This window comes from Ovis canadensis, chromosome 1 (genome assembly GCF_042477335.2).
Source record: "Ovis canadensis isolate MfBH-ARS-UI-01 breed Bighorn chromosome 1, ARS-UI_OviCan_v2, whole genome shotgun sequence".
NCBI lineage: Eukaryota > Metazoa > Chordata > Mammalia > Artiodactyla > Bovidae > Ovis > Ovis canadensis.
This window is the reverse complement of record NC_091245.1, coordinates 23,508,134-23,738,093: the sequence shown is the minus strand read 5'-3', so window position 1 is coordinate 23,738,093 and position 229,960 is coordinate 23,508,134. Positions and strand designations below refer to the sequence as shown.

The 229,960-nt window shown below is 38.5% G+C and overlaps 1 protein-coding gene and 1 long non-coding RNA gene across 3 annotated transcripts; one reads left to right on the top strand and one right to left on the bottom strand.

Moving 5' to 3' along the window:
- Nucleotides 1-39,203: 39,203 nt before the first annotated feature.
- LOC138440915 (uncharacterized) lies at nucleotides 39,204-46,771 on the bottom strand. Its single transcript, XR_011257175.1, has 2 exons — nucleotides 46,629-46,771; nucleotides 39,204-42,497 (listed from the first exon to the last, which is right to left on the bottom strand). It is a non-coding gene; the product is annotated as an uncharacterized lncRNA (long non-coding RNA).
- On the top strand, nucleotides 45,255-211,887 carry SPATA6 (spermatogenesis associated 6). 2 transcript variants are annotated; one of them, XM_069590989.1, is made up of 13 exons: nucleotides 45,255-45,572; nucleotides 71,026-71,163; nucleotides 72,669-72,717; nucleotides 113,688-113,729; nucleotides 114,775-114,899; nucleotides 129,823-129,903; nucleotides 136,372-136,665; nucleotides 141,722-141,809; nucleotides 150,742-150,782; nucleotides 165,255-165,439; nucleotides 169,261-169,312; nucleotides 193,686-193,777; nucleotides 207,147-211,887. In XM_069590989.1, the coding sequence occupies exons 1-13, from the start codon at nucleotides 45,522-45,524 to the stop codon at nucleotides 207,325-207,327; spliced, it is 1,419 nt and encodes a 472-aa protein (XP_069447090.1). In that variant the 5' UTR covers nucleotides 45,255-45,521; the 3' UTR covers nucleotides 207,328-211,887. The 2 variants fall into 2 exon arrangements, with proteins under 2 accessions (XP_069447090.1, XP_069447080.1); XM_069590979.1 differs by having other exon boundaries at nucleotides 169,261-169,360; nucleotides 207,147-208,610.
- Nucleotides 211,888-229,960: the final 18,073 nt, after the last annotated feature.

Genomic DNA, 229,960 nt, shown 5'->3' with positions numbered 1-229,960 from the left:
CTGTGACTCTATTTCTATTTTGTAAATAAGTTAATTTGTTATCATTATTTTAGATTCCACATATAAGCAATATTGCATAATATTTGTCTTTATGTGACTTCACAATACAAGAGAAGACTCTACACATGGGCATCACCAGATGGTCAACACCGAAATCAGATTGATTATATTCTTTGCAGCCAAAGATGGAGACGCTCTATACAGTCAGCAGAGCTGACTGTGGTCAGATCATGAACTCCTTATTGCCAAATTCAGACTTAAATTGAAGAAAGTAGGGAAAACCACTAGACCATTCTGGTATGACCTAGATCAAATTCTTTATGATTATACAGTGGAAGTGAGAAATAGATTTAAGGGACTACATCTGAAAGACAAAGTGCCTGATGAACTATGGACAGAGGTTTGTGACACTGTACAGGAGACAGGGATCAAGACCATCCCCATGGAAAAGAAATGCAAAAAAGCAAAATGGCTGTATGGCTATATGGGGAGGCCTTACAAATACCTGTGAAAAGAAGAGAAGTGAAAAGCAAAGGAGAAAAGGAAAGATATAAGCATCTGAATGCAGAGTTCCAAAGAATAGCAAGGAGAGATAAGAAAGCCTTCCTCAGTGATCAGGGCAAGGAAAGAGAGGAAAACGTCAGAATGGGAAAGACTAGAGATCACTGCAAGAAAATTAGAGATACCAAGTAAACATTTCATGCAAAGATGGGCTCAATAAAGGACAGAAATGGTATGGACCTAACAGAAGCAGAAGATATTAAGAAGAGGTGGCAAGAATACACAGAAGAACTGTACAAAAAAGATCTTCATGACCAAGATAATCACAATGGATGTGATCACTCACCTAGAGCCAGACATCCTGGAATGTGAAGTCAAGTGGGCCTTAGAAAGCATCACTACAAACAAACCTAGTGGAGGTGATGGAATTCCACTTGAGTTATTTCAAATCCTGGAAGATGATGCTGTGAAAGTGCTGCACTCAATGTGCCAGCAAATCTGGAAAACTCAGCAGTGGCCACAGGACTGGAAAAGGTCAGTTTTCATTCCAATACCTAAGAAAGGCAATCTCAAAGAATGCTCAAACTACTGCACAATTGCACTCATCTCACACGCTAGCAAAGTAATGCTCAAAATTCTCCAAGCCAGGCTTCAGCAATACATGAACCGTGAACTCCCTGATGTTCAAGCTGGTTTTAGAAAAGGCAGAGGAACCAGAGATCAAATTGCCAACATCCGCTGAATCATCGAAAAGCAAGAGAGTTCCAGAAAAACATCTATTTCTGCTTTATTGACTATGCCAAAGCCTTTGACTGTGTGGATCACAATAAACTGTGGAAAATTCTGAAAGAGATGGGAATACCAGACCACCTGACCGGCCTCTTGCGAAACCTATATGCAGGTCAGGAGCAACAGTTAGAACTGGACATGGAACAACAGACTGGTTCCAAATAGGAAAAGGAGTATGTCAAGGCTGTATATTGTCACCCTGCTTATTTAACTTCTCTGCAGAGTACATCATGAGAAATGCTGGACTGGAAGAAACACAAGCTGGAATCAAGATTGCCGGGAGAAATATCAATAACCTCAGATATGCAGATGACACCACCCTTATGGCAGAAAGTGAAGAGGAACTCAAAGCCTCTTGATGAAAGTGAAAGAGGAGAGTGTAAAAGTTGCCTTAAAGCTCAACATTCAGAAAACGAAGATCATGGCATCTGGTCCCATCACTTCATGGGAAATAGATGGGGAAACAGTGAAAACAGTGGCTGACTTTATTTTGGGGGGCTCCAAAATCACTGCAGATTGTGATTGCAGCCATGAAATTAAAAGACGCTTACTCCTTGGAAGGAAAGTTATGACCAACCTAGATAGCATACTCAAAAGCAGAGACATTACTTTGCCAACTAAGGTCCGTCTAGTCAAGGCTATGGTGTTTCCAGTGGTCATGTATGGATGTAAGAGTTGGACTGTGAAGAAAGCTGAGTGTCAAAGAATTGATGCTTTTGAACTGTGGTGTTGGAGAAGACTCTTGAGAGTCGCTTGGACTGCAAGGAGATCCAACCAGTCCATTCTAAAGGAGATCAGTCCTGGGTGTTCTTTGGAAGGAATGATGCTAAAGCTGAAACTCCAATACTTTGGCCCCCTCGTGCGAAGAGTTGACTCATTGGAAAAGACTCTGATGCTGGGAGGGATTGAGGGCAGGAGGAGAAGGGGATGACAGAGTATGATATGGCTGGATGGCATCACAGGCTCGATCGACATGAGTTTGGGTGAATTCCGGGAGTTGGTGATGGACAGGGAGGCCTGGCATGCTGCAATTCATGGGGTCGCCAAGAGTCGGACACGACTAAGCGACTGAACTGAACTGATCTGACTTCACTCAGTATGACAACCTCTAGGTCAATCCACATCTCTGGGAATGGCATTGTTTGTTGTTTATTATGGTTGAGTAATATTTCATTGTATAAATGTATCACATCTGCTTTATTCTTTTATCCATTGATGGACATTAAGGTTGTTTTCATGTCCTGACTATTGTAAATAGCGCTACAATTAACATTGGGGTACCTGATAATCCATTAACCTAGTCTTTGCTTCATGTGATTTTATAAATCTGCATTTTATTTTCTGATAAAAAGGTTTTTTAAGCCACTATGAAGAGAGTGATTTGAGTGGGAGAAGATACTTATACACACATAACGAACAAAAGAGTATATCCCAAACACAATACAGGACTCCTGAAAATGCATTACAAAATGATAATCAGCTGTGTCAGGAAATAGCTGGAAAACTCATATTGGCAAATTTGTGGCAAGCCTTGTAATTAGACAATTTACAAAGTTGAGAGTGGCGTGTAGGGATGTCACAAGAGTAGTCCTCCAAGTCTAAAAGGACAAGGAGAAGTAATGGTTCTTAGAACTCAGAAACAGAAAGAACTGTTGGAGAGAGCTGCCTGCCAGGAGCTGTGACGTTGGATCAAGGAATAGAGTCAGCCACTACTGACTGAGCAGAGAGAGTGTTGTTGTTCAGTTGTTAAGCTGTGTCTGACTCTTTTGCAACCCCATGGACTATAGAACACCAAGCTCCTCTGTCTATGGAATTTCCCAGGCAAGAGTGCTGGAATGGGCTGCCGTATCAGTTGCTTCTCCAGGGGATCTTCCCAACCCAGGGCTCAAACCCCTGTCTCCTGCATTGGAAGGCAGATTCTTTACCAGTAGCCACCAGGGGAGCCCAAGCAGAGAGAGAATCGAAGAACGAAATACCCAACCCCTTCTCTTCCCTTTTTTCCTTCTGGTCTCCTTTCATCCCTCCTTTCCCCTCTCTCTCCCTCCAATGCTCCTCAACGGTCCAATGCTGAAGTCAGAGGATCAGGTTGCCCAGGGCTGTAACTCATCAGGATCAGCCCCCAAGGACATAGAGCAGAGTGAAGAAGTTGTGAGCGGGTCTGAAGGGGCAAGTGAAAGATATCCAGCATCTCAGCCCAGTAGACAAATGGCCAAAAGACTTAAATGTGTGTGTTAGTCACTCAGTCGTGTCTGACTCTTTGCGACCCCATAGACTGTAGCCCACCAGGCTCCTCTGTCCATGGAATTTTCCAGGCAAGAATACTGGAGAGGGTTCCCATTCCCTTCTCCAGGGGATCTTCCCCACCCAGGGATTGAACCTGGGTCTCTTGCATTGCAGGCAGATTCTTTACCGTTCTGAGCCAGCAGGGAAGCCCTTAAACAGCAGTTCATAAAAAGGAATCCATATGGCCAAAACACATACAAAAAGGTGAATTTCCATTGAACCAGGGAAACGCCAATTAAGACCATATGAGAGGACTCTAAACACACATATCAGATTAGCAAGAATTTAAAAGTCAGATGGTACCTAGTGCTGGCAAGGATATGGAGTAATGGGAACACTCTTCCACTGTTAAGTATGTCAACTGGTAGGACTCTGAAAAACAATTTGGCATGACCTAATACAGTTGAGGATCCTCTTACACTGTGACCTCGCAATGGCACTCCTGGATATCATGCCCTAGAGAAACTAACACCCAAGTGCTCCAGGAGGCATGCACAAGCAAGCTTACAGCAGCACTGTTTGCAATAGCCTCAGATTGGAAACATCGCACCTGGGGGCTCCCCTGGTGGCTCGGCTGGTAAAGAATCTGCCTGCCAATGCAGGAGACGTGGATTTGAGCCCTGGGTTGGGAAGATCCCCTGGAGAAAGGAACGGCTACCCACTCCAGTATTCTGGCCTAGAGAATCCATGGATTGTATAGTCCATGGAATTGCAAAGAGTCGGACACAACTGAGCGACTTTCACTTTCACCTGTAGAATGGATACCTATAGTGTGGCAGATTCACACAATGAAATGCTATTCAAAAATCATAATAGTGTCACTCACAAAATATGGATGAATCTTAACATCAAGACAAAAAGTACATAGTGTGTGATCATATTTACATAAAGTCACAAAACAGAGAACACTAAATTAAATCATTTAGGCATATACATCTAGGTGGTAAAATTATAAAACAAAGCAAGAAGTAATTTCACAAGAGTCAGGATAGTGGTTACCTCTAAAGAGAGAACAATTTTGGAAGGAAGGATCACAAGGGTAGGAGGTATTGAAGGCTAATCCTGAGAGGCTTTATCAGGAAGTGTTACATTTTATATCAAAAAAAGATTTTAAAAGGGTAGTCACTAAAAGATTTCTGGAAAACTCCATGGGCATGGGCAAAGCTCCATGACAGTGAACTTTAGTCTGACCCCATTTTGTACCCTTCTTTTACTTGAAGCAGATGTTCAGTAAATATTTGTTAAATGATTGAATGTTTTCAGATATGTCTTGCTTGGATAAGAACCTCCTGTGCCTCCCTCCCCAGACCTTGGTATGTAGAAGTCTGGGAGTAGTTCTTAGGTTTGCCAGACCTGAGGGGCTCTAGATTTGCAGACAGAGCTGAGAGTCCAGTCTGCTGGTGAAGGGGTCTCTGAGCTAGCTAGGGAATTGTAGTAAGATAAACCTTGTTATGCTTCATACCCTTCTCCCTGATGCTAAAGAATGTTTCTGCTTGCTTCTGCTCATGTGTTAAGGTTGATCATTTGATTGCAAAATACTAAACCTTCTTTATAGCAAGTATTGGCATACCCACTCAGTTGATGAGGATGGTAGACATGGTTTGTTTTTTTTTCATCCATTTTACTTGTCTTCAGCTGTGTAGCAGCCAGGCTCATTAATAAATGAGATTTATCTTTTACTTTCGAATGCAGGGCTGTGCTCTGATTAATCTAAAATAGGGTCAGCAAACTTTTTTTTTGAGAGAGCCAGTTAGTAAATATTGTAGATTTTGCAGGCCATAAGATCTCTGTCCCAATTACCCAATTCTGCCAATGTAGTATGGAAGTAACTATAGATAATCCCTACACAAATGATCATGGCTGTGTTCCAAAACAACTTTATTTGAAAAAACACATGGTAGGTGGATTTGGTCTCTGGCCCATAGTTTTCTGACCCCTCGACTAGAACAGCTTTCATCAACCAGGTCCCTCTTTTAACTACCCAACACAGGAAATTATTTGAATGACTGTGCTCTCAGTTCTCTGGAAGATGGCAAAGACCCAGAGCAGTGGTTCTCAAAGTGTGTTCCTCAGTCAGTCCTGCAGCACTGGCGTCATCTGAGAACCTGATGGAAAGGTAAAGTCTTAGGACTCACTCCTGAATCAAAAATTCTGTAGGGGGTGGGCTCAGCAGTCTTAGTCTGCATTTTTTGTCTATTTTTTAACTGAAAATTAAAGAAATAATTTTAATTAAAAATTAAAAATTTTACAATGTTGTGTTGGTTTCTGCCATACATAGATAAAGAAGATGGGGTATCTATATACAATGGAATATTACTTGGCCATAAAAAAGAACATATTTGAGTTCGGTTCTAGTGAGGTGATGTACCTGGAGCCTGTTATACAGAGTGAAGTAAGTCAGAAAGAGAAAAATAAATACAGTTTGCATTTTTAAAACGTCTTCCATGTGATTCTAGTGCATATTCAAACTTGCTCTAGAGTCATCAAGAAAAAGTCTTCTTATTGCCACAGTGTAAATTCAGAAGTGTAGCTAAGCAGTAAATGGAATTTCCCTAATCACAGGGATTGATTTAAGAGTGATCCAACGTGGGAAAAATTTCCCAAATATCTAGTGAGCAGCAGAGCAAGGGCACCAACCAATCAGAATAGGTGCAGACATGATGCCACAGCAGGGTCTGAAGGCCCTTTCTTACACCCGGCATGGATCCTTTTCTTGCTAAATCAAGGAGTCCACTGAAGGGCTGGGGGTGGGGGAGGAGGAGCTGGAGAGACCACGGAAGGGAGAGACCATTGATGGGGAATCCGCTATCGGGCAAAGCAGCTATTTACCAACTGTAGGGAAGTGTTTCACCATTTTAACAACAGGCACAGTTGTACCAGTGCATACCAGCTGCAAAGCTGTTCTGGTTCACTTGGCACAAGACTCAGTATTTTTCTCCAGTCATTGTAGAAACAACAGCCTGCCTCCTGCTCTGCTGCATGTGGTAAGTATGTGGTCTGTGAATACACCAGCCTTCAGAAGAAGCCAACACAAGGAGTACACAGATGAAAGCATCAGAGAAACGAGGTTGCACCCCTAAAGGAGCCACTCCCAACTCACCCCACTTCTAGATGTTCCATTGACTTGATCCAGCTTGAGATGAATTCTCCAGCTTTTGCATCTGAAATCACAAGAAAAAAAATGAGGCCACAGAGAGGTATCAGAAGGAACACATGTTTCTGAGAGCCTGACTGAACTGTTCTCCTTTCTCCCTGAAGATCAGGGCAATGCAGACCCTCCCTTCCTCACCAGAATGTCTGGTGGGGAACAGCACAAGCATCCTGCGCCCCAGCTGCATGTCAGGCCGGCTGCAATGCTTGTTTATTAGTGAAATGCATCTGATCAGAGAGGCCAGTCTGACAAGTTCATTACATATCAATTTAATTAGCTGATTTACATTTAATTTACATTTCAATTAATGTCTTTAGCAACAAAACGCAGCCTTAATAGGGTAATTGCCTGTTAGGCAATATGTAAAAGAATAAATAGTCGCATTCTGAGGAAGAATTCCTGTTTTCAATTTTTTATTACCATAAATAACTGAAATAATTATTGCTCTTAAGGGCCATGTCCTGATTTCCTTCTGGGCCTAATTATAAAGACTTAGTACCTCATTAAACAAAATGGTTTTGGAGCCACAGAAAAACATTACTCGGATCGTGACTCATTAGTTTCAACAAAAGAGGGGGAGACTGTGATTGTAGAAAACGTTTGGGCGACTGGGGATTTGTCCTCGCTGGGCCACGGCACCCACATGGCAGGTGTCCCTGTCATGCATGTCTGTTGGGGTACTGGTCTGCGGGAATGCACAAAGGGCCTCTTTTAAGTATTTCTGGAGGAGGCGCTCACTACCTCTTGAGGCAGACATTATAGAGGTCTAGATTTTAAAAGTTCTTTCTTAAGTTAAAACCTGCCCCCTCCTTGATTCAATTATGGTAGGTGCCTGCTACGATGTTTTGCCAGGGGTATAATTATTATATAACCATGCTGCTGCTGAGTCGCTTCAGTCGTGTCCGACTCTGTGCGACCCCATAGACGGCAGCCGTATTAGAAACTGAGAGCACAGAATAGAAATGGGCTGAGTACTATCGGAGGGATAGCAAATAGCCTGAGAAATGGGGACAATGAGACTTTGTATTCTGAGTTCAAGAGGCAAAACTGCCATACCGCCAAGGGGAAGGGATACAGGTTTGGGTCTGAAGAGTCAGACACCAGAGTCACAGTGCAAATGGTGCTGGCTTGTTCCTTGAAATGTAAATGGACATTTCATCTGAAAGAGCAAGTACTATGAATTGAAAACTTCAGGGGCCGGAGTATGCAATTCCTTTCAGCGACTGCTCGTCTTCTTCAGAGGACCAGGGCAGTCATTACTATGGACTCCGCAGCTCGCCTGCCGCGCTTTTTATAGTCCATTGGACTGTCTTCAACAGCGCTACCACGTGGTAGCAAGATGAACAGCAGGACCGGAATACCCGGCCTTGTTGGTCTCTCTTTGGCTGTGAAAGCATAACAAACCCCAGTTTGAAGCTGACTCCTAGACGAATAAAAGGAAGACTCAGGAAAGAGATACTGAACTTTCAGGAATTAAGTCATCTAAAGAAAGAAAAAAAGTGAAGTCGCTCAGTCGTGTCCGACTCTTTGCGACCCCATGGACAGTAGCCTGCACCAGGCTCCTCCATCCATGGGATTTTCTAGGCAAGAGTACTGGAGTGGGTTGCCATTTCCTTCTCCAAGGAATCTTCCCGACCCAGGGATCAAACCCAGGTCTCCCTCATTGAGAGGCAGACACTTTCCCGTCTGAGCTACCAGGGAAGTCATCTAAGGAGAGAGGGAAAGGATAATTTATTTAACTTCCTTCAGTTCAGTTCAGTCCAGTCACTCAGTCACTTCCAACTCTTTGCTCAGTCATGTCCAACTCTTTGCGACCCCATGAATCGCAGCACGCCTCCCTGTCCATCACCAACTCCCGGAGTTTACCCAAACTCATGTCCATTGAGTCAGTGATGCCATCCAGCCATCTCATCCTCTGTCATCCCCTTCTTCTCCTGCCCCTAATCCCTCCCAGCATCAGAGTCTTTTCCAATGAGTCAACATTTCACATGAGGAGGCCACAGTATTGAAGTTTCAGCTTCAGCATCATTCCTTCTAATGAACACCCAGGACTGGTCTCCTTTAGAATGGACTGGTTGGATCTCCTTGCAGTCCAAGGGACTCTCAAGAGTCTTCTCCAACACCACAGTTCAAAAGCATCAATTCTTCAATGATCAGCTTTCTTCACAGTCCAACTCTCACATCCATACTTGACTACCGGAAAAACCATAGCCTTGACTAGACGCACCTTAGTCGGCAAGGTAATGTCTCTGCTTTTGAATATGCTATCTAGGTTGGTCATAACTTTCCTTCCAAGGAGTAAGAGTCTTTTAATTTCATGGCTGCAGTCGCCATCTGCAGTGATTTTGGAGCCCCCAAAAATAAAGTCTGACACTGTTTCCCCTGTTTCCCCATCTATTTCCCATGAAGTGATGGGACTGGATGCCATGATCTTCGTTTTCTGAATGTTGAGCTTTAAGCCAACTTTTTCACTCTCCTCTTTCACTCTCATCAAGAGGCTTTTTGGTTCCTCTTCACTTTCTGCCATAAGGGTGGTGTCACCTGCATATCTGAGGTTATTGATATTTCTCCCGGCAGTCTTGATTCGACCTTGTGATTCTTCCTGTTACAGGACTGCTAATCCTACCGTTCCCCTCTCCCTCACTCAGGACTAGTTTATGCATCTCAGCCCTGCAGAAACTAAATGATAGAATTTATGTCCCTCATTCCGCCTGCACTCTACTCCTGAATCACATAACCAAGCTAAATATCTCCAAGGCGTCTTAACATACCCCGCCTCCCCCCGGCTGTTTTTTAGGTTACAGTTTTCAGATCCATTGATGACTTAGTCATGCTTGCCTGGAAGTTATCAGATTTGTTGATAACTTTTTCTTTAAAAAATATTTTTTTAATTGAAGGATAACTGCTTTACAGAATTTTGTTGTTTTCTGCCAAATACCTGTTGATAGCCTTTTTGAGGGTTACTCCCTCAGTTGTGTCCCATCCTTGTGATCCTAGGGACTGTAGTCCTCCAGGCTCCTCCATCCATGGGATTCTCCAGGCAAGAATAATAGAGTGAGTTGCCATGCCCTTCTCCAGCGGATCTTCCCGACTCAGGGGTCCGAACCTGGGTCTCCTGCATTGCAGGCAGATTCTTTACCATCTGGGCCACCAGAGAAGTTTCCCTGGTGACTCAGACAGCCTTTTTAAAGCAGATGCCAAAATCTAAAGGCAAATTCCAGAATCTGTCACCGCAGTGTGGGAGGGGCTCTCAGAATGGCATCAACTCATCCCCACCAGCAGGGGGCGTCTAGAGCTAATCTTGTTCTTCCTGGTGTTTATATGATAAGCTTACTGAAGTCAAGAGACTTCTCTGATGGCTCCGGAGGCAAAGGATCCGCCCTCAACGTGGAAGTAACAGGAGGTGCAGGTTCAATCCCTGGGTCGGGAAGATCTCTTGGAAGAGGGAGTGGTGATATTCTTGGCTGGGTCCCAAAGAGCTGGACATGAGGGAGTTACTAACACTCTAGAGCAGTGAATCTCAGTGCTACCAGACCCAACACTTGTTTTTTATAATAGGTATTTGTAATGTTTTCTTATCTATGTGAAATTCACAGAAAATAGAACTTGAATACATATACAACTTTAAAAAACAGAAATATTATTCTAATTGTACTATAAAGGAAGTGAAGTCACTCCGTCGTGTCCGACTCTTTGCTACCCCATGGGCTGTAGCCTACCACACTCCTCCGTCCATGGGATTTTCCAGCCAAGAGTACTGGAGTGGGTTGCCATTTCCTTCTCCAATTGTACTATAAAGCAGAAACAAAAAAGAAGTAACATTTAATAGAATAAGATGTATTGCCATATACAAGTATTCTGGCACAACTACAAAAAAGATATAATAAAGGAGCACATGCTTTCATGTCTTTATATAATTACCTGACCTACAAATGCAAACTGACTCTGGCAGGTATATTGACTTGGTGATTGAAACATTGCCATTAATTGAGAATGATGTGCTTTTCTAAACTTTTGGACAACTCTCGGTAGAGTTCTGAATGAAATATGGTTTTCTCTTGATTTAAAAGGAAGTTTCATTATTCCTGGAAAAACTGCTCTGTATTTAAATCATGCAAAAAAGGCTGTAATTTTATATGTGAAATGAAGTTAGGATATAAAGTCTAGATATTTATAAATAGCTTTTCACATCTAAGAATGTGTGGAGAGATAGGATTTGGGGATGCTGGACAGTCCAGTGTGTCAGACTACCTGACACTTCTGAATATTTCCTAGTAAGTGCCAGGAGCACCCCCCAATTATTGTGACAGCCATTGAAAAAATGTGACCCCCCCATATTTCTGAAACACATGCAGGGTGATAGCATCTTCATGAAGAACCACTCATGTAGAGCAATACAGATTGATGCCTCAGTTTTCCCTCCTGACCCCTCTTACCCTTGAACTAAGATTTTTTTTGTTCTGAATCCCCAGGCTTATTCTTACCAGTGCCCGCTGGCTTAGGGATGTAGGACTGATCCAGTCCTTATATTCCTAGATGCTCCTTCCTGAATAGACTACTCATGAATCTCATCCAGATTATCATCCTACTCCAAAGATCACACAAACTCCCTTTCCTCAGTTACAGCCTTTATGGATCATGAGAGGGTCCTGCTTGTCTGCCTTGGAAACTGTAGCCCCCATGTAGCTTCAGCTCCTATTACTTCATATGTACCATGTCTGCGCTCACAGGCCAGATTTCCAACAACTCTGAGTCTCTGCTTTTTCCAGAGGCCGAGCCTACTCTGCCCTCATGGCAGGCCAGAAAGGCTGGAATTAACACTTTCAACCGATGATGGGAAAGGATAGATAAAGAACTCAGATTCTTCACCCCAGGAAAGGGAAACTCTATGATGTAGACTCTACACTGGCTCTGAGTGGGATTAAACCCTGGTTGCTCACGATGGGAACCTGCCTGAAAACGTACCCTTTATTGGTCTCTTCCCTTCTCTGGTTATTTTCCTGGGTTCCTCACCTCAATAAACTACTTAAATAATTGTCTGACAGTTCCGGGGGAATCCAAGCTGAGGCAGGAACTCTGGGAAGGCAAAGCTTCCAGGAATCCTGTTTACATAAGGACTCCTAGGTCTCCCAGGGACAAACAGTGGCTGAGACTTGAACCTGAAAGCTGAGCCCAGATTCCTGGCACTTGAATCCTTAAGTGAACTGGATTGCATCGGATGCCCTCCAGCAGCATGCTCGGGCTCTCAAGGAACTCATCCTAAGGTAGGAGACCAATGATTCCTGCCTTGCAAAGTTTGCAGTCTGTGGGCTGGTAGGAAGAAATGGTGTTTGTAGACCATTTAACTTTCACCTGGGCTCTGGTTAACATGATCCACACTGATGAAGAATGGATATGAAAATCAGAAAGGGCATTAACTCTCAGTAAACTTTTAAAATAGCTGTTTTCAGTAGATTGCTGGACCCTTTGAAGTCTGACTGAGGGGGTTTTCACTGACTGGAGAGACTCCCCATTCAAGGACTGCTATTACAGGGAACGAGGAGAAGCAAGGGTACAAGTGGAGAAACAGCTCTAGAAGAATAACAGTAGTGGCCGCAGAGGTTCAGGTCTCCATTCTTCATCAGGATGGTAGTAGAACCAGCCGACGAACAAGGCCACAAAGAGATGGAGTGGAGAGAAGCTGTGGTACCCATGGCCAGACAGCTTCAGTGGCTCCTTAGGACATCCTTCAATATACAGCCCCAGTGGGGCAGGGAGGGATCTGAGGCAGGCTTCAGAGCCCCAGTGGCTTTGCTGAGTGAGGTCTTAAGTCAGAGGCCTGGGTCACTGATAACTATACTTGTATTCATCAGCAGGGTCGGGTAGAGGGGGACTGTAATCTGATGGAGCACATTTTGCTTCAGTCAGCTCATTCCAGAGCCATCCTGTAATTTCAAGCTAGACAGGGGCTTTCTTTTCCTCTTTACAGTTTATTGGCAAAGTATCAGATGTTTTATAGGGCAAATGCTACTATCTGCCCAGCTGTGCTCAGCAGTGACTGCCAGCGAGGAAGTTTCAGTTGGGACTCACACGAGGGTAACTTCAGATGTAAAACCTGCCTCTGAATGCATCTCTTCATGCCCTTTAAATGTTGCAAATCAAAGAGGAACACGAGGGGGCTTGGTGGCTGGCAAACTTCCTGTTACAGGGTTAAGAATAGAGTCCTTTGTGTGGCCAGAACAGCTAAGGGTGAAGAGGAGGGGGGATCAGAAGCAGCTTACCCAGGAGGTCAGAGGCCCCACTGGAGATCAAAACCAAACTTCCGGGCTAGGGTCAGGGAGGGTACCAACGGCACCTTGCCCCCAGCCAGCTGGGCACCCCCTTCCTTTCAGGCATCGACGCTCTTGCTCCTACTCACATCTTTTCTTCCTCCTTCTCCTCCCTTTCACGTTTATTCATTCATCGAGCACCCGTCCGCTATGTGCCAGACCCAGAGACTTATTGTGCGTTCATGAGGCTACAGGGTCCCTGACCTGCACTAGCCCCTTCCCCTGTGCTGTGTTCACCTGAGGATATGTTTTGTAAGTTGCATAAAGAAGATTTTAATGGTGGTCTTCTAAGACCCTTGTCTCCAGTTTCCCCTTTGCCTTACTTGGTTTCACATATGGTGGCAATGAGGTGGCCATAGGCACTTTGGAAAGTTGGGTTGAAGTTTGAGTTCAGTGGGTTGCATGCTAAGTTGCTTCAGTCATATTCTGAAGGTCGCAGTTCTTTGCAACCCTATGGACCATAGCCCGCCAGGCTCCACTGTCCATGGAATTCTCCAGGTATGAATTCTGGAGTGGGTTGCTGTGCCCTCCTCCAGGGGATCTTCCTGACCCAGGGATGGAACCCGTCTCTCTCATCTCTCCTGCATCGGCAGTCAGGTTCTTTGTCACTAGTTCCACCTAAGAAGCCAATTTATTGGGTTGTTTATGTCACTCCCTATGGACTGCTCAATTATTGTTAGCCATCCCAAATGTGGAAGTGGCTTCCAGGAATATTGCCACTGCCCATGGGACCAACTAACCCATTGTCACCAAAGGTGCAGGGCCTCTAGAACAGAGATGTGGGCAATAACATGGTGGGGGTTTAGAGTGTGCACATAAGGACTGTACGAGGCAGTGAGATGGCCTGAATTCATATAGCACCTGGTACAGGAAACTCAACAGAAATGTCAAAAACAACAGTCTGAAAATTCTACAAAACATGACAAATAAGGAGTGTTCCAAAGCTAAAATGAACTCTTCTGCATTCTGGAAAATAAAAATCCAATTTTGATCAATCATGCTAGAAGAAAGTAAATTATCTTTCTGCTCTCTGAAAGGAAAATTATTTGACAAAAATTGTTGTCATATAAAAAGATGATCAAAGAGAAAACCCAAGAAACACAAGATGAAAAGTAGTGCATCAGACAGCTATTCAATAATAAAAATAATGTGATTTTTTTCTGGATTTTGAAATTAAAACATTAATATTTGATTTGTTCTCTCATTTTAAATAGCACTTTCTTGATTTTCATTATAAATTTTGTATTCTTTTTCTTAAAGGGGCCTCCAAATTGTATAAGATTCAGGGTTCAAAAAACCCAGATCTGCTCAGGTACAGTAACGACTACGGGGCATAAAGTAGCCAAGATGTGGTCCTTGGCTTCAAGGGCCAAGGACCAGCCTCACACACAAACTCACAATTATACAGTGCGTCACCTGGAAGCTCAGGGCCTTTACATGACTTTCATCCCTCAATTCAGTCTGCTTGTTTTTCTATCCAGAAATGAATTTTTAGGGGCTCACTTACCTTATCGTAAGGTGCTTCCATTCCTCCCTTCCTCCTTCACACCTGAGGCGTTCTCAGGCCCCGTCCTCCCAACACCCAAGCCTCAGAACTCATTCCACTTCCTGTGTAAAGCACTTCAGTCCTGTTTCTGCCTCCCTGGACTGTCCTGTGTGTGTCCTCTGGGTTTCTTTTTTAATAACTGCGGAGAGTTTGCTCTTTTTTTTTAATTGGAGGTTAATTGCTTTACAATGTTGTGTTGGCTTCTGCCATCCGACAATGCTTGATTTCTGTACACAACCCCTCTCTCTGAAGCCTCCCTCCCACCCCTCTAGGTCGTCACCGAGTACCAGTCTGGGCTCCCTGTGTTACACAGCAGTCTCCCATGATGCATCTCTTTTACATATGATAGTGTATATGTCTTGAAATTGTTTCTCCACATAGACTCAAGTCTCTCCAGAAGGGGAGACCTCTACTTTAAACTAACAATTTATTATTTCTTCCCTACTTGACCCATCCCTGACTTTTTTCTTTTCCTTCATCCGACCATCCCAGGGAGTTGTGTTCTCTCCTATAGCACTTTGACAAAATGATTAAGAAATCAAGAGCATCTGGAGACTTAGAGGAGACATCGTGGGCTACCAGAAAAGTGGTCCACACACATATGGTGCTGGGCTGGGTCCTGTCGGTGCAGAGCGACAGCTGAAGAGCAGGATCATCCTTATTGAGACTATGAGCTCTGCAAGGACAAAGGCTTTGTCTTATATTTCTCTGTATCTGCTTCCTGGCAGAGGGGAGAAAGGGAGGGACTCAATAAATATTTGATGAAAGGAGGAGAGAAGAACTGAGAGACATATTTGCACTGAGATGCTTCGTCTTATAAAAGTGATCCTTTCTGTGCCTTCATTTCAAAGAAGCCTTCCCCTTTGCTATGCACAGATCATTTATCCTTCCCTCAGCTCCAGGGAACATCTGTTATTCCACTTGTTCATGGTCAGTCCCTCCACCTTGACCTCAGACTCTCCTGAATCCTCCAGGCTTCAGTTCAGTTCAGTTCAGTCACTCCATCATGTCCGACTCTTTGCAACCCCATGAACCACAGCACGCCAGGCCTCCCTGTCCATCACCAACTCTCGGATTTACTGAAACTCATGTCCATCAAGTCGGTGATGCCATCAAAACATCTCATCCTCTGTTGTCCCCTTCTCTTCTCGCCTTCAACCTTTCTCAGCATCAGGGTCTTTTCAAATGAGTCAGTTTTTCACATCAGGTCCCCAAAGTACTGGAGTTTCAGCTTCAACATCAGTCCTTCCAACGAATATTCAGGACTGATTTCCTTTAGAATGGACTGGCTGGATCTCCTTGCAGTCCAAGGGATTCTCAAGAGTCTTCTCCAACACCACAGTTCAAAAGTATCAATTCTTCGGCACTCAGCTTTCTTTATAGTCCAAGTCTCACATCCATACATGACCACTGGAAAAACCATAGCCTTGACAAGATGGACCTTTGTTGGCAAAGTAATATCTCTGCTTTTAAATATGCTTTCTAGGTTGATCATAACTTTCCTTCCAAGGAGTAAGTGTCTTTTAATTTCATGGCTGCAATCACCATCTTCAGTGATTTTGGAGCCCAAAAAAATAAAGTCTGACACTGTTTCCACTGTTTCCCCATCTATTTGTCATGAAGTGATGGGACCAGATGCCATGAACTTAGTTTTCTGAATGTTGAGCTTTAAGCCACCTTTTTCATTCTCCTCTTTCACTTTCATCAAGGGCCCTTTAGTTCTTCTTCGCTTTCTGCCATAAGGGTGGTGTCATCTGCATATCCAAAGGTATTGATACTTCTCCCAGCAATCTTGATTCCAGCTTGTGCTTCCTCCAGCCCAGCATTTCTCATGATGTACTCTGCATTTAAGTGATATAGGCAGGGTGACAATATACAGCCTTGATACACTCCTTTTCCTATTTGGAACCAGTCTGTTGTTCCATGTCCTGTTCTAACTGTTGCTTCCTAACCTGCATACAGATTTCTCAAGAGGCAGGTCAAGTGATATGGTATTCCCATCTCTTTCAGAATTTTCCACAGTTTGTGGTGATCCACACAGTCAAAGGGTTTTGCATAGTCAATAAAGCAGAAATAGATGTTTTTGAACTGTCTTGCTTTTTCTATGATCCAATGGATGTTGGCAATTTGATCTCTAGTTCCTCTGCCTTTTCTAATCCAGCTTGAACATCTGGAAGTCCATGGTTCACATACTGTTGAAGCCTGGCTTGGAGGATTTTGAGCATTACTTTGCTATCGTGTGAGATGAGTGCAATTCTTTGGCATTGCCTTTCTTTGGGATTGGAATGAAAACTTACCTTTTCCAGTCCTGTGGCCACTGCTGAGTTTTCTGAATTTGCTGGTCTATTGAGGGCAGCACTTTTACAGCATCACCTTTAAGGATATGAAATAGCTTAACTGGAATTCCATCACCTCCACTAGCTTTATTGATTGTGATGCTTCCTAAGGCCCACTTGACTTCACATTCCAGGATGTCTGGCTCTAGGTGGGTGATCACACCATCGTGATTATCTTGGTCATGAAGATCTTTTTTGTATAAGTCCTCTGTGTATTCTTGCCACCTCTTCTTAGTATCTTCTGCTTTTGTTAGGTCCATACCATTTCTGTCCTTTATTGTGCCCATCTTTGCATGAAAATTTCCCTTGGTATCTCTAATTTTCTTGAAGTGATCTCTAGTCTTTCCCATTCTATTGTTTTCCTCTATTTCTTTGCACTGATCACTGAGGAAGGCTTTCTTATCTCTCCTTCTTATTCTTTGGAACTCTGCATTCAAATGGGTATATCTTTCCTTTTCTCTTTTGCTTTTTCTTCTCCTTTTTTCCACAGCTATTTGTAAGCCCTCCTCAGACAACCATTTTGCTTTTTTGCATTTCTTTTTCTTGGGGATGACCTTGATCACTGCCTCCTGTACAATGTCACAAACCTCTGTCCATAGTTCTTAGGCACTCTGTCTATCAGATCTAATCCTTGAATCTATTTGTCACTTCCATTGTATAATCATAAGGGATTTGATTTAGGTCATACCTGAATAGTCTAGTGGTTTTCCCTATTTTCTTCAATTATGTCTGAATTCACTATAAGGAGTTCATGATCTGAGCCACAGTCAGCTCCTGGTCCTGTTTTTGCTGACTCTATATTGCTTCTCCACCTTTGGCTGCAAAGAATATAACCAAACTGATTTGGGTGTTGGCCATCTGGTGGTGCCCATGTGTAGAGTCTTCTCTTGTGTTGTTGGAAGAGGGTGTTTGCTATGACCAGTGCATTCTCTTGGCAAAACTCTATTAGCCTTTGCCCTGCTTCGTTTTGTACTCCAAGGCCAAATTTGCCTGTTACTCCAGGTGTTTCTTGAGTTCCTACTTTTGCATTCCAGTCCCCTACAATGAAGAGGACATCTTTTTTGGGTGTTAGTTCTAAAAAGTCTTGTAGGTCTTCATAGAACCGTTCAACTTCAGCTTCTTCAGCATTAATTGTCAGGGCATAGACTTGGATTACCGTGATGTTGAATGTTTTGCCTTGAAAATGAACAGAAATCATTCTGTTGTTTTTGAGATTGCATCCAAATACTGCATTTCAGACTCTTTTGTTGACTATGATGGCTACTCCATTTCTTCTAAGGGATTCTTGCCCACAGTGGTAGATATAATGGTCATCTGAGTTAAATTCACCCATTCCAGTCCATTTTAGTTTGCTGACTCCTAAAATCAGCAAACTAAATCTGAATCTTCTGAATCCTCCAGGCCAAGCTCTGATAATCATCTTCCTGCTCCCAGGCTCAGCCTCTCTCCAATTGTCTACTGCCTCTCTTTGGTCAGCCTTTAGCCACACTCAAATTTCTCCCACCCTTAAGCCCCTGACGTCCACCTTCTGGACTGTTTCCTCCCTGTAACTGCCATCTACAAACTCTTCATTCTGTTATACTTGCTGTCTCTCCTACCTTATTTGCATTTATCCATTATCTGAAACTTATCTAATGACAGTCACTGATGACCAATTGCCACATCCCTTAAGCATTTTCTCTGCTCACCTCCTAACAGCATAGAGCACTTATGGTCATCACCACATCCCTGAAACTCGTTCCATGATTGACTTCCACTCAACTGCCACTTGTTCTTGAGCCTCCCTAGGTCTACCTTCTTCACAGCTGGCAGCAGGTGATCTCTGCAAATGAGGCTCTGATTTTCCACCTCATCTTTCTCTTCTTCAAGAGTAATGAAGTCACCCCATCTGTGGGAAGACTCTCCCTATTACAGTGATCAGGGCAGGATGCTGCAGGTTAACAGGGCCACTGACCACTCAACAGCATATTCAGAGAAGAGAGAGGTGGGATGGTGGGGGAATCTGAGCCCTGTTAAAGCAGGAGGAGGACCTGGGGCTGAGAAACCTGGAGAGGAAAACATGTCATGGAGACTGGAAAGGAGGAAGCCAACGTGCTCTAAGCACCTCCAAGTCATTAAATGGATCATTGAGTGGAATATTAATATTTGAGGAGGTAGGTTTTGCTTTATTGAAAGAGAACTTCATAAAGTTTATAGCCATGTAGCAGTAGAAAGGGTAGCCTCACTATACCAGGGTCTCTGGTAACCTATGTGACATCTTCATGTGAACTAGCAAAAGGTGCTTCTTCTGTAGCAAGTTTAAGCCTGACACAATGGCCCTCAGCACCCAGTTGTTAGTTTTGGGCAGGTGGCCTAGTGCAGAACATAACTCATGCTGTCTCATGTGCTAACTCCATGGAAGGCAGTGAGATTTCTGTCACTGAGAGGATTCAGTCAATGATTGAATGATCTGTTTTTGTTCCATAGGAAATATTTCTTATACTCCTGCTCACCATGATCTAACCTTTGTAATGAAGATGTGCTAGGCATAGAAGGAGAGGGATATGAAGGGAAGAAATAATGAAGTGCAAGAGAGAGAGAGGGAGAGAGAGGAAGATGGAGAGGACGAGAGATGAGATGGAAGGGAGATGGAGGAGAAAGGGAAAGAGAAGGGAAAGAGATTGACTGATCATTTCAATCTTATAGTATCCAAATATGCCCAGATCCAGCTACATCTTCCCTGTTTTATGAGCAAATCATTTCTAGATGTGTCTGCCACAAAATGTTAATTTCTATCCTATTATTTTTCTGTTCTGCCTACTTGCTATTTGAATCCCAATTTTATTCCTGGTGGTACCATGGAATGAATGATATTTGGTCTATGCCAGTGATTCTCAATCTGACTACACAGCAGAATCACCTGTATAATTAAGAAATGTATATATTTATATAAATTTTATATAAAATATATAATAGTTTATATTTCTGTTTATGTAAAGCTTATAGATAGCAACATTATATTTCCCTATATATTAATTAATGGTATTTTTCTATATTGTTTATATAAATTTATGTGTATATTTATATTAGTATTTATATAAAACAAATATTCATGCTATATATACATTGATATTATATTTTATGTATTTACATTAAATGTTTATATTTATGTTTATGTTAATTTTACATAAAAGTATAGACTTATAATATTTATGTTGTTATTATTTAGTTGCTAAGTCATGTCTGACTCTTTACAACCCCTTGGACTATAGCCCACCAGGCTCCTCTGTCCACAGAATTTCCCAGGCAAGAATATTGGAGTGGATTGCCATTTCCTTCTTCAGGGGATCTTCCCAACCTAAGGCTCAAACCCATGTCTCTTGCTTTGGCAGGCAGATCCTTTACCTCTGAGTCATCAGGGAAGCCCAATATTTATAGAATGCATAATTTAATTTATCCATATGTATGGAATCAGAATGTTTGAGACTAAAGCCCAGGCATATCTAGTGTAAAAATTCCCCCCGGTGGTTCTAATCAGGATTGGAACCACCAGTTCTGAGATACTAACTTCTTTTTCCATTTGTGAGTTATTCCACTCTAGCCTCAACATATGCAGAGTACATCATAAGAAACGCTGGGCTGGAAGAAGCACAAGCTGGAATCAAGACTGCCAAGAGAAATATCAATAACCTCAGATATGCAGATGACACCACCCTTATGGCAGAAAGTGAAGAGGAACCAAAAAGCCTCTTGATGAAAGTTAAAATGGAGAGTGAAAAAGTTGGCTTAAAGCTCAACATTCAGAAAACGAAGGTCATGGCATCTGGGCCCATCACTTCATGGGAAATAGATGGGGAAACAGTGGAAACGGTGGCTGACTTTATTTTTCTGGGCTCCAAAATCACCGCAGATGGTGACTGCAACCATGAAATTAAAAGACGCTTACTCCTTGGAAGGAAAGTTATGACCAACCTAGACAGCATATTCAAAAGCAGAGACATTACTTTGCCAACAAAGGTCGGTCTAGTCAAGGCTATGGTTTTTCCAATAGTCACGTATGGATGTGAGAGTTGGACTGTGAAGAAAGCTGAGCGCTGAAGGATTGATGCTTTTGAACTGTGGTGTTGGAGAAGACTCTTGAGAGTCCCTTGGACTGCAAGGAGATCCAACCAGTCCATTCTAAAGGAGACCAGTCCTGGGTGTTCATTAGAAGGAGTGATGCTGAAGCTGAAACTTCAATACTGTGGCCTCCTCGTGTGAAATGTTGACTCATTGGAAAAGACTCTGATGCTGGGAGGGATTAGGGGCAGGAGAAGAAGGGGATGACAGAGGATGAGATGGCTGGATGGCATCACGGACTCAATGGACATGAGTCTGGGTAAACTCCGGGAGTTGGTGATGGACAGGGAGGCATGGCGTGCTGTGACTCATGGGGTCGCAAAGGGTCAGACACGACTGAGTGACTGAACTGAAATGAACTGAACAGCTTCAGGAAGCCATGTGACCTAGTAAACAGAGATCTGTTGAAATGCTTCTGGAAGAGCTTTTATTTTCCTATAAAAAGGGACAGGCATAACATTCTGGTTCATGGGTGCTGCCCTTTCTCCTTTTTCCTGGTATTATTATGGACAACCAGCCTGAAGACAAACTTTTCAAACAGCGAGAACAATATCCACAAATATGTGCTAAAGACAGTGAAAGAGAAAGACAGAAAGGCTTTAGTTTTCAGACTAGGTGAGTTTCTAAAGCATCCCTCTCCTGACCATCTCAAGAGCTCTTGTTATTTGAAATTCTTAAATATCTTTGTTTTGTAAGCCAAAAATAATCGAGTTTTCTGTTATTTGCAAGTAAAAGCAATTTACCCGTATGTGATATTTTCTTAGGACAAAGGCTATTATGATTGAAAAGAGTTCAGAAAATGAGTGTTCCTTGGATAACAGTGTACAATGATTTGAGGTCAGTTTTTTTTAACTGATTGCAACTTGTTAGGGCTGTCATAACAAAATACTACAGACTGACAGGGTAAAACTAAAACTTATTTTCTTGTAGTTCTGAAGACTAGAAGTCCAGTATCAAGGTTTGGCAGGACTGATTTCTTCTGAGGCTCTCTCCAGCTTGTTTGAGAGAGGCCATCTTCTCTCTCTGTCTTCATACTGTCTTTCCTCTGTGTGTGTCTGTGTCCTAAAATCCTCTTCCTATAAGGATGCCCATGGATTAAGTCCCACCCCAACAATCTCATTTAACCTTGATTATCTTTTCTAAAGACCCTGTCTAAAAATGCAATCACATTCTGAGGTACTGTTAAGATGTCAGTGTATGAGTATTACTGGATGAAGTTAGGTCCATAATGTGTGTGTGTTAGTCACTCAGTCATATCTGACTCCTTGCGAGCCTATGGACAGTAGCCCACCAGGCTCCTCTGTCCTTGGAATTCTCCAGGCAAGAATACTGGAGTGATTTGCCATTTCCTCCTCCAGGGGATCTTCCCAACCTAGGGATGAAACCCATGTCTCTTACTTCTGCATTAGCAGGCGGGCTGTTTACCACTAGCGCCACCTGGGAAGCCCTCTATCCATAATACTGATGACTAAAATTTGGTCAGCAATTTTGAATGCAGAGTTCCAAAGAATAACAAGGAGAGATAAGAAAGCCTTCCTCAGTGATCAGGGCAAGGAAATAGAGAGAAAAAATAGAATGGAAAAGACTAGAGATCTCTTCAAGAAAATTAGAGATACCAAAGGAAATTTTCATGCAAAGATGGGCACAATAAAGAACAGAAATGGTATGGACCTAACAGAAGCAGAAGACATTAAGAAGAGGTGGCAAGAATACACAGAAGAACTGTACAAAAAAGATCTTCACAACCAAGATAATCACGATGGTGTGATCACTCACCTAGAGCCAGACATCCTGGAATGTGAAGTCAAGTGGGCCTTAGAAAGCATCACTGCAGGGAGGGAGGGAAAGATGGCGGAGGAATAGGATGGGAAGATCACTTTCTCCTTCACAAATTCCTCAAAAGAACATTTCAACGCTGAGCAAACTTCACAAAACAAATTATGTAGGCTGGCAGAGGACATCAGGCAACCAGAAAAGCAGACCTTTGTCTTCAAAAACAGGTAGGATAAAATATAAAAGACGAAAAAGGAGACAAAGGAGGTGGGGAGGGAGCTCCGTCCCGGGAAGGGAAGCCCGTCCTGGGAAGGGAATTTTAAGAAGAGAGGTTTCCAAACACCAGGAAACACTCTCCCTGCCGAGTCTGTGGCGAGCCTTGGAAACACAGAGGGCAACATAACAGGAAGGAAAAATAGATAAATAATTAAAACCAACAGATTACAAGCCCAACAGTAACTCCCCCAGCGGAAAAGCAGCACAGACGCCTGCATCCGCCATTGGGAAGTGGGGGCAGGGCAGGGACGCGCGGGAGGCGCGGGCTGCAGAGCTTTGTAAGAATCGGGCAGGAACGCCCCACGCGCAACAGAACGACCTAACCTGGGCTAGCAAACCAGACTGTGGGATAGCTACCACGCGAAAAGCTCGAACATAAGACCCCGCCAGGACCGAGCACAGAACAAAGGACGGAACGGAAAAAGCCGGCTGCAGACCATCCCCCGCCGGGGACAGGCAGCCAGAGCCGTAAGGTCTGGAAAGGGGCAACTGCAGACCCGGAGAGACTTTGCTTACCTAACTGCAAGCAGGCTCCTTTGCTAAGACTTCTGGGGGAGCTGGACAGTCACAATTTGCCTCACGGGGTGCGCCAGCAGTCCGCCCAGAAAGCTGAGCAGCAGCGGCAGAAAAGGTGACAAGCCGCGGCGACCGCGCTCGCCAAACTCCTGAGCTACTCGGACCTGGGAAGGGCACAAAGCGCAGTTCCAGCCGAATCTGTGCCTCTGAGGGCTGCCTGAGCGCCGAACCTGAGCGGCTTGGACCGGGGAAGTGCACGCAGCCTAGGGCCGGCCCCAGACGGTTCCCAGCTGAGCATCGTAGAACCGGAGCGGTTTGTGCGCCGCGAGAAAGGACAGGTCAAGCGGAGCAGAGATACTGTGTGCACACGACAGTGCTATTTGTTTGCAGCATCCCCCCTCCCCACAGCGCGACTGAACTAGTGATCCTAAAAAACCAGCAAACAGAAGAAGTTAATCAGAGGGAACCACCTTGGAAGTGATCCCACACGGCCCATAATACCAGAAAGGGCAAGATATATATATATTTTTTAATATTTTTAAAAGCACTCCTTTCCTTTTTTTTTTTTTTTTGCTTTTTTTTCTAACTTTTTTTTTAATTGTTGTCTTCTATATCTCCTCAAATTTTTATTTCTATAACCTATTATTACTAATTTTTTTTAAAGACCTTTTTTTTTTTTTTTTAAGGCAAACACCATATATAGTCTTTGGATGGTTGTTGATGGTTTTTTTTTTTTTTTTTGATTGTCTGTTTGTTTGTTTTTTAATAATTCTTTTTTTTCTTTCTTCCTTTTTCCTTCTGCTTCTCTTTAATATTGTATCTTTGAAAATCCAAACTCTACTCTAGATTTTTAATCTTTGCTCTTAGGTGTTTATTGCCAATTTTGTACATTTAAAAACCCAAACTTCACTACCCCAGTTTACCTGAGAGCGAGATTACTGGCTTGACCACTCTCTCCTCCTCTGGACTCTCCTTTTTCTCCACCAGGTGGCCTCTGTCTCTTTCCCCCCCCATCTCTCCTCTATCCAACTCTGTGAATCTCTGTGTGTTCCAGACGGTGGGGAACACCTAAGGAACAAGTTACTGGCAGGATTTGTCTCTCTCCCACTCATTCCTCTCTCTGATCCTCCTGGTCACCTCTGTCCACTTCCTCCCTCTCCTCTTCCCCGTATAACTCTGTAAATACCCCTGAGCGGGCCAAACTATAGAGCGCACATAAGGAAGTGACTACTGGCTAGTTTGCTCTCTTCTCTTTTGATCTCACCGCATCTCATTCCAGTTACCTCTAACTACCTCCTCCATCTTCTCTTCTCCTTATAACCCAGTGAACCTCTCTGAGTGTCCCTCAATGTGGAGAAACTTTTCATCTTTAACCTAGATGTTTTATCATCTGTGCTGTATAGATGGAGAAGTCTAGAGGCTACTGTAAAAATAAAACTGAAAGCCAGAAGCAGGAGGCTTAAATCCAAAGCCTGAAAACATTAGAGAACTCATGAATTCAGGGAACATTAAGCAATAGGAGCCCATCTAATGCCTTCATACCTACACCAAAACCAAGCTCCACCCAAGGGCCAACAAGTTCCAAAACAAGACATACCACGCAAATTCTCCAGCAACACAGAAACAATCCCCTGAGCCTCAATATACAGGCAGCTCAATATTATCCCAAAACCTTTGATGTCTTGTAACCCATTACGGGTTACTCCACTGCACTCGAGAGAGAAGAAACCCAGCTCCACCCGCCAAAACTCCAACACAAGCCTCCCTAACCAGGAAACCTTGACAAGCCACTGATAGAACCCCACCCAAAGTGAGGAAGCTCCATAATAAAGAGAACTCCACAAATTACCAGAATATAAAAAGGCCACCCCAAACGCAGCAATATAACCAAGATGAAGAGACAGAGGAATACTCAGCAGGTAAAGGAACAGGAGAGCTGCCCACCAAACCAAACAAAAGAGGAAGAAGTAGGGAATCTACCGGAGAAGGAATTCCGAATATTGATAGTGAAAATGATCCAAAATCTTGAAATCAAAATGGAATCACAGATAAATAGGCTAGAGACAAAGATTGAGAAGATGCAAGAAAGGTTTAACAAGGACCTAGAAGAAATAAAAAAGAGTCAAAATATAATGAATAACGCAATAAATGAGATCAGAAACACTCTGGAGGCAACAAATAGTAGAATAACAGAGGCAGAAGATAGGATTAGTGAAATAGAAGATAGAATGGTAGAAATAAATGAATCAGAGAGGAAACAAGAAAAACGAATTAAAAGAAATGAGGACAATCTCAGAGACCTCCAGGACAATATGAAACGCTCCAACATTCGAATTATAGGAGTCCCAGAAGAAGAAGACAGAAAGAAAGATCATGAGAAAATCCTTGACGAGATAATAGTTGAAAACTTCCCTAAAATGGGGAAGGAAATAATCACTCAAGTCCAAGAAACACAGAGAGTTCCAAATAGGATTAACCCAAGGCGAAACACCCCAAGACACATATTAATCAAATTAACAAAGATCAAACACAAAGAACAAATATTAAAAGCAGCAAGGGAAAAACAACAAATAACACACAAGGGGATTCCCATAAGGATAACAGCTGATCTTTCAATAGAAACTCTTCAGGCCAGGAGAGAATGGCAAGACATACTTAAAGTGATGAAAGACAATAACCTACAGCCCAGATTACTGTACCCAGCAAGGATCTCATTCAAATACGAAGGAGAAATCAAAAGCTTTACAGACAAGCAAAAGCTGAGAGAATTCAGCACCACCAAACCAGCTCTCCAACAAATTCTAAAGGATATTCTCTAGAAAGGAAACACAAAAAGGGTGTATAAACCCGAACCCAAAACAACAAAGTAAATGGTAACGGGATCATACTTATCAATAATCACCTTAAACGTAAATGGGTTGAACGTCCCAACCAAAAGACAAAGACTGACCGAATGGATACAAAAACAAGACCCCTCTATTTGCTGCTTACAAGAGACCCACCTCAAAACAAGGGACACATACAGACTGAAAGTGAAGGGCTGGAAAAAGATATACCACGCAAATAGAGACCAAAAGAAAGCAGGAGTGGCAATACTCATATCCGATAAAATAGACTTTAAAACAAAGGCTGTGAAAAGAGACAAAGAAGGCCACTACATAATAATCAAAGGAACAATCCAAGAAGAAGATATAACAATTATAAATATATATGCACCTAATATAGGAGCACCGCAATATGTAAGACAAATGCTAACAAGTATGAAAGGGGAAATCAACAATAACACAATAATAGTGGGAGACTTTAATACCCCACTCACACCTATGGACAGATCAACTAAACAGAAAATTAACAAAGAAACGCAAACTTTAAATGATACATTAGATCAGTTAGATCTAATTGATATCTACAGGACATTTCACCCCAAAACAATGAATTTCACCTTTTTTTCAAGTGCTCATGGAACCTTCTCCAGGATAGATCACATCCTGGGCCATAAATCTAAACTTGATAAATTCAAAAAAATCGAAATCATTCCAAGCATCTTTTCTGACCATAATGCATTAAGGTTAGATCTCAATTACAGGAGAAAAACTATTAAAAATTCCAACATATGGAGGTTGAACAACACACTTCTGAATAACCAACAAATCACAGAAGAAATCAAAAAAGAAATCAAAATATGCATAGAAACTAATGAAAATGAAAACACAACAACCCAAAACCTGTGGGACACTATAAAAGCAGTGCTAAGAGGAAAGTTCATAGCAATACAGGCATACCTCAAGAAACAAGAAAAAAGTCAAATAAACAACCTAACTCTACAACTAAAGCAACTAGAAAAGGAAGAGTTGGAGAACCCCAGAGTGAGTAGAAGGAAAGAAATCTTAAAAATTAGGGCAGAAATAAATGCAAAAGAAACAAAAGAGACCATAGCAAAAATCAACAAAGCCAAAAGCTGGTTCTTTGAAAGGATAAATAAAATTGACAAACCATTAGCCAGACTCATCAAGAAGCAAAGAGAGAAAAATCAAATCAATAAAATTAGAAATGAAAATGGAGAGATCACAACAGACAACACAGAAATACAAAGGATCATAAGAGACTACTATCAGCAGTTGTATGCCAATAAAATGGACAACGTGGAAGAAATGGACCAATTCTTAGAAAAGTACAATTTTCCAAAACTGAACCAGGAAGAAATAGAAAACCTTAACAGACCCATCACAAGCACGGAAATTGAAACTGTAATCAGAAATCTTCCAGCAAACAAAAGCCCAGGTCCAGACGGCTTCACAGCTGAATTCTACCAAAAATTTCGAGAAGAGCTAACACCTATCCTCCTCAAACTCTTCCAGAAAATTGCAGAGGAAGGTAAACTTCCAAACTCATTCTATGAGGCCACCATCACCCTAATACCAAAACCTGACAAAGATGTCACAAGAAAAGAAAACTACAGGCCAATATCACTGATGAACATAGATGCAAAAATCCTCAACAAAATTCTAGCAATCAGAATCCAACAACACATTAAAAAGATCATACACCATGACCAAGTGGGCTTTATCCCAGGGATGCAAGGATTCTTCAATATCCGCAAATCAATCAATGTAATTCACCACATTAACAAATTGAAAAATAAAAACCATATGATTATCTCAATAGATGCAGAGAAGGCCTTTGACAAAATTCAACATCCATTTATGATAAAAACTCTCCAGAAAGCAGGAATAGAAGGAACATACCTCAACATAATAAAAGCTATCTATGACAAACCCACAGCAAACATTATCCTCAATGGTGAAAAATTGAAAGCATTTCCCCTAAAGTCAGGAACAAGACAAGGGTGTCCACTTTCACCGCTACTATTCAACATAGTTCTGGAAGTTTTGGCCACAGCAATCAGAGCAGAAAAAGAAATAAAAGGAATCCAAATTGGAAAAGAAGAAGTAAAACTATCACTGTTTGCAGATGACATGATCCTCTACATGGAAAACCCTAAAGACTCCACCAGAAAATTACTAGAGATCATCAATGAATATAGTAAAGTTGCAGGATATAAAATCAACACACAGAAATCCCTTGCATTCCTATACACGAATAATGAGAAAGTAGAAAAAGAAATTAAGGAAACAATTCCATTTACCATTGCAACGAAAAGAATAAAATACTTAGGAATATATCTACCTAAAGAAACTAAAGACCTATATATAGAAAACTATAAAACACTGATGAAAGAAATCAAAGAGGACACTAATAGATGGAGAAATATACCATGTTCATGGATCGGAAGAATCAATATAGTGAAAATGAGTATACTACCCAAAGCAATTTACAAATTCAATGCAATCCCTGTCAAGCTACCAGCCACATTTTTCACAGAACTAGAACAAATAATTTCAAGATTTGTATGGAAATACAAAAAGCCTCGAATAGCCAAAGCAATCTTGAGAAAGAAGAATGGAACGGGAGGAATCAACTTGCCTGACTTCAGGCTCTACTACAAAGCCACAGTCATCAAGACAGTATGGTACTGGCACAAAGACAGACATATAGATCAATGGAACAAAATAGAAAGCCCAGAGATAAATCCACACACATATGGACACCTTATCTTTGACAAAGGAGGCAAGAATATACAATGGAGTAAAGACAATCTCTTTAACAAGTGGTGCTGGGAAAACTGGTCAACCACTTGTAAAAGAATGAAACTAGATCACTTTCTAACACCGTACACAAAAATAAACTCAAAATGGATTAAAGATCTAAATGTAAGATCAGAAACTATAAAACTCCTAGAGGAGAATATAGGCAAAACACTCTCAGAAATAAATCACAGCAGGATCCTCTATGATCCACCTCCCAGAATTCTGGAAATAAAAGCAAAAATAAACAAATGGGATCTAATTAAAATTAAAAGCTTCTGCACAACAAAGGAAACTATAAGCAAGGTGAAAAGACAGCCTTCGGAATGGGAGAAAATAATAGCAAATGAAGCAACTGACAAACAACTAATCTCAAAAATATACAAGCAACTTCTGCAGCTCAACTCCAGAAAAATAAACGACCCAATCAAAAAATGGGCCAAAGAACTAAATAGACATTTCTCCAAAGAAGACATATGGATGGCTAACAAACACATGAAAAGATGCTCAACATCACTCATTATTAGAGAAATGCAAATCAAAACCACAATGAGGTACCACTTCACACCAGTCAGAATGGCTGCGATCCAAAAATCTGCAAGCAATAAATGCTGGAGAGGGTGTGGAGAAAAGGGAACCCTCCTACACTGTTGGTGGGAATGCAAACTAGTACAGCCACTATGGAGAACAGTGTGGAGATTCCTTAAAAAATTGCAAATAGAACTACCTTATGACCCAGCAATCCCACTTCTGGGCATACACACCGAGGAAACCAGAATTGAAAGAGACACATGTACCCCAATGTTCATCGCAGCACTGTTTATAATAGCCAGGACATGGAAACAACCTAGATGTCCATCAGCAGATGAATGGATAAGAAAGCTGTGGTACATATACACAATGGAGTATTACTCAGCCGTTAAAAAGAATTCATTTGAATCAGTTCTGATGAGATGGATGAAACTGGAGCCAATTATACAGAGTGAAGTAAGCCAGAAAGAAAAACACCAATACAGTATACTAACACATATATATGGAATTTAGGAAGATGGCAATGACGACCCTGTATGCAAGTCAGGAAAAAAGACACAGATGGGTATAACGGACTTTTGGTCTCAGAGGGAGAGGGAGAGGGTGGGATGATTTGGGAGAATGGGAATTCTAACATGTATACTATCATGTAAGAATTGAATCGCCAGTCCATGTCTGACGTAGGGTGCAGCATGCTTGGGGCTGGTACATGGGGATGACCCAGAGAGATGTTGTGGGGAGGGAGGTGGGAGGGGGGGTCATGTTTGGGAACGCATGTAAGAATTAAAGAATTTAAAATTAAAAAAAAATAAATAAATTTAAAAAAAATAAAAAAAATAAAAAAAAAAAAAGAAAGCATCACTGCAAACAAAGCTAGTGGAGGTGATGGAATTCCAGCTCAGTTCAGTCTCTCAGTCATGTCCAGCTCTTTGCGACCCTATGAACTGCAGCACACCAGGCCTCCCTGTCCTTCACCAACTCCCGGAGTCTACCCAGCTCCATGTCTACTGAGTCAGTGATGCCATCCAATCATCTCATCCTCTGTTGTCCCCTTCTCCTCCTGCCTTCTATCTTTCCCAGCATCAAGGTCTTTTCAAATGAGTCAGCTCTTCGCATTAGGTGGCTAAAGTATTGGAGTTTCAGTTTCAACATCAGTCCTTCCAATGAACACCTGGGACTGATCTCCTTTAGGATGGACTGGTTGGATCTCCTTGAAGTCCAAGGGACTCTCAAGAGTCTTCTCCAACACCACAGTTCAAAAGCATCGATTCTTAGGCGCTCAGCTTTCTTTATAGTCCAACTCTCACATCCATACATGACTACTTGAAAAATCATAGCCTTGACTAGATGGATCTTTGCTGACAAAGTAATATCTCTGCTTTTTAATATGCTGTCTAGGTTGGTCATAACTTTCCTTCTAAGGGGGTAACCACCTTTGAATTTCATGGCTGCAGGCACCATCTTCAGCGATTTTTGAGCCACCCAAAAAATAAAGTCAGCCACTGTTTCCACTGTTTCCCCATCTATTTCCCATGAAGTGATAGGATCGGATGCCATGATGTTAGTGTTCTGAATGTTGAGCTTTAAGCCACCTTTTTCACTCTCCTCTTTCACTTTCATCAAGGGCCCTTTAGTTCTTCACTTTCTGCCATAAGGGTGGTGTCATCTGCATATCTGAGGTTATTGATATTTCTCCCAGCAATCTTGATTCCGGCTTGTGCTTCCTCCAGCTCAGCATTTCTCATGATGTACTCTGCATATAAGTGAAATAAGCGGGGTGACAATATACAGCCTTGACATATTCCTTTTCTTATTTGGAACCAGTCTGTTGTTCCATGTCCTATTCTAACTGTTGCTTCCTGACCTGCACACAGGTTTCTCAAGAGGCAGGCCAGGTGGTCTGGTATTCCCATCTCTTTCAGAATTTTCCACAGTTCATTGTGATCCACACAGTCAAAGGGTTGGCATAGTCAGCTATTTCAAATCCTAAAAGATGATGCTGTGAAAGTACTGCACTCAATATGCCAGCAAATTTGGAAAACTCAGCAGTGGCCACAGGACTGGAAAAGGTCAGTTTTCAATCCAATCCCAAAGAAAGGCAATGCCAAAGAATGCTCAAACTACCACACAAATGTACTTATCTCACACACTAGTAAAGTAATGCTCAAAATTCTCCAAGCCAGGCTTCAACAATATGTGAACTATGAACTTCCAGATGTTCAAGCTGGATTTAGAAAAGGCAGAGGAACTAGAGATTAAATTGCCAACATCCACTGGATCATAGAAAAAGCAAGACAGTTTCAGTAAAACATCTATTTCTGCTTTATTGACTATGCAAAAGCCTTTGACTCTGTGGATCACAATAAACTGTGGAAAATTCAGAAAGAGATGGGGATACCAGACCACCTGACCTGCCTCTTGAGAAACCTGTATGCAGGTCAGGAAGCAACAGTTAGAACAGGACATGGAACAACAGACTGGTTCCAAATAGGAAAAGGAATACATCAAGGCTGTATATTGTCACCCTGCTTATTTCACTTATATGCAGAGTACATCATGAGAAATGCTGAGCTGGAGGAAGCACAAGCTGGAATCAAGATTGCCGGGAGAAATATCAATAACCTCAGATATGCAGATGACACCACCCTTATGGCAGAAAGCAAAGAACTACTAAAGGGCCTCTTGATGAAAGTGAAAGAGGAGAGTGAAAAAGGTGGCTTAAAGCTCAACATTCAGAACACTATGATCATGGCATCCGGTCCCATCACTTCATGGCAAATAGATGGGGAAACAGTGTCAGAGTTTATTTTTTGGGGACTCCAAAATCACTGAAGATGGTGATTGCAGCTATAAATTTCAAACGCAGTTACTTCTTGGAAGGAAAGTTATGACCGATCTAGACAGCATATTCAAAAGCAGAGACATTACTTTGTCAACAAAGTTCTGTCTAGTCAAGGCTATGGTTTTTCCAGTAGTCATGTATGGATGTGAGACTTGGACTATAAAGCTGAGCACCAAAGGATTGATGCTTTTGAACTGCAGTGTTGTAGAAGATTCTTGAGAGTCCCTTGGACTGCAAGGAGATCCAGCCAGTCCATCCTAAAGGAGATCAGTCCCAGGTGTTCATTGGAAGGACTGATGTTGAAGCTGAAATTCCAATACTTTGGCCACCTGATGGGAAGAGCTGACTCATTTGAAAAGACCTTGATGCTGGGAAAGATTAAAGGCAGGAAAAGAAGGGAATGACAGAGAGTGAGATGGTTGGATGGCATCACCAACTCAATGGATATGAGTTTGAGTAAACTCCAGCAGTTTGTGATGGACAGGGAGGCCTGGAATGCTGTGGTCTATGGGGCTGCAAAGAATTGGACACGACTGAGCGACTGAGCTGAACAGAACTGATTATTTTCATGATTGGCTTAGATCAGTTGTTCTCAATCCTGACTACAATCACCTGGAGAAATTGTAAAACTATAGATGCCTAAGCCTTGCTTCCAGGGCTTCCTAAGTGGCACAGTGGTTAAGAATCTGCCTGCCAATGCAAGAGACACAAATGTTGCAGTTCAACCCTGGGTTGGGAAGATCCCCTGGAGAAGAAAATGGCAACCCACTCCAGTATTCTTGCCTAGAAAATTCCATGGACAGAGAAACCTGGTGGGCTACAGTCCATGGGGCAGCAAAGGGTCGGACATAACTGATCGCACGCCCGCGCACACACACACACACACGCCTTGCCCCCAAAGGTAATTTCGTTAGTCTGGGTTGGGCCAGATATATAATTTTAGGTATTCTCAACCATTATTTCTCTAAGTGAGAGCTGTCAACTTTATTTTTAAAAATCCCCAGAACTTTGAGGGGGAGGTGAGAGGCCAACCTTGTTTTCTTGGGTAGACGCTGAGGGAGGAGTAATACAAAAGAGGTCTTTGTGTTGGGGTCAAACTGCCTGTCTTGTCCATAACATGGGGAGAAACCCAGCTTATCTTCATTCTTGTTCCTTATAAGAACAGGGCAGATGAAGATGCCCAGAGGCACTGGCAGCCACATCTGTTTGAGAAAGAATATCCAAAATGGAATACCCAGGGGTGCACAGAGTAGGAAGGCAATCATTTGGTGCCAACATGGCCTTATGTTTTTGTCTATGTTCTCAATTAATATGCCTGATTTTTCCCCCCAGGGACTGATATTAGACTTTTATTTTGTTGAAACATGCATGTGCCTAAGAAGGACTAGAAGAGGCTGCTTATCACCCAGTGTGCCAAGAAACCACCCTCAATAGACACTGCCAAGGAATTAATTGTTCATTTCCCGAGAGCATGGCCTAACAAGTCCTTTGACACTATTTGTGTCATGATTTTTAAATTTGTAATTTCTGTTGCAAAATTAATTCTGGGTTAGTTTAAGAAATTTACAGTCAGCCTGTTTAACTCAATTCACCTGCAGTTCTTTTGGCTGGAGGCTGTGCCCTGCAGCTTGTGGGATCTTAGTTACCTAACCAGGCTTCCAACATGGGCCCAATCACTGAAAGCTCTGAGTCCTAACCACTGGACCTCCAGGGAATTCCCAATACACGTGTAACTTGACCAAATCAGGTACAGTTATTAGTTACCTACAGCTGCTATAAAAAATTATCACAAGCTTAATGGCTTGTGCGTTGAGTCACTGTCATTTCCAACTTTTTGCAACCCCAATTGACTGTAGCCTGCCAGGCTCCTCTGTCCATGGGATTTTTTTCAGGCAAGAATACTGGAGTGGGTTGCCATTTCTTCCTTAAAGGGATATTCTTGACCCAGGGATCAAACCCATGTCTCCTGTGTCTCTCACACTGGCAGGCATATTCTTTACCACTGAGTCACCTGGGAAGCCAACACACTTCTTCAAATCTTATAGTTCTGGTAGTCATAAGTCTGAAATGTCTTATAAATGAGTCTGATAAAATCAAGGTGTTGACAGTGTGGTTCCTCTAGAATCTCTAGGGGAGAATCCATTCCTTGCCTTTTCTACTTCCGAAGAGCTGTCCTCATTTCTCAGCCCCGAGCCCCGCATCACTTTTTATCCCTCTGCTTCCATAATCACATTGCCTTCTTTCTGACTCTGACTTCTTCCCTTGTGATTACATAAGGCCCATCTGGATAATGCAGGATAATCTCCCTATCTCAATATCATTAACTTGATCACATCTACAAAGTCCTTTGCTATAGGAAGTAATATCCATATGTTCCAGAGATATGTACATAGACATCTTTGGGAGACCATTATTCAGTTTACCACAAGTGCTCAGTGTTCCAGGAGCTTCAGCTTGGTAGTTTGGGACAAAAACAAATGGTACATACATCCGAATATCTTCCTTCCCTCAACAACTAAGTCCAACATCACAAGAGGATCTTCCTTGTTCAGAAGTCTTCCCTAAGATTGATATGGCTTACAGCTGATGCAAAGCTCCTAGCCATTTGGGGACTTCTGTGCAAAATTTGGAGACAGTGTGGTTGAATCTCAAAACCACGATCCCCAAGTTGGAAGTAATGCCCAATTCCAGCAGACTCAGTTTGTAACTTGGGCTAGAACTTTGACAGTGTCTCCTCCCATTCTAACTTCTTGCTTGTCAAAAGCAACCTGGCCTGTTACACAGCCATTTTCTCTTAAGACTTTTATATGAAAAATTGGAAATGTTTCCTCATTGGCTTATTAATTTCTAAAACTCCATCAGGGGAATGGCAGCCTAATTATTATTGGCTGAACCAGCATATCTTACATAGGGAGGCAAGATTAATAAAACAAAATATTCTTTTGGGTATGTATTATTAAGGTACATAATGCATATCAAGACAAAGTACATTTTTCCAAGGGGTACAATTCATACTCTTCTATATAATCCTGCTTTATCTTTTCATTTCAAACTCTATCTGAAATTTTAAAAGTCTTGTTTCTCATAAACCTTCCACACCATGGTCAGTGATAAATAAGACTACAGTCTAGTGTTAGGGGTTTAGAAATAGTTCTATTTTAAAATACACAGAATCATTCTGAGAATCAAGTGGTAGAAACATAGTTTCAGAAACAAATTTATATTCAGATGAAAGATCATAATAACATATGTAACAGATTCTATTAATATAACAGTTACTGCTGTCATCATGCTTATCTGGTTGTATTGCATCTGAAACTAATTGGCATGTTTGCTTTTGATATTATAAAGCTAATATGTAATGAGAGGCAGCGTTTTGTAACAGAAAGAAGGCTGCTTTTGGAATAGGGCAGACTGAGGTTTACATTCCTGTTGTGTCAGGTACTATCTGTGTGAGCATGGTAAGTCTTTAGTCTGAGTTTTTTTCTTCATTTCTTAAATGAGGATTCAAGTACTTACCTTGTAGAGATGTGTGAGGTATATAATTATTCATATAAAGTACCCCATGCAACACCTGTATATAATGCACCATCACTGAATGGTTACTACGGCTATTTGTTTGGCTTATAACTAACGAAGACACTGACTTTGTTGTTACTAAATCAATTCCTTTAGGAGACTGAACACAAATGAAAGATAAAAGAGGTCTTTAAAAATGTCTCTGACCTTCTGGCCATTTGGCCAGGGAGTCTCAGTTACCATCCTCACTTCATAAATGCAAAGTCGACTATAAAAGAAAAAAAAATAATTTATTCCCTCCAAGTATTCATCAAATGAGATAAGATCGCTGAGAAAGATTAAGGGCTTACATTTTTTATTAGACTTGCTTCCCATAAAATTTCATAGAGGATAAAAGGAGGGGAAGTGTAGAAGCAGCACTATTTCTGTTTTATCTGCTACCTGCAGTTATAAATCTTCCCGAGATATCATTAATTATAGTGATGCCATTCACAACGCTGCTATTCCAGGCCTGCTAGAATTTTTACTGAAAATTCTAGGCCTGGGACTTAGAAATTTGCAGCTGATTTTTTGTATGAGGTTAAAACTGTGACAGAGGTAACACCTTCAAGCTATCACTATGGACTGAACGTCTGTGTCCTCTCCCCAGTACACACGCTGAAATCCTAACCTCCGGTGCAATGGATCTGTGGTTAGGGCCTCTGAAAGGTAAGCAGGTCATGAGAATGGAGCCTTCATTAATGTGACTGTTGTTTAGTTGCTAAGTCATGTCCAACTCTTTTCGACCCCATGGGCTGTAGCCTGCCAAACTCCTCCGCCCATGGAATTTTCCAGGCAAGAATACTGGGGTGAGTTGCCATTTCCTTCTCCAGGGGATCTTCCCCACCCAGGGATCAAACCTGTATCTCCTGCCTTGCAGGCAGATTCTTCACCACTGAGACACCAGGGAAGCCCCATTAATGTGATTAGTGCACTTATAAAAGAGACCACAGAGAGTTCTCTCGCCCACTTTACCATGTGAGGATACAGGATTCTGCAGCCTGGAAGAGGCTTCCACCAGAGCCCAACTGTGTTGGCACCCCGATCTTGAATTCTTGCCTCAACAATAGTAAGAAATAAATTTCTGTGGTTTACAAGCCACTCGAACTGTGATGTACTGTTCTAGCTGACTGAACTAAGACAGGAGCTGTGTGGAAGAGAGCCTAGAAACTATGAGGGATTCCCCCCAGACTTCAGTGATGAGGGATGAGTTTTACATGTGCAGTGAGACCACCTCATGCTTGCCACTTAGCAGCTGTTACAGGGTTGGGAACAGAAGAGAGCTACTTGAGATCAAGCAGTGCTGGGGGACACTGGAATTCTGAACTTTCCACTGTGGAGAGACCTATTTTAACACTCTTAATATTCCTGGAATCCACCTGACACACCAGGATGGCTGTACTTTAGAAGAAAGGACCATGTCATATAGTAAGGCCCACACTAGAGGGAAGAAGGTGGCACTAGTGGTAAAGAATCTGCCTCCCTGGAGGAGGAAATGGCAACCCACTCCAGTATTCTTGCCTGAAAAATTCCATGAATACAGGATGGCAGGCTATGGTCCACAGGGTAGCAAAGAGTCAGACATAATCGAATGCCTAAGCACAGCAGCAGATTTGCCTTAAAGTCTACAACCAAGACTGACAAACTCATAGGAGAGACAGAATTTAGAAGCTGAGTTTTACCAAGTTAGAAGGGCTATAAAAACATCTTAGGATTTCCACATATCTGCAGTAACAAAGTATATCATTAAGTCTGCATCAGTTTAATTAAACTGACCGCTAAAACAAGTCAACACTCTTCAGAGAAAAGTTAATAGATAACCCAGAATCCAGGATTTCACAATGTGTTATTCAAAATATCCAATATTCAATTTAAAAAATCACTGGACATACCAAGAAACAGAAAACGTGATTATGAAACATGCAGCTAATAGGAACAGAACTTGATATGGTATAGATGTCTGATGTCAGATTTAAGACTTTAAAACAATTACTGTAAATGTGTTCAAAGAATTAAAGGAAAATATGCTCAGAGGATAAAGGAAAATAGGATCCTAAGGTGTGAGCAAAACGGGAATCTCAGCAGTCATGTGGAAACGTAAAAGAAAGAATTAATGGGAATTTAATTAGTATACTAGGCAGTAGTAGTAGAGCTAAGCAGTATAATGAATGAAATGAAAATTTTACTGAATGGCTTCACATAAGATTAGGGATGGCAGAAGGTGTTAGTTGCCTTAAAGACAGATCAAAAAAAATATACAATTTGAAAAATCTGAAATGAACGATTGAAGAAAAATGAAGAGAACATCAGAGATCTGTGGACAAGGGTAAAAACATGCAGTCTATCATATGCTTTTATGATCCATATTCTAAAATCAAGAAACAGTGACAAAGGGAAATTGTAGGTCCAATATTCATATGAATATAGATGAGAAAACCTAAGTAAAATATTACTGATAATAATATAAAAAGCATATTTACAAAATAACAAAGTATAAGACAACAAGAAAGGTATAATATCAGGAACAAAATAACTCAATGTAATTCACTTTGCACATAGGCTAAAGTTGAAAGCTCACATGATTATCTCAATAATCAGTGTAGAAAGAGCATTTGGCACTGTTCAACACCTACTTACTACTTTTGCATGAATTAATAAGAACTAAATTCATACAAAAAATAGAAAAACCACCATAATGAACTCCAACATACCTATCATCAACAATTAGAAGGATAGTTTGTTTTATCCATACCTCAGCCACTGTCCATCACTAGCAGCTCCCACCTCCACTGGAGGTTTTTGGAGCAAATCTCAGACATCACACTTCATCCATAAATGCTTCAGTGTATATGATCTTATAAAATATATAGGCTCTTTTTTTTTTTAAGAACTAGATCCCAGCACCATTCCATTCCTAGAAAAAAGATTTTAAAAATTATTTAAGATTATCTTAAATAAGTCAGCATTCAAATTTCTACTCTTACTTCATAGGCACTTCATATTAGATTGTCTTTATAGCTCTTTTAATATACAGGGTCCACAGCGTCTCCTTTTTGTTTTTATTTTTTCCTTTGCAATTCGTTGAAAAAAATCATATGGTCTTCACTTTGCTGCTTAAATCCCTATGGTTTTATTTAACAAGTTAGTTACTTTAAACATTATATTTCCTGTACATTGGTGATATATTTGGATGCTTTGGTGAGATTCAAGTTTGATTCTTTTGGCATGAAAGTTCATATTTTATTGTACCAAAAGGGATATAATGTCTGATTTTCTCTCTTTTCGTGATATTAAGATTGATCAATGTGTTTGAATATTGTCAGACTGACCCAACCCATGATGAAAATCCTTTTCAGCTTTTTCACTAATGGTTTTAGTAGCCATGAATATTCTAATTCTTCATTCTCTCTGTTCATTTATCACTCAGAGTCTCCTATAAAGACCACTCATCAATTCTTTGGTCACCCTGGGGTATAATTCCAACAAAAAATTCAATATGAATGCTTGCTTCTTTCTTTTTATTCATCAAATTAGAGAATGAGTTGGTTCTTAAATTACTCAAAGCTGACTCATGCTTTTTTCCCTTTCAAGTATCTTTACCAACTCAAGGATTTTTAACACATTTGATATATTTTGATGCAATGTGTGTGTGGTCAGTCGCTCAGTTGTGCCCAGCTCTTTGAGACCGCATGGACTCCAGCCTGCCAGGCTCCTCTGCCCATGGAATTTTCAAGGCAAGAATACTGGAGTGGGTTGCCATTTCCTTCTCCAGGGGATCTTCCTGATACAGGGGTTGAACCCATGTCTCCTGTGTCTCCTGCATTTGCAGAAAGATTCTTTACCGCTAGCACCACTTGGGAAGAAATGTGATGCAATACAATTATCATTCCTTTTGGGCTTTCCTTATGGCTCAGCTGGTAAAGAATCCACCTGCAATGAGGGAGACCTGGGTTTGATCCCTGGGTCGGGAAGATTCCCTGGAGAAGGGAAAGACTACCCAGTCCAGTATTCTGGCCTGGAGAAGTTCATGGACTGTATAGTTCATGGGGTCACAAAGAGTCGGACACAACTGAGCAACTTTCACTTTCACTTGGTGCTTGTGGGAGACAGAATAATAATTCCCCAAAGATGTCCATATTCTAAACCCTGGATCTATGAACATGTTATCTTAAATGGCAAAGAGAGAATTAAGTTGACACATGGAATTAGAATTGTTAATCACATGACCTTGAGAAAGGTGATTATCTGCGTGGCCTCACTGTAATCATAAGAGTCCTTAAAGGAGGAAGGGGGGAGACAGAAGAGCAGGTCAGAGTGAAACAGGTTGAGAAAGACTTGACTCTTCACTGTTGGCTTTGAAGATGGAGGAAGAAGATCATGAGCCAAGGAATGCTGGTGGCATCTGGAAGCTGAAAAGGAAACAGGTTCTCCTAGAAAGGAACCCAGCTGATCCTTTGATTTTAGCACAGGAAGACCTGTGTCAGACTTCTGACCTACAGAACAGTAAGATAATAAACATGGATTGTTTTCAACCTCCAGGTTTGTAGTGATTTGTTATGGTGGCAATCGAAACACAATACAGTGCTTATCATCTCTGCAATAAAAAAAATCAATATCAGTGGAACAGAAAAACTATTCCAAAAAGTACAAGTTTAACAGATTTGACAGATTAAACTTGTAAAAATAAAAATGTCTCTACAGATGCAATAACTAGCAAATATAATGAAAAGTAAGAAACTGGTTTCAATAATAAAAAGAAAAAAAACTATAATTAAACACCCAGGATTAAGTAGACCTTTATGCAGAAAATTTGAAAACTCTAGCAAATAATATAGAAGATGAACTGAGAGAGAAACATTTTATGTTCTTAGACAGGATGATGCAATATTACAAAGATGTCAATTCCCCAAATTAGCCTATAAATTTAATGTATCACAATAAAAATTCCAGTTGAACTGTATGAGAAACTTAAGCTTACTCTAAAATTAAAAAAAAAAAACAATAAAAGATCACAAAGTTAAATAAATCGAGAAAGATGGACAAAGAAACTTGCTAAATGGGATATTAACCCTAGTAATAATGCAGTGTGATACTATTTCAAGAAAGACAAATAGAACACAAGAACAGAATAGGAATCTTTAAGACAGAACTTTGGGTAGTTAATGTATGATACAGGCAGTGCCACAAATCAATGAGATAAAATAGAAAATGTTTAGTAGATATTGTTGGGAAATCTAGCTTATTCATTAGAGGAAACAAAACAAAACCTGGATCCTGGATTTCTATCCAAATATCATGATATCTGTGGAAAATAAGAACTCATATACACTCCCAGCAGGAATATTAATTGATATAACAACTTTGGAAAATGGTGTGTCATTACTTATTAAAGTCCCACATGTACAAAACTTAAAACCCAGTCAATCCACTCCGCAGCATATATGCGCTAGTAGACATGGACTAGAAGGTCTACAACAACATTGTTGTTAACAGCTAAAAATGGAAACAGTACGTAACCATCAATGCTGCTGTTCAGTCTCTAAGTCATGTCTGACTCTTTGTGAACCCATGGACTGCATGCCAGGCTTCCTTGTTCTTCACTATCTCTCAGAATTTGCTTAAACTCACGTTCATTGAGTCGATGATGCCATCCAATCATCTCATCCTCTGTCATCCCCTTATCCTCCTGCCCTCAATCTTTCCCAGCATCAGGGTTTTTCTAATGAGTCAGCTCTTCACATCAGGTGGCCAAAATATTGGAGCTTCAGCTTCATCATCAGTCCTTCCAGTGAATATTCAGTGTTGATTTCCTCTTCAGGCTCGATCTCCCTGCCGTCCAAGGGGACTCTCAAGAGTCTTCTCCAGCACCACATTTTGAAAGCATCAATTCTTTGGTGCTCAGCCTTCTTTATGGTCCAACTCTCACATCCATACAGGAAAAAACAGAGTTTTGACTGTATGACCTTTGTCAGCAAAGTGATGTCCCTGCTTTGTAACATACTGTCTAGGTTTGTCATAGCTTTTCCTCTAAGGAACAAGTGTCTTTTAATTTCATGGCTGCAGTCACCATCCACAGTGATTTTGGAGTTCAAGAAAATAAAATCTGTCACTGTTTCCTTTTTTCTCCCATCCATTTATCATGAAGTGATGAGACTGGGTACCATGATCTTAGTTTTCTGAATGTTGAATTTTAAGTCAGCTTTTTCACTCTCCTCTTTCACCTTCATCAAGGGGCTCTTTAAGTATAACTAAATCAATGTATATTCTTGTGTTATGTTGGACATATTTCACTGTCCAATAATGGAAAAAGCTTCCTGTTACACAGCATCAACACTGCGAGAATCCTACAACGTAAGAGTGATAGAAGCAAGTCAGTTAATACATATAGTATTAATTATGTCTATATCACATCAATAACAGGAAAAAGTTAAATAATTTCTTGATTAGAAATACAACCATGAACTCGAAAATATTTAGAAAAGCAAGGCAATTATTGTGACAAAGTCAGGGTAGTGGTTACTTTTAGGGCAAGGAAGGCAATGAAATGTTTGGGACATGTCTAAGATGCTGGTAATGTTCTATTAAGCTGGATGTTAGTTGCACAGGTATTGCTTTATTGTTATTATTGTTTAAGATGAAATTGGTTTATATACTTCTGTATGTATAATGTATTTCACACTAAGTTCAATTCAGTTCAGTCACTCAGTCGTGTCCAATTCTTTGCAACCCCATGGACTGCAGCATGCCAGGCTTCCCTGTCCATCACCAACTCCCAGAGCTTACTCAAACTCTTGCCCATCGAGTTGGTGATGCCATCCAACCATCTCATCCTCTGTCGTCCCCTTCTCCTCCTGCCTTCAGTCTTTCCCAGCATCAGGATCTTTTCAAATGAGTCAGTTCTTCATGTCAGATGGCCAAAGTATTGGAGTTTCAGCTTCAGCATCAGTCCTTCCAATGAATATTCAGGGCTGATTTCCTTTAAGATGGACTGGTTGGATCTCTTTGCAGTCCAAAGGACTCTCAAGAGTCTTCTCCAACACCACAGTTCAAAAGAATCAATTCTTCAGCACTCAGCTTTCTTTATAATCCAACTCTCACATCCATACATGACTACTGGAAAAACCATAGCCTTGATTAAACGTACCTTTGTTGGTAAAGTAATGTTTCTGCTTTTTATATGCTGTCTAGATTGGTCATAGCTTTTCTTCCAAGGAGTAAGCGTCTTTTAATTTCATGGCTGCAGTCACCATCTGCAGTGATTTTGGAGACCCCCAAAATAAAGTTTGTTACTGTTTCCACTGTTTCCCCATCTATTTGCCATGAAATGTTGGGCCCAGATGCCATGATCTTAGTTTTCTGAACGTTGAGTTTCAAGCCAACAGTTTTACTCTCCTCTTTCATTTTCATGAAGAGGCTCTTTAGTTCTTCTTCACTTTCTGCCATAAGGGTGGTGTCATCTGCATATCTGAGGTTATTGATACTTCTCCTGGCAATCTTGATTCCAGCTTGTGCTTCATCCAGCCTGGCATTTCGCATGATGTACTCTGCATAAAAGTTAAATAAGCAGGGTGACAATATACAGCTTTGTTGTACTCCTTTCCGAATTTGGAAGCAGTCTGTTGTTCAATGTTCAGTTCTAACTGTTGCTTCTTGACCTGCATATAGATTTCTCAAGAGGCAGGGAAGGTGGTCTGGTATACCCATCTCTTTCAGAATTTTCCAGTTTGTTGTGATCCACACAGTCAAAGGCTATCGTGTGGTCAATAAAGCAAAAGTAGATGTTTTTCTGGAACTCTCTTGCTTTTTCAATGATCCAGTGGATGTTGGCATCTGCTAGATGCCAGATATCTCAAGAAAATTAGAAATACCAAGAGACCATTTCATGCAAAGATGAGCACAATAAAGGCCAGAAATGGTGTGGACCTAACAGAAGCAGAAGATAAGAAGAGGTGGCAAGAATACACAGAAGAAATATACAAAAAAGATCTTCATGACCCAGATAAGCATGATGAGTAATCATTCACCTAGGGCCAGACATCCTGGAATGTGAAGTCAAGTGGGCCTTAGGAATCATCATTTCAAACAAAGCTAGTGAAGGTGATGGAATTCCTATTGAGCTATTTCAAACCCTAAAAGATGATGCTATGAAAGTGCTGCATTCAATATGCCAGCAAATCTGGAAAACTCAGCAGTGGCCACAGGACTGGAAAAGGTCAGTTTTCATTTCAATCCCCGAAAAAGGCAATGCCAAAGAATGCACTCATGAGGCAATTGCACTCATCTCACATGCTAGTGAAGTAATTCTCAAAATTATCCGAGCCAGGTTTCAACAGTATGTGAACCATGAACTTCCAGTTGGTCAAGCTGGACTTAGAAAAGAGAGGAACCAGAGATTAAATTTCACCCTAAACATGGTTTTAAAATTATTGATTTGAGCAAAATTTTAGATTCGTTTAATCTTTGACAGTCTTTGGCTCAGGTGCTTCACAACTCGATTTAGAGGCACTACATTGACAGTTCAATTTAAAACAATAAACACTGTTGGCACTTCACAGATAGTTCAATTTTAAACAATTTAAAACAATATACTCTGGGATGCATACAGTTATTAGACATGAATCCTGAAGGGAAGGTGGATGCAGTAACCAAAAAGTCACAGAATAGGAGATTAGGAATAGATAGGTGATTTGACGGACAACCCTTTTCTCAGGGAGGAACCAGAGTTTTACAGGACAGCTCTTGAGGTCCAGTCTTGGTTATAGCTTCGAATTGAACAAGGATATTCTCCAACCCTGTTTTCTCATGCTGGCTTTGAAAACTATATCGTGAAATTCAAATAAGAAAACAAAAAACCATTATTATTCTTTATAGTTGGAGACGCCACTAGCACAAGTTGCCACTGCCACGCTGGAACTCAGGGCTCTCGAGTCCACCTCCCTGCCCTGCACACTGTCCTATTAATACAGCTATTCTCCTCTGGATTTGGGCTCATAGTTTGACGTCACAGAAGAACTGCCCCGCCCACCCTGCCTCTTCGACGGCCCCGCCTCCTCGTGTGGCCCCTCCTCTCCCAGCGTTCGCCAAGCCCCTCCCCCAGGCGCTCGTACTCGAGAGGCAGCTCCGGCGCGTTCCCGCCGGGCTTCTCTTCCGGCCCCGCCCCTCCCGGCTGCTATGACAACGAGTCCGCGCCCCGCGCACCGCTGCTGCTCCGGCGGGACCCAGGCTGGACCGCGGGCCCCGGCCTGGGGGCCACAGCCGTCACCGCCGCCGCCACCTCGTCTCCTCCCCGTCCCCGCCCCGCCCTGCGTCTCCTCGCCTCCCTCGGGTCCGCGGCCGGGGTCTGTCCCCGCCGCCCCAACCCCGCCCGGATGCCGAAGGTGAAGGCGCTGCAATGCGCCCTGGCGCTGGAGATCCGCTCTGTGAGTACTGGTCGCGCCCCGCACCGCCGCTGCCCGGGTGTCGTGAGCCTCGGGAATTTACTTGGACGCCGCCTCCGTTTACTTCCGAGAACCCCGGTTCACCTAGAAACTTCCTCCACCCTCCTAGTCAATCCTGTGGAGCCCTGACCCCGTGTCACTTGGGTCTTCCTCAGCCTCAAAAATCATGAATGCCCTCCCACTCCAGCCACACAGAGGTCTGATCCCCACCCCTCAGCTCCCCTAACTTCCTGTCAGCTTCCAGTTCGAGTTTCTTCAGACTCTTTCTAAACCACTTTTGAAAGTCCTGCTCTCCTCGTGCTTAACTTTCCAATGGATTGGGGTAGGGTAGGGGTTTCTTTTTAAAATTCTTCTTCTCTGCTCCTGTTCTTTTCGTGAGAGATTATTACAGACCTGAGTTCTCCCCAGTCTTAGGGGCGGGGACTGGGGGATGGATTTCTTCTCAAATCAGTGCTGGTGGATTCCTTCAGACTGTTTAGCAAGCTTCTGATTAGTGAAGGGGCCTTTCTTCTCAAATCTCCAAAGTAGAATCCCCGCACTCCACAACCGAAGTGTGTCATCACTGCGCGCAGCAGCTTGCCATCTCCCCCCGCCCCCCGCCCCGCCATCCCAGGGCCATCCCTCAGAAACCATTTCAGGTTCCTGCAGTCCCCAAACTCTCTCAATGTTGAGCGGGACCCCCGACCCTTCCCTTCACTCCAAGAAAGGCACCAACGTTGGGAGGAAACTACTCATTCTCTCAGCTTGCTGGAAACGACCCTCAACCCTACGGAAGAGATGCCAAATAGGGTCCTGTCCCCGACCTTGCTGTGGAAATCCAGCTGAGGCAGAGAACTCCCGTGTCCTTCCTCAAGAGAAGGGCCCTGGACCTCTCCAAGCTCTGAGCAAACACCATCCCTCTGAACAATCTCATAGGACCTTCCAAGGGGTTTTGATCTCCTTCCTCCTCATTCTTTACAGAACCCTCCATTCTCCTCTTAAGACGAAAGTCCTAGCTGCTTTCTTCTAGAGGAAATCCACCCAAAAGTCTCTCCATACCTCTGGTTTAGACCTGTAAGCAGTTTGGAAACACAATTCCTCGTCCTTCAGTCCTTTTTTTTTCTTTCCTTTTTTCTTTTTCTATTTCTTTAAGTCCTTTCATTTCTCAGCTCTTTCATCTCCCAGCAAAACTGTGTGTGTGTGGGTGGGTGGGTGTATCGGTGTCTGGTGTGTTTTAATACTTTACATAGCCAGTAACTCCCCTGGGTGCTGCACCAAGCAGCCCTCCCGACTTCCTTCCTGCACACCCTGCAGTCAAGGCTCCCCCCCCCCCCCCCCCCCCCCCCCCCCCCGCCCCGCAACCTCTCCGAAAGCATCCCTGCTTTGGTGTCTGTCCTTCCTCACATTACAGTGAGGCCAGTGAGGCACAGCCTCTGAAACCTCCAGGGAAATCACAAGACTGTTTACATCTTTTGCTGGGTCTTAAAGAAAGGAAGGCTGGGTAGGCCTGACTGTGAGGCAGGGGTGAAGAACAAAGTTTCTGGTTCCCTTGTTTTAAGTTTAAGGCTGCAGAGATTTTATTTCTTGCAATGTCAGAAACTCTGTAGTTTTGGTTTCAGATGCTTTTTTAATCCCTCAGCTGCCAGAATTTGGCAGCCTTTTTGTAAAGGAGGATTCATTTCGCAAAAGAATACACTAAGCTTTCTGAACCGCTTGGCAGTTAGTAAAACTCTGGAGTTCAGCCTCTCTAGACTTTGTTACTGGCTGCTTCGTCCTCTGCTGACCAATGGAGTTTAGCAGCCTGCCCAGAGCAGCTGCCTGATGGGTTGGCTGTTGCATCCCTTCCTTGGCTAATCCAGTCTTGCTTAGAGGAAGTAGCAGTGCTTTGTGGTAACTGACTGCTGCCTGAAGGGGTTAGAGAGAGAAAAGTTATTTCACTAGCCTTTGTCTATGGTATTATCAGAGGGAAAGTGAATGACTATACAGTGGAACTTTGTTGTTCATCCTGGCCTAAGAAATTATGCATGTGGAAACACTCCTGGTTTTTTTTCAACAAACATTTGAATCAAGAATTTTACAGTTCTAAGAAACCTTAACTTTCATTGGATTATTATTTTTTTTTTACAGTTAAGAAAATAGTATGACTATTTTTAGGGACAGATCTGCAGCAACAGGTTAAGATTTCTGACCAGCAAAAGCCCCATTAAATTACTCTGATGCTCAGAAGGAGCAAAAAAAATAAATAAATAAACATAAAAACTGTTAATAATCATATAGGTTAAACAAGCTTGATTCGGCTTTGATTGAATAGAAGAATTATATGAGCAAAGATATTTTTAACCTCTTTTCAATTTCATTTTTTTTTCAATTCAATTCTTTACATTTATAGGTTAAAAGTCAAAACTGGATAAAACGATACATTCCGAGAAGTCTCACTTCCAGCCCTATTCAAACATATCCTCCATCTATTTTCATCTGCTATAAGAAACCATTTTTATTGATTCTTCTAGTATTTCCTTTTGTAATATAATCTCAATAGATACACACACACAGTACACTGCCCCTTCCCGTATATATTTTTTACTTTCCTTCCTTTCCTTCATGATAGATAGCATATTACATAAGCTACTCTGCACTTTGCTTTTATACTTTCTATAATGTATCCTGAAGATCACTCAAGATCTAAAAAAGTTGACATCTTTTCCCCCTCAATTTTTTATTGACATTTTTCAAACATACAGAGTTGTTGAGAGAATAGTACAATGAATAACTACATCCCATGACCTGTGTTCATTAGTTTGATATATCTGTACACTTGTATATGTATAATAAATTTTTTTTGCTAAAATATGACAGAACTGTTGCTATGAGACTCCTAAATACTTTAGTATATGTGTTCTAAAAATAAGGACATTGTTCCACAGAACCTCAATACTATTATCACACCTGTGATGATTATCGATGCTTTCTTAGTATCTACTCCATTTTCAGGTTTTCCTCATTGTCACAGAAATGACTTGTTTAGTTTGCTTTTCCAAACCAGGATCCAATCAAAGTTTACATGTTGCATTTGGTTGTTAGACCATTTTAGTTCAATATAAAGCAGTTCTACTTTTTCATTTCCACAATGTGTTTTCTTTTGTGGATTTAGATAAATTCATACACTTTTGTATGACCATTATTCAGATCAGGGTTTAGAACTCTTGCAGCACCCCAGTAAATTCCCTTGTTCCTCCTTTTAAGCCCTGCACAAAGGGACCACTTACTCTGATTTCTGTCACTCACTACAGATTAGCTTGCCAGTACTTGAGCTTCACATAAAATGAGCTATATAGTGTATAATATTTTCTGTGGGCTTCTCTTGCTCATTATATTTTTGAGACTCATCCATGTTGCTGTGCTTATCAGTAGTTATTCCTTTATACTGTGTAGTAGCTATCATGTGGTTATATGGTTATATATGGTATAGCCAGTTATATGGTTATATATGTCATATATATATGTGGTTCATACCAGATTTCTATCATATGGTTCATACCAGATTTTGTTGCACACCACAGCATGTTTATGCCTTCTCCTTATTGTTGATTATTTGGGTTGTTACCAGGCTGTGACTGTCTTGGATAAAGCTACCTGGCACTAGTAGACCTACTAGACTTTCCTGAAAAAGTCTTTTTATGCACATTGTGTTAAGGAGACCAGACTCGGATACAGAATATCCCATGTTATTGTCTGATTTTTTTTTCCCATTCTAATGACATTTAATTTGCTCTTCTAAACTGGAGATTAGGTGTTTAATTTCTACTTGCTTCTGAAAAATGTGGCACTTCATTTTCCCTCCCCTTTCCATGTTTATTTTTTGTTGCAGTCTTGCATTTGTGGCAATCTCATCTTTGATACTATGATCACATGAGAGCGAAAATGAGTAAACAGGAAAGGTTTTGGTGTATAACACAATATTTTGAGTTGCTCAACAGAACCAAGATTTGAGAGAAAATATATTGCTGGGAAAGAAAGTGTGACTTTTCTCAAGGAATCTTGGGAGAATGATATAATATGCCAAGTAACTCAATTTTAAAGAGCAGCCAAAAATTATATTTCCTATCACTTACACTTTTGATATTTGAAACAAATGTGATATAAAAAAAGTATATTTCCTGCTGCTTCTCTCTACCTTCTTCTTATTCAGTAGTGCAGTTTCCATGAGATTTTTTTTTTTTTTTTTTTTTTAGGAATATAGACAGAAGAAATTGGAGGTATAAGAGTAAGGCCCAATGCCTGGGCAGTAAAACCAGCCAATTTGCTTTACCCGAATAGTGTCAGTTTGGGATTAGTCAATATTATATAACTCCAATTTTTTTCTTCTCTGTATTACCACACCTTGTTACCTCACTCAAATTATTGATAGCATTGAAGCAAGGAGATCTAGGTCCTTTTCTGTCACTGTTCATCTGATCGTCTGTGATGGTTATCTGGTTTCCTCACTCAGTTATGCTGCAGTTGGTATTTCCCGGGAATACAGACTTTTTAAAACTTTGCCTATAAAGTACTTCAGACTTACAGAAAAAGAAAATCTAAATACTGTAATCTTTCTCCATTCTGATTTAATAAATGCTCATTTTACATTTCCTGAAGATTTTTGTTTTTAAGAAAATGTTACAGATCTAGTTTAAGGCCCTTTTGCACTTCTTTCTGAGTCCAGTTTTCCTCCCTCCCTTCCTAAAAGTAATGTAATCAATATCCTGAAGCTGGACTGTATTCTTTTCATTCAGGTTTTTTTTACAGTTGCCACATATTTGTGTATGCCTACATAGTCTGTATCCTATTGCTCTGTTTTAAAAGCTTACACAAATGGTATGATACTGTAGGTTGTTGTTCAGTCGCCAAGTTGTGTCCGGCTCTTTGCGGCCCCATAGACTGCAGGAAATACTGTAGGTGTCCTGCAAACCTGTTTTCCCGCTTCACTGTTTCTAAAATTTGTCGCCAAGTGTTGATTTTTGCAAATCTAGTTCATTTCCTTGATTGTTACATTTTGTTGTTGTTATTGTTTAGTTGCTAAGTCACACCTGACGTTTCTGTGATTCCATGGACTATAGCCCACTAGGCTCCTCTCTCCATGGGATTTCCCAGGCAAGAATACTAGAATGGATTGCCATTTCCTTCTCCAGGGGATCTTCCCAACCCAGGGATAGAACTGGCATCTCCTGCATTGGCAGGCAGATTCTTTACCACTGAACTACCTAGGAAGCCCTGATTGTTGCATAATGCTGTATGTTTGCATGAGAGATTTAATTCTTATTCCCCTATTGATAGACTTTTAACTACCGGTGTTCCTCTTTTTGAATATTACAAATAGCATTGCAGTGCGAATATTCGTACGGATCTTGGGGTCCATGAATCTGTTGTTCTCAAGGGCTGATACTGTGCCCTAGGGATCATTCTAAGAAATTTATTAGGCTACCTTTGTTTGTCAAAGTGGTTGCAGTGTGTGTGTATGTGGAGGGGGGTGTTTATTGGTGTTAATTGTCTGGTATTCTGCATGACTTGAATATTGCCTTGAATATATATCTATACATATATATGAAAGCCTGTTTATGATTAGAGATTAAGAATTAACTCTGTTTTATGTATAAAGACAGACCTTTTGTGTATGTGTGTGTGTGTGTGTGTGTGTGTGTGGAAAAGTTTTAAGTATAGTGACTTTTCCAGTGATGCAATCACCATGTAAAGTGAGGAAAGAGTGTACTTTGTTTTGTTTGGAACTCTGTTAAGAGTTTACTTTTTCAGAAAATCATAGCATCACTGGCAGCGCTGCTTAAATTGAATTGATATGGAACAACAGACTGGTTCCAAATAAGAAAAGGAGTATGTCAAGGCTGTGTATTGTCACCCTGCTTATTTAACTTATATGCAGAGTACATCATGAGAAACTCTGGGCTGGAGGAAGCACAAGCTGGAATCAAGATTGCTGGGAGAAATATCAGTAACCTCAGATATGCAGATGACACCACTCTTACGGCAGAAAGTGAAGAAGAACTAAAGAACCTCTTGATGAAAGTGAAAGAGGAGAGTGAAAAAGGTGGCTTAAAGCTCAACATTCAGAAAACTTAAGATCACGGCATCCGGTCCCATCATTTCATGGCAAATAGGTGGGGAAACAGTGGAAACAGTGCCTGACTTTATTTTGGGGGTCTCCAAAATCACTGCAGATGGTGATTGCAACCATGAAATTAAAAGACGGTTAATCCTTGGAAGAAAAGTTATGACCAACCTAGATAGCATGTTAAAAAGCAGAGACATTACTTTGCCAACAAAGGTCCGTCTAGTCAAGGCTATGGTTTTTCCTGTGGTTATGTATGGATGTGAGAGTTGGACTATAAAGAAAGCTGAGCGCTGAAGGATTGATGCTTTTGAACTGTGGTTTTGGAAAAGACTCTTGAGAGTCCCTTGGACTGCAAGGAGATCCAGTCAGTCCATTCTGAAGGAGATCAGTCTTGGGTGTTCATTGGAAGGACTGATGTTGAAGCTGAAATTTCAGTACTTTGGCCACCTGATGGAAAGAGCTGACTCATTGGAAAAGACCCTGATGCTGGGAAAGATTGAGGGCAGGAGGAGATGGGGACAACAGAGGATGAGATGGTTGGATGGCATCACCGAGTCGATAGACATGGGTTTGGGTGGACTCCAGGAGTTGGTGATGGACAGGGAGGCCTGACATGCTGTGGTTCATGGGTTCACAAAGAGTCGGACATGACTGAGCAACTGAACTGAACTGACACCTACCATTCAGCGTTTGAAACTGACCAGTTGATGCTGATTCTGTGAATAGGTGCAAAGAGTGTATCTTTAAGCCTAGTCCTGTCTCAGCATTTACACATAGAAATATGTAATTATTTCTGTATTTTTTTCAGTTTTGACATTGGTTTATTTTTTCAGTTACAGATATAGGTAAACTGCAAAGTGTTAGTTGTAAAAGCAGGATTTTGGATCTTAGAGACACCCAGTGCTCTAGGGTATAGATTTAGAAATGAAACTATTGAGTCTTAGGAATTGTGTTAGTTTCGTAGGGCTTCTATGACAAATCACCATATAACTTATTGGTTACATGTAATGTAAATTTCAGAGATCTTTTAGTTGAAACTAATTTTTTCACTTTGTTTTTGCTTTTTAGTAATGCCGTTTGTTTTCATTTTCTTTGTTCTTTTTGTTGTTGTTGCTGATAAAGAATGCCACTGAGTCCTTTTTATGGAACTATAGCATATATTTCGGAGAAGGCGATGGCACCCCACTCTAGTACTCTTGCCTAGAAAATCCCATGTATGGAGGAGCCTGGTGGGCTGCAGTCCATGGGGTCCTGAAGAGTCGGACTCGACTGAGCGACTTCACTTTCACTTTTCTCTTTCATTCATTGGAGAAGGAAATGGCAACCCACTCCAGTGTTCTTGCTTGGAGAATCCCAGGGACCGGGGAGCCTGGTGGGCTGCTGGCTATGGGGTCGCACAGAGTTGGACACGACTGAAGTGACTTAGCAGCAGCAGCAGCATATATTTAGATAGTGTACGTATACAAAGTGTATAATTACCACCCAGATGGATAGTTAGAATATTATTAGCACTCCAGGTTGCTTCCTTATGCTCCATTCCTTCCGGCTACTCCGCCTCCCCTCTTCTCTTCCCAGAGGTAACCACTATCTTAACTTCTATCTCAATGTATTTTGAACTTGTAATGTCAATTTCTCTGTCTGTCTCTCTCCCTCCTTTCACTCCGTCTCCTTCCACTTTTTTCTGACTTCTTTGTGAGAATTCATCCATGTTGTCATGTGAAGCAATAATTCTTTATCCTTTCTATTGTCTCTTCCCCAACTTTATTGATATATAATTGACACATAGCATTATATGTGTTTAAAGTGTACAGTATGTTGATTTATGTTTATAAATTGCAAAATGATTGCTACCAAAATGTTAGCTACTATCTCCATCCTGTCACATAGTTGACATTCTTTTTTGAGTTGAGAACAGTTAAGATTTACTTTCTTAGCAACATTCAAGTATACAGTACAGTATTATTAATTATAATGACCATGCTATTTACATTAGCTACTTGTTAATCTTATAACTAGAAGTGTACACCCTTTGACCACTATCTCCCCATTTCCCCCACCTCATCAGCCCTTGGTAAACACCACTCTACTCTCTGTTTCTCTGAGTTGATCTTTTTAGGTTTTACATATAAGTGATATCTTACAGTGTTTGTTTTTTTTGTTTCATTTAGCATAATACCTTCAAGGTCCATCCAGTTTGTCACAAATGACAGGATTTCATTTTTTCTGTTGGCTGAATGGTATTGATAAATGTATATCCCGTGTTCTTTGTCCATTCATCCAGTTATCCTTTGACAGACACTTCGGTTGCCTTCTTATCTTGGGTGTTGGGAGTAATGCTGTTGTGAACATGAGAGTACAGATATGAGGTCTTGATTTCAGTTCCTTTGGGTAAACATCCAAAATTAGGATTGTTGGATCCTATATAGTCATTCTATTTTGGGTTATTTGAGGAACCTCCATACTGTTTTCCACAGTGGCTATGCGCAATTTGCATTCCCACAAGCAGTGTCTTTACGATTCCCTTTTCTTTAGATCCTCAACAACACTTGTTATAGCATGTCTTCTTCATGATAGTTCTTCTGACATGTATGAAGTGATATCTAATTGTAGCATTGATTTGCATTTCCCTGATGATTTGTGATGTTGAATATCTTTTCATGTACCTGTTGGCTGTTTAATCCCTTATGATTATACAGTCAGTTCAGTCACTGAGTCATGTCCAACTCTTTGTGACCCCATGGACTGCTGCACGCCAAGCTTCCCTGTCTGTCACCAACTCCTGGATTTTATTCAAACTCATATCCATCGAATCAGTGATCCCATCCAATCATCTCATCCTCTGTAGTCCCCTTCTCTTCCCACCTTCAATCTTTCCCAGCATCGGGGTCTTTTTCAAAGAGTCAGTTCTTCACATCAGGTGGCCAAAATATTGGAGTTTCAACTATAGCATCCGTCCTTCCAGTGAATATTCAGGACTTATTTCCTTTAGGATGGACTGGTTGGATCTCCTTGCAGTGCAAGGGACTTTCAAGAGTCTTTTCCAACACCACAGTTCAAAAGCATCAATTCTTAGGTGCTCAGCTTTCTTTATAGTCCAACTCTCACATCCATGCATGACTACCGGAAAAACCATAGCTTTGACTAAATGGACCTTTGTTGCCAAAGTGATGTCTGTGTTTTTTAATATGCTGTCTAGGTTGGTCATAGCTTTTCTTCCAAGGAGGAAGCATCTTTTAAATTCATGGCTGCAGTTGCCATCTGCAGTGATTTTGGAGCACAAGAAAATAAAGTCTGTCACTGTTTCCATTGTTTCCCCATCTACTTGCCATGAAGTGATGGGACCAGATGCCATGATCTTAGTTCTCTGAATGTTGAGCTTTAAGCCACATTTTTCACTTTGCTCTTTCACTTTCATCAAGAGGCTCTTTAATTCTTTTTCACTTTCTTCCATAAGAGTGGTGTCATCTGCATGTCTGAGGTTATTGATATTTCTCCTGGCAATCTTGATTCCAGCTTGTGTTTCTTCTAGCCCAACATTTCCCATGATGTACTCCACGTATAAGTTAAAGAAGCAGAGTAACAATATATATCCTTGACGTACTCCTTTCTCAATTTGGAACCAGTCTGTTGTTCCATGTCCAGTTCTAACTGTTGCTTCTTAACCTGCATACAGATTTCTTAGGAGGCAGGTCAGGTGGTCTGGTATTCCACTCTCCTGAAGAATTTTCCACAGTTTGTTGTGAACCACACAGTCAAAGGCTTTGGCATAGTCAATAAAGCAGAAGTAGGTGTTTTTCTGAAACTCTGTTGCTTTTCTGAAGATCCAACGGATGTTGGCAATTTGATCTCTGGTTACTCTGACTTTCCTAATCCAGCTTGAACATCTGGAAGTTCTCTTTTCACCTACTGTTGAAGCGTGGCTTGGAGAATTTTGAGCATTTCTTTGCTAGTGTGTGAGATGAGTACAGTTGTGCAGTAGTTTGAGAATTTTTTGGAATTGCCCTTCTTTGGGATTGGAATAGAAACTGCCCTTTTCAAGTCCCCTGGCCACTGTTGAGTTTTCCAAATTTGCTGGCATAGTGAGTGCAGCACTTTCACAGCATCATCTTGTGATCCTTCCTAAAGCCCACTTCACTTAACATTCAAGGATGTCTGGCTCTAGGTGAGTGATCACGCCATTATGGTTATCTGGGTCATGAAGATCCTTTTTGTATAGTTCTTCTGTGTATTCTTGCCACCTCTTCTTAATATCTTATGTTTCTGTTAGATCCCTACCACTTCTGTTCTTTATCGAGCCCATCTTTGCATGAAATGTTCCCTCATTATCTCTAATGTTCTTGAAGAGGTCTCTAGTCTTCCCATTCTATTGTTTTCCTCTATTTCTTTGCAGTAATCACTGAGGAAGGCTTTCTTATCTCTCCTTGCTATTCTTTGTAACTCTGCATTCAAATAGGTGTATCTTTTGTTTTCTCCTTTGCCTTTGATTTCTCTTCTTTTTACAGCTATTTGTAAGGCCTCCTCAGACAACCATTTTGCCTTTTTGCATTTCTTTTTCTTGGGGATGGTCTTGATCACTGCCTCCTGTATAAAGTAACGAACCTTTGTCCATAGTTCTTCAGGCACTCTATCAGATCTAATCTCTTGAATCTCTTTGTCACTTCCATTGTATAATCATAAGGGATTTGATTTAGGTCATACCTGAATGGTCTAGTGGTTTTCCCTACTTTCTTCAATTAAGTCTGAATTTAGCTATAAGAAGTTCATGATCTGAGCCACAGTCACCTCTCAGTCTTGTTTATGCTGACTGTATAGAGCTTCTCCACCTTTGGCTGCGAAGAATATAATCAATCTGATTTCACTGTTGACCATTTGATGATGTCCAAGTGTAGAGCCTTCTGTTGTGTTGTTGGAAGATGGTGTTTGCTATGATCAGTGTGTCGTCTTGGCGAAGCTCTATTAGCCTTTGCCCTGCTTCATTCTGTACTCCAAGGCCAAATTTGCCTGTTACTCCAGGTGTTTCTTGACTTCCTACTTTAGCATTCCAGTCCCCTATAATGAAAAAGATATCTTTTTCAGGGTGTTAGTTCTAAAAGGTCTTGTAGGTCTTCATAGAACCGTTCAACTTCAGCTTCTTCAGCATTACTGGTTGGGGCATAGACTTGGATTACTGTGATATTAAATGGTTTATCTTGGAAATGAACAGAGATCATTCTGTCATTTTTGAGATTGCATCCAAGTACTCCATTTCAAGATTGCCAGGAGAAATATCAATAACCTCAGATGTGCAGATGACACAACCTTTATGGCAGAAAGTGAAGAGGAACTGAAAAGCCTCTTGATGAGAGTGAAAGAGGAGAGTGAAAAAGTTGGCTTAAAGCTCAACATTCAGAAAACGAAGATCATGGCATCCAGTCCCATCACTTCATGGGAAATAGATGGGGAAACAGTGGAAACAGTGTCAGACTTTATTTTGGGGGGCTCCAAAATCACTGCAGATGGTGACTGCAGCCATGAAATTAAAAGAAGCTTACTCCTTGGAAGAAAAGTTATGACCAACCTAGATAGCATATTAGAAAGCAGAGACATTACTTGCCAATGAAGGTCCGTCTAGTCAAGGCTATGGTTTTTCCAGTAGTCATGTATGGATGTGAGAGTTGGACTGTGAAGAAAGCTGAGCGCTGAAGAATTGATACTTTTGAACTGTGGTGTTGGAGAAGACTCTTGAGAGTCCCTTGGACTGCAGGGGATCCAACCAGTCCATTCTAAAGGAGACCAGTCCTGGGTGTTCTTTGGAAGGAATGATGCTGAAGCTGAAACTTCAAAACTTTGGCCACCTCATGCAAAGAGTTGACTCATTGGGAAAGACTCTGATGCTGGGAGGGATTGGGGGCAGGAGGAGAAGGTGAGGATAGAGGATGAGATGGCTGAATGGCATCACTGACTCGATGGCCATGAGTTTGAGTTAACTCTGGGAGTTGATGATGGACAAGGAGGCTTGCCATGCTGCAATTCATGGGGTCGCAGAGTCAGACATGACTGAGCGACTGGACTGAGCATGGCTGTGCCCATCTGAACAAGACTCAGTTTCTCCCTCAGTCAGTCTCTCCTATCAAGGAGCTTCTATAAGCCTCCTATCTCTCTCCATCAGAGGGCAGGCAGAATGAAAACTACAATCACAGAAAACTAACCAATCTGATCACATGGACCAGCAGCCTTGTCTAACTCAATGATTATACAGTGGCAGTGACAAATAAATTCACAGAGATTAGATCTGATAGAGTAGTTGATGAAATATGGACAGTTCAGTCGTGTCCGACTCTTTGCGACCCCCTGGACTGTAGCCCACCAGGCTCTTCCATCCATGGGATTTTCCAGGCAAGCTACTGGAGTGGGTTGCCATTTCCTTCTCCAGGGGATCTTCCTGACTCAGGGATCAAACCCAAGTCTCCTGCATTAGAGGCAGACACTTTAACCTCTGAGCCACCAGGGAAGCCCTAGATCTGATAGAGTACCTGACGAAATATGGACAGAGGTTCATGACATTGTACAGGAGACAGTGATCAAGACTATTCCCAAGAAAAAAAATGCATAAAGGCAAAATAGTTGTCTAGGGAGGCCTTACAAATAGCTTAGGAAAGAAGAGAAGCTAAAGGCAAAGGAGAAAAGGAAAGATATACCCGTCTGAATGCAGTGTTCCAAAGAGTAGTAAGAAGATATAAGAAAGCCTTCCTCAGTGATCAGTGCAAATAGAGAAAAACAATAGAATGGGAAAGACTAGAGATCTCCTAAAAAAAATTAAGAGATACCAAGGGAATATTTCATGCAAAGATGGACACAGTATAGGACAGAATTGGTACAGACCTATCAGAAGCAGAAGATGTTAAGAAGAGGTCCAAGAATACACTGAAGAGCTATACAAAAAAGATCCTAATGACCCAAATAACCACAGTGGTGTGATCAGACATCCTGTTATGCGAAGTCAAGTGGACCGTAGGAACCATCACTACCAGCAAAACTAGTGGAAGTGAGGGGAATTCCAGTTGAGTTATTTTAAATCCTAAAAAATGATGCTGTGAAAGTGCTTCACTCAGTATGCCAGCAAATTTGGAAAACTCAGCAGTGGCCACAGGACTGGAAAAAGTCAGTTTTCATTCCCATCCCAAAGAAGGCAATGCCCGAGAATGCTCACGCTATTGTACAACTGCACTCATCTCACACAATAGTGAAGTAATGCTCAAAATTCTCCAAGCGAGGCTTCAGTAGTACATGAACTGTGAAGCTGGATTTAGGAAAGACAAGGGAACCAGAGATCGAATTGCCAACATCCACTGCATCATAGAAAAAGCAAGAGAGTTCCAGATGCTCAAACTACTGCACAACTGTACTCATCTCATACAATAGCAAAGTAATGCTCAAAAATTCTCCAAGGAGGCTTCAATAGTACATGAACTATGAAGCTGGATTCAGAAAAGACAAGGGAACCAGAGATCAAATTGCCAACATCCATCGCATCATACAAAAAGCAAGAGAGTTCCAGAAAAGACATCTACTTCTGCATTGTTGACTACACCAAAGCCTTTGTGCGAGTCACAACAAACTGGAAAATTCTTCAAGAGAGGGGAATACCAGATCACCTTACCTGCCTCCTGGGAAATTTGTATGCAGGTCAAGAAGTAACAGTTAGAACTGGACATAGAGTAATGGACTGGTTCCAAATAGGGAGAGGAGTACATCAAGGCTGTATATTGTCACCCTGCTTTTTTAACTTATATGCAGAGTACATCTTGCAAAATGCCAGGCTGATTGAAGTAGAAGCTGGAATCAAGATTACAGGGAGAAATATCTGTAACTTCAGATATGCAGATGACACCACCCTCATGGCAGAAAGCAAATAAGAACTAAAGAGCTTCTTGATGAAAATGAAAGAGGAGAGTGAAAAAGTTGGCTTAAAACTCAACATTCAGAAAACCAAGATCATGACATCCTCTCCCATCACTTCATGGCAAATAGATGGGTAAACAATGGAAACAGTGAGATACTTTATTTTCTTGGGCTCCAAAATCATTGCAGATGGTGACTACATCATGAAATTAAAGGATGCTTGCTCCTTGGTAGAAAAGCTATGACCAACCTAGACAGCATATTAAAAAGCAGAGACGTTAATTTGGCGACAGAGGTCCATCTAGTCAAAGCTATGTTTTTTTCAGTAGCCATGTATAGATGTGAGAGTTGGACTGTAAAGAAAGCTGAGTGCCTAAGAATTGATGCTTTTGAACTTGACGTTGGAGAAGACTCTTGCAAGAGTCTTGGACTGCAAGGAGATCAAACCAGTCCATTCTGAAGGAAATCAGTCGTGGATATTCATTGGAAGGACTGATGCTGAAGCTGAGCTCTAATACTTTGGCCACCTGATGCGAAGAACTGACTTATTGGAAAAGACCCTGATGGTGGGAAAGATTGAAGGTGGGAGGAGAAGGGGACAACAGAGGATGAGAATGTTGGATGGCATCACTGATTTGATGGACATGAGTTTGAGCAAGCTCCGGGAGTTGATGATAGTCAGGAAAGCCTGGCGTGCTGCAGCCCATTGGATCGCAAAGAGTTGGACACGACTGCGACTGAGTTACTGAACTGAACTTGGAAAACTTTTCCTTTTCTCTATGTCATTTCTATTGTTGATGACATTTTCATTTTTTTCCAATTTTGTAATATTAGGACTTGGGCTCCTATGAACATTTCTGTACATGTCCTTGCATATTTTGAATTCAGCAACATTGCTGAAATCTCATATAAGTTATTTGGAATTTCTATGTGGAAAATCATGTTTACAGATAAAGTCAGTTTTGACTTCTGTACAATCTTTTTTCTTTTTCTTACTTATGTCTTGACTAGTACAGTGTTAAGTAGTGGGAATAACAGTACATATACTTGTCATTTTATTTAAGTTATGCTGAAGTCACCAGTATTAGATTGAATCTTACGAAAATGCTGTCAGTGGACTTGTTTTTGACTTTAAAAAGCAATGACAATTTCATATATTTCAACCTAATATAATATTAGATGTAGGATTTTATTAAGTTAAGAAAGTTCCCTTCTATACCTAATTTTTTTTTTCCACACTGTTTGGGTTATGTGATATGGAATCTTAGGTCCCTAGCAGGGATTGAGCCAGGGACCTTAGAAGTGAGAGTGTAGAGTCCTAACCACTGGACTACCACGGAATTCCCTGTAATTTAAAAAATATTCTGAGCTTGAATTATACTGAATGGTTTTTCCTAAGTCTAATGTTGTGTTGTTCAGTTGCTCAGTTGTGTCCAACTCTTTGACACCCCATGGATTGTAGCCCACCAAGCTCCTCTGTCCATGGGATTTTTTTTTTTTTAATGGCAAAAATACTGGAATTGTTTGCCATTTCCTCCTCCAGGAAAATATTGAATATTTTATAATTTTTATAAAATTTATTTTATACTATTTACTTTGGCTTATGAGCTATTTTAAGAGTTTGTTTAAATTTCAAGATATATAGGATTTATATGTGTATTTTTCTTCCTTCCTTTCCTTCTCTCCCCCCTCTCCATGCATGCACACACACATATACATACATTCTGTCTTTTATTGTGGTATTTTTTTAAGTCATTCATTTATTTAATTGTTTCTGGCTCTGCTGGTCTTCATTGTTGTGCGCAGGCTTTCTCTAGTGATGAGTGGGAGCTACTCTCCAGTTGTGGTGCACAGGCTTCTCATTTTGGTGGCTTCTCTTGTTGCAGAGACTTCACTAGTTGCTGCATACGGGCTCTAGAGCACTGGCTCAGTAGTTGTGGCTCATGGGTTTAGCTGCCCTGCCCCATGTGGGATCTTCCCAGACCAGGAACTGAACCTGTGTCCCCTGCCTTGGGAGGCAGATTCTTAACCACTGGACCAACGGCAAAATCCTAGTATGTTTTAATTTAATTGCATTGTGAGTATTGAATGAAATTTGGGTAATACTGATTGTTTTTGTTACAATTTCCAATGTATTATTTTCCAATTATTATGTGTATATTTATAAATAATCCAATTATTGCAAATGTTCCATATTTACTTGAAAATGATATATTAATTTATTTGCTGGATGTAGGGTTCTATCTGCCATTATCAGATCGTTTATTTTCTCTGAAATATCTTTAAGTCTATATTAAATTTTTTGTCTGCATATAACCAGTACCAGACTGTAATGGAGGTAATAAAATCTTCAGTCTTGATATTAAACTCTTCACTATGATAATGTATTTTCACTTTATCCTTGATGCATTCTAGTACACTATGATGTTTAGAATTATATATTCATTTCTATTCTGTTTTGCACTGGGTTTGTACTTTGATCTGAGAATTTATAGGTTTCTGCTGTTCTGGGAAATTCTTAGCTTTCATATCTATCAATATTGTTTCTATGCTGTTCTCTCTTTTCTGCTGACAGTACAATTAGACATATATTGGAACTTTTATATTTTCTTAAGTACTTTTTGGTATAATATTTGTTTTTATATCTTCTTGTTTTGAGATAATTCTGTAGTATTATTTTCTTATTAACTTAAAATTTTAAATCTTCTCTATTAAGATTTTTAACTTCATTGACTACATATTCTAGGATTTTTCATTTAGTGTCTCTTTTTAAACATATGCCAAATAATTACATTTTTACCTATTTTGATTTCATAATTTTTGTTTTTTATGGAATTTTCTCCCCTTATTAGATAAAAGATTCTAAATACTTAACATTATTTTCAGGTTGTGTAAATTTCTTTAATGTTCTTTCATATTCTTTCAGTAATGTTTGTAGTTTTCAGAATACATGTCTTACACGTTTTGTTAAATTTGTACCTAAGTAGTACATGTCTTAGATTTTAATGATATTATAAATGGTGTTAAATTTTCTAAAACATTGTTTCTAATATATAGAAATAAAATTGATTTTTTTGCATATTGAGCTTATATCCTTTTATGGTTATTGAGACTTGTTTTATGGCTCATATCATCTGTCTTATTGCATGCTTTCATGTGTACTTGTAAAAATCTGTATATCCTTCTGTTGTATAGAGTATTATGTAAATGTCAGTTAGGTCAAATTACTTGAATGCTGTTGTCTATGTCTTCTATACTCTTTATGATTTTTTTCTTATTATTATATCGGTTACTGGGAAGTGTCAAAATTCAGTTATATAATTTTTTTCTTCATTACTTTGATATTATATTATTTCAGTTCAGTTCAGTCGCTCAGTCGTGTCCGACTCTTTACGACCCCATGAATCACAGCACGCCAGGCCTCCCTGTCCATCACCAACTCCCGGAGTTCACTCAGATTCATGTCCATCGAGTCCGTGATGCCATCCAGCCATCTCATCCTCGGTCGTCCCCTTCTCCTCCTGACCCCAATCCCTCCCAACATCAGAGTCTTTTCCAATGAGTCAACTCTTCGCATGAGGTGGCCAAAGTATTGGAGTTTCAGCTTTAGCATCATTCCTTGCAAAGAAATCCCAGGGCTGATCTCCTTCAGAATGGACTGGTTGGATCTCCTTGTAGTCCAAGGGACTCTCAAGAGTCTTCTCCAACACCACAGTTCAAAAGCATCAATTCTTCGGCGCTCAGCTTTCTTCACAGTCCAACTCTCACATCCATACATGACCACAGGAAAAACCATAGCCTTGACTAGACAGACCTTAGTTGGCAAAGTAATGTCTCTGCTTTTTAACATGCTATCTAGGTTGGTCATAACTTTTCTTCCAAGGAGTAAGCATCTTTTAATTTCATGGCTGCAGTCACCATCTGCAGTGATTTTGGAGCCCCCAAAATAAAGTCTGACACTGTTTCCACTGTTTCCCCATCTATTTCCCATGAAGTGATGGGACCAGATGCCATGTACATACAATTTAATTTTCTATATCTTTTCATAAATCAAATTTTTAATTTATATGAAGTGTTCCACTTTAACCTTGGTAATCTTTCTCTGAAGTCTACTATATATCATATTAAAATGGCTACCCTAGCTTTCTTATGATTAGTGAATCTATGGTACATCTTTTTCTATAATTTTAGTTTAATCCTGAATGTTTTAAAAATTTGAGAAATAATTCACATATCATAAAATCCAGAATTTTAAAGTATACAGTTCAGTAAATTTTCATATATTCATGAAGTTGTACAATAATCACTACTAGTTCCAGAATATTTTCATTACCTCATAAAGAAATTTCATAATTTCATCTCCCTCTCCCCCAACCCCTGGCTACCACTAAGCTAATTTCTAGATCTATGGATTTGCCTATAATGAACATTTTTATAAGTGGAATTATATAATATGTGGACTTCTGTGTCTGACTTCTTTCACTTAGCATAATACTTTTAATATTCATCCATGTCATAGTATATATCAGTATCTTATAAGTGCTTTATTCCTTTTTATGACCACATCATATTCTATTGTATGGATATACCACATTTAGCTTATCCATCAGTTAGTTGACATTTGGGTTGTATCCACGTTTTGGCTATTACGAATAATGCTGTTATAGTCTTGTACATATTACTGTGTGGACGTATGTCTTCATTACTCCTGGGTGTATACCTAGCAAGTTGCTGGTTCTTGTGGTGACTGTTTTCTTTTCTTGAGGAACTACAAAAATTTTACCATAGTGACTATACCATTTTACTTTTCCATCAGCACAGTATAAGGGTTCCAACTTTTTGACACCTTCCCTGACACTTGTTTTGTCCATCTTTTTATTTATAGCCATCCTAGTGAGTATGAAGAGAAATCTCATTGTGATTTTGATTTATATTTCCTTAGTGACTAATGATGTTGAACATGTTTTCATGTGCTTTTTGCCATTTGTTAATCTTCATTAGAGAGATGCCAGTTGGTTTTTCCTTCATGTATTTTGGGGTTGTTAAGTACATATATCTTTATGTTGTTGTGTCTTCTTAAAGTTTAATTATTGCCTGTGTTTTTAATTGTTATGTCATTTATAATGCATAGGTTATTTTTTCCACTCTTTTACTTATCAACCCATTTGTGTCTTTGAATTTAAAGTGAGTCTCTTGCTTTCAACACATGGTTGTATTGTAATTTCTTCTAACGTATTTTGTAAACATTTAATTTATTTTTTGGCTGTGCTAGGTCTTCACTGCTGTATAGCTTTTCTCTAGCTGTGGCGAGCAGGTGCGTCTCTCTAGTTGTGGTACACGGTGTTTTGCTGCAGTGGTTTCCCTTATTGCAGAGCACGGGCTCTAGCGTGTGTAGATGTCAGTAGTTGCAGCATGTGGGCACAGTGGTTGTGGCTCCTGGGCTCTAGCGCACAGGCTCAGTACTTGTGGTGCGTGGACTTACTTGTTCCATGGCACGTGGAATCTTCTCAGACCAGGGGTCAAACCCACGTCTCCTGCTTTGGGTTCTTTACCACTGAGCCACCAGGGAAACCTGGATTATAGTTTTTAGTCCATTTTGCTAAACTTTACCTTTTGACGAGAGTGTTTAGTCAGTTTACCTTTAATGTAAGATAAGGTAGGCTTTACCTTGGTCATTTTGCTATTTGTTTTCTGTCTTTTCTGTATTCATGCCTTTTTTGTTTCTCTCTTTCTACATTAGGGACTTCTTTTGTGTTAACTATTATCTAGTGTGCCATTTTAATTCCCTTGTTTCTATTACTGTATTTTTTGAGTTATTTTCTTAGTGGTTGTTGTGGGGCTCACAGTTAATATTTTAATTTTTAACAATATAGTATGGATTAATGCCAATTTAATTTGAATAATGCATAAAACCTTTGCTTTTATTTAGTTTGTTCCCTCTCCTCTTCTTTATAATTTCATTATCATGCAGATAACATCTTTATACATATACACTCTTCAACATAATTTAGTAATTGTTGCTTTATTCAATTTTATTTTAAATAAGAATGGGTAAATGAGAGAAAAATACAATTATATTGTCCTAGGTTTACCTGTGTAGTTCCCTTCCTGGTGTTTAGTTTTTCCTGTACATTTCAGCTGGTGTCCTTTCATTTTAATTTGAAGGATTTTCTTTAGTAATTCTTGTAGGGAAGTTCTCATGATAAATTATCTTTTTGTTTAATTTCCCATCTTTTGTGAAGGAGAATATCCTGGATATTGGACTGTCGAATGCCTTCTTTTAGTACTTTGCATGCGTCATTCCACCTTTTTCTGCTTCATGCTTCTCATGGGAAACCAGTTGTTATTAGTGCTGAGGTTTTCTGATACCTACTGAAACATTTTCCCTTTGCTTCTTTCAAGATTCTTCATCTTTGCCTTTGGAAAGTCTGATTATGATGTGTGTAATTGGAGTGATTGGAGTTTGCTGGATTGAATAAATAGATTGTTTTTCTTTAAATTTCAGAAGTTTCCACCCATTATTTCAGCAGCTGTTCTTTCTGGCTATTTGTCCTCTATTTTAGGGGTCCCACTATATCTATGTTCCTGTGCCTTATGGTTTCCCACAGGTCTCAGAGACTATTCATTTTTCTTTTCTCTTTCTGCACCTCAGGCTGGATAATCTCAATTGACTACTTTTCAGGTTCATTTATTCTTCCTTCTGCCAGCCTATATCTGCTCTTGACATTCTCTAGTGAATTTTTCACTTATTATGTCTTTTCAAACTCTAAAATTTCTATTTTTTAAAGTAATTTCTAGCTATCTATTGATATTCCTTATTTGATGAGACATCATTGCCACACCGCCATACGTTTCTTTAGATCTTGAGGTAAGGTTTTCATTAGTCCTTTGTGTGTGTTTATAACAGATGATTTAAAGCTTTTGTTTAGTAAGCCAAATTCCTGGGCTTCCTCAAGGACACTTTCTGTCGACTGCCTTCATGTATAGGTCATTCTCTTGTTTCTTTACATGTCATAAATTTTGTTGAAAACTAGACATTTTAAGTAATGTAATGTGGAACTGTGTTAATAAGACTCCCTCTGTTTCTCAGAGTTTATCTATCTTTGCCATCGTTGTTGCTTTTTGTTTGTTTAGTTACTTTCCTGAGCTAAAGTCTGCATTCTGTAAAATCTGTGTTCTTTGTTGAGTGTTGTCATTGAAGTCTCTGCTTAGTTAGCTTTATGGCCCTTTAATAACAGGATTTATACTTCCTTAAATGCCTTGAACCACTATGTCCCCCAGCCTTTGCTCAGTATCTCTGTTGCATGTTGGGACATGCTTTCTATGCCATGCATGCGGTTTTCAGTTCTTTCTTAGTCTTCACTTTCAACATTTCAAAGCCTCAAATCAGTCAGAGGTGAGAGATTAGGGTTTCCTTAGGTAATTTCCAGATGCATACATATCCCCACACATGTGTGTGATCTTCTCAATTGCCAAGAATATCATAGCTTGTCAAAGACACCCTGCCTAGCACATACACACACAGAGACACACAGACACACAGACAAGACACACACACACTCACACAAACACACAGTTATCCAGCTTTGCCTTTTAAATGTTTTGATCACTTATTTTTTTGCTCCAATTTCAAGCATCCATGATGTTAAATAATAGCTGTTTATTGTTCTTGACAGATGCCTTGCAGGTAAAGGATGTTTGTTGTAACCAAGTTCTGATTCAGATTAAATAAAGAGAAGCCCTGTGAATGGAGGTTACCAGAATACTGTCCAACAGGTCAAATAATGACAGTTTTTTAGGCATGGGCCTTTGGGGTAGCTTTAAATCTGCTTTCCTACAATGACAGTGGGGCTGCTAGTTTTCATAAGAATTTTCGTTTTCAAGGGTATAGTAGACCTGAGTGGAGGACATTGGGAATAAAGTATGTCAACTGTTTTTCTTGAATAAATGCTCCTTAGATTGTTGCAAACCTTTGGTTAATTTCCAGACCTCTAAAGAGTTGATTTTGACAGTTTTTGTTGACATTCTCACTGCTTTTACAGAGGGTCTGATGGTTTCACATTTGATTTATTTATCTCTCTCTATGATATAAGTAGAGATATAGAAATATAAATATAGTGATGAGATATTTGAAAGGAAGTTGCTTATATTCAGACACTTTACCACTAAATATTTCAGTGTAAATCCCCTAAGAACAAGGACAAACTTGTTGTCCTATATAAATTATAATTTGCCAACATTTATTGGATCATGGAGAAAGCAAGGGAGTTTCAGGAAAACATCTGCTTCATTGATTAAGCTAAAGCCTTTGACTGTGTGGATCACAACAAACTGGAAAGTTCTTTAAGAGTTGTCTCTTGAGAAACGTCTATGTGGGTCAAAAAGCAACAGTTAGAAGCAGACATGAAACAGTTGACTGGTTCAAAATTGGGAAAGGAGTATGGCAAGGCTGTATATTCTCACTCTGTTAATTTAAATTCTACACAGAGTTTATCATGTGGAATTCTGGACTGGATGAATCACAAACTGGAATAAAGATTGCTGGGAGAAATATCAGCAACCTCAGATACACCACTCTAATGGCAGAAAGTGATGACGAACTAAAACACTTCTTGAGAGTGAAACGGGAGAGTGAAAAAGCTAGCCTGAAACTCAACATTCAAAAAACTAAGATCAGACCATTGCAGTCCCATCACTTTATGGCAAATAGAAGGGAAAAAAGTACAAGCAGTGACACATTTTGTTTTCTTGGGTCCAAAATCACTGCGGATGGTGACTGTAGCCATGAAACTAAAATATGCTTGCTCCTTGGGAGAAAAGCTATGACAAACCTAGACAGCATATTAAAAAGCACAGACATTGCTTTGCTGACAAAGGTCAGTATAGTCAAAGCTACGGTTTTCCCAGTTGTCATGTACAGATGTGGAATTGGACCATAAAGAAGGCTGGGCACCAAAGACTTGATGCTTTTGAGTTGTGATGCTGGAGAAGAGTCTTGAGAGTCCCTTGAACTACAAGGATGTGAAACCAGTCAATCCTAAATGAAATCAACCCTGACTATCCTTTGGAAAGACTGATGCTGAAGCTGAAGCTTCAGTCCTTTGGCCACCTAATGCAAGGAGCTGACTCATTGGAAAAGACTCTGATGCTGGGAAAGATTGAGGGCAGGAGGAGACGGGATCAGCAGAAGATGAGATGGTTAGATAGTATCATCAACTCAACAGACATGAATTTGAGCAAATTCCAGGAGATAGTGGAGGACAGAGAAGCCTGGTATGCTACAGTCCATGATGTTGCAAAGAAGTGGACATGACTTAGGAACTGAACAACAACAAAAACAAAAGCAATAATTATCCATATGACTGTTTTAAGTCAACCAGTTTGCTATTTATTTTCTATTTGTTCCATAGGATTGTCTTTAAACCTTCTCTTAATGCCTTCTCTTTGGAATGTTCCATGGTATTCCTTTAAAGAATGGCAGAATTTGTAGAATTGTAGATAAGAAAAAATATCATGTCTTCTTACATGTACAACAAATTGGGAAAACACTCAGCAGTTTCCAGTGAGGACAGTTAGAGCTGTACTGCACAGTATAAACTAGTTGCACTAAGTAAGTGATAAATTATAAAGTGATAAATTATCACTAGTGATAAATTATAAGTGATAAATTAACTTTATAATAATTTTATTTAATTCAGTATATCAAAGTATTATCCCTTCAACATGTAGTTAATATAAAAGTTGTTAATGAGATATTTTACACTTCTTTTTGTAAAAATTCCTTAAAATACTTTAGAACAAGTCTTCAAAAATCTTCAAAATCTTGTGTTTTATACTAACGATCCATCTCAATTTGGAGCAGTCACATCTGTAAGCATAACAGACATGTAGGACTCTAACAGGTTTGGTTTAAATGAGGCAGTAGAAAATGAAGCTTTCAGACAGAGTGAAATTTCTGAGGACCTTGATTGATTTTAATAATCAGTAGTGAATTATTAGGACAAAAGTAGAAAATAGAATAAGAGGTAGACAGACTCAAAGAATGGCACAGAAAATAATTTTAGCTGCTATATACAAAGGGACGTGAAGTGACTCACTTATTGTGTGACTTTAAGTAGTAAATTACCTTGTCTTTATTGGGGGGGGGTCTGTTGTTTTCCTACATAAAAAATTTGAAGCTTTACTAGATTATTTCTAAGCTGCTTTTTAATACTGAGAGTCTGAGTATTTGGATACATTGATGAGGAACTTAGAATTTCTGTTCTCAGGAGTTTATAGTCAAGTTAAAGAGGTACTGCTGCTGCTGCTGCTGTCACTTCAGTCACATGTGACTCTGTGCGCCCCCGTAGATGGCAGCCCACCAGGCTCCCCCGGCCCTGGGATATTCCAGGCAAGAGCACTGGAGTGGGTCACGATTGCCTTCTCCAATTAAAGAGGTGAGGTGTACCTATTTGATTGATGTGCAGAGAGACAATAATTAGGGCCTTAAAAGAACTGTAAAATGCTATGAGAAGCTACAACTTATTTACTTGAATATAATAAATTCACAACAAGTGTTTGAATTAGAGTGAATTCAGTAGAGATAACTGGGAAATCAAGAGAAATTTTGTGTATTGAGATGGCAGTTAATGGAAAGCCTTGGGAGATAGAAGTAGGTGAGGAGGATATGGAATGAAGTAGTAATCCAGATAATGAAAGAATGTGTGGCAAGAAATCCATGTGTGTGTTCAGGAAACAATAACACATATACTTTGTAGTTTTTGGAGATACTGAGTAATATAGTTTTGTGATAAATTGGATTCAAATCTTAGACAGTCTTCTGTATTCTACTAAGGATAGTTGATCACTAGCAATGAAACATGGCAGAAACTGGAAAGACCTTGCTGTGTATGTTTTAGAAACCCTACGTCGTCCTGTCAATCCTGAGAATAGTTAAGTACAGTTTTATATTTAAAAAATATTTCACAGGCTGGAAACTTGACAATTCCCTTGCTTTGGAAGTTTGTCATATTTCTTTTGATGAGGGTGTAATGGGCTGCGACTTAGGGCACTACAGGTCAGATTTGTGCTTTGTTTTGGTATTTTCTTGTCCTCTAGTATAGTGCTTTATTTCTGCTGAATCTTCCTTTGTGATTAAATGATGCTGAATAAGTTTATGTCAGCATTCTACATAAAGTGGGAGCCTAAGGCTAACTGTTTAAAACTATTAGTGTCTGTCCCAAGAGCCAGTACGTAGAGCTTCAAATGTCGCACAAGTAACCAAGTGGAAAATCATAGATTTCTCAGAGGGATGGAAGTTATAAGGCATTTCATTTAACTCTGTAAACACTAGAATCTCTCTTTTTTTAACCTGTGCATATTTTTATTAGCTTAGCAGACTGGTGTATTTATGTAATGTTTGGTAAGTTATTTTAATATGACAGTTTAGGGAATTCATGAAGCAGTCACATTCATCTCTCTGATTTCTTTCAGGTAACTTGCCCAGGAGTGGTGCTGAAAGACAAGGAGGACATCTATCTTAGCATCTGTGTGTTTGGCCAGTACAAAAAGACACAATGTGTCCCAGCCAATTTTCCATTGGTCTTCAATGCCAGAATGGTGTTTGAAAAGGTGAGTTCAAATATTCTATGAAAGGTTAACAAATAAAAAAATTGAAGTGGTTCCAAAATATGAATAGCACAAAATTTGAATATGCACTTTAATTGAAAAGATTTATAATTTAAATCTGGAAGCTTGAAAATAAATATTCCTTATATTATACACTGAATCAGTTACATCTTTTTCTTGATGTATCAGTTTACTTCTAAAATTGTCTTAGTGATCTTTATGTAACAAATAGCTCCTTGAATTATAAATACTTATCTTCTTAGAGAGAAAGGGGAGATTTTAATAGGTAAGAATAGGTCATATTTTACTTATGGCTGTCCTGTGGTGTTTCTTTCTATAGATCTCTTTTCTTTTTTTTCCCCTTGAATCTGATGCTTTTGATTAATTATTACCCATTGTATTCCTCACCTTTCTTTCCTTTCCTAGTTCCCTCCTTCCTTCCTTCTATTTCTTCCCTTCCTCCTTCCTTCCTTCCTTATTTTCCTTTCTCTTCTCCAGGAATAAATACTGAGTACCAGCTCTGTTCTATGCACTATTCTAGGCACTGAGTAAATAAGACAAACATTTTCCCCTCTTGGAGCTTTCATTATAATAGGAAAAACAAACAGTAATCAAGTAAATGCATGAGTAATACACTTTTAGATGGTAAGTGTCATGAACTGTGGTATCAGAGAAGACTCTTGAGAGTCCCTTGGACTGCGAGATCCAACCTGTCCATCCTAAAGGAAATCAGTCCTGAATATTCATTGGAAGGATTGATGTTGAAGCTGAAGCTCCAATACTTTTGCCACCTCATGCGAAGAACTGACTCATTTGAAAAGATCCTGATGCTGGGAAAGATTGAAGGCGGGAGGAGAAGGGGACGACAGAGGATCAGATGTTTGAATGGCATCACTGACTCAATGGACATGAGTTTGAGTAAACTCTGGGAGTTGGTGATGGACAAGGAGGCTTGGCATGCTGCAGTCCATGGGGTTGCAATGAGTTGAACACGACTGAGTGACTAAACTGAACTGAGCTGTCATGAAGAGAGTAAAGGGAGGGTAAGGGAATAGAGGAATTAAGAGGATTGTCTGTTTTGAAGGTGGTGGTCAGAGAAGGCAGTAATATTGAAATTGAGTCTGAATTATGAGGTAGTATTTAAATGTCTAGGGTAAAAGCATTCTAAGCAGAGGAACAGCAAATATAAAGGTGTCTTCTTGGGAATAAGCTTACTGAGCAGGAGGAGCAGCAAGAAGGCAAATACGACCATGGTAACAATGAGAGGACTGCTAGCAGATGAAACTGGAAAGGGAAGCAGAACCAGCTGTAATTTTTTTTGTTGGTAAAATCTTGCATGGTGATCATGGGAAACAGAGAAGTGACAATTCTCAATAATGTCAAAAGTTTCTTTGGTTGGGAAAGGAATATTCTGGCAAAGAGAAGCAAAGCACAAAGACTGTCTCATATATGTCTTCCTTTTACTTTCTCTTCTCCATCTTGCTTCTCTCTGCTTTCTCTCACCATAGGTGTTCCCTGAAGCAGTGGACCCTGGAGATGTGGTTGCACAGCTTGAATGTAAGTTTTTCACTTTTAATTCCTGATTCTGAGAGATTTTAGAATTATGTTGTTTAATCCTGAGTTAGATAAAAGTCAAAGAGAGTCTAATAAGAAGTTGACAAATGTCAAGGTGAGGCCCTTTTTTTTCCCCCTACTTTTTTTAGAATTTCGGAATATACCTGGAAGCAATAAAAAAAAAAAATACATGTGCTGCAGAGATGGGGAATTTTTCCTTTTTCTGGGTTTGATCTGTAAATAACAAAAAGAGTTATTTGAACTTTTTATTGACTAAGATGTTATGGGTTGTTAATGATGTAAGGATTATGATTCGTGTTAAGTGGGATTCTGCCCTGCAAACAAAAATCTGTCTTTAACCTCACTGTGTTGCAAGTCAGTTCAGTTCAGTTCAGTCGCTCAGTCATGTCCGACTCTTTGAGACCTCATGAACCACAGCACGCCAGGCCTCCCTGTCCATCACCAACTCCCAGAGTTCACCCAAAGCCATGTCCATTGAGTCGGTGATGCCATCCAACCATCTCATCCTCTGTCATCCTATTCTCCTCCTGCCCTCAGTCTTTCCCAGCATCAGGGTCTTTCCAAATGAGTCAGCTCTTCGCATCAGGTGGCCAAAGTATTGGAGTTTCAGCTTCAACATCAAGTCAAGAGAGTAAATAATAGAAGAGTGAAATAATAGTAGCTTAAAATATATATTTGCTTTTGTGCTTTTATTGTACATAGTATGTAAATCAGTTATTTGAAAGCGACATTTTCAAGGTTGTGGTTAGCAGTAAATTCCTCAAAGTGCTAGGAATCAACTTTAAAAAGATCCAGTTATTTGTGAGAACATCAATGCAAAGTATATTGGGGAGAAGTTATTCAAGTTCTGAATATGAAGTGAAAAGCTCTGTTACTTATCTTTGTAATCAGAAAGGGATTAGGAATTACCAGATTGGTCTAATGTATAACTGTGGCTCAAAATGCCAGCGATATTGAGCCTCATCAGTGTCAGCTGTCCCTTCCATTTCCCTTGCATGGGGTTTGCACCCCGTTGGGAGTCTGGCAATATAGAAACATGCAACTTGGCACCACACTAGAATCTGGACATAAAGATAGAAATAGGGCTGGTTCATTTCTACCCTTGGAAATCCTTCTCCAGGGGATCTTCCCTACGCAGGGATCAGACCCAGGTCTCCTGCATTGCAGGCAGATTCTTTACCATTTGAGCCACCTGGTGCTAGTGGGTAAATGGCTTCTAATTCTTTTGAACATCGTGTTCAGTATCTGGTAAACTGTACATCTCACAAAACATGAAGATAATTATTTCTCTCATCATTCTGAAATTTTGTTAAACATAATTATTTTTCTCTTTGATTTGAAATTTAGGAGCTCTAAGAAGGGTACTTGATGATGATTATTATCTGGAATCTTTCTTGCCTTGATTTCCCAGATTCAGTTTTTCTGTTAAGTCTCTTCTCTTGTCAGTGATATTCTACTTTTTGGTATCTTTCTCAAATTCGTGTTTGTCCGTCCTGTCTTTAAATATTGGCATTCTTCTGGCTTCAATTCTATGGTTTCTTTTTACTTAGTTTCTACTCTCTCCTTATATGATATTCTCCAAGCACTTGGCTTCATGTTTTACCTGTCTTTTTCTTTTTTAACCTGTCTTCTGATGACTTCACAAGAGTCTTTATCCCTGACCTCTCTGGTGAGTTTTGGGCTCCTTTTTCTTTTATTTTCTTCTCAGTTTTGCAACTTTTTGTTGTGTCCTAACCTTACTGATATGAAAATTAAAACTATACTAAAAGTAGAAGGGTTGGAATGATGAAATCCCATAATACCTATTAGCTTTAATAGTTTTTGACATTTGCCTATTGTACTGTATGTTAACCCTTGAAAGGTTGTTGCTGAACCATGAAAGACGCCAGGAGTCTTGGCTTTCGGAGGAGAATTCAATCCGGGGCCAGAGACGAGGCTTGATCACTCAGAGCTTTTGTGTAATAAAGTTTTGTTAAAGTATAAAATAGAGAATGCTTCTGACACAGACATCAGAAGGGGGATAGAGAGTGCCCCCCTTTGCTAGTGTTAGCAATGGAATTATATACCTTTTAATTAGTTATTACAGTGAATCAAAAGAATGTTTGGAGTCTGTGAAAATTTTACCAGACCCACACCCACAATTTACATTTTAGGATAATAAGATTAGAATTTAATAATAGAAAGATCCTACCAGACCTTCTCCCATAATATACATTCTAAACTATCAGGATTAGTCAGAAGGTTTTCAGGAAGGAGAAACTGTCCTCAAGCAGGATACATTGTTGTATAATCCCTAGTACAGAGTTTAAACTGAGTTGTGTAATTAACTAAGACTAAGAAGGCAATGGCAACCCACTCCAGTACTCTTGCCTGGAAAATCCCACAGATGGAAGAGCCTGGTAGGCTGCAGTCCATAGGGTCGCTAGGAATCAGACACGACTAAGTGACTTCACTTTCACTTTTCATTTTCATGCATTGGAGAAGGAAATGGCAAGCCACTCCAGTGTTCTTGCCTAGAGAATCCCAGGGATGGCGGAGCCTGGTGGGCTGCCGTCTATGGGGTCACACAGAGTCGGACATGACTGAAGTGACTTAGCAGCAGCAGCAGCAAGGAATGTAAACAAAAAAAGTTTGTCCTTTCCTCCTCCTTGAGAATTCCAGACCCATTTCCACTTTGGGAGCCCCAGACCCCTTTCTCCTCCTTGGTGACCCTGAACTTCTTATCAATCTGCCTAGGAATTGACTCCTTCACCTTGACACTTAAAGAAAAGTTGGAATATTTAAAAGAAAAGTCTCTACATACATTACTTCATTGCAAATATTCTGGCATGACCTCTAATTGATAGTTTTTTGTTTTTTGTTTTTTAAGAAAATAAAACCTCTCTACTGGTATCATACCTAACAAAATTAGTAATAGTTCCATGTTAACATCAAATATTTAGTCATTGTGCAAATTTCTTCAGTTGTCATCAAAATGTCTTTATACAGTTGGTTTGTTAAAATCAGGATCCCATGAAGATATGGTTCATATTCTGTTTATGGCTGTTTAGCTCTTAGGTTTATTTTTTTCTGTAATAGTGTCTCTCACTTTTTTCCCCCTAATGCTGTGAGTTTTTTAGAAAAAATCAAGTTCTTTAGCATATCCTATAGTTTGGATTTGGTTGATTGCTTCCTTAAAGTGGTGTTTAGCTTATTCATCACTTGTATTATGTAAACGGATAGTTAGAGCTAAAGGTTTGGTTTGATCCATGCTTATTTTCTTTTCTTTTTGGCAATAGTGTTATGTAAACTGATAATTAGACCTAAAGGTTTGGTTCAGTTCAGGCTTCTTTTTTTTTCCCCCTACAAGAATCCTTCATAATTGGTGTTCTGTACTTATTGTATATCATATCAGGTGGCGTATAATATCTGATTGTCTTAAGTTTAGTGATATTAAGATTGATTTTTTTTTGCTTCAGGCAGTATCAGCCTGATGTTATTCCATAATAAATTTCCTCTACAGTCTGTCATCTAATAGCTTTAGTATTCCTTGAGACACATGTTTTCATTAGAAGTTACCAAATGTGGTTTTTCTAATATTATCATTTTTCTGTATTTGTTAGCTGGAATTCTTCTATTAAAGATATTTCCCTCATCAGCAATGTAGTTGGTGATTTAGTTTCTAAGTTGTGTCCGACTCTTTGACCCAAAGGGCTGTAGCCCACCAGGCTCTTCTGTCCATGGGATTCCTGGCAAGGAATTTGGAGTGGGTTGCCATTTCCTTCTCCATATCAACAAGGCAGTGAGATTGAAATACTGTTCTTATACAAAAAGTGGGGTCATTTCTCCTTTCCTTCCTTATTTAATAGCTTTAGTAAGGCCTAACTTACATATCACAAACTTTACCCATTGTAACTGTAGTTAAGTGATTTCTAGAAAATGTATATAGCTGTGAGCCATCACCACAATCCAGTTTAGAATATTTCTATCACCTCATATTTCCTAATGGGTATTTGGACTCAATTTCTATGTGTACTTCAGTCCCAACAACACTGATCTATTTTGTATCTTTGAATGTTTTTCTTTGCTAGAAATTTTATGTAAATGGATTTGTATAATATGTTGTCTTTTGTGTCTGACTTCTTTTACTTGGAATAATGTTTTTGAGGTTTATCCATGTTGTTCTACATATTAGTAGTTCATTCCTTTTTGTTGATGACTGATACTCTATTCATAGAACTTTTTTTCCCTTTCTGTTCACTATTTGACGGACATTTGGATTCTTTCCGTTTTTGACTATTATGAGCAATTTGCTATGAGTATATGGATGCATGCTGGGTTGTATGCTAAGTATATGTTTAACTTAAACTCTCAGCCTGTATTCTAAAGTTGAGTGTGTGCATGCTAAGTCACTTTAGTCATGTCTGACTCTTTGCAACTGTATGGACTATAGCCTGCCAGGCTCCTTTATTCATGGGATTCTCCAGGAAAGAATACTGGAGTGGGTTGCCATGCCCTCCAATCCAGAAGATTGGTAAATACTTTATCCTATTTTAATTTTTTCATTCTTTTAATGGTGTCTTCTAATGGCTCAGGGTAAAGAATATGCCTGAAATGCAGGAGACCCGGGTTTGATCCCTGGGTTGGGAATATCCCCTGGAGAAGAGAATGGCAACTCACTCTAGTATTCCTGCTTGGAAAATCCCATGGACAAAGGAGCCTGGCGGGCTGCAGTCCATGGGTTTGCAAAGAGTTGAACACGACTGAGCAACTAACACTTTTCACTTTCTGAAGAACAAAGGAAGTCCACATTAACAGTTTTTTTTTTTTTTTTTGCTTTTATGGGATCATATTTTTGGTGAAATGTTTGCTTTACCAAGGTCACAAAAATTTTCCCATTTCTTCTACAAATTTTATAATTTTTTTCTTTACATATATGCCTATTGTACATTATGAGTTAATTTTTGTGTGTATGGTGAGAGGTAAGGATCTGTTTTTGTTTTTTGTTTTGATAAATTGTGCAAATGCTCAAGGATATCCAAGGACCTCTTAAATTGGGCAATCCGATAAATGGTCAGATCCTTGAGTAACCTCAGACAGAGTGCTTAGAAAAGTCCTTGGCACACAGGAAACACTTAAAATATCCTTGCTTATTTTTATTGGTAGTGTGTTATTCAGTTAAGTTCAGTCGCTCAGTCATGTCCGACTCTTTGCGACCCATGAATCGCAGCACGCTAGGCCTCCCTGTCCATCACCAACTCCCGGAGTTCACTCAGACTCACGTCCGTTGAGTCAGTGATGCAGTCCAGCCATCTCATCCTCTGTCGTCCCCTTCTCCTCCTGCCCCCAATCCCTCCCAGTATCAGAGTCTTTTCCAGTAAGTCAGCTCTTCACATGAGGTGGCCAAAGTACTGGAGTTTCACCTTTAGCATCAGTTCTTCCAAAGAAATCCCAGGGCTGATCTCCTTCAGAATGGACTGGTTGGATCTCCTTGCAGTCCAAGCGACTCTCAAGAGTCTTCTCCAACACCCCAGTTCAAAAGCATCAATTCTTCAGCGCTCAGCTTTCTTCACAGTCCAGCTCTCCATACATGACCACTGGAAAAACCACAGCCTTGACTAGATGGAGTTATTACTGTTTATTATTTGGGAACTGCCACGTTCTATTCATACCATATCTGAACCTGTAAGGAGCCTCCAGAGGCCCAGAACCACATTAAGCCTCTGGTGAAATATATATTTATAATACATAAATACAAAGTGATATATGAGCGCCAGTGACATTAAAAGCCATATACGGTGATTTTGCATTCATAGAGAAGGTATTCTCTTTAGGGAAATGGTTTTAATTCTGGAATCTACCAGAATAAAATTACAGTTATAATGAAAGCTATTTGCTGGGAGCCATTTTTAGGTAAGAAAGAATGAAAAGTTTGCTACCTTGTAGACTTCTCTATTGAAACTGAATTTTCATCCTTTCTCATGGGAGGTTGGTAGATTCTCTTCTGCAGACACACACACACACATTCTCTCTCACATAGACACACACTGTATCTCACACACACACAATACACTTGAACCTTCGAAAACACAGATTTGAGTTGCACAGGTCCACTTATACACAGATTTTTTTTCAATAGTAAATACTACAATGCATGGTCTTTGGTTGGTTGACTCCATGGATGCTAAACCACAGATTAGGAGGAACTATAGATACGGACTGTGGCTCAGATCATGAACTCCTTATTGCCAAATTCAGACTTAAATTGAAGAAAGTAGGGAAAACCACCAGACCATTCAGGTATGACCTAAATCAAATCCATTATGATTATACAGTGGAAGTGAGAAATAGATTTAAGGGACTGGATGTGATAGACAGAGTGTCTGATGAACTATGGATGGAGGTTTGTGATATTGTACAGGAGATAGGGATCAAGACCATCACCAAGAAAAAGAAATGCAAAAAAGCAAAATGGCTGTCTGAGGAGGCCTTACAAATAGCTGTGAAAAGAAGAGAAGTGAAAAGCAAAGGAGAAAAGGGAAGATATTCCCATCTGAATGCAGAGTTCCAAAGAATAGCAAGGAGAGATGAGAAAGCCTTCCTCAGCGATCAATGCAAAGAAAGAGAGGAAAACAACACAATGGGAAGGACTAGAGATCTCTTCAAGAAAATTAGAGATACCAAGGCAGGACAGAAATGGTATGGACCTAACAGAAGCAGAAGATATTAAGAAGAGGTGGCAAGAATACACAGAAGAACTGTACAAAAAAGATCTTCACGACCCAGTAATCACAATGGTGTGATCACTCACCTAAAGCCAGACATCCTGGAATGTGAAGTCAAGTGGGCCTTAGAAAGCATCACTACGAACAAAGCTAGTGGAGGTGATGGAATTCCAGTTGAGTTATTTCAAATCCTGAAAGATGATGCTGTGAAAGTGCTACTACACTCAATATGCCAGCAAATTGGGAAAACTCAGCAGTGGCCACAGGACTGGAAACGGTCAGTTTTCATTCCAATACCTAAGAAAGGCATTGCCAAAGAATGCTCAAACTACCGCACAATTGCACTCATCTCACATGCTAGTAAAGTAATGCTCAAAATTCTCCAAACCAGGCTTCAGCAATACGTGAACCGTGACCTTCCAGATGTTCAAGCTGGTTTTAGAAAAGGCAGAGGAACCACAAATCAAATTGCCAACATCCGCTGGATCATCAAAAAAGCAAGAGAGTTCCAGAAAAGCATCTATTTTTGCTTTATTGACTATGCCAAAGCCTTTGACTGTGTAGATCACAATAAACTGTGGAAAATTCTGAAAGAGATGAAAATACCAGACCACCTGACCTGCCTCTTGAGAAACCTATATGCAGCTCAGGAAGCAACAGTTAGAACTGGACATGGAACAACAGACTGGTTCCAAATAGGAAAAGTAGTACATCAAGGCTGTATATTGTCACCCTGATTATTTAAGGATTTGAAACAGCTCAACTGGAACTCCATCACCTCCACTAGCTTTGTTCGTAGTGATGCTTTCTAAGGCCCACTTGACTTCACATTCCAGGATGTCTGGCTCTAGATTAGTGGTCACGTCATCATGATTATCTGGGTCATGAAGATCTTTTTTGCACAGTTCTTTCGTGTATTCTTGCCATGTCTTCTTAATATCTTCTGCTTCTGTTAGGTCCAGACAATTTCTATCCTTTATTGAGCCCATCTTTGCGTGAAATGTTCCCTTGGTATCTCTAATTTTCTTGAAGAGATCTCTAGTCTTTCCCATTCTGTTGTTGGGATAGCTCTATTTCTTTGCATTGATCACCGAAGAAGGCTTTCTTATCTCTTCTTGCTATTCTTTGGAACTCTTTATTCAGATACTTATATCTTTCCTTTTCTCCTTTGCTTTTCTCCTCTCTTCTTTTCACAGCTATTTGTAAGGCTTCCCCAGACAGCCATTTTGCTTTTTTGCATTTCTTTTCCATAGGGATGGTCTTGATCCCTGTCTCTTGTACAATGTCACGAACCTCATGCCTTTAAATCTATTTCTTACTTCCATTGTATAATCATAAGGGATTTGATTTAGGTCATACCTGAATGGTCTAGCGGTTTTCCCTATTTTCTTCAATTTGAGTCTGAATTTGGTAATAAGGAGTTCATGATCTGAGCCACAGTCAGCTTCTAGTCTTGTTTTTGTTGACTGTATAGAGCTTCTCCATCTTTGGCTGCAAAGAATATAATCAATCTGATTTCAGTGTTGACCATCTGGTGATGTCCATGTGTAGAGTCTTCTCTTGTGTTGTTGGAAGAGGATGTTTGCTATGACCAGTGCATTTTCTTGGCAAAACTCTGTTAGTCTCTGCCCTGCTTCATTCAGCATTCCAAGGCCAAATTTGCCTGTTTCTTGACTTCCTACTTTTGCATTCCAGTCCCCTATAATGAAAAGGACATCTTTTTTGGATGTTGGTTCTAAAAGGTCTTGTAGGTCTTCATGAAACCATTCAACTTCAGTTTCTTCAGCATTACTGGTTGGGGCATAGACTTGGATATCCGTGATATTGAATGGTTTGCCTTGGAGATGAACAGAGATCATTCTGTTGTTTTTGAGATTGCATCCAAGTACTGCATTTTGGACTCTTTTGTTGACCATGATGGCTACTCCATTTCTTCTGAGGGATTCCTGCCTGCAGTAGTAGATATAATGGTCATCTGAGTTAAATTCACCCATTCCAGTCCATTTTAGTTCGCTGATTCCTAGAATGTCGACATTCACCTTTGCTATCTCTTGTTTGACCACTTCCAATTTGCCTTGATTCATGGACCTGACATTCCAGGTTCCTATGCAATATTGCTCTTTACAGCATCGCATCTTGCTTCTATCACCAGTCACATCCACAACTGGGTATTGTTTTTGCTTTGGCTCCATCCCTTCATTCTTTCTGGAGTTATTTCTCCACTGATCTCCAGTAGCATATTGGGCACCTACTGACCTGGGGAGTTCCTCTTTCGGTATCGTATCATTTTGTCTTTTCATACTGTTCATGGGGTTCTCAAGGCAAGAATAATGAAGTGGCTTGCCATTCCCTTCTCCAGTGGACCACATTCTGTCAGACCTCTCCACCATGACCCACCTGCCTTGGGTTGCCCCGCAGGCATGGCTTGGTTTCGTTGAGTTAGACAAGGCTGTGGTCCTAGTGTGATTAGATTGAGTAGTTTTCTGTGAGTATGGTTTCAGTGTGTCTGCCCTCTGATGCCCTCTTGCAACACCTACCATCTTACTTGGTTTCTCTTACCTTGGGCGTGCGGTGTCTCTTCACGGCTGCTCTAGCAAAGCACAGCTGCTGCCCCTTATCTTGGATGAGGGGTATCTCCTTACCGCCGCCGTTCCTGACCTTCAACGTGGGATAGCTCCTCTAGGCCCTCTTGTGCCTGCGCAGCCACCGCTCCTCGAGTTGCTCCTCCCGGCCGCCGGCCCTGGCCTTGGGCGTGGGTGGCTCCTCCCAGCTGCCACCCCTGGCCTCGGGCTCGGGGTGGCTCCTCAGGGTTACAGCCTCTGGCCTCGGCCGCCCCTGACCTTGGAGGTGGGGTGTCTCCTCCCGGCCCCCACTGGCCTCGGACGCTGGGTAGCTCCTCCCAGCTGCTGCCCTGACCTCGGACACAGGGTGTCTCCTCCCGGCTGCCACTGACCTCGGACACGGGGTGGCTCCTCTTGGCCGCCGCCCCTGACCTCGGACACGGTGTGGCTCCTCCCTGCCATTCCTGCGCCGTTGCAGCCTGGCAGTCTGGGCCGCTGTCCCTGACTTCGGATGTGGGGTAGCTCTCAGCCGCACTTAGTGCACCGGCCCGCCGCCGACTAGGTGTTTAATGTTCAAAGGAGTTAAATAAAATACCATAAATGTATCATATAACTGCCTCTCATTACTCTTTTCATGAGTGCTGGAACTGTCCAATTGAAAGATACCTGTTTGTACTATAATCCTTTGATTAGGAAATATATTTTGTATTTGAAAATTTGTATTATATTAATAACTACCTTGGTTTCATACCCTTCAATGTTTGGATAAAGAGAAGATAAGATCTTTACTTTTATTGCAGTAGATTACTAGCTGTCCCTATTGTTTTCTCTTGCCTATAGGGAAAAATAGCAGTTTCATTATAGCCCCTGCTTTATTGCTTCTGAGAATTGCTGCTTCTTTGGTGTCTTCAGTATTTAAAATGCTTTCACGTGAAGATTTGAAGGCTGAGAATAAATCCTTCAGTGTCTATGAGTGAGAGACTCCCTGCCTCAGTCATCAGGAGAGCTTGTAGGACTCAGGATTCATATTTTAAATCCATGATGGCAAATTCATTCTCACCAATTCCCCTTGTAGTTAAAGCAGATGAATAGGCATTTATTGGAAATTGTTATAGCGATTACTCTTGTGGATACAAAGGATTAATGGTATTCTGGCACTCTCTATTAAGAAGTTTACTATAGCTTTTGACTTGCAGCACATGACTAAGATTTCTGGAATACTGTAGTACATTTACTTTGTAAATCACATTGAAAGTACATGTAAAAATTTCAATTTTTACAGAGAAAGAAGGGAAATTGTCATTACTTAGTTATAAGATAAAAAACAATAGTAAAATGGGATTAATTATATGTTCCAGTAATTGGAACTTACTATTTAGTTTCCAGGAACATTAATTCTGCAAAAGCTTTTTCTTTAGTAGTTTAAAGTCTTTCTTTTTAAAAAAATTGTTAATTGAAGGATGATTGCTTTATACAATTTTGTTGTTTTCTGCAAACCTCAACATGAATCAGCCATCAGTTCAGTTCAGTTCAGTCTGTCAGTCGTGTCTAACTTTTTGCAACCCCATGAATCGCAGCACGCCAGGCCTCCCTGTCCATCACCAACTCCGGGAGTTCACTCAAACTCATGTCTATCGACTCGGTGATGCCATCCAGCCTTCTCATCCTCTGTTGTCCCCTTCTCCTCCTGCCTCCAATGCCTGCCAGCATCAGGGTCTGTTCCAATAAGTCAACTCTTCACATGAGGTGGCCAAAGTATTGGCATTTCAGCCTCAGCATCATTCCCTCCAATGAACACCCAGGAATGGTCTCCTTTAGGATGGACTTGTTGGACCTACTTGCAGTCCAAGGGACTCTCAAGAGTCTTCTCCAACACCACAGTTCAAAAGCATCAATTCTTCGGTGCTCAGCTTTCTTCACAGTCCAACTCTCACATCCATACATGACCACTGGAAAAACCATAGCCTTGACTAGATGGACCTTTGTTGGCAAAGTAATATCTCTGCTTTTAAATATGCTATCTAGGTTAGTCATAACTTTCCTTCCAAGGAGTAAGCGCCTTTTAATTTCATGGCTGCATTCACCATCTGCAGTGATTTTGGAGCCCTGCAAAATAAAGTCTGACACTGTTTCCACTGTTTCCCCCATCTATTTCCCATGAAGTGATGGGACCAGATGCCATGATCTTAGTTTTCTGAATGTTGAGCTTTAACCCAACTTTTTCACTCTCCTCTTTCACTTTCACCCATAGGTATACATATATCCTCTCCCTTTTGAACCTCCCTCCCATCTCCCTCCTCATCCCATCCCTCTAGATTGATGTACAGCCATGGTTTGAGTTTTCTGAGCCATACAACAAATTCCCATTGGCCATCTATTTTATGTATGGTAATGGAAGTTAAATAAGCAGGGTGACAATATACAGCCTTGACGTACTCCTTTTCCTATTTGGAACTAGTCTGTTGTTCCATGTCCTGTTGTTTCCTGACCTGCATACAGATTTCTCAGGAGGCAGGTCAGGTGGTCTGGTATTCCCATCTCTTTCAGAATTTTCCACAGTTTATTGTGATCCACACAGTCAAAGGCTTTGGCATAGTCAATAAAGCAGAAATAGATGCTTTTCTGGAACTCTCTTGCTTTTTTGATAATCCAGTGGATGTTGGCAATTTGATTTGTGGTTCCTCTGCCTTTTCTAAAACCAGCTTGAACATCTGGAAGTTCACGGTTCATGTATTGCTGAAGCCTGGTTTGGAGAATTTTGAGCATTTCTTTACTAGCATGTGAGATGAGTGCAATTGTGCAGTCACCTTTCTTATTTAACTTATATGCAGATGACACCACCCTTATGGCAGAAAGTGAAGAGGAACTAAAGAGCCTCTTGATGAAAGTGAAAGAGGAGAGTGAAAAAATTGGCTTAAAGCTCAACATTCAGAAAACAAAGATCATGGCCTCTGGTCCCATCACTTCATGGGAAATAGATGGAGAAACAGTGGAAACAGTGTCAGATTTTATTTGGGCTCCAAAATCACTGCAGATAATGACTGCAGCCATGAAATTAAAAGACGTTTACTCCTTGGAAGGAAAGTTATGACCAACCTAGATAGCATATTCAAAAGCAACGACATTACTTTGCCAACAAAGATCCGTCTAGTCAAGGCTATGGTTTTTCCAGTAGTCATGTATGGATGTGAGAGTTGGATTGTGAAGAAAGCTGAGCACCAAAGAATTGATGCTTTTGAACTGTGGTGCTGGAGAAGACTCTTGAGAGTCCCTTGGACTGCAAGGAGATCCAACCAGTCCATTCTAAAGGAGACCATTCCTGGGTGTTCATTGGAAGGAATGATGCTAAAGCTGAAACTCCAGTACTTTGGCCACCTAATGCAAAGAGTTGACTCATTGGAAAAGACTCTGATGCTGGAGGCATTGGGAGCAGGAGGGGAAGGTGACGACCGAGGATGAGATGGCTGGATGGCATCACCGACTAGATGGATGTGAGTTTGAGTGAACTCCCGGAGTTGGTGATGGACAGGGAGGTCTGGCATGCTGCAATTCATGGGGTCGCAAAGAGTTGGACATGACTGAGCGACTGAACTGAACTGAACTGAATGGAAGTTTCCATGTTACTTTATCCATACATCTCACCCTCCCTACGCCCTCTCCATGTCCATAAGTCTATTCTCTATGTCTGTTTCTCCACTGCTGCCCTGTAAATAAATTCTTAAGTACCATTTTTCTGGATTCCATATATATGTGTTAGAATACGTTATTTATCTTTTTCTTTATGACTCACTTAACTCTGTATAATAGGTTTTAGGTTCATATCAGAACTGACTCACATGCGTTCCTTTTTTGGCTGAGTAATATTCCATTGTGTATTTGTACCACAACTTCTTTATCCATTCATCTGTTGATGGACATCTAGGTTGCTTCCATGATCTAGCTATTGTAAATAGTGCTGCAATGAATAATGGGATACATGTGTCTTTTTCAATTTTGCTTTCCTCAGGGTATATGCCTAGGAGTGGGATTGCTGGGTTATAAGGTGGTTTTATTCCTAGTTTTTAAAGGAATCTCCATACTGTCTTCCATAGTGGCTGTATCAGTTTGCATTCCCACCAACAATGCAAGAGCATTCCCTTTTCTCCATACCCTCTCAAGCATTTATTGTCTGTACACTTTTTGATGCTGACCATTCTGACTAGTCTTAGGTGATATCTTATTGTAATTTTTATTTGCATTTCTCTAATAATGAGTGATGTTAAGCATCTTTTCATGTGTTTGTTAGCCATCTGTGTGTCTTCTTTGGAGAAATGTCTATTTAGGTCTTTCCCCCACTTTTTGATTGGGTTTGTTTTTCTGGTATTGAGTTCTATGAACTGCTTGTATATTTTGGAAATTAATCCTTTGTCAGTTGTTTTATTTGCTATTATTTTCTCCCATTCTGAGGGTTATCTTTTCACCTTGCTTGAAGTTTCTTTGCAGTGTAAAAGCTTTAAGTTTAATCAGGTCACACTTGTTTACTTTTGTTTTTATTTCTATTACTCTAGGAGGTGGGTCATAGAAGATCTTGCTTTGATTTATGTCGGAGTGTTCTGCCTATGTTTTTGTCTAACAGTTTCATAGTTTTGGGTCTTAGGTATTTAGGTATTTAATCCATTTTGAGTTTCTTTCTGTATTGTGTTAGGAAGTGTTCTAATTTCATTCTTTTACATGTAGCTGTCCAGTTTTCCCAACACCATTTATTGAAGAGGCTGTCTTTGCCCCATTGTATATTCTTGCCTCCTTTGTCAGAAATGAGGTACTTACAGGTGGATGGGTTTACTTCTGGGCTTTCTGTCTTGTTCCAATGGTTTATATTTCTGTTTTCATATCAGTAACTTACTGTCTTGATGATTGTAGCTTTGTAATACAATCTGAAGTCAGGAAGATTGATTCCTCCAGCTCCATTCTTCTTTCTGAAGACTGTTTGGCTATCTGGAGTCTTCTGTGTTTCCAAATGAATTGTGAATTTTTTTGCTCTAGTTCTGTGAAAAATGCCGTTGGTAATTTGACAGGGATCACGTTGAATCTATAGATTGCATTTAGTAGTATAGTCATTTTTACAATATTGATTCTTCCTACCAGGAACATGGAATATCTGTCCATCCGTTTATGTTGTCTTTGATTTCTTTCATCAGTGTCTTATAATTTTATGTGCACAGTTCTTTTGTCTCCTTAGGCAAGTTTATTCCTAGATATTTAATTGTTTTTGTTGCAGTGGTGAATGGGATTGATTCCTTAATTTCTCTTTCTGATTTTTCATTGTTCAGTTCAGTTCAGTTGTTCAGTTGTGTCCGACTCTTTGTGACCCCATGAATCACAGCACACCAGGCCTCCCTGTCCATCACCGTCTCCTGGAGTTCACTCAGACTCACGTTCATCAAGTCAGTGATGCCATCCAGCCATCTCATCCTCTGTCGTCCCCTTCTCCTCCTGCCCCCAATCCCTCCCAGCATCAGAGTCTTTTCCAATGAGTCAACTCTTCGCATTAGGTGGCCAAAGTACTGGAGTTTCACCTTTAGCATCATTCCTTCCAAAGAAATCCCAGGGCTGGTCTCCTTCAGAATGGACTGGTTGGATCTCCTTGCAGTCCAAGGGACTCTCAAGAGTCTTCTCCAACACTACAGTTCATTGTTAGTATATAGAAATGTAGGTGATTTCTGTGTATTGATTTTATATCCTGCAACTTTGCTAAATTCACTGATTAGCTCTAGTAATTTTCTGATACTGTCTTTAGGATTTTCTATGTACAGTATCATGTCATCTGCAAACAGTGAGAGCTTTGCTACTACTTTTCTGATCTGGATTCCTTTTATTTCTTTTTCTTCTCTGATTGCTGTAGCTAGGACATCCAGAACTATGTTGAATAATAGTGGTGAAAGTGGATACCCTTGTTTTGTTCCTGACCTTAGGGGGAATGCTTTCAGTTTTTCACTGTTGAGAATGTTTGCTGTAGGCTTACCATATATGGCCTTTACTATGTGAAGGTAGGTTCCTTTTATGCACATTTTTTGAAGAGTTTTAATCATAAATGGGTGCTGAATTTTGTCAAAGGATTTTTCTGTATCTATTGAGATTATCATATGGTTTTTATCTTTCAGTTTGTTAATATGGTGTACCACATTGATTTGCATATACTGAAGAATCCTTGCATTCCTGGAATAAACCCAACTTGATCATGGCATCTGGGCTTTTTGATGTGTTGCTGAATTCTGTTTGCTAAAATTTTGTTAAGGATTTTTGCATTTGTGTTCATCAGTGATATTGGACTATAGTTTTCTTTTTTTGTGTTGTCTTTGTCTGGTTTTTGTGTCAGGGTGATTGGCCTTGTAGAATGAGTTTAGAAGTGTTCCTTTGTAATTTTTTGAAAGAGTTTTAGAAGGATAAGCATTAGCTCTTCTCTAAATGCTTGATAGAGTTCTCCTATGAAGCTATCTGGTCCTGGGCTTTTGTATTTTGGGAGATTTTTGATCACAGCTTCAATTTCAGTGCCTGTAATTGAGTTGTTCATAATTTCTCTTTCTTCTTGGCTCAGTCTTGGAAGATTGAACTTTTCTAAGAATCTGTCCATTTCTTCCAGGTTATCCATTTTATTGCCATATATTTGTTCATAATAGTCTGTTATAATCCTTTGTGTTTCTGCATTGTTTTTTTGTTACCTCTCCTTTTTTCATTTCTAATTTTGTTGATTTGATTCTTCCCTCCTTTTTTCTTGATGAGTCTGGCTTGTCAATTTTGTTTATCTTTATAAAGATTTGTCAATTTTGTTTATCTTCTGAAAGAACCCACTTTTAATTTCATTAATCTTTACTATTGTTTCTTTCATTTCTTTTTCATTTATTTCTGCTTGGATCTTTATGATTTGTTTCCTTCTACAATCTTGAAACCTGGGAAAAAGACAATAAGATTTTAAAAAATAGTGAAAAGGTAGAGAAATATTACACAAAAGAAGGAACAAACTAGAAACACAGAAGTCCAAGTAAATGAAGAAGAAATAGGCAAACTACCTGAAAAAGAATTTAGAATAATGATAGGAAAGATGATCAAAAACCTTGAAAACAAAATGTAGAAAATGCAAGAATCAATTAACAAAGACCTAGAGGAATTAGAGAATAAGCATACAGAGACAAATAACACAATTACTGAAATTAAAAATACTCTGCTGCTGCTGCTGCTAAGTCGCTTTAGTCGTGTCCAACTCTGTGCGGCCCCATAGATGGCAGCCCACCAGGCTCCCCCGTCCCTGGGATTCTTCAGGCAAGAACACTGGAGTGGGTTGCCATTTCCTTCTCCAATGCATGAAAGTGAAAAGTGAAGTGAAGTCACTCAGTTGTGTCCAATTCTTAGCGACCCCATGGACTGCAGCCTACCAGGCTCCTCCATCCATGGGATTTTCCAGGCAAGAGTACTGGAGTGGGGTGGCATTGCCTTCTCCGAAAAATACTCTAGAAGGAATCAATAGCCGAATATCTGAAGCAGAAGAATGAATCAGTGAGCCTGAAGATAAAATGGTGGAAATAACTTCTGAAGAGCACGATAAAGTAAAATAAATGAAAAGAACTGACAATAGTTGCAGAGATCTCTGGGACAATATCAAATGCACCAATACTTGAATTATAGCATCCCAGATGAAGAAGAGAAAAAGAAAGGGTATGAGAAAATTTTTGAAGCGATTATAGTTGAAAATTTCCCCAACATGGAAAAGGAACTAGTCAAATCTAAGAGGCACAAAGAGTGCTATACAGGATAAACCCAAGGAGAAACACGCAAAGACACATGCTAATCAAACTAACAAAGACTAAACACACAGAAAGAATATTAAAAGCAGTAAGGGAGAAGCAACAAGTAACATACAAGGGAAACCCCATACGCTTAACAGTTGATCTTCAGCCAAAACTCTGCACACCAGGAGGGAATTGCAGGATACATTTTAAGTACCAAAGGGGAAAAATCTATAACCAAGATTACTGTACCCAGCAAGGATCTCATTCAAAATTGATGGAGAAATAGAAAGCTTTTTAGACAAGCAAAAGTTAAGAGAATTCAGTACCACCAAACCAGCTTTACAACAAATGTTAAAGGGACTTATATAGTCAAGAAATACAAGAGAAGAAAAAAGATCTACAAAATCAACCCCAAACATTTAAAATGGCAATAGGAATACCCAGTTCCAGTTCCAGTTCGGTCACTCAGTCGTGTCCAACTCTTTTCGACCCCATGAACTGCAGCACACCAAGCCTCCCTGTCTATCACCAACTCCCAGCGTCCACCCAAACCCATGGCCATTGTGTCGGTAATGCCATTCAACCATTTCATCCTCTGTCATTCCCTTTTCCTCCTACCTTCAATCTTTCCCAGAGATGCCACTAATTACTATGTCTATTGGGGTTCCTCTAGGATGGAGATTTCAGTGTGAACTTTATTGTAGGGTGATTTCTTGAGCTCTTTTATTGGAAATTATGTCAGCATCTTTTAATGTCCTTTTTCTTCAGCAGATCATATTCAGTAGAAAAATCATTTACATATTTCTCCTGGAAGCTATATGCTTGATGACCTGGTTTTAGAACCTTGTGGTGTAAGGACCTATAGTAAAGTCTTCATTACATAGCTGAGATTCTTAGTCTACCTGTTTTCATTTGTACTTGCTGTTTCCATGACAGTGAGGGCAACAGTGACTATTACTATTACTTCTCTTTCCCTTCCTCCTAACCCTCTTCTTCCCCCTCCTTCTCCTTTCCCTAAAAAACTTTCAATCTGTCTCCCCTTACCCTCCTGTTCTAACTCTTTAGAGAATAACTCCCTTTCATGTGTCTGAGAATGGGTAAGGGCAGTTTCCTAGCAGTAAGTTAGAAGAAGGATATGGGGCTGACTGTTTCTGAAATTTTCAGTTATTGTTCTGGTTTTAGCTCCACTGATTTTGTCATTGCCAGAGGTACCTTGTACCACCAATTTGCTATGTTTTTTAGGAGTTCTTTAGTATAAAAAAAACTTGCTTCTAAGCTTTTCTCTCTATGGCTTATGGTTCTTTTTCTAGGCTGTTAACTCAGTTACCACTTCTGTTCAATTTTTTTTCTCGTTAGTTTTGTCATTGTGAGTTGGTGTGTATGTGTGTGTTTAATTCCTTTATTCATTTAGTGAGAGTTCAGAAAGGAACTATAGCTAATGCATACATTTAACCTGCTATCTCTAACAGGAGCTGACTGAAATAATACAGTTTGACCACCTGTGTAACTGCTACCTAGGTCAAGAATTAGAACATTGCCAAATTTCAGAAAACCTACCTTATACTCTCTAATCTCTATTCAGTATCACGGTAATTAATCCAAGTCTGTGCCCCAACCAGTAATGCTGAAGAAGCTGAAGCTGAACAGTTCTATGAAGACCTATAAGACCTTCTAGAATTAACACCCCCAAAAGATGTCCTTTTCATTATAGGGGACTGGAATGCAAAAGTAGGATGTCAAGAAACAACTGGAGTAAAAGGCAAATTTGGTCTTGGAGTACAGAATGAAGCAGGGCAAACACTAATAGAGTTCTGCCAAGAGAACGCACTGGTCATACCAAACACCCTCTTCCAACAACACAAGAGAAGACTCTACACATGGACATCACCAGATGGTCAACACCAAAATCAGATTGATGATATCCTTTGCAGCCAAAGATGGAGAAGCCCTATACAGTCAGCAGAAATAAGACTGGAGCTGAACTGTGGCTCAGATCATGAACTCCTTATTGTCAAATTCAAACTTAAGTTGAAGAAAGTAGGGAAAACCACTAGACCACTCAGGTATGATCTAAATCAAATCTCTAATGATTATACAGTGGAAGTGAGAAATAGATTTAAGGAACTAGATCTGACAGAATGCCTGATGAACTGTGGGTGGAGGTTCATGACATTGAACAGGAGACAGGGATCAAGACCATCCTCAAGAAAAAGAAATGCAAAAAAGCAAAATGGCTGTCTGAGGAGGCCTTACAAATAGCTGTGAAAAGAAGGGAAAAGAAAAGCGAAGGAGAAAAGGAAAGATATACCCATTTGAATGCAGAGTTCCAAAGAATAGCAGGGAGAGATAAGAAAGCCTTCCTCAGTGATCAGTGCAATAAGGGACAGAAATGGTATGGACCTAACAAAAGCAAAAGATATTAAGAAGAGGTGGCAAGGATACACAGAAGAACTGTACAGAAAAGATCTTCATGACCCAGATAACCACGATGGTATGATCATTCACCTAGAGCCAGACATCCTGGAATGTGAAGTCAAGTGGGCCTTAGGAAGCATCACTACGAACAAAGTGAGTGGAGGTGATGGAATTCCAGTTGAGCGATTTCAAATCCCAAAAGATGATACTGTGAAAGTGCTGCACTCAGTATGCCAACAAATTTGGAAAACTCGCAGTGGCCATGGAACTGGAAAAGGTCAGTGTTCATTCCAATCCCAAAGAAAGGCAATGCCAAAGAATGCTCAAACTACCGCACAATTGCACTCATCTCACATGATAGCAAAGTAATGTTCAAAATTCTCCAAGCCAGGCCTCAACAGTACATGAACCATGAGCTTCCAGATGTTCAAGCTGGTTTTAGAAAAGGCAGAGGAATCAGAAGTCAAATTGCCAATATCTGCTGGATCCCTGAAAAGCAAGAGAGTTCCAGAGAAACATCTATTTCTGCTTTATTGACTATGCCAAAGCCTTTGACTGTGTGGATCACAATAAACTGTGGAAAATTCTGAAAGAGATGGGAATACCAGACCGCCTGTCCTGCCTCTTGAGAAACCTATATGCAGGTCAGGAAGCAACAGTTAGAACTGGACATGGAACAACAGACTAGTTCCAAATAGGAAAAGGAGTACGTCAAGGCTGTATATTGTCACCCTGCTTATTTAACTTATACGCAGACTACATCTTGAGAAATGCCAGGATGGATGAAGCACAAGCTGGAATCAAGGTTGCTGGGAGAAATGTCAGTAACCTCAGATATGCAGATGGCACCACCCTCATGGCAGGAAATGAAGAAGAACCAAAGGGCCTCTTGATGAAAGTGCAAGAGGAGAGTGAAAAGTTGGCTTAAAGCTCAACATTCAGAAACAAAAATCATGGCATCCAGTTCCATCACTTCATGGCAAATAGATGGGGAAACAGTGGAAACAATGACAGACTTTAATTTCTTGGGCTCCGAAATCACTGGAAATGGTGACTGCATCCATGAAAGAAAAAGACACTTACTCCTTGGAAGAAAAGTTGTGACCAACTTAGACAGCTTATTAAAAAGCAGAGACATTGTTTTGTCAAAAAAGGTCCATCTAGTCAAGGCTATGGTTTTTCCAGTAGTCATGTATGGATGTGAAAGTTGGGCTATATAGAAAGCTGAGCAGCGAAGAATTGATGCTTTTGAACTGAGGTGTTGGAGAAGACTCTTAAGAGTCCCTTGAACTGCAAGGAGATCCAACCAGTCCATCCTAAAGGAGATTAGTCCTGAATATTCATTGGAAGGACTGATGCTGAAGCTGAAACTCCAATACTTTGGGCACCTGATGTGAAGAACTGACTCATTGGAAAAGATCCTGATGCTCGGAAAGATTGAAGGCGAGTGGAAAAGAGGATGACAGAGGATGAGATGGTTGGATGGCATCACCAACTCAACGGTCATGAGACTGAGTAAACTCCAGGAGTTGGTGATGGACAGGGAGGCCTGGCATGCCGCAGTCCATGGGTTGCAATGAATTGGACACGAGTCACTGACTGAACTGATAAAGAAAGCTTTCTGAAATTTCAGTTCAGTTCCGTCTTTAGTCGTGTCCGACTGTTTGCGGCCCCTTAGACTGCAGCACACCAGGCTTCCCTGTCCATCACCAACTCGGAGTTTACTCAAATTTAAGTCTGTTGATGGTGATGCCATCCAATCATCTCATCCTCTGTCATCCCCTTCTCCTCCCGCCTTCAATCTTTGCCAGCATCAAGGTCTTTTCAAATGAGTCAGTTCTTCGTATCAGGTGGCCAAATATTAGAGTTTCAGCTTCAGCATCAGTCCTCTCAATGAATCTTCAGAGTTGATTTACTTTAGGATTGACTAGTTTGATCTCCTTGCTGTCCCAGGGACTCTCAAGAGTCTTCTCTAGCACCGCAGTTCAAAAGCATTGATTCTTTGGCACTCTGCTTTCTTTATAGTCCAACTCTCACATCCATACATGACTATTGGAAAAACCATAGCCTTGACTAGATGGACCTTTGTTGGCAAATTAATGTCTCTGCTTTTTAACATGCTGTCTAGGTTGGTCATAACTTTTCTTCCATGGAGCAAGTGTCTTTTATTTCATGGCTGCAGTTACCATCTGCAGTGATTTTGGAGCCCCCCAAAGGAAAATTTGTCACTGTTTCCATTGTTTCCCCATCTATATGCCATGAAATGATGGGACCAGATGCCATGATTTTAGTTTTATGAACGTTGAATTTTAAGCCAACTTTTTCGCTTTCCTCTTTCACTTTCATCAAGAGGCCCTTTAGTTCTTTGCTTTCTGCCATAAGGGTGGTGTCATCTATATATCTCGTTATTGATATTCCTCCCGGCTGTCTTGATTCCAGGTTGTACTTTAACCAGCCTGGCATTTCACATGAAATACTCTGCATAGAAATTTAAAAGGAGGGTGACAATATACAGCTTGGCATGCTCCTTTCCCAGTTTGGAACCAGTCTGTTGTTCCATGTCCAGTTCTATCTGTTGCTTCTTGACCTGCATACAGATTTCTCAGGAGGCAGGTAAGGTGGTCTGGTCTTCCCATCTCTTTCAGCATTTTCAACAGTTTGTTGTAATCCACTCTGTCAAAGGCTTTGGCATAGTCAGTACAGCAGATGTAGTATATTTCTGGAACTCTCTTGCTTTTTCAATGATCCAGCATGCTGGCAATTTGATCTTTGGTTCTCTGTCTTTTCAAAATGAAGCTTGAACATCTGAAATTTCTGAAATTTGGCTGTCTATTTATTGACCTAAAGGCTTCCCTGGTTGCTCAGATGGTGAAAAATCTGCCTGAATCACAGGAGACCTGGGTTTAATCCCTGGGTTGGAAAGATCCCGTGGAGAAAAGAATGGCTACCCACGCCAGTGTTTTTGCTTGGAGAATTCCATGGACAGGGTAGCCTTTCGGCCTATAGTCCATGGAGCTGTAAAGAGTCAGACACAGCTGAGCCAGTAACACTTTTACTTTTGTGTTCAATCTCCATTTCCGCTATGTTCCACAAAGAAATTTCCATTTTAAAGTTTGATATTGTAGTTTAGTTTTACCTATTTTTGAAAATTAAATAAGTGGAATCATTGTTTGCAACTTCTTTTGTTCCAGGCCTATTTTGCTTAGCATTTTTGCTGAGAAATTGACTTTTGTTTGGATAGCTAGTTCATTTGTCTTTGTTGCTATGTAGTATCTCCTTATGTGACTATACTCCAAGTTGTTTATTCTGTTATTAATGGGCATTTTGCTTATTTCCATTTTTGCTATTATGAATGAAGTTACTATGAAATTCTTGATAACATGCCTTGATGTTCATGAGCATTCACGTCTATTTGGTATGTGTTAGTGTGTTGACGTGACCTTCTCTAGGGGATCTTACCAACCCAGGGATTGATTCCTTGTCTCTTACCGCTCCTGCATTGGCAGATGGGTTCTTTACCACTAGTGCCACCTGGGAAACCCATACACTTATATATATATATATATACGCACACACACATATATATGAGTGTGTGTATATATACATATATATATATATAACGTGTGTGTGTGTTGTAATTGCTGAGTCTTAAGGTGAATATAGGAGTACGTGAAGGCTGTATATTGTCACCCTGCTTATTTAACTTATATGCATAGTACATCATGAGAAATGCTGGGCTAGAAGAAGCGCAAGCTGGAATCAAGATTGCTGGGAGAAATATCAGTAACCTCAGATATGCAGATGACACCACTCTTACGGCAGAAAGTGAAGAGCAACTAAAAAGCCTCTTAATGAAAGTGACAGTGGAGAGAGAAAATGTTGGCTTAAAGCTCAACATTCAGAAAACGAAGATCATTGCATCTGGTCCCATCACTTCATGAGAAATAGATGGGGAAACAGTGGAAACAGTGTCAGACTTTATTTTGGGGGGGCTCCAAAATCACTGCAGATGGTGATTGCAGCCATGACATTAAAAGACGCTTTCTCCTTGGAAGAAAAGTTATGACCAACCTAGATAGCATATTGAAAAGCAGAGACATTACTTTGCCAACAAAGGTCCGTCTAGTCAAGGCTATGGCTTTTCTAGTGGTCATGTATGGATGTGAGAGTTGGACTGTGAAGAAAGCTGAGCTCCAAAGAATTGCTGCTTTTGAACTGTGGTGTTGGAGAAGACTCTTGAGAGTCGCTTGGACTGCAAGGAGATCCAACCAGTCCATTCTGAAGGAGATCAGTCCTGGGTGTTCTTTGGAAGGAATGATGCTAAAGCTGAAACTCCAGTACCTTGGCCACCTCATGCGAAGAGTTGACTCACTGGAAAAGACTCTGATGCTGGGAGGGATTGGGGGCAGGAGGAGAAGGGGACGACAGAGGATGAGATGGCTGGATGGCATCACTGACTCGATGGGCGTGAGTCTGAGTGAACTCCTGGAGTTGGTGATGGACAGGGAGGCCTGGCGTGCTGCGATTCATGGGGTCTCAGAGTCGGACACGACTGAGCGACTGAACTGAACTGACTGACGGTGAATATGAGTAGACAATGCCAAGCAGTTTCACAGTGTTGCTCTGTCAATATACACTCTGCCATTGGTGAAAGTTCTGTTCGCCACATCCTTGCCAACTCCTGGAATTGCCAGACTTTTTCATTTTAGTCATTATGGTTTGTGGACAGTGGTTTCATTTTGCATTTCTGTGAAGATAAATGACATCATCTTTTCTGGGCATCTTTGTGTGTGTGTGAATGCTTATCTTTCGCTCATTTCTCTTTTTGGCTGTTTATTACTTTCTTACTAATTTGTAGGGCTTCTCAATATTTTCTAGTTAACAAGATTTATGTCAGTTATGTGTGTTGTAAGTACAATAATTTCTGACTCTGTGGCTTGCATTTTCAATCCGTTAGTGATTCTTGTTGTCATCCTCATTGCAGGCAGATTCTTTACCATCTCAGCCACCAGGGAAGCCCCTTATGTTTAGTGCTTTTTGGGGTTGTGTTTTTCCCTATCCCAGTATGTTGCTGTTTTCTGTTTGTTATGCCAGTTGTCTTGCTGATCCCCCTGTTTGCTGCACCTAGGGTAGGCAAAGCACAAGCTAAGAGGCTGGAAGAAGACTCTAGGAACCATGGAAACTGCAGACACAGTTATTCTTTTCTGGCTGGCGCAGCAGCCACAACTCAGTCTCTCTCCTGGCTGACATGGCAGCTGAAGCTGCAGCCATAACATAACCATAATGTAGCCATAAGGTTGCCGTAACATAACTTGATGTAACGTAACCATGATGTCACTCCAGTGTAGCCCCAGTGCAGCAGCAGCCAGGGCTTTCCTGGTGAAGCTCATACAGGCATACTGCACAAAGCAGCCCATGACCAGGTGAGTAACTCGTGACACTCATACACAGTGCTATAAGTGACCTCAGCCATCACACAACTGTGCAAAGTCATGTTTTCAGAACATGGAGTGAATGAGCATGAGAGCACGGGTTGAAAGAGCAAGACTAGAGCCATCTTGTTAATTTTCCCACACTCAAGTTATGAAGATACTCTATATAATTTTCTAGAAGACTTATTTCTACCATATGCATTCAGATCTGCAGTCTTCCTTTGATTTTATTTCTATATATGGTTGAAGTAAGGATAATATTTTTATTTTATGTATATCTAATTGGGCAATACCATTTGGTGAAGAGACTTTTATTCCCCTTGCTCTTAATGTTTACCACAAGCTAAATGCCTGCCTACTTGTGGATTTTTTAAATTTATATATTTTCTGTTTTGTTTCATGGGTCCTTGCATAAACTTTATGCTTTCTCAATTACTAGAAGTTCAGTTTGGATATCTGGTAGTTTAAGCCCTCCGGGTTTATCCTTTATTAAGACTGTCTTAGGTATTTTTAGTGTCTAAAGTATGCTAATTTTAGCCCTAAATGTACCCTTGAATGATTATTCACATTTGAGTACTCCATAACCACCATTTATCAAGACAGAGAATATTTCCAACATCTGAAAAGGTTTTGCACCTCTGCCAGTCAATACCCCCCTCACGACAATCACTGTTGTAACTTTTGTCCGTTTTTGGACTTAATATAAGTTAAATCATAAATATGTATTTGTTTGAATGAGTTTTTTCGTTCAGCCTAATGTCTGTGAATCACCTATGATGTTGTATTTCATTAGTCCATTCTTTTTTTATTGCTCTTTATTATTCCATTATATGAAAGTAATTTATTCATTTCTTGTAAATGAGGATTGTTTTTAGGCTTATTATGAATATTCTTATAAATATCTTTTGATAAACATTTATACTCAGTTCTCTTGGAGTGGAATTTCTGTGTCATAGAATAGATGTATATTTAGCTTTATTTGATACTGCTGAACACTTTCCTAAAAATAATTGTACAGTTCCTTTTGAGTATTGAACTTTGTATGTGAAAAATTATAGAAATAATTGGGAACATAACGTCATAGTATTGTTCTCCAGATAGGCTATATGTTTGCCTTTTATTTCCCTTCTGTAGGGTGTCAGTGGTACCAGCAAACCTCTATCATGTCAGTCTGATGTCAGAGATTATGGTGATTGGAAGCTGAGTTTCTTTCTGAGTGAAAGGACCAGGGGAGGGTATTTCTAGTTTATCCTTACTCCTGTGGTGTTGTCTTTTAGATAGTCTTCTCTAAACTGTGGAGAATTTATGAAGACCCCTCCTTCTTGGTGTAGGCCCTATAGTGATTTTTCTTAACTAATTAGTTTTTGGTGCCCTGGGCCTCTGTTGCTGATAGTGAACTTTCTCTAGCTGTTGCATGTGGGGGCTGCTCTCTAGTTGCGGTGTGTGTGCTTCTCATTGTGATGGCTTCTCTTGTTGCAGAGCACAGATTCTAGGTACACAGACTTCAGCAGCTGTGGCATTTGGGCTCTGTAGTTGTGGCTCACGGGCTCTAGAGCACGTGCTCTGTGGCATGTGAGCTAAGTTGCCCTGCAGCGTGTAGAATCTTCCCAGACGAAGGACCAAACCTGTGTCCCCTGCTTTGGCTGGCAAATTCTTAACCACTGGACCACCAGGGAGGTCTCCTGTAGTGATATTTTTCTTCTAGGTCTATGAGACCATCAAAATCTCAGCTAAGTTTATTAATCCTTAGTTTGCCATTTCTGGAATTAGCAGATGCCCTTGGGGAGAAAGCAGTTCCAATGTTTGGCTCATCTCCCTGACTCTTCTTTGTTTTCCCAGAACTTGGCCCTGTAATTCTTCATTGCCTTGTTAGCTTCTCTGTGCCTTCAAGCAGATTTAAAAACATAACTTGACCAGATTTTCTTAGTCGTCTTAGTAAGATGATTGGTCTGCTTTATGTAAATTGCCATTATCTGAAGCAGAAATCTGTTCCTCATTAATATCCTTTCTACCCTCATCCTGTGTCTCTGTGTACTCTCCCATTTGTCCCCACCTCATTATATCTATTTACTTATTCTAAGTATCTATATGTGGGCCAATACTGCATAGTTAATCATTACATCTTTCTGTAATCCATGTTCTTTCATTTAAAAAGCACACATTTATATTCCTACTTGTTTATTTTTCTAGATGAACTTAAACTCATTTTTAAGGTCTAAGATAAACCTCTTTGAATTTTAATTATTTTGAAAGAATTAGCATTTTTATATTATTCATTTTTCCCATGTAGGTAAGTGATATATATTGACTTATTAAACTTATGTTTTCTTTCACCCTGTTACCAAGGTTTTGGGGTATGTGTGTGAGTGTGTGTGTGTATGTATAGTTGCCATGTATTTCATGTTTATTTTCATATTTATTTTTAACTGTTGCATATTTTGTGACTTTTGAGAATAAGATTCTTTGTGTAATTTTCCTTTCTTCTCTTTTTTTGTAGTTAATATGCAAGAAAGTGAAAAAATATTTGTTGGGTATCCAGTCATTTCACTGAACCTTCATATTGGTGCTGTTGTTTTTTTCAGTCTGTTTCAGATATTTATTCATGATTAGTCTAAGTATTAAAAATTTGTTAGTTTGCATTTCAGTCAGAGGATGTGACCTATAATAGTACTACTTCTTGGAATTTAATGGTGATTTCCCTGAGCATCTGGGCTAGGAATCAAAGATAAACATGACTTGTTTGCTTAAAAAGGTGTGTTCCCTTTGTGTTGGTAACAACGTTGAAGCATTCTTTCTATATCTTACTTTAGCTTACTGATGGCATTATGTCAGGTATTACATCAAAGCTAACATACAGGAGACCCTTATTAATGTCCATTCATGAGTCAATGCTGCAACTTGCCTTCTTGACTTTTTCAGTTCAGGTCAGTCACTCATTCCTGTCCAATTCTTTGCAACCCCATGGACTGTAGCATGCCAGGCTTCCCTGTCCATCACCAGCTCCTGGAGTTTGCTCGAACTCATGTCCACCAAGTTGGTGATGCCATCCAACCATCTCATCCTCTGTTGTCTCCTTCTCTTGCTTTCAATCTTTCCCAGCATTGGAGTCTTTTCCAATGAGTCAGTTCTTCGCATCAAGTGGTTAAGGTATTGGAGCTTCAGCTTTAGTATTAGTCCCTCCAATGAACATTGAGGACTGATTTCCTCTAGGATTGACTGTTTTGATCATTTGCAGTCCACAGGACTTACAAGAGTCTTCTCCAGTGCCACAGTTCAAAAGCATCAGTTTTTCGGTGCTCAGCTTTCTTTATAGTCCAGCTCTCACATCCTCACATGATGTCCCTGCATTAGCAGCACACCCTCTGCTCTAACATAGCCACAAAAAAAGCACCTCATTTGACTGCTGGGAAAAAGTTCAGATGCAGCTGTTCATTCATTTATTTCACTCATTCTACCATCGGTTAATTGACTCATTTTCTATTCATTCTCCCACCAAACTTCCAGTAATAACCTACTGTGTACCAGGGCTTGTGAATTTAAAAAACCAAGAATGTATGGTCCCTTCCCTGAAAGAGTTCACATTTTAATGGGAGATGAAAACAAGCAAAGCATGATTGTGCCGTGTGGTCAGTGCCAGGAAAGAGAATTGTGAGAGCACACAGGAGGCTGTTCACTCATCCCTGAGGGATAAAAATGGCTATTTGAATTTGTCTTTTTGTACGAGTCAGGTGAACACTTTTAGATGCTATAATAAGCAGTCCCCAAATCTCAGTGGCTTAATACAGTAAAGCTTCATTACAGTCTGATGCAGGTCAAGTGACTTGTCTGGCAGTTTTCCTCCCAGTGTTGACTTGGTGAACTAGCCTTTTTGCTTATTAAAATACCATTGATTTTACATGTAGCTTCCATGTCCAGGAGTGAGAATTGGGCAATTGTGTATGTGTTTGATGACCAGGCCTGGAAGTGGCACTTATTACCACTGCCCACATCCCTTTTGATCCCAACCAAATACCAAGGGAAACAGAGATGTTGTCCATGGTCCAGGAAAAGGATATGGAAATGGTGAGCATCTCCTTAGTTTGCCTTAAGTCTTAAGGTTGTTAGGGTTACCCAGATAAAGAGAACTTGTATTTCAGGCAGAGGAGATATTCATTATATGTAAATATGGAGATGAAAGTCACAAGCCTAGAGATTTGAAGTACTCCAGGCAGCTCTATAGGACTGAAGTATAGAGTATCAGACCAGAAGTTGTGAGAGCTGAGAGTAGGCAGGGAGCAAGCAAAGGCCAGATCATACAGGGCCTTTTATAATATATGAAGGGGTTTGGAGTCTGTCCTGTGAGCGATAGGGAAGGATAGAGCAGTTTCAGTTAAAGAAGCGCCATTATCTGTTTACATTTTAAAAGATTGCTCTGAAGCAGAAAGGAAACCAGGTTAGAAGCTATTGTAGTAAAACAAGAAAGAGATGATGGAATGGGGTCAGACTCAGTTCATGTCCTCAATGTGGTCATAGGCAGACAGACATACTTTCTAGCCAGATTATAGTAACAAGTATACCTATACAGTACCAAGTATATCTATACAGTACACAAGGATACCTATACAAAAACAAGTACTGACATCAAGGCCCAAGCAAGAAGCTGTTTGCAGAAGATGAAGGGATTTATTTTAACAGAATAAGAGACAAAGTCATGGAAAACTTAAGAAAGCTATGTCGGTTTCTCTCATCCAAGAGCCACTTTTAAAGATGCAGAAATTGAGGTACAGTGAACAGCTGCTACTGTTCATGGTTATAGATTATGTGAACATTAGAACCGGAGTTAGGAAGTCTGCTTGCCTTCCTTCCTCTGTTCTTATGGACCAACATGAGCCCATAGTGCCAGTTTAGGCACAAAACATAGTAGGATGGTGATGAAATTAGTATCTGTGGTCTTTGGTATTGCCAGAAAAGTGCTGAATATGTGCAATGAAGAAGAAAAAGAACTAGAACTTCAAGCCCAGACCCCATGCAGGTTAATTTCCTAGACCCTTTTCTACTCCAGGTAAAATCTAGACTCTCAGAGTGGGAAGAGATCTTAGAAACTAGATAATCTCTGGGTATTCCCGGATGCTCCAGTTGTAAGGACTTAGTGTGTTCAGTGTGGTGGCCTGAGGTCAATCCTAGTCAGGGAACTAAGATCCTACAAGCCATGCAGCATGGCCAAAAAAATTAGAGAAAATAGATGATCCTTTAAAATTGTTGTGGAGGTACTATCCAATGCAGTTAGACAAAAATAGAAATTAGAAGCATAAAAACTGAAAAAGAGGAGATAAAGTTACTAAGTATATACAATAAGATTGTTGTTGTTCAGTCACTCAGTCATGTTCAACTCTCTGTGACCCCATGGACTTCAGTACGCCAGGCTTCCCTGTCCATCACCAACTCCCAGAGCTTTTCAAACTCATGTCCATCAAGTCAGTGATGCCACCCAATGATCTCATCCTCTGTCGTCCCCTTCTGCTCCTGTCTTCAACCTTTCCCAGCATCAGGGTCTTTTCCAATAAGTCAGAGCACTTCAGTCTATCAAAGTATTGGAGCTTCAGCTTCAGCATCAGTTCATCCAATGAATACTCAGGACTTATTTCGTTTAGGATGGACTGGTTTGATCTCCTTGCAGTCCAAGGGACTCTCGAGAGTCTTCTCCAACACCATGGTTCAAAAGCATCAGTTCTGTGCTCAACTTTCTTTATAGTTCAACTCTCACATCCATCGATGACTACTGGAAAAACCATAGCTTTAACTAGACAAACCTTTGTCAGCAAAGTAATGTCTCTACTTTCTAATATGCTGTCTAGGTGGGTCATAGCTTTTCTTCCAAGGAGCAAGTGTCTTTTAATTTCTGGCTGCAGTCACCATTAGCAGAGATTTTGGAGCCCATAGAAAATAAAGTCTGTCATTTTCCATTGTTTCCCCATTTATTTGCCATGAAGTGATGGGACAGGATGCCATGATTTTGATTTTTTGAATGTTGAATTTTAAGCCAGCTTTTTCAGTCTCTTTCACTGTCATCAAGAGGCTCTTTAGTTTCTCTTTGCTTTCTGCCATAAGGTTGGTGTCATTTGCATATATGAGGTTATTGATATTTTTCTTTGCAAACTTTTTTTTGCACATTTAAAAATAATTATTTATCTTTTAATTGAAGGATCATTGCTTTACAGAATTTCATTTTCTGTGAAACATCAGCATGAATCAGCCATAGGCATACATATGTCCCCTCTCTTGAACCTTCCTTGCACCTCTCCCCCAATCCCATCCTGCTAGGTTGATAAAAGCCCCATTTGAATTCCCTGAGACATACAGAAAATTCCCATTGGCTATCTATTTCACATATGATAATGTAAGTTTCCATGTTGCTCTCTCCATCCATCTCAGCTTCTCTTCCCCTCTCCCCGTGTCCATAAGTCTGTTCTCTGTGTCTGTTTCTCCACTGCTGCCTTGAAAAGAAGTTCATCAGTACCATCTTTCTAGATTCCATATATGTGTGTTGGTATACAATATTTATCTTTCTCTTTCTGACTCACTTCACTCTGTATAATAAGCTCTAGGTCCATCCACCTCACTAGAACTGACTCAGATACATTACTTTTTATGGCTAAGTAATATTCCATTGTGTATATATACCACAACTTCTTTATCCATTCATCTTTTGGTGGACACCTAAGTTGCTTACTAGCTATTGTAAATATATTCTATTGTAAACATATTGTAAATATGTTCTATTGTAAATAGTGCTGCAATGAACATTGGAGTACATGTGTATTTTTCAATTTTGGTTTCCTCAGGGTATATGCCTAGGAGTGGGATTGCTGGATCATATGGTGGGTTTATTCCTAGAGTTTTAGGAATCTCCATACTGTCTTCCATAGTGGCCGTATCAATTTACATTCCCATCAACAGTGCAAGAGTGTTCCCTTTTCTCCATTCCCTCTCCAGCATTTATTGTTTGTAGACTTTTTGATGCTGGCCATTCTGACCAGTGTGAGGTGATATCTCTTTGTAATTTTAATTTGCATTTCTCTAATAATGAGCATCTTTACAAGAACTGACAAACGATTAATTTCCAAAATATACAAGCATCTCATACAACTCAATACCAGAAAATCAAACAACCCAATCAAAAAGTAGGAAAAAGACCTAAACAGACAGTTCTCCAAAGACTACAGATGGCTCCCTGCAATCTTGATCTCACCTTGTGCTTCATCCAGTCTAGCATTTTGCATGATGTATTCTGCATATAAGTTAAATAAGCAAGGTGACAATACACAGCCTTGATGTATTCCTTTCTCAAATTGGAACCAGTCTGTTGTTCCATGTCCAGTTCTAACTGTTGCTTCTTGACCTGCATATAGATTTCTCAGGAGGCAGGGAGGCAGTCTGGTATTCCCATCTCTTGAAGAATTTTCCAGTTTGTTGTGATCCACACAGTCCAAGGTTTTGGCGTAGACAATGAAGCAGAAGTGGATGTTTTTCTGGAATTCACTTGCTTTTTCTGTGATCCAACAGATATTGGCAATTTGATCTCTGGTTCCTCTGCCTTTTCGAAATCCAGCTTGAACATCTGGAAGTTCATAGTTCACTTTATTTGTAACCCTTCTAGACAATGTATTATTTTTAGTTGTGCATTTTAATTTAGTTTGCAATTAAACCACACAAAATAGTATTGCTATGATTATATAGGCTTCATTTAGTTCACTTTATATCTATATTTAGCCTTTTTGGTTGTTCTTTATTTCCTTTCATTTTTTGAAAATCTTCTAGATTTATTGCTTCTTTCTAAGGAATATCCTTTCACGATTCCTTTCTTATAGTCTTTTGTTGATAGATTATCTTGATTTTTATTTCTCTGAAAATGTCTTTATTTCACCTTTTCTGAAGGATATTTTTTTAAAATTTTATATTGAAGTATAGTTGATTAACACTGTTGTATTAGCTTCAGGTGTACAGCAAAGTATTCAGTTACACATGTACTGAATGTTGGTATTAGTGTCATCCAGCACTTAGAAAATATTAACACTATTTCATTATCTTTTTGCTCCCTTACTTTCTGATGAGAAATCATCTGTTAATTTTATTGTTACTTCTTTGAAGGTATTTTTTACTTTTTCTGCTGGCTTCTTTTAATATATTCTCTTACATCTGTTTTCCTGTAGCTTTACTTCAGTGTACTCAGCTTTGTGTGTGTATGTGTGTGTGTGTTTTAAAATTTGTTCTCTTGGGATTTGTATCTTGATGTCTTTCTTAAGATAAATTCTCAGACATTAACTTTTTAAATATTTTTCTCCTTTTTTCTTCTCTCTTTTTATAGATCCAATTACACATTATTCTTACTCTGTTCTTTTTTTTTTCTTTTTTATGTTGCTCCATCTTTTTGGTTTTCTGTGCTTCTCTCAAGATGCTTATGTCTTCCAATTCCATAATTCTCTCTGGAATAATTTATAATCTGTTAGTAAATACTTTGTTATGGTTAATTTTTGGTTATTTTACTTCTTAGTTAAAAATTTTCCACTTGGTTCTTGTAATGCTTTCTAGTTGTCTGCTGACATTTTCAATCTTGTATTTTATTTTCTTGAGCATAGTAAGCATATTTTATTTTATTTTATTTTTTTTAAATAATTTTAAAATCTTTAATTCTTACATGCTTTCCCAAACATGAACCCCCCTCCCACCTCCCTCCCCATAACATCTCTCTGGGTCATCCCCATGCACCAGCCCCAAGCATAAGTTGCAGTCTGATAGCTATTTTTTCTGGATTTCTTGTTGATTTGTTTTTATTTCCTGTTATTTCTCTTGTGTTTTGATCCCAGTGATTTTTTTCCCTATATCCCTGGTTGATTTTCATTAAATGTCAGATTTTATATATAAAAATTTTAGAAATGATTAAAAACCTTTTATGAAGATATTTTCCTTTAGACAAGGTTTATGATTGTTTTAGAAGATTTCTAAAGGGCACTTGGAATTCTAGACCAACTTAATTCAGACAAGATTTGGGATGATTCAGATTTAAGCCTAAATTCTTAGTTGACTGTCTTAGTCCTTTTGGGCTGGTACAGCAAAATACCCTAGACTGGGTGGCTTATAAATAATAGGAGTTGATTTTTCATAGTTCTCGAAGCTGGAAAATCCCAGATCAAGGAGTCAGCAGATTTGGTGAGGGTCCCCTTTCAGTTCATAGATGACCGTCTTCTCTGTTTCCCCATGTGGCAGAAAGGGTAAGGACATTCTCTGGGGTCTTTTGGTCACCAGTGGCACTAATGGGCACTAATCCCATTAATGAAGCCTTAGCCCTAATAACCTCATAAAGGCCCTAACTCTAAATATCACACTTGGGGGGGTAGAATTTCAACTTATTCATTTTGAGGGGATGCAGACATTCAGTACATAGCATGGGTTATCTATTTTTAGTTTACTCTTATGGTTTATCCTCTCAAGATTCAGCCTAAGGCCTAGCTACTTTACAGGCCATTGTCTCTTACCTGCAGACCTCTCTTCTCATCTCTTCCCAAGGTCATGATACTCCAATTTTTGTAACTCTACTTCATGAGCTTACAAAAAGTTATACTCTGCTCCTTACCCTCTTAGCTACCTCTGTCAGAACTGTCAGATACCCAAAAAGAGAAGGAGCCTCAAATACCAGGCTTCAGTTCAGTTCAGTCGCTCAGTCATGTCCGACTCTTTGCGACCCCATGAATCGCAGCACGCCAGGCCTCCCTGTCCATCACCATCTCCTGGAGTTCACTCAGACTCACGTCCATCGAGTCTGTGATGCCATCCAGCCATCTCATCCTCGGTTGTCCCCTTCTCCTCCTGCCCCCAATCCCTCCCAGCATCAGAGTCTTTTCCAATGAGTCAACTCTTCTCATGAGGTGGCCGAAGTACTGGAGTCTCAGCTTCAGCATCATTCCTTCCAAAGAAATCCCAGGGCTGATCTCCTTCAGAATGGACTGGTTGGATGTCCTTGCAGCCCAAGGGACTCTCAAGAGTCTTCTCCAACACCACAGTTCAAAAGCATCAATTCTTCAGTGCTCAGCCTTCTTCACAGTCCAACTCTCACATCCATACATGACCACAGGAAAAACCATAGCCTTGACTAAATGGACTTTAGTTGGCAAAGTAAGGTCTCTGCTTTTGAATATACTGTCTAGGTTGGTCATAACTTTTCTTCCAAGAAGTAAGCGTCTTTTAATCTCATGGCTGCAATCACCATCTGCAGTGATTTTGGAGCCCCCAAAAATAAAGTCTGACACTGTTTCCGCTGTTTCTCCATCTATTTCCTATGAAGTGATGGGACCGGATCTTCCATGATCTTCATTTTCTGAATGTTGAGCTTTAAGCCAACTTTTTCACTCTCCTCTTTCACTTTCATCAAGAGGCTTTTTAGCTCCTCTTCACTTTTCTGCCATAAAGGTGGTGTCATCTGCATATCTGAGGTTATTGATATTTCTCCCGGTAATCTTGATTCCAGCTTGTGTTTCTTCCAGTCCAGCGTTTCTCATGATGTACTCTGCATAGAAGTTAAATAAGCAGGGTGACAATATACAGCCTTGACGTACTCCTTTTCCAATCTGGAACCAGTCTGTTGTTCCATGTCCAGTTCTAACTGTTGCTTCCTGACCTGCATACAGATTTCTCAAGAGGCAGGTCAGGTGGTCTGGTAATCCCATCTCTTTCAGAATTTTCCACAGTTTATTGTGATCCACACAGTCAGAGGCTTTGGCATAGTCAATAAAGCAGAAATAGATGTTTTTCTGGAACTCTCTTGCTTTTTCCATGATCCAGTGGATTACTTCTCTGTATTTATTTCTTATACTGAGTTTCAGATTTGTAATTTGTATACTATCTTCTTAGGTCTCTACTGCCTCAAACAGATTTTTTAGGTGTCTACCTTTTCAAGTTGATTTGAATAAGAAGTTTGCTTTTGAACCATTAATCTCTCATATTACCCTGCTATGTTCTGTTAAGAGCCTTTGTACATCCTGTTTGTCCTGCTTAAATCTCTAGTTTCTCACTCCCCATGACTCTCATGGGCTTCCCTGGTGGTTCAGACACTAAAGCGTCTGTGTGCAGTGCAGGAGATCCAGGTTCGATCCCTGGGTTGGGAAGATCCCCTGGAGAAGGAAATGGCAACCCACTCCATTACTCTTGCCTGGAAAATCCTATGGATGGAGGAGCCTGGTAGGCTGCAGTCCATGGGGTCTCAAAGAGTCAGACATGACTGAGCAACTTCTGTCTTTTCTTTCTCTTTCCTAACTCCTGGTTTACAGTTATTCATGCTATGGGTTAAGTCCTAAAGAGATCTTCTTCAGACTTTGCTGACTCCCTGACTGGATTATCTTGTTATAATACTCTTACAGCACAACCTGAATGCCTCTGTTGTAGTTGTAGTTTGTAAATGTTTGTTTCCTTATTTTATTTAATGTTTGCCTTTTCAACACAATGTCAGATCATTGAGGAAAATCTCTGTATCAGTTATTTTTTTCCTTATTACAGCCCCAATTTATGAGTCATAAGGAATATTTACTAGTTCTTCATAAATTGGGCATATAGTTATTGAGTTAAATGACTGAGATTTCCCTTGGTTGAAAGTAATAGGATTTAAAGGAAGAAACAGATTTGTCTCATTCATGGGTTCTTAGAAGGGAGAAAGGATGTAATTTATATTTTATTCTTATTTCTATAAATTTATTATAAAGTATTTCAGACATATTAAAAGTCTAAAGAGTTGTATAATATACCCAGCTGTGCCCATCACTCTGTTTAAGAAGAAAACTTAATTTATATTTATAAAAATATATGAGAAGAACAGAAATATGCCTCTGTAAATATAGTCAACTGATCTTTAACAAAGGAGCAAGGACAATACTGTAGAACAAAGATATTATAGATTCTTCAGTAAATGGTACTAGAGCAACTGGACATACACTCAAAAAAGAATGAATCTAGATACAGACCATATACCTTTCACAAAAATTAAAACTCCTAATGGATCATATATTTTTTTGGAATGTGTTAGACTTACTTATCCTCTGATTTGATGTCTATATTAAAAGAAATACACATGTAGAAAGTTATGGTGACTACAGAAAACCAAATATGAAACATCTCAGAAGTCCCTCAAAGTCATGTTAGTTTGATAGATGACTTTTCAGCAGCAATAGTGGAAGCTAAATGATAGTGGGATATCTGTAATAGCCTGAAAGAAAACAACTTCTAACCACAAATTCTACACTAAGCAAAAAATATTTTGTAAGAATGATTGTACAATAGACCTTTAAACACACAGTTGAAAGTGTGTGCCACCAGTCAGCTTACCAAAGGAAATTCTAAAGAATATATTTCAGGCAGAAGGAGAATGAAGATCATAGATGCAAAAGTGATAGTAGAAAAATGAAAGTCATTTTGTATGAATAAATATAAATGAGCATTGATTGCTTAAAAAGGTAATTATGAAAGTTAAAAAATACACAGAGTTAGACTAACAGCAACATAGCAGGAGTAATGAAAAAGGGATTTTTATAAGGTGTTAACATTAAACTTTGATAAGTTAAAAGGATACATGTAATATTTTCAAGGGTAACTGCTTAAAAAATACAATTTGAGCATAAAAACTCCGAACCAGTACAGGGAAAACATTTGGAATAATTCTTTTTAATAAATTCAAAGCAGGACAAAGTAGATAGAGGTAGATGTAGATTCAGAAGTAATTCTCATTAAATATAAGTGGATTAACTTCCAATTAAAAGATAAACATTGTCAGACTGGATTTATAAACCCTAATCAAGTAGTTTTAAGACTTAGATATAAGCATTGGGAAAAAATGTTCACATCATGCTCATGTCATGACATGACAAAATGCTCATGTCATATTGATAAAACTTAACTAGGAAGACAGTAGTTTCCAGTTTGCTGCTAAGTCACTTTAGTCATGTCCGACTCTGTGCGACCCCATAGACGGCAGCCCATCAGGCTCCCCCATCCCTGGGACTCTCCAGGCAAGAACACTGGAGTGGGTTGCCATTTCCTTCTCCAATGCATGAAAGTGAAAAGTGAAAGTGAAGTTGCTCAGTCTTATCTGACTCTTAGCGACCCCGTGGACTGCAGCCTACCAGGCTCCTCCGTTCATAGGATTTTCCAGGCAAGAGTACTGGAGTGGGGTGCCACTGCCTTCTCCGAGTTTCCAGTTTGAACAGATCTAATAGTATAGCCTCAAAGTAAATAAAGACCAACTGTAACCAACTGCAGTGGGAGATTTAACACCCCTTTCTCAGTAGTTATAGAACAACCATAAAATCAATAAGGATATAGAAGTTTAGGACAAAAGGATTATCACATTTTTACATGGACATATATAAAATGCTTAATCAACACCTTCCAACTACAAAATTATTTCATTTGATCATATTTTAAGCCACAAATTCAGTCGCAAATTTCAAAGCATTGAACCATAATCATTATGTTTTCTGATCACTGTACAGTTAAATTTTAGCTAGAAAGCAGTAACAGAAAGACAACTAGAATATTGCCTTGTGTTTGGAAATTAAATTTATTTCTCAGGAACACCTGGGTAAAGAGGAAAGCATATCAGAAATTAGAAAATGTTTTCTATTGAATTATAAAACTATTATAGAACAAAAGTTGTGGGATGCAGCTGTAGTAGTACTTAGAGGGAAATATATACTGTTAAATGTATATTCTATCAGCTTCCCTCATGACTCAATTGGTTAAGAATCCGTTTGCAATGCAGGAGACTGCCTGCAATATAGTAGATACAAGTTTGATCCTTGGGTTGGGAAGATCCCCTGGAGGATGAAATGGGAACCCATTCCAATATTCTTGCCTGGAAAATTCCATGGATAGAGGAACCTGGTGGGGTACAGTCCATAGGGTCACAAGAGTCGGACACAATTTAGCAAGTAAACCACCACCACCGATGGATCATAGACATAACTGGAAAATGCAAAACTATAAAACTCCTAGATGTTAGCACAGGAGAAAAATCTAGATGATCTTGGGCATGGTGATATGTTTTTAGAGACAAGAAAACACCATAGTTGTTTTTGAAAGAAACTATGGAAGAAATAATTGATAAGCTGAAGCTGATAGGTTAAAAACTTCTGCTCTGTGAAAGGAAAAATCAAGAGAATTAGAAGACCAGCCACAGACCAGATGAAGATATTTGCAAAAGACACACCTGATAAAGGACTATTATCTAAAATATGCCAATAATGCTTAAAACTCAATGATAAGAAAACAAACAACCTAGTTAAAAAATGGGTCAAAAGCCTTAATAGACACCTCACCAAAAATATACAGGTGGCAAAAAAGCACGTGAAAAGATACTTCACATTGTATATCACTAGAGAAATGAAAATTAAAACAATGAGATTGCTGTACATTCCTTAGAATTGGAATCTGGAACAGTGACAACATGAAATGCTAGTGAGGATACAGAGCAACAGGAACTCTCACTTGTTGCTGGTGAGAATGCAGAATGGTGCAGACACTTTGGAAGACAGTTTGGTGGGTTTTTTCCAAAAGCTAGTGCATCCTTTCCATATGATTGGACAATACTGCTCCTTGGTTTTTATGCAAAGAATTGGAAATTTATGTCTACACAAAATTCTGCATGTGGATATTTATAGAAGCTCTATTCATAATTGCCAAAACTTGAAAGCAGTTGATGTCTTTCAGTAGGTGAAGGAGTAAACTGTGGAATATCCAGACAATGGGATATTACTCAGCAATAAAAAGAAATGAGCTATCAAGCCATAAAAACACATAGGGGAACCTTAAATGCATATTAGTAAGTAAAAGAAGCCAATCTGAAAGGCTACATACTGTGTGATTTCAAGTACATGACATTCTGGAAAAGGCAAAAAGTGATTGTGGTGGTGGTGGATTGTGGGGAGGGGAGAGGTAAATAACCAGAGAACAGAGGGACAGGGCAGTGAAAAATACTCTGTATGGTTTTGTAACGATGGATAATGTCATATAGGACTTCCCTGTAGCTCAAACGGTAAAGAATCTGCCTGCACTGCAGGAGACCAGGGTTCGATCACTGGGTTGGGAAGTTCCTCTGGAAAAAGGAATGGCATTCCACTCCAATATTCTTGCCTGGAGAATTCCGTGGACACAGAAGCCTGGTAGGCTACAGTCCATAGGGTCACAGAGTCGGACATGACTGAACAGCTAACATACAATGTCATTATTCAGTTCAGTTGTTTAGTCGCTCAGTCGTGTCCGACTCTTTGTGACCCCATGAATCGCAGCACACCAGGCCTCCCTGTCCATCACCATCTCCCGGAGTTCACTTAGACTCACGTCCGTCGAGTCAGTGATGCCATCCAGCCATCTCATCCTTTGTCGTCCCCTTCTCCTCCTGCCCCCAATCCCTCCCAGCATCAGAGTCTTTTCCAATGAGTCAACTCTTCGCATGAGGTGGCCAAAGTACTAGAGTTTCAGCTTCAGCATCATTCCTTCCAAAGAAATCCCAGGGCTGATCTTCAGAATGGACTGGTTGGATGTCCTTGCAGTCCAAGGGACTCTCAAGAGTCTTCTCCAACACCACAGTTCAAAAGCATCAAACATTTGTCTAAACCCACAGAGTGTACATTACTAAGAGTGAACCCTAAGATAAACTATAGCCTTTGGGCGATCATGATGTATCGGTGTAGGTTCATGCTTGTTTTAAAAAATGTGCCATTCCTGTGAATGATAGACGGGGAGGCTATGAATGCTTAGGGGCAGGGCATATATAGAGGCAATCCGTGTCCCTCTCTCTCAATTTTGTTGTAAACCTAAACAAAAGTACTCTAAAAAATTAAGGCCTTAAAATCAGGAAAAAGCCTAGAAAAGATCAATTTCTACTACAGATTAATAAATCTATATGATAAAGAGCAACCAAAAATACAGACAGTATACTAAAGTATAAACATAGATGTAGTCTACTGAACAATTACTTTGGCTTTTATGTACTTCTGTGGTAGGGTAGTTATTATTTATTATAAATTTATTTAAGGAAATTTTTCTTTAATCTTTCAGATGATACAGCATTGTTTGAGTTGATTCAGCTAGTTCCACCAGGTACTGTATTGTATTTTGATAAGGTAATTGACATGTGAACCCATTTTAATGAAATACTTTTCGAAAATGTCATCTTTTCCACTTTTTGCCATGTTAAGAGCAATGTTGAGTTTCTAGCATTGGTCCACTGTGTGTAAAATATCAGTAGGCCAAAATAATATATACAGAAAGATTGACATAAATTATATGTGAACACGTTGTTCTAAAATTGAATAAATAATCATAATCGAAAATGAAAAATAACCTGGTATCATCCTAGCATATTTTGTGACATTCATAAAAATTAACATCTTAAAAGTTCTTGTGATTTTTCTAAAACAGTATGCTTTTACTGATAAAATAGTTCCTTATCTTTGTTTTTGTGTATTGGCTGTTATTAGAAATGTTTGGGAATTAAAACTGTACCTAAGCAGTATAGATCCCTGTGGTAGGTACAGTTAAAACCTGAAGGATAGTTATATTTATATTATTGATTTCTATGATTATAGAAGAATCTATCTTAAGTCTTTATTTTATGTGAGTCACAGGAGGCTATATTTTGTTGAAAGCTAGTAATGTAAAATTTTCGAGTGTCACATATATACCTAATTCTGGTAACCACAAATTCTAAAAAATGTCTATATTTTTGTCAACGTGCAATCTAATGTCTTATAATGGCAGGTAGAAAAGATTGGAAGATAGAAAAAAAATTATGGAGATGGTAATTAAGTTTTAGATGTGTAAATATTATGCCAGTTTTATATGTTTAAAGTGGTATTTCTTTCCCTAGGAATTCATAGGTACATAAAAAATTTGCATGAATATCCCCTTTCTACAAAAGGGGAGAGAATCAGTAGTATGTATGACATTTCTTATAAGGAAATATGTTAATTCATTTAACATAACTTTATTTTAATTTTTTTCCTTTTATAGAAAAAAATTAAAAACATGACCCTGAAGCAGGTATTTCATTAAGGCATCAGGCATTATATATTTGTACTTGATGATATTGTTTCTAAATAGCATATTTTGTTATAATTTGAATCATAGGATATCTTTCTTGTAGTGGGTGAAACATTGTCTACATATGACGAGAATACACGAGATTTCATGTTCCCGGGTCCAAATCAACTTTCTGGACACCATGATTCAAACCGCCAGGTTACCATGAGGAGGATTTCTGGCCTTCGAGTAAGTGCTTACTATTTTCTGAATCAAATTGTGATTCAGGATCATTGCCCAAAACTACCACATAGCCCTTAGTACCTGAAATGTGAAGAACTAATTCAAAGTTTAATTCTGTTTAAAACATAATTGTGTTATGAAATTATGCTAATTTTCACTTCAGTCATGTCCGACTCTGCGATGCTATGAACTATAGCCTACCAGGCTCCTCTGTCCATGGGATTCTTCAGATAAGACCACCAGAGTGGACTGCCACGCGCTCCTCCAGGGGATCTTCCCGTCCTAGGGATTGAACCAGCTTCTCCTGAGACTCCTGCATTGTAGACAGATTCTCTCCCTCTGAGCCACTGGGGGAGCCCTATGAATTTATGATGTTATTGTAAACGTATTGAAACCTAAATGAAAATAATTTACCAGACTGCATGCATCTACTTTCCAAAATTAACAAGTATTATTTTACCTTATATTCTTCAGATGTCTCTCCTCTCCTCCTTATCGCCCCTCCCCACTGGCCTGTCTCCTTGTCTCTCTTCTCTTTATTTTTCTCTCAAAAAAAATGACCAATAAACATTTGAAAAGGTACATAATCCCATTAGCATTTAGGAAAGTTCAAATTTAAACAGACAATTTCATTTTTATATTTTCATTTTAGCTATAAGACTGGTAAAATTTAATAAATCTGACAAATACCAAAAGTGTGGAAAAGTGGAAATGTATATGTTTGTACAGCATGTAAAGTGGAACAACCATAATTCAGGATTATCTAGTAAAGGCAAAGATTCTCATAGCACTGATCTTCTAGGTATATGTCTTTGAGATATATTCTGTCTGACATACTAAAAGAACCTTCTTAGGAATGTTCATTTGTAGCATTATTCATGATAATGGAGAATGGAAATAATTTAAATGTCCATTAGTAGGAGTTTTTTGCTGTTCAGTCGCTCAGCCGTGTCCAGCTGTTTGAGACCCCATGGACCAGGCTTCCCTGTCTTTCACCAACTCCCAGAGTTTGTTCAAATTCATGTCTGTTGAGTTGGAGGAGTTTAGATAGAATAATTATTATATGTTCATGTAATGGAAATATGTATTCATACACCTAAAAGTGAAACTGCATTAGGTGATAGCCGACTCTCATCTTTTCCTAACAACCTTTTCAATATTCACTGGATGATTTAACCATATTTTTATTCCTGAAAATACTTGCTGTTAAGAGAGACTGAGTGAGGCCCCTGCTGTTTCAAAGAAGAAAAAAGTAAAAGTTGTCTAAGTGAAGTTTTTCTATACTTTTTTTTGCTAACTTTATAAAAGTAAGGAAATTAGCATGATATATGGAATGCAAAAGTAGGAAGTCAAGAAACACCTGGAGTAACAGGCAAATTTGGCCTTGGAATGCTGAATGAAGCAGGGCAAAGACTAATAGAGTTTTGCCAAGAAAATGCACTGGTCATAGCAAACACCCTCTTCCAACAACACAAGAGAAGACTCTACCCATGGACATCACCAGATGGTCAACACCAAAATCAGATTGATTATATTCTTTGCAGCCAAAGATGGAGAAGCTCTATACAGTCAACAAACGCAAGACCAGGAGCTGACTGTGGCTTAGATCATGAACTCCTTATTACCAAATTAAGACTCAATTGAAGAAAGTAGGGAAAACCACCAGACCATTCAGGTATGACCTAAATCAAATCCCTTATGATTATACAGTGGAAGTAAGAAATAGATTTAAGGGCCTAGATCTGATAGATAGAGTGCCTGATGAACTACGGAATGAGGTTCGTGACATTGTACAGGAGACAGGGATCAAGACCATCCCCATGGAAAAGAAATGCAAAAAAGCAAAATGGCTGTCTGGAGAGGCCTTACAAATACCTGTGAAAAGAAGGCAAGTGAAAAGCAAAGGAGAAAAGGAAAGATATACCCATTTGAATGCAGAGTTCCAGAGAATAGCAAGAAGAGATAAGAAAGCTTTCTTTAGCGATCAATGCAAAGAAATAGAGGAAAAGAACAGAATGGGAAAGACTAGATATCTCTTCAAGAAAATTAGAGATACCAAGTAAACATTTCATGCAAAGATGGGCTCGATAAAGGACAGAAATGGTATGGACCTAACAGAAGCAGAAGATATTAAGAAGAGGTGGCAAGAATACACAGAAGAACTGTACAAAAAAGATCTTCATGACCCAGATAATCATGATGATGTGATCACTCATCTAGAGCCAGACATCCTGGAATGTGAAGTCAGGTGGGCCTTGGAAAGCATCACTACGAACAAAGCTAGTGGAGGTGATGGAGTTCCAGTTGAGCTGTTTCAAATCCTGAAAGATGATGCTGTGAAAGTGCTGCACTCAATGTGCCAGCAAATTGGGAAAACTCAGCAGTGGCCACAGGACTGGAAAAGGTCAGTTTTCATTCCAATTCCAAAGAAAGGCAACGCAAAAGAATGCTCAAACTACTGCACAATTGCACTCATCTCACATGCTAGTAAAGTAATGCTCAAAAGTCTCCAAGCCAGGCTTCAGCAATACGTGAACCGTGAACTTCCAGATGTTCAAGCTGGTTTTAGAAAAGGCAGAGGAACCAGAGATCAAATTGCCAACATCCGCTGGATCATGGTAAAAGCAAGAGAGTTCCAGAAAAACATCTATTTCTGCTTTATTGACTATGCCAAATCCTTTGACTGTGTGGCTCACAATAAACTATGGAAAATTCTGAAAGAGATGGGAATCCCAGACCACCTGACCTGTCTCTTGAGAAATCTGTATGCAGGTCAGGAAGCAACAATTAGAACTGGACATGGAACAACAGACTGGATCCAAATAGGAAAAGGAGTACATCAAGGCTGTATATTGTCACCCTGCTTATTTAACTTATATGCATAGTACATCATGAGAAATGCTGGACTGGAATAAACACAAGCTGGTATCAAGATTGCCGGGAGAAATATCAATAACCTCAGATATGCAGATGACACCGCCCTTATGGCAGAAAGTGAAGAGGAACTAAGAAGCCTCTTGATGAAAGTGAAAGTGGAGAGTGAAAAAGTTGGCCTAAAGGTCAACATTCAGAAAACGAAGATCATGGAAGATCCGGTCCCATCACTTCATGGGAAATAGATGGGGAAACAGTGGAAACAGTGTCAGACTTTATTTTTGGGGGCTCCAAAACCACTGCAGATGGTGACTGCAGCCATGAAATTAAAAGACACTTACTCCTTGGAAGAAAAGTTAGGACCAACCTAGATAGTATATTCAAAAGCAGAGACATTACTTTGCCGACTAAGGTCCATCTAGTCTAGGCTATGGTTTTTCCTGTGGTCATGTATGGATGTGAGAGTTGGACTGTGAAGAAGGCTGAGCACTGAAGAATTGATGCTTTTGAACTGTGGTGTTGGAGAAGACTCTTGAGAGTCCCTTGGACTGCAAGGACATCCAACCAGTCCATTCTGAAGGAGATCAGCCCTGGGATTTCTTTGGAAGGAATGATGCTGAAGCTGAGACTCTAATACTTTGGCCACCTCATGCGAAGAGTTGACTCACTGGAAAAGACTCTGATGCTGGGAGGGATTGGGGGCAGGAGGAGAAGGGGACGACAGAGGATGAGATGGCTGGATGGCATCACTGACTCGATGGATGCGAGTCTGAGTGAACTCCAGGAGTTGGTGATGGACAGGGAGGCCTGGCGTGCTGCGATTCATGGGGTCGCAAAGAGTCGGACACAACTGAGCGACTGACCTGAACTGACTGATGAGTCAATAAGGCAAATTAAGTAATTTTTCCTGTGGGTCTAGGTTTTGATATATTCTATCGTGCTGTTGCTGCTGCTATGTCACTTCCGTCATCTGACTCTGTGCAACCCTATAGACAGCAGCCCACCGGGCTCCTCCATCCATGAGATTATCCAGGCAAGAGTACTGAGGTGGGGTGCCATTGCCTTCTCCGATATTCTATCCTAGAAAATAGCATATATCAGCTTGTTGAAATTTTAACAGTTCCCTAGCACATTTATTAAAATATACCTCCTTTGAGACATTTTCAGTGTCCTTTAGCCAAAAAATACTTCAAAGAATGTTGCAGGATCTTTCTAGAAACTTGCAAGGAAAAAAAAATTCAATTTTAAAATTAGCTTTTTAAAAAGTAATTTAAAATGCTGTTTTATACTAAATTTGACAATATAAACATAATATGGACCATTAACAGGTATTTACTTTATTGAATTTGAGTTAGCTTTTCATATATCAGAAAAGGTTTGACCACTAAGGCAAAAAAATCTATATATATTATTAAAAGATAAATTGGAACATATTAAACATTTTTAGTTTATTTGAGCAAAAATTGATTTGATTTAGGCAGCATCTAATCTAGCAGATAAAAGCTCCAAGGAGCTACACAAAATGAAATACTTTTATATTCAGAAGGATATAGGAACAAGGAAATCATACTAGGCTAAAAAGTTTGTTGGTTGTTGTAAGATTTGTTTCCTTTAGCTAATCAGGCTATTCCTGATGAATTGCTTTAAAATTCTATTTCTGTAATTAATTTTAATCTGTTGATGACATGGGGCTTAGTGTAAGCAAGTCCATTTTGGGCCTCTTATCTTGTTTTTAACAATATAAAAACTGAGACTTCTGGTGATGGTGGTGCAAAGAGTTTATCAGTTACTCTCACCACACAAGTATAAAACTGGACAAAATTGTTGCAAACAACAGTTTCAGGGCACTGGAAAGTGATCGGCAATTAGGACAAATTAAGAAGTATCTTTGCTTGAATATCTCTACTCTACTCTACTAAGAGTTTTGGTAAAAATGGCAGAAGTATGTGGTCATCTTACATAGGGTGCTCTCATACCCTGCATGGCCAGTGAGAATTGTAGCTTCACCAAGCATGTGGCAGGGTGCAAAAGTCAGCAGCTTTGCAAGCAGAGAGGTCAGAATGACTTTGGGGCAGTGTTATTGTAATTTGTAGTAAGAAACATGTATGTGGTTTTCTTACCCCATTCCTAGCACAGAACTCATAAAACCCTTGGAATTTACTGTGTTTAAGAGTTAGGTTGATGGGGAGATTTTTGGAGAGCTCGTTGGGAACCTAAGGATGGGAACTAGATGCCAGGGAAACCAACCCCTTTGGAACTTTCAGCCACATCCCTGAAGAAGAGAGGGCCTAGAGACTGAGTTCAGTCACCAACGGCCAGTGATTTTATCAACTATGCCTGTGTAATGAAGTGATTATAATACCCAAAATGATGGGGTTTGGAGAGCTTCCACACTGTGAACACTTGGAGGTACTGGGAAAGTGGCGCAGAGGGTGAGGACACAGAGACTTCTGTGTATTTTGCTCTATACATCTCTTCCGTATGCATGTCATTATATCCTTTTATATAAACTGGGAAATAGGAAGTAAAATATTTCTTGAGTTCTATGAGCTGCTGTAGCAAATCGATGGAACCCGTGGAAGGGGTTGTGGAAGCCTGTTACTTGTAGCCTGTGGGTGGCAACCTAAGACTTGTGATTAGCAACCAAAGTCAGATGGGAGCAGTCTTGTGGGACTGAGTCCTTAACCCATGGGATCTGATGCCGTCTCCAGATAGTCAGCACTGGGTTAAATTGCAGGACACCCAAATGGTGTCACAGAGACTTGTGACAGTGACATCTTGATGGTGTTAGAAAACCCACACATTGGAATTGGTGTCACAATCATAGGGGCACATATCGTGGCTTTACCGGTTAATGCGGACTATTCAGTTGGAAGCACATGAGGAAACCTACAGCTTTGCTAGGCTGATTGCAGTTCCAATTAGCGAGCTGCACATCTGCCAGAAAGTTGACCGAGATGCCCTGGAAATGAGGGTGCAATCAAAAGGCAGAAGCGAGCTTTCCACTCATTCCTTGCTGACTGAAACTATGCATGCTCGGGGGAGACAGTGGGAGTCCAACAAGCAGGGAAAGCTGAGGGAACTAGAGGCCTGCTGTATCTTTGAGTGCCTTTCCCCAGCCCACACACACATAATCAGTAGAGTAGAACCCTTACAGGTTTGTTGGATGACCACTAAGTTATGCATACTCTGATGAGACCACTAGAAAGAATAGAATAAAAATATATGGCACCTTTATAAATTGAACAGCAGAATAGCAGATGTAAATTCAGTCACATCAGTTATTGTATTTAAATGTGAGTGAACAACACACTCTAATCAGTATTTTGTTGTCCTGGCAGGATACAATGCAGTCCTCCTCAGAATTCTTAGCATAGAAAACTATCTGGGTTTTAGGGCATCTTTCTGAACCCGTCACTATAGCAAGAATTCAAGTCACATTTGGGCTTAAATCTTGGCACTATCACAGACTGCCTGAGTAAACTTGAGACTACTATGCCTTGGAGATAGCATGCTTTTTGGTGGATTAATGAATGCTTGTAAATGGTTACTATATTAACGTGGCACATAGAGAATGATCAATAAATATTAGTGATATGGTAATGGCTCGGGAGATCATAGCAAGGTGCTATTTGTTATGGATGGTGGTGGTGATGTTAATATCTTCTCTACACTGTGAACCCCATAAAAACAGAATCTGTGACTTTGTCTTTGATCTTAACTCTTAGCGCTTTCCTTTCCATAAAGTACTTATATGCCTCTTGATTGAATTGAATAAATGAATTATATCTTACTGTAGACTTCATAGAGGAAACTGACATTTCAGATGTGTGAGGATTATATTTATTTTGGTTAGGCTGTAGTGCCCAATTGTTCAGTCAAACACCAGTCTCGATGTTACTATAAAGGTATTTTGTAGATGTGACTAATATCTATAGTCACTTGACTTTTAAGTATAGGAGATTACCCTTGATAATGTAGGTAGACCTCATCCAATTAACTGAAGACCTGAAGAGCAAAGACTGAAGTTTCCCAAAGAGCAAGAAATTCTGCCTCAAGACTGTAATATAGAAATCCTGAGTTTCCAGCCTTCTGGTTTGCTTAGAGATTTCACACTCAAGACTACAGTATCAACTTTGCCTGAGTTTCCAGGCTGCTAGCTTTCCCTATGGATTTTGGACTTGTCATTCTCACAATTGCATGTACCAGTTCCTTAAAATAAATATCCATCTCTGTGTGCTGCTAAGTCACTTCAGTCGTGTCCAACTCTGTGCAACCCCATAGACGGCAGCCCTCCAGGCTCCCCCATCCCTGGGCTTCTCCAGGCTAGAACACTGGAGTGGGGTGCCATTTCCTTCTCCAGTGCATGAAAGTGAAAAGTGAAAGGGAAGTCGCTCAGTCGTGTCCGACTCTTTGCTACCCCATGGACTGCAGCCTACCAGGCTTCCCCGTTCCAGGCAAGAGTACTGGAGTCGGGTGCCATTGCCTTCTCCACCATCTCTGTGTATATCCTAGTAATTTTGTTTCCCTGAAATCTGAATTGATACATATGGGTCTTGAAAGATCTAATTAATGGCTAAAACACCAAGTATTTACTGTATGACCAGCGATATATGGGGAGGGGTAAAGTGATAAGTAACAGTCCAGGCTGTGGTAGTTATAAAATATGTGCTAAAACAGTTTGGCACGCCTCTCTTCCAAATGCAGAGCCAACTCTGCTGCTCTTAAGTATGGACTCTACTTAGCGATTCTAACAGATACAGTGCGGTGAAGTGACAGTGTTAGACTTTTGAGACCAGGTCATTAAATGCGCTGTGGCTTCCTCTTTGCTCTTACTCCCGGGGAAGCCAGTTGCCATGTTTGAGGACATTCAGGCACCTCTCTGAAGAGAGCAGAAGCTGGAACAGCTTTCTTAAGAGTGTAGATGAGAGCTTGAAGAGCCTTGAAGAAACTATCAAATGAATGTTTGCAGGAAAATGAGGTAAATGTTATTGGAAATTAGTGGAAGAAGGAACCCTTGTTGTATAATGGTGTAAAGTTTAGCAACCATGTAGGATATTAAAAATAACTGATGAAACGGGTGGTCTTTTTAAGGAGACTTTCTGACAGAGTGTTAGAGGGGCTGTCTGTTTTCTTACTGCTGCTTATAGAAAATGTGAGAGGAGAGAGAAAAGCAAAAGGAAATGCTGTTAATAATACAAAAAGGAGGTAGCACTTACTGTTTTTGAGGGTTCTCAGCCTTCCCCCATGGCAAGTAATGCTGAGATTAAGGAATGACTTATAAGCAAAAATCATTCTAGGGCACTTTCAGGAAATTATGGTCTGATGGTAAAACCAAGGTTATAACTATAAAATCCTTTATTAAAATCTCCAAATATCCAAGCTGTTGCCTCAGAAAATAAGTTAATGAGGCAAGTTTTATTCTACTTTATTTTTTGTATTTTATTTTTAAATTTTTTAATTAAAATTTTTATATAATTAAAAAATTGAAGTAAAGATGATTTGCAGTGTTCTGTTAGTTTCAGGTATACAGCAAAGTGATTTAGTTATCTATTTCTCTGTATATGTATATATGTGTCTATGTGCGTGCATGCGTGCTAAGTTGCTTCAGTAGTGTCTGACTCTTTGCAAACCTATGAACTATATCTTGCCAGGCTCCTCCGTCCATGGGGTTTTCCAGCCAAAATACTGGAGTGGGTTGCTATGCCCTGCTCCAGGGGATCTTCCCAACCTAAGGATGTAACTCTAGTCTTTGTATTACAGGCAGATTCTGTACCACTGAACCACCTGGAGAGCCCATGTGCATGTATATGTGTGTGTGTGTATATATACATATATATACATATATATATATACACACACACATGTTTCAAGTTCTTTGCCATTATAGGTTATTACTAGATATTGAATGTAATTCCCTTGTTGTTAATTATACACGTAGTTATATGTGGTCTCCTGCATTGCAGGCAGACGCTTTAACCTCTGAGCCACCAGGGAAGCCACCATATAATTAATCCCATACTCCTAATTTTTTAGTCTCCCCATTTCCTCTTTGGTGACCATGTTTGTTCTCTGTATCTCTGAGTCTATTTCTGTTTTTTAAACAAGTTCACTTGCATCATTCTACGTATACGTAATCTATAATGCTTGTCTTTCTCTGACTTATGTCACTTAGTATGAAAATCTCTAGGCCCATCCATTTTGCTGCAGGTGCTATTATCTCATTCTTTTTAGTGGCTGAGTAGTATTCCGTTGTGTATATGCCACATCTTCTTTATTGATTAATCTGTAGATGGACATTTAGGTTGCTTCCATGCTTTTTCTGTTGTAAATACTGCTGCCATGAACATTGGTGTGCATGTATCTTTTTGAATTAGAATTTTCATCTTTTCCAGATACATGCCCAGGAGTAGGAATGCTGGATCATATGGCAACTCCAATCTTGTTTTTTAAGGAACCTCTATACTATTCTCCAGAGTGGTTGCAATTTATATTGCCACCAACAGTGTAGGAAGATTATTTTTTTCTCCACACCCTCTCCAGCATTTATTATTTGTAGAATTTTTGGTAATGGCCATTCTGACTGGTGTGAAGTATTGCCTCACTGTAGTTTTGATTTGTATTTCTCTAATAATTAGTGATGTTGAGCATCGTTTCATGAGCTTGTTGTAAATAAATCTAAAAATGAACATACAGATGGCCACTAAGGTCTTTTTACGTCTTCTGCTTTTTTTTTTTTTGTATTGAACTGTATGAGCCCTTGTTGATCCCGTTATAAATACTTTCTCCCCTTCTGTACATTGTCTTTTCATTTTGTTTATGATTTCTGTTACTGTGCAAAAGCTTTTGAGTTTAATTGGGTCCCATTTGTTTATTTTTGCCTTTATTTCCATTATTAGAGAAGATTGATTCCAAAAAAAGTATTGCTGCAATTTTCGTCAGAGTGTTCTGCCTATGTTTTCTTCTAGGAGTTTTATGGTATTTGGTCTTATATTTAGGTTTTTAATACATTTTGAGTTTATTTTTGTATATGGTGTTAGAGTGTTCTGATTATATTCCTTTACACGTAGCCATCCAGTTTTCCCAGCACCACTTATTAAAGAGACTATCTTTTCCCCACTATATATCCTTGCCTCCTTTGTTGTAGATTAATTGATCTGAGTGTCTGGGTTTATTTCTGGGCTTTCCAACCTGATCCCTTGATCTGTGTGTCTGTTTTTATACCAGTTTCATACTATATTGATGACTGTAGCTTTGTAGTATAGTCTCAAGTTAGAGAGCATGATTCCTCCAACTTCATTCTTCTTTATCAATATTGTTTTTGGTATTTGGGGTCTTTTGTGTTTAAATACAAATTTTAAAATTATTCGTTCTAGTTCTGTGAAAAATGCTATTGGTGATTTGATAGGGATTACATTGAATCTGTAGATTGCCTTGGTAGTATGGTCATTTTAACAATATTGATTCTTCCAATCCAAGAACATGGCATGCATTTCCATTTGTTTGTGTTGTTTCCAATTTGTGTCTTATAATTTTGGAGTACAGATCTTTTGCCACCTTAGGTAGGTTTTATTCCTAAGTGTTTTATTCATTTTGATGTCATGATAAATGAGATTGGTCCCTTAATTTCTCTTTCTAATAGATCAGTGTTAGTGTATAGAAATGCAACTGATTTTTATATGTTAATTTAGTATCTTGCAACTTTACTGAATTCATTGATGAGCACTAGTAGATTTCTGGTGGTGTCTTTAGGATTTTCTATGTATAATATCATGTTATATGCAAATAGTTAGTTTTACTTCTTCCTTCCAACGTGGATTCATTTTATTTGTTTTTCTTCTCTTGATTGCTGTGGCTAGCACTTCCAAAACTACATTGAAGGAAAGTGGTGAGAGTGGGTGTCCTCGTTGCCTTTCATCTTTTCACCATTAAATGATGTTAGCTGTGGCTTTCTCATATATGGCCTTTATTATGTTGAAGTATGTTTCCTCTGTGCCCACTTTCTAGAGTGTATATATTATAAAAGGATGTTGAATTTTATCACATTTTTAAAGGTTGCTTTCCACTTACAGTTATAAAATATTGGGTATTTTCCCTGTGTTGTGCAATACATACTTGAAGCTGGCTTATGCCTAGTAGTTTTACTTCTCTGTCCCCTGTCTCTATATTCCCCCTTCCTTCTCCCTACTGGTAACGTGAAGAAAGTAGGGGAAACCACTAGGCCATTAAGGTAGGACCTAAATCAAATTGTTTATGATTATACAGTGAGGTAATGAATAGATTCAAGGGACTAGATCTGATAGACAGAGTGTCTGGAGAACTATGGACAGAGGTTTGTAACATTATACAGGAGGCAGTGACCAAAACCATCCCAAAGAAAAAGGAATGCAAGAAGGCAAAGTGGTTGTCTGAGGAGGCTTTATAAATAACTGAGGAAAGAAGAGAAGCAAACAATGGGAAAGGTATTCTCAACTGAATGCAAAGTCCCAGAGACTAGCAGGAAGAGATAAGAACGCCTTCTTAAATGAACAAAGCAAAGAAATAGAGGGAAACAATAGAATGGGAAAGACTAAGGATCTCTTCAAGAAAACTGGAGATACCAAGGGAAAATTCCATGCAAGAATGGGCATGATAAAGGACACAAACGATAACAATCTATCAGAAGCAGAAGAGATTAAAAGAAGTAGCAAGAATACACAGAAGAACTACACAAAAAAATCTTAATGACCGAGAAACCCATGATGTTGTAGTCACTCACCTAAAGCCAGATGTCATAGAGTGCAAGGTCAAGTGGGCCTTAGGAAGAATTATTATAAACAAAGCTAATAGAGGTGATGAAATTTCAGCTGAGCTATCTCAAATCCTAAAAGACAATGTGATGCTGTTAAAGTGCTGCACACAATATGTCAGTACTCAATATGTCAGCTACACTCAATATAGCCACCTCACCAGTGGCCACAGGACTAGAAAGGGTCAATTTTCATTTCAATGCCAAAGAAGGGAAATGCCAAAGAATGTTCAACCTACTATACAGTTGGGCTCACTTCACTTGCTAACAAGGTTATGCTCAAAATCCTTCAAGCTAGGCTTCAGCAGTACATTAACTGAGAACTTCCAGATGTACAAGTTGGTTTTGGAAGAGGCAGAGGAACCAGAGACCAAATTGACAACATTTGTTGGATCATGGAAAAAGCAAGGGAGTTCCATAAAAACAACTACTTCTTCCTTGACTACACTAAAGCCTTTGCCTGTGTGGATCATAACAAACTGGAAAATTCTTCAGGAGATGTGAGTACCAGACTACCTTACCTATCTCCTGAGAAACCTGTACGTGAGTCAAGAAGCAACAGTTAGAATCAGGGTTGGAACAACGGACTGGTTCAAAATTGGGAAAGGAGTATGATAAGGCAGTGTATTGTCACCCTCATTATTTAACTTATATACAGAGTACATCATGTGAAATGCCAGTCTGGATGAATCACAAACTGGAATCAAGATTGTCAGGAGAAATATCAGCCGTTTCAGATATGCAGATGATACCACTCAAATGGCAAAACGTGAGGAGGAACTAAAGAACCACTTGATGAGGGTGAAAGATGAGAGTGAAAAAGCTGCCTTGAAATTCAGCATTCAAAAAACAAACATCATGGCATCTGGACCAGTCACTTCATGGCAGATTGAAGGGGAAAAAGTGGAAACAGTAACAGATTTTCTTTTCTTGGGCTCCAAAATCACTGGGTTGGTAACTGTATCCATGAAATTTAAAAATACTTTCTCCTTGGAAAGAAAGCTATGACAAACCTAGACAGCATATTAAAAAGCAGAGACATTACTTTGCGTATAGGTCTGTATAGTCAAAGGTATGGTTTTTCCAGTAGTCACGTATGGATGTGAGAGTTGGACCATAAAGAAGGCTGAGTGTCAAAGAATCAATGCTTTCGAACTGTGGTACTGCAGAAGACTCTTGAGAGTCCCTTGGACTGCAAGGAGATCAAACCAGTCAATCCTAAAGGAAATCAACCCTGAATATTCTTTGGAAGGACTGATGGCTGAAGCTGAAGCTCCAACCATTTGGCCACCTAATGCAAAGTGCCTACTCATTGGAAAAGACCCTGATGCTGGGAAGAATTGAAGGAAGTAGGAGAAGGGGGTGACAGAGGATGAGATGGTTGAATGACATCACTCACTCAATGGGCATGAGTTTGAGCAAACTCTGGGAGATGGTAAAGGACAGGGAAGCCTAGTGTGCTGCAGTCCATGGGGTCGTAAGGAGTCAGACATGTCTTAGCCACTGAACAAGAATAATAGCAAAGTGATTCCTGTTTGCCTCTTGTATTCTATAGTGATTATCCTCTGTTGGCTATATGTGGGGCACATAACTTGTTTCTTAATTAGTTCATACATATTCTAATTGTGAGGAACTATATTCTTGGTGCTGTACTTAAAGAACCATACCAGGGACAGCTAAATAATGGTTTGATTTAGATGTCACCATCCTGGATTTCAAGCTGGTGTTTTAAAGGGTGAAACTTTTTCCTTTTCCTTTCTTTCTCTTTCCTTCAGTAGGGCATGCATTTATTTTGCCCATGAGAGAAATCTAAGTAATTTATGATCAAAGAGTGAATTGTGATTTTCTAAAAACATGCCCCCCCCCAATTTTTGATGCCCTTCTGCTAAAAATGTAGTCTGTTTCTTTTGTTCTAGAATGTGGATTGTACTTAGGAGCGCTAATGAATAGAAAGGACAGAAGTGACAGTGTTAGACTTATAAGACTAAACCATGAAAAGAATTGTGTCTTCTTCCTTGCTTTTCTTTGAGAGAACTAGTTTCCGAATCATGAGGACATTCAAGAAGTCCTGTGGAGAGGTTTGTATGATAAGGAGCCGCGTCTTCCTTTTCAAAAGATGGAAAAGAAGTGAGTCCTCCAGTCAGCAGCTGTGTGAATCTTAGGGAGCAAATCCTCTTGCCTCAGACAAGCCTTCAGATAACTACAGCCCAAACAACATCTTGACTGAAGTCTCAGGAGAGATTTCAAGCCAGAATCACCTAGTCCAGCCTCTTCCAGATTCCTGACCCTTAGAAACTATGTGAGACAATAAATGTGTAATGATGTTTTAAACTGCTAAGTTACATGCTTTGCAACAATAGATAACTAATAAATAAGCATAGTGCGTATCATCAATAAAAGTATGTTTGCTGAAAAAGTCATCCACTTAATTCATAGGTAGCTCATATTTAACTTTTTTCTAGTGTATAATGTTTGAAACTTTAAAATTAGTAAGTCAAAGACAGGGTGAAATGCTTGACTTCAATTATATTAGAATGAAGCAGCCCTGGGCACAGACAACACTGTATCTTTGATGTTTTGATGAACTGTAATTTGTGTGGCTGTCATTTGTCTGCTTCCAGATATTTTCTCAGGTACTTTGTGACTGTTGCTTTGAATTTTACCATTTTTCTCTACATTATCTCAAATCAGTGTTTAAGCTGATGATTGAAATGTTGCAAGAAATACAAACCAGATTCATTTCATTCATAAATCTGGATTTAGGCTTCATTATGGGAAAAACTGTTGGAAGAATTGGAAGAGACTTATCTATCTTCTGTATTCAAGAACCATATACCCAGGAGCTATGAATATTTTTTAACATCTAGAGAGTATGAAAGTGTTTCTTGATTGTGTAGTTATGTATGTCTCAATTTGTAAGAGTAAAAAGAGTTGGAATCCATTAAGTATTTTCACATATTTTGAACTTTAATATTATTATAAACAATCTTTAAAATTTTTTATAAGGAAATACTTGAAAATGAAAAATTTCTTAATTTCTCCGTAAAAGCAATATAATCACTTGTAAGTGAATCATCAGCAGTGAAACTGTTTCTTGATAACATTTAACATTAGTTTGTTGTCTTTATCCTTAATAAGAAGTCGAAACTAACAAATAAAGTAGCTGAACCTTGATAAATGTTTGTTACTGTAGGTTGTATTTTCATCAGTAATAATTATCTTTTTAAAAGTTAAAATGTCTAATAATACCCTGTCTTTCCTCTTCAGGGAATTGCTCCAAAGCTGGAATTTTCTACAACCTCAGTGATTACTGAATGTCTGATAAGTTCAAGGAAGTGCCGCACTCAGGTTAAAATAATTTAATTACAGTATTTAATGATTTAATGTATTAGTTCATATTTATTGGGCATGTGGCAAGTGCTATTTTTTTTTTATTTTGGCTGCAGTTGATTCCACATTTTTTGGATCTTTCAGTTCAGTTAGTTCAGTTCAGTCTCTCAGTCGTGTCCTACTCTTCGTGACCCCATGGACCACAGCACGCCAGGCCTCCCTGTCCATCACCAACTCCTGGAGTCTACTCAAACTCATCTCCATTGAGTCGCTGAGGCCATCCAACCATCTCATCCTCTGTCGTCCCCTTCTCCTGCCTTCACTCTTCCCCAGCATCAGGGTCTTTTCGAATGCGTCAGCTCTTCATCTCAGGTGGCCAAAGTATTGGAGTTTCAGCTTCAACATCAGTCCTTCCAATGAATATTCAGGACTGATTTCCTTTAGGATGGATTGGTTGGATCTCCTTGCAGTCAAAGGGACTCTCAAGAATCTTCTCCAGCACCACAGTTCAAAAGCATCAATTTTTCAGTGTTCAGCTTTCTTTATAATCCAGCTCTCACATCCATACATGACTACTGGAAAAACCATAGCCTTGACGACTTATGTTGCTAAGGTAGTATCTCTGCTTTTTAATATGCTGTCCAGGTTGGTTGTAACTTTCTTTCCAAGGAGTAAGCGTCTTTGCATATCATAGCTGCAATCACCATCTGCAGTGATTTTTGGAGCCCCCCAAAACAAAATCTGTCACTGTTTCCACTGTTTCCCCATCTATTTGGCATGAAGTGATGGGACCAGATGCCATGATCTTAGTTTTTTGAATTATGAGCTTTAAGCCAACTTTTTCACTCTCCTTTTTCTCATTCATCAAGAGTCTCTTTAGTTCTTCGCTTTTTACCATAAGGGTGGTGTCATCTGTATAACTGAGGTTATTGCTGTTTCTCCCGGCAATCTTGATTCCAGCTTGTGCTTCATCCAGCCCAGCATTTCTCATGATGTACTCTGCATATAAGCTAAATAAACATGGTGACAATATACAGCCTTGACATACTCCTTTTCCTATTTGGAACCAGTCTGTTGTTCCATGTTCAGTTCTAACTGTTGCTTTTTGTCCTGCATACAGATTTTTCAAGAGGCAGGTCAGGTGGTCTGGTATTCCCATCTCTTTCAGAATTTTCCACAGTGTATTATGATCCACACAGTCAAAGTCTTTGGCATAGTCAATAGATGTTTTTCTGGAACTCTCTTACTTTTTCAATGATCCAGTGGATGTTGGCAATTTGACCTCTGGTTTCTCTGCCTTTTCTAAAACCAGCTTGAACATCTGGAAGTTTATGGTTCACGTATTGCTGAAGCCCATCTTGGAGAATTTTGAGCATTACTTTGCTAGTGTGTGAGATGAGTGCAGTTGTGCAGTAGTTTGATCATTCTTTGGCATTGCCTTTCTTTGGGATTGGAATGAAAACTGACCTTTTCCAGTCCCGTGGCCACTGCTGAGTTTTCCAAATTTGCTGACATTAAGTGCAGCACTTTCATAGCATCATTTTTAGGATTTAAAATAGCTCAACTGGAATTCCATCAGCTCTACTAGCTTTGTTCATAATGATGCTTCCTAAGGCCCTCTTGACTTCACATTCAGGATGTCTGGCTCTAGGTGAGTGATCACACCATCGTGTATCTGGCTCTTGAAGATCTTTTTTGTACAGTTCTTCTGTGTATTCTTGCCACCTCTTCTTAATATCTTCTGCTTCTGTTAGGTCTATACCATTTTTGTCCTTTATTGAGCCCATCTTTGCATGAAATGTTCCCTTGGTATCTCTAATTTTCTTGAAGAGCTCTCTAGTCTTTCCCATTCTATTGTTTTCCTCTGTTTCTTTGCATTGATCACTGAGGGAGGCTTTCTTATCTCTCCTTGCTATTCTTTGAAACTCTGCATTCAAATGGGTATATATTTCCTTTTCTCCTTGGCTTTTCGCTTCTCTTCTTTTCACAGCTATGTGTAAGGCCTCCTCAGATAGCCATTTTGCTTTTGCTTTTTTGCATTTCTTTTCCATGGGGATGGTCTTGATCCCTATCTCCTGTACAATGTCGTGAACCTCCGTCCATCGTTCATCAGGCACTCTGTCTATCAGATCTAGTCCCTTACAAATCTATTTCTCACTTCCACTGTATAATCATAAGGAATTATATTTGGATCTTTAAGGCAGTTATCATAGGTATTTAGCATTTTGGTTACATGTTAATAAGTGTGAATGTGAAAAGCTTGTTACAGTTGGTAGATGGTACATTTACTTATTTACTTCATGTTGTTTTTTTTTTTTTAATGGAAAGAAATTAAACTGCCAGAAAGATGTTGGGATCAAGAAGTCCCACAGAGAACCAGTTTGGAGGCCTCTATAAATCTTAAAGAACTTAAAGTTCAAAGAAAGTGAAAGTGAAGTCGCTCAGTCATGCCCGACTCTTTGCGACCCCATGGACAGTAGCCTGCACCAAGCTCCTCCGTCCATGGGATTTTCAAGGGAAGAGTCTGGAGTGGGTTGCCATTTCCCTCTCCAGGGAATCTTCCCAACCCAGGGATCGAACCCAGGTCTCTCGCATTGTAGACAGACAATTTGCCATCTGAGCCACCAGGGAAGTCCTTAAAGTTCAAAGGATTTGCTAAAAAGTTCCCTTTTTAACAAATGGGACCAAGGTACTCAGACTGGGTTATAGGTATTTAGTAGGTATAGCTTCTTGAGTGTTTCTGATTCCTTAAGGGACCGTTGCTCTAGTTTGGTGGCTGTTCTAATGCTATCAGATCAAAAGAAGCTTGGCTGTTTCTGTTTAAGTACCTTCTATGTTTGTAAAAACTGTCTTCAGCAAACTCAGATATCTGGATCTAATACTCCATTTTGGTCCAACTTTCTGCTGAGTCACCAGGCTCATCTTGCTACCCTGCCTGCAGATGATCTAACAATGTCCAGGCATGTGGCTTCCTTATGACCAGGTAACAATGGGCAGCCTGTGACGATGAGCCAGGACTATATAAAGCCTAGTGGGCCCAAACAGGGCAGGACTGGACCTATGGTGGGGAAAGTAGAATGTTAATTTCCTACATTAACAGTTTAAGAGTAAATTTTCTCAGGGTGACAACAAGCTAAGAAAGGTAAAATATAGTTATAAGATTATCAAGGGGATCTTTTTTACTTTGTTTAGCAAGACATTTGCTGTCTCAGAGTTTAGCCTAATTATTTGTCTTTTAAATGCAAGACGAAGTACTGCTGTTAGAGGTCTGATGACTTGCTTGCCAAATGTAGAGCTGGCTTACTGACTTGTTTGGTAATATGCTTTGTGATAAATTGTCATAAATTCTGTCCCTGATCATAACAAGTTTCCTTTCCACGCTGGGGTATTCGCTTCTGCTGGATGGGTAGAAAGTTCTCTTTTTTGGTCAGGAGTGTAGCATACACACAGAAGAGTGCGTGCATTCCAAATGCACAGCTTGGTGGAAGACTCCTTACTAAATGCAGAACTGTCATCCCACCAGTGGTTTCATTGGACTGGCATTTTCCTCTTTATAGCTTTTGGCTCACTTGCTGTTTCAGTGTTTGTCATTTGTTCTTTCTGGAACGAAAATGTAAGAAACTGGTTGTTGATGTTAGTGTTTAAGAAAATATTCTTGAAAATCAGACAGATTTGGTTTCAAGTTCCTCATAAGACTGATTTAAAGATTTGAGAATATATGTACCTGGCATGTAACATATAATTAATAAATTTTGTGACTGTTACTGAGGTTATGGTTTTAATTAAGATAATTGAGATGTAGAAGACATAGATGAGATATTAGAATATATTGTCTGACAGGTGCAAAAGAGTGTACATTTTTACATTAAAATTGTGGATGGTAACAGGCAGAATTTTAATTTTATGTGATATTGTTTGAGAACATACTAAATCCACTTTTTTCCCAAGTAAGTATTAGTTACAATTAAATTTTTAATGGCTATAAAACAGCATTTTCAGCTTTAAATACAGTTTAAAATAAGACAAACCATTTTAATTTTTAAGAGTGAGTAAAATAAACTTCATATGATAATTTAGGTTTATAAATATTTATAATGATCTTTATTCCTTTGGGAACATTTTTTTTCAAGTTTTGTAAATCACAATTGATGTCACCAATTGAATGCACTGATAATAATAAGGTATATTATTGGGATTTTCTGGAATAAATCATTTTCTACTTACTTTTTTTTTACCTACCACAGATTAGAATTTATCATTAGTAGTAAGTAAATATTACACATTAATAAAGTAACTTGATTAGTATGTCTGATAATCTGTATCAGGTTTCCTGTGTAACTAAGCTAATAATTTAAAATAAGATGTTTCTCACTGTTGTGTGGCTTGGCTGTGTAATTCTTTTGGTTTGGGCTGGCTAGGCTAGGGCTGAGTGGTCTAGGGTGGCTTCACCTTGGCACCTGGATGACTTCTTGGTCTGAGAGGGACTTTACATTCCTGCTATTTGGCTTTATGTCAGCTGGGGTGATGGCCATAGACTGTCCTCATTTAGCAGGCAAATTTCAGCTCCTTCACATGTGGCAGGAAAGTTTTTCTGGGCCATTTTGTATAAAACAGTATAAAAACAGCCACTGTTTTAAGTTTTGTTGGACATTAATAGGAAACATTAAGGATTGATTAGGTTAGAAAGCATGAATCTGTGGTAGATATAGCACAGATATACTTCCCTTTCTGTATGATATTCAGCATTCAAAAAGTGTAATGAAGAAGAAAGTTCGAGTTAGTTTCGATTTGGTATAAACAGAAGTGGGTAAGAAGGAACTTTACAGCATTGCTGAAATAGGTAATGATGGATTCATCTGGATCTGAAAGTAAGAGATACTAAAAAATGTATGAAGATCTAAGGGAAAGAGATCTAGGGGCTGAGGAGGAGAGAAGGGCAAGTAACAGATTCAGTGAAAATAGAAGAAGTAGGTTGAGGAAAAGGAGGTTTGGTCAACAAGAGACTTTCAGAGTTTAGGGTGCAGTGGATCTGAATAATGATGAAATCTAAGATGAAGTAGAAAGAAATAGTTAAAGCTTAGCAGTAGAAAGTCTAAGTCCAAGGTCTTGGAAAGATTCATTGCTTGAACATGTTATTAAACCTCAAAGGTTCATGTGCTAACATTGCTGCTGCTTTGAGTCAGTGTGATGTCATAAAGATGCATGAATTGGGATGAAAATTCTGAATTACTTGTTGAAGTCATTGAACAAGGTGGGAGAAGGTCCAGGAGCATTAACAAGAGCTAGAGAAGAAAGAAAGATGATGAAATAATCTGATGCTGCTGGTCTGTATGAAACTTGTGGACTTAACTTTTTTCCTAATCAGGAAATGTTTTCTTGTTTTCCTATTTTCTGTTTATCTGCTTTAAAAAATGCATGACTTCTATTTTATGTTTGTATTTTATTTACTCTGAAATAGATACCCTTAGCAGGTAGGGAGGGAGACTGAGAAGGTAGAAAAGGGGAGAGGTAGATTAGGTGGTTTTTTAAAGTAATAAAGTTAGGAGGACATTCACGGATTCTTAACCGTCTGTTTTCTCTAATATTGGAAAGCTTATAAATCTAGATAATGCTTGCAGTGGTCTTAACGTTGTTTATTTGTGATCCAGCTTTTGTAAGGCAGAATAATTTTTATTTGAATAAAATATCCTAATAACTCAAAAATTTTAGAAATATCATGTTTGTTTTTAAAACTTTACACTATTAGCCAATATTATTAGAAGATAGAGTACTAGTTATTAAAATTTGTAATATGTCTTTTGGACATTTTTACTTTTATGAAAGTTCAGAATTAAGATGTTATGGTTATCTGCCATTGAATTTTAAAGTTTGGAAGACATATTAAAATTCTAATCACTTTGTGTAATTCAAATATGTTCAATGAAAATATGTAAAAGCTTTACTTCAGATTTTCATATTGTACAAGTGTATGTAATTATAATAGTATGAATGAAACATATATAGTTTTCTCCATTAAGATTTTATAGTCAACTAATTAGATGTGTATTTGTAAGATTATTAAACTTACCCTCTTAAATTATATAGCCAATTATTTGAACACATAGTTACAAATGATAAACTAACATTTACATTAATCTTTAGTATATTGAAAAATAACTTTTTAATTTATTCTTAGATTTTTCAAATGATTAAATATTGGGCTTTAACTTTCGTAAAGTACTTATTATACTTAAGAAGAAGTGTGGTATAGTGTATTTTACTTATTACTAGACAGAGTTATTTGGGAGGATGTGGATTTGACTTCCCCCAGCATCTACACAAATAAGAGAGACTGATCTAGTTGGTTTTGATAGATTATATATACTTTAAATTACTTTTTAAAGTTTTTTCTACCTGTGGTTATATATATATATGGTTTACCCAGGGGTCATAATATGTATTAAGTATATTCTCCTGGCCAAACTAATTTTTATTTTTTATCTTTAGGATAAATTTGCTTACCATACGGCTCCAGTTGAAAAACCACACGGCAGACTGCAAAACAGAACATCAAGGTCACAAAAGAAAAAATCCAAGTCACCTGAGAGAAATAAGTATTGCATAAATGCAAAAAACTACGAACAGCCTACAATTTCTTCAAAATCACACTCTCCATCTCCTTACACAAAAAGACGCATGTGTGAGCTATCGGAAGACACCAGGCGGCGGCTGGCCCATTTAAATCTCGGCCCTTATGAATTCAAAAAAGAAACAGATAAACCTCCATTTGTGATTAGACATGTATGTGCTCTTTGAAACATTTCCATTTGAAACTGATCTAATCTGTAATTACACTAAAATATTACTCTCAAACTTCTTTCGACTTATAGCTTATATGAATGATTTTTCTTCCTGAACTGTATGTTAGCCTAGCAATCTAAAATGGAAAATTAACTTAATAAAAGAACATTCTTTTGTAGCCTTTAAACCTGACAGAGATCAAGCTCCATTTTGAATCCCATAAGTCCTCTAAGTAGCCATTTCCTTTCCTCTTATAAGTGGACAGTGTAATAACTTTACAAATTGAACTGATATATAATTGACATTAGTACTAAAATGGCAGAGTAAGATTTTAAAAAAGGAACTAGTTTTCTTTGTGAAAAGGGGGACACCCACCCCCAGCCCTTTAAAAAATTGTAATGGAAAAGTTTCCCTTGTAATTAAGTCCCTTGGGTAAACCTTATATAATGGACTTTGAAGCAAATCATCATTTGATGGTAACGGAAAGGCCTTTGAAAGAGAAGACTTAACTTTAAGGGTAATAGAGTTTATAATCTTTCCGTATAGAAGCCTGTTTTGATGTGTTTTGTATTTAAAGCTTGTATCCATATGATAGTCAAAAAGATTTTGGCTAGTTTTTAAGGGTCTATAGTCCATCCTAAAGGAGACCAGTCCTGGGTGTTCACTGGAAGGACTGATGCTGAGGCTGAAATTCCAATACTTTGACCACCTAATGCTAAGAGTTGACTCATTGGAAAAGACCTTGATGCCGGGAGGGATTGGGGGCAGGAGGAGAAGGGGACGACCGAGGATGAGATGGCTGGATGGCATCACCGACTCATGCACATGAGTTTGAGTGAACTCCGGGAGTTGGTGGTGGTGGACAGGGAGGCCTGACGTGCTGCGATTCATCGGGTCGCAAAGAGTCGGACACGACTGAGTGATTGAACTGAACTGAACTAAATAATACTTAATAAAAATCTTTCTCAGAATCTTCATAATTTCTTTAATTTTTATAGAAATATTTTACCTTAAAGGCATTTCAGTAACAAAAAATTGCTTTATATAATAATAAACGTGAAGATTTAAGTGCCTGTAGAAGCAAAACAACTTTTTGAGGTAGCTATAAAATACTTTCTGACTTTAATGTTTCCAGTGCATTTTCCCAAATTTTAAAATGTGAATGTAAATCCAAACAAGTAAACATGTTCCTTTGATGGTCTAATAGCTTTTTTAACATTGGTGATACCATTAAAAAAAAATTTAGATGTACTTTAAGCAGTATTTCATTCCATTTTCTTATTTTGACTATGAATCTTTTATTATTTTAGCCTAAATTAATAGATTTTTATTGTAAAAAAGAAAATTTTTAATAGTTATGGTAACTTTTAAATGGTTACATTTTATTGAGATCATTGTAATTGCACTTGTGTTATTTATAGCACTTGTTTATAGGTTCTGGTCACTGTTTTCTATTGTTTGAACAATATCCAGATATGTTTACTTGCTTGTTTGATGGCAGTTTCAGAATGCCTTTAATTTTGTTTGCCCACAATTGCAAATTAAATTGAAAAGAAAGGACATGCTAAATTCTAACCTGAAGGAGTATTAGCACTTTAATTAAAATACCTATGTACAAAGACAACTAGGAATATTTTGAGCATTAGCCACATAAAAATTGCTTAGGGAAATAACTACTCTTAAAATGTTTAGTATTATTTTCATGTCACCACTTAAAATAGAATAATTTTATTAATTCTTGGGATAAATTTTGACATTTTTATTTAAATAATTTCCCTTTCAACTTTCCAATGAATGGGAAGAAATATATGCTTCTAAGTTTATAGCTACAAAATTACTTACAGTGACTGTAAAGGACTAGATTTTTCCAACTGTGTTTATAAACATATGCCTCCCACCTCCATGCTGCTGCCGCTGCTAAGTCGCTTCAGTCATGTCCAACTCTGTGCGACCCCATAGACGGTAGCCCACCAGGCTCCCCCATCCCTGGGATTCTCCAGGCAAGAACACTGGAGTGGGTTGCCATTTCCCTGTCCAGTGCATGAAAGTGAGAAGTGAAAGTGAAGTCGCTCAGTCGTGTCCGACTCTTAGCAACCCCATGGACTACAGCCTACCAGGCTCTTCCACCCATGGGATTTTCCAGGCAAGAGTCCATTCATGATTTTCAAAGCACTTAACAAAATTGGTAACCAAGCAAAATTTTAATTTGATACATGAATATACAAAATGTAATACTCTTAGACATTCTAGTTTTATAGGTACTGTATAAAAAGTAATCTTAAAGAATAAAGAAGTTTCCAGAAACGAGTATGCTCCCAAACAAACTAGCACAACCATTCTATAAGAGTTAAGCTACATTCTTCACTTTTTTTTTCATTTATATAGAAGCTAGTATTTTTTCTATTATGGTAAAATATTCATAATATAATATTTTTATTCTGCCATTTCATATAAATAGAAACATACACTTTTTGCCTTTTTGTCTTTTTTCATTTAGTACATTTATACAGTGCTTTCGAGTTTTATTTGTGTTGCAGCATGTATCAGTACTTGATTCTTTTTATGACTGAATAATTCAGTGTACATTTTGTGTATCCATTAATCTGCTGATGGACATTTGAGTTTTCACCTTTTAGTTATGTGAATAGTACTTCTGTGAACATTCGTGTACAAGTTTTGTTTGAATATCTGTTTTAATTCCCAACTGCTTTAATACCTAGGAGTGGGATTGTGGGGCCATATGGGCTTCCCTGACCTGCCCCTTGAGAAAACTGTATTGCAGGTCAGGAAGCAACAGTTAGAACTGGACATGGAACAACAGACTGGTTCCAAAGAGGAAAAGGAGTGCATCAAGGCTGTATATTGTCACCCTGCTTATTTAACTTCCATGCAGAGTACATCATGAGAAACGCAAGACGGGAAGAAAAACAAAGTGGAATCAAGATTGCCGGGAGAAATATCTATAACCTCAGATATGCAGATGATACCACCCTTATGGCAGAAAATGAAGAGGAACTGAAAAGCCTCTTGATGAAGGTGAAAGAGGAGAGTGAAAAGGTTGGCTTAAAGCTCAACATTCAGAAAACAAAGATCATGGCGTCCAGTCCCATCACTTCATGGGAAATAGATGGGGAAACAGTGGAAACAGTGTCAGGCTTTATTTTGGGGGGCTCCAAAATCACTGCAGATGGTGATTGCAGCCATGAAATTAAAAGACACTTACTCCTTGGAAGAAAAGTTATGACCAACCTAGAAAGCATATACAGAAGCAGAGACATTACTTTGCTGACTAAGCTCCATCTAGTCAACGCTATGGTTTTTCCATTAGTCATGTATGGATGTGAGAGTTGGACTGTGAAGAAGGCTGAGCGCCGAAGAATTGATGCTTTTGAACTGTGGTGTTGGAGAAGACTCTTGAGAGTCCCTTGGACTGCAAGGAGATCCAACCAGTCCATTCTGAAGGAGATCAGCCCTGGGATTTCTTTGGAAGGAATGATGCTAAAGCTGAGACTTCAGTACTTTGGCCACCTCATGAGAAGAGTTGACTCATTGGAAAAGCCTCTGATGCTGGGAGGGATTGGGGGCAGGAGGAGAACGGGACGACAGAGGATGAGATAGCTGGATGGCATCACTGACTCAATGGACGTGAGTTTAAGTGAACTCCGGGAGTTGGTGATGAACAGGGAGGCCTGGCGTGCTGCGATTCATGGGGTTGCAAAGAGTCGGACATGACTGAGCGACTGAACTGAACTGAACTGAACTGAATGGGCTTCCCTGGTGGCTCAGACAGTAAAGAATCTGCCAGCAATGCGGGAGACCTGAGTTCAGTCCCTGGGTCAGGAAGATCTCCTGGAGAAGGGAATGGCAGCCCACTCCAGTATTCTTGCCTGGGAAATCCCATGGACAGAGGAGCCTGGTGGGCTACAGTACCTGGGTTCACAATGAGTCGGACAGAACTGAGTGACTGCTGCTGCTGCTAAGTCACTTCAGTTGTGTCCGACTCTGTGCAACCCCATAGACGGCAGCCCACCAGGCTCCCCCATCCCTGGGATTCTCTAGGCAAGAATACTGGAGTGGGTTGCTACATGGTAATTCTGTGTTTCACTTGTTGAAGAATTGCCAAACTGTTTTCCAGAGTTTGCTCTGTTGTGTTTTCACCAGCAATGTGTGATGTTTCCAATTTATCCACATTTTCACTAATGTCCGTTATTTTCAGTTATTTTTATTGTAGCTATCCTGAGGGTGTAGAGTGGTATCTCATGATGGGGGTAAAATAGACTTTTGACTTGCATTTTACTAATGATTAGTGATGCTGAATGGTTTTTCATGTGCTTATTGGTCATTTTGGTCATTTGTATATTTTTTTTGGAGAAGTGTCTTTTTGAAGTCCTTTGCTCAATTTTTTTTATTGAGTTTTTGAGGTTTGTTTATATATCTGGATATTAATGCCTTTTCAGATAATAATTTGCAAATATTTTGCTCTACTATGTGGGTTACCTTTTCACTCTCTTGATATTGCCCTTTTTTGTAAAAAGCTTTTAATTTTGGTAGATAAAGCTGTCTCTGCTCAGATTTAAATCAGTCTGACTCTTTTTGTTAGAAAACATGGATGACTGTTAATATGTTATTCCTATACTCAGAATGCTGGCTCCTAAATGCAGCCAGGTAAAGACACTAAATTCAAAATCTGTGTGCTAAGGAGATAAGTAATAAATGGCTAAACTTGTTTTTGAAATGTAGCAAAGTAAGATTTCTCCTTTTAACTTTGTAGTGGAAAGCAAACTAAGCAATAGAATAATGGACATTTCAACCGTAAATCTGTTGATTTTCGAGTGGATTCAGAATATAATTTAAAATTTCTGGGATTTAAATTTTACTTAAAAACAAACAGCAAAATACTTGACTAAGCTCTGATTTTGGAACGTGCCTGAACTGTGTAGGCAATATCATGTTAACCTGATGATATATGATCTATGTACCTTACTTGATTTTCTGGTACCATTAGAACTGAAAATAAATTAAGCTTTTTGTTACATTGAAGTTTTCCTTATTCTAGGTTGATCCCCCAAGTCCCAGGGCCGATGCTTTATTTGGATCTCCTGGCAGAGACTGTGAAAGAGATGGATGGTCCAGGCTGCACAATGGTAATATACAAGTTATATCTATTGTTTTAGTAATCTTTCCTACATTCAAGTGTTTATCTTGGCATCAATTAAAAAAAAAAGAATCTTGGCTATAATGGAAAATATGTTACAATAACACTTTTTAAAACCTATGGGACACCCAGGTAGAGACTCTCTAAAAATTATAAAATTTAAGTGCTGCTATAAATCATCATCTTTGTGATTCAAAACACATATTAGCATATTAAAGACTGTGATATCTTTTAGTAAAGCAAAACAACAACAAAAAACTTTGATTTTGTTTTGCTCAACAATTTTTAAATTTATTTGGCCATGAAACCTTTCTCCTACTTTAACAAGCATTACTGTTTGTGGAACAGGCTTTGGGAAATACAGTTGTAAAAAGAATTCAAGCTGATACTTTTGGACATACATTTACACGTATATTTGAATGCTTGCTCAGCCACTTATTTATAAACGGAGCATTCTTGAACAAATTAACTACTCTGATTATCAGTTTATTGAAGAATGAAGATAACATGATAAATATTACTATGCAAATGCCCTAGCACACGGGACACTTAATATCAGCTGTCACAATCATGTTTATATTTCAGGCAAGATAACATTCTTTAGATTTAGTTTATAATAATTTTTTTTCATTTTTAGGCCTGATCCTAATAGTTATATAGGTTATTTCTAAGTTCAATATGAAGATGATTTTAATAAAGAAGATTAAATAGTTGGGGAAGTGTGTGTGTGTGTGTGTGTGTGTGTGTGTGTGTGCACGTGCTCTCAGTTGTGTCTGATTCTGTGACCTTACAGACTGTAACTCACCAGGCTACACTGTCCATGAGATTCTTCAGGCAGTCACAAAAATGGAGTGGGTTGTCATTTCCTTCCCCAAGGGGTCTTCCCGACCCAGGGATTGAACCAGCATCTCCATGTCTTCTGCATTGGCAGAAGGGTTCTTTACCTCTGAGCTACCTGGGAAGCCCAGTTAGGGACATCTAAGTGTTAATATCTGTAGACGCTGGCTAGTCAATTCACCAGAAGCGTTTAAGTTAGCTTATTGCACACTAAGAAAAAGGCATAGAAAAGTGAGAGTAAAAAAATATAATCAATGTATTGTGAGCTTTGTCTCTTTCTGATTCTTAACTCTAGTTACATAATCTCTCTTTTAAAATTAGGATATGAAACATTCTTATCTAAGAACATGAAGAGTTTGTGCTCACCTATTTTTCTTTTTTAGCATTAATTGGGAGATAAATAGGGTAATCGATAAGCCTTTTGTACTCTGAATAATAGATTATGTGAAATTAGGCAGAGATGTTATACTGTTTCCCCTCTTGGACTAAATTTATAGACATTGAGTAAATACGCTTTAAGGACCAGAAAAATTGAAAATGATTTCAATGTAGACTTTTATTGGGAAGATGTTTTTGGAATGCACTTAAATATCTGATTTCCCCTAACAATTATTATATATTTCTCAGCAGAACTGTTATAGTTTCTAGTAACTTCATCAGCTGCCTATATAGAGGTACAATTAGGTCAATAATGAGGTGCTTTTTTCTTTTAACTTTTTATTTTGATATAATTTTAGACTTATAGAAAGTTGAAATAGTACAAAGAATTCCCCTATGCCTTTTACTCAGAATCTACAAATATAAATATTTGCTTTTCCTTCTCCCTCCATCTTTCTCTTTCTTTCTCCTCCTTGCCTCCATCTCTGTATATGTGTCTGCATATAAATTTTTCCCACCATTGCTATGGACTGAATTGTGTCCCTCAAAATTCATATGTTGAAGTTCTAACCCCCAGCGGTGGTATTTGGAGATGGGTCATTACCTTTGGGAGGTAATTAGGTTTAGATGAGTTTATGGGGTAGGGTTTTCATGATAGGATTAATGTCAGAGATCCCATATCAGTGATGTTCCTTTCTCTCTCTCATGTAAGGACACAACCAAAAGGCAGCCATCCTCAAGCCAGAATGAGAGCTTTCACCGAAACCTGGCTGTGTTGGCACCCACATCTCAGACTTCCAGCTTCTAGAAGTATGAGAAATAAATGTTTATTGTTTAATTCACCTAGTCTATGATAGAAGACAGCCGGAGAAAACTAACAGTTTTTCTCTTACGGTGGTGTAATTATCAAAACAAGGAACTAACAATATAATAAGCTGTAGTAATTTTCTGGTGAAGTCTGTAGGGTTTTCTATGTAGAGGATCATGTCATGTGCTAACAGTGAGTTTTACTTCTTCTTTTCCAATTTATATTCCTTTTAATTTCTTTTTCTGCTCTGATTGCTGTGGCCAAAACTTCCAAAACTATGTTGAATAGTAGTGGTGAAAGTGGGCACCCTTGTCTTGTTCCTGACTTTAGGAGAAGTGCTTTCAATTTTTCACCATTGAGGATAATGTTTGCTGTGGGTTTGTCATATATAGCTTTTATTATGTTGAGGTATGTTCCTTCTATTCCTGCTTTCTGGAGAGTTTTTAATCATAAACAGATGTTGAATTTTGTCAAAGGCTTTCCCTGCATCTATTGAGATAATCATATGGCTTTTATTTCTCAATTTGTTAATGTGTATTACATTGACTGATTTGCAGATATTGAAGAATCCTTGCATCTCTGGGATAAAGCCCAGTTGGTCATGGTGTATGATCTTTTTAATGTGTTGTTGGATTCTGATTGCTAGAATTTTGTTAAGGATTTTTGCATCTATGTTCATCTGTGATATTGGCCTGTAGTTTTCTTTTTTTGTGGTGTCTTTGTCAGGTTTTGGTATTAGGGTGATGGTGGCCTCATAGAATGAGTTTGGAAGTTTACCTTCCTCTGCAATTTTCTGGAAGAGTTTGAGGAGGATAGGTGTTAGCTCTTCTCTAAATTTTTGGTAGAATTCAGCTGTGAAGCAGTCTGGACCTGGGCTTTTGTTTGCTGAAGATTTCTGATTGCAGTTTCAATTTCCGTGCTTGTGATGGGTCTGTTAAGATTTTCTATTTCTTCCGATTCAGTTTTGGAAAGTTGTACTTTTCTAAGAATTTGTCCATTTCTTCCAAGTTGTCCGTTTTTTTGGCATATAATTGTTGATAGTAGTCTCTTATGATCCTTTGTATTTCTGTGTTGTCTGTTGTGATCTCTCCATTTTCATTTATAATTTTATTGATTTGATTTTTCTCCCTTTGTTTCTTGCTGAGTCTGGCTAATAGTTTGTCAGTTTTATTTATCCTTTCAAAGAACCAGCTATTAGCTTTGTTGATTTTTGCTACGGTCTCTTTTGTTTCTTTTGCATTTATTTCTGCCCTAATTTTTAAGATTTCTTTCCTTCTATTAACCCTGGGGTTCTTCATTTCTTCCTTTTCTAGTTGCTTTAGTTGTAGAGTTAGGTTATTTATTTGACTTTTTTCTTGTTTCTTGAGGTATGCCTGTATTGCTATGAACTTTCCCCTTAGCACTGCTTTTACAGTGTCCCACAGGTTTGGGGTTGTTGTGTTTTCATTTTCATTCATTTCTATGCATATTTTGATTTCTTTTTTTTTTATTTCTTCTGTGACTTGTTGGTTATTCAGCAGTGTGTTGTTCAGCCTCCATATGTTGGAATTTTTTAATAGTTTTTCTCCTGTAATTGAGATCTAATCTTACTGCATTGTGGTCAGAAAAGATACTTGGAATAATTTCAATCTTTTTGAATTTACCGAGGCTAGATTTATGGCCCAGGATGTGATCTGTCCTGGAGAAGGTTCCGTGTGTGCTTGAGAAAAAGGTGAAATTCATTGTTTTGGAGTGAAGTGTCCTATAGATATCAATTAGGTCTAACTGCTCTATTGTATCATTTAAAGTTTGTGTTTCCTTGTTACTTTTCTGTTTAGTTGATCTGTCCATAGGTGTGAGTGGGGTATTAAAGTCTCCCACTATTATTGTGTTATTGTTAATTTCCCCTTTCATACTTGTTAGCATTTGTCTTACATATTGTGGTGCTCCTATGTTGGGTACATATATATTTATAATTGTTATATCTTCCTCTTGGAGAGATCCTTTGATCATTATGTGGTGTCCTTCTTTGTCTCTTTTCACAGCCTTTGTTTTAAAGTCTATTTTATCTGATATGAGTATTGCTACTCCTGCTTTCTTTTGGTCTCTATTTGCATGGAATATCTTTTTCCAGCCCTTCCCTTTCAGTCTGTATGTGTCCTCTGTTTTGAGGTGAGTCTCTTGTAGACAACATATGTAGGGGGTCTTGTTTTTGTATCCATTCAGCCAATCTTTGTCTTTTGGTTAGGGTTTTCAACCCATTTATGTTTAAGGTAATTATTGATAAGTATGATCTCGTTGCCATTTACTTTATTGTTTTGGGTTTGGGTTTATACACCCTTTTTGTGTTTCCTGTCTAGAGAATATCCTTTAGCATTTGTTGGAGAGCTGGTTTGGTGGTGCTGAATTCTCTCAGCTTTTGCTTGTCTGTAAAGCTTTTGATTTCTCCTTCATATTTGAATGATCCTTGCTGGGTACAGTAATCTGGGATGTAGGCTATTTTCTTTCATCACTTCAAGTATGTCTTGCCATTCCCTCCTGGCATGAAGAGTTTCTATTGAAAGATCAGCTGTTATCCTTATAGGCATCCCCTTGTGTGTTATTAGTTGTTTTTCCCTTGCTGCTTTAAGTATTTGTTCTTTGTGTTTGATCTTTGTTAATTTGATTAATATGTGTCTTGGGGTGTTTCACCTTGGGTTTATCCTGTTTGGGACTCTCTGGGTTTCTTGGATTGGGGTGATTATTTCCTTTTCCATTTTAGGGAAGTTTTCAACTATTATCTCCTCAAGTATTTTCTCATGGTCTTTCTGTCTTCTTCTTCTGGGACTTCTATAATTCGAATGTTGGAGCATTTCATATTGTCCTCTAGGTCTCTGAGATTGTCTTCATTTCTTTTAATTAGTTTTTCTTTTTTCTTCTCTGCTTCATTTATTTCTACCATTCTATCTCCTACTTTACTAATCCTATCTTCTGCCTCCACTATTCTGCTATTTGTTGCCTCCATAGTGTTTTTGATCTCATTTATTGCCTTATTCATTATATATTGACTCTTTTTTATTTCTTCTAGGCCCTTGTTAAACCTTTCTTGCATCTTCTCAGTCCTTGTCTCCAGGCTATTTATCTGTGATTCCATTTTGATTTCAAGATTTTGGATCATTTTCACTATCATTAGTTGGAATTCTTTTTCAGGTAGATTCCCTATCTCTTCCTCTTTTGTTTGGTTTGGTGGACATTTATCCTGTTCCTTTACCTGCTAGATATTCCTCTGTCTCTTTATCTTGTTTATATTTCTGAGTTTGGGGTGGCCTTTCTGTTTTCTGGCAGTTTTAAGGTGTCCTGGTTAGGGAAGCTTGTGTTCTGGTGGGTGGAGCTTGATTTCTTCTCTCTGGAGTGCAGTGAAGTGTCCAGGAATGAGTTAAGAGATGTCAGTAGGTTTGGAGTAATTTTAGGCAGCCTGTATATTGAAGCTCAGGGCTGTGTTCCTATGTTGCTGGAGAATTTGCATGGTATGTCTTGCTCTGGAACTTGTTGGCCCTTGGGTGGTGCTTGGTTTCAGTGTAGGTATGGAGGGTCCTAAGATGGCAGAGGAATAAGACAGGGAGACCACTTTCTCCTCTATAAATTCATCAAAAGAACATTTAAATGCTGAGTAAATTCCACAAAACGACTTCTGAATGCTGGCAGAGGACATCAGGCACCCAGAAAAGCAGCCCATTGTCTTGGAAAGGAGGTAGGAAAAAATATAAAAGACAAAAAAAGAGACAAAACAGGTAGGGAGTGAGCTCCGTCCCGGGAAGGGAGTCTTAAAAGAGAGAAGTTTCCAAATACCGGGAAACACTGTCACTGCCAAGTCTGTGGCGAGCCTTGGAACCACAGAGGGCAACCTAACTGGGAGGAAAAATAAATAAATAATTAAAACCCACAGTTTACCTGCCCAACGGTAACTCCCCTAGCGGAGAAGTAGCGCAGACGCCTGCACCCGTCACTAGCAAGCGGGGGCTGGACAGGGAGGCGCGGGCTGCATTGCTTAGTAAGGACCGGGCCTGAGGGCAATCTGAGGGAACTAACTTGGGCTAGCAAACCAGGCTGTGGGATAGCTACCACGGGAAAAGCCCTAACCTAAGACACCGCCAGGCCCGTACACAGAACAAAGGACTGACTAGAGCTACACGAAAAGCCCTAACCTAAGACACCGTCAGGCCCGCTCACAGAACAAAGGACTGTACAGAGCTAGTTGGCTGAAGACCATCCCCATCCAGTGACAGGCAGCCAGAGCTGGAAGGGGGCAGTCGCAGCCCCCTTCGAGAGACATTACTACCAAACTGCAAGCAGGCTTCTTTACTAAGAGTTCTTGCGGTTCTGGACAGTCAACATCCGCCTGAGAAGGTGCGCCTGTTGTACACCCAGAAAACTGAGAGGCGGGGACGGGGGAGGTGATAAGTCGCAGCGACCGCTCGTGCCAAATACCTTATCACCTGAGCTCCTCGGACCTGGGAAGGGCACAAAATGCAGGCCCAACCGAGTCTGCACCTCTGAGGACTAGATGTACTTTTTTTTTTTTTTAAGCTAAAATTTCCACATTTTCTCTGGCTTGAATTTCCATGAAATATAATTCTAATCTATGCAGTCCTTATGAAGAAACTTAGTATCTCTTGTACCTTAAGAATATTTGGATGTTCATCTGGTCATTTGAGCATTTTAAAGTTGTCCTTTTTTAATTCGCTTAGAATTTAGCAAATACCTCTCATTTTCAAATGCCATCACTTTGAGGAGTAGGGCTTCAACATACACATTTTGGGAGGACACAAATATTTGGTTTGTAACACTGATTTCATGAGATTATAGGCGAATCAAATATTAGCTAATATTTATTGTGTTTTCTGCTAGCCACTATTCTAAGTACTTATATTTCATTGATTCATTACTCACACTAACCTCAAAAATTTTAGGTACTATTAGTTATCCTCGCTTTACAGATGAAGAAATCTGAGATTTAAGGAGATGTAAGTTGTTCAAGATCACACGTATACACACACACAATCTAAATTAGCTCTTTTGTTTTCTTTATACTTTTCTTTAGTGTGACCCATTCATTAAGGCCCAGTTCAACTTTTTCCTCCTATAGGAAGTTTTGCCTGATTGTCTTCAATTTTGAGAGACTGGGCTCTAATATGACTTTTTGATAGCATTAATTGCCAGTACCATTCTGATGTAGCTTGTCCTTTTATGCTGCTGTTATTTGACTTGGTAATAACTTAAATAAATTATAAGCACTGTACAACCATGGGCCATGATTTTTATCTCCTTTGTCTCCTACATTTAGGATATAGTTAGTGCCTAATTGTTAGTAAGGGTGATTAAGTATGAACATTAGGAAACCTCAGGTCAAAGTATTAGCTTAATTTATAAAAATGAAAGAAAATTGTAGAAGTTTGTCTGAATTAGGGTAACTTTATAAATGGTTTTTGCCTGGAGAATTCCATGGACAGATGAGCCTGGTGGGCTACAATCCATGGGGTCACAAAGTGTCAGACAGAACTGAGCAACTAAGCACAGCACGGCACAGGTTATCCTGGGTCTGTATCTGTATAGCCTGTTTTTCTGTACAAAGTGGTTAGGGAAGGTAAAATATAGACTGTTAAGAGTGTTTTTTATTGAAATGTATTAGCAAAGAAGTAGAGTTTCAAAGTATGGTTCTGATTTTCTCATCTATCAATATAATAGAGATTGTAATTCTAAAAAGTTGACTCCTTTAAGTAATAAATAGAATACCAAATGTACATTTATAATGTAGTGGTTTGTTTTAGAGAGAGATTTGAAATAATTTTATAATCCACTGTTGTAAATACTGAGAATAGGTACTTTTATGAATTGTATAATTTAATCATAACTATAACTCTCTTTTGAGGTAAGGTAAGCATTGTCTTTATACTTTTAAAATGAGGCATGAAATTAACTGTGTAACTTGACCAAATTACCATCTATGGTAAATTGAACCTGGCCTTGTTTGAGTTAGAATTCAGTAGTAATGATGTTGATGTTGTGTTAGTAATAATAGAAAGAAAGTGATCCGCTCAATCATGTCCAGCTCTTTGTGACCCCATGGACTGTAGCCTACCAGCTTCCTCCATCCATGAGATTTTCCAGGCAAGAGTACTAGAGTGGGTTGCCGTTTCCTTCTCCAGGGGATCTTCCCAACCCAGGGATGGAACCCAGGTCTCCTGCATTGCAGGCAGATGCTTTACTGTCTGAGCCACCAGGAAAGCTGTTAGTAATAATAGTTAGCATTTATTTTACTGCCTTACATGTAATATATAATGTAATCTTTAAAACAATATTATGAAAGAGGTACATGGGACAGTTGAAGGATCTGAGACTTGGAAAAGTCAGAGAATATGCCCATCACCATATTAGAAGTGCTGGTGCCTAAACGGTAATGCACATCTATTTGTCAGCAAGATCTATACACTACAGGACAGTAGCTCCCACTTGCTAAAGCTGGTCCTGTTTCCACTACACTCACTTGATTCAGGCATGGACTCCAAGATTAGGAACGCTTGTGATTTGGCAATATCTATCAAGTCTACATGTTCAAAATACATATCATCATAAACTGGCTTGTCAACTAAAAAGTGTCCTTTTCATGCACACAGATTGGCTTATCAAATAAAAATTAACATAGTCTATATCAAATATCTCCTACTGTAATGAAAATAATATTTGTGAATCATTTATTTGCTAAAGAACTTATAGATTTGAACTTATCTTTGTAATGTTGTTGAAGGATTTTGAAGGTATTTCTGAAAACTGCTGTGTGAATTATAATCATAGAAACAGTGATTGTAGGAAAAAGCAAAGATTAAACCAAATTTATTTTTGGTGGAAATATTTATAGTTTCTTTTATACGTCCTTTTTTAGACCATTCTCATCTTGGCTGCTGTCGACCCAAGGATTATAAGGTATGTAATAAAAACTACATGTGATAGTTATCCTGGCTTTCTGGTTAGAGCATACATAAATTTCTGATATGTATGGTCAGATATTATCATATTCATTTAGTCAAGAAATCTACAAACAATAATTGTCATATTATGGAATGTCATTATTTTGTCTGGAATAGACTTTTCATTGAATGTCTTCCTATAACTATTTTGTGACTTTTGATTGTTCTTTTGGATTAGTTATTTGTCTTTGTGTGTATGTGTGTGTGTGAGAGGGAGAAAGAGAGAGAGAGCTAGAGACAGAAAAATTGGCTGTTACTTTTAGTGATACCTCACAGTAGGAATTCTAAATTTCATTTATTCATTCATTCATACAGCAGCATCCTCATAATTTTTGCAATATCTGCATGTAATTTATGCTATCTTTAAAAAATCCACAGAATCTTAAAAAAGTGCATATATATATATAATAACTGATTCATTTTGTTGTACAGCAGAAACTAACAATATTGTAAATGTACTTCAATAGAAATTAATTTTAAAAATTCAAAAACTGAAAGTTCATCTTCTTTTCATTTAAAAGTATAAATGAAAATTAAAATAGTTGAAAATCGGTATCATATGCTTTAAATGGAGAATAGCCTTAAAAATACAGTGAAAACAAAACAATGGTACTAAATTCTAGCTAGATAACAAGACTCTGAGACATGTTCTCTATTTCTTGAAATGAGATAAGCAATGACATACAGGTGTAGCAGACATTACCAATAGCTAACTGAAGATTTCTGATTGAAAGAGAATTGAATAGAAAGTACAGTTTTTTCTTTGTGATTCACTTTCGTTTAGTGTATGTCCATGTACCATGTAAAATAATCTTGTGTATTATCTAAATTTATTTTGGACAGCATATTAAAAACCTGCTATATCACTAGTAGTTCATGTGCTGCATTTTGAGAAGTATTTCCCCAGGATTTATCTTTTCTGCCTGTAAGTGAAAACTTCTTAATAAGAGGAGGTATTATATTTAGGAAAACAAAACAAAAATCACACCTTTCTTTATAATACCTTTGTTTATTTACTTGAAGACGATTTATTCTGTGCTTTATGGCACTGAAGAGCATAGTTCTTTGCCAGGCTTTGATTGTGATGAAATACGGAAGAGCCCAGGCAGAGTTGTGACTAAGGGTCCAAATCTACCAGAGTGTCAGAATTATAGAGGTGGAACTATATGAAAATCCATTCCAGGCCTACTGAATGAAAATTGCTGAGAATGGAGGCTGGAAATTTTTATTACAAGTTTCCAGGTGATTCTTATGCATTCTTTTGCTGTCTATGCAAGCATTGGCATTTGAGATCTATGAGTATAGACATGAACATATCACTTAAATGGAACCATCCCTCATATAGGGATGTTCGTATAGGGCTGTGCCCTTTTTAAGGCTGTCCCGAGAGGAGTGTGGGCCTGGCATAATTCACCTGGTGCAGACCCACTCTATTATGTGGAATATACTCAAACACATGCATGTATACCGATCTGTGTAATGTATGTGCTTGTGAGCGTGCCTGTAAACACACACGCATGTGCACACACACATACATCAAGAAGCATAATGTTCTTGCATGGGACCTGGGGAAGCCACCTTATGTGTAACACCAAGGGATAAGCCTGTCTTTGTACATTTTCTTCAAGTCATGTTTCACAATTTTTATGTATTTATTTTCTTCTTTATTTGCATCTTTGTTTATAGTCTGCCTTTAAAAAAAGCCAAACTATTTCTACTTTCTCCTTATTAGTGTATAGGAATGCAAGGGATTTCTATGTGTTGATTTTATATCCTGCAACTTTACTGTATTCATTGATTAGCTCTAGTAATTTTCTGGTGGAGTCTTTAGGGTTTTCTATGTAGAGGATCATGTCATCTGCAAACAGTGAGAGTTTTACTTCTTCTTTTCCAATGTGTATTCCTTTTATTTCTTTTTCTGCTCTGATTGCTGTGGCCAAAACTTCCAGAACATGTTGAATAGTAGTGGTGAAAGTGGGCACCCTTGTACACCCGTGGCGGATTCAGTTGATGTATGGCAAAACCAATACAGTACTGTAAAGTAGAATAAAATAAAATAATCTGTTAGTTCCAAAATGGCAAGGATCTTATTGGTCTTACTTATTGATAATCGCTAGTACTTAGCATATTGTCTGATACATAGTGTGGATTCCTAAAATATGTGTGTTGTGTGAGTGGATTATAAAGAGAAAACAAGTAAACCAAATATATAAAAGTATAGAAAGGTGGGAAAGTTTATCAGACACTAATCGTTATCCTAAGGTAACTATAATCCAGTTCTGTATTGACTAGTCTATTTAAAGGTAGGTGTATATCTTCAGAATCCCCTCTTCTAAATGAATTATTTTAAAGACCTTCACTTCTATCCCTTAACTATCTGCCCACTCTCAACTCTATATTCTTCACTTTCAGAGTTAGAGTAGAAGTTAATCACTCATACCACCCTTGTAAGGCTGTGGGTAGTAAGTCAGCTTACAGGATTATTTTTTGTATTGAAAAGGTAGATTTCCATAGAAATACATATTCAGCATTGAACAGGGCTGTTTTTTCTATGGAAAAATAAAGGATTGTTTTCGTATAGGCATATAATAGCTGGTGGAACACTGTACGGTATCTATAAGGAAAAGAGTTATGAAACTATGAGTGCTTGCAAGAAATTTTTAGAAAAGTAAGACTTTGCCTAAGCTCTGTTGAGAAATATATTCTGCAGAGGCAAGAGAAGAGAGGTCCATGAAGTGACCCCATTTTGTGTCTTCACCTTATTCTAGAGCATTGCTGTCCTCTTCACATAGTGGAAAACGAAGGAGAACCTGAAGAGGCATGTCGGTTTCTTAAAAGCCTTGGTCTTGAATTGACACATGACATTTTTACCTGCACTCTGTTTGCCGAGAACTAACCAGATGGCCACACCTACATGCAGGGATTGCTTCTCGGCAGTAATTCTGCTCTGAAGGAAGGAAAGAGGAATTGTGATGGAAAGCTAGTCCTTTGTTCTGTCACATCTAGAATGCCTTGTTTCTCTCTGCTCTCAGCTTCTCTCATACTATTAAGAAAGATGATATGACTAAAATGCTATTATGTTATTAATAGAAATTAGCAAAAAATTAGCAAAACTAGTAACTGTCTCTGCCTTCATGGATATATTATGATAATGAAAGAGATAATAAAATCACAAAAATCAATATATATTGGAACTGTGACAAATATCATGAGGGATATGCATGCTGACTTCAACTAGTTATATATTAGGAGGATTTGATCTGGTGAAGGAGAACGGAAAAAGGATTTTGAGGATTGGTGACTGCTCTGGATCTCTGAAGGTGGATAGGACTTTACTGTGTAAACAGGAGGGAAGCACATGTCCAAGGGAAAAGGGGGAAGTAGCATTTATAAAGGTTCAGTGGGTAGGCAGCTAAAAGACCAGTGTTGCTAGGAGCGACAGACATGGGTAAGCACACGGTGTAAGCTTAGGCTGGAGTAGTAGATAGGGATCAAATCTTTTTTGCCATGTTAAGAATTTTGATTATTATCCTAGGTACAATGGGAAGCAAATGAAGTTATTTTAAACAATAAGATGATACAGTTGGCTTTGTACTTTGAAAATATTACTCTTGATAGTAGTGTGGACTGGGAAAAGAATGGAGACAGTAGACAAGTTAGTGGATTATTGAATAGTCAATGTGAGAAATGATGGCTTGGATTAAGATGATAGTAATGGAGGTCAATTGCAGTGGAGATATTAGACAGATATTTAGGGCTAATGTTGACAGAAAAGTAGACTTGACGGATGGAAAAGATGCACTATGATTTCCTAGAGAAAAGGTCAGTGTCATAAAGATATACTTCTATGTAGGGTAATTCAAAAATTAATAAAACCTCAATAGAAATATCTCCAGGCCCCCCCCTTTTTTTTAATTCTAGGAACTAAGCAAAAATAGTCAAGAGAAGTTTGAAATCAGAGAGTATTGAAAGGGTCTTAGCCGTGCAGTATTATGAATGACTTTTGTATTTCTGATTTTTACAACTCAGCGTTTTCTTGATACCTTTTATTGAGATAGGAAATGTGGAAAAGCCAAATTAAAGTATACAGAATTCTAAATTCTGCTGCAATTTCTTGTTTATCTTGTTTATTAGACTTTGGAGACTGTCTTGACTATTCAGGTCAGAAAAAGATCAGAGCTTAAAAATAAACCATATGGCACTTGATGTATTCTGAAGGGAATTTAATTTTAAGAAGTCATTGAGCTTTTGTTTCTGGCACTTCGATGGGAATGAAAGCACACGAAAGAAGGATAGGGTTCTCAGGTAATGGAGAAGGATAGGACAGGAGATAAGAAATAGTGGGGGTAAAGGCCATTTCTTTCAGTGGGACGTGAGTGTATCTTAACAAGACATAATTTTACATTTTCACATTCTTAAAAATTGGCCTTGGCCAACAGATCTTTTAAGGAAGCAATTTGTAGACTCTGAAATTTTTTTTTGAATTTTTATTGGGCCAGTTGAGAAGTACAGACTATTGGATATGTAGGATTTTGTTCTTTTTCATTCTAAGGCATCTTTTACATGAACAGTTAATGATCATATAAAACACCCTCCAAGGTAGCCACTGTAATTCTAAAGTATACTTAGTGAAATTATGCTATTTGGAACAGTAAGTGTGCAATTTAAAATCATAGTATAAATATACATAAGATGATCAAAAGATTGAATCTGACCTGGAAGGGGCATTGGCCTAAACTGAAACACAGGCATAAGAATCTGACAGTGTTGGTCATTATGTTGCTAATACAACATATGTTGTATGTTGCTTATGTCTTGGGCGCCAACCTAGTGGTTGGTATCTTAAATTGGAGACCTGACAAATCTGTACTTCTAAGAAGATGGAAGGTCTGGTAGTGGTTTCTTCCAGAAGCATTTTCTCCCATGGAGGAAAATAAAAGAAGAAACTGAGGAAAGTTGTCATGATATTCTGACAGGTGGCCCAGGGCAAAGTTTTTACTAAGGATTCTGGTAGAATGAGGACATCTGAACCCGTCAGTTCTTAGATTTGGCTACAGGATAGCTTTAGAAGTTCATGCCTGGTCATTTTGCTCTGGACTTCCTCTTACAGACTCAGAGCAAAAAGTGACAGAGAGACATATTAGTAGCATATGTAATAAGACAGGTTTCCACCTAGGATACAAGTTTTCAGATTTGAACAGATAATGACAAGGGTTCTCCATTCCTACAAGACAAAGTAGCTCAGTATTTGGGAGCTTTAACAAAAGGAGAGCAGACTCCAGACCTAACAAGAAGATTCAGTTAACACACCACTGTATTGATAGTTAGAGAGATTCCCCCCCACCCCCACCCCAAGGAGGGAGGCCCAAGAGTCCCAGAGGAAAAAACTATTTCTGAGTTGAATGTCTTAGATTTGGCAACTAGGAGGGTCTCTTTGGATCTTGTTGGATTTCAGGGTTGTCAACTGCCAGCTCACCAAAAGATCACCACAATAACTGAAGAATCTGTTGATATCAAGCAAAGCAGAGCTTTGATTATGCAGTAAGGGAGAGCATCACCTTTGCAGACTTAGTAGTATCTCTAAAAGGTTAAGTGTAATATCTCTGAAAAGTTAAGGGTGGATGTTTATAGGTAAATATTTAAAGGTTAAGTGTTTGGGAGTCTTGGCTCCAGAGTTTTAAGGAAGGGCTTTAAAGCTTTAGCTGATTGTGGCTCAGATCATGAACTCTCCTTATTGCCAAATTAACACTTAAATTGAAGAAAGTGGGGAAAACCACTAGACCATTCAGGTATGACCTAAATCAAATCCCTTATGACTATACAGTGGAAGTGAGAAATAGATTTAAGGGACTAGATCTGATAGAGTGCCTGATGAACTTAGAACAGAGGTTCATAACATTGTATAGGAGACAGGGATCAAGACCATCCCCAAGAAAAAGAAATGCAAAAAAGCAAAATGGCTGTCTGCAGTCCATGGGGTACAAAGAGTTGGACATGACTGAGCAACTGAACTGAACTGAACTTTAAAGGAGGGAATCTCATTGGCAATGTTTGTCATATAAGAGATTAGAGGTTCCCTGGTGACCCAGTGGTAACGAATCCACCTGCCAAACAGGAGATGTAGGTTCGGTCTCTGTTTCGAGAAGATCCCCTGCAGAAGGAAATGACAAGTCACTTCAATATTCTTGCCTGGGAAATCCCATGAAAAGAAGAGCCAAGCAGGCTACAGTTCATGCGGTTGCAAAGAGTTAGATGCAACTTAGTGACTAAACAACAACGTTGGACATGAAGATTAGAGTCTTAAAGCAAGTCTTGATAAGTAAGCAGGTATTTAATAGGGAAGAAATTTTTCTTCTTGACTTATCTCTTGGGCTGAGAAGGGAACTGTTTGCTCAGACTAAGAATCTATCATTTTGAGAAGGGAGCTGAATGATGCTTGAGCAGACTGTCGTTCAGGCAAATGTTTTATGGGAAGGTCCTAAAGCAAATAATGAAGCTATTTACTGGTTTATAGCATTAAAACTCATGGTGAAGCCATATTGAGGTAGGTGAGCCTCAGACTTTAGTTCTGTTAGCCAAGCCTTGTGAATGCAGGTCGTCTCAGTTCTCACATGTCTTACTAAAGTTATATACACTTTTCCATTAATGTGTTACACATTGTTAGATTTAGTCTCAGAAACCTTACAGTTTTGGTCCCCATTGCAAACAGTTTTTTATGTAAAACTACATTTGTATGTGTTTTGCTAATCTGTGGTTTTGAAGTAGATTTTTGTGTAACATTCTTAGATATTGTTGAATTTTTTAGTAAAGGAAACCATATCTTATACAAACAATGAATTTTAATTCTGCCTTACAAATTAGCTTGTCTTGACTTACTAGAATTTTCAATGTACTGAAATAAAAGTGGTGATTGGGCATGTGGCAGAGATATTTATTGCCTACTGGCAATTCGTTTCCTCTGCTATATTTTCAAGCCCTCTTGCAGGTATATAGGGCGTAGTTCCAGCCAGTAGACTATAAATGGAAATTATGTGGATCCCTTCCAGGGTGCAGCATAGAAGAATTGATAAGAACTCTCTGTTGTTAAAGTGACAGTTGTTCAGCTGCAAGTTGTTCAGCCTGTCTCATCAGCACAGGTCCTTGGGCAATTTTGTGAAGTGTGATTCTCTTGCTAACCTGTATTACCATAAAGTACAGGGAAAAATAAACCTTTATTATATTAAGCCACTAATTTGCTCTTGCAGTGCAACCTGAAAGGTTGCAGCACAAAACTAATACTATGTGCCTTCTTGTCTTGATCGTGTCTTAGATAGGATCATGTCGAAGGTTTATGCCTGTGAACGTTGTTTGCAGTAGATTTTTGTTGGCTATCCTTTAGCAAGTTAAGGAAGTTCCCTTTGAAATTCCTTGTTTTCAGAGATTTTACATTTTTGAATTATGAGTGGATGTTGGATGTTACTGAATACTTTTTTCAGCATGTATTGAGTTGATAATGTTTTTCCTATGGTGAATTAATAGATTTTCTATTGATAACCCATTCTTGTGTTCTTTGAAAGTACCCAGCATAATCATGTTGTATTCTTTTTTGATCATCACTAAATTTACTTTGTTAATATTTTAATTAAGATAATTTCCCACATACTGTCACGCATGTGTGCATGCCTGTGTGCTAAGTCGCTTCAGTCGTGTCCTACTCTTCGCGACCCTATTGACTGTAGCCTGCCATGCCCTTCTCCAGGGGATCCTTCCTGCTGAGGAATCAAACCCTCATCTGTTATGTCTCCTGCACTGGCAGGCAGGTTATTTACCACTAGTGCCACCTGGGAAGCCCATGGTCACTAGTAAGAGTGATGTAGAATTAGATTTCTCCCTACTTTTCTTCAGTGGTTTGGTAGCAGTGTTATGATCACATCATAAAATTAATTGGGGGATATTTTCTTTCTTGGAAGCAGTTTGCCAGTTTGTCCCTTGACTCTTTATTGGGCTGTTAGTAAATCCGACTGTTAGTGCATCTTCTGTGGAACTTTCCTCATGGGCATCCTTTGAGGCTTGGGCTGTAGGAGTTTTCTGTTGTTGTTTTTTTTCTCTGCCATGGATCTCTCATAGTTCACTGACCTGGGACTACTACTACCAAACAGTAGCTATTTGACTTTCCTTCAGTTTCCTCTCTTATAAAATGTAGACCGTAAAAATACCACAAAGGTTGTTGTGAGGATTAAACAAATTATTTATGTAAGTGCATAGAAGAGTGATCTAAGAAAGAAGGAATTTCCCCCTACCCCCTAAAGATTGGCAAATCTAAGAATTACATATCATTTTCACTGCATTATTTTGGAATTTCTTCTAAATTTTTCTCTAGTATAAAGAAAGTACATTTTCCTTAAACTAAACCAGATAGTTGAGCATATGGATTTTTAAATTGGGTGAGGTAGGAATTGATCATTTACTTGAGTAGGATTCAGAAGGAATGTTTTCAGCAAAATTGAGAAACTCATCTCAGTTGCCAATATCTGCTTCTCTTCCTTTTCACTCAGAACTATGACACTAGTGGTAAAGAACCTGCCTGCTAATACAGGAGACATGTAAGAAATATGTGTTCAGTCCCTGGGTTGGAAAGATCCCCTGGAGGACTGCACGGCAGCACACTCCAGTATTCTTGCCTGGAGAATCTCATGGACAGAGGAGCCTGGCAGGTTATGGTCCATAGGGTTGCAAAGAGTTGAACCCAACTGAAGCAACTTGGCACTTGCAGCCCCCACCTGCTTTATCCTCACTATCCTGAAAGTAGTGCTTCCACCACAGTTCTTTCCTATCATCCTCCTCCTCAACTACTTCCCAGCAAATACCATTAGAATTATTTGTTTTAATTTTTTTTATTTCCCATGATGAAAGAGAAATTGTCAAGTATGGTGTGTAGTACCAGTCTTCAACAAATATTTTTTGGATAAGTGAGTTTCCTGGTTCCTATTTATACTTAGTGGTTCTTTCTTCCATTAATTTAACTTTGAAGGTCCAATAAATTATAAATTTTATGGGCACAAATATGATTTAACTTATTGTATAAGCAGCTTTTCAGGAACCTTATTTCTGCAGTATGGCATAACTCAACCATTATATATCACACATTTGAAAAGTATGTTATCTACATAATTACATTTATGTAGTTACAATGAACTTGGTGAAATGAAATTTTCTTTTTTAACCTGTAACAATTTCAGATTGGTTTAAAACTATTAGATTTTATCTTGATGCACTTCAACATCTGCAATATTGGAATTGTTACATTTCTGATATCTTATAAAAAGGATTTAAAGAACTATTTCCATAAATGTAAAAAGAAAAAAACTCTTTATGCTGAAATATGAAGGTTTATGTAAACAGAGGAAATGAATACTATTGTCTTTCATGAATCAAGTTCTCTGCTTTGTGTTTGTACTAATTTTGTCATATTTATTTTCTGTAGCAAACCCTTAAAATTATTTCCCCAGTTTATAGGTAAGGAAATGAAAACTTAGAATAAATGATTTGCTCAGGGTTGCATAACAAGCAGGGATTTGAACCCAGTTCTTTGAACACTCTAAGCTAGGGTTCTTGAGGAATCATCCAAGAAATATGACTCTTCCATTATGAGCCAAAGTAAGGACATTCCATTTGATTTCTGGAGGTGAAAGAGCAACCTATGGAAAACTCCCAAGAGCTATGAAAATGCTTCTTAAGCTAAGTCTAGGTTGAAAATTTGAAGTGAATTCTTATCTCATCCCCTTATTATACCTTCCATTCCCTCATTTAGAAATATAATTTTCTAAAATATTTATTCTAATTCCATGGAAGGAATATATCCCAGCTGTATCCCCACTGCACAGTTACTCATTGTGTATCTATCTAGTTCTAATCTCCTTCCTCACTGTTTTATCATTATTTGTTTTTTCATGTCTCTCATTCTGGACGGTAATATCTTTGAAGCTTCCTATTATATTTATCTGTGATTACTGTCTCCTACCTTGTTCAGTACTTGATACATAGAAGATGCTTAATAAATATTGGATAGTATTGAGTTACATACAGTATTCAAGGTTCTCTACAGTGTGCCCCTCTCCGCCTCTGTGATATTCTCTCCAATTACTTTCCTACACAACTAGCCATGTGATTGTATCTTCATTGTTTATTCCTTGTGCCTTTTTTTCCACTTGGAATGCCCTATCTCCCCCTTTTCTCTGCTTAGCGCCTTGATTCCAACCTACCTCCTCCATGAGACCTCCACCATTAGAAGTTTATAAATGTCCTTCTGCAGGTATTGCCATTTGGATAGATTTGCCCCCTAGCAAATCTGTCAGTTTTCTTTGTGTTAATACCCTCTCTCGTCTGGTTTGTGAGCTCAGATCCCTGTACCTCTCTAGATCTCTGTGTTAGCTAATGTGTTGTCCAAGAGATTCTTAGATTCCTAGTCTGATAAAGAGAGAAACAGTTGTAGTCACCTAGAAGAGGCTTTATGTAGAGCATTGCTGACTAGTCTGTGGAGAAATTTTAGTAAACAAAAAGTGAAATGGTCTGCAGCCAACATGACTCAACTGGCATTGAAATTAATGAAGAGAAATAATCTCTATAAGCCAAGTGGCTCAGATTTGGATATAATTCAAGAAACAGCATTATAGCACTTCCCCCCCCCCCTTTCCTATCAGTCTTTAGAGCATTTTTCAGTTTTTTTTCTCTCATTCAGTCTGGATCACATATTCTTGGTCAGTTATTTGGGACTGTAACTGAGTCATTTGAATTACATGCTATTTGGTTCTGGAATGAAAGTTTGATTCTCTCTGTTGACTGCTGGCTCACCATATGTTGCTGTAATTCTAGAAAGCAGTGAAAATCGTGGTAGTATTGAAGGAGGAGTGGTGTTTTAATAATAAACTGCTTACATTTGTTTTACAACTAATTCACACATCTAGATATTCTGCAGGAAATTTAAATTATGGATGATTTTTAGATATAAGGTAGCCATTATTAACCCTGGGGAAATGAGTCTGAGAAAGATTAAAAGTCATAGTGACCTTCTTAAAGGTCAGATATTTAGTTGATAATAATGACTAGGAGAAAATTTCATAAAGGCAGGGACTTTGTTGTGTTCACTATTGTAGTCTCAGCACTTAACATGGTGCTTGCATGCCAAGTTGCTTCAGTCATGTCTGACTCTTTGCGACCCCATGGACTGTAGCCTGCCGGGCTCCTCTGTCCAGGGAATTCTCCAGGGAAGAATACTGGAGTGTGTAGCCATTGCCTTCCCCAGTAATAGGGTGATGGGAAGTTAAATATGTGTTAAGGAACAAGAAAGAGGAATTGAATTTATTTAACTCCTGATTAACACTCCTATCACTCCATCAAAGCTACTCTTATTAAAATTATTGATACTATTCCAAGTCTTTTCTACCTTGTCTTATCAGCAACATTTGACTGCACTAGTTACTCCCCTTCCTTGAAATACATTATATAACCGACTCCCAGAATAATACATTCTCCATTTTCTTCCCCTTACTTCCTGGCCATTTCTCAGTGTGCTTCTCATCCTCCCAGATTCTAAACAGTGGAGTATTCCCAGGGCTCAGTTTTCAGAGGTTTCCTGTTTATGCTCACTTCCTTGGTTACATCACTTAGTGCTATATTTTTAAATACTATTTAGACTCTAAATATTGCCAGTTTATATGTTTAACCTTGAGTCTTCCCCTGAACCTCTACTCTGATAGTTTGGATGATTGATAGATATGTGAAGTTCAACATATCGAAAACCAGACTCCTAATATCTTATTCTTCATCTGTCCCATTGGAAGGGTATAACTAATTTACACAAACTCAATTCTTCCAATGATTTCACCAAAAAACTTTGATGTTATCGTTGACAGTGTACCAGCAGTTCCTGTGGACTGTATCTTCCCGATGGCTTCTGAATCTGATCACTTTTTGCCTCTACTGCTATCACTCAGAGGCAAGCCAGCATTCTTTCCCATGCTTTGTTGTTAATAATTTCTTAATTGATTTCCTTGACTCTGCCCGTGGACACAGTATAGACTGTTCTTGACACAGTAGCCAAGAAGATATTACTTTCCAAAAAAAATAAAAGAGCTTGTCTATTCAAAATAGAAGTCTAAATCCTTAAAATTTGCCTTTTTTACTTTTATTTCCTACTGTTCAATCTAGCCCTATTGGCTTTCTTGGTATTTCTAATTATCAGGCATACACCCCACCCCACCCACAGGATCTTTGTGTGTGTGTGTGTTTTGTTTATTTGTTTGTTTCTCTCTTTCTGGAATGTCCCCATGTTTTAGGTCTTGTGATATTTAATAGAGTCAACAGGGCTTCCCTGGTGGCTCAGAGGGTAAAGCGTCTGCCTACAATGTGGGAGATCCGGGTTTGATCCCTGGGTCGGGAAGATCCCCTGGAGAAGGAAATGGCAACCCACTCCAGTATTCTTGCCTGGAAAAGCCCATGGACAGAGAAGCCTGATAGGCTACAGTCCATGGGGTCACAAAGAGTCAGACACGACTAAGCGACTTCACTTTCACTTTCAGGCCTATACTCCCTAGAATTTTGCTAGGGTAGTTCTCTCTGTGAGGTCCCCATTGACCACCCTATGTAAAATTACAGCTGCTTCCCAACATATCCCTCCCACCCCTCCCAGCAGCACTTCTTATTTCCTTTATTTTCCTCCCATGGTATTTACCATCCTTCAATATACTATATGTTTTACCTATTTATTTTAGAGGGGGTTGTGTGTTTTTAAATCTGTTTCTCCTTACTAGAATGTAAATTTTACTAGAATGTAAGTTCTCCAAGGGCAGGACTTTATTCATTTATCTACCTTGATTTATTATGAATCAATGGATGAGTATGGGCTTCCCTGGTGGCTCAGACGGTAAAGCGTCTGCCTACAATCCAGGAGACTTGGGTTCAATCCCTAGGTCGGAAAGATCCCCTGGAGAAGGAAATGGCAACCCACTCCAGTATTCTTGCCTGGAAAATCCCATGGACGGAGGAGCCTGGTAGGCTACAGTCCATGGGGTCCGCAAAGAGTCAGACACGACTAATCGACTTTGCTTTAATGGATGAGAATGAGGACTAGCATTCTGTTCTGTTTGGCCTCATAGCTAGACTATCATTAGTTCATGTGTATTTGTCGTTTGCTTTATATATCCATCCCTACCTTTACCCCATTCCTACTCAAAAGGCCTTGGAATTGGTAACGTTCTATAGATTTTCAGTTCAGTCACTCAGTTGTATCTGACTCTTTGTGACCGCATAGACTGCAGCATGCCAGACTTCCCTGTTCGTCACCAACTCCTGGAGCTTGCTCAGATTCATGTCCATTGAGTCGGTGATGCCATCCAGCCATCTCATCCTTTGTCATCCCCTTCTCCTCCTGCCTTCAGTGTTTCCCAGCATCAGGTGGCTAAAGTATTGGAGTTTCAGCTTCAGCATCAGTCCTTCCAATGAATATTCAGGAGTGATTTCTTTTAGGATTGACTGACTGGTTTGATCTCCTTGCAGTCCAAGGGACTCTCGAGAGTCTTCTCCAACACCACAGTTCAAAAGCGTCAATTCTTTGGAGCTCAGCTTTCTTTATAGTCCAACTCTCATCCCCATATGACTACTAGAAAAACCATAGCTTTGACTAGATGGGCCTTTGTTGGCAAATAATGTCTCTGCTTTTTAATATGCTGTCTGGTTGATCATAGCTTTTCTTCCAAGGAGCAAATGTCTTTATTTCATGGCTGCAGTCACCATCTGCAGTGATTTTGGACATGTGGATTGAATAATCAGATTATCCAATGTTTAGTCATACAGTGGTAGTAACGATTGCTATGCTCAGTAGCTCAGTTTCGTCTGACTCTGCAACCCTGTGGACTGTAGCCTGCCAGGCTCCTCTATCCAGGGGATTTTCCAGGCAAGAATACTGGAGTGGGTTGCCATTTCCTTCTCCAGGGGAACTTCCCAGCGCAAGGATCAAACCCACGTCTCCTGCATTAGCAGGCTGATTGTTTATTGCTGAGCCATCGGGGAAGCCCAAAATAGCTTTTAACGTTTGAATCCACTTACAGAGGACGTGTTCTGTGTCGAGAATTTTCATGTGTTTTACATACATTATCTTTCTTTTTAATCTATTTTGCCATGCAGTTTGTGGGATCTCAGTTCCCCAACTAGGGAATGAACCCAGGCGATGGTAGTAAAAGCATGGAATCTTAACCATTAGATCACCAGGGAGCCCCCTAATGAAATTTACCTTCAAATATAGCTGTGACATTATATTTGATTTTTTTTTTACTGTTACAAATGTTGTGTGTGTATGTGTATAATAGCACTATATATACGTATATGTATGTCACTATATATATATATATATATATATATATATCCTGTGTATATGTATGTAATTTTTACACAGGTCATAAGAACACCTCATGGGAGAGACTTCGATGACTCTTTGGAAAGGTGTGAAGACTATCTGAGTTCAAGGTCGTGCAGCAAGCCCCAGCATTCAGCCAGGACCTTACTTGTTCATTCAGCACCCTCTACCATGCCGAAGCATTCTCCAAGCCCTGTGTTAAATCGAGCTTCTCTCAGGGAAAGGTAATGCTTAGTTTCTATTTCTGTATTAATTTTTGAATAATCATTAGAAAAGAGCAGGCAGTAATTATGTATGTCACGTGATTATTTGTAAAAGGGTAATTTGATTTTAAGAGAGTCACTGTAATTTTTCTTTGCTTAGAACATATTGCACAGTGTCAGATACTCCTCCCCAGCCCAGTTCTCTCAAAGTGAGTTTATTAACTATAGTGAGTTTATTAATTAGAGTCACTTTAACCCTAATTAAATATTGTAGTTCCCAAAGTGAAAAATAAAGTATATGATAATTGTTTTTAAGAGATTCATAGGAATTTAACATTATAGTCATGGCTTATGTATGAAAATAGCATAGGTTATTTTTTTTTTTACTGATAATAATGATACTTATTATCACCTGCTTTCATCAAATTACCTATTCCCAACTGCCAAGAGAATCTTAATGTGTGTGTGTGTGTGTGTTTTTAAGATAATCTTAATGTTAATGATCTAGTTCTCCCTCTAAAAATGTTTTGGCAAAGTTAAGACACTTGTTATAATTTGAATGTGAAAGAAATAATTCCTCTTCATCTGTTTTTGTTGTTGTTGAATCCAAATTGAAAATTCCTTGCCTCCCTCACAGTTAGTAACATAGAGAACAAGAATTGTCATAAATTAAAAAAAAAAAGCAAACAAACCCAACCCTCGGTGTTTAAGAAATTTTGTAGAAATTTGAAAACCTAAGAGATATACTGTCAACACATAGAAATATAATCTATCATCATACATGGTATCAAAAAGCTAAAAAGGCACACTAAATCTCTACAGCATGCTAGGGTCATCAGGCATAAATAAGAAAGTTTAAAGTAGCTGTACAGAATCTATCAAAAGTTTATCTCAAAGCCAATGATTCAAACAAGTGTGTGCCAGTTTGGGAACTGTACTAAAGCACCCCTGTTATGAACACATAAATTTGTTTCATCATTAGTCCTGTAACCATTTGAAATAGGTATATGAAAGAATGCTAGAGACGCTCATCCTAAATCAGGTAATTTTGACTAATGTTACTTCAAGTCAATCATGCCTCTGGAAATCAAGTTCAGATAGGTAGGTAAGTAGATACATACATACCTACATATATCTATATAGGGAGATATGTCTGTATGGCGGTAGGTTTCAAAAGTTCAAGAGAAGCTCTCAAAGAGAGGTTTTTCTACTGAAGTCTGATAACTTGTGTCTCTGTTATCAGGGGACTTCTTTGCATTCCACAACTGCTCAGATATTCAAACATTCAATTGGTGCTACTCTACTTTTCCCTACTTTTAGAATTAAGCACTTGTGGTTTTCTTGATTAGGTTCTTTGCTATATCTGTAGGTTTTCAAGCATTTTTTAAACCTATAACTCCTTGTATATCTTACTATAAACACTGATTTATTTTTCTGTTTTTTTGCATATTTTGAAGAAGTCTCCAATTATCTACTGCTATAGTAAAATATCAAATTTAATCTTGTGTTGTTTTTTCCCTTGTATATACTTTTGTCTCAGTATTTTGAAGTCAGGTTGATAAATTCTTCATTGAGGATGTTTTCAAAAATTCTTTATTGAGGCTAGCTAATATCAGCTGTCCCTTTTTCATATTTCAGTGCAGGGGATGGTTTAGAATAGGTGACAGCATTTGTTTTGACGTTGGATAGTAGATACAGATAAATAAGTTCTTTGCTAGAAGGATTCAGATATTAAACATTACATATTTTACCTATGACTGGAAGAAATTTGAGGTACTTTTAAAATTAAAGAATATAATAGTTATTTAGTTTGAACACATCTAAATAAGTTGATAAAATTTTATTTGGGTACTTTCTAGTATAAATAAACTTTTTTATTTTCACTAAGACAGAACACCTCTACTTCGAGTGTATTTTCTAAAAAAATCTAGATCTAGTCTGTAAAGGAAAGTAAAATATATCAGATAATAAGTCTTTAAGACAAATTACCAAGAGAAAAAACATTTTGTTCTTTTTAGCATGCTTAGTACTACATGTTTAAATATAAGACTTTCTATGATCTGGCTTTTAGGTGACTGAGAAATATACTAGAGTGTTTATACAATCCATTGGAATCAATAAACAATTTAAACTGATGTAAACGTAGATTGTGTGTCCTTGGCAAAATTGGGAGTATGACAGAACATACAGCTCTATTTTTTCTGGGTACATATTCATTAAAATTAAATAAGTTTTCCTCTAAGATTGCTGTAAAATGCTGACTCTTTATCATGTATAGGAATAAATACACTTTTCAAAGCTTTATCAGCGACTCTAAGCAAATGACTTTATTTATTTATCGTGAAGGTCCTTTTTGCTTTAAGCCTTTTAAAAGAATAACTCCAGTAGAGTTAGTACACCATAAACGGGTTTCACTTTTGATTATAAGTGTTATGTTTCAAAACCAGTTTTCTCTTCAAAGTATAAATATTAATATTATGGCATAATAATTATATTAGCTTATAGAGTTATTAATAAAATCAGACTAAAATAATAGCAAATCTAATTTAATAGGAGCTGATATTCTCATGCTAAAGGTTTTGCTTTCTAAATGGAGTAAGACTGTTAGGCAGTCATTCCTTATACCACAGCACAGACTAGTGGATCCTGTCACAGTATCATCAAAGAGATCCTCCTGGAGCTGCACATTTGAGTCTCTGATTTTCAAGATGTGTTACATACGTAGCCAATAATAAGGCCTGCCAATATATTTCCATAAGTGCAGGCAACACTTCCTGTTACAAATGCAGGAGATTAAGATTTAGTTATGGTTGGATCATCCATTATTGATTGAATTCTTTAAAACAGATTATGTAAATCATTTATCCTGCTTATTAGCTTATACTTTGTGTAAACACATAAAATTATAACTTTGTAAGGACAAACTTAGAAGCTAGAAGGTTTTAAGCAAACAATTAGCATTTTAGTAACTCATTCCTTTATAATGAATCCATCTGCAATGCAGGAGACACCGGTTAGATTCCTGGGTCAGGAAGATCTGCTGGAGAAGGGATAGGCTACCTATTCCAGTATTCTTGGGCTTCCCTTGTGGTTCAGCTGGTAAAGAATCTGCCTGCAGTGCGGGAGACCTGGGTTCAATCCCTGGGTTGGGAAGATCCCTTGGAGAAGGGAACAGCTACCCACTCCAGTATTCTGGCCTGGAGAATTCCATGGTCTGTATAGTCCATGGTGTCACAAAGAGTCAGACCCGACTTAATGACTTTCACTCATTTCCTTTATAAAGGGATTATCAAGAATATGTCATGTAGATACCTTATAATCAGATGGATGTAGAAATTTTCATTGTCACTTAATAAAGCAAGATATCTTAATTATACTAGTACCAGTTTTGAGTTTGGGAAATGCATGAGAAAGAGAAATGATGGACTGCTTTACTTCTTTGGCATGTTTAATTCCAAGAATGGAAAATAATTTTAAAGGTACTATATGTGGAATTATTGCTCTAATATAAAAATTTATATCTTTGGTTAGAGAGAAAGCTCTAAAGAATTATATATGAACATTGTTAAAATGGTTAGGTATATAGATTTGCTGTCCCCAAAGCATGTCCAACTTCGTTCGACTATTAATTGAACATATTGTGAGGACCTAATACTACAGTTGAGGTTGAGTATTTGATTTTATATCTGTCTTTCATCCTCAGTCAAAGAAAGAAAATATGTTATTCTAATCCTTATATGTTATCACAAAGGGATAAGAAAAAGTAACTATGTGTCTGGCATTTGGTTATTTATTTTTCTCTCCCTCTGGCTGCAAGTCATCTTTGTTTTTTATGTCTACAGGTTCCATTCTGATTGGTGTTCACCTTCCAACTGTGATGAGATCCATGACCGGGTAAAGAATGTCTTGAAATCACATCAGGCTCATCAAAGACATTTATATGTTAGTTTCTAAATTTTTCTCTTGAAGGCTTTTTTTTTTAATTAGGCATGAAAACCACCCAAGATGTTTAACGCTCATGATATTTAATCCCTGGGAAGGAAAAGAAAAGATACAACCTCCATTTAATGGAAGTCAGTGGTTTAGCTAAAGGGAACATATCTAACTTCCTGCCTGACCTGAGTCATTATGCAAAATGTTTGACACAGATCATGTTAACTATAAAAAAATATTAGTGATACTTATCTCATAAAGTGTCGATAAGTAGTGACTTCATGATTTTTCACAGCCTTCAAAATATGGGAACTCTTGTTTTATGACCCAGAATAAATTCCATTTCCTGCAAATAGATTTGATTGAATGGTAGAATGAGAGAAGGGATGAGACATGTGTTTTGGAGAAGTTTCCCAGCTGATTTTTATGCTAATTAAATACTTAAAAGAGGAAAAGAGGAGATCAGGTTTATCAGTTTAGTACTAAATAACATCAGGATGAGAATCTGACATAAGGCAAATGAACATAAAAATAAATGACAGGTGGGAAATAATTACAGTATATTATTCTTTTCGTGTTTGGTATCTTGTTTCAGTCATTTATTTAAAAACAATTATCAGGAGTCATGTTGGACACCAAGCTTGGTCCTGGGAATATAACTGGATTATATGACATTGGCATCATTTTATATAGTTGAAAGCTTCTATTATGCATACTGATTTTAAATTAAACTTGTTTTCAAAGTATAATATAATTACAGATAGTCCCAGTGACTGCCTGTCCTAAGATTAACATTATCCTAACTTCTAATAATAAGATTAGAAGTGTTAGAAGATTAGAAGTAAAAGTATTGCATATTTTTATGTTTATAGCAGTGACATCCTACCATGTCTTTTCTCTTTTTTTTCTTTTTTTTCATTTTGTTTTTCTAGTTCAGATATTTTTGCAATGCAGACATCTTGTTACCTAGTTCTTCACTCTTGCTGCAGCATGGTATTTCATTGTGTGAAAATACTACCATTGGTTAATGCATTCATCTATTGATGGACCTTTGGGTTGTTTCTGGTTTGAGCTATTTTAGAAATGTTATGAACAGTATGTATCCTCAGATAACATTGTATACATTTTATTTGGGTATGTTGCCACCACTATATTGCTTAGTCATAAACTGTATAAACATTAAGCTTTTCCAAGTGATTTTAACAATTTACACTCCCACTACCAGTGTGAATGAGTTCAGTTTGTTTCATTGCTCACTTCTACTTGATAGGTTGTGTACATGTATATGTGTGTGTGCATACATGCATTTTAATTTTGACATTTTGATTGTCAGTAGTTTTATCACATAATGGTTTCAATTCACTGTTTCCTGGTGACTAGTTCATTGGCTATTTGGGTATTCTCTTTTGTGAGTATTTGTTCAAGTTACTTGCCCATTTTTATACTGTATTGTCTCTTTTAATTTGTTAAAATTTCCATATAGATTCTTGACATGTCAGATATATGTTTTATAATTTTCTTTTCCCACTCTGTACCTTGCCTTTTCTTTCTTTTAATGATATCTTTTGATGAAAAGAAGTTCTTAAGTCCAATGAATCCAATTTACCTTTTTTATTAGCATTTTTAGAATGTTTGTCTTATCAATGGAAATAATCAATAAACAATCTAAAATAAGAATAGAAATATTTTATTAGAGCCAGACTGAGAACTATAGCCCAAGAAGTTTGAATTGTGAAGGAGTAGCACTTGAATTGGGAAAAGGCAATGGCACCCGACTCCAGCACTCTTGCCTGGAAAATAGGAGCCTGGTAGGCTGCAGTCCATGGGGTCACGGAGAGTTGGACGCGACTGAGCGACTTCACTTTGACTTTTCACTTTCATGCTTTGGAGAAGGAAATGGCAACCCACTCCAGTATTCTTGCCTGGAGAATCCCAGGGATGGGGGAGCCTGATGGGCTGCCGTCTATGGGGTCGCACAGAGTCGGGCACGACTGACGCGACTTAGCAGCAGCAGCAACACTTGAATTGTGTTCCTCCAGACTACAAAATGGAAGAGGCTTATATCAGCAAAACCCACGGAGTTATAGATAGATGAGTTAAGTAAAGATTGGTTATGGTCCGAAATGGCTGTGTAGTCACAAGTGGAGACCTTGTGACCTTAAGATTGCAGTTGACTGCTGCTGCAGATGTCTTGAGAACTGCTAGTATCCTGGAGTTCGATAAAGTTCAGAAAAACTGCTGGCCATAAGAACTGCTGGCTGTAATTAGCGTAAAGTTCAAGCCACATGACAGAGAGGACAGAATGACTTCTCCATCCCTCAGTATGTGAAAATTTCTTCTCTTAGTTTACTTCAAGACTCCATCCTATGTTTTCTTCTAAAGACTTTTTGTTTGCTTTCACATTTAAGCATATGATCTAGTAGGAATTATTTTTTCTGCATAGTGGTAGGAAGGTTGCAAATTTCAAGAAAGTTTCAAGTTCTGTGACTGTGGATGTCTCTTTTTCTTTCTAGTTCTGTTAACTTTGTTTTATATATTTTGAAGCCATGTTGGTTGGATACAGATTTCAGACTATGATACAAACCTTTTATTGTAAAGTGTCCTTTTTTATTTCTAGTATTATTTCTTATTTCATAGTACTATGTAGCAACACCTACACTGCTAGGCATATAGTTAGAGCAACTTTATTTTGTCCATATTTACATGGTGTATATTTTCCATCCTTTTTTTAATCATTATATTTAAAGTGTGTATCTTGTGAATAGCACATGAGATTTTTTTCCAGATTGAAAATCTAGAATTCTTATGTGACTGATGCAGCTTTCATTTGAGTTAATAACTTTTTTATAATCCTTTTCCTTTTTATTAACTTGTTATTCACTTTTTTAAACTATGTTATTGGTTGCCCTAGAGATTGTAGCTTGCGTACATAACAAATTATTTCTTTGTTGACCTCACCAATAATGTTGGGACCTAAAAACATTTAACTTTTTTTAACCTGCCTCATTTTTTGGATATCTATTATCTTGCATTTTGATTCTACATATGTAAAACATACAACAAATTCATTTTGCTTGTGTAGTAATGTTTATTCATTTTAATCACATATTTACCTTTTCTGTTATTACTCATCCTTTCCTGAGGTTCCATGTTCCAATTTCAGTTTTTGAGTCATTTTCCTCCCCCCTGTAGTACTTTCTTTAATGCTACTATCCTGGCTTTGAATTCCAATTTTGTTTGTTTAAAAACATCATGGTTCTACTTTTATGTAGGATTATAAAATTCTGTATTATATCCAGGTTGGTGGCTGTTTCCTTTTGGCGCTTTATCTTTCTAATTTTTGGCCATACCACAGGGATCTTAGTTCCCCAATCAGGGATTGAACCTCTGCTCTCAGCAGGGAAAGCATGGAGTCCTAACCACTGGACCACTCGGGCATTTCCTCCTGTGACACTTCAAGGAAGCCATTCACTGTCTTCTGGCTTCTTTTGTGTCACTTGAATGTCACCTGTCATTCCTCTGAAGTACCGTAGGGTTTCCCCACACTGTTGCATTTAAGATTTGCTCTTCAACTTTGTGTTTAGTAATCTATGATATGCCTAAATATAGTTTTCTTGGATTAATTCTACATTATTTACAGAGCTTCTTAAATTTTTAAGTTGATATCTTTCATCAATTTTGGAAAACCCATTCATTCTTTCTTTAAACATTGGTTCTGTTCCAATACTGTCCCTCTGGAATTTCAAATTACACTTCTATAGGGTCTTTAGACTGTATATCATATGTATCTTATGCTTGTTTTGATGTTATTTTTTTAATCTCATTAAAGAAATTTAATTTAAAGTTAGGAATCTCCCATATAAGAAAACCCTAAGCCCAGAGGCTTTCTCTAGTGAATTCAACCAAACCTTTAAGGAAAACATAATGCTAGTTTTACACATTCCTGAAAATAGAGAAAAAATACATCCTGGGTCATCTCATGATATCAACATTTCTTCTAATGTCAAATAGATAATTACGTTACAAGAAAAGAAAAATAGACCAAAATCCCATATAATATATACATAAAAATCCTTAACAACATGTTAGCAAATTAGAATCAGCAATATATAAAAAGGAAAATGTATTATAATCAAGTAGACTTATTCCAGAAACACAATGTAAATTCATCCTATTAACAGATTAAATACATTTTGTTCTGTGTCATTTCAATAGATGGAAAAAGTATACAGCAAAGTTTAACTCTATTCATGTTAAACACTCTTGGTAAAGTTGAGGTAGAAGCATTCCTTAACCTAATTAAGAAGCATCTTTTTTTTAATATAAATTTATTTAAAACCTACTGCTGATGTTATACTTAATGGTGAAAGACTAAATGCTTTTTCCCCCTAAGCTCAGAAGCAAGGCAAGCAAGCCCTCTCTCACCATTTCTTTAACATCATACTGGGAGTCTTAGATTGTACAGATAGATAAGAACATAGATAAAAGGCATAAAGGTTAGAAGGGAAGAAACAAAACTATTTGCAAAGGATATGGTTATTTATGTAGAAAATTCCAAATGATCTACAGAAAAACTCCTAAGAAGTAAGTTTATCAATGTCACAGGATAAAAAGAAAGTAATTTTTTCCTATATACTAGCAATGAACAATTGGAATTTAAAAAAAGAAAATCCATATAGTTTACAATAGCACCAGCAACTGAAGTGCTTACATAAAATTCTAACAGGATTATACAGAATGCAGGATCTGCGTTCTGAGAACTACAAAACACTGTCGAAAGAAATCAAAGAGAGAACTAAAACAGAGTTACACCATATTCATTGGTTGGAAGACTTAATGTTAAGATGTAAGTTTTTCCCAGTTTGAACTCTAGATTCAATGAAATCATAAAACCCCATCAAGCTTTCAAATGGATATTGATAAGCTGATTCTAAAATGTGAATGGAAGAGTACTTGAGATACCAAAGAAGTTCTGAAAAAACAAAATTGGAGGATCCACCACCTAATTTTAAGATTTAACTGTAAAGCACAGCAATGAAGACTGTGTGTGTGTGTGTGTGTGTGTGTGCGCGCGCGCGCGCGCGCGCGCGCACGCGCACTCAGGCATTTAGTTGTGTCCAACTCTTTGCGACCCCATGGGCTGTAGCCTGCAAGGTGTGTGTGTGTGTGTGTGCGCGCGTGCGCGCGCGCTCAGGCACTTAGTTGTGTCCAACTCTTTGTGACCCCATGGACTGTAGCCTGCAAGGCTCTTATGTCCCTGGAATTTTCCAGGCAAGAATCCTAGAGCCGGTTGCCATTTCCTACTCCACGAGATCTTCCCAACCCAAGGATTGAACCCGAGTCTTTTGTGGCTCCTGCATTGGCAAATGGACTCTTTATCACTGTGCCACCAATGAAGACTGTGGTATTGATTAACTTGTAGACACAGATATCAAGGAATAGAAGAAATCCTCTAGAAATAGACCCACACAAGTACTGATTTTTAACAAAAGTATAAACCCAATTAAATAGAGTCTTTGCATTTATTCTCTTTTAACACATGGTTGTGGATAACCAAAAACAAACTGCTGACACATAATTAAAAATATATCAAAAATATATCATAGACCTAAAACATAGTAGGGGCTTCCCTGGTAGCTTAGCTGGTAAAGAATATGCCTGCAATGCAGGAGACCCAGGTTTGATTCCTGGGTCAGGAAGCTCCCCTGGAGATGGGATTGGCTACCCACTCCAGTATATTGGGATTTATCTGGTGCCTCAGACAGTAAGGAATCTGCCTGCAATGCAGGAGACCTGGGTTCGATCTCTGGGTTGGGAAGATCCCCTAGAAGAGAGCATGACAACCCACCCTAGTATTCTTGCCTGGAGAATCCCCATGGAAGAGGAGCCTGGCAGGCTGCAGTCTATGGAGCTGCAAAAGAGCTGGACATGATTGAGCAACTAAGCCCAGCACAAAACATAGTAGAAAATCCATTTAATTTATATTTTTAAATGACTTTAGATATGACATCAAACACATGATCTATAAAGGAAAAGGAAAGTGAAAGTGTTAGTCACTTAGTCATGTCTGACTCTTTGTGACCCTGTAGACTGTTGCCTACCAGGCTTCTCTGCCCTTGGGATTCTCCAGGCAAGAATATTAGAGTGGGTTGCCAGTCCCTTCTGCAGACAATCTTCCTGATCCAGGGATCAAACCCAGGTCTCCAGCATTGCAGGCATATTCTTTGCCATATGAGCCACCAGGGAAGCCCTATAAAGGAAAAGGCAAGTTATTGCTAAATGTTATTAAAATTAAATTTTTTTGCTCTATGAAGACACTGTTAAGAGAATAGAAAGATTAACCCTTGTCTAAATAAAAATATTTGTAAATCACATATATAGTTAAGGACTTATATCCAAAACTGAAATATATAAAACAACTCTTCAGGCTCAACGATAAATAAATAAATAAAATTAAAACTGGGTATATGATCTGAACAGACATTTTATCCAGTTAGCATATGAAAAGATGCTCAGTAGTCAATATAGAAATGCAAATTAATACAACCTAAGATACTATTACACACCTATTAGAATTTGTTGAACAAAACTACCCCCCAGTGCCTCCCTAAAAAGAAACCCTAAAAATACTGTCAAGAATATGGGACAACAGGAATTATCATTTAATGCTGGTGGGAATGCTCAAACTTACAGCCACTCTTGAGAACAGTTTGAAGGTAGTTTTGTGTAAGTTTAAACATACACTTGCCATATGACCCAGCAGTCCTTCTCTTAGCTATTTACCCAGGTGAACTGAAAGCATATCTTCACACAGAAACCTGTATGTGAATGTTTAAGGTAAGGTAAGGTAAGGTGAAGTCGCTCAGTCGTGTCCGACTCTTTGCGACCCCGTGGACTGTAACCTACTAGGCTTCTCCGTCCATGGGATTCTCCAAGCAAGAATACTGGAGTGGATTGCCATTTCCTTCTCCAGGGGATCTTCCTGACCCAGGGATCGAACCCATGTCTCCCGCATTGGAGGCAGACGCTTTAACCTCTGAGCCACCAGGGAAGCTGAATGTTTATAGAAACTTTATTCATCATTTCCAAAAACAACATGTTCTTTAATTATGAATGGTGAACAAACCATGGTATAGCCATTCAATGAAATATAATTCAGCAACAAAAAAGAGTAAGCTATTAATGAATGTTACATGATGAATCTTAAATTTAGTTTTGCTAAATAAAAAAAGCCAGAACCCCAAAGCTATACATTGCATGATTTTATTTATATGACATTGCTAAAATAGCAAAGGTTAGGAGACACAGAAGCTGTTAACTGCAAAGAAACTCACCTCACGGGAATTTTTAGGGTACAGGCACTGATTAATATACTGGTATGACTGATATATGACTTAATATATTTGTCAAAACTCCTAGGAAAATGGCTGATAGCTGAGAGTAGTTTTTATATTTTTAAATGACTTGGTGGGGGGAGACAGAATATTTTACTCTTCTAATATACATTAGAAAGAGTTAAATTTATTATATAAAAATTTAATGTGTCATGTTGACTCTTTTGAAGATTTAATGTAGATTATAATGAACTAGCAGTATTAAAATTACAAGACTTGTCTTTAAATTAGCTTATCTAAATAACTTCAGAATATGGTGTTTTGGCTAGATACTGTAAAGCTAAAGCCAAGAAGAACTACATGATCTCTATATTCTTATTTGGAAATTAACCAAACTTTTTCTGGAAAGAGCCAGATAGTAATTATTTTCTGTGTGTATGCTGTGGGATCTCTGTTATAACTACTCAACTCTACTAATAGAGCACAAAAGCAGTCATAGAGAACACATAAACAAATGATCATGACTGTGTTCCAGTAAAACTTTATCCATGTGCACTAAAATGTGAATTCCTTGAAATTTTCATGAAATGCTCTGTCTTTCCCCACCTAGTCATTTAAGAGCATAAAAATTACTCTCAGCTATCAGTCATACCAAAACAGGCAAAGGGCCAGAATTGCCCTGGGAGCTGTTTGCCAACCCTTGCTCTAGTAGATAAATGTGCTTTACACAGTGATATGGATTAATAATTCTGAAAATGCTTTACATTTATATGAGAGTTGGACAAATAAGTAAATAAATTGTGGATAAAATAACCAGGTTTCTCACTGTCAGAAAAAGAAGTTACAAAGAAACAAGATGGATAAAGCTAGAATGAACTCTGTGAAGCTGGAGTCTGAGATGACAGTTTTAATTCATGGTTTTTTTTTTAGTATATACAAATAGATTAATTCAGAGTTATTCCTGTCTTTACCCTTTGAAAGGGCCTAGAGGGAGTGACAACCCAATAACAATAAGCATACCCAGCTCCCAGATCTAACACCTATTATTTCTGAATATTTATTTTCTATGAAAATCAACAGGCCTTTTTTTCTTAGAGCAATAGTTAATTCTCAGGGTAGAGCCTAGAACATCTTACATTATGGAAAGTGATGAACTGTTCAAAATGTAAGAAGAATAGGGGTATATCTGTCTAAAGGACACAGGAGCGACCTGAATGAGCCCCCCAACTGGCCATTTCTTGAATAATTTGAGCAACAAAATAAATAGCATTAGTATTGAATTATATGAAATAAATATCCATGAATCCACACTGATGTAAATGAAACAGTGAATAAATAATGGTGAGAATGAACCAATCTTCCTTACCGAAGAATCCTAAATAATAATTGTTGATATTGCCCACTCTAAGAATAGAGCTTAATTCTTCTCTTGCTCTTGGGCTGGGCTTGATTTACGTCTAAGAATAGAACATGGAAAAAACGAAATAATAATTTAGGTGGCACAGTGGTAAAGAATCACCTGCCAACGTGGGAGACAGAGATTTGATCCCTGGGTTGGAAGAGGAAATGGCAACCCACTCCAGTATCCTTGCCGAGAAAAATCCCATGGAAAGAGGAGCCTGGCAGATTCCAGTCCATGGGGTCACCAAATGTTGGACACAAGTGACTGACTGAGTGCGCACAGTTTTGGTGGAGAAATCTGGCAGGTGGCACCACTTTATTATCAAAGTGATCAAGATTCACATCACTAGTGACAACCGATGTTGATAGCAGGCATCCCTTTATATCAGGGGATGTGAAGGACATGTCTGTGTCATATTGTTCTGCCAAACCCATAACCTTGGCCTAAATGTGAGAATACATCAGACAAAACCAAATGGAGGAACTTTGTACAAAATAGCTGACTGGTATGTCAAAATCAGGAGACAGCAGCACAGAAACTTATCACAGATTGGAGGAAACAAAGGAGAAACGATGACTAAATGCAGCACGGCATCCTATTTTGGATCCTGGAACAGAAATATTTTTTTCATGTGAAAAAATTGGTGAAATCCAAATAAAGTCTGTAGTTTAGATAATAGTATACAATGTTAATTTCTTAGTTTTGCAAAATTTACTCTGCTTGTATGAAATGTTAACATTAAGAGAACTTGGATGAAGGGTGACGTTTCTGTGCACAAGAACTCTTCATCTTTGTAATTTGTCTCTAAATATTTTTTTAAAAACCTATTGAGTTCTTCATTTTCAGTCCTTTTGACTTTTACCTGAGAGTTGGTGTGATTACAGACCCCTTCCTGCTCATGTGAATATATGTGCAGCCACCCAATCATGTTCAACTCTTTGCGACCCCATGGACTGTAGCCCACCAGGCTCCTCATAAAATTTTCCAGGCAAGAATACTGGAGTGGGCTGCCATTTCCTACTCCAAGGGCTCTTCCTGACCCAGGGCGCAAACTCACATCTCTTGTGTTTCCTGCATTGGCAGGCAGATTCTTTACCACTGCGCTACCTGAGAAGTCCCTTCATTCTCATAGGTACTATTTACAACGCTCATCTTCTCAGGCAAGATAGAAAATTCTTTCTGCTTTTCAGAGACTTTCTGCTGAGTTTTTGTCCCTTCACCCTGTATAGTTTCAGATATTCTACAAGTGTATTGAGGAACAGTCAACTCAGTTTTGCACCCAGTGAGTCTCATTGAGTTTTGGCCTCTCAGATTTTCAGTTTTGTCCATCTAACATAGTAAGACTGGCAAAACACTGCTGATTTGTTTGTCCTCCAACAGAGGGCCTGTCACAAAGCATACTTTTCTCAACTTTTTGTTCTGTTCTCAGAATTCACAAATGTCCCTAGGAAAATAACAGCTGTAGGCTGTTAACTCACTCTTCCCCTCAGGAATCTTGGCACTACTCAGTGTTGTTTAAGCAGCTTTCTAATGCCTTTAAACAAAGGCAATATAAGTATACATATACATGCACATACACAGACACACACAAACAACCCCTTCCTGCTCGAAAGTAAAAGACTTCAGCATCACTTCTTTTAAACACTTTAATTTGTCTTTGTCCCTGACCTGCCTTTTTTAAGTGGAAGGCAGTCAGGTTGCTCACGTTGACTTACATGGTATACTAAATCTCAGTATCTTAAATTGTTTTACATTAAGAGCAATCTGAACACAAGCTCTTCAAATTATTCTTTTTTTTTTTTTTGCTTCAGTTCTTTCTTGCAGTATATATTGAACATTTTCATCAAGTATCTGTATCCTCTGTTGCTTAGACTATGCAAAGCACTGGGGATATTCTCGTGAAATCAAATTTTCCATAAGGAACTTATGTAATTCCGTTATTATTTTTAAACCAAAAAAGAAATGTGAAAGATTAAAAAAGTAGTGTGGCACAGTATATGATGAAGGATAAGAATAAAAAGCATAAGTAGGAAATGTTATTGTTTTTCCAGAGAAAAACTGAAATTGGTTACATAGGAATAATAACTTTATTAAACATTTACTATAGGCCAGGCACCATGCATGTATTTATTATTCCATTTTATCCTCATAACAATTTTACAAAGTGAGTACTATTAAGAAGTACTATTTCATAGATAAGAAACTGAGCCTCAGAAAAGTTATGACTTCTATATAAGGTCACATAGCTACTTAGGATGGTTGGAGCCAAGATTTAAATTTATATTAATACTCTTTGATCTTGAACACTAAGCTCTAAGAATACATACAGTCTTATACATATATCTAACAATATGCCTAAGCATAAACATGTGAAAACATGCAAACACAAGATCCATGTTCAGAAACAAACAGCAACATACCAGAGACACACATTGCAAATTGTACAGTAAAACACACTCCCTAAATACAGATCAGGCCAAAGTCCATGTTGGTCCTGTCTGAAAGATACAGACAAAGCTATACCATCTTGAATACAAATGTTAGGTTTTTTGGATTTTTTAAAAATTACATCACAATTTTTAAAAGTAAAGAAAAGTTTTTATTTCACGAAGAATTTAAATATCAACCTCTTCTGGGGCAGTAAAAAGGTCCTTCATAAATCCTTAAATGTTTTATTAGTACAGAGGAGAGTAAAACATATTGTATCAGAAATTTGACAGTCATTTATAAATGAAGAGAACCCATCTCAAACAAGCTAATGGAAGTTAGTAATCATGAAAGACCCCTTTGGAAATAAAACCCAGCTGAGTAAGAAGACTCTTGACATTTTGTCTTAAACATTTTTTCAAGAAAATATAAAATTATTTCAACAAAGCCCCAGTCCTTCTGTTATAGCGTCTGAAACCCCAGTTTCCGGTGCCTTTTGGCACAAATAAGAGAGTGTGATGTAATCCTATCAGCCTATACTGTCTAGAAGTTTACGTTTTTACATAAAACTCATTCTGAAAATTGTGAGGCATAATCCAGTTAAACTAGAAGGTTCTTGTTGGGCCAAATTGTGGGGAAAACCAAATAGGAAGCATAGACTTTATCCTGAAATCCAGGAGTCATGAAGTCAGATGCATTCAGGAGTTAGGATAGGTGTTGAGTACTGTGACCCATAGCGACACTCTGTAACCTCTGTGGATGAGAAAACAAACCACTACTCAGCTCTGGATAAAAGTGTTGCTGTATAGGAATTCAGGCACAAGGTTGCCAGATCTTCCAATTATTTTTTTAAAGTTTTCATTTTAATATAAATTTGTTGTCTTTAATTCACATTAAAACAAAACATTCTGTGGTCCAAACAAAGTACATATACCCACTGCTATCTGGCAACCTCTTCTTGTGTGATCAGTGTATAATCAGTGTTTTTCTTAGGAAATGAATTTGATAGCATTAAGTAGTAGGTTGGCTTGTGCAAAGAATGACAATTTAGAGTGAGATTTGTGAAAAAAATATAATGAAAGAATAAATCAAGAAGGGTATATGATTTGCCAGGGAATAGTATGTTTTAAATATTAAAATTCTGAAGTTGATTAGTAAGTCTAACAAATTTAATAAATAAATTGCTCTGTATGCCTGCAACTAGGACTGTGTGCTCTTTTATGGAGGCTGTGTCTGGAACCAGTCTGTTCAGCAAGTACTGTTCTATTCCAGTTTCCTGATAGGTTTCTTGTATTAGTAGAATTGGTATATATAACATATTTAGAATGGCACAGGCATATACAAAGTATTTAATAATGTTTGCTATTCTTTTTTTAAAATCACTTTTCTATGATGATAATAAATTGGAGATTATTATAAGCAACCGAGAAGTCAGTTTCACAAAGGAATAATGAGATTGTTACTTTTTTCCCCTGAAAAATCCACTTTTGGTTTTATTGACTCTTGTTGTATATATTTTTCCTACATTATTAATTTTTGGCCTATATCACTTCCTTCTTCTTTCTTTGGAGTTAATTTGCTGTTCTTTCTGTTAGAAACTTTCAGTGACTATTCACATCATGAAATTTAGTCTTTTTCCTATTGTATACATGTATTTAATTAAAACTATAGATTTCATACCCATCTAATCAATGTCATATTTTTACTACTATTTCCACTGTAATTTTTCTTTTATCCTTGGGATATTTAAAAGTATATTGCTAGATTCTCAAACATTTTTGGTGTGGGAGGAATCTTTTTTTTTTTTTTTAATTTTTGCTTCATTCTACTGTAGCTTGAGTACACATGAGTTTTCAGTCTTCTGAAACTTTTGAGATCTCTTTTATGCTCAATATGTGGTCCATTTTCCTTCCAAGTGCATTTTAGAAAAAAACACATAATATCTGTTTTTGTTGAGCTTAGTGTGCTTGACAACTAGGTCAAGTTTGTTAATATGGTTCAGTTTTTCTTTATCCTCACTGACTTTTTCTTGTCTGTTAATTCTATCAGCTACTGGGAGAACAGTTTTTAAAAATCTCCCATTGTAATTTGCCTGTTTTAATTTCCCTGTTCTAACAATTTGAGCTTTGTGTATTTTGGATTATACATACATAAATGTGTGTGTGTGTGTGTGTGTGTATACATATATACATTGTATGTGATTAATGCATATAAATGGAGTTACAGTATTTATTTAATGAGTGTAACTTTGAGCAATGGGAAGCTCTTCGTGTTGGCTCTGAAGTCTTTTGGATGTGAACTTGGTAGGCTATAATAGTTCCAGGCTCATCTTGCACATTTCCTCACCTAGATCTGATGGTAGCCATCCATTTCTCTAAGAAATTCTGGTTTGTTTTGATGGGCAGTTATATTTCAGAACAAAACTTGTGTACCAGTGGTGTTCATGCTACAGAATTGGTCATTGTTTTTTAGGTCTTTTCAATGGGCAGAACTAGGAAAGACGTATTTTTAAACAAATGATACCTCATATATTCAGATTCTAAATTAGGATCACAGATTCCTCCCCTTAACTTATTGGGTTGGCCAGTAAGTTTGTTCAGGATTTTTTCTGTAACAAACGAGCATTATGGCCAATGTAATATGTCTTATATGTGTCTTTTCCCACATCAAGTCTCATTTCTCAAAGATACCAGAGAATATAAGAATATACATATATATATAAGATAAAATATACAATATGAAAAGAATATAACCCAAGTCCTCATTTGCTTTGTCAGCAAAATATTCTCAGGACAAAAATAACAAACTACCACCAAAGATGACCCAAAAACAGTTAATTTTTTGTAAAACATATACCTTCCACATTTTTATCTTATCTACTTTTTAACAATTGTACTTACCTACCTTTTCAGAGAACATATTATATACTATACTCTGTCCCTTCTATCCTTCAGTTAGTGTTAGTTCTGTGTATAAGTGATTAATGTGTAATTTCCTCCCACTGTGCATGAATAGAGCTGATCTGTGTCAACAACAGGCTGTTTCAGAAATTATAATGTATGACTTCCAAGGCTAGATCATAAAAGATGTAGAAGTTTCTGTGTTGTTCTCCTGTAAGACCACTTACTCTTGGTAAGTCAACTGTCTGTCATGAGGGCATAGATAATTTAATACATTTTTGATCTGTTTTGTGAACATATCTTTCCTGGCAAGCTTTTGCTGAGGGCTCTTATTTGGTCTTTTTTCCCCCTCTTAAAAAACTTTTTATGAAGCTTAACCCACTTTGATGATTTGTGTGTGTACAAATTTATTTTTTCCCTAAATTTTAGAAAGGACATATGATTTATGTTTACTTTTCTAACTTTGTAGCTTGAGCGCTCTTCTTTTTCTGTTTTGGTCATTTGTTTGAAAATATGGCAATTTAGATTTCCTGACTTTCTCTTTCCAACTTTTATATAGAATTTTTCTTATTTTAATTTTATTTCCCTGATCAATTTAGATTCTTTCCCCAGATGTTTTTATTCAGTGTGAAGTTTTATCTTGACAGGTGACTTTGGGATGTTAGTTTTGAGAGTTAATGGATCCCAGACTGCTCCAGCCCCTTCAGAATTTACTGTAAACCATTTGTACTCATCACTATGGAAGTAGGAAAACTTTTTCCAATTTCGGTTGCTGTTCTCAAATTGGCCCACTGTGGTTTTTCTTTCCCCCAACTGAGCTTTTGAGTGAAACTTTTTGTTATTTTGAAGTTACCTGATTTATACCTAGCACACCTTCAAAATTTAGTAAATACCTTGATAAGGACCTTTTCTGTGTTTGAGGCTCTTCGAGTCTTCAGTTCTACCTCTCTAGCCTAGTGTTTCACGAAACAATTATGCTGAGTGCTCTGTCCCCCAGAAATAACCTTTGCTTGAGCCAGGACCAAGTTTTTTTATCCTCACTAGTCCAGATTGTTGAGTCTTCAGGTTAAGAATACAGTTCCTCAAGTGTCAATATTACTTCTGTGGATTTTGCTTCTTGTATTTTCTAGGCTTCTTGCCCTGGTATATCTTTATTTCTTAAGCACCATAAGACTGCACTAATATCTGCTGTACTTTTCAGATACTTTTGAGTTATCTACCTAGCAGTCCCGTACAGCTTTATAAATCAATAAATGTCATGATTGAGAAACTGGCTGTATGTCATTTTCATCACTCCATTTCCCTAAAGCCATCAAAAGCTTTGTTAATTTCTCTGTGTCACAGCAATGACCCTTGTCGTAATATAAGCCCTGGTTCTTCACCTCTTGGGGCTCAGAATGTATAAATGCTTTGAGGAGAATATAGATCATTATTCCACTTTTGAAAGATTCTCTCCTCTGAAATTTTAGTTATCTCTAGTCTTCATTGTTTCTGCACCTTTCTAATATGTTTTAAAAAATGTAAATTTTTATTTTTTTCTGGCTTTTCTAGTTTTTAACAATAGCATTGGTCTGCCATGAATTATTCCATCTAACGTCAAAACAACTTCTATATGTTCTTATGAGGTGATTTATACCTGTGTATATTTGTTTTTTCTTGCTGCCATAATAAATTTGGTGACTGAAATTAATTATCTTACATTTCTGTAGACCTGAGTTTTAAAACGGGTTTTATGGGGCCAAAATCAAGGTATCTGTTTTCTTTCTAGAGTTTCCAGGGAGGACCCATTTCCTTACTATTTCTAGCTTCTGGCAACCACCCACATTTCTTGGCTTGTGGCTACTTTTCCTCCATTTGCAAAGCCTTCAACAATTCCATCTCCCTGACCCTTATTCTTAGTCACATTTCCCTCTGTCTAACCATAGCCACAAAAGGTTTCTCTGCTTTTAACAAATCATTTGATTACATTGTTGATGTTCAGTTGCTAAGTCGTGTCCACTGTTTGTGACCCCCACAGACTGCAGCACACCAGGCTTTCCCTGTCCTTCACTATCTCCCAGAGTTTGCTCAAACTCATATCCACTGAGTCAGCGATGCCATCCAACCATCTCATCTTCTGTCATTCTCTTCTTCTCCTACCCTTAATCTTTCTCAGTACCAGAGTCTTTTCCAATTAAGAAAAGACTGTCAGCTCCTCGCCTCAGGTGGCCAAAATATTGGAGCTTCAGCTTCAGCATCACTCCTTCCAGTGAATATTCAGAGTTGATTTCCTTTTGGATTGACTGGTTTGATCTCCTTGCAGTCTAAGGGACTCTCAGCCTTCTATAGGGTCCAACTCTCACATATGATTGATTAGATTGGGCCCACCCAAATAATGCAAGGTAATCTCCTCTTATCAAGATCCTTAACCTTAATCAGATCTGTACAATCTGCAGTAACATAATCCCTGGCTCTGGGAATTAAGGCTTGGATATCACTGGGAACTATTATTCTACCCACCACAGTGCCAGTAACATCTTCCTGGAATTCCCTTCTCTGGCAATTCTTAAAGTATTTTTTCTTTGTAATTTATTTTTAGTAGTTAAATATACACTTGTGTGTGGTTTTCTTTATATTTATTTTTTGACATTTATAGAGCTTCTCAAAGAGCACACGTTAGACATGTTAGACTTGCTCTCTGTTTGCCATGTGTCTCTTAAGGTCTTTTATTTTCATTCCTGGACATTTTCTGATGGGCATGTTTTATATTATGAATATATTTCAATCTGTAACTTGGATATTTGTTTTCTGAATGAGAGTCCTTTTGGGAATACAAGTTCTTAATTTAATGTAGCTCAGTTGCATTGGTACATTGGTTAATAAGCTTTGGTTAGCACTTGCTTTACCCCATGTAAGAAAACTTTGGCTAACCATGGTTCTAAAAATATTCTCCTATTTATAAAATATTTAATCATGTTGCCTTTCACATTAGATCAACAATGCATGTGGATTTGATTTGTATATATAATGTGAGATTTGGATCAAGATTCATTTTATCCTCATATGATTATGATCCAGCATCTTTCTCTAAACAGTCTTTCTTTTCCTCACTGTAAGTTCTTAGAGAGATAGTCCTGGATTCTGTTTGTTCCATTGGGAGTTTAGATACATGAGTCTGTTTCTGAATTTTCTTCTATTTAATTGATTTAATTGTCTAATTTTATATTAATACCATACTTTCTCAATTTCTGTAAGTTTATAATAACTTGATATCCTGTGGCATAAGTCCACTAACTTTATTCTTTCTTGCAGATTGCTATGATTATTCTTGGTTCTTTGTATTTTTATCTGCATTCCAGTGTCAACTTGTCAGTTTTAAAAACCCTGCTAGGATTTTGATTGGGATTACATTAAATCTGTGCTTTGATTAGAGGAGAACTGATATCTTACCAGTATTAAATCTTCTAATTCATAAAAATGGTGACTTTAAAAATAAATTTAGAACTTTAATTTCTTCCAATTTTGTCATAGTTTTTATTTTAGAAGACTTGCATGTATTTCAATAGATTTATTCCTCAGTTCAGTTCAGTCGCTCAGTCGTGTCCAACTCTTTGCGACCCCATGAATCGCAGCACGCCAGGCCTCCCTGTCCATCACCAACTCCCAGAGTTCACTCAGACTCGTGTCCATCGAGTCAGTGATGCCATCCAGCCATCTCATCCTCGGTCGTCCCCTTCTTCTCCTGCCCCTAATCCCTCCCAGCATCAAAGTCTTTTCCAATGAGTCAACTCTTCGCATGAGGTGCCCAAAGTACTGGAGTTTCCGCTTTAGCATCATTCCTTCCAAAGAAATCCCAGGGCTGATCTCCTTCAGAATGGACTGGTTGGATCTCCTTGCAGTCCAAGGGACTCTCAAGAGTCTTCTCCAACACCACAGTTCAAAAGCATTAATTCTTCGGTGCTCAGCCTTCTTCACAGTCCAATTCTCACATTCATACATGACTACTGGAAAAACCATAGCCTTCCTGGATGTCTGATATTTATGTTATTATAAATTGTATCTTTTAAAATTCTATTGTCTATTAATTCTTGGTATGATGATATCTTAGAATAGATTTTTGTATAGTTATCTTGTATCCAGTGATGACCTTACATTCACATATTAATGTTAATTGATGGTAGATTTTGGATATTTTTATATGTAATCATAAAATCTGAAAATAATGGCATTTTATTTCTTCCCCTTTAATCTTTACTTCTTTTATCTTTGTCTTATTACACTTCTAGGGGTTCCAGTATCCAATAGAAGTGGTGATAGAAAAGGCTTGGCTTATTTGCCATCCAAAGAAAGCTTTCTACCATTATTGAACATTGAGTGTGATGATTTATGTAGACTTTTTGTGAACATGCTTTGTCAGGTTACAGAAGTTTCTTATATTCCTTATCTTCTAAGAGATTTAAATTATAAATGTATGAATTTTACTACATTGTATCTATTGAGGTAATTATATGCTTTTTTCCTTACTTTAATGTGGTAAATTACTTGATTTTCAAATGTTAAACCATACTTGGATACTTGGAACAGAATTCTTGTCATAATTTTTAAAAAACATATCTTGCCTGGAGAATCTCAGGGATGGGGGAGCCCGGTGGGCTACCATCTACGGGGTCGCACAGAGTCGGACATGACTGAAGCGACTTAGCAGCAGCAGCAGCAGCCTCACTTTGCTGATATTTTTCCTAGGATTTTTGCATCTAAATTAATGATAGTGCTTGGTATGTAAGTTTCCTGTCTTGTGGTGTCCTCCTCAGGGTTTCACTTGCCTCATAAAAATGAGTTGAAAAATGTTACCAACCATTCTCTGAAAGAGTGTTTGTAAGATTATTTATTTCTTAAATGTTTTAAATAAGCCCGTCTTTGACAGTTCTTAATAATGGATTTAATTAGCTAATTCTTATGACCAGAAAAATATTTGTATGATTTGTGTCCTTTTAAATTTTTTGAGCCTCACTTTAGGGTTTAACGTAATACGGTCTCTTTTGGAGAATTTCCTGTGTTTGAGAAGAATGTATATTCTTCTGTTGTCTGATAGAGTGTTCAGTAGATGTCTGTTAGGTCTCGCTGGTTTATAGTGTTGCTCAGGTCTTCTGTTTACTTGTTAATCTTCTGTCTGATTGTACTGTCCATTGTTGAAAATGAGGTGCTAAAGGCTCCAAGTAATATGCATCAGGAGTTTCTCATTCTCATTTGAATTCTCCAGAGAAACAGAGGGTGGTGGTGGTGGTGGTGGTGGTGGTGGTGGTGGTGGTGGTGGTGGTGGTGGTGGTGGTGGTGGGGTGTGTGTGTGTGTGTGTGTGTGTGTGTGTGTGTGTGTGTGTGTGTTCTATTGAGGCCTTTAGCTAACTAGATTGAGGCCCACCCATTTTATGGAGATCAGTCTGCTTTATTCAGAATGCAATGATTTAAATGTTAATTTCAACGAGGCTTGTGACTCCAAAAGGGAATTTTTGTGTATGAAGTTAACTAGCCTAAAGGATATTCAACCAGGCCTGTGGCCTCTTAAGACCACAGCCTCTAAATTTCTGGATTAACGTGTCAAAAAAAAATTTTTTTTATAAGTAAAAATAGGATTTAAAAATTAAACACTTTTAAGTCTGGCCCTCTCCTCCTTTTCCAGCTTCCTTCCAAGATGGGCTTTCTGGGTACCTAGTCAAGGGCTACTGACCCAGTTTGATTTCTGCTTCACGACAGGGATGAGGAGAGAGGAAAATGCATCCCTGATTATTGCTTGCAGTCTGACTCTGACCCCAGGCAGCATGGGCGAGGGATAAACCCAGCACGAATTGTGATTTCTTATCTGACTGAGAATTTTCCTGTAAAGATCATTTGTTGGGGAGGGATGTTAATAGGGGACTGAGGTTCTTTTTTTTTTAATGGTGACTTATTTTTCACATTATGTTTAATCATCAGTGCTTTAAAAAGCAGAGTCTTGTAGAGTCCTGGGAATTAGGTTCCCTGGCACATTGGGTGGGAGTGTTTCGCCATTTGCACGTGGGCTCTGGCCTCTGGGGCACCCAGGAGAGGGATTCACACACCCTGGCACCCGGGCACGGAGAAACCCACTGCAGCTGGGCCAGCCTGTGTTTTCATTTCAAATGAGATCCAGTTGTTTTTTTTTTAATACGGAGTCATACTTTTTTTAAAAAAAAAAGCTTGAGATCTGAATGTGATGTCTAATTGTACCAGATGTTAATGTTTTAAAGCTATACAATGTTTAAAATTTCTACCTTTTTGTGTTTCATTATTTTAACTGTTCTTTTATCTATTGTTGTATGTGGACTGGGATATTTTGTTTCTCCTCTTAGCATTTGTTTCTATAACCAGAAATAAAATTATATATTAAAGAAAAAAATAAATGTTACTCTCAGCCATAAAAGGCCCACAGATATATCAATAATAATGTTTAACCAAATATCTGGGCACCATGGCTGATCTAGTTCAACATAAAAATAACCATTACCCATGCTTTTCCACACTCTGCCTCCAGAAATATGTCAAAGTTAGCATTTAAGTGTTCTTTTAAGTGGTCTTCCCTTTAGAATTTGTTATCCTCTATTATACTTACAATATAAAGCAGCTTATAGAATTAGAAAAACCTGGTTCAAGGCCAGCTCTGCAACTTCTTATCCTTGTGACTTTGAACAACTCTAACTAAATTTTCTCTATATTATGATTTAGAAATTTAAATCCATTAATTGTCCAGGGTGATAATGCAAATTAGAACTAATAGTTAAATTCTATTTGAATTCTTGTCCTTGTACACAATTCATTATAAATAATGTTTTTAATTTGATAGCAATAAAATATCTTGTAGGTATTTTAACTATATGTGAGAATTTCATTTGAGAATGACGGTGTATATTTTATTAAATACTATTTAATGAGTGAGATAACTACCTTTTTAGTTGTGGCTTTATCTTAAAGTGTTGAATTTCTTTTATCCTAAGTTGTTCAGTTTGCAAGCATGAGTAGATACCTTTTATCCCTTTGTTCCAGGGGTGTTCTAAGTATGATGCCAGTTGCATGTGTAAGAGAGTGGTCATCAATGATGGGAACCTTAAGAGAATCTTTAACTCACTGCCAGTTTCAGGGAAGGAGAGCCCACAGCTTCTTTTAATAAAGTGTCATTTTATTAATGACTTTTGCTGAAAGAAAAATTTTTCTTCATGGAATTCCTGAAAAAGTTTCTTCTGGGTTAAATTATTACAGAATACCCTCTTAAAAAACTAACTGAACAGATACTAGCTGAAAGACTTTGAGCTTAATTTTCATATAGGGGAATAATCTAATGGCTTAGAATGGAGATTTTTATTTTATAGCCCAACTTGTTTGCATTGTAGCAGACAAGATAATGTAAATTATCTGGGTTTAAATTCCAGCTCTGCCACTTAATAACTTGAATCTTTGGGTAAGTTATTAATTTTTCCAAGTTTCAGTGCCTTTTTTATAAGGTTATTGAAGGCTTACAAGATATTCGTATGAGAAGTACCTAATTCAGTCCTAGATACCTTGAAGGAACTCAGCAAATATTGGTGTCATTTATCTGTGTTTACATGTGGGCAAATGGGAATGTTGATGAGAAGAAGGGAATCCCTCCTCCATGCCCCAGAACTGAATTTTTCTGGCATTGATGAGACCAATATATCTCTTCAAATGCTTGCTTTTCTCATAGTTAATAGCTTTGGATAGAGCGTGTTGTTTGTTGCCTCTTTGCTTTTTCACAATTTAATCTTTAAAAAAAAAGCCTATAAGGATGCTTGTAAGAGATATGTATGTGTTTGAATATGTATAATAAATGTCCCAAAATACAGTCTTAAAATTTGAAAAGAATAGCCATGAAGACTATATAGTTTTTGTTTCTTGGGGCAGAATTTCCCTCCCTGAACTCCTTGGTTCTAGATAGGCATCAGTGCTCTATAGAAATAGCTTTAGTGACTGTGATCTTACTCCCTCTTAAGACACCGTTCTGGCTTTAGAATGTTCTATTTATTAGAAAGGTCTTCTTCATTTTGTCCTTCATTGTATCTTATAATAATTCTACCTGTCAATCCATTCTACTTATATATATTCACAGAATAAACTAATCTTATCTCATGTATATGCAGGAATCATGTCTTCATCTTTCTGTCCTCAGAGTCTAGGATAGTAAGTGTGCTGTGTATGCTTAGTCACTCTCAGTCATGTCCAACTCTTTGAGACCCCCATAGACTGTAGCCCACCAGGCTCTTCTGTCCATGGGATTCTCCAGGCAAGAATACTGGAGTGGGTTACCATTCCCTTCTCCAGGGGGTCTTCCTGACCCTGAGGTTGAACCTGTGTCTCCTCAGCTCAAAACAGGGGTATTATTTAATGAATATTTGAGATTCAGATCTTGAAGACAGTTCTATATTTTTTCATACAAAAACTTTTAAAATTCAGTCTACATTTTTATTACTTCTGGTCAAAAATTTTAACTGTACTGACAAAATTAAGGAATATTAATTTATGTTTATTTCTGGTATCATTTATTATATAATCTAGAAATGAGTAAACATTTTTTCTTTTATTTCTTACACTTTCTCTTGTAGAGTTTTTTGTAATTACTACTGGCAATAACATTTTCTATGATATTAATATAGTACATATTCTTCTTCTTTGATTTATCAGACTGGACAAAAGTAAGCAACATCCATCTATATAGTATTTAAGAAAAAGATATATATATATATATGATAACAAGGGAAAGTTGAAAATAAAAGTACAAATACTTATCATCCAAACACTAGCTATTATAGCTATATTAAAAGTAAACCAAAAAATGTCAGGGGAAAAAGCATTAATAGAAATAAATGGAGTTAATTCCTAATGGTAAAGTGCTCAATTCACCTGGAAGTAATAATAATTCTAAATATCGGTTCACATTTTCTGTGATTTTCAAACTTGTTGTAGTACTTACTGCTTACATTATTTACTTACTCATCTGGCTGTATTGGGTCTCAGTTGCAGCACACAAAGTCTTTTGCATCATGCTGGATCTTGCCTCACACAGACTCTCTGGTTGTGATATGTGGACTCCAGAGTGCCCAGGGCTTTAGTAGTTGTGGCCCGTAGGCTCTCTAGTTGTGACACACAGGCTCCAGAGCATGTGGGCATCAGTTGCTGCAGAAAGCGGACTTTCAAGCTGTGGGGCATAAGCTCTGGAGCACGCTGCTTCAGCAGTTGTGGCACGTGGGCTTAGTTGCTCTGTAGCATGTGGGATCTTAGTTCCCTGACCAGGGATCGAACCTGCATCCCCTGCACTGCAAAGTGGATTCTTAATCACTGGACCATCAGTGAAGTCCCTACTTTTTTTTAACTGAATGCTCCCTTCCCAATTAATTTCATGCCATTACCAAATTTTAAAAATCATTTTCCTTCATAATCTTCATTCAACAAATTTCTTGCATAAAATGAATGAATACCATATTAATACTAATCCTTATAACAGTCTATTTGTGCTTACTAGTTCCTTTACCATCAGTTCTATTTCTGTTCCTATTTGACTGTGGAATAAGGGTATTATTCAATAGTTTAGAAAGATATTTGATACTGAATTACATAAAATTAATATATGTAAGAGCATCACTACTGTGAATGACATAGTTTACCAAAAAAGCTATCTCTTTAGAATTCTTTTCCTTCTGCCTTTGAGTGGGTCTGTCAGGAGTAAAGAAGAGGCTGCCCGGAGAGGGAGGAGCCATGTGTCTTGATTGCAAATGCTTTGCTTTTGTTTTCGCTTCTCATGGCTTGTTGCTGCATTTAGGCATATGAGTAATAAAGCTAAGTCACTTCTTTGGGGGATCATAGGTATGTCTAAATGCTTACATCTGCACAGTTTTCCCAAATACTTATTTTTCAGAGTGTAGGTATAATCTTTTTTGGAGTCCACATAAAAATATGTGAATTATGACTTGCTGCACATTTTATTATGTATCTTGATACAGTATCCATTCCTAATCATTCACTGATGCAAGAAACATCTGTGTGCTAGTCTTTGACAAGCAGTGTAAGTGATACTATAACAGAAAAAAAGCTATATTAGTTTTATTTAACAGAATAATAAATTCTCATTTACCTTTTTATTTCTTTCCCTAAGAAATTCAGCATTTAATTCAATCTCTTGCATTGGGGGAGGGGAGGGTCACAATTACCAAAGAAACATGGGTGTCATTTTAATTACAAAATAAATTAATGGAAATCTTTAAATTTTTCAGGATGAGCGAGATCCAGAGAAAGAAGATGAACTGGAACTGAAAAGAGGTCTTTTATATAGAGACTCTGCCTATGACAGTGACCCAGAGTATAGGTATGAGCTTGACTAATGCAGTGTACAGAGATCTGCTCATAGTTAATATCAAATAACCTTGTTTTTAATCTACTATTTTTCAGTAGTATAGGAGAAATTCAGCTCTTCTAGCCTTAAATTCCAGAAATGTTGTAGTAATAATAAAACTTTTGCAAAATTATACTAACAAATCTCATGAAGACACTTGAAAACCCTGTGTTAATTGCCATTAAGTGTGGTGTTAAAAACTGAATGTGTAAATTTTGAGTTTATATAACTAATATTTCTGAGTCTGTATGACTTATTGATGCTGTACCACTGATTACTATGTCTTCCACCTTCCTGAGTTTTCTGAACACGTATAAGGAAAAAAGTTCCAGATAATGGAATATGTTTTATTGCTAACCAGGGATATGTACTGAAATCTCTGATCTTTTCCGTGGTAGGCTCATGTAAGCATTTCATAAACATGTGAGGACTTTTCCTTGTGTTTATTACACAGAGTATAAATGTAAACTCCCGTCCAAAGTTACTGCTTCCCAATCTTAGAGGAATACTCTACTTCCTTGTATTTTAAGTGAGTTTGAAGAAGAAGCAATCCAAACAGGAAAAGGAAGGTTCAAGAAAGTACATACCTTGGGAAGAATTTTTACCATTTATTATTGTTACTTAGACTTCTGTTCCCTAAATTATTGTCATATGGGTTAGCATTCCAATTTTGTGTTCTATATCCACATAATTAATTCTAATTTGGGTAAGAAGTGAGTAGGGTTGATAAAGGGTTGATAAAGGGTCTGATTTTCAAAATTTTATATGCATGATATTGCTTCTAAAAATATAAATTTCTACTTTCTACTTCCATAGATTCTGGTTCCTTATATATAGGAGTGAGACCTAGAAATCAGCATTTTTAAAAATATTGTACATGATTCTAATGCAAGTAATATAAGGACCATATTTAGAAAAGCACTTGTTTCTATTTAAAGTTTGCCATAAACCTTAGTATTGGTTCTTTATCCAGTTCACAGGCAATGTTAATTTAGGTCACCTGAGACTGTTTTAGCACCTCTCCAGTGAGAGTTAAGCAGAGCATCGGGAAAGTTCTGCTGACACATTTTTTAAATTACATTATACTCCTTGCCTCTTCTCTTGGACCCTTAGGACGTAATTGGAACAACAGGACAGAGTGGTTAATGCTTCAAGACATTTTATAAGAGTACCTTTGTTATTAGCTCCAGAAGGTACTGAACTGATCATGATATTATTTGTTTTTATCCCCAAGTTATATAATAGGCCAAGAAGTCACTCCCATTCTACTTTCCATCTCAAAGATGAGGGAATCACACTTAAAGTAATTACCCACTTGCTTGCCTTAAGGTTTCTCTCAGCAGAAGTCAAAAGGGAGTTTGAGATCTTGGCCGAAATTACCCCTCTGCAAACATCCTCTGACAGGGGTCAAGGGGAAGTCCACATGGACCTCTGGAATGCCTGAGTGAGGACTGCAGCAAATCCTCTCCTCCAAAAGCAACAAAACTGAATGGAATTATCCAAAAAAAAAAAAAAGACTTAAGGACTCTGAAAATTGACTAAAAACTAACAAATTGAGAAGCATTTATCAATAAAATCTACTGAAGTTCTATAAGAGCGTTAGGAGTCTATGTCATTTTCCTTGGAGCTCCAAGGCCCACCTGGACCTCCAGATCCTTGGCACAATAGTTCTGGGGCAGTTATGCCAAAAGACAGGCAATTCCTCTTCCAGAGGGCACTGACTTTATATGGAACATAGTATAGGAAATGACATGTGTAGAGGGATTAATGGAAACAGTAATGATCCTACCGGCAAACAGTAAGAGTACTTGAGATCTTACTTCCTGCATAATGGACAGACAATAAAATTCCAGGGACAAGATAGCCACAGTTGTCCTTGATAAAGTTCTATCTATCCCTGGTCGTCTAGAATATTATGTGTATGCATAGGCTGTAAATATGTTTAGGAGAGACTAGAGAGTGTATTAGGGAGCCACTAGTCCATGGATGAATGTCAGACCTTGTGAAGGCAGAAAGCAAACTCCAGGGCAGTTTTGTCAACCAGATAAACGTTAAATATATTCCCTAAGCCACACATAGATATATTGGCAAAAAATGGACACTTTATAGGGTTATTGACTTTGACCAATCATTTGCTGGTCACTAAGCTGTGCTTACCTGGGGCAACCTCTAGAAGGCCAGGCTTAAAAATGGAAACAATAATTTAAAAAAAAAAGAAAGGAACAAGAGACACCAGCAACTACAGCGTGCAAGGGAAACAGGCTCCATCGCATAGGTACAGACAAGTCACTGAACAAATAACAACAACTCTAGGTAAGGAGGCAGAATCCAGAGTTGCTGCAATTTTTATCTAAATTGTTGTTTTTGACAAAAGATTATGGGATATGCAAAGAAACAGTAAAGTGTGACCCATACACATGGAAAATGAATTATTAGAAACAGCTTGAGCTGGCCCCGAGGATGTAGCAGCTATGATTAAAGAACTAAGGGAAATATAATGACAATCAAATAAAGAATATTCATAATGAGAAATTATTTTCTTTCATATTTTTTTCCAGAAAAATCTATGCCCAGGACTCAATCCTTTATCTTATGATCTAGATATTCATTGTGGTTATCAGAGTACTTGTTACTGCATTTCCCATGCTAACTGTCCTGTCTCTTCTATCACCTTTGAATATGAAATTCACTTGAAAGAAATCTCTTATTAAGAAATTATTAAGCGACCTTTTACTTCTAATAATTTGGGATTTGAGAGCTGGATTGGGGAAAGAATTTACTACCATGAAGATAGTCCTTCTCAACTTTTGTACTGCCTATCTTTCAGGAAATTTTAGACATTTGCTATTGTACCGTTACCAGTTACCAGGGTCCTGAGATGCTCTTTCTCTTTTTAATACCTTCTGTGTATATTTCAAATTTCTTCAGTTTTCAGGATGTTGAAAATTCTCTACATTGTTGTATAATTCTAGCATCACTATCGGGTTTGAGAATTAGTCCTAACTAAAGATCAGGCAAGGGGTGATACTTTATGATGGGAGTTGGCTGCAGAAATAGAGAAGAGTATAAAAATAATTTTAATTTCATGTTTAGAACATGAGATGGCCATTTATAGCTATTGCCCTGAATTTTTAGCTAGGTTGTCCTTTTATGGAACTGGCTATTTATATAAACTGTTTTCTATTTACTTGTGCATATTTCTCAGGTTACTAACAGTAGGAATATGCTCAACATAAATGTTATAATTATTAAATTATTTATAACATAATCTCAAAGTGACTAGTTTAAACTTTGACTATATGTTTTTGAATAACACAGATTGAATGTAGTTTTAATCTCCTACCATTGCTCACTATCCAGTTAATGTGATGAATTTACCAAGGTGTAACACATAGCCAAAAAGCTGTCTTTGGTCCTAGTAAATGGGAAAATAATCGAAATAATATATAGACTTAAAGTCCCTTGAACAAGAATAAACTTTCCGTTTTAAGTGAGAAAAATGTTGCTTAATTCTGATTTGAATTCTTTGGATTTTATGTGACCTGGTATATTATGATGTTTCAGATAATTTGTGCCTTGGTTCTGTTATACTATGATATAGAGAATAACCAATGCCATCTTGTTTATCTAGTGAATGTCTATCCATTCTTTAAGACTAAGCTCAAGTTATTCCATCTTCTGAGATACCTTTTATGACCTCAGCAGTTCAGTTTAGTTCAGTTGCTCAGTCGTGTCTGACTCTTTGCGACTCCATGAACCGCAGCATGCCAGGCCTCCCTGTCCATCACCAACTCCCGGAGTTTACCCAAACCCATATCCATTGAGTCGGTGATGCCATCTAACCATCTCATCCTCTGTCATCTCCTTCTCCTCCTGCCTTCAATCTTTCCCAACATCAGGGTCTTTTCAAATGAGTCAGCTCTTTGCATCAGGTGGCCAAAGTATTGGAGTTTCAGCTTCAACATCAGTCCTTCCAGTGAACACCCAGGACTGAGTTCCTTTAGGATGGACTGGTTGGATCTCCTTAGACTGTCGTTTTTTCCTTTATCCTGCCATTTCCTCTCACATATATGTTTTCAGTTGGCAGTATTTATCTCATGATTGTTTTGTTCTGTGTCTGTCTTGCCTCCTCGTGTTAAGCATAGGCACCGATGTTTTGCCTACCTTTGTTTTTGTCTGTGTATCAAGGACTCTGATGTGTGCACTAGGAGCTCAGTTTTTTTTCTTTAAGTTCAGATATTAAAATTAAGCCCTTTATTAATAATGATCAATTGCATTTGTTGAAGCTTTAAGACATTACTTAAGAAAACACATTTTACGGTTGTGATATTTAATAATGTCTCTAGATAAGGAATCAACAGTGGAAATTATGATGATGAAAACTATCAGATCTTATTTCTTATCAGTGGCTCATTTCTACACATCCAAGAAAGGAAAGTAAGTGACCTGTAAGTAACCAGCCTTGAGTAAATTCATTTGAATAAACTTCTATTAATGTTTATTATATAGTTTATGTGAATAGTAAAAGAAGTTAAACAACATCTAATTTTTTCCCTAAAGTTTCACATTTCTATAGAAAAGCCAATAATTTACTGTAGTTCCTAGATGAGTTGTATCATAAATACCCAATTTATGATCTAACAATCATAAATTGTTAGAAATCCAAATTCTTGGACCCCACCTCAGATATATTCAGTTAGTTATTCTGGGTGTGAAGCTCAATAATCTGAGTTGTAATAAAGCCCTTCAGATGACTCTGATGTGTGTTAAAGTTTGAGAACTACTGCTATAATTTATCAAGAAATCTTGATGTCTTTTTTTTTTTTCCAAAAATTCCAAGGCAGTTCTGATATGTGTCTGGATTTTAAAAAGTGATTACAGGTTTTTCTATTAAATGGTAGTTTTCATGATATAGAATTCTATAATTTTTCTGTTGACCAATCATGATACAGTAGTATTAAGTGTGTAATAGTTACATAATCACAATAGTGAAAGATGTTTATCAGTTTTCACAATCAATAGCCAGACACAAAATAAAAGATACTTACAGTTGCAAGTCATAATGGGAACATGATTAACCTAACAATATAAAATAACTGCATACAATTTAGGGGGTCAAGTAGAGTAATGTAAGTGGAAGTGCATACACTTCCATACATGCACATGTTTTCGTCTGCTCAGCCAATCTGTGTCTTTTGGGTGCATTTAATCCATTTATATTTAAAGTAATTACATCTTACCTTAAGGTAATCCTATTACTGTTTTCTTAATTGTTTGGAGCTTATTTTCTTTAGGTAGGGCTTTTCCTTCTCTTGTTTTCTGCTGAGAGTTCCTTTAGCATTTGTTGTAAAGCTGGTTTGGTGGTGCAATTCTCTTAACTTTTGCTTGTCTGTAAAACTTTTGATTTCTCCATCAAATCTGAAGGAGAGTCTTGCTGAGTAGAGTATTCTTGGTTGTACATTCTTCCCTTTCATCACTTTAAATATGTCATGCTGTTCCCTTCTGTCTTGTAAAGTTTCTGTTGAGAAATCAGCCTGATCGGAGTTCCCTTGTATGTTTTTTTGTTGTTTTTCCCCTGTTGCTTTAATATTTTATCTCTGTCTTTAATTTTTGTCAGTTTGATTGTTACGTGTCTCCATGTATTCCTCCTTGGGTTTATCCTGCCTGGAACTCTGTGTACTTCTAAGACTTGGTTGATTATTTCCTTTTCCATGTTAGGGAAGTTTTCAGCTATTATGTCTTCAAATATTTTCTCAGGTCCTTTCTCTCTCTTGTCCTCCTGGGATCCCTATAATGTGAATGTTCATGTGATAATGTTGTTCTAGAGGTCTTTTAGGCTGTCTTCTTTTATTTTCATCCTTTTTACTATATTCTGTTCGTGGCAGTGGTTTCCACCATTCTGTCGGTCAGGTCATTTATCCATGCTTCAGTTATTCTGCTATGGATTCCTTCTAATGTACTGTTCATCTCTGGTTTGTTTGTGCTTTAGTTCTTATAGGTCTGTGGTAGACATTTCTTGCATCATCTCTGTCTTTACCGCCATTCTTTTTCCAAGACCCTGAATCATATTCACTATCATTATTCTGAATTCTTTATCTGAGGGGTTGCCTATCTCCACTTCATTTGTTTTTCTGGGATTTTATCTTGTCACTTCATCTGGGATGTAACTTTCTGCTTTTTCATACTGATTAACTTTCTGTAACGTTGTTTTGTTTTACTCCCTGTGGGACTGTGGTTCTTGCTTCTTCTGTCTGCTCTCTGATGACAGAGGCTAAGAGGCTTGTGTAAGCTTCTTGATGAGAAGGACTGTAGTGGGAAAAACTGGGTCTTGCCCTGGTGGGTAGGGCCTTGCTCAGTAAATCTTTGATCTGATTATCTGCTGATGGGAAGGGTTTGCTCCCTCCCTGGCAGCTTTTTGGCCTGAGGTGACCCATCCCTGGGAGTTAAGGGTGACTTCCAAAATGGGGCTTTCCCAGACAGCTGCTACCAGTCCCCCCATCCCTGTGATGGGCCCCTGCTGACCCACACCCCCACAGGAGACCCTCCAACACTAGCAGGTAGTTTTGGTTCAATTTCCTACAGAATCACTGCTCCTTTCCTCTGAGTCTTGGTGCACACAAGGTTTTGTTTGTGTCCTCCAAGACTGGAGTCTCTGTTTCCCCCAGCCCTGTAGAAGTCTTTTAATCAGATCCCTCTGGCCTTCAAGGTCGGATTCCCTGGGGATTCCCAGTCCCTTTGTCAGGTGCCCAGACTGGGAAGCCTGATGTGGGATTCCAAACATTCACAGCAGTGGGAGAACTTCTTTGGTACTGTCGGTCTCCAGTTTGTGAGTCCCCCACCCAGTGGGTATGGAACTTGATTTTATTGTAATTGTGCCTTTCCATCTCAGTGCAGCTTCTTCTTTGCCTTTGGACATGGGGTATCTGTTTTGGTAGGTTCCAGGGTCTTCCTGTGGATGGTTGTTCAATATAGTTGTGATTTTGGTGCTCTTGCAGGAGAAGATGAGCACATGTCTTTCTATTCCGGCATCTTGAACCAGAAGTCTCTTGATGGCTTTAATGATATTGTATGACATTTTATTTTCTGTTGTATCTTTAAAGATGCAAAAGCTTTCACGATTTTACTACCTCATATTAAAGCCTCTCCCTATCGTCTATCCTGATCTCCAGGATTTTGAATCTTTCCTTCCTACATTCCTTACTTACATCTATCCATACATCCATTCCTTACTTACATCTATCCATACATCCATCATCCATCCATCCAGTATATTTAGTTCAGTTACTCATTTGTGTCTGACTCTTTGTGACCCCCTGGACAGCAGCATGCCAGGCTTCCCTGTCCATCACCAATTGCTGGAGCTTGCTCAAACTCATGTCCATTGAGTCGGTGATGCCATCCAACCATCTCATCCTCTGTCATCCCCTTCTCCTGTCTTCAGTCTTGCCCAGCATCAGGTTCTTTTCCAATGAGTCAACATTGGAAGTCAACCTGTTCTTCACAACAGGTTTCAGCTTCAACATCAGTCCTTCCAATGAATATTCAGGACAGATTTCCTTTAGAATTGACTGGTTTGATCTCCTTGCAGTCCAAGGGACTCTCAAGACTCTTCTTCAACACCACAGTTTAAAAGCACCAAAACTTCGGCTCTCAGCTTTCTTTATGGTCCAACTCTCACCTCCATACATGACTATTGGAAAAAACCATAACTTTGACTGCATGGATCTTTGTCAATAAAGTAATGTCTCTGCTTTTTAATATGCTATTTAGGTTGGTTATAGCTTTTCTTCCAAGGAGCAAGCAGCTTTTAATTTCATGGCAGCAGTCACCATCTGCAGTGACTTTGGAGTCCAAGAAAATAAAGTGTCTCACTGTTTACATCATTTCCTCATCTATTTGTCATGAAATAATGGAATCAGATGTCATGATCTTAGTTTTCTGAATATTGAGTTTTCAGCCAGCTTTTTCACTCTCCTCTTTCACTTTCATCAAGAGGCTCTTTAGTTGCTGTTCGCTTTCTGCCATAAGGGTGGGGTCATCTGCATATCTGAGGTTATTGCTATTTCTCTAGGCAATCTTGATTCCAGCTTGTGCTTCATCTAGCCCAGCGTTTCACATGATGTACTCTGCATATAAATTAAATAATCAGGGTGGCAATATACAGCCTTGATATACTCCTTTCGCAATTTGTAACCAGTCCACTGCTCCATGTCCAGTTCTAACTGTTGCTTCTTGACCTGCATACAGATTTCTCAGGAGGCAGGTAAGATGGTCTGGTATTCCCATCTCTTGAAGAATTTTCCACAGTTTGTTATAATCCACACAGTCAAAGGCTTTGGCTTAGTCAATAAAGCAGAAATGGATGTTTTTCTGGAACTCTCTTGCTTTTTCGATGACCCAGCAGATATTTGCGATTTGATCTCTGGTTCCTCTGCCTTTCCTAAATCTAGCTTGAACATCTGGAAGTTCTTGATTCACATACTGCTGAAGCCTGGCTTGGAGAATTTTGAGCATTATTTTGCTAGCATGTGAGATGAGTGCAGTTGTGCCATAGAACAACTGGAACATTCTTTGGCATTGCCTTTCTTTGGGATTGGAATGAAAACCTACCTTTTCCAGTCCTGTGGCCACTGCTGAGTTTTCCAAAATTGCTGACCTATTGAGTGCAACACTTTAACAGCATTTTGAAATAGTTCAACTGGATTTCCATCACCTCCATGAGCTTTGTTCATAGTGATGCTTCCTAAGGCCCACTTGACTTAGTATTCCAGGATGTCTGGCTCTAGGTGAGTGATCATACCATAGTGATTGTCTGGGTCATGAAGATCTTTTTTTATAGTTCTTTTGTTTATTCTTGCCACCACCTCTTAATATATGTCATTTGTGTGCCATATATCTTACCCTCTGACCTTTTTTTCATGTATGTCACTTTATAGATATGTTATCTGAATACTGTGTGTAAAGTAGTATGTACTTGGTCTTTAGAAAACACTGTCAGGGTTTCAAGTGAGTTTCTCCTTTTCTGAGTATAAAACCTAGTTATGCCCTTTGTGTCCTAGGACATGTTAAGCTGTCTAAGACCTTTCTCTTCTCTAAATATAGGCAAGGCTTTAAAAATTTATAATTTATATCTTAACAGCATTTAAATTTTGGAAGCGCTTAGTTTGCAGATATTATCCTAGTCTCTTTTCTTTTTTGTGTGTGTTTTTTTTCTTTATAGCATTGTCATAATTAAATAGAGAGCTCCCTATTGAAGTAGCAAGAGAAAACCGCTAAAAATATATATCTATGCTGCATATAATAAAATAGCAATTTTATCCTGCTTTGAAGATAACCATTTTATGTTACATAGCACTGATGCCACGTTTTGTAGAGTAGGAACTTTGAATGCTTTGAATGAATGAATGCTGGAGATACTCTAGGTAAAATACAGAAGTATGGTCTTTAAAAGCCTATTACTATAATAAGGTGTTTTACTGTTGCTTACCCATTTTAAGCTTATTAATGTTCTCAGTAATGGAAAATTAGAATTGACTCAATATGTTCACAATCTATTAGATAGTCAGGGCTTCTATGTCTAGAAGTAAATGTTGCTTTTAGGATTCTGCTGTTCTTTGTTTGCACCTATCCATGGACTGTATTAGGACCTGTTTTGCAAACTTCTCTGTTTTGCAGTTCAGACTTACAGGATGAGCCAATTCCCAATTCTTTCCAGACAACCACAATACTGTCTACTAAAGTGAGAGTTTTACAATTAAAAAAAATATCTCCCTGTCAAAATCTGCAAGATTTTTTTTTCTTTTCTTTTTTTAAAAAATATAAATTTACTTATTTTAATTAGAGGTTAATTACTTTACAATATTGTATTGGTTTTGCCATACATCAGCATGAATCCACCACAGGTATACACGTGTTCCCCATCCTGAACCCCCCTCCCTCCTCCCTCCCCGTACCATCCCTCTGGATCATCTCAGTGCACCAGCCCCAAGCATCCAGTATCATGCATCGAACCTGCAAGATTTTTAAAGCATTAGGATGTCTATTTTGACCACTTCAGCTCTTTTTTTACAGAAACTTTCCAGGTTCACAGTTGCTTCTAAAAAGGTTACTGGACTTTATTTATTCATTGCAAGCCATTGAGATGGCATTGATATTTTAAAGCAGCTTTGTGATATGAAAAAAAAATGTATTGTCTAATAATACCAAAGCAGTAGCAAATCTATGCCTGATGGCATTAAATATAATAATTTATGATAGAGATTAGGAATTTGATTTACAATATCAGAAAAACCTACACAATGATTTTCAAAGTTAACATCCCTACTATTGCTTACTTTTCTGAGATTTGGGTAGTGGCTTAATAGAAATTCAAATTTATGTTGAGTAGGTTTATTGTGGTAGAACTAGCCTGGCAAAATACAGAGTTCAGAAAAGGACATTATTATGTAGTAAAGTTGATGACTATGGACAACAGGGAGATAAAGTACAGATCTGTGCTTTGTGAATATTAATTAGTGCATGACTTGATGTAAAACAAAACACAGCAACAAATAAAGCAAATACAATCAAATGAACAAAAGACAACATACGGGGATGAGGGCTTTCCAAAGTGGACAATTCTTAAAGAGATGGGAATACCAGACCACCTTCCCTGCCTCCTGAGGAATCTGTATGCAGGTCAAGAAAAGCAGCATTTAGAACTGGACAAGGAACAATGGTTCCAAATTGGGAAAAGAGTACGTCAAGGCTGTATATTGTTACTCTGCTTGTTTAACTTCTATGTGGAATACATCATGTGAAATGCCAGGCTGGATGAAGCACAAGCTGGAATCAAGATTGCCTGGAGTAATATCAGTAACCTCAGATATGCAGATGACCCCACCCTTATGGCAGAAAGCGAACAGCAACTAAAGAGCCTCTTGATGAAAGTGAAAGAGGAGAGTGAAAAAGCTGGCTGAAAACTCAACATTCAGAAAACTAAGATCATGGCATCTGGTCCCATCACTTCACAGCAAATAGATGGGGAAACAATGGAAACAGTGAGAGACTTTATTTTCTTGGACTCCAAAATCACTGCAGATGGTGACTGCTGCCATGAAATTAAAAGACGCTCGCTCCTTGGAAGAAAAGCTATGACAAACCTAAACAATGTATTGAAAAGCAGAGACATTACTTTGCCGACAAAGGTCCAGCTAGTCAAAGCTGTGGTTGTTTCAGTAGTCATGTAAGGATGTGAGAGTTGGACCATTAAGAAGGCTGAGTGCTGAAGAATTGATGCTTTTGAACTGTGGTGTTGAAGAAGAGTCTTAAGAGTCCCTTGGACTGCAAGAAGATCAAACCAGTCAATCCTAAAGGAAATCTGTCCTGAATATTCATTGGAAGGACAGATGCTAAAGCTGAAACCAATACTTTGGGCCCCTGATGCTAAGAACTGACTCCTTGGAAAAGATTGAAGGCAGGAGCAGAAGGGACCGACAGAGGATGAGATGGTTAGATGGCATCACCAACTTGATGGACATGAGTTTGAGCAAGCCCCGGGAGTTGGTGATGGACAGGGAAGCCTGGCATGCTGCAGTCCATGGGGTTGCAAAGAGTCAGACACAACTGAGCAACTGAACTGAACTGAAAGTAGTATGAGGGAACAGAGGCAAATGTGGGGGCTTAGACTTGTAGAATATTTGCAGAGGTACAGAGCATATGCAGAAATGTATGTGATTCCTTTATCATTTGACTCAAAATGTCCAAAAAACTGTTTTGAGTGACTGTTTTCAGGCAGGAGTTTGGATTGTGAGAAACTGTATGAAAGAACTTGTATTCATTTGGTTAGACCACTTCTGAAGCAAAGCTAATGAAAGAAAGGTGGAAACTATATAAAAGCAATAGCATCTGAGACTTGGCTAAGGCCTTCTGAAATATTTTAAAGATTATACTAACATTATTAGAAATTGTACTAATTACCTCTCTGAAACTGAATGGACAGAGTAAAAGTAAGGTTAATCGTGTTATCATTTTCAAAATTTTCCAGTCTGAAAGAGGTGGTACCAGGTGTAAAGAAAGTTTGATAGAATCTAGTAAGATTGCTGGAATATATGAAGTAGAATCCCATTTTAGCAAAGCCATCAGGAGATAGAGACACCTCTTAACACAATTTACAGAAGTGAATTTTTTTAATGCTATTATAAAATATGTCAACTGTAACAGAAGTATATACTTAAGACTTGTATGTCCTAAATAGCAACAGCAATAAAAGTAGTTCCCATTTACTTATCATCCAACTTAAGAAGTAGAACATAACCTCATGCCCCTAACAAGTTGCACCTCTTTCCATAGAAATAACTGCTACTGTTATTTTTCTGATAACCCTTCTCTTTTTTCTTTAGTTACACCACACATGTATCTACCCTTAAGCAATGAATTATTTAATTTTCCTTGTTTTAAACTATTCTACATAAATGTAATTTTAACTGTTCATTGTTTGAAGTTTTCTTTTTTCCACTGAATTGATTTTTCAGTTTCATTTATGTTGATGCATGTAGCCGTAGATCTTTAATTTTCCCTGCTGCATATTATACCACTGTATGCACTCACCACAGCTCAATTTTTTGTTCTAACATAAATGGATATTTAGATTGCTTGCTGTTCTTAGTTCTATTATGAAGTGTGTGATTATGAACATGTTGGCACATATCTTCTGGTACACACATGCAAGAATTTTTCCGGGATCCTTAGGAGCCAGGGGGTTGGCTAGAGTTGTGTATGTAACCTTACTGAGTCATGCCAAATGGTTTTGCAAAGTATATAAGAGTTCTCATTATTTTACATCCTCATCGACACTGTGTCAGGCTCTGAGGATGATAACACCGGCACTTTGTGCCTTTTTTCATGACCACTTTTATTGTGTTCATGTGGCAGATTGACTCCAGGTGAAATAGCAAATTCTTTTCACAGATATCCAGCTTCAAGAGTTCCTGTTTCACAATTCACAAGTACTGTAAAATCATGAGACTGATAAGTCAGGGAAGAAATTGTTTGTTTTCTGTGGATTGAGATTCCAAATAGATGAATTAAATGTTTGTAACATTTAATAGCAAGGACATAGAGTTTTACATGGCACATCTAACATGCCTGAGAGGTCTTATCTATAATAAGTACTTGATTTATTGAAGTGGGTTCATTATTTGTTTAAAAAATAAACGTAGCCTTTTAAAAAGTCAGTATTTCATTTCTAACAAATAAAAAAGTGTTATCAAGCCTATAAAGTACTTAGTAAATATTTAATTTACATATCCCACCTCTCATTTTGTTTCATTATTGTTTTAATCTTTTATATCCTTTTCTATAGCTCATTTCAACGGCCACGTGGCACTCTCCATTTGGATGATGGTGAATACTGGTCCAACAGGGCAGCCTCTTATAAAGGAAAATCCCACCGACCCATCTTTGAGAACAGCATGGACAAGATATACAGGAACTTATACAAAAAGGCCTGTAGTTCTGTTTCTCATACACAGGAAAGCTTCTGAGATCAGCCGCGATAAAACTGTATGAGTGTCCTTGTCAACTTCTCAATGAAAACGTTTGATGTGATCAATACCTGTATTCTTTTATTTTTTTTAATCAGGTGGTTCTAACTGAGCACAGTAGTTAGACTTGAATAAGTTTATTTCAAATGATAAAGGATCATGGGCAAGCCTTCTTTTTCCAATCACAGTAGAGAGTGCTGTATTCCCACAGTTCTGCAACACAGTCAAAACCTCCATTCTGATTATGAGAAGGCTGTCCTGTCACATCTCTCTCATGTCACCAGCTACAAATCCAAGAACATATTCTCTCTAAAAATGCTCTTCTGCCTTCATCACCTTGTAATTTTCTTTCCATTTGCTTGACTGGTTATCTTGTCTGACTAAGATTATTTTTATTATTAACTCTCGTTTCTTGGTCATGGGCAAAAAAAATATACAGAGATGAATTTCCCAGAAGTTTAAACTCTATTTTAACTAGTATTTTCTGCTGTTTGCTCCCTAAGAAAAGGCTATTAATATGTCTTAGCTCCTAAGATATAGCTTTCTTTTTAAAGTTTCTATAATCCTTTACTCCCTCTTCTCTAAAAGAGCTAGCTAAGTTACCTAAAATGCCTAACAGTTAGTGAGAAATAGGAATGGCCAAATGTGACCCCAGATGTGAATAACTGATTTTTAAAGATAGATTTTTTTTTGCATTGTTTTTTTCTAAAGTCAAAACTTGGTGGAACCAGAATCAGAAAATAGCCTTTGTTAAAAAGCTTGTAGAAACTCAGAAAGAATAAGGTATTTATATTGTAATTTAACCTCTTTAGAGTAGTCATAGGTATCAAATAGCCCATGAAAGTAGCAACCTTACTTTAAAACAACAACAACAACAAACCTGGGAACCATAAAGGGGAGGAAATACTAGAGCATAACTCTTTGTACTCAAAAGTTGTTGGCTGATAAAATTAGCTTCTTCCCCCTCTCCCCCCTACCCTGGCTCCACACAACATCTGAGGACAGTTAGGCTTTGAAGATACAAAGAAATTGGTTACCTTATATTTATTAGAGAGAGTAGAAGAAATGCAGAGAATAGGAAATGATAAACTTGACTTATAAACTTCAAGAGTTGATTACAAGATAATGTTTTCTTACTGATTCTGTCTTTGGTTAATTTTATAGTTATGATCTTAAAAGAAAATACTTGAGTTGAACTCTATTTAAGTTGGAATTGGTATGTAAATTGGGCGATTTGTTTTTTTAATTGGAGAAAGTACATAATACCTGTTATCTAATAATAAGACTTTTCAGCTTCATGTTGATTGTTTTATCTGTGGCAGTCTGCAGTCTATTGGAAAGCACATCAGAGATAGGAGCCAGGTATCCTAGGCTTCAGATCTCTGGTCCTAGTTTCCTCAGTTATCAATGGAGAGAACGGAGTAGGTCAGCATTTCCTGAACCATGTTTGTAGACTGCTGTTCTAAGAGATGGCTTTAGGAATGTATATACAAGTGTTTCATTGGTCATGTAAGTTTAGGAAAAATCTGTGTACCACTCAAACTTAGAGAGTCATGGGTAAGATGACAGGAATGAAAAAGGGGTGCTAGTGATGCTGGAAAAACAGGGGTAAATTGTCCAGGCAAACTACATATGGTCATCTTAGTAAAAACATTAGCATGTTTGAGGCTCTAAGAAATCCTGGCATAAACATGCTTTGCTCTAGCATCTAGTAGAAAGTCTGATACGTACTTTGTACTCATTAAATATTTATTGATTAACCCAGACTTTCCTAAACTAAATTGAGCATGTAACAGTGTTTGTTTTTATGGTTATCTTTCCCCTCCCATTCCTCTCCCCCAACTCCTGATACTTCCTCTGAAATGCCATCTGCAGACACATGTGGACAGTCAGGAAAATACTGGACTCCACAATCACTGAGCTACCCTCTGGTTGTAAGTTGTCTGATGATTTTTTGTATAAGCTTTTGAAAGTCAGCATTGAATGATGGTTTTTCTAAAAATCATGTATCAATGATATATCTTTTCCTCCTTGATGGAAACAAATGAAAAATTCCCCCATTTAAAAGTTGCTTCTTGGTGTGCTACATAGCTTCAGTCATGTCTGACTCCTTGAGACCCTGTGGACTACAGCCCACCAGGCTTCTCTGTGCATAGGATTCTCCAGGCAGGAATACTAGAGTGGGTTGCCATGCCCTCCTCCAGGGGATCTTCCTGACCCAGGGAGTGGACCTGAGTCTCCTGTCGACTGCATTGGCAGGCAGGTTCTTTACCACTAGCGCCACCTGGGAAGATCAGTGAAGTGAGGTGAAAGTCACTCAGTCATGTCCAACTCTTTGTGACCCCATGGACAAAATAGTCCCTGGAATTCTCCAGGCCAGAATACTGGATTGTGGGTAGCCTTTCCCTTCTCCAGGGGATCTTCCCAACCCAGGGATTAAAGCCAGGTCTTCTGCACTGTGGGCAGATTCTTTACCAGCTGAGCCACAAGGGAAGCCTAGGCTTCTTGGTAAAAAGAGCAAATATGAACTTTAAAGAAAATATTTGCTATCATAAAATCTCCCGAGTAAGTACCAAAAAAAAAAAAATTAGTTTGCACCTATATTTGCCATTATCATACAAAGGCCACAAAAAAATGGGTCTCAAAAGGGAACTTTCGAAAATACTTGAGAGACATTTTCCTCTGAATTAAATTTGACATCTCCCTGAAGGATCAGATGTAAATTTCCACATAGTTAACATCTCTCCTAAGTGTCTATTTCCATTCCCTAGAGGAAAGAGTAGTCTTTGTTGTTTTCCTTAACTATTATGATGAATTCTTATGTTGTATTATCTTTCAAGAGTAAAACCTCTAAGTACTAATAGTTGCCTCTCACTGAAAGAAGCAAAAAGATGCCATTGTTTATTTTCTTAACCCATTTTTTAATATTTCCTACAATCTAGTAATAGTTATTAGACAATATGAAAGATAAATAGGTCTGTCTCCTTCTTTTTAATGTATTTTTTCTCTTAAATTAAAAATATCCTGGGAATTTCAGGAAGGAAAATGTTAATTCAGCTAAGAAAAAAGTTGAATCGTTGGACTGAGAGTGTGTCTTCCCTGGTTTCACTACTAGTTATATAACCTTGTTTAAGTCCTCTATCCTTCTTAGACCTCAGTTTTCTTTCCTATAAGGTGAGGAAGGGGTTAATTTAGAATGATCTTTTAATGTTCCAACATTTTTATAATTGTGTAATTGATCAGTGTAGAAGATTAGGAAGTTTTTGGCAACAGAGTTGTAGTCTGATTTCAAAGATTAAGCCCTTGATTAAAAATCTGGACCTAAAAGAGAGAATTCTCATTATTGTGCTCATTTCTTAATAATGGCTTTTTTGAGATAGTTCATATGCTATAAAATTCACCCTTTAAAAGTATTGTCACAGAGTTGTGCAACTGTAACCCCTAGCTAATTATAAAATATTTCTTCACTCCAGAAAGAATCCTGTATCCATTAGCAATTGCTCCTCATTCCTTTTTTCCCTTGTCACAACTACTAATCTGCTTTCTGTTTCTATGCCTATTCTGGACATTTAGACATTTCATATACATGAGATTATATAATATGTGAATTTTTTGTCTGGCTTCTTTCATCTAGCATAATGTTTTCAGGACTCATACCTGTTGTAACATGTGTCAGTACTTTATTTCTTTTTATTGCTAAAAAATAATCTATTTATTGTATGGATATATCATATTTTGTTTATCCATTCAGTTGGTGGGCATTTTCATTGCTTTCACTTTGGGGATATTATGTAAAATGCTGGTACTATGAACATTTATGAAATTTGTGATGGATATATGTTTTTATTTTCCTTGAATATACACCTAAGAGTATAATTGTTGGGTCATATGGAAACTCTTTGTTTAACATTTTGAAGAATTGCTTTCCAGAGTGACTCAACCATTTTCCAACTATTATGTTTATTTTTATCTTATCTTAGGAACTTACTCATTCACCCATTTATCACATATTTATTGAGCACTGTGTTAGATATAGAGTATAAAATTTTTAAATGTATCTTCCCATAAGCACAAAGAATCTATTGAGAGAGACAAGAAAACAATACATTTCAACATTTATAGTGGTTTGGTAACTTCTATGATAAAATAATGCAAGAATGAGCATAGAGCATGCTAGCTTAATGCAACAGAACTGTAAAAGCATGAAAATGGGAGAGAAAATGATTGTTCAGAAAACTCCAAATGCTGTAACTAGAGATTGTGTACATGGTTGCAAAAACTTTGATGGGATATAATGAATGCTAAAATGGACCACAAAGAGAACCACAGGCTTGGAGCAGCATTAAATGAGGCAACATTTTAGCTGGACACTGAAAGATGAGAAGGACTTCTGTGAACAGGAAACCAAGATGGAATATACTCAGTATTGATCAGTTTTTACGAGGGTGGCAGCGGGATTGAGGAAAATGTCCAGAAATCAGTTAAAGGTATAAAACTTGGGAGAGCTCAAGAATTGAAAATGGATTTTTGAAGTCAGATCAAAATAAACAAAAAACTTATGTTGCTCTTGTCCTAATTTGTATGTGACCATAACAAGCACCTTGAGAGTAGTGGACCCCAAGCAATTGTGCTTTTTACTTATTATTGAGGCCCTGGTGGGAGAAAGTTAGTTTGAGGAACACCCTTTTAGAAATTAAGAAAGATATTGTCTTCCCAATCCCAGATTATCTAACTAGCTAGAAGTTTATTTACAGAAATGAAAAAGTAGGAGAGAAACTCAATTTTTTGTTGTTGGGGATATGAGGGTATTATTTATCTCTGAATTATATACTTTGAGTTTAATTATGTGAAGAAAATGAAATTGCTCAGTCGTGTCTGACTCTTTGCGACCCCATAGACTATAGCCTATCAGGCTCCTCTGTCCATGGGACTTTCCAGACAAGAGTGCTGAAGTGGATTGCCATTTCCTTCTCCAGGGGATCTTCCCGACCCAGGAATCAAACCCAGGTCTGCCGCATTGCAGGCAGACACTTTACCGTCTGAGCCACCAGGGAAGCCACTATTTATCTCTGAATGATATACTTTGAGTTTAATTATGTGAAGATCCTTAGATAACCAGAACTTGTGAGTATTCATCCATTTAACAAATGTTATTGAAGGTCTAATGTCCAGAGATAAACAAAAACCTAGTTCCTGACCCAAGTTCATAGGGGGGAAAACTGACATTTACTTATTACAGTGAAAGAAGTACTAGATGATAAGGTTTGCAAGTATTTTCTCTCATCCCATTGATTGTCTTTTTGTTGCTGATTGTTTCCTTTGCTCTGAAGAACTTTTCTATGTGGTTTTATGTGAAGTGGTTCCACTTTGTCTATTTTTACTTTCATTGCTTTTGCTTTGGGTGGCGTATCTAAGAACTCACTGCCAAGACCAATGTCAAAATTTCCCCCTATATTTTCTATTAGGAGTTTTACAATTTCAGGTCTTATGTTTAAATCTTTAATCCACTTTGACTTGATTTTTATGTATAATGTAGGTTAAGGGTTTGATTTCTTCTTTCTTTCTTTTTTTGTTTTTTTGCATGTGGATATATAATTTTCCTAATCATTTTGTTGAAGAGACTGGTTTTTCCCCTTTGTATATTCTTGACTCCCTTTCAAAGATCAGTTGACTCTGTGTGTGTTACTTTATTTCTGGGCTGTCTGTTCTATTCCACTGCTCTTTTTCTTGTCTTTATCCCAGTACCATACTGTTTTAATTGCCGTGGGTTTATAATTTAGTTTGAAATCAGGAGTATGATGTCTCTAGCTTTTTTTGCTCTTTTTTAAGATCACTTTGTTTATTCTGAGTCTTTGGTGATTCTATACGATTTTATGATTTTTTTTTTCTAAGGGCATAATAGGGAATCTGTATATCACTTTGGGTAGTGGACATTTTAACCAGCCACATGATAATCACACACACACACAAACATGTAAAGAAGACACACAAAATTAAAAAAGAAAAGAATTAAAGAATCTTACTACAAAAAATCAACAAGGCACCAAGGAAGATCACAAGAGAGGAATAGAGGGACAAAATATAAAACAGAAAACAGCAAAATGGCAAAAGTAAATCCTTTCCTATCAATGACTGCCTTAAATGTAAATGAATTAAACTCTCCAAAAGACATAGTGTGGCTGAATGGATAATAAAGCAAGACCCCTACAAGAGACTCACTTTATATTAAAGGACACACATAGGCTAAAAGTGGAGGAATGGAAAAATAGTATTCCATGCAAATATTAAACAAGAGAGCATAGGTGCCTATAGTATTATCAGGAAAAAAATAGACTTTAAGTCTGTCACAAGCATCACTACATTTCTGTTGCAGTTTAAGTTTTTAAAAGTTTAATCTTTTGAGTTTATGATACAGTTCAAAAATGAGAGGAAACTTAATGCCTTTGAACACATGTAATAGATTTGAGAATAGGTGTATCCTCTTAGAGACTTATTTTCATCAGTGAAACACATTCTTCACTGCAGTTTATTGTGTGTGTTTGTTTTTCAGTAAAATTAGTGATACATGCAAACAAAATGTTGAAGGATTTATGTACATGCATTTCTGTTTCTAGGAGATTGACAACAACACTGAATAATAGAAAAAGTGCTTTCTTCACAACTTTCTGAACCTCTTTTTTTAGCCTGTGAAATGAGATATTAATAAACATCACCCTCCATTCCTCATAAAAGTATTAGGATTAAGTAGGAACATAATGTGGACATTCTTTGACACATGGTATACACTATCCTAATTACTTTATGGAAGTGATCTGGGAAAAGAAATTCACAGTTTTAAAAATAATCCATCTGGCATAATAACAATACTGTTGGTTGCAGAGTTGAATAAATTTCAGATTTTGTTCTCTGTGTTTTCTTGTAACCTCTGTGCCGCTTAACTTTTCTGAACTTATTTTCTCATTTGTGAAGTGGAAGCTGTTTTCGTAGAGTTCATTTAATTGGTTAATGCATGTGGAACACCTCATACAAAGCATGGTGCTCAATAAAGGATAACTGTAGTAGCTATACTTCCAAGTCAGTATAGAGATAGTATTCTGATAGACCTTGAGGATCTGATTTGACAGAAAGTGGAATAAATGTAAAAATTTTTCAAAATTATTTCAGGACACAAGACCAAATCAGGTTTCTTTCAGTATGGCTCTTAAGTTTACTAGTTATTTAGTTTATGTAGGTTGTACAATATTCAGTTCAGTTCATTCACTTAGTCGTGTCCGACTCTGTGACCCCATGGATCTCAGCACGCCAGTCTTCCCTGTCCTTCACCAACTCCCAGAGCCTAAATAGAACACCGGTAGGCCCCACTGGGGTTTGAACCCAAGATCTCCTATTTACTAGACAGGCTCTTCAACCAGCTAAGCCACGGAGCCTCTCTTAGCCTTGTATTCTATTCTGTAGTGCCATCTGGAGACATTAGACCTTAATTTTATTTTTTACAAAATGGGAATGATACCTACCTAAAATGGTTACTATGAAGAATATATTAGGTAAATGTTGCAAAGTGATTAGTATTATACCTAAAAAATAGATGCTTAAAGTAGACATCTTTCCCTTTCCCTTTCATTATTTTGTGTATAAATACACCCAGGCATAGACCTTAGCATCATTTATTTTTTTTAGAATCCTATTAACCTTGTATATGTTGTGCACTTTGGTAGAGCTTTTATGTAGATTTTACAAGTGAAACTAAACACATGACTAGTCCTTGAGAATATTGTCCACTTGAACTTTATATGTGGCTTCTCTCACTTGTTTGAGGGCCTGTCATATTGCTGCTGCTGCTGCTAAATCGTGTCCAACTCTGTGCGACCCCAGAGATGGCAGCCCACCGGGCTCCCCCATCCCTGGGATTCTCCAGGCAAGAATACTGAAGTGGGTTGCCATTTCCTTCTCCAATGTGTGAAAGTGAAAAGTGAAAGTGAAGTCGCTTAGTCGTGTCCTACTCTTAGTGACCCCATGGACTGCAGGCCACCAGGCTCCTCCGTCCATTGGATTTTCCAGGCAACAGTACTGGAGTGGGGTTCCATTGCCTTTTCCACCTGTCCTATTAACCAGTTTTGATACTAGGAAGTTTATTTTGTCCTCTGTTTATTTTGGATTTAGCACAGTTATGTTTTGCAAATTAACCCTATTCCTTTGACCTGGGGGATGTTAGAGGTAGAAGTTAAAATTGTTGTTCAGTCACTAAGTCACGTCTGACTCTGTGACCCCATGGACTGCAGCATGCCAGGCGCCTCTGTCCTCCACTGCCTCCCAGAGTTTGCTCAAATTCATGTCCATTGAGTCAGTGACCCTATCTACCCATCTGGTGGTGGTGGTTTAGTTGCTATGGTGTCTGACTCTTGCGACCCCATGGACAGTAGCCTGCCAGGCTCCTCTGCCCATGGGATTCTCCAGGCACGAATACTGGAGTGGGTTGCCATTTCCTTCTACAGGGCATCTTCCCAACTCAGGGATTGAACCCAGGACTCCTGAACCTAGATTCTTTACCAACTGAGCTATGAGGGAAACCCCCATTTGGAAGTTAGAGTTAAATCTCCATCATTCAACAGAAGTAACCCTGGATCATCTCAGTCAGATGAACATCCCTATAAGTCTTAAGAATTTGTTATGAATGTGATTGAGTAGTCACCTTTTCCAGAAGACTGTGCTGCTTGACACTAGTCACGGAGGTGTGTGTACGTGGGTATGTGCACTTACATACACACACACATGCACATAAAACGGTAGACCCATCTCAGATTTGCTATGTAATTCTTTAGAAGTCTTAAGTTTTAAAAATAGTCATTTCAAAAAATTCCTTTATAACTTGATAGAAATAAAATAAATTTAAAAATATGTTTGTTTTTGGAAATTGCTGACAAATGATTATATTTTAGCTGTTGCATCTTACTGTATATGAATTTATTCATTGTTCAGAAAAATAGCCTAGTGATTAAATACACAGCCTCTGGAGTCACTCTTCTAGATTCCAATTCCACTTCAGCCACTTAATAACTATCTGAGCTTTGACAGGTTATCTGATTTCTTTGTGCCTAGTTTTCTCATCTATACAATGAAGATACTATTACCAATCCCATGGGATCATTATCAATATTAAAGTAGTTAACATATAGAAAGTGCTTAAAGCAATGCCTTGCACGTGGTAAGGACTGCATAAATATATGATTGCTACAGTTATTGTTGTTATTGTTACACAGCTGACAGATTATCTACTGGACTTACCTATAACATGTATGTTTTCTGAAACAATTATTTAGTATAGCCCCCTATTTATCCTGTTTATAGTAATATTCTGTTGCTAAATCAAAGAATATACTTGAATCTACCACTCAACAGGAATAAGTTAAAAATGTTTTGCATTATCCTGACTCTCCTTTGTGGCTCAGCAGTTGTTCACTTATTATACATTCCTACAGCTATATGGAATAAAGAATGTGTTTTGGCATAGAAACTGCATAATTTGGAGATATTTTTGTTGATAATCTTAAACTAAAACAGTCAAACTAATTTCAGTTCCACTGGAAACCCAGGGGGGTAATTGTTTTCTCCAAATGAGAGAGAAGATGCCAGCTTTTGTGTTAGTAAGTATTTCCAAGTGTTTATGTGGGGAAAATGGAAGAAAAAGAACATTTTACTTCAGTGAATTTAATCCACCAAACATTTAAAACCTTAGAAAAACTATTTCCACTAGACTTCTATGATAAATAATAACTTGTGTTTTGTATACCAATTACCATTTTCAAGCACTTTAACATAAGTTATCTTTGTTGTATTTCTGCATAACATGTTCATAAATTAGGTAGGACAGGGTTATAATCTACAGTTTTACAAATGAGAAAACTCAAATTTGGGTTAGGTGTCTCTTGCAGGTCACACAGTAAGGATATAAGTGGGTGTATAAGTGGTTCAGTAAGGACTTAAATAAAGCCAAATATTAGTATTTTCTCATAAATATCCTATTGAACTTTTCCTGCTATTGCTTGATATTCCTCTTAAATATTGGTTTTAATATTGGATTTTAAGAGGTGATACTTGGTTCTCATTGATTGATCACATCTATATTTGGAGAAGGCTTAGTTTTTCATCATTCAGACTCTTCAATAAGTTTGTGACAATCTCCAGCCATTTGTTTTTCCTTCTGTCTACCCAGGCCCTACATGTTGGCTAATTCTCCCACTTATGAACACACCACCAGTCCATTGAAGAGCAACGGAAGTTAAGCTAGCCAGCTTGTACTAGAAAGGGTTAGTAGTAAAGAGTTCCATAACATTTAAAGAATTCAGTGATCTAGTTACCCCAAATAATTGGACATTGTCATAATTTGAAAATAACTTGTATAGGATGCAAAGAGCATCTGAGACATACCTAACATTCCACTCATTAGTTGAACGTGTGATTATGAAGCATCCAGAACTAAAACTGGTAAAGTTGGATTCTGTTCCAGTTCAGTATTTCCAAAGCCTGACTGATGAGAGTCACTCAGGAAGCAGTTAGAAAGTTTCCTCCTCTCAATCTCTGGAGATCCTGATACAATAAATTTAACTTATTAAAGAGTTTTTAAGAGATTTTAAGAGTCTCTCTAGGTGATTGTGATAGTTACCTAGGTGTTGCTGAACCATAAGGCTATCACCTCTTCATGGATTCCTCTCTATTAAAAAGAAGGAAGGCCTTTTTCCAGTTGATTTGAATTTCTCCTTTTTAAAAAATGTGTCATTTTGTTACCCTCTTCATTATCTGAATGTTTTTGTATTGTAGGCACAAAATAGCTTGAGCTCCAAGAAGGATAATGGCTGGCTCTTGATTTCCATGTGAATGATATACCTTTGGGGTTTTCCATGGCTGACTTTTAAATATCGGGTCTTTTTCCTCCCATCATCTAAATAGTTAGCAAGCTCATCCATTTATTTATGCATTCATTAAGCAAACAAACATTTAGTTGGGGCACTAATGGTAAAGAATCCACTTCCCAATGTAGGAGACATAAGAAATGCAGGTTCAAACCCTAGCTCGGGAACATCTCTTGGAGGAAATGACAACCAGTAGCTTTGCCAGAGAATCCCATGAACAGAAGAGCCTATAGTCTATGGGATCGCAAAGAGTCAGGCACAACTGAAGCAACTTAGCACCCATGCATGCACGCGAACATTTAGGTAAGCAAACTAAGCTTGATGTTTAGTTGGTGTTTAGTCCCTACCTATTACGGACTAAATATTGTGAGTGGCATTGGACAAATATAAAATAAATAAGATATATCCTAACTCTGAGAGATAGTCAGCTCCCAGTCTTGTTTTTGCTGACTGTATAGAGCTTCTCCATCTTTGGCTGCAAAGAATATAATCAATCTGATTTCGGTGTTGACCATCTGGTGATGTCCATGTGTAGAGTCTTCTCGTGTTGTTGGCAGAGGGTGTTTGCTATGACCAGTGCATTCTCTTGGCTGAAATCTGTTAGCCTTTGCCCTGCTTCATAAGCCTTCACAGAGGCTTATGAAAGCTTCTGATGGGATAGACTGACTGAGGGGGATGCTGGGTCTTGTTCTTATGGGCAGGGCCATGCTCAGTAAATCTTTAAGCCAGTTTTCTTTTGATGAGTGGAGCTGTGTTCCCTCCCTGCTACTTATCTGGGGCCAAACTATGGTGGAGGTAATGAAGATAATGATGACCTCCCTCAAAAGATCCCAGGCAGGTACTGCTGCAATCCATGCCCCCAACCATGCAACAAGCCACCACTGACCCATGCCTTCAGTGGAGAATCCCAGACACCCATAGGCAAGTCTCCTGTGGGGTCACAGGTTTCAGATCATGAACTCCTTATTGCCAAATTCAGACTTAAATTGAAGAAAGTAGGGAAACCACTAGACCATTCAGGTATGATCTAAATCAAATCCCTAACAATTATACAGTGGAAGTGAGAAATAGATTTAAGGGACTAAATCTGATAAAGTTCCTGAACAACTATGGACGGAGGTTCAGAACATTGTACAAGAGACAGGGAGCAAGAGCATCCCCAAGAAAAAGAAATGCAAAAAAGCAAAATGGCTGTCTGAGAAGGCCTTACAAATAGCCCTGAAAAGAAGAGAAGCAAAGGAGAAAAGGAAAGATATACCCATTTGAATGCATTGTTCCAGTGAATAGCAAGGAGAGATAAGAAAGCCTCCATTAGTGATCAGTGCAAAGAAATAGAGGAAAACAATCGAATGGGAAAGTCTAGAGATCTCTCCAAGAAAATTAGAGATACCAAGGGAACATTTCATGCAAAGATGGGCACAATAAAGGACAGAAATGGTATGGACCTAACAGAGGCAGAAGATACTAAGAAGAAGTGGCAAGAATATACAGAAGAAATCTACAAAAGATCTTCACGACCCAGATAATCATGATGGTGTGATCACTCACCTAGAGCCAGACATCCTCGAATGTGAAGTAGTCAAGTGGGCCTTAGGAAGCATCACTATGGACAAAGCTAGTGGAAGTGATGGAATTCCAGTTGAGCTATTTCAAATCTTAAAAGATGATGCTGTGAAACATATGCCAACAAATTTGGAAAACTCAGCAGTGGCCACAGGACTGGAAAAGGTCAGTTTTCATTCCAATCCCAAAGAAAGGCAATGCCAAAGAATGCTCAAACTACCACACAATTGCACTCATCTCACATGCTAGTAAAGTAATGCTCAAAATTCTCCAAGCCAGGCTTCAACGATACATGAATCGTGAACTTCCAGATCTTCAAGCTGGTTTTAGAAAAGGCAGAGGAACCAGAGATCAAATTGCCAACATCCGCTGAGTCATCGAAAAGCAAGAGAGTTCCAGAAAAACATCTATTTCTGCTTTATTGACTATGCCAAAGCCTTTGACAGTGTGGATCACAACAAACTGTGGAAAATTCTGAAAGAGATGGGAATCCCAGACCACCTGACCTGCCTCTTGAGAAATCTGAATGCAGGTCAGAAAGCAACAGTTAGAACTGGACATGGAACAACAGACTGGTTCCAAATTGGGAAAGGAGTACATCAAGGCTGTATATTGTCACCCTGCTTATTTAACTTATATGCAGAGTACATCATGAGAAACACTGGGCTGGATGAAGCACAAGCTGGAATCAAGATTGCTGGGAGAAATATCAATAAGCTCAGATATGCAGATGACACCACCCTTATGGCAGAAAGTGAAGAACTAATGAGCCTCTTGATAGAAGTGAAAAAGGAGAGTGAAAAAGTGTTGGCTTAAAGCTCAACACTCAGAAAACTAAGATTATGGCATCTGGTCCCATCACTTCATGGCAAATAGATGGGGAAACAATGGAAACAGTGACAGACTTTATTTTGGGGGCCTCCAAAGTCACTGCAGATGGTGACTGTAGCCGTGAAATAAAAAGACGCTTACTCTTTGAAAGTTATGACCAACCTAGACATATTCAAAAGCAGAGACATTACTTTGCCAGCAAAGGTCCATCTAGCCAAGGCTATGGTTTTTCCAGTAGTCATGCATGGATATGAGAGTTGGACTATAAAGAAAGCTGAGCACCGAAGAATTGATGCTTTTGAACTGTGGTGTTGGAGAAGACTCTTCAGAGTCCCTTGGATGGCAAGGAGATCCAACCAGTCCATCCTAAAGGAAATCAGTCCTGAATGTTCATTGGAAGGACTGATGATGAAGCTGAAACTCCAATACTTTGGCCACCTGATGCAAAGAACTGACTCATTTGAAAAAACCCTGATGCTGGGAAAGGTTGAAGGTGGGAGGAGAAGGGGATGACAGGATGAGATGGTTGGATGGCCTCAGCGACTCAATGGACATGAGTTTGAGTAAGCTCCGTGAGTTAGTGATGGACAGGAAGGGCTGGTGTGCTGCAGTCCATGGGGTTGCAAAGAGTCAGACACGACTGGGTGACTGAACCGAACTGAACTGAATCCTGACCTCTCAAACATGCATTCAGTGAGTTGTAAAATGTTGTAAACATATGCGAGTGATATTTGGGTCAGTGTATGGAAGAGGAAGCAACCACTTCCTTAATGAGTGAAGGAAGACATCACAAAGGAATCAGTCTTTCGTATTGGTCTTAGTGGATGATTTTCTCAGAAGAGGAGAGGCTAGGCATCAGAGGTGTGGACATGAAATAGGCACAGCATCTTCAGGGAACTGCAGGCAGGAGTTCTGTGTGGTTAGAGTACAAGGGTGTATGGTGAAATGGGAGTATGTTGAAATTATATCAAGGTCCTTCTTCATATGCCTTACTATAGAATTTGAATTCTGTCCTCAGACCCCTGAAAGTTTTAAGGACTCATGTAAAACCATTTGATTCTCATAGTATCGTTTGCGGATATACTTGACATCCCAGAGTCATATTATGATCTAAGGCTAGAGTTATGTAGTCTTGTTTCTCCAGCCATTTGTTCATCCTTCTGCATATTTATTGAACATTTGCATGTTGAAACACTTTGGATAATATAAAGAGTACTTCTTAAATGTTCTCATTGAATTTTCAGTCTAATTTAGCAGATGACATAAATACTTCTTGTTATCATTCGGTTGCTAAGTCATGTCTGATCCCATGGACTGAAGCACACGAGGCTTCCCTGTCCTTCACTGTCTTCCCAAGTTTGCTCAGATTTATGTCCATTGAGTTGGTGATGCTATCTAACCATCTCATCCTCTTCTGCCCTCTTCTCCTTTTGCCTTCAGTCTTTCCTAGCATCAGGGTCTTCTCCAATGAATTGACTCTTCACATCAGGTAGCTCAAAAAATTGGAACGTCAGCTTCAGCATCAGTTCTTCCAATGAATATTCAGGGTTGATTTCCTTTACATTTGACTGGTTTGATCTTGCAGTCCAAGTGACTCTCAAGAGTCTCCTCCAGCACCATAAATCCAAGGCATTAGTTCTTCAGTGCTCAGTCTTCTTTATGGTCCAACTCTCACATACATATATGACTACTGGAAAAACCATAGCTTTGACTATATAGACTTTTGTCAGCAAAGTGATATCTTTGCTTTTTAATTTATTCTTGTAGTAAGTATTAAATATCTAGTAAGATAAGAATCTATAATTGCTGAAGAGTCAGTGAGTAGTAAAGGTTCAAAACATGGAGAGAACTAGTCACTTGACTGAAAAGGCTCTGTGAATAGAGAGGAGGGACATGAGTCCAGTCTGCAGCATGAGTCGATTAGAATAGGTGGGAAAAGAGAAAAGTACTGTGGAGTGGAAAAAAATTGAACAATGCATAGAAGTGTGGAAGTAAGTGTTTGCGAAGTGTGTTCGTGGATCACAAGTTGATTGGTTGCCTGGAGCTAGAGTTTCACATAGGGAAGGAGCATTGACAATAAATAGATATGGCTTTGAAATGAAACCTTCAGAGAACCTCATAAGAAATGCTATTCCTGAATTTACTTTTGATCCATCTTAAAGATCTCACATAAAGCTCAAACCCCAGCTGAACTTTGAAAAATAAATATTTTGTATAGGAGAGTAATTCCTGGCGTTAAGATACTTTCAAACACTAAAATCATTGCCAGAGATTTTCTAGCTTAAAGTCAAGCTGTTTAAATGCATTGGGAAGAGCTTTAGATAACTTTTTGTTTGGCTTAGGGTTTTCTTTCAAGGAAAAGGTAGAAAAGTATAGCCATTGGCCCTGTGTACACAGAGAGCATAATTTTCATGTCTTCATCTGATAAATGTCTGTGTTTCATTCATTGTTTGCCCATAGCCAGTGAACCTTAGGGATAATTCCTTCCTGTCTTGGACCCAGAGCAGAACCATATAGATAAGGTCCACAAGTCAGACATCAAAGATTAATATATGAACATTTTCTGACAAACTTAGAGTCATTGTTTTTACATCAGTTTTTCTAGGAAAATATTTCTAGAAATATTTTTAATTGGATTTTTCAAATGTTAGTTTTTTCTGATTTTAAAAAGATACATAAAAATTGGAAGACTTACAAAGTACTCATGTGAAAGTAAAAATGAGATAACTTGTAATATTTTGTATATTTTACTGGCAATAGCCTCTGCATTTCTACAGTCATTTGTTTTTACAAACAAATTTTGTACCTTACTATTTTAATGGTAACATGTACGCATTTCTTCATCTTTCTAAAGTGATGCATAAATGTATTTTAATGGCCATCTAATAATGCACTGATATACTCTGAGTTAATTTAGTCATTGCTCTGTGGCTGCACACTTAGGTTGTTTCCCAAATCTGTGTTTCTGTTATGTATTTAAACCAAGGAGAAATGTGTCTGCACCAAAGGTGGGTTATATGATCTGCTTATGCCGTGTGCAAGCAGAAAATGGGTGACAGAAGGATTGTTCTGCCTTTCTTGTTTGTTTGTACCAGAATCCTCTATTGTTTACATACATTTTAGCTTCTTGTGTCATTTTCAGAAGCTTTATTTTTCTCACTTACTTTTTGGTTTGGATAAGATTTAAATATAAAAATCCATCTGTGAAGCATATTGTATATTCACATTGAAGGCTAAAAACCCATTTTTAATTAAAACTTTTTTCAGCACTCGTGGTTCACTTTGTCCTGTTTTTATTATGAAACACTTCAGCCTTCTTCCTAAAACACATATGTCTTGTACATTTCAAGATGTTCCTTGTTGCTCACGCAGAACTAGTTTCTTTATGCTGTCGGCTCACGCCATATGGTCTGGCTGTTCATTTTGCTTCCCTTTCTGGCATTTGTGTGGGCAGCATCTTGCATGTAATGCAAGTTAATTTCATTCCCATCTCTCTCAGAAAACTTGTCAGAAGGTAAACTAGCAAACTAGAAACACTGAATGATTCTTTGAGGTGTTAGGTTATACATGATGATAAAGGATATAGCCTTGAGTTCCTAATGTTTGTAAGGTTGAAAATGTGTCCAGTGAGATCTGAAGTCTGGCCAGATGTGAGTAATTATAATTAAGAAACTATTGGTGCTTTTTGCCATTGAAAACTATGTTTGCTGCGGGTCATTTGTAGAAATGTAGATGGACCTAGAGTCTGTCATACAGAGTGAAATGTCAGAAAGGGAAAAATCAATATTGTAAATTAATGTATATATGGGGAAACTAGAAAAATGGTATATGTGAACCTATTTGCAGGGCAGGAATAGACATACAGAGAGAATGGGCATATGGATGTGGGGAGTGGGGAGCGGGACAAACTGGGAGATTAGGGTTGACGTATATACACTGCCATGTGTAAAATAGATCGCCAGTGAGAAGCTGCTGTATCGCATGGGGGGCTCAGCTCGGTGCTCTGTAATGACCTCCCTGTGTAGGGTGGGGGTGGGGGTTGGAGGGAGGCCCAAGAGGGAGGGGATATATGTATATGGGTGTACATAATACTGATTCACTTTGTTGTACAGAAGAAACTAACACAACATTGTGAAGCAATTATACTCCAATAAAAAAAGAAAAAAGATTCTATTGGTACTACTTGGCCATAGCACACGTTATATAAACTGCAGTTCTTTAGTACTGATTTTTAAGCTAAATGTGAAGAGGGAGGGAAGGGGAAAGGAAGCATAAAAATCAGATTACTTTTCAGCCACACACCATCCTGTGCCCATCTGAAAGATGTCTGTTTGCAGGATTGTCCACACCATGTAGGTGGTTTTGAGATGACTGGTGTTACACTTCAAGTTAGGTGTAGTCAGAGATGAACTAATTTAAAAAGCAGTGACATATCGAGTTGAGTCTGAACTGAGAAAGGGATTGGACCTGATAGTATTTAAAAGTTTGCTTTGCCTTTAAAGAAAACTACTAGTCAGGACAGGCTTTACATTCTCCACTATGTTAAGTCCTCGAAGTAGAAACCTCTATTCCTTGAACCCTAATGAATGGGTTCTGAATATCTGAATTTTTCAAGTAGTTCTGTTGTACTTTATAATGCTCTTCTAATTGACAGGAACATCTAAATTTTTCACATATTTCCTAACCTCCTTTCTTTTAGGGGGAAGGAAAAAAAAAGGATCCCGGATATATTTCAATGCATTCTTGATTATTTTGGCTTCCCAGTCTGAACATCAGTAGTTATATCGGCCAACATAAATGCAGGGCTGTGAAGGTGGAGGAGACCCATCTGTGCCAGCAAGCACTGCCTCCACCCTAATATGACCTTTGTTTAGTCTTTAGCATTTATGCTGCCTCGGTGTTAGTCCTCCCCTCGCTCACCACTCATCTCATTATTGCAGAATTTCTTTTCCTCCTTCTTTAATGTTTATGATGTAGAGTGGGCTTGGGGACACGGTTACTAGTTTGATATGATTGTATAAAACAAGAATGAAAATGTCCTGTTGGGGAGCTTTGAGGTACTGATCTTGTGTCATCAGTGTTGATATCATGAAGACTTCTTTTTTCTTCTTGCTCCATCTAAGTGGATGAACTTGCTGTGTCCGTAGCATAGGTGTTAGTGTAAATGTTAATAGTCTCTCCAAATCCAGCTGGACATCTAAGGATAAAATTACCTTGGCCTAATATTCTAATAAATTTTCACATAAATTTTAATATGAGAGAAGCATAAGTGCATTTAGGCTACATCGAGGGTCCTTTGTATGATGATTCGCTGTATCATACACCTTCCACCCTTAGATAGATTCGAATGTATGTTTTAAACTATCATATCATGCAGCCTATGATGCAAGAATTATCATTAACCCAATACAGACATGATGGTACATTTTATTTACACTCATGGTGTTTTCTTTCTGAAATGGAAACCTTTCTTCAATTCCAATACAAATGAAAGCGCTGAAATGTGGGGCTTTGTATATTCTGTGCAGCTATTTTGAAATGAGCTAATAACTGCTTTATTCCTGCAATAACATTTGACCTTAATTTCAATAAATACATTTTGAATTATATCCTATAGATTGATACAGTTGATAAGAGCTTTTCTCTCCTTGAACTAAGACATGGAATTCCACATCCAGTAGACAAATTTAGTTGGCCAGAGAGAGATTTCTTTGAATTTTGTTGAGAAGTCAGTTGGGGAAAGTGTCAGGTGCCAAGGAAAGAGGATACAGAAGTGAATGAAACTTCATCATTGCTCTTGAGAAATTTAGAGTCCTAAGGAGAAAGGGAAAAACAGGTGGTAACCCTTCATTACAGAAGATACTATAGTAAGTCCGGGTATGAACTGTAGAGTCTAAAAGAAGAGTAAAAAAAAAAATAAGAGATGAGGATGGCGGGTGGGCAGAAGGTCAAGAGAAAATGCTCCTTCTGTGTCTCAAGGAATAAGAACTGCTATAAGTTCTAGAAGTGCATTCATTAGATGTTTTTGCATGCTGTCACTATTCTGTCTTGGAAAACTAGAAAATACTCAGGTACAGAATGTACTCGGGACAAAGAGATGATGTGGTTAATTCTACTACAGGAAGAAGGGGTCCAGGGAGATTTTTATAGACATTTTCCATGGACCTTAACGGATGCATGGGATTTGGGGAGGAAGAGAAGTGCAAAAGGACAGTGAAGCCAAAGGGGACAGCTAGAACACAGAGGAAGTGATCTCAGAGATGACACTGTTCCTTGCCACAGTGAGCTCTAGTATCTTGCATCAGAGGGCAAGGTACAGTGTAATGTAACAGCCCTGGTTTAGTTAAATCAGCCTGTTGGAGTCCTATCTGTGTCATGCATCAACTGTGTGAGTTGGTGGCAAGGTGCTGAATCATTGTGTGCCTCCACACCTCCCTCCCTCATCAGAAAAAGAGAAAATGAACCTGTCCTCAGGCTGCCACGTTACGCAACTGCAAGTGGTACCATTCACCTTATGCCTACAGGCTCTACCTGTCTCAGGTGGGGTGGAAGATTAAACAAGACAATACATAGAGAACAGGTATATATGCACATTACCAGTGCTCAATAAGCACTTGCTACTGTTAATCAGGCAGATACAATTTTAAAGAATGAGTCCATTTGAAGTCTCTTATTTATAAAGGTTTATATACCTATATCCTAGTTAATCAATCTATATGTTCCTGAGATTACTTTAAATACAATGCAAAATGTGCTTTTCTTAGTTTACTGGGCTTTAAAATGTACTGTGAAAAAGCAGCTGAAGACCAAAGCAAAACCAAAACAAATCCCTCTTAAGAGGTTTTGAATGAGCAATTTGTTTTTTGTCTTCAATCTTGGTTCATTTGATTCATGCCAAATGCACAAACATCTCAACTCTATTGATTTTTATCAATCTGTAATCTGTGGCCACCCAGTGATTCCACTGGGGACTTTTTCTAGTGCGGTTTTGTGACTCTAAAGTTTAGAGAGGTTTATTTTTTCTTCCTTCTTTATATCCAGAAGCAAGGCTGTTTAGAATGAATTAGTTGATTAGAACATCTGACTCAGAAAATGGGACAGCCAAGAATTTGCCTGAAGATTCAGAAACATGGCTGGGGGATGATGATTATTACCAGGCTTCAAATGTCAGCAAACACTTCAGGGCTGCAGGAAAGAAAATAAAACACATTAAGGTTTAATGACTTTTGTTATAGGAGGGCTTTGGGGTAGCCAGGATGGAATTATTTGCTGAACACATAGTCTTTTCGTTAGTTGTCCAAGTGGATTAATTGAAGCCTGTTAACACTCTATCTCATAAAACAGAAAATAGCCATTAGCTACTCACCAGTACACATGGAGAATCCAGAGTTTGGGACTGCCTTAAGTGATCCAGTCAGCACAGTTTGGGATGACTACTCTAGGTAAAGTCAAAAAAGCTGGTAGCTACTTAGTCCCCTGTCACAGGTGAGGTTCAGACTCAGAGACTGCAGGTTAGCATGCAGGATGTTTGTGAGGGAGCACCCTGGACCATTCCAGGGGATGGGAGGGATGGTTAAGTTGTGATGTAGATGTGATAGCAGCTTCGGCCAGCCCCACTGGGTGGGGCTCTGGAACAAAATGACCCATCAGAGTCGTTTCATGGTAGGCTGACATGGCTGAAATGTCTGGGACTTTATATTTACTAGTCACTGGGTGAGCAGTGGCTCAGACAGTAAAGCGTCTGTCTACAATGCGGAAGACCCAGGTTCAATCCCTCGGTCGGGAAGATCCCGCGGAGAAGGAAATGGCAATCCACTCCAGTACTATTTCCTGGAAAATCCCACGGACAGAGGAGCCTGGTAGGCTACAGTCCATGGGGTCACAAAGAGTCGGACACGACTGAGCGACTTCACTTTAGCTTTTACAGGTTGCCCTCAGAAGGGTGGGACCCCAGGCAGGGTAGCTCTGTAGCAGAGGTCATCCCTGCTGGTTGGGGCTACCTGCCCCAAGAACCGCCAGCAGCTGGGCATTAAGCCCTGTCCTTGTCTCCCCCTCCACCTCCATGGTCTGTTATAACATACGTGAGCCAACCAGTTCCCAGAAGCCTGACTGGACAGAAAGAGGCCTCACCCACTCCCTTTCTCCGTTGTACCCACAAAATAAAAAAGACTCAGGTAACTCACTGTCCTCAATTATTTTACACCACTGGGCAGCACCACTATCCCCAACACAGAAGCACAGTTCTAATAGTAGTTCTATGAGGCAGGTTCCATTTTTCCCAGGCAAGAATTTGAAGAATGCTTTAAGCCCTGATCCCTCCACCAAGCACCAGACCCACAGATACAAAAAAGTTCTTTGGCAGTCCTAGTGGGTCATCCCACAGATACCTCAGCATCAGTGGGCTCAAATCTAAACCCATCATTTCATTATATTTGCTTTAGGATATTTCCATACAACCACCAACCCTTATGCTTGTAATTGTAAAGTTTTTAACCTAAGTTTAACCATGTGTAAGTGTACGATTCAGTGGCATTCTATCCATTCACATGCTGTGTAACCATCGCACTATCTATGCCCAGACTATTTCGTCTTCCCCGACATAAACTCTGTACCCATTAATAATTGCTCCCCGTTCCTGCCTCTCCCCCAACCCTGTAGCCTGTATTTTACATTGTGTCTCTGAATTTGCCTATTTTATGTAGTTGGTATAAGTGGAATCATACCTTTGTCTTCCTTCTGTGTCTGGCTTATGTCACTAACCATAATGTTTTCAAGGTCCATCCACATTACAGCATACATCAAAATTCCATACCTTTTTATGGCTTAATAGTGTTCCAGGGTATGTATACAGCATACTATTTTTGTCCATTTATCCTTATTATTTTCAATGATACTGCACTCACCTCATAAATTTCCCTCCCTCAACAGCTTCTGATCCTTTATTCCCTTTCTGCGTTGATAAATGATCTTGTTGATCGCTGTTGATTGTTTTGTTGAAAACAAAAGGTGCTCCTCGGATATATTTATTGCCTTTATTCATTCACCCTCCCTGCATGCATACTCAGTCACTCAGTCTTATCTGACTCTCTGTGACCCCATGGACTGTAGCCTGCTAGATGCCACTGTCCTTGGGGTTTCCCAGGCAAGAATACTGGAGTGGATTGCCATTTCCTCCTCCAGGGGATCTTCCCAACCCAAGGATCGAACCTTCACCTCCTACACTAGCAGGTGGATTCTTTACTGCTAAGCCACCTGGGAATCCCACTCTCCCTCCCTGACCCTGTCCATTTTTGGCTACATCATTGCACCCAATTCATAGTGACATTCATGTC

Excerpts from the sequence above, each read along its gene's own strand:
- SPATA6 (XM_069590979.1), top strand. The coding sequence starts at position 45,522 with ATGCCGAAGGTGAAGGCGCTGCAATGCGCCCTGGCGCTGGAGATCCGC. Across the intron at positions 165,440-169,260 it reads CGAGCTTCTCTCAGGGAAAG|GTTCCATTCTGATTGGTGTT; the intron begins GTAATGCTTAGT and ends TTATGTCTACAG. Across the intron at positions 169,361-193,685 it reads CTCATCAAAGACATTTATAT|GATGAGCGAGATCCAGAGAA; the intron begins GTTAGTTTCTAA and ends TAAATTTTTCAG.